This window comes from Sus scrofa, chromosome 15 (genome assembly GCF_054392235.1).
Source record: "Sus scrofa isolate SSC_HxYL_T2T_F1_AM1 chromosome 15, Sscrofa_HxYL_maternal_Yorkshire_Landrace_v2.0, whole genome shotgun sequence".
Classification (NCBI taxonomy): domain Eukaryota; kingdom Metazoa; phylum Chordata; class Mammalia; order Artiodactyla; family Suidae; genus Sus; species Sus scrofa.
Genome location: NC_139397.1, coordinates 153,681,064 through 153,910,885, shown reverse-complemented (window position 1 = coordinate 153,910,885; position 229,822 = coordinate 153,681,064). Strand labels below are relative to the sequence as shown.

At 61.8% G+C, this 229,822-nt stretch overlaps 7 protein-coding genes, 3 long non-coding RNA genes and 1 other non-coding gene across 31 annotated transcripts; 4 read left to right on the top strand and 7 right to left on the bottom strand.

The window, feature by feature from the left end:
* Window positions 1-8,193: 8,193 nt before the first annotated feature.
* Window positions 8,194-28,819, bottom strand: GPR35 (G protein-coupled receptor 35). 7 transcript variants are annotated; one of them, XM_021075948.2, is made up of 3 exons: window positions 17,292-17,351; window positions 17,004-17,108; window positions 8,194-11,548 (listed from the first exon to the last, which is right to left on the bottom strand). In XM_021075948.2, exons 2-3 carry the CDS (start codon window positions 17,006-17,008, stop codon window positions 10,624-10,626), a joined length of 930 nt encoding a protein of 309 aa, XP_020931607.1. In that variant the 5' UTR covers window positions 17,009-17,108; window positions 17,292-17,351; the 3' UTR covers window positions 8,194-10,623. The 7 variants fall into 7 exon arrangements, with proteins under 7 accessions (XP_020931607.1, XP_020931611.1, XP_020931614.1 ...); XM_021075952.2 differs by lacking the exons at window positions 17,004-17,108; window positions 17,292-17,351 and adding exons at window positions 15,844-16,011; window positions 16,389-16,574; XM_021075955.2 differs by lacking the exons at window positions 17,004-17,108; window positions 17,292-17,351 and adding an exon at window positions 28,698-28,819.
* Window positions 28,820-31,128: 2,309 nt separating this feature from the next.
* CAPN10 (calpain 10) lies at window positions 31,129-42,224 on the bottom strand. Of its 3 annotated transcripts, XM_084998344.1 has the most exons (13): window positions 41,349-41,884; window positions 41,049-41,142; window positions 39,643-39,774; window positions 38,358-38,554; window positions 37,432-37,670; window positions 35,836-35,977; window positions 35,091-35,257; window positions 34,560-34,825; window positions 33,631-33,833; window positions 33,266-33,521; window positions 31,907-32,106; window positions 31,722-31,767; window positions 31,129-31,489 (listed from the first exon to the last, which is right to left on the bottom strand). In XM_084998344.1, the coding sequence occupies exons 1-13, from the start codon at window positions 41,450-41,452 to the stop codon at window positions 31,460-31,462; spliced, it is 2,076 nt and encodes a 691-aa protein (XP_084854470.1). In that variant the 5' UTR covers window positions 41,453-41,884; the 3' UTR covers window positions 31,129-31,459.
* Window positions 42,225-42,365: 141 nt separating this feature from the next.
* LOC146396248 (uncharacterized) lies at window positions 42,366-46,959 on the top strand. Its single transcript, XR_014829141.1, has 2 exons — window positions 42,366-42,682; window positions 46,682-46,959. It is a non-coding gene; the product is annotated as an uncharacterized LOC146396248 (long non-coding RNA).
* A 1,690-nt stretch (window positions 46,960-48,649) lies between these two features.
* Window positions 48,650-57,766, bottom strand: RNPEPL1 (arginyl aminopeptidase like 1). Of its 2 annotated transcripts, none has more exons than XM_084998777.1 (11): window positions 57,132-57,766; window positions 53,863-54,003; window positions 53,254-53,405; window positions 52,740-52,856; window positions 52,325-52,560; window positions 52,001-52,114; window positions 51,586-51,698; window positions 51,196-51,307; window positions 50,086-50,316; window positions 49,867-50,009; window positions 48,650-49,638 (listed from the first exon to the last, which is right to left on the bottom strand). In XM_084998777.1, exons 1-11 carry the CDS (start codon window positions 57,675-57,677, stop codon window positions 49,333-49,335), a joined length of 2,211 nt encoding a protein of 736 aa, XP_084854903.1. In that variant the 5' UTR covers window positions 57,678-57,766; the 3' UTR covers window positions 48,650-49,332. The 2 variants fall into 2 exon arrangements, with proteins under 2 accessions (XP_084854903.1, XP_003133849.3); XM_003133801.4 differs by having other exon boundaries at window positions 51,196-51,304.
* Window positions 57,767-60,513: 2,747 nt separating this feature from the next.
* On the bottom strand, window positions 60,514-62,617 carry DUSP28 (dual specificity phosphatase 28). Its single transcript, XM_003359711.5, has 2 exons — window positions 62,113-62,617; window positions 60,514-61,905 (listed from the first exon to the last, which is right to left on the bottom strand). Exons 1-2 carry the CDS (start codon window positions 62,503-62,505, stop codon window positions 61,777-61,779), a joined length of 522 nt encoding a protein of 173 aa, XP_003359759.2. The 5' UTR covers window positions 62,506-62,617; the 3' UTR covers window positions 60,514-61,776.
* Window positions 62,618-63,964: 1,347 nt separating this feature from the next.
* On the bottom strand, window positions 63,965-68,018 carry LOC100627387 (uncharacterized). Of its 2 annotated transcripts, XR_014829142.1 has the most exons (3): window positions 67,835-67,981; window positions 65,879-66,937; window positions 63,965-64,295 (listed from the first exon to the last, which is right to left on the bottom strand). It is a non-coding gene; the product is annotated as an uncharacterized LOC100627387 (long non-coding RNA). The 2 variants fall into 2 exon arrangements; XR_297806.4 differs by lacking the exon at window positions 63,965-64,295 and having other exon boundaries at window positions 65,839-66,937; window positions 67,835-68,018.
* ANKMY1 (ankyrin repeat and MYND domain containing 1) lies at window positions 66,972-114,220 on the top strand. Of its 9 annotated transcripts, XR_014829135.1 has the most exons (20): window positions 68,079-68,303; window positions 68,767-68,917; window positions 70,443-70,632; window positions 73,132-73,275; window positions 77,828-78,300; window positions 79,494-79,710; window positions 79,974-80,138; window positions 83,400-83,821; window positions 85,135-85,306; window positions 86,383-86,523; window positions 87,662-87,802; window positions 89,368-89,449; window positions 89,595-89,702; window positions 91,148-91,279; window positions 93,042-93,155; window positions 93,424-93,589; window positions 102,288-102,366; window positions 103,106-103,266; window positions 113,709-113,805; window positions 113,932-114,220. XR_014829135.1 is itself a non-coding variant. In XM_084998770.1 (19 exons), the coding sequence occupies exons 2-19, from the start codon at window positions 68,784-68,786 to the stop codon at window positions 113,975-113,977; spliced, it is 3,102 nt and encodes a 1,033-aa protein (XP_084854896.1). In that variant the 5' UTR covers window positions 68,079-68,303; window positions 68,767-68,783; the 3' UTR covers window positions 113,978-114,220. The 9 variants fall into 9 exon arrangements, 7 of the variants coding, with proteins under 7 accessions (XP_084854902.1, XP_084854896.1, XP_084854901.1 ...); XM_084998770.1 differs by lacking the exon at window positions 89,368-89,449; XM_084998775.1 differs by lacking the exon at window positions 89,368-89,449 and having other exon boundaries at window positions 68,767-69,226.
* A 620-nt stretch (window positions 114,221-114,840) lies between these two features.
* GPC1 (glypican 1) lies at window positions 114,841-141,149 on the bottom strand. Of its 2 annotated transcripts, none has more exons than XM_021075944.2 (9): window positions 140,767-141,149; window positions 122,080-122,238; window positions 119,286-119,677; window positions 118,573-118,738; window positions 117,820-117,950; window positions 117,614-117,733; window positions 117,403-117,536; window positions 116,863-117,038; window positions 114,841-116,502 (listed from the first exon to the last, which is right to left on the bottom strand). In XM_021075944.2, the coding sequence occupies exons 1-9, from the start codon at window positions 140,930-140,932 to the stop codon at window positions 116,267-116,269; spliced, it is 1,680 nt and encodes a 559-aa protein (XP_020931603.2). In that variant the 5' UTR covers window positions 140,933-141,149; the 3' UTR covers window positions 114,841-116,266. The 2 variants fall into 2 exon arrangements, with proteins under 2 accessions (XP_020931603.2, XP_005654255.2); XM_005654198.4 differs by lacking the exon at window positions 140,767-141,149 and adding an exon at window positions 126,547-126,681.
* On the bottom strand, window positions 124,697-124,772 carry MIR149 (microRNA mir-149). Its single transcript, NR_038595.1, has one exon. It is a non-coding gene; the product is annotated as a microRNA mir-149 (primary transcript).
* LOC102160973 (uncharacterized) lies at window positions 128,262-130,556 on the top strand. Its single transcript, XM_021075945.2, has 4 exons — window positions 128,262-128,313; window positions 128,775-129,133; window positions 129,671-129,845; window positions 129,973-130,556. The coding sequence occupies exons 1-4, from the start codon at window positions 128,262-128,264 to the stop codon at window positions 130,413-130,415; spliced, it is 1,029 nt and encodes a 342-aa protein (XP_020931604.2). The 3' UTR covers window positions 130,416-130,556.
* A 22,032-nt stretch (window positions 141,150-163,181) lies between the features above and the next one.
* LOC146396247 (uncharacterized) lies at window positions 163,182-175,885 on the top strand. Of its 2 annotated transcripts, XR_014830316.1 has the most exons (4): window positions 163,182-168,166; window positions 168,654-169,986; window positions 174,231-174,313; window positions 174,395-175,885. It is a non-coding gene; the product is annotated as an uncharacterized LOC146396247 (long non-coding RNA). The 2 variants fall into 2 exon arrangements; XR_014830315.1 differs by having other exon boundaries at window positions 163,182-169,986.
* Window positions 175,886-229,822: the final 53,937 nt, after the last annotated feature.

Sequence of the window (229,822 nt, the reverse complement as noted above, 5' to 3'; positions counted from 1 at the left end):
CCCTGCAGCTCCTAACAGATGCTTCCAGGGCGGAAACTGCTGGTGCTGGGGCAGTAAATGGTATCAGTGAATTAGTTTGAGAAAAGCAAACACGTGGACATTGCAATAGAGTATGTCAGCGAGTGATTGGAATTATTCCAGCAGTTTAGAATCTCTATTTTGAAAAACTTCAGTGTTGCGAAGCAGAACCCACAGGCTTGGAAAAAACCAGAATGAAAGTTAAGGAACACTCTCTTCCACAGAAAAGAGCACAATTTTCATGTGAAACTTTGACAAACTAATTACTAATGTGGATGACAATTTAAAAATTACTTTTTGGGAGTTCCCGTCGTGGCCCAGCAGAAACGAATCCGACTAGGAACCATGAGGTTGTGGGTTCAATCCCTGGCCTCACTCAGTGGGTTAAGGATCCGGCGTTGGCGTGAGCTGTAGTGTAGGTCGCAGACACGGCTTGGATCTGGTGTTGCTGTGGCTGTGGTGGAGGCCGGCGGCTACAGCTCCAATGAGACCCCTAGCCTGGGAACCTCCCATATGCTTCGGATGTGGCCCTAAAAAGACAAAATACAAAAAAAAAAAAAAAAAAATTTATTTTTTTTTATGTGGTTGAAGATACAGTGATAAAATGCACACAGAGGTGTTTGAATTACATGCAAATCGTGAATGAGTTTCTTATAGGAGCTTCACGATTTATAGGAAATACTAAGATGTTGGTGTATATTGGGAGTTTCCTGGTCACTCAGCAGGTTAAGGATCTGGTGTTGCCACTGCTGTGACACAGATTGGATCCTTTGCCTGAGAACTTCTGCATGCCATGCGCACAGCCAGAATACAAAAAAAAAAAAAAAAAAAAAAAGACACCTGTAGATTTGCATTTAAATTCAAAACTTCGCAAAGCTGATTTGTATGAAGAGTTGACTCTTTTCAGAAAAATTGCTCTCAAAAACATCATCAGCTTTCACTGTCCTAACATTTACTTTCAAAATAATTAGAAAGTGTCCCAAAGCCATCACAGCCTGTGATTAATGCTCTGAACAGCCCCAGCCATGATTTCATCCACAGAAAGCTCCTTCTCCAAGTTAAAAATGGTCAAAAAGGATTGGCAAGTCCTTTTGCCCAGAGGGACTGATTCTGCTTTCAATGAGATGAGCTGAAAATGGAGTTGCTGAATATATACATTTTGATTACTTGACAAATTTGCAGAAAAGGGAGACAGGAAAGTCATTTGATAACAATCTTTCAGTAATAAAGTATTATTTATTATGTTGTATGAAAGGCACACCATGCTTTTCACACTAAGTTTACATTGTGTTAACCTAAACAATAAAACAGCAGCTATGCTATCAGTAAAATGGATTTATCTGGGAGCAGCAAATAATTGCAATTCAGAACCTTGCCACCCCATGCAAGTCCAGTAAAACGGAGAGGGAACCCTTTTACGGAGGAGAGGGGAGTGTGGGAGGGGCCGTTCTAAATAAAAAGTCGACTGGATGAAACTGGAGGTCCGAAGTGATTCTTAGAGAAACAGAACCATTGTAATCAAAGGGACTCCACACAGTGCTCAGAGCAAAACTTGGAAAATTTTGGCTGAGTTTTACGCATTTAAAAAAAAAAAAAAGCCTCTGAGTTTTATGCACTTCAGAAAAAAAAAAAAAAAATAGCCACCTCTCCCCGTCTTTACAGACTGGCCTTGTACTGGGCAAGGCCTGGCCAGGTATTCAAGGGGCCTCTGAAACCTGGGAGGCAGTGCAACGTTTCAGGGCTTGTGCACACAATTGCCGAATGAGAGCGCCCTGGTGGGTTGTTTTTTCTTTCATCATTTCGGGCTCCACCTGGTGTCTGTTTGTGGTACTGCGGGTCCTCTGGAGCCTCAGCAGCAAGCCTCCTGCCCCCACGCGGCCAGATAGGACAGCTCCCAGTCCCCTCGGGACAGGGCACAATGCCCACCCCGGGAGCTGGGGACACATCCAGGGTGAGGGCTGCTCTCTGCAAACACTGGCTTGGACTAGAAAATGTTGGAGTCGGGAGTTCCCGTCGTGGGTCAGTGGTTAACGAACCCGACTAGTATCCACGAGGACACGGGTTCGATCCCTGGCCTTGCCTCGTGGGTTGGGGATCCTGTGTTGCCGTGAGCTGGGGTGTAGGTCACAGATATGGCCCAGACCTGGCGTTGCTGTGGCTGTGGTGTAGGCTGGCGGCTGCAACTCCGATTCAACCCCTATCCTGGGAACTTCTGAATGCTGTGGGTGCGGCCCCCCAAAAATAAAAAGAAAATTAAAAGAAACAAAGCGTCTGAGTCACAGAAAAGGCGAAACGAACAACCCGGGGTGTGTGGATTTGGCCTTACACACGCGTGTGTACACATGGTTCGGAGCAGAGACCCCAGCAGGGCACTACGGCAGCTGGCCTGCCCGGGGGCGGGGGGTGGGGCAGGGGCGTTTCCTCGGGGTCTGTGCCCCAGGTCCCCGGCCCTGAGCAGGCACCTGCCCTAAGCGGCCTGGACACCTGCCTCCTGACAGAGGGTCCCGGGGGCAGCTAGGGAGGCCTTGGGGGGCCCAGCTTCTCCCGGGGGAGCTCCCAGGCGTGGGCCTCAGGACGGGGTCTGCTCAGGGCCTGCTGTGGCAGACGCGGGAGGGGAGGCAGGAGGTCCTGCTGCAGGTGGTGGGGGTTCACCCCCACTGGGCCGCCCTCTGCTGAGGCCTCCAGGCGCAGCCCTGGCGCGTTCTCAGCCCCAGCTCCCTGCCCCTGGGACACTCTAACCTGCCCGCTTTGAAGACTGGGTGGTGCTGGGAAGGGGCCCGGGGCACACTCCGGGGGGCGCTAGCAGGCCTGCAGTGGGGCCGGGGCTGCCCTGCTCTCACCTGCGGCTTCCCCGCCTCTACACATCAGGCTCCACGTCCAAGCTCAAGAAAGGGCCCTCGACGGGAGTTCCTGTGGTGGCTCAGTGGAAACGAATCCGTCTAGCATCCTCGAGGACACAGGTTCAATCCCTGGCCTCGCTCCATGGGTTAAGGATCCAGGTTGCCATGAGCTGTGGTGTAGGTCGCAGAGATGGCTTGGATCCTGCGTTGCTGTGACTGTGGGGTAGGCCGGCAGCTGCAGCTCCGATTCGGCCCCTAGCCTGGGAACCTCCCTATGCTGCGGGAGCGGCCCTAAAAAGATAAGGGGCGGCTGAGGACAGAGAACCTGGGACCAGCTTGCAGGTTTTCTGTTGGTCTACAAATTGGAAACTGCTCTGAAAGCAAATTGCATGGAAAAAAAGACAAACAGCAGAAGAAACAGTCGTAAACAAAAAATACCGCGGCAGAAGGACGGCCTACCCACGCCGTCAATAGCACAGGGGACGCGAACGGACCAAAGAGGCCAGTGGGCAGCCTGGCAGAACAGACACGGAGACACGTCCAAATCCGTGTCGCCTGTAAGAGGCTCAGGTCAGCGACCCTCGTACCGGGAGGCTGAGCGGGAAAGGATGGAGAAAGATACGCCAGGCAAACAGTTACTGAGGTCAAGTCGGAGCAAAGGAAACGAGCAGTGACAGAGACAACTCATGCTGGCGAAGGGTTCACACACCAGCCAGTCAGGCGAGTGCACGCGCCAGGCGTGGAGCCGTTCTAGAAGCCTCCATGTCTGTGGATGCAGCTGCCCTGACTTGTGCGTGGGCCGCGCTCCTCCTCCATCCGCCCTCCCTGGGCCCCGGGAAGACGGGGGATGCTCTCTGGCAGGAGCTGCCCGGGCCCCTGGTGTTGAGCGGGAGCACACGGCAGCCCTTCGTGCCAAACCACCCCACAGCTGAGACAAGCGTGGATCCAGTGGTGCGTCCCAATTCCCCGTCAGACTGAGGACCAAAGCGTCCCCCGTTTCTCTGAAGATGAAAGGGTTTCTTGTCTGAAGAGGTGCAGACCCTCGGGGCTGGTTCCCTCGGGGTCTCCGAGCCTTTGCGTCCACCACCTGCCCGCGACGCCCAGGCGGAGTCGGGGTGTGCTCCTGGCCGCACCTGGGCTGCCCCAGGCGCCTGCGGCCTCCGTCTCTCTGGCCAAGGGACACAGCAGCCCCTGCCGGCCTCCTGCGCCTCAGCAGGTGTAGAAGGCCTGTGTCCAGAGCCATCCCAGCCCTGCAGGGCTGCCGGGCCCCGTGGCCACTCGTTTCATGGGCCTGGGGGCTGCCTTCGGCAAGAGCCCCGGAAGAGCCGTTTTGCCAACTCCAGTCGCCTTCTGGCCCTGGCAGGGAGTCGTGTGGCTGGCGACGTGTCCTACTTTGACGCACCCCTAAAGCGCCATACGGACTTGCGTGGGGCCCTCTCCTTAACAGATCGGTTCTCCGTTGACCACCTGCCTGATCTCACGGCCGGGCCATCGGCCACCCCCCATGAGTCAGTAAGAACCCAAAGAGAGAGGCCGACAGCGTCCGTCCAGTCCATCGAGCAGACTCGCTTTCACCACCTTGGCTCAGTGGTGACCGTCCTGGGCCCGCCGTCCACAAGGCAGGCAGCCTTCTGTTGGCCCAGGGGAGCCGCTCACGGGGCACCTGCACCACGTAGCAGTGGGTCTGGCCGCTACGAAGCCAGCGCAAGGGGAAATGAAGCTCCCGCTCAGGGACACGGCGGCCTCTTGGCACCCCCCCTCCCCCGCAGCGTGCACCCGCGTGAACAGCTAAAAACCCTTCTCTCTTCTGCCGGAACTGCTCCGGTCCCTGACCGCCCCGGCCGTGTCTCTGGCATCACGTAGGCTGTCAGGAGCAGTTCAGGCTTTAGGATTGCGGTGTGCCCCTGGGTCCTAGGAGTGGTCGCCATCAAAGCGCGATAGCTGGAAACGTCCTGGTCCTGTATCCCAGTGGTCGCCGCTGGGGGGCGCACCGCCTCTTGCCGTGAGACCCAGCCGGCGCCCTGCACCCCCTGCACCGGGCAGTAGCGCCACGTGCCTTCAGGTTCAGTGCGTCCTCCCGCACTCCCGCTTCTAGCAGGACGCTCACGAAGGCGGTAACCCTTGGTCCACCAGGCGTCCTCTACTCTAATAAGCTCCGTGGGCCGGACCATCTCCCTGGTCCCATTTAGAAAGCCCGAGAGTGTCGGCTGGAGGGTGGCTTTTACAGGATTAGGTGCGTAAGTGTCGCCCAGTCGGACACCGTGTGGATGCCCGGGCCGCGTTCAGCTACAGCAGGTGCACAGCTCGCGTGAGGTCGATTCAAGCATCCCAATATCATCAACTGCTCACCTTCGTCTCGTCAACTCTTGCCTTCCTTTCTCCCCCATCTAACTTCAGCTTCTATCGGGGCCTCACCCATATTTTGGAACCGCAGTGCACGGGGCTCCCGGTCAAGGGGTCCCGCAAATGAGTCCCCTCCGAGTGGCCCCCGCCCTTCCAAGAGCTTCTGAAGATCCAGAACCAAGAGAGATGCTTTTCTCTTCTAAGATTACTTTCATTCTCTCTTAGAAGCTAAGTGTTTCCACGCCATCCCATTTGTGGGACTTGCATAGTCTCGGGTTTTTGCAAATGAATGAAATGAAATAATCCAGAGCCTCAGCAAGAAATTTGTTTTGTCTCCTGAAATAATTTTGAGGCTTTTCTCTTTTATTTTTATTGCAATTATCTAAGTGCTCAGATAACATCTCAAATGGGGCCTTGATAGAACCATAATTCTGAGGAGAGTGTTTTCTAAATTACATTCTGTGGCTGTGAATCTGATCAGTGCCCGGCTGCGGTAAAAGCAACAAACCAGACTCGCTTGCTGACGGCGCCTTCCTGGGGAGCTTTGGCTAATGTCACAAGCAGAAGGACCAAGGCCTGTGGTACCCGGACCCACAGGGACCTTCCAGCAGACCCCATGAGACTGGAGGAGCACGAACGCCAGTTCTCAGAGCCGCTCGGCGGGAGAGTGAGCGGGTGAGGCGGGCCCCTCCCTGTGCTCTGCTCAGGTGCTCAGGCGGCTGTTGGAGGAGGCCTGGGAATACTTCTAAGAAGGGGTGACTTCACTTCCAGCCAGGGAGTCACCCCCAGGCTCGGGCCTGGAGATGCCAGAGGGGCTCAGGTTCCGAGGGGCACTGGCAGGGAGGGGGCAGCCTCTCAGCCTCAAGACCCCCCCGGGATCTCCGTGGGAGCTAAAGCGAGACTCCGAGGGCATGAGTGGGAGCTTTCAAGACGGACCTGCCTGGGCCTCACCTGTACTAATGCCCGTGGCCCCACAAACTGTAGTGGAAACCCTGGATTCAAGGACCCCGGGATACAAGCGAGAGCCCTGGGGCCAGTAAGGAAGCCACCTGAACCTGCACTCAGGCAGCTGGGCCCAGGACCCCACACCGGACTGCGGGCCGTGGGCTTCCCCGTGGACAGGGCAGTGCCCGCAGGCCCTAGTACCCTGGGCAATGGCAGGCAGGGGTCCAGAGGCGGGGCTGGCAGAGGCCAGGGGTGTAAAGGTCGGAGCGGGTGGGAGAGGAGAGGTGCCGGCAGGGAGGCAGGGGCGCATCAGTGGAAAATGCACCTCACGACAAAAGCTGTCCCCGTCCGGGAGCCCTCAAAGTCCCTAACGGACAGCAGCACCTGTGACACTGTGGCCAGGCGAGCTCTAGGTGACCATCTAAGTCAACCCTCTCACTGCTTGCTATGGTCACAACGTCTGCCTGTCCCCAAATTCACATGTCAGCATCCTTGCCCCATGAGAAGGTGTCAGGAGGTGGGGCCTGGGAGGGGATTAGACCCTGAGGGCGAGGCCTCCTGAACGGGGTTGGGGGGGGGTCAGTGCCCTTATGAAAGAGGAGGGGGAGCTCCCTCGTCTCTGCCACTGCGTGAAGACCCAGGAGAAGACAGTGAGCCAGGAAGAGGCCCCACCAGAACCCTGCCACTCCGGCACCCTGATCACGCCGGGACCCTGATGTTGGGCTTCCAGCCGCGGAACCTGCCATGGATAAGCCACCCGGCCCCTGGGTTCTGTTACAGACCCTCACCGGACTGGGACAGGCAGGACGGAGGGAGGCGGGCCAGCAGGACAGGCGTGCCACAGACCCGTGACCTGCGCTGGCAGCTGGAAGGCAGCTGGTCACGCCCACGGCCTCCCTGCCCGCCCCGCCCGTCTGCACGCAGGCCTCTGCTAACCGTGCTATTTTCATCTTGTTGATTTGGGCCGCAGTGAGTATTCACATTCCCTTAGTAAATTAACTAAAACCTTCAATCCCAGCTGGTCGCAGCTGTGCAAGGAGAGGCAGGTGTGCGGGCAGTGGCGTCCCCGCTGGGGGCGAAGGCGAAGCCCCAGCCTTCCGCCTCCTCCCCGCCGGCCCCTCGCTCTTCTGGGGCCTGAATCGCGTTTGGGAAGCGAGAGGGGTGGACCAGCGGACCCCAGCCCCAAAGAAGAGAAGCTTCGAGGAGGCGGCATCTGGGGACCCTCCCCGCCCCTCCCCTCTCCCAGGAAAGGAGGAGCCAGCAGCGAGAAGGGGTGGGGCCTTGGTTGTGGGCGGGGCCTGGGGCAGAGGGGCGGGGCCTGGAGCCTAGGGGACGGGGCTGCTGTCTGGCCCCGCCCCTGAATACCGATGCTCCGCCCCTGCTGGCCAGGGCTGCCCTATCCCGCCCTTCCGTTCCCTTGGGGCGCTCACACACCCGAACCAGGCCACCCTAACTCCCGGAGGCCCCCTTTCTTACCCCTTGAACAGCGCCCTTAGAGCGTCCCACTGAATCCCTTGGCTGCCCCGCATCGAGGTGGGAGCCCTCATCCTGGTCACCGCCCGCCGTTGCGACTCAGGACTCCCCCCCTCGCCATCCTGGCCCTGGACGCTTCTCCCTTGGACCCCCCAGAGCATCCTTGCGTCCTGGCCCCGCCATCCAGCGTCCAGCCGCAGCACAAGGAGGTGCCACCTTGCCGGAACCGCCTGACTCCTCTGACGCACACCCTCCCCCCCACCTTCCGGACACCCAAGCCCTGCGTCCCCCTGTCACGGCCTGGCCCACTTCCCAGCCTCTCCTCTCCCCACCCTCCCCATGAGAGACCCTAGGAGCACCCCCAGTCCTGGAAAGTGGCAGGTCTAAAGGCTCTAGCAAGTTCTCTGCCATGGGTCAGCAGGGGGGCCAAGGCCTCACCTCCTCCTGCCGCCCAGCTTCCACTCTGGCCAGCGGCAGCCTCAGGAGGCGGGGGCAGGGGCTGTGGGCACTGCGGCTGCTCCTGAAGGTTGGGTTCTTGTCTCGTCGAAGAAAGAATTCAGACATGAGACGGAGATTTTGAGAAAGGAAACGGAGGATTTATTTTAAGTGAGAAATACACCTTTTAAGGAGAGGCGGCCAGAGAGGCGAGCAGCTGTCCTGCGTGTGTTGGGCGCACCCGTTACATGGGGCATCTGATTTTACGGGCGGGATGGTCACTGGGAAGTGGGGCTTGGGTGTCATATTCCTTATTGTCATCCCAGCTTCACCTTCCCGAAGGGAGGAGAGATTTTTGTCCATATTTAGTATATCGGGAGTGTCATGGCATCAGCGTAGGATGGCTGCTTCTTATCTGCGTAGCTAATTTTATGACCATTTTATTGTAATGAGGGCATGATGAGCAACAGGTGACATCTGGACCCTGGAGATTCACACCCTGTTCCACCTCTTCTTGTCTGCCCCCAGGGCACCTGTCCCCAGAAGCTCTGGTTTCCTCTCAGCCTGGAGGTTCCAGCTTCTCTTTGTCCCCCAGGACACTGCTGTTTGCATGATGTGTGGTTTCCTGCCCTCTGGCCCCAGGCCCCCTTCTCCTGCTCTTACAGTGCCATGTAAAAGGCCCACCAATGGCCATCAGAAGTGCCCTGGGCACCTACCACCATCTCACTGAACCAGGGTGGTGGGGGCAGGTGAGCACGGCCAGAGCCGACAGGTGAACCTGCGCCTCCTGGGAGCAGAAGACCCCAGTGCCAGGCTGCAGGTGGGGCCCCTGCTCCTGTAGGTGTTGCCCCAGTGGACGCTCTGCAGGACCCGTGTGGGGTGCCCTCCCGGCCTGGACACTTGGCCCCGGACTGCAGGATCCCGTCAGGCTCGGCGGCAGCAGACAGTTGCCACCTGGTTGACTTCGCAACGTGAGTGTCTGTCCACCTGGGCAGGTGGCAGCCGAACACCCAGAGTGCCAGGCCCTTGAGTGGCAGGCCCAGCACCAGGAGGAGGCAGATGGAGACGCTCGTTGCCCTGGGACACTCTGGTCCATGCTGCAGCCACTAGAGTCCTTCCTGGGGCAGCGGCCACAGAGTGGCTGCTGATAGTCTGCCAGGGGCGGGAAGTTGGTGGGAGCTTCAGCGGGTTCTGGGGTGAGGAGGGCCCGGCCAGGTGGAGCTTCACTGGGCCCGGGAGAGGGTGCTGCAGCCTTTCTCTCCCCCCCTCCCCCCCTCCCTCTCCCACTTCCGGTGCCAGCCCCGGGACTCACCTGATCGGGGCGAGCCCTCACCTAGCCTCAGGGCTTTCCACCAAGGCCCCCTCCAGGCTGCGGGCCCACCACCTCCCCACCCACCCCAGACAGACAGGGGCTCTGTGGTGGGGGTCCTTCCTGGGTCTCTCCATCCAAGGCTTCCGGCCAGCCCAGGACCTCTGTGGGTCTGCCCCAGGCCATGTGGCCCTGGGTAAGGTCCATCGTCCAGTGGCCCTGGGAGCGGGGGTGCCCAGCTGGTCTGGCAGGCAGAGCTGGCCCCTGGTCCTTCCTCAGGCACCCAGGGCACCCAGTAGCTCTTTGGGACCCTCTGACCCTTGCGGCTCCCAGTCTGCAGGACAGCAGGAGGGGTGGCACGCGGCGGTGGGGGGGTGGCACCGGGGCCGGGGGCCGGCCTGGAACAGCTCTCTCCGTCTCTCTCCCCTCCCCTGACCGCCTCCCAGGGTCCTCTCTCCTTGTCCTTCTCATGACCTCCCCTCTCTGGCCCGTCCTCTCCTGTGGTCCCTGTCCCCCCCTCCCGGTTCCCTCCACACCCCCCCTTCCATCCTGCTTTCTCCCCATCCGTCTCTCCTTCTCTCCCTCTCTCCGTCGTTCTCTAGTCCAGAGACCGACTCTGTCCGTAGCGGCTCCTCCCCTCCCCAGGCTGAAGTGTAAGATGGGGCTCCTTCCAGCTCTGGCCCTGGCAGAGGCCGTGTCCCCTGCCGGACACAGAGCTAACTGTCCCCTCCGCCCTCCCTACGCGTGGTCTCTGAGTTCAGGACCAGCTGCCCACACTCAGGCCTGGCCCAGTGGCAGATAGAACTCCAGATGGATGGGGACGGAAGGGCTGTGACGTAGGCGGGGGCCCCTAGGGGAGCCCTGGACAGTCCCCGGGGAAGATGCCCCTGGTGCGGGTGTGGGTGGCACACACAGTCTTCTGGGGGGCTTTATTCCGGCCCCTGTGGGTGGCGGCGGCAAGCTGGCCATCAGAGCCTCCTGGTGCCCAACAGCCACCCCCGCCCCGCCCAGGTGTCCTGGGCTCTGGGCCCAGCACGGGTGCCCAGGGCCCCTGCGGTGGCCTTGCTCAGGCCTCAGCCCTGCCATCCTCCCTGTTCCTTTTCCACTGGGCGGGGGCGGGGGGCTGTCACCTCCCCAGGCTCCATGCCTGGTTGTCCTGCCCACCTGGGCCTCCTGACAGCACCCCCCGCCCACGGCGAGCTCAGGGCTGGTCACCGGTCCCCAGCAGGCAGCACCTCGCGGAGAGCACCGCTTCGCCTCCTAGGCCAGGGTCACGCACAGAGAGTCCTGGCTCTTGTGGGCCTTGGCCCTGGAGGCCGCGGGCAGCACGGACGCCTCCCGGAACTCCTTGGCCATGTAGTAGTAGCAGACGGCGTCCAGGCAGCAGTTGGCGTCCGAGAGTCTGCCAGTGATTTCCATGGCGAGTTGGCCGACACAGGGGGGCAGGCCCACGGCCACGCGCAGCGTCAGCACCACGTGAAGAGGCAGGAAGCAGACCACGAACACCACCAGGTTTGCCAGGACCATGCGGGCGGCCTTCCGGCTGGTCGCCGCCTGGCCCGCGTCCGCGGCTGGCCTCCGGGCCAAGGTGGCCACCACCTGCAGGGAACAGAAGCCCAGCACGGCCAGAGGCAGGTAGAAGCCCACCAGCGAGAAGGCCGGGGTGTGCGAGTTCTTCCGGGAGGGGCTGGTGAAGCAGAAGCCGCCCTCCTGCCTCTCCAGGAACCAGCGCAGCGTCAGGGAGCCGAGCACCAGCGCCCAGAGCGCCAGGCACACGGCCGCGGCCTGGCGCGGGGAGCGGAGCCTGCGCGCCTGCAGCGGGTGCCGCACGGCCACGTAGCGGTCCACGGCGATGGCCGTGACCAGGCTGATGCTCATGTACCTGTTGGCCAGATAGGTGCCCTGGGAGAGCTGGCAGAGCGGCGTGTCCCCGGTGCCCCTCAGCGAGTACAGGAAGAAGGGCAGGGCGCAGAGCAGGCAGAGGTCGGCCAGGGCCAGGTTGGCCATGTAGATGCGCGTCTCCGTCCACTGCTGCAGGCGGCAGCACAGCACCCAGAGCGCCAGGCCGTTGAGCAGCAGGCCCAGCACCAGCAGCCCGCCCGTGTAGGCGAAGAGGACATGCACGGCCGGCTGGGACTGGTTGAGCTCCCTGGAGCCGCACGAACTCTGGTTCATGGTCCTGGGGCTGCAGGAGGGGGCGGGGCGTGAGGAGCGCAGCAGGACGGGGACCCCGGCCGCCACCCGCCTCTGGCCAGGGAGGCAGGACGTGAGGCCCCAGCCCCCACTCAGGGCCCCCCCAAGGTCACGCTCCCAAAGAAGAAATCTTAAGGAGCTCCGAGGCCCCCTCCAGGCCACCCCTGCCCCCCGGGTCGGAGGGAAACGGGGCCTTCAGGGGCCAGCAGCCCCAAGGCGGCACAGTGAGCCAGGCCAGGGCGGGACCCAGACCCCCCTCCCCTCTCCCGAGCCCTCCTGGGGGCATGGGTCTGCCTGCTGTGGGCAGAAGGGAAGGCGGGGCTCCCTGTCTGCCTCTGGCCCAGCCGCGCCACCCCCTGCTGTCAGGACGGGGCCCAGGGTGGGGGAAGCCTCGCCCAGCCCCACTGCCATTCCCACCAGGCAGGGCTCAGAGGCGACACCAGGACAGTCCGAGGACAAAGCCCAGGGTGGCCTACTGCCCCTTCCACCCCTCGGCGAACCTGGCACCTACCCTGGCACCCCAGCCGAGTGGTCAGGTCCTAGGCCACCGGGGCCGCTCCTGGCGGCTGAAATCCAGCAAGGGCTGGGGCTGCAGCCAGCTCTCCAGAAGACTCCAGAGCCCGGGGCTGTGTCCTCCCTCCCTCCGGTGCATCACCCCCTTCCCGAGGGGCGTGGCCTCCCTCTTCCTCCTCTCCCCTCCCTCCCCCTCTTCTCCCCTCCTCCCGGGGCCTCCCAGCTCTCTGCCCTGAGGCCCCACTTTGATTGGCTTGAGGCTCCCCTGGGTCAGGGGCGTCCCTTGAGCTCCCTGCGGTCCGGGCTCAGAGCCGGTCTCGCAGGGGTGCCCGGCCCAGCCCACCGGGGCGAGGGTGAACCTGGTCGGTGGTCTGACATCCAGGGTGTGCAGATGGCACAGGCAGGCTCTGATTCACCCTGAGCTGGGCAGCACCCTGGGGTGCTGGTGTCAGACGCGTGGGACCGCGCAGAGCACACGTGCGTGAGTGGCACACACCCCAGCCCCCTCCCATCCCCCCACCTGGGCTCTTCTGGCTGGAAGGGTGGGGGCGTGCATGGGAGTGGCCCCTTCCCCCGACGAGCATCAGGCCCCAGGAGTCCTCTGCCCTTAGGTGAGGTTTGGAAGCGGGGGTGGGTTCTGCTCCCCGGCCCCCTCCCCACACGGGAAAGGAGGAAGTCTCAGAGCCCAGCACCCCCAGTGGCAGGTTCACGGGTGCCTGGGTGGGGGGATCATTTCCTCAGCTGCAGCCCCCTGGGAGCCCCCAGACCACAGTCCATTAGGGAAGCAGGAGCCCAGACTGCAGCCGGAAACAAATCTCCACCCGATTATCCTGCTGCATCTCGTCTGAATTTTAATGGCACATTTGCCAGCAATTAAAGTTTCATGAGCCCTCGCGCTGCGGTGCCACCTGTACCCTAAGGATCTCTCTCCATGTTTTTGCGGATTCTGCATGCTCTCTCCACACCCTGGGCAGGTTCAGAGACCCTCAGGCCCCAGAACCCCCTGGGACAACCACTGGGATGTTCCCTTCCCGCCCACCTGCCCTGCTGGCTCCGGAGGCCGGCTCTGTGCGGTGCCCTGAGCCCAGGACCCTCGGAGCCTGCTGGGAAGACCCGCTGCTTCTGCAGCCCGGGCTCGGGTGGGGTCTTCTGTGCCGTAGCCCCCGCCGAGCTGGACCCAGGGCTGGCCCCTCACTACTCCGGCCGGTGCTGCCCCTTTTGGATCCTCCACAGCTCAGGGCACGGCGGGCGGCAGGTGGCAGGGTGTGCTGGGCCCTCCCCCATGCCCTCTGCCCAGGAGGTTGCCTGGGGCTGAGCTCTGGTCCACATGCCATGGGGTATAACTTTCAGTCTAGCGTCAGTGTGACCCAAAATTTTGTGAGGAAAAGTTAAAAAAGTCTAGCTGCAGCCTTGCAGGATCCGGTGTTGCCATGAGCTGTGGTGTAGGTCACAGACGGCTCAGATCTGGCGTTGCTGTGGCTCTGGTGCAGGCCGGCAGCTGCAGCTCCGATTCCACCCCTAGCCTGGGAACCTCCATATGCTGCGGGTGCGGCCCTATAAAGACAAAAAGACAAAAAATAAAATAAAATAAAATAAAAGTTTGGGAATTCAGGTCCCAAAGTCCAGCTGAAGCAGCATGGGTGCCCCGAAGCCACAGCAACCAGCTCAGGTCCCTGTCTGGGCCAGCTGTGGGCACGGGCCCTGTGTCCAGGAGAAGGACCCCCGCTGGCCTCCTGCTTGAATGGGCGAACTGCCACCTCCAAAACCCTCCACAGCTGCCGCCCAGCACGGCCGAGCAGCCAGAGCCCTGGGCTGTGGGCCCGCCACTTCCTGCCGGGGACGCCGTCCCGAGGGGGGAGAGCGCCTCGGAGGCCACGCTTCCTGCTCCCGTGGAGGATGGTGATGGCGAGACTGGGCTGCTCCCCCACAAGAGGTCGGAAGCCACACCCTTGGTTCTGCCCTGAGACACTTCTGTGGTCGTCTGGGGACACAACGTGCCCGCTGCCACCCTCCCTGTTGGCCCCCGCAGCCCTGCAGACCCCCGGCGTGGGATCTGAGGCAGAGAGTGGGGTGCAGACCCTATGGCCAGCGCCTGAGAGACCTTTGGAGCTGGGACCCTGCTTTAGAAATGGCCCAGGACCAGGGCACGTCTCACAGCAGCGCTTGACCTGGCAGGACAGCCGCACCCAAACGCCCCTTTCGCTGGGCTCCACCCTGGGGAGATTTCAGAGATTCGAATGAGGTGGGGTCCAGGCCCCGGGTGATACCACCAGCTCCTCTGCATTGCTGCCCACGCCTGCCACAACCCCCACCCGGCTCATGCTCCCGTCCCAGCCCGTCACCCCCACAGAGCTCCGCCGCCGCCACACGCTGCGGAGATTCACAACCCCCATCACCTGCCAAGGCCCCCCATCTTCCTGAGACCCCATCACTGCCCTCCCTGCCAAGACCCCCCATCAGTGCCCTCCCTCCTGAGACCCCCCCATCAGTGCCCTCCCTCCTGAGACACCCCCCCCCATCAGTGCCCTCCCTGCTGAGGCCCTGGCGGTGTGGCTGGCACTGACCTGCAGTCAGCCTTCGTTTCCCTCCCGAGCTCCCTATGCAGGTGCCGCCTGAGACAGGAGGTGAGGAAGCAGGGCAAGGGGTGAGCCGGCCCCCCTAGGCTGTGGGCAGGCTGACGTTAGCAGAGCGGGGGTGACTGACGGGGTTTCCCGGCGCCTGCATCAGCCCCACCTCAGGGCTACCTGGGGGAATTTCTGGCAGAGGAAGAGGGGTGCCAGGAGCTCCTGGGTGGATAGCTTCCGGGAACCTGCGGGCCCGATCTGGCGGCAACCTGAGCTAGCACGTCCAGACCGCTGCGCACCCATCCCGCCACCTCCGGAAAGCGCCCGGCCTTTCCCAGGGCTGAGCCCCGTGGCTGCGGTCGGAGGCCTGGCCCCCGCCCAGCATCCTGGCACGCAGCTCTGCCCCTTCGCAAGCACCTGCCCCCGTGCTGAGGGGGCCCCACAGCCCTGCGTGGACTCGCTGCAGGCCCGTTTCCTGCCGCTTCCCTCCCCTCAGGCAGTGGCCCCAGGTCACACCCACCTCCGCGCAGAGCCTTCTTTTTTAAAACATTTTTTTGGGCTTTGGTGTGGCCTATGGAAGTTCCCAGGCTAGGCGTGGAATCGGAGCAGCAGCCACCGGCCTACGTCACAGCCACGGCAGCATGGGATCCGAGCCAGATTTGCAACCTACGCTGAAGCTCTCTTAACACACCGAGCGAGGCCGGGGGTCAAACTCCATGCATCCTCATGGATGCGCGTCGGCTTCTTAATCTGCTGAGCCACAGCAAGCACTCCCGGAAGGCTTCCTTCCAGACCACCCCTTCCGCCAGGGTAGACCCGGGCTGGAACGTGTCCCTCCCCAGCTCCTACAGGCCCCACGGGCGTTCTTCCTGGCAGGCCTGTCCACTCTGAGCTCAGCCCCAGAGGCCCTGCTCAAAGGGGCTCTTGCCGCGGTCCCTACAGACCACGCCTCAGCCCCATGCGCCTGATGCAGGGCCTTGTCCCCTCAGCTTGGGCCCTGCAGCATCCAGCCACAGCATCACTGCACGACTGCAGGGGCCACAGGGAGCTCCGACCCCACCCTGCCTGTTTCCACTGCGGAGACTGAGACCCAGAGGAGGGGGGTGGCTGGCCCAGGCCTCCTGACCCTGGGTCCTGGGACCCTGGCCTGCCCTCATCATCCGTGTCCATCTCCCGCCCCTCCAGCCCCCTGGCCCCCCTCCCGCCCCACCTGGCTCTCTCCACAGAACTTCTGAATTTCTCGTATCCTTAGTTCTCGTGCAGAGAAGGACCTCAGCCAGCCAATCCTGTTGACTGGTCAGCAGGGGCCCCGACTGGAGAGTCCAACCCGGTGGCCAGCGCCAAGGAATAAGCAGATTCTTGGCCCAGGGCAAGCGCTCTGTAAACACGAGTGGTTTGGGGCTCAGAACCCATCTGCTCAAGTGCTGGGGCATCCCCCTGGGCCCACAGCACTTCCCTCTGGCTGTGTCGTGGCCGGCTCCTCCCTGGGGGTGGGGGTGGGGGGCTGCCCAGGGCAGGGCTGGGTCCTTTCCTCAAGGCCCACTGGACCCTCGGGGGTCGGAGAGGCCTGAGGCTTCAGGCGCCACGCCAGAACCATTCCGCCTGCTCAGACTCAGAGGAGGACTGGCCGGGCCTGCTGCCCCGCCGGCCCCACCGTCGAGCCCTGGACGCTCTGTGCTCAGGCGCAGGCAGGGCTCCATCTCCAAGGCCCCCCTCCCGTGCCCTGGCCCCCACCTCCGAGGTCCTGGCCCCTACCGCTGCTGCCTGCCTGCCCACGCACAGCCCTGTCGGGTGGGGGTCCGGGCGCAGGTCTGTAGGAGGATGCTCCTGCCCCCTCCCCTTGGAGAGCTGGGCCGCCGCTTGTGGCTGCCGCTTGTGGCTGCGGCCGTGAGGTCAAGTCAGATTTGAGACTGGCATCACTGCTAGAGGAACCTTCCTCGCGGACGTGCCCGGGGGGCGGAGCCACCCCAGAGAGGCTGCTGGATGTGGTCCAGGCCCCCTCCCCGGGACCCTGTGGGCTCGGAGCTCGTGCCCCCGCCAGGCTCCTCACCTGGGGTGGGAAGCAGAGCCCTGTCTCCAGGCCCCGGGAGGGAACAAAGACCTAAAGGAGGGGATTTAGGACCACGGCCTGGAAAGAGCGGCAGGACCCCCGGGACACCCAGGAAGGGCGTCCTGGGCCGGGCAGCGCCCCACTGGCCGAGGGCCTGGATCCGCCTGGCCTCTCCTCCCCAGGCTACACTGCCCACTCCGACCTCACTCCACGCCCCGGCCTGCCCTCTCCCGTGCCCACCCTCGCCGGCCCATGCGTGGGCGCCGTGCTGGACACGGGGTGGGGGCAGGTGGGGCAGGTGGGCGCGCCTGTGCACTCACTTCATGGGGCTTCATGGAGGGCAGGGCAGGACCAGGAGGCTTCTCGAAGGAGGTGGCCCTTGAGCCGGCCCTGGAAGCGGGGGGAGGCAGCCATGGGGGGGCTTCCTGGAAAATGGATGGGCGTGAGAGAGGCCTCAGAGCTGGGAAGGGGGTGGCGGAGGTGGAGCAGCGGAGCCAAGCCGACAGCTGCTTTCACAATCCCCAGCGCAGGCCTCTGCCCACAACAGCTGGGTGGGGGGAGGGGGGAGTGCGGGGGCGGGGGGGGGTGTGCGGGGCGGGGGATCTCACATGCCCGAAGGGTGATGTGGCCGTGTGTGCGGCTGCGTCTTCTGAGCCTGACGGGGGTCTGGCAGAGCTTGGGGCAAAGGAATGCGCCCCCCACGTCCCTCCCCCCCCACCCCCTCCCGCATCTAAGATGTTGACTCTTCTTCCTGGTGGGTTTTGCGTCACCTCCAGTGTGTTAAGTATTTCACTCTTTATCTTGATTACCGATAGAGTCCTCCTAGATGTGGTGCCCAGGCCGGCGCCACACCTGCCTCCCCACCCCACCCTGCGCCCTGGGGGTCTGGTGGGGGCTGGGACCCTGAGCCTCCCTGGGGCCTGAGGTCCCAGGGTTCAGCGTTGGGCCCGGGCTCCCCCCTCTCCAACCCCGAGAAGCCAGAGCCTCTGTCATACAGGCACTTTCTGTTCCCCTCTTCACAGAAACCGGGTCTGGGTAACACCCCCCTCCCCGCTGTCCCCCTGGTTGGGCAGAAAGCCCGCCTGGAGCTGCCCCTGCTGTCACAGTAATACCCAGTGAGGATGGGGCAATGCGGGGGCGGGACCTGCACGTGTCGGTCCCACACCCACTGCACCCCTCCCGGGCTGCGCGGTGCTGGCCTGGACCATTGGCTCTTGGCCTCTGGGCTCCACTCACAGTCCCTTCAGCCACCTCAGGCCCACCGGCTCCACTCCCCCGCAGGCCACGGTCCTCCCCTGGGGAAAACCAGGTCCCACCTCAAGGAAACACCCTCAAACTCGCTGGCCCCGAACACAGCTCACCCCGGGCGACTGCCTCTCTGGAGCAGGCCCTGGGCCTGGGGTCTGGCCTGGGCGGTCAGACGGGCTTCGGCTGCCCAGAGGAAGGGAGGGAGGGAGAGGCAGGGGTCGGGACCCTTCCTGGCCAGGCGACCCCCTCTCCCTCTCCCGCAGGTGACCTCCCGTTACCCTGCCCAGCAGTCGCTCTGCCTGCAGGAAGCCCTCTCTCTCTGCTGGATCCGAGGCCCCTCGCTGGCCTCGCTCCCTTTGCCCCCAGCAGATTGGTCCCTCGGCAAGGGGCAGGTGGACGGATCCAGCCCTCATGGCCTCGCCGGGGACCTGGCCACTGGTGCCACATCCCAGAGGGCCAGTGGCAGAACCAGAAGCAGCCCTGTGGGCCCAGACTGCAGAGAGCCAGCTGGGGAAGGCATCCTTCTGTGACTGGACAGTGGCCCATGGGGACTGGCCAGCGTGGGGACAAGGCCAGGAATCAGGCCTGTGTCCTGGTGTGGTTATGGCGCCACGGCTGGACTGGACAAAGCTCTTGTCTGCTGGAAAGGGGCTGCCTGGGGGGTCGGGGGTCTGGGATTGGCTGGAAGACGCTGGTGGGGTGCGGGAGGTGGCGGAACTGGCAGGCGGGGTGGATCACAGGCGGGAGACGTGGGTTTCTCTGGACTAGACTCCCTCCTTGGGTATATATTTGAAATTTTCCATAATAAAAAGTTTATAAAAATAGAGAAGCAAGTGTGTGGCCTGCGTTAGGTGGGCAGATGAGGTGGCCGGTCAGCAAGGGGACGGTGTAGGGCAGGGGCTGGTTGCCTGAACTCAGCTCTTCGGCCTGAGGTGCCCTCAACCTGAGACATGCCCGGCTGCCACCGCGGGGCCTGTGACATGACCTGTGACTCATCTCTGCGTAGTGCCCACCACATCTGGCAGAGGGGATGGCATCACGCAAGTGGTTTGGGGCCGAGGTCCTGACCCGTGTGGGTGTCGAGGGGGGCGCTGGGCGCTCAGCAGCCGGTGGCTCTGCCACCTGCCTCCTGAGAGAAGCCAGGCTGCCAGGACCCCATCTCCCACCTGCCAACCCACGGGGTGCAGCTGCAGACCCCCCACGGCCACCAGGGGCCCCTCCCGCGGGAAGTCTTCGAGGCCCTTGCAGCTGCCACCTCTGTCCTCCCACCAAAGTTGCTCTGTGGCCTCTGAGATGCCACCCTGGCCACCCACCCATTGGTCCACACAGTCAGCAAATGTGGCTGAGCCGAGAGGGGTGCTCCCAAGGCTATGTGTGGGCGGGAGGGGAGGGCTGAAGGGGCCCCCAGCAGCATGTCCTGGCCTGGCTGTGCTGGGAAAGGGGACAGGAAGTCCTGGTTCCACGGCCACCTTTGCACACCTACTGTGTCACCCACCAGGCTGTTTCCCACTCAAAACGATCAAGTCCACGCAACACAAAAGAGAGAGGAAAGCGGCCTGGCTCGGAAACACCAGAACCATGTGGAGGCCACGCCACCTGCCTGCCTTCGGCCTCTGGCCTCTGCTGTGACCCCAGCCCCCCGCCTGGCCCGTGGCGGGCAGCCTCTGGGGCGCCCAAGGAAGGCTGCCTAGTCTCCAGAAACGGGCGGGCACACAGGGCGGCCAAGCCCACAGCCTCTGGTCAGATGGCCAGCACTCCAGACGCTCTCCAGGCTCTGGACCTGTCCCTCCAGCTGTGACCGCCTGCCCCTCCAGCGGTGACCGCTGACTCATGCCGGGAGCCTGATGAACAGAGGCCACGTGTCTAGGACACGGTCTGGGCCCTGGGTGCTCCTGTTCCCCCACTGCACCTGTCTCCTCTGGGCCCTTGGAAACCCCTCGCTCCCCAGACAGACCCCACTTTCCCCTACACCCTCCGCTGCACCCTTCACCCTGGGAGCTGGGGAGCCCGGCAGAGGCCAAGCCGGGCATGTCCCGTCCTTTCCCAGCAAGGGGGCCTGTGCTCCAGGGAGAAGCTGCCACAGGACAGCAAAGGACACCAGGGATCCTGAGGGGTTTTGTGAGGGGTCCCGGGGGTCCTGAGTGGCTTGTGAAGGGCGCTGGGGGGGTCTCAAGGGGTCCTCAGGCCCTGCTGGCCCGGCTGTCCCTCGGGGTCCCTTCCTGGGTTCCCCTCAGGGGAACAGGAGGCCCTGAGGGGTGGCTGTGTGGTCCTGGTCCCACTGCACCCACATCCCATGGAGTCGGACACTGGGGCGCCGGCCTCCGGCCCCGCTCATGCCTCTCACGTCTTGCCAGCAGCAGCGCTGCTCTTGGTGGCTCTTGGGGACAGGGCCAGGGGGCGGCGGCCCTCCTCCAGTCCCTGGCCTCGGATGCCCTGGGGAGCACGTGGGCCCTGAGATGGTGGAAGCCCCGTCTGTGCCCGGCACCTGCCCTGCCTCCCCCAGGTGCTGGCCGGCTCAGGGTGGCAGAGGGTTGAGGGCAGGCGCGCCGGCACTGCCCCGCCCTCATCCTGCCTCCTTGGGGCTGCACTGAACCCCACGACCCCTCTAGTTGCTGTGATGGGTGGGCTGTGGGCGCTGGTCCAGCTGCAGGTTCCTGCCTCCTCCGGGGCCTCCTTCCCCTTCCTCTGCCTGGAAGGCTGGCCACGGGCCCCTCCCCAGTCCCCTTCCGGGGACGCCGCCTTCCTGCCTCCCTTTTCTGCGGGGATGGCCATCCAGGCCCCTGCCCACTCTCCAGCCTCCCACAGGACGCAGGTGGCCAGCCCCCTGCAGCGGCCCCTGCTGCCCACAGCAGCTCCCGGGCCCTGCTCCCAGGCTGGGGCATCTAGTGGGCAGAGAGCAACCCCACGAGGGCCAAGTGTGTGCCCAGGGCGTGCCATCCTCGCCATAAAGTCACAGCTGGATTCGAACAGGAGGGGGCGGGTCTCTCCCCGAGGGCTTTCCCCACCCGCCCCTCCCCCGGGGGCAGCCGGCCTCCACCCTTGGCTGGTTTGAGCCGAGACGAGGCGAACTCAGCTGGCACCCCAAGAGCTGCTGAGACAGGAGGTCCTGGGCTTCTGCTGAGGGTTCCCACGTCCCTCCCAGGACCCGGGCCTTCCGAGACGTTTCCTCCGGAGACTGGGCCACATGCCAAGTGACAGACACCAGCAGACAGTTCACGGAAAGGAGAAGTAAGAGCTCGTCAGACACGAGAAGATGCAGGGTGTGCTCGGAAAAGGAGAACCGTGCACTTGCAGGGCCCACGCTGCCGCTTCTCCCCATCAGACGCGCCAGACCCAAGAGTGCGACAGCGACCCGCGAGGGGAGAAACCCTGGGATGTGGGGACTCTGTGGAGGGCAGAGGGAGGGCTGCCGTTCCCACTGACCCGCAGCCCCACGTCTCAGAGGCTCTGCTGCGGACAGATGGGTCGAGCAATGAAAAAGGCAGGGGGAGGAACTGCAGAGAGACAGCAGCCCGGAAGCCCCTGGAACACCTGTCCACGGGCCCGGTTACCTGAGGTGCATCCCCTCCGCGCCCTGGAGCCCCGGGCAGCTGCAAAAGCGAGAACTCCTGGGTCCACCACCACGTGGTTCCCCCCGGCAGCTACTGCTAGGCGATCCGAGGCTGCCGGTGCTCGGTGCCTATTTACCTATTTGTTTAGGGCCAGGAACTTGTAATTTTATGAATGGAAGAACGTGGCACACAATTTATTTAAACTTAAATTTTTACCTACTTGGAATCGGTGGATATGGGGAGAAGGGAGACAGGGAGAGAAACTAGACTTCTGTGAATATACTTTGGTTTGTAGATTTGGCTTTAGAACTATGTCAATATTATAATAATAATAATTGTTATTATTTTGTCTTTTTAGGGCCACACCCATGGCATACAGAAGTTCCCAGGCTAGGGGTCTAATCAGAGCTGTAGCTGCCAGCCTACACCACAGCCACAGCCACGCCAGATCTGAGCCACATCTGTGACCTACACCCCAGCTCACGGCAAAACCCGATCCTTAACCCACTGAGAAGGTCAGGGATGGAACTCGAAACCTCATGGTTCCTTGTCAGATTTGTTTCCGTTGTGCCACAATGGGAACTCCCAGTGTTATGTAATTATCACATTAAATTATATTTTAAAAGGAACTCGTGCACTTGGGAGCCAGTTGAAACCAGTTAACCGCATCACCAGTTGGTAGCCTGATCTTCCTCGCGGCACCAAATGCTCCCTAGTGAATCTAAAACCCGGGGCTGTGACTGTACAGCCCCACAGGCGCGGTACGGACAGGGTGGCCAACGTGTCGTTGTCCCCATTTTCCAAATAATTTAAAAGCACAGTTTTGTCTGTACATCTATATAACCCAAGGATTTTTTGAAGGACATAAAAACATCTTAGGCTGGAGTTCCTGTTGTGGCTCAGCAGCTTAAGGCCAGGAAGCTGTCTCTGTGAGGATGCAGGTGGGTTAAAGAGCCGGCATTGCCACAAGCTGCAGATCGCAGATGTGGCTTGAATCCGATGTGGCTGTGGCTGTGGTGTAGGCCGGCGGCAGCAGCTCCAATTTGACCTGTGGCCCAGGAACTTCCATATGCTGCAGGCGCAGCCATTTAAAAAAAAAAAAAAATCTTAAACTGTTTCCAGTAGCCACGCTGTGGACAGTGGAGGGACGCTGTCATTTTGAGATTGCTGTGCTGCGGGGTGAAACAAAAGAGCAACCGCGCTGGGCACGGCTGGGGTTGCAGGTGTGGAATAGAGGTGCGCTTTTGGGAAGGGAAGTAGGAGCCACGGAGACCCGAACTTGAGTGGCAAGTATCAGTGTGGACTCGGACTGTGTTCTCTCTTAAAAAGAAAACTTCATTCTGTCCACTGACGAGCCTAAATCCCAGCCCCTAACAGGCGGCCGGTCGCCAGCTGTCACATCTCAGCAAGAGCAGGAGGCGCTGCCGAGAGAAGGTTGGGAAACGGGAGTGATGTGCCCAGAACAGCTTCTCCCCCCAGAACAGAGCTGATCGCGGCTTGGCCATGGTCAAAGGGCCCCAAGAGTTGACGCCAGCTCCCGCCCACCCGTTGGCCAGGATGGATGATTTAACGTCCGTTAGAAGAATAAGTGTAATGAATTGAAACGCAAAAAAGTTTCCGTCCATGAATGCGCAATTTTACTTAAAAAAACCCAGTCACTTCATGAAGGCATCTCAGCAAAACCCAAAGTTCCCCTGAACCTGACTGAGCGTGGGAGCTGCCGGGGCAGCTCGGAGACAAGAGCCGGGGGGCGACGAGTGGGAGAAGGCGCGACGCCCCGTCGGTCCGCAGCGGGCACGGGCCTCGACTGGATCCTGAGCTGCTGGTGGTCCGTGAGGACACTGGACCCATCCGGCTGTCATGGACAGGGTGCGAGAGCGCGGGCACGACGCAGGGAAGGCCAGGGCTCCTCAGAGCTCCCTTCTGCCCCGTGGGATGGCAGGCAAGCGTCTGGACCCGCAGACCGGGGCTGGGGGCCGGGGGGGGGGGGCATCGGAGCCCCGAACAGTAGGATCTTGCCTCCGTGTGGCCCCCGGCGCTCGGGGGGCGGAGGCCCAGGCTGGGGTGGGAAGTACCAAGTTGGGGGGAAAGTGTCTCAACCAAGGGCTCCCAAGGAGGCCTGGGTGGCGGTGCCCCGTCCCGCAAGGCCCGACCTTGCCGGCCGCCGCCCTCCACCCCACCGTCTGGAGAAGCTCGGCACTGGGGTGGCCCAGCTCTGCAGAGCCCGGCGCAGGCCCCGCGCGTTCCCGGAGGGTGACCTCGCTTCCTCCAAACGCTTGGCGCTGCCCCCGTGGGAGGGGTCCCTCCTTGGTGGGCACACGCACATCTTCCTGAGGCCCCTCTGGCCGCCAGGTCACGGACCCCAGCAGGCCCCCGGCAGGCTTCCTCTTACCCTCCCGCAGCAGGGGCACAGCTGAACCAGCCCCAGGTCTGTATTTTTGAAGGTGTTTTAACAAAGCATTGACTAGGCGGAGTTCCCATTGTGGCTCAGTGGAAACAAATCTGACTAGCATCCACGAGGGACAAGGGTTCGATCCCTGGCCTCACTCAAGTGGGTTAAGGATCCTGCGTTGCCGTGAGCCGTGGTGTAGGTCGTAGACACAGCTCGGATCTGGCCTTGCTGTGGCTGTGGCTGTGGTATAGGCCAGCAGCTACAATTGCAATGGGACTCCTGGCCTGGAAACCTCCCTATGTCGTAGGTGCAGCCCTAAAAAAAAAAAAAAAAGATAAAGCATTGACTAGGTCTAAATGCACAGCAGGTACCTGCGCACAGATGAGGGGGCGACTCAGCCGAGCTTCAAGGCCCCTGCACGCGGCGCAGCTTCAGAATCGCTCTGGCGCAGCCCTGGGGTAGCCCCCGCGCCACGGCCCTTCTGCCTCTGCGCTGGCGCCGCACACGCCTCGTTCACGCCCCCCCCCCCCGCCTCTCCTCTCACAGCCCTGCTCTTCTCCTGGGGGGCCCCAAACGTGGGGCTCCCTGGGGCTTGGTCCTGGCCCCCTCTTGCCCATCACACACTCTCCCCAGCAGAGCCTCCTAGCCCTGCTGATTCAAGAACCTCCCCTATGCTCACGACCCCGTTGCCAGCTCCGGTCCAGACGTGGGGCCACAGGTGGAGCTGCCCAGCATGCATCCTCTCTGGGACAACAAGCGCTTTCGGTACCGCTTGACCCAACCGACCACATCACCAACCCCTCCATCATCCTCCCACCTGCAACCTTCCTTCAAAACTCCCACTCCGAGAATGACCCTTCTCGTAGCCCAGGCTGGATGCACAATTTCTCCCCGGTCCTGCGTGCAACTGGTCATCGATGAGTTAAATCCGCATATCGTAAGCCCAGCAGCAACCGAGGGAAAGATAAAACAAAGGGGTGTGGCAAGAAACCAATAGCGGAGGTAAGTGGAATACACGACGCAGTGCTGGCTCAGCCCGAAGGTGGAGGAAAAGCGGAAAAACAGGTGCGATGAACAGAAAACAACAGCAAGACGGTAGATTTAACCCACCACCACAGCAACGACCCATTGCATGCGACGGGTCTAAACGCTTTGATGCAAAGGCAAAGATTATCATACTGGATTTAAAAAGCAAGAAGTGAAGGCGTGCCTGGTGGCGCAGCTGGTTCAGGATACGGCGTTGTCGCTGCTGCGGCTTGGGTGGACAATAAAAAAAAAGTGACAATATGCCATCTGAATGATGAACACTTTAAACTTACAGTCAGATTAAGAGTAAAACAAATGAAAACAAGGTGAAAGACTGGAAAAAGACATACCATGCAAACCCCGGTCATCAGACAGCGGGGTGGGTGTATTAATACCTGCGCTGACGTCAACACAGGGAATCTTACCAGAGATTAAATAGGGACACCGCACGACGATGAAAGGACCAACGCAGAAGAATAGACAGAGGAAGCCACAGTTACGACAGACCCTCCTCTCAGTAACGGAGAAAAACTTAGGAAGGCTCTGGAAGGCTTGAAAAACGTCAGTCCACTTGCCCACCCTCGAGGCCCCAGAGCGGCCCAGCCAGCGACAAAGGACGCGTGTTCTTTCCAAGTGCACGTACGAACCGTCTCCAGAAGAGGCTCTACAGCACGTCTCCACACAGTTACGAAGGTTTAAATCACACAGAGGGTGCCCTTCAGACACAGCGCAGCTAAATGAGGAACCAGGGCCGAGAAGATGGGGCCAAAGAACATATGCCCAACTCTTCGGGCGAGAAACGACAAAATTCCAACAACTCGAGCCAGAGAAGCCTTCGAAGGGAAACTAGGAAATATTTTGAACAAATTAATAATGAAAACGCAACTTATCCGTATTTATGAGACAGAACTAATGCACCATTTAGAAAAAAATGTGTGGCTTTAGGTGCTTCCTTCCATTAGGAAAGAGAAAAAAGGCCTAAAAGCATTAATTAAAATTTCACTTTGGGAAGCTAAAAACAACGACGACAGATTAAACCCAAGTAAGCAGAAAAGGGAACTAAGAAAAGGTAAAAATTTGATATCATGGAAAAATAACCACAGAGAAAAATCAATAAAATGGGCGTTGGTTCTTTGAAAAGATCAATGAAGTTGATTCACCTCTGGCGAAACGGACCAAAGCAAACCCCACAACGGCTCGTGTCCGCAGTGAAGGCAGGCGCCTGGCTGAGACCCTCCGGACATCAGCAGGATCTTGAAGGCACCTTGTCAATACCTTCATGCAGAGACATCTGGCGGCACAGTGGAAATTCGCATATTTCTCGAAAGTCGCAACTTGCCAAAATTTGTGCAAGAAACATAAAATGTGAATAGGCTGTGTCTGCGAAAGCTGTTGGAGTCATGATTAGAAAACCGCTGGGCACAGAAAAGTCCCGACTCAGATGGTGTCCCTGGTGAATTCTAGCAAACACTTAAAGATGCGATGATATCAATCTGAAACATAATTCCAACAACTCGAGTCAGAAAATAAAGAAGGAGGAACACGTCCCAACTCATTTTCAAAGACAAGGTTTATCCTTAGGCCAAAACTCAGCAAAGATATTATCACCAGAAAACTGCAGATCAAACTCATGTGTGAACATAAACAAAAGTCTTAGTAAAATCTCAGCTAGTTGAATGCAGCAATAGAGGGAGCGAATCATCCATACAAGCAAAAGCATCTCGGGATTGTTGGCTTGTTTTAACCTTAGAAAGTCAGTTAACATAACTCACTATATTCACTGTATTATTGTTATTATTTTTTTTTTTAGGGCCACACTAGCGGCATGTGGAGGTTCCCAGGCTAGGGATCAAATTGGAGCTACAGCTGCCAGCCTATATCACAGCCACAGCCACAGCCATGCAGGATCCGAGCCGCGTCTGCAACCTACACCACTGCTCAAGGCAACATCGGATTTTTAACCTACTGAGCAAGGCCAGGGATCGAGCCTGCAACTTCATGGTTCCTGGTCGGATTTGTTTCCGCTGAGCCACGATGGGAACTCCACTGGTTTTTATTTTTGTTTTTATTTTTTGCTTTTTTAAAAAAGTCCCTGTATTCATAAAATAAAGGAGAACGTACAATCCTCTCAACAGATGCAAAAAAGCACTCGGCAGAATTCCACACCCATTTATGATGGAAACTCTTGTCCAGCGAGGAGCGGGAAACGGGCTCAAAACCACAGAATCTGCTGAGCGTCGGAAGGTCGCGGGCCTGGAGCCCCAGCGCTCCGGGCTTGGAAGGTGCTGTCTGGCCTGCTGGTCTGTACAGTCAAACCTGTTCAGCATCACGCCCGCTCTGCCGGCTGCGCTTCCTGGGCGAACCCCTGCACGCCCTCTCCCTCCGCCCGCTCCCTGCGCCAGCGCCCCCCCCTCCCCGCCGCGCCCCCTGCATGACGTCCAAAGCCCCTGGCTGGCCCCCCAGTCCTTTCCTGAGACTTGAGGCAGAGAGGTCGAGCGGGCACGCAGGGGCCCTGCCGGGAACTGCCCTCGGTGTGAGGCCTAAGCCCCTCAAACGGCCCCCAGGTCCCCCCACCTCTGCGGCCTCAGCTCTGGCCGCGTCCCCACGCCCACTCCCCGCACGGCAGGCACAGTGTCTTCCATTCCCTGAGGGTGCCCGCTCCTCTGCCAGCCCCGGCCCTGTGCCCGGCTCACCCTAGGCTGGCGGAAGGCCGCCCCACCCCCCACCCCCGGGGTCACCTCTCACCTCGTTGTTAGGAGAGGCCGGGTGACCTGTGCGCAGAGGGGCCTCCCTGACGGAGCCTGCGTGCCTCGAGGGCAGGGCTGCGGGAATCCACACCCGCAGCCCCCCCACGGGCTCACAGGGGCTTCAGAATGAATGGACCTAGAGAGCCAGGCGGTGGACAGTGATGCGTGGATGCCAGCAGCCCTGTCCCCGGGGCGCGGAGGACGAGGACGAGCTTAGAGACACGCACTGTGTGCCCTGGTGCCCAGCGTCACATCTGCCCTGGCCCAGGAAACTGCAGGGCACCTGGCCTGGCCCCTGGCCCAGCAGCCTCACCTCCCGGGTGATCTGTGGGGGGACCAGGTGTCCCGGGCAGCTGAGGACGGGCCTGACCCCAGGCCTGTGCAGTGGTGGTGGTGGTGGTGGGGGGTGCTCAGAAAATCACACGCAAGTGCACCCCTGACAACCGCCACGGCCAGTGTCCCAGGGCCCCGTGTGAGTAGCCTCTCGGGCCGTCCTCGGCCTGTGCTGCCCGTGCAGACCCAGCCTGTCGTTGCCGGGGATCAGAGAGCCATGGTCTGAGGGTGTCCGCATAGACAGGGTCGCCCAGGCGCTGCAGCCTGACCCACAGCCCCTGTCTGAGCCTCCCGGGGGAGGGTTGAGGCCCAGGAGCTGCGGGGCTCAGAGCTCCGGGGCCTGGCCGGCCCGGCCTGCCCCGAGCCTGTCTTCAAAACCAGAAAGGAGGTCTCCCGATGGGGCAGCCCTGTCCAAGGCCACGTACGTGTTGGGGTCAAAAGCCCCAGGGACCCCAGAAGCAATGTGACTTTTACATTCAGTTCAAGGGCAGGAAAAGCCGGGTTCAAACTGTTAAAGAATCAGGGAAGGAAAAAATTCAGTAAAACCAAAGGGGGTGCTAAGCACGGCATGCTTACGAACGGAGGAGGAGGGACAGACAGACAGACAGACAGACAGAAGAGGGCCTGAAGTACCTGCAGGCCCCGTCCAGGAAGCCCTGTCCAGCCCGGCCCCTCCCTGACCATCTGCTTCCAGGGCTCCAGGACCTGGGTACTCACCCCAGGAGCTCTGCCGCCCCCAAGGCCGACCAGGCCTAGGGAGGGAGGGAGGGTGGCGAGGGAGTCCCAGGCCCCACTGAGCAGACACTGCCCGCTGCGCCTGGAGCAGGAAGTCGGATCACACGGAAGCTCAAGCAGGCGGCTTGGGGCAAAGTCTGCTGGGAAAGCCCAGGACAGGAGGCCCTATCACCTGCACACACCCAGACCTGCCCACCTGGCTCTGCCGGGGCCACGGTGCAGGGCCTTGCCGTCGGAACGGGGACCCTAGGTGGGGCCTGGACACAGCCCTGGGCTCTGCTCAGGGCACTCAGCCTGGCGTGGCTGGCCACCACTGCCACTGGGTTCTGTGAGCCCTGGTGGGCCCCCGCGCGGAGTCCCAGTCCGTGCCAGCATGTACGGTGGAGAGCTGAGGCAGCAGTGGGCCTGGCCTGGGGACCCGGGCCCTCCCAGGGCCGCAGGGCCCTGCACTCTGCAGCGACACTCAGCCTGGGGGCCCTGCACGGGGCTGGCAGCATTTTACCTTCCAGGCCCCCGGGGAGGGGGGCGCTCAGCTCCACAGGGCCCCGCCCGAGCCCTAAGGGCTGAGACGGGGCACCGGCTTCTCTCTGTTCTCGTAGAGAAACTGCCTGGTGCCAAGGCTGCAGCGCAGGGAGGAAGCCGGCTCCTGGCAGAGCTGAGCCGCGGAGGTGCAGCTCGAGCGCGCCCCCCAGAGGCCTCCCCGACGGCCAGCCCGCCGGTCATCCAGGAGGGGCTGTGGGCGAGCAGGCTGCTGCGGAAGGGCGGTGGGGCCGGCCCCGATGTGGGTCTGGAGGGCCTGCTCCCTCAGCAAGACAGTGGCGGCCGGGGGAGGCTGAGACATTCCGTGCCAGGCAGGCCTCGGCCGGCGCAGAAGTCAGCAGCCGCCCATCAGTCAGTTCCCGCCGCACACCGCAGGCCTGACCACGACACCGACGCCTCCGGATTCAGGAGGCCAGAGGCCTGGGTCGAGGTGCCGGCACAGGCCCTTGCCCTGGTTTGCAGACGGCCGCCGTCTCACCGTCCTCACCGGAAGCTCTGGCGCCGCCACTAAGGACATGTGGGGCAACCTGCCGGGAGGCGGAGCCGGCGGGGTGTAAACACCGCGTTTAGTCCCGCTGGGAGCCTGGATGCGACTCTTCCTGCTCCCTCATGAACACCTGACACAGACGTGCCGCCTCGGCCTCTGCAGGTTCCGACCCCAGTCGGAGGAAAGGTGACACCGTGTGGTTGGTAACTGGGCCCCTCACCGCCCCCGGCAACAGGGGCCTCGCCTCTGCTGTGACCACAGGTGGCGGTCTTGTCCTGTCCAGCTGCTGACCTTGACCCGGTGCTGCGCTGGAAGGGCTGAGGGAAGGGACAGTGGATTGGAGGCACAGGAACAGGAGGAGCTCCAAGGGCGAGGGGCCCGGTGTGCTGAGGCCTCTGGGCACTAGCAGAGAAGCCCAGCTGCGGGGCGGAGAGCCGGGCCTGCGGCCCACTGACCGAAGAGGGGGCCGGGCCCCAAGAGGAAGGACCCCCCGCAGAGCAAGTGTGCATGGCAGAGCCCCACCCCCCACCCCCCCAGGCCCTCGGCTCTGTGGCTGTGCCAGGGAGAAGGGACAGCCAGGCGTTTGAGAACCACGGGGCTTCCAGTTCCTGGGCTGACACTGACCCCCAGCGCATCCACAAGGACAAGACTGAAACCAACCCCAGTACCTCGGGGAGGGTGGCAACCAGGGCCCCTCCCGGCTCTAGAGATGCAGGGGTGCTGGGCCCATCCTGTCTCCGTGTGACTCAGGAGCAGGGGTCCTGGAGGACAACACCAGCTTCCAGAGGGCAGGGCCGGTGGAGACCACTCAGGACTCGGGCACAGGAGCGTGGCCGTGGTGGAGGACGCTCCAAGTCAGGAAAAGGCGCTAAGAGCTCACGCTTACGTGGCACGGAGCAGGTGCTGGCAGTTTTTTCCAGGAAACTGTCATAACACAGCACGGGGACCCAACGGGCCAAACGCCCCATCGTGACCACAACACGTTGATCAAGCTTTCAGGGCAAGAGGTGGCAGGAGGCAAACGGGGCCAGATCAGGGCCCACGGCATCGAGAGGGCCGGGGGTCTAGGGCCAGAGGCCTGCAGGACACCCCCTCCCACGTCAGAAGCAAAGGGCTGCGTCCTGCGCCTCTGAGAACACGCACGAGGCCTCCGGGCGCCAGCAGCAGCGTTTTCCACACGGAGCCCCCACCCCGGCTGGGGGACCAGATGACGGAGTCGCCAGGTGGGAGGCCCAGCACGGGGGCGCGGGGCCGCTCCGCCTGCTTCACCCTTAGGACAGCCGGGGCCCGCTCCTCGGCTCTCCTCCCCCTGCCCCTCACCGCCCAGCCGCCCTGCGGGGGCGTCCCCCTGCCCCCCGAGAGAGCCAGACAGACTCAGCCGGAAGCTGCTCGATGCTAACAGTTTATTTATAAAGTCATGACCTAAAAACGCTTCTAATAAATACTTCTAAACAAGGTCTGTGGCGACACTGTCCTGCTGTAGGCCTCTCTCCAGGGCCAAGGAGACGGACGGCACGGAGGACTTCGGGAAGCTCTGCAGTCTCAGCGGCAGGAACAAAAATGCCCCCTGAGGTTTTCTGGCCCTTCCTGAAGCACCTGCTCGACCCCAGGGCTGCTGCTTTCCACCGGGACCGGCCCGGCTGCCGCGGCAGTGACCCGTGGGCCACTGGGGGCCCCTTGGAGCCCGGTCACCAGAGCTGACAGGAAGGCCATCCGGTTAGCTTTTCATCACCGCCATAAAGGAGGCCTGTGGGAGGACAGAGGCCCAGGTCTGGGCGGCTGCCCGGCTGCCGGGGCGGGGGTGGGGGGAAGCCCGCCCCCATGTCCTCCAGGGCTGTCACTGCAGCCAGCTTCCTGGCCCCTGGGAAGCTCTGCCTGGGGTGCCCATGGGACCAGACAAGGGCGCCTCATGTCCCTGGGCAGCACCTGGCGGGCCCAGGGCAGAGCGAGCCGGGCGGGCCCTCCCAGGCCCCTCCTACCTCGGTGAGCAGCTGCCCCAGCATCTCCTGGCTGTGGATGGAGCGCCTGTGGGCGAGGAGGGCAGGGTCAGGCCTCTGGGCTCTGCCGGGACGGGGGAGAGCTGGGTGTGGGGGGCAGGCGGGAGAGCTCAGGGCCACCGCCCCGGCGCAGGCGCACACACGCGCACACAGCCCCGGAGCCCCACCTGTCTATTCTGGTCTCCACGGTCACCGTGAAGGCCCCCTCTGTGTCCGGGAGGTAGGTGGAGGGCACGATCCTGTAGGTCCCCGCGGGCAGGTGGCAGAGCCGGCTCACCTCCTGGGCGTAGCAGTGTGGCACACAGCTCAGCAGAGGCTCCTGGAGCAGCAGCGAGGAGGCACCCTGGGCCCTGCCGTCCAGCGGAACCTGGGGGAGGCCTCGGCTCAGACTGGCTACAGCCACGACGACCGCAGGGCCATGCTCCCTTCCTGGCAGGGGCCGTCCTGGGGCGGGAGCAGCCCGGGCTGTCGACTTGCCTCTTGTCACACACGCCAGGCCCCCGAATCCAACTCGCCACTCACTGCGCCCCACCACCCGGGTGCCCACAGCTGGGGACCACCAGGGTCCCCAGTGTGCAGGCCCCGCCCTGCAGGGCACTGGGTGAGCTGCCACCTGCTGGGGGGCACAGCAGCTCCACCTCGCGAGGGTACAGGGTTAGGGTTAAGGTGCAGGGTCTCCTCGGACGGACGCCTCAATGGCTCAGCTCCGGGCTGTCCTCCAGGCACCTGACACCACCCCAAGCCCGTCTTGAAAGGAGCGGATGGCGTTGTGTCATCACCACAGGACCTGGGTTTGCGACCTCTGGCATCTGACCTCCTCCCCTCCCTCCCGCTCCAGGTCTGCAGAGCGAGCTCGGTCCGCGTTTTGGGGCAGGAAGAGCGGAGGCGCTCGGGGTAGCCCTTGCCTGGCCCCACACAGCCTCCTGCCACGCTGTGCGAGAGCCCCGGCCCCACATGACCCCGGGGCAGCCTGCCCTCCCTGGGCTGGGGTGACTGGCATGCTTTCCTGAGCTCCCGGAGGCCACCCCTTCCCTTCCGTTTCTGGGATGGGGGCCTGGCCCGCGCAGGCGAGTGCACGGCGCCTCGCTCCTCGCCCGCAGCTGGGTCTCTCCTTTCTGATCTACAACCCCTGCTCAGTGGAGCGTCCGTCTGGGCCGCCCCCTCCCTCTCTGGCTCGTCCCCACGTCCCTGGCTGGCGCTTGCTGCAGGGGGCCGGGGGCTCTGCACAGCTTCGGAGCAGCTCTGCTCCCCAAACACCTGTCGGTCTCCCCGCTGGAGGCGCCATCCTGGGTGCAGCTCAGGACAGAGGTGCTTGGCAGCTGTCCCAAGCCGGGTGAGTGGTCAGGGGCTGCCTGAGCTGACCTATGACCCCATGAACCACGGAGTCGGGAAGCAGAGAAATGAATCCTGCACGTGACCGGCCGACCTGGCGGACAGGCTTGGCTGATGTGGACAGAGCCGGAGCGGGGGTAGCCCGGCCACCCCACCCCCGCTCACCCCCAGCCCAGCCCGGGGGTGGAGCCTGCCTGGAAGACGTGGAAGCCGATGGGGAGGCACTCGACGTCGCGGCAGTGCTGGCGCAGAGTGATGCGGACACAGCGAGGGCCCGAGCCCTCGGGCACCGAGAGCGGGAAGCAGGGGTTGGTGGGGTAGGAGGCAAAGTTCCGGCTGCCCCCCGCCGTCTGGCCGACTCTCCAGGAGCCCCGCAGCTGCACCGTCTCCCACTCGCCCGCGGGCAGGCCCTCCGGGTGGGCAGCGCTCTGGGCCGCCGGCTTGATGGCACTGCCCGGGAGACAAGCATGACTGGGCCTCTGTCAGGGCCGCCAACGCGCACACCTCTGTGAAAACGCCCGGCGGCCCCTCCCCCAGCCTGAGACCCTGCTCCCCTCACCTGAGGGAGACCCTCCCGCTGGAGAAGACGCGGAGCAGGAACTGCCCTGGCGCGTCTTTCAGGAAGGTGCTGGGCACAGCCAGGTAGAAGCCCGGGGCGAGCTCACAGCGCAGGTGGACCTCACGGTCGTATGCATGGCACGCGGTGCCCGCCACGGGGGGCGCAGACAGGGCCCTGGGCAGGCTGACCCGCCGCTTCTCCACCTGCGGGGAGGCCCCGTCGACGTCACAGACCTGGGATCGCCCCCGCCCTGTCCCCTCGAGGCACCCAAGCCTGTAGGCCCCTCCCAGCCTCACGGGGGCGGGCGAGTGTCCCTCAGCCCTGGGTCAGCGGCTCTGTCCCAGAGGTGAGCCTGCCGGTGCCCCTGCTCTGGGAGAAAACAGACAAATCTAGACAGGGCTGCTGCTCCCAGAAAGGCATGGCTGCTGCGACCTGAGGACAGCTGGACAAATGACTTGCTGGCAACTCCTCTTATAAGAGGAAGCAATGCCCACGCAGGAGCAGGGAACAGCGAGTCTTTTAATATGAGATTAAAAAGCCGGTGGCTGGGCAGAGCAGTCCACACTGGCCCCAGTGCCCTGAGGAGCGCAGGACGCGTTTCCACCACGAGCCCCAGACGGGTCCTCAGACAAGCCCACGTCTCCACCTTCCCGTCCTGGTTTTCTAGGGAGGGGACCGAGGGAGGCGGGGAGGTGCAGTGGCCTCTCGAGGTCAGCAGCGAGTGGCAGAGCCGGCTGCTGGCCCTGGGCCGGCCCTCACCCGTCCTCCCAACACCTCCGCTCACGGCAGAGCCCCCGCTCCGCCCCACACGCGGGCCTGGGGCGGGTGCAGCCGGAGGACTCGGGCAGGAGAATGGCCGGGGTGGGGAGGCGTGTGGGGCCCTGGGACTCGCCCTCCCCGTCCTGTCCCCGCACCCACGGGCGCATTACCTTCCAGATGTGCAAACCCACGGCCTGGCGGTCCTTGCCCAGGCAGCTCGTGGGGCTCCGGGAGGCATGGTCGTCCCCCACTGGGGCTCGGCCTGTCAGGCGCATCCGGGGTCTCTGCAGGACGGCCACGTACAGCTCGCTGGGTTCCGAGACCCGCAGCCAGAACTTGGGGTTACTGGGAAAGCCGCGGTTGTTCCGGCAGCCGCCTGCCGACTGCCCCTTGACCCAGGCCCCGGGCAGCTGCTGAGTGTGGCATAGCGCCTTTCCTGGTGGGGAACGCACGGAGTCGGCCTCGCACCCCCTAAAGCACCAGGACACCTGCACCGCAAGGGCCTGGCCGCGCCCCCTGCCCCCTGCCCCCGCGGGAGGGGGCGGAACCCTCTCTCCACCCTGAAGAGGAGCGAAAGCTGATGAGAGGTGCCAGGCCCCCGGCAGAAGGAGGCGGCACCTGCTCAGCCCTCCGACTTCGGGGGCCGCGTCCATCCCCACTGCCGCCCCCAAGGCCTCCCCGGGGCTGTGGGCCTCCCTCACCTGAGCAGAGGCTCTGCAGGTGGCCGGCCTCGGTGACCGGGAAGCCGATGGTGACCTCGTCAAACTCACGCAGGAACTCCTCCTCCTCCACCCAGAACTCCCCGTCCTGGAGCTCAGCCAGCAGCGCAGACTCGTCCCCAGGCTGCGCCCGGCTCCACCCCTCGCCCCTGGAAGGAACCTGACCTCAGGGGGGCCTCTGGCAGCAGCGCCGGAGAGGCGGGGCGGGAGGGCACCCAGAGGGTCCCTGCGGCCCCTCCCCTCCCCCGAGGCGCTCTGGGCCCTGGTGGAGGGGGCCCCTCGGAGCCCCTCCCCTCTCCGGGGCCCCTCCCCAGGCTGCGTGGGTGACGGAGGGTGGGCAGTGCCATCCTGCTCCCCGGCCCAGCTAAGGGGAGCGTCCCAGTGCAGGCCTGGGAGCTGCGCTGAGAGCCGTGGGCCAGGCGGCCCAAGGTCTGCCACCAGCAGCCAGGCGGGGCATCCAGCGTTCTGTGGGCGCCCACAGGACGCCAGAGCCCTGGTGCCCAGCACTAAGCCCGCCTCACGAGGCCGTCTGAGCGCAGAGTTGGCGGTCTGCACACAGGTGCCCAGCGGGCCTCGCCGCGGACCTGCCAAACACGGTCCTGACGGGGGCCCAGGCTGTGGGATCCAAGCGAACACACGGTCGAGTCAGCTGGTGGCGGCCACTCGGGCCCCATGGCCCTTCCCCCAACAGCCCGGTGACCCAGAGCGCAGCCCCGCCCACACTCACCCCTCTCTCCAGGGCCCCTGCCAACACCGCCGGCCCCAGGGGTTCTGAATCCGTAGCAGCAGGATGCTGTCCCCGGCCAGACCCCGGAGCTCTCGCAGGTCCGAGACAAGGAAAGCGTGGAACTCCCCCAGCTCCCTGGTACCTGCGTGAGGAACAGCTCAGTCGTGACCAGGGAGCCCCCAGGTCCACCCCTTCCCCGGCCTCCAGCCTGCAGCACCTGGGCACCCAAGCGCCGCCTTTCCTGACCACTGAGGACAAGTCAGGCCGGGAGCGGCCTCGTCCGGCGTGGAGCCACAGCAAAGGACCTGGGTTTGGACACTGGCTCGGCGGCCACCAGGCCTGGCAGGTCCTCCCTCCTCTGGGCTTGTCCTCGCCTGGGCAGACGAGGGAGGGAGGTTCTTACACGTGCTGCTGCCAGCACTGTCCCCTGCGGGTCTGTGACGCCAGGAACACAAGAGGAACCTCCCCTGGGCAAGGCCCGTGGGCGTCAGGGGACGAGGGGCTGGAGGTGGAGGGGCCCGGCAAGGAACGGCCCCGTCTGGTGGTGGCAGCGGCGGCGGCGATCCAGGCAGAAGACAAGAAACGCCTGGAACAGTGTCAGATGCCTCACCTAGAAAGGCGAGGGAGCAGCCGCTCTGCGGGCCCCACCCTGGTCCCCAGCCCCTTGGCATTCCCGGGGCTCCCGCCGGCTCCCCCCTTCGCCTGGGGGTTTCTGCAAAGCCCGAAGTGCTAAGAATCAGCCCTGCTCTGGCCTACCCTGCGGGCCAGCCCTCCAGCCAGGCAGGCTCTGAGGCCGAGTCCCGGCCTGCGACTCAGCACAGCCTCTGGGGCTCCCCTCACCCACCAGCTGTGGGTCCCCGGCCGCGTGGAGGGCAGCCCGTGAGGAACCCAGACCAGGGCTGGGCCACCCTCCCGACCAGCCAGGCAGCGCAGTGGACAACACGTGGCAGCTGGTTTTAATGTTCATTTTCTCTGGCCCAAAATTCCACTACAAAAGTAGCCTAAGCATGGACGTAACTCCACGTACGGTGCCCTCCGCAGCGGTCTTTACAGCAGCGCAAAACCGCGAGGAGCTTCGAGATCCAACACTAAGGGAGGGTTAAGAAAACCACGGCGCAGACACCAAGGAAATAAGACGCCGCCAAGGCTCATGCGGCCACACGGAAGACGGCGTCTGATGACCCGCACGGGTTTGTAAGAGGAACGGACAAAAGACGCTAAAAAGCCAGGCGGTGTCAAATCGGAGTGACCTCTCCCTCCAAGAAACTTTCTTCAACGAGCACGTTTCTCACGTGAGCACCAGGGTCTTGATTTTGCTGGGGACCAGCCAGGCCGGAGATGGTGCCCCCGCTGTGAGGGCCCCCGCCTCACCCTGAGGCCACGTTCCGGTCAGGGGAAAAGGGACTTCCCTCCGGAGGAGGCCAGTGGGTAGGGAAGGTCACCCACCCCTTCCGAAGCCCTCCGCTCCAAGGGGCAAATGCTCTGCTTTCTCCTTAGTCCCGGAAGGACCACAGCACAAAGTCCCTGCGTGCCCGGGGAGGCGGCGAGGGCGAGGGAGCACACGGGCCCACCCCGCCACCACCTGCTCCGCCGTACCTGATCGGGGGCTGAGCACCGAGCAGCTTATCAGACAGCGGTCCTTCAGGACAAGCAGCTGCCGGCAAGTCCTGGGCTCCGAGGCGCCGGGCCTGTCCTGCTGGCTGCCGGGCCTGTCCTGCTGGCCACCGGGCCTGGCCAGGTCCTTCAGGTTCCACCTTTCCGCCAGGCCACCAGTGAGGTCCACCAGGGCGTCTGCCACCTGCCCTGCCCACAGGTGCTCATAGGACCCAGAGACCCTGGGGAGACAGCCAGGAGGGTGAGGCTCCAGCCCCCGCCCCGCCCCGGCCCCCAGGTCCACCCTCTGACCCACTTCGGTCGCTTCTCTTCGCTTCTACCGCCCTCGGATCCTCGCCAGGTCCAGACACAGCCTGGCTGCCCCGGCTAAGGCACAGCGTCCCGCAGGGCCCCCCACCTCTGCCCACACGCAGACCCTCGCCTGCCTCTGGCAGATCACCAGGGGGAGCAGGTGCAGAGGCTGAGAGCAGCCACCCCTCCGTCCCCTCAAGATCAAGCCCCTCGGCCTGACAGCGCCCGGGGTCAGGTGGGGCTCGCTCACACCAGCGTGGCCAGAGGGCTGCGGGCTCGCTCTGCACAAGGCCTGCCTATCAACTCGGCCAGCGCCACCCCAGAGGCAGGTCTCAAGAGACCCAGGCGAGGTCAGGATACCTTGGTGGCCGCCCTGTCCCCAGTGGTGAAAGACAAACACATGGAGACGTTTCTTGGCTCGGGTTTGCGGGAACAAGGCCCTTCCTTTCTGCAGGCCGGGCCCTCGTGCCCGACTTTGAATCAAGGGCAGGGAAAGGAGTGGACAGTGGGGACAGCCGACCACAGGCCACGTTCAGGGTTTCCGGCCCCAGCCGGGTCAGCCCCGCCCGGGACTGGCCGCCCGGCCCCCGCCCCCCCGGCCCCGGCCTGGCGCGTACTTGGCATAGGCCTTCTCCAGCAAGGGGAGCCAGAACACATCCTCTCGCTGGCACCGGGAGAAGCAGAGTCTCCCTGCAAGACAAGGCAGACGGTCATCCACGGTCACCTCCACCCAGCGTCCAAACTGCCACACGCGGCAGGTGAAGGAGCCACGGTACGTCTGGTCGAGCCAGCTCGGCTGTCCTGGCGGAAAGACCTACCGCACGCGGGGAGAGGCAAAAGGAGGCGGTGAGAGAAGCCACCCCGTGGCGCCTTCCCCGCATCCTGACGGAGGGACGACCCTGAGACAGCGCCCTGCCGCCACCTTGCTCCACGCCTGCCGTCTGCACTCGCACCCAAGACTAATGGGCCTTTCTCGGTCGGGGGGTTAGGGCCACGCGGAGGGAGCCAGGTCGGGCCCTGCGTCCCCAGGAAGCTCCAGATCTGTGTAACCTGCACAGGCCTGCGGGACCCGATTCTCGACCAAGAGGCGGGGGTGGCAGGTCACCAGGGGCACAGCAAGCCCTCGGCTGGAGCCTGAGGCCTGAGGAACTCCACCCGCGCCCGGCCGGCCGCCGTCCACTGCTGGGTTTGTGGTTCTGGCCCAAAGCTGAGCCAGCACGGGCCCTGCAGCCGGCCGGCCTCACTTGGTCCTGGCTCTGCCCCTTACTGGCTGGGAACAAAACTGTTTCAGTAACCCTGTTTGTAAGTGCCGGCAGGGCCGATGGAATGAAGCCAGCAACTGTGGTGTGCTCAGCACGGGGCCTGGGACCCGGGGGCAGCTCGGAAGGGGGCCGTCACTGTCTACACAGCTGCATTCCTCAGGAACACGGAGCGACGAGCCAGGCCAACACGGCTCCTCGGGGAGGAGCCTCACAGGCCTCTGCCCCCGCGGTTTCTGCCTGGCACCAGGAATAGTTTGAATCACCTTCTGCCAATTTATACCCCAAACCTACTCAGAGACAGAAACCGGGAACTAGCTGGGAAATCTACCCCCAGCCAGCACAGCCAGCACAGCAGCTCTCTGGGCGGACCTTTCCTGCCCGGGGCTGGCAGCTGTGTCTTTTCATCCAAATGCTGGCGGGCCACCCGAGAAGCCAGGGCTCAGGAGAGGGCAGAGCAGGGCAGCAAGCACCCCTGGTGGGGGGTGACTGTGTCTGCGCCTCCGAGCCATGTGCCTGACCGCTGAGCGCTCACTCTCTCTGCCTAGGAGCCCCAGCGAGCGGGAGGCCGGCTGCCCGCCCTTCCTTCCTGTGCGTGCAGACAGGAAGCCGGCAGAAGGGGAGCCCGCGCTGGTGCAGACACCTGGTCCAGGAGGCGCCGGCTCTTCTGCAGGGCGGCGCAGGCACACAGGAACCAGCAGTCCCCCAGCAGGCCCTGCTTCACCTGGCCCTCCTGCGGGCTATCGGCGAAGAGCCGCGGCTCGGCACAGATCTCCTGAAACAGAGAAAACACATGGAGTCTGACGGACGGCTGGCCTTGAAACCAGGAGCACAGGGTCTACGACAGGGGCTGGGGAGGAGCTTCTCTGGTCGCGGGAGAGGGAGGGGCTGGCTTTCGCTCTCATTATCCGTGGGGCCCCCGTCCAGCTTAGATGCTGGGGTCCCTGTCTCTGTCCCGCCTCCTTAACGGGCAAAACTCCCAAGTCTGGATGCATCCTACCGCCCCGTCTTGAAACAGCTAAATGCTGGTCTAGAAAACGTTTCACTTTAAATTCAAACGGCAGGTCTCAAGTGGGCCCTCTGCGCTGTTTCTCTAAAGGCTCAGCTTCCAGCCCCAGGCTGGCTTAGCCTTCTCTTCTCAAAACGCCCAGGCCCCTGGGAGCAGGTGTCCTCGCCTGATGCTTCATCTGAAGCCACCTGACCTGACCCCCCTCCTGCCTTCAAGGCCTTAGGGCCCCCCGTGAGCCTCTTCCCCCAGCTGTGCAGACATAAACCCAGGGTACAGACTGAGAGAGGACGTCTCAGCTCCTCTAAGGTGCTGGCCCCGGGCACCACTGCCCCCACTAGGTCCTTCACTGACAACTTCTCAAAAAACTGCTGGCCCCACTTCCTCTCTCCTTGCGACACAGCCCCCCTGCTTCTGAGCCAGTCATGCCTCCCAAACCGCTTTTATCAATGTCACCTCCATGTCGTCACCTCCAACGGGCACCCTCTGTCCTCTTTCCCAAGACTCAGCAGCGTTAGAGCAGGGGCTGCCCCCCAGCAGTCCCTGCTGGGCTTCCGTGGCCCCACAGACCTCTGGCGGTCCTCTCACCTCACTGCCTGCCCTTCTCAAGGCGCCTGGGTTCCTCAAGGCTCAGTTCCAAGCCCCCTCTTTTCTGCCCGTACTTTCTCCTGAGATGCTCTTCCAGACCCTGGGCCATATGCCGTCTGTTACCGTCTCAATTCCCAGATGGAGCATCCAGCCCAGATCTGCCTGAGCTCCCAACTCTCGTATCCACTTCCCCGCAGTTGGCCCCGCATGAACATGGAGGGCAAAGCCCAACCCTAGATTTCCACCCCTAGCTCTCCCGCCTCCCGCTTTCCCCAGCTCATCCAGATGAGACCACCAGCCAGCCGGGCGCTCAGGCCAGAAACCCAGTCATTCTTGATGTGTCCTTTACCCTCACCCTCTACTTCCAATCATCACTAAGAACGACCAACCCTCCCTCCAAGATGCTTCTCGGATCCACCGACTCCAAAGCACATCCCAGTGGTGCTCACACGAACCTGAGGCCCTCCTCTTTCTCCTGGACCACTGCAGTGGCCACCTGCACCCCTGCCCCAACAATCCATTTCACACCCGGTGGAAAGAGTGAGCCTCCTGAAACACAAATCCAAAGGAATCACTCTTCTACTAAAAATACCTGAGCAGCCTCCTATTGAACCTACAATCCTTTAAAACCACCACCACCACCACCACCACACTCCACTGGCAGGGCCAATTAGGCTCTTTGGCCCTTGCCACCCTCAGGCAAAACACTGTTGCCCAAGGAAAGCCCCTCAGCGGCCATAGCCGAGCAGTTCTACCTTTGCTCCCGGGCTTGCGCCACACAGATGTTTCCACTAAGGCTGCAAGCACTCAGGGGGAGCGGGGTTGCTCCCTGGGCAGTCTTACTCGGCCAATACACCATTTCTAAAGATATCAACACAGCACCAGGCCGGAGCACCCCTCAATTCAGGTGTTTACAACTGACAGTGCCAGTGCACAAAGTCCAAAACGGTAATTTGCTCAGCAAAACATGGCCCTTCCACGGGAGCATGAATGGAAGAAGGAACCAGAAAGCTTGCGGCCAGAAGGGCCCTGCAGACTAGAAGCTCTTCGGGGCACCCGCAAGTGGGGCTAAGCTTGTGTCTGCTAAAACGCCCCTCTGGCTGCGCTTTGAATCGCCTACGGAAAAGAGCTCACGCAGGTAGGGGCCGCGAGCCCGGGTCCAGCACTGCTGGAGTGGGATGGGAGGCGGCGTGGGAGCCCACTCGTGAGAACAGCAGCAGCAGCAGCAGACCCTGCCGAGAGCTCTGTGCCCAGCCCCGCCTGATCCCTGCCGCCCCGCTCGCACCACAGCAGGAAGCGGCGCCTAGAGACCCAGCGCGAGACCCGCGCGCCCCCCGCCCCACCTGGGGCCGCCTCCACGTGATCTCCTCCCGGAACTGGACCAGCGGCGTGGAGAAGCTGGAGAAGATCGAGGAGTCCGACGCGGGGAAGGCAGAGTCTCGGAAAAGCTCCCTGGCCGGCGCCCGCATCTTGGGGCCCCCGGGCTCCCATCTGCAGCCCACGCCCCTGTGCCGAGCGCAGCCGAGGGGGCCCGCAGCCCTGCGAGAGGGCAGGCCGGCCGCGGTCCCGCCAGCACCGCGCTCCCCTGCGCGGCCCGGCCCCCCAGCCCCGCGGGCCCCGCAGTCCCATCCGGCAGGGGTGCCCGCCCCCTCCGTCGCCCCGGTAACCGCCGTCCTAGGCTGCAGCCAACCAGGTGAGTCGCTACTGGTCACATGACAGAACGGCCCAATCGCATTCGAGTGTTGGGAAGTCCGCGCGAGAGTCCCAGCCCCAGGGGGGCGTGGCTCCCGAGGTAAGAGGTGGCGGGGCTGTGCGGTCCCGGCGGCTGCGCTTCTCCGTCCCGAGGCTCGTAGCTGTGCTCGCTGAGACTCACACCTGGGAGGCCGGCAGCGTCTTGTCCTCGGGCCGATGCGGCTCGGTTCGGGGCGTCGGAATCTCCTGGACTCGCAGGTTCCTGGGGCCGAACGGGCCAGAGCGGCCTCGGCCGAGGATGGGCCGCGAACTACAGATCCCAGCCTGCCGCGCCCCTCCCAGAATGCACCTCTTCCGGCGTGGGCGGCGGGCCCGGCGCCTGCTGTCGGGAAAGCGGGTGACTCTTGGGAGGGGAACTGTGAGCGGGCCGGGGCTGTTGTGTGGTCTGCCGCTGTTGTGTGCTGGGGTCCTGGGGCGTGTCCCAGCCCGCGGAGGGCCTTCCCGGGCCGGAGAAGCTGTGTCAAGGCAGGCTCCGGTCAGACGCGCTGTATTCTGAGCAGGGCAGGGAGTCGGGCTGGAGCATCCTCCTGGTCCCCGGATGGCCGGGCATCTGGTTCTGGTGGGCTGCACGGTGACCCGCCGGACTTGCGGTTATAGCTCACGGCCGCTCAGTGCTGCGGGTTGGGGAGGACAGTGATTTCGGGATCTGTCTAAGGGTTTACCCTTGCTGCAGGATCCCGCCCTTCCCCATCCACACTCCCAGGAAGGAAGGCAGTGAGCCCGAGGCTTATTCTTTGCTACTTCTTCTTCCCTGCGGCTGGAGCCTTCACAGAGGGTCGCACGGTGGAGAAGAGGGCCTCAATCCTTCTAGGACAGCTCTCTGCTACCTATAGAGTTTCTGAGATTTTTTGCATCCCCAGGCCGATTTTGCTCCCCCCCCCCCATATGAATGGTCGTCAGATTGAAGCCGTTCTGCAATATTATCCCAAAGAGAAGTTCCCAAGTTCCTGTCTTGGCTCAGCGGAAACTAATCCGACTAGGAACCATGAGGTTGCAGGTTTGATCCCATCTTGCTCAGTGGGTTAAGGATCTGGCGTTGCCGTGAGCTGTGGTGTAGGTTGCAGATGCGGCTTGGATCTGGCGTTGCTGTGGCTGTGGCATAGGCTGGTGCCTGCAGCTCCGATTAGACCCTTAGCCTGGGAAACTCCATATGGCGCGGGTGCGGCCCTAAAAGGACCAAAAAAGACGGAAACAAAACAAAAAAACAAAAGGGAAGTCCCTATTGCAAATGAGAAACAGCCTGGTCCTTGAGCCCCTGTCCTGACCTTCGTACTCTGGAGCCCTGGGTGGCTGTGACAGCTGTGGCTCTTCCCTCTGAGAGGCCCAGCAGGGCCCGTGTGAGTAGCAGCTGGTAGTGGCAGCATGGCTTAGGCTCTTTTGACCCCCCCAGGCCCCAGCCACCTGCTGTGGGGCCCTAGGGTACTAGAAGAAGGAGTGGCGGCACCATCTGAGCCCTCTCTCTCTCTCTCTGGGTGCTTACTTGACCTTCCAGCTCCCAAGGGTGCTAACTCTCGCAGAGGTCTCTGACTCCTTGGCCGGTCTGCACTCCGGAAGGAATCCGGAGTGGCCCAGGCCCCGCTTCACGTGGGTGTCCTCAGCCAGGAAGAGATGAGCCTCTTCCCTGCCCGGGTGCTGGGCACTTGGTCTGCCCCAGGTAACCCAGGGGGTGGTTAGTGGCAGAGCTGGGGCCAGCCCAGGATCTGGACTCTTTAAGGGGGCCTCTGCTGTGCTGCTTGCCCAGGCTTGCATGCTCTGAGGAACAGGCAGCACCCCGTGGGCATGTCAGTTGCCCAGGGCTGGGCCCAGGCCTGGACGAGGGGCCAGGCGACCCTTGGTGCCGGGTAAGCAGAGCCCGGGTCTTCAGAGATGGGCTTGTGACCAACACTAAGATGGCATTAAGGCAGCTCTCCCGTGGTCGACCTGCCTGACACAGCTCCTTCTGGGCCACACTTACCCCCGCAAGCCCTGTGGTCCCGTGCCTATGGAGGGTGGTGAGGGCCCCGCCAGGGCTCCGAGGCCCGAGGTGAGAAGCCAGCGGGGCTCCAGGCCTGAGGGAGGGCGGAGCTGCTGCACCTGCAGGCTGGCAGAGCGAGCCTGGGTTTGGGGCCAGCACTGGGGAGGGTTTGTCTCCTTGAAGGTACTTGGTCGGTAGTCACAGGAGGTGGGGTGGGGCCGGGGAGCCGCGTGGGACCTCGGGAGGCCCTGTGGCTTTGGACCAAGGATGGGCCTGAGGCCCTCAGGTTAGAAGGACAGAGTTTGGGAAAAGCGTCAGGCGGACTTGGTTAGACTGTTTACATTGACAGGTCTGAGTTGCCCGGCACGTCCCCGTCCCAGGCAGCCACGGATGGGCCCGAGGACCCAGGGCCATGGGGCTCCTGTCCCTCTGAGCGAGGCTTCTCTCTGGGATCCTCCTCCCTTGGCCCTGGGCCTGCAGGATGGGCCTCGCCCGCACTTCCCAGCACTTGCTGCCCTTGAGCGGCACCCAGGGTGGGAGCCAGGCCACCCGGGCAGGCCCAGGAGGCCGGTAGAGCGGTGGCCCGGGGCCCGGCTCTGCAGCACTCTGAAGTCACCTGAGCAAGCATCACTGGAGACCTGGCCCTGCCGGCAGGTGTCCTGGCTGCTCACCAGGGCCCTGTCTCCATCCACAAACCCTGTGGTGCAGAGGGCGGTCTGTGGACTCAGTGGGGGCCGTCTGGGGGCCGATGAGGACTGCGCCTCGGTGGGATGGGCGCAGTGGGGGTGCAGCGGGAGGGGCTCCGGGAAGCGTGGGCCTGCCTCTGCCCCCGTCGGGAGGTTACAGCTGAGGAACTGTCCCAGGCAGGGCTGGGAAAAGCCGCCTCCCCTGCCTCCGCGGTCAGTTCTCCAGCAGAAGCCAGGATGGTTCGGCCCCTCAGGGCTCCAGCTCTGGACAGGGATGGCACGTGGAGTTGGTACGGTCCTCACGCATCTCAGGGTCTTGTCACTGCCCCATTGTCCAACAGAAGAGCCTGAGCTGCCAATGGGGGAGGCGGCAGCTTGGGATCCCACAGCTGTAGGGGGGCCAGAGCCACGTCCTGGAGCCAGGCCGACGCAGGCCACTGCTCGCTGACAGAGGAACAGATGCTTCTGGGGCCGTGGTTTGGGTTAAGTGTGGCGCTTTTCCTTTAACCTTATTGCAAAATAATACGGGCTCCTCACAGGAACCGCCCCCCCCCACCTGTTGCTCCAAAATGGTCACGTGTTGTCCATTTTCATTAGGGACACGATGCGGAGCGTTTCCGCCCTTGGCTTCGGCCCCCGAGGTGACCGCACCGTGGGTGTTGCATGCACTTCAGATTCTGTCATCGTTTCCTCTGCTTGCACATTCCTTTTGAACAAGGGAGGTTTATCCCTGCGGCCGGGTGGGCGTAGCACCCTGTCCTTAGCGCCCGCCCCCTGCCCTGCCAGGCCCTGCCAGGCCCTGCCTCTAGGCGCCCTTCCTCTGCTCTTGGGCTTCTTCCTCCCAGGGTCTGGCCGGTAACTATTTAGAAAGTGAAGAAAAACCCTTAACAGCTGACCTCCGCTTCCTCTTCGGGAAAGGAGCACACTTTGGTGGTGGCGGCTGCAGGTGGCTCGGCCTGGCCAGGGAGGCCTGGCGGGCGCGTGCAGAGGCTCAGAGTGGGAGGCCGGGTCGCAGCCGTGGGGGGCGAGGATGCCTGGGTGGATGGTGGATTTGAGCTTCTTTGTGCAGCTCCACGGCCCCAGGTCTCGGGTGAACTCTGCCCCCTGCTCCCCTGCATGCGCCCCATCCCCTTCCCTTTGCTGACTGGGAGCAGGCTTTGTCGGTTTTCCAGCCCCTGAGTCTTGTCTTCACGGCGACTGTGCTGTTTCCTTAATGAAATCCAAAAATTTAAAAGCGTCCCCTTAAAAAACCCAAGCTCTCTGGCCGCTAGTCAACTCCCAAGTGCCTGCGGCTGTCTCACGCTATATCTCAGCCCCGCTGGGCGGCCAGGCTGCCTGTGGCTGTGGTCCTCGGGGCCCTGGCCCCGCTCCCGGGCCTCGGCTTGGGCTGGCGTGCGTGCGGCCCTCCCGCCTGCTGGGCGCTGTCCCGGGCTTGGTCTTTAGATCTGAAGTTCCACCCGCGGCATGTGGCCCAGTAAGTCCCAGCAAGAGTGGGGGACGGGAGAGTCTGCACCACATAGGACCCGGCCCGAGGGACTCAGACGCCTGGACTCCAGAGAGGCTCCCCCAGGGCCCCGCCTCACGGGCCCGCCTTCCGTGGCCCCAGCTGGCCTGATGTTCACAGCCACCTGTCCCCGTTCTGGACACGACCCCCTTGACCACTCTGCTGCCTGACCGCGCCCTTCTCTGTCCCCAGAGTGCAGCTGCCTCCCAGCGTTGTGCCCTCAGCCCTTATGGGGGTCCCTACTGTCCTTTGCTGAAACCCCCACCTCCGTGCATGGGGCAGGTGTGAGCGCTGTGAGCGGATGTGGCGTGTGACCCCGGCACAACCGATTGCTGCTGCGAGCCCTGCCCAGCCTGCCTCCATCTGGTGCGGAACACAGCCCCCTGAGGAACCCGTGACGGGAAGCGCACCGTCCCACCTGGCCTGACGGGCACGTGCATGGCAGAGAAATAAACTTTTGCTGTTGAAGACGTTCGTCTCGTGGGGTCACTTGTTGCTGGAGCACAGGCAGCCCCAGCAGAGGTGTGGGGCCTTGCCGGGACATGGGACCCAGGACCCAGGACCGCCCGGGGCTGGGAGGGCCCATGCCCCGAGGCTGCAGCGTGGCGGGCTGTGTGCGCAGCGGTGACACATCTGGCAGATTTCAACTGTGGTGACTCACGAGACAAGCGGCATCCAAAAATAACTGGCAGGTCTGGCGGGAGAGGTTGGGAAATGCTGGCAGCCGTGTGTTGGTCACAGACTGTGTTTGGCAAGACACCACGAGGAAGAGAGAGGCTACGAAAACCTCCCGGGTTTGTGGGCTGGGGCGCAGGGGCTCCCAGGCAGGTCAGGACCAGCTTGGACAGTGACAAGGACAAGGCAGCGGGGTCGGGTGGCACCCCGCTCACAGCGCTGGGCTCTCTTCTGAGCTTTGCACTGTCGGGCGAGGCAGGCAGCGTGGAGCGAAGCACATCTGAGCTGTGTGTCCCGCAGGCACAGGGGTTCTGGAATCGGGGACCCTGGGGACCACGGGGTTCTGAGAGTTGAGCCGCCAAAGAAACCAGGGACCTGGGACCAAGGCGGCCTTGGCAGGGAGGTGGCTGAGCAACAGTTCCGCCTGCCAGGAGGGCTTGGCCAGCGCCATGTTCAGGTGTGGCCAGGAAGAGGCTAGGCCTTTCCAGGGGCAGGGCCAAGGGCCACGGGGAACCCAGGGCTGGGGAACCCACTCCTAGGACGGGGTCCCTGGCAGGCCTCTGGCTCTGCCACTGGGCACCTCCGTGATTCTCCTTTGGCAGGGATGTTGCCGCTTGGCCAATCCTGTTTTCTGCAGGGTGGGTGACTGGCCTGTCAGCTCCTAAGTCTCCGGGTGGAACGGAGCCCCAGCCGGTCCCGGTGCAGGCACAACACAGGCCCTTGCTCATTGGTGGAGACCCCCCCCGCCCCCCTCAATCCTGGGCCACGACTGGGCAGGGCCTGGCTCATCTCCTGGCCGGGGTGGGATCTCCAGGGCAGCAGAGAGAGGTAGCCGGCTATGTGGTGACCTGGGGGCTGGTCCGCCCACATCCTGGCCCCTGGTGTAGCGTGGGGCTCTGTCTGCTCAGGGGGTTAGGCGACGTGTTGCTCCGGGGCCAGAGCGCGCAGTCGTGGTGGGCGTCCTGCAGTGCCAACACACAGACCCACAGGAAAGGCTGGCTGCCCTGTCAGGCTCACCCCCAGCACCCACGGCTCAGCCCTCCTTCGCACCGGTGCCCCAAGGGGAGTCCCCGGCCTCGTCCCTCGTCTGAGCCCCACCTGTACCTGCAGCCTCTCCTGCACCTGTGCCAGCAGATGCCCGGTGCCCCCAACCTCCATCCTCCGGGATCAGCCCTTCCCTTACTCGTTTGGGACAGGACACGTCGCTGAGAAAGGCCCACGGCAAGGCTGGTGACAAGAGGCCTCCTTTGCCTTGGCATTTGAGGGGCTGGGGGAGGGCAGGGCAGCCTGCAGCTGGTGCTCAGACCCCCGGGGGCCCCGGAGGGCAGAGCTGAGGTGGTTAGGAGGGGCCCTCAGCCCTGTCCAGCATCTTCCGCGTCTGGCCAGGGGCCTGTGTGGGAGGACAGGGCTGTGCCCAGCTCCAGACCCCGACCTGGGGCAGCTGGTGGAGGCGAAGGACGAGAGGCGGGCGGGGAGGCCGGCAGGTAGTTTGCAGAGTGGAGGTTTAATGGGACGATCGCGGTGACCCCGTGGTGGCTGTCCCCCAGGTGGCCCAGCTCTAGCCACCGGGTCCCCAGGCATCTTCCAGCAGGGTGGGCCCACAAAGAGCACCAGTGCTGCCTGCCCTTCCCGCGTGCTATTGCTGCAGCGGCCTCAGGCAGCCAGGAGACAGACTGTCCCACTCCCTGGGGCCTGGGACCCGTGTTCCCTGAGGAGCTAAGGCTTTCTGGGGACCCCTCCCCAGGGACATCCACCCTCTCCCGGCTGTCCCTGGCCCCCACGCGGAGGGCTGCTCTGTGTCCTTGACCCTCTGCAGGGGCCACCTGAGGCTGCCACCCCCAGGGGTGGGTTGCGGGGCCCTGCGGGGAGGAGGCGGGCCTCCCGCAGATGTAAGGCACAGTGTGGCGGGCGCCTTCGCCCCGGGGCAGCGCTGGCGGTCAGGTCAGTGTTGAGACAGGAGGGCGTGGCGTGTGCGGGCCGCTCCGGGGCCTGCAGTGCAAGAGAGCTGGGGGACCAGGTCCGCGGGCCTCGCCGGCCACGGGAGGTCCCCGGAGAGCCCGCAGCGGGGCGTGGGCCCGGGCAGAGCTCCCGGCCAGAGCCGAGGCGCAGTCATGGCAGCCCGGGCGCCGAAGGCACAATCGTGGTGTCTGGGGGGAGGGGGGGCAGGGCTAGGCGGACACGTTGACGTCCCTGAGAGAGATGGCGCTGCCGGGGGCCTCGTCCCCGAGCAGCAGGGCTGGCGTGTCGGCGGCCGCCTCCGAGTCCGCGGCCGCCTCCGAGTCCGCTCCGGCGGCGCCTTGCTCCGCGCTGGGCTCGGCGCCGGGGCCCAGGCCCTGGGACAGGATCTGCTGGATGGTCCTGCGCAGGTTGGGGTGCAGGCGGCCCTGCGTCTGGTAGAAGACCTCCAGGGCGAAGGACTTGAGCGCGCCGGTGCACAGGTCCTCGTACAGCGGCAGGGTGTACATGCGCGACATCTGCGGGGCGGGGCTCAGTCGCACGCGGGCACCCCCCCCCGCCCCGCCCCCGCGGGCCCGCTGCAGACGCCCCGTCTTCCCGAGCCCGGCTGCGGGCACCCACAGGGGCCGGGGCGGGGCTGGGGGAGGTGCTCCGATGCGCCCTGGGAACCCGCTCGCCCGCGCCCCCTGCCAGCCCAGGTACCCCGTGGTCCCCACCGCCCTCTCTGGGACGCCCAGGCGCCGCACCTGGCTCTCGAGGAAGCGCCGCACCCTGTGGAGGTCCGGGTAGTAGTCGTTTCGGACCACGATCTGCAGCCAGCGGATGCGGATCTCCGCGTTCATGGAGTCCAGCAGCGAGGAGTAGCACTGGGACAGGCTCATCACCACCTCTGCGGGACCACGCGGGTCAGGGCCGCCCGCCACTCCCCTTCCCGCCCCACCAGAAGCCACCCTCCCAGGACCCACCCTGGGGCAGCGGGGACCCGTCCAGGAGCCGGTCCAGGAAGAGCGCCGTCTGGAAGGTCCTCCACTTGGAGATGTCGATGGCGCGGGCGGAGGCGGCCGCCTGGTCCAGGGGCTCGGCCGTCCACAGCTGGAAGAGGGCCTCCACCGGCCGGGTCAGGCTAGATCCCTGAGACAGGTCCGGCTCGGCCAGCGGGGGGCCCGTGGCGTTCAGCCAGCGCTCAAACTCCAGCCCTGGGGGGAGACGGGATCTTGGGGCCCCGGCAGGCCTGCCCAGGACACTTCTGGGCATAGTCCCTGGCAGTGACTGTTCACCGCCTGGGAGCCCCCCCCCGGGGGGTGGGGGGCACTTTGGAGGGGGAGCCCTTGTGAAGGGGCGCTCCCAGGGCTGGAGCCGTGATGGAGGCACCCTCCCCTCCACGCCTCTCCTGGGCAGAAAACCATAAGGCACTTTAAACCCCTGGGTGGGGCCTGGGGGGATGCTCTGTACCCCCAGAGGGTGGGCAGCGACGCCCTGCTCTACAGTGCCGGAGCTGGGTGGCTGGGAGAGCGGGCTTCGACTGCTGCTCACAAAGCCCTGAGCACTTATCAAACCTTCCAAACACAGGGTCCCGGCCCCGCCCCACTGCCCTCCTGCCAACCCTGGCTCCTCCCCAGACCTCAGACCTCTCTTCCCCCCTCGCCCCGCCCCGCCCCCCCAGTATCCTAGGCCCCTGAGCCCCTGGATGACCAGGGACGCCGTCGGGACCCTCACACAGGCAGGCCAGCTGGCTCCAGCCAGGTCGGAGGCAAACCTCCCTCTGCCTGCGGGTCGCGCCCCAGGCCCTTTGCACAGTTCCCATCACTCTCTTTGGGGGGCTGCCCCACCAGCTCTGCTAGCCTGAGCGCTCTCTCCTCCGGGAGGTCCTCAGGGCCCCTCCCGGCCAGGACACTCACCCTCCTCTCTGCCCTACAGCGTCCAGCCTGAGGCTCGCCTCGTCCAGCCAGGCTTGGTTGCAGGAAAGGCAGAGCAACCCGAAGGGCCTTCCTCCAGGCAGAGGTGCCGTGTGGTACAGCCGAGCCCCCAGGCCCACCCTCAGACCCACAGCCCCCCCGCAGGCCAAGGCCACTCACCTGCCCGGCAGTCGACGCTCTGCTCCTTCAGCTCCGGGAAGAAGGCCAGGAAGGAGTCCAGCAGGTCCTGGGCCACCACGCTAGTGAACTTGTACTTCTCCACGTAGGCCTGCTGGGGCGGGGGCAGGGTTCAGACGGGCCCCCACACGGAGGGGTCTGCAAAGGTGGTGAGGGGTGCAGGGCCCAGGGCGGGCACAGAGGCACCCACACCTGCCAGCCGGTCCCACCAAGCAGCCCGAACTGGGAGGGTAGAAGAGGGAGGAACCAGCGCCTGGCACGGGGTCCCAGCTCCCCTCCCAGGCCCCTGCTCCACCACCACCACCACCACCCCCCGTACCAGGGCGGTGGGCGGGGGTGGGGGGGAGGCCTGTCCCGGGAGGGGCCGCTCACCCGGAGGAAGTCATCAAAGCGCTGGGGGTCCCCGCAGAGCTGGGACAGGTAGTACACGAAGCAGTAGCCCTTCTCATAGGTGAACAGGTTCATCAGGTGGCTGGGATTCACCCCTACAGGCAGAAGAGCCCGGCTCTGGGCAGTGCCCTCCGCCTGTGTCCTGGGGCAGGAGGGGCCAAGGGCGCCGTCCCTCGTGTCTGCATGCCCCGGGAGGGCACGGATGGGGCCTTCCCACCCTGTGATGGGTGCTCAGAGCCTGTGAGGCGGTGGCAGGCTGAGGGAGCCTGGGGAGGCCGCCTGGGGCTGGGGCACCTGGCCAGCGGAGATGCCACGGGGCAGAGGAAGCAAGGCGTGGTGAAGCGGCCCTGCGGGGTGACACTGATCCGCGCAGAGCAGGCCCTGCGGGAGCGGGTACCTGGCTCCAGCTTGACCTGCAGCTTGCTGACCGGGCTGTCCTCCCCAAGGAGCTTCATCTGCCTGTGCAGGGCGTCCAGGCGGAAGGCTGTCTCCAGGCAGGTGAAGGCGGCACCTGGGCAGGGACAGGGGGCTGGCCTGAGCACCCGGGGCCGCTGCTCTGGCCCGGAGCCCTGCGGCGCTGAGCCCCGGCCACCCGGCTGGACGCATGCGCGGCCGGGGGCCCACACCCCGGGGGCCAGGCTGGGCTCAGCGTCCTGTGCAGCGCCCGCCCGGGCGGCACCGCCAGGCCCTCCTCCGCCCGGCGGGCGGCCGTGGGCAGTACCGTAGGTCTCGGTGGTGATGCGGCGCTGGGCGTAGGTGGCCAGGCCCTCGCTCAGCCACATCTCCTCCCACGTGGCGTTGGTGACGGCGTTGCCGAACCAGCTGTGGGCCACCTCGTGGATGACGTCGATGACGAGGAACTCGTCGCTCTCCAGGATGGAGGAGATGATGAAGGTGAGGCAGGGGTTCTCCATGGCCACGATGGGGAAGGAGGGCGGCAGGAAGACGATGTCATACCTGCCGGGGGCAGCACAGGCGGGGACCCTGAGAGGGCCGGCCCCACGGCGGGCACCCCTTCCTCCCCAGGTCAGACGAGGCCCCCAGACCCTGGACCCCAGTGCTTCCCGGCGGGCGGGGACCCGCCTTCTGCCCCCCGACCCCGCAGCCGCCAGGGCTCCCAGAGCCCCAGGACATACCTGCCCCACAGGTACGGCCCGTACAGCCTCTCGGCCGCGCTCAGCCACTGCTCCACGGCGCCCGACAGCTTGCTGGTGGCAGTGGGCAGGAGGCACGGCTCGGCCCACACGCGGCTCCTGTCACAGGGGAGAGGGTGGGCCGGGGCCGACCAGCCCCCAGCCCCCAGCCCGCTCATCCTCCAGGCCTGCCCTCCGCTCCTGGGCTCAGGTACCCCCTCCACCTGGTCTGGCCCGCTGCCCCCGCCCTTCCCACGGTGGGGCTGCCCCCTCCTCCTGTCTCTGAGTCCAGGAGGCCGCACAGGGGGACCAGCCTGAGCAGGGGGCTGGGGGGGGAGCCCCGCCTCCAGGTCTGGGGTACGTGGGGGTGAGAGGAGCCTGGCCGGCCTGGCCCCACTGTGGGCTCCCCAACAGGGCAGCCGCGGACTCGGGCCGCACAGCCACGCGTGCTGGCATCTCCGTGAGGCTTGGACCCCGGGCAGCGGCAGCGGCTGCAGGAAGCAAGAGGCGGCCCTACCTGGGCCCGATGTCTGCCGGCTGGAGGTCCCCGGCCACGAGGGCCACGAGGTAGGCGGGCACGGGGTGCTCCATGTGGAAGCGGTAGACGCCCTCCTCCTCCACGTAGCTGCTCTGGGTGGCGCTCATCAGCACCTGCACCCCCGTCGGGGCCTGCGTGCGAGGAGGCCCCGCCCATCAGGGCACCCCGAGTCAGGTCCCTCATGTCCCCAGTGGGGACACCACAGCCTGAGTCAGGACACCCTGCGTCCCCACGGGAAGCCTCACGTCCCAGGTCAGGTGGCTGCACCGCTGTCAGGGACCCTCCCATCCCCATCAGGGACCCCCACGCTGTTCGGGGAACTCGAGCTCCTGGTCTGCACACCTCTTGCCCCAGTGGGGAGGTGCTGCCAGGCTCGGGCCAGGACCCCCGGGCTCCGGCCACTCCAGGTGAGCTCTCCCCTCTCGGGGGCCTGCGGCTCGCCCTGGGCCCAGGGCCCCAACGCCATCGGACTGCCTCTCTCGCACAGTGAGGAGGGGGCTCCTTCTAGGCCAGTGGTCCCAGGGGCAGCGGGCGGGGGCCAGGTCAAGGCAGGGAAGCGTGAGGAGGAGGGGCTGCTGATGGACTGACCTTGACCACCGCCGAGTAGGTGCACTTGACCGCGGGCGTGTCAAAGCACGGGAAGAAGGAGCGGTTGCAGACAGAGTGGCCCTGGGTGAAGACAAAGGGCTTGGCACTGCCGTAGGTCAGCTCCGGGTCCAGCCACCAGATCTGCAGCGGGAGTGGGTGGGCATCAGCCGACAGCCCCCGGGCTCTGGCCAGTCACGCCCTCCCCGCAGGCCTTCTGGAGCCCCGTGCAAGGAAGGAAGGCGCCCAGCGGGCGGGGGACCAGGCGGCCCTGCCCCACTGAGAGCAGCATGTGGGGCACCAGGGCACCCCTGCCAGCCCCGCCTTGATCCCTGGAAGCTGGACAGAGCTCTTCCAGAGAGTGAGGCCTTGGGAAGTGACCCCATCCCACTGTCCGGCTCGGGCTTCCAGGCCCAGGGCCATGGGGGCAGCAGCAGGAGATAACGGAGCAAGGAAGGGTCAGGGGGAGGCCTGATGGGGCTCGTTCACGGCCAACAGCAGCTCCTGGGCACCAGGGCTTGCCCGCTGTGGGCAGGTGGGGCAGCTGACCCGGGTGCCCTGCGCTTCATCCCCAGGGCCAGGCCTCCGTCCGGGCAGGAGGCCCCCACCTGGGTCCAGGCTCTGCCAGGCGGGAGCAGACCCCGTCTCAGCCAGGAAAGGGTGCCACGGACGTGGAATCGTGCGGAGGCCAGCATCCTGGGGGCCTCGCCTGCTGGGAGGGAGCAGGCAGGCCGGGGCCCAAGGCCACACCTAGGGATGGGAGGGACCCCACAGGGAGATGGGCCCCAGGCCAGGGAGCTGAGGCCAGGTGCTTAGAGGACAGGCTGGAGTGGAACAGCCTCGTGGAGACCACTGGCCCTATGTCTGGAAAGTGGCGGAAGACCCCTCGACGGCCGCCAGCACCCAGCTGCCCACCTCCCTGCTGGGCCAGGCTGAGGCAGCGTTGCTGGGCCCCTCGCTCAGCTGCAGGAGGGCTGGGACCTCCCCTTATGACCTGGCTCACAGGGTGTCCCTGGGATGGGCTTGGGGACGAGGGGGACGACGCCCTTCAGGACTTCCCTGCCTGAAAGCCACCTCCCCTGCGCAGTGCTGGTGGTCCGGGGAGGTGCCGGGAACAGGCGTGCTCCTGGGAGGGTGGCGCTGCCTCCTGCCTCCACGCCTGCTGGATGCCTCTCTTGGGCCAGCTCCCCCCCAGATGCCAGGGCTGGGCCCCACCCCCGTAGGGAGCCCTCCCCTGTGCCCTCCTGCCCACCACTGCCACTAGCTCTGCCCAGAGCCATTTCAATCCACCCCTTCTCATCTCCACCCAAGCATTTTGGAATCTCCAGGAAAGTCAGCACGGAGCCTGGCGGCTGGCGGGGGCGGGGGGGGGGGTGTGTGTCCTGCCCAACCATGGCCATTTTGCAGGGTCCTGAATCTGCTCTCCCGCTGCCCTCCTGCCCCAAGGACAGCACAGTCATTGAAGCAAACTGGGCTGTTCCTTGTCCACTCAAGGGACCAAAGGCACACAGGTCCTGCCAGGGCCACTGTGGAAGGACCCCAGTCCCCCGCAAGTGACAGGTCTGTGGACACCACTACTCGCCACTGGGTGCTGTCCATGCGGAGACGAGAGAGGCAGGGACCCCAGGCCCAGGAGCAGCTGCTTTCCTGCAGACCCCAGATCTCAGCGGATCCCCAGACTTGGCAGGGCGGCCTATCCAGTTCCTGCAGCCCCAGCCAGGCCACTGTCAGCGTCCACAGGCTTCTTCAAAACTTCCTTTTGCCGCTACATCTCTGCCCTCTCACTCCCGGGGCCAGTGGCGCTACCGTCCCTTTCTGCTGAGCCCCCGGGGCTACCTCAGATGTTCAGAAGGCCCGTTTGGGGAGCCCGTTCAAGAATGCAGACTCCTGAGCCCTGCCACTGAGCTTCTGGGGCTGGGACCCAGGAATCTGCATCAAGGAGACGCCAGAGGACGCGGGTTCTGCTGCGGGCAGCCCTTGGCTCCCACTGGGCACAGGCCCCCGAGGTCCGGCTGCTGGGGGCAGGGTCAGACCAGCAGGGTGGCCTGTTACAGGCCCTGGTGCCCACACTCTGCTGGTCTTTGGTGGACCAGACAAACAGGCTCCAAGTTTACAGATCAAAGTCAGGGAAGACCCAGCTCCCTTTTCTCACTGCTGTGGTGGGAGGCCCTGGCTGTCAGAGGGCAGCAGGCTGCCGGGGCCACCCCAGCCGGTGAGTGGCCAGGCCAGCACACGCAGCAAAGCTCCCAAAGGAGGGGAGGGGGCAGGGCCTGCTGAGGGCTCCTGGGAATGACGCAGGAAGTCCGCAGGTGTGTGTCTGGTCTAGGCTCCTCCTGTCCAGATGTCACCTTGGTGGCCCCTGGCCTGATGCCTCTGCGTCACTCGCCCATCACCCTGTCCCTTTACATGCCATGGGTGTGACAGGTGGGGCCTTCTGGGGTCTCCCAGAGCTGTGTGGGTGTGTGCGCTCACGCACACCTGTGTGCGGGGTGGGGGGTCGTGTCACAAGTGTGCTGTCTGCACGGGACAGGAATGAAAAGTCCTGCTCCATCCTGAAAGCCCCACCACGGTGGAAGAATGCAGCGGCCGCTGCACCCAGCCTGGGCCACCCAGCCTTCTGCTGAGCCCCCCGGGGGCAGAGGGAGCTCCATGCCCAAAGCGCTGGTGTGTGTCTGTGCTGGGAACACGCGGCCACCCAGCTGCAGCATCTGCCAGTTGTTGCCCAGGGCCCAAAGCATTAGAGCCAAGCAAGCCCTCTCTGCCTGCTGCTCTGGCAGGTCTGGACCTCACGCCACCTCCAGGGAACAGAGGGGCGCCCACAAGTCCTTTGAAGGCTCAGGTCACACGGAGGCCCTTCCACATCTGACACTCTCAGTGCCAGGCTTCAGCAGATGTCTGGCTTGGCATGTGCTCACCAGATGCTGCCCTGGTCCCCAGGCAGAGATGGTCCCTGCCACCTGAACGCACAGGCTTCCGTGGTGGCATGCCGTCTCCTGTCCCCACGGCCTGTGGCCAGCACCCAGCACCCAGGCTCTCACTGGGTCCAAGGCACCTAAGGGCTCTCCGGGCACAGCTGGGAACCCCTGCAGGCGCCTGGACAGGACTCCAAGGCCAGGTCGGGGAGCGCCCCTCTGGAGCCAGGCTGGCCCCACCCCTCGGCAGGTGCCTCCGGCGCACAGCCCATGTTAATGCCCCCTAGCCTGGCGGCGCCTGAAGACGACCCCGCGCCCCGCCCGCCGCTCCGAGCGCCCCCGCCCCCGCCCCGGACTCACGGCGGGGGCGTCGGTCGAGGTGTAGCGCAGGATGACCTGGAAGGGCTGGTGCGCCTGCAGCTCGGGCGGCAGCGTGACGGTGAGCGAGGAGCCGTAGTCGGTGAACGGATCCACCCGGAAGGCCAGCGGGCAGCAGGCCGCCTCCGCGTCGGCCGTCTCGGGAAAGGCGGGCAGCGGGGGCGGCGGGGCCGGCCCCGGCCCCGGCCCGGGGGCGCCGAAGGCGAAGGCGCAGGGCGGCTCGGCCGCGGCAGCGGCGGCGGCGGCGGGGGCGCGGCGGAAGGCAGCCGAGTGCAGGCGCAGGGCCGGGTGCGCGTCGAGCACGAGCGCGCGGGGCGCGGGCCGCAGCGCGCACAGCTCGAGCACCAGGCAGCCGGCCAGCTCGCGCGCCTCGGGCCGCAGCTCCAGGCCCAGCTGCAGGTGGCGGAGGCGGAAGAGCTGCGCGCTGGAGGCCGAGGCCACGTCCAGGGCGGGCGGCGGCTCGGGCGGCGGGCGGGCGGGCGCAGCCTCGGGGCCGGACGCCTTGCGGCAGCAGCACTGCGCCGCCATGGCCGCCCGCGCTAGGGGCCATCCATGGGCGGCGGCCGCGCGGGGCCGCGGGCAGCGGGCGAGGGGCGCCGGGCAGCGGCGGCGGCGGCGGCGGCGGGGCGCGGGCACAACAGGAAGTCGCGCCGGGAGCCGCCCGGCCCGGCCCCGCGCCGTGCGCCGCCCCGCTCGGGCTCCGCTCGGCCGCCGCCGCCGGGGGCGCTGTGCGCGGGGAGCCGCGGGCGCCGGGGAGCTGGGGGTGGCGGGCGGTGAGCGGGGCTGGGGCCGCGAGCCCGGGGCACCGGGGGGCACCGCGTGTCGGCTGGGGAGCCTGGGAGCTCCGCTCGGGGCCGGGGGCGATGGGCGCGGCCCGGGGCGCAAGGCTGGGGCCGGCGCTGCTGTGTGGGACGGGGCTGCTCCGGGTGGCCGAACGGCCGTAAGGTCTCCCCGGCCCTGCGCGCTTCCTACCCGGCCCGCCCCCGGGAGCCGCCAGGAGTCGGGAGGGCTGCGGCCGGCCAGGTGCCTGCGGCAGGGAAGCCGGGAGGTGCGCATCGCGCGCCCTGGGCTAGTCGTCCATTCGGGGGCCCCAGCGCGGGAGGGCGCGAGGGAATGGTTCCCGTACACCCCCCCCCCCCGTGAGGCCGGTGGCCTGTGCGGCGTGCGTGGAGGGCATGCAGCTCGGGAGCCTTATGGCCGCGCTGTCGGGTAGTGTGGCTCTTTGGATTTTCGTGAGCGGTTCAGTTCCAGTTGTGCCAGCCGAGGCCTCCCTGTGTGCCGGGAGGGAGGGTCGTGTCTGGCTCGTGGCGGCCATAGTCCACAGAGCAGATGGCCCATCCTCATGGAAAGTTCTGCTGGATGTTGCTGCCTTGAGGGCTGGCAGGGCCCTGGATGGAGATGGCTTAGGAGGCGTGTGCTGGGCAGTAACCCGACCCCTGGTCCATCCAGAGACCTGGGCCCAGAGGGGAGGGGAAGGCTGCCGACCAGCGACCAGCGGGGACGCTCACAGGGCCAGCGTCAGGTGGGTCTCAGCGCTGTGGTACGAGAGGGGCCACCAAGATGTTGCCGTCATCACCCTGGAAGGATCCGGGGCTTTGGGGACCCCCACACTCCTCTCTCCCCTGCTCAGTCGCCACGTGGCGAAGAGTGGGGCCTGACTCACATTGCCCTTGACCCTTGAGTCAGCCCCGAGTGGTGGTTAATCCTTCTGGAGCCAGTGCGCCCATCTGTAACCGAGTGTGGGGCCTGCTGGCCTCCCCAGCGTGGGGGCGGGGCAGGAAGGCCGGCGAGGGCAGGACGCATGTTCACTGATTCGGAGCACAGGCACCACGGCATCTCAGTGTTCCCTCTGTGCCATCCTAGCTGGGGGGGCACAGCCTCCTTATCAGGACCCACACCCCAATCTCACCAGTCACCCAAGGAGTGGGTTCGGTTCTGTATCTGAGACTCAAGACGGGGGAGAGCTGGGGTCTGATGAGTCCTGGGTGCCCTCAGGCGGGCCAGCGCCTGCCCACATGCCAAGGGCAGAGCATTTTAGACGGCACTCCCAATTTGACCAGCCTTTTGGAGCCCCCCTCTCCCAGGCCAGTGTAGCTGGAAGACCCCTCATGAGGACCGCGTGTGGCCCCCACGCTGGCCTGCCCTCGCCACCCTCAGGTAGGTCTGCCAGCTACCTGGGCACTCAGGGCATGCTAACATCCGAGCATCTTGCCCTCCTGGTCCTCTGCACTTGGGGAAGCAGGGGTTGGGTCCCATCCCTTCTCTCCGGGAGGGCTCTGGGTGTCTCCCAGCGGCCGGTCCTGCGCACAGGAGAGGAGAGCAGCGGGGCGGTTACCCCTTCTCCCGTCCCCACCCTGGGAGCTAGCACCCAGGGGTCAGTCCTGAAGGAGCAGGCGGGTGTGTGTGCCAATGTTCAAGCCAGCCCGAGACGCTTGAGAACTGCGAAGGCCACAGCGTCTCTCCGCTCTGCACCCAGGCCCTGACGGGGTGCAGGCAGCGCCTTCAGTGCTGGGGGCCACTGCCCTGCTGACAGAGCTCCAGGGTGACGGCGGTGTGTCCCCTCACCCTGCCCCCGTCTCCCGGGGAGAGGAACCTGCAAGTCAGAACCACCAGAGGCTGGGATTCGTCCCGTAGGAGTTTTCACACACCAGCCTTTGCGGGATCCCATCCTGGCTGGCTGGGATGGGCTGGTGCAGGTGACACTCTGCCTGCACCCCAGCCGTCTGGATGCACACGGACTGGACACCCTGTTCAAGGAGACTGGCACCAGGGAGGGAAGTGGGTTCCTGCCTCCCCTGCTAGCAGGTAGATGTGGAGCTGGGGGAGCTCCCAGGAAGCCAGCTCAGGTGGGGGCTGTGTGGTCCCTGGGACAAAGGTCCCAGGATACCTGGGCCTCAGGTGGAAGGTTCTCAGAATGGAGCTGGTGAAATGAAAAGCTGTGACCCAAAGACGTCCTTCAGCTGCGCCCAGGCTGACGTCCTTGTGCCCCTGTCACCCAGGGCCAGGTCAGCAGGTGAGGGGTGGCCAGCAAAGCTACCATGAGCATGCAGGATAAAAATCTGGGCTCAGGCCCTGGCTTCTGATGCCCTAGCTGGTTTTGGTTGTTGTTTTCTTAGGGCCGCACCTGTGGCATATGGAAGTGCCCAGGCTAGGGCTGAATCAGAGCTACAGCTGCCGGCCTACACCATAGCTCACAGCAACGCCAGGTCCTCAACCCGCTGAGCGAGGCCAGGGATTGAACCTGTGTCCTCATGGATACTAGTCAGGTTCATTACTGCTGAGCCACAACAGGAACTCCCTGACTTCCTAGGTGGGCAAACCGTTCAGCTTACCTGAGGTTACAGACGGAGCCATTTGGCGCCTGCCAAGTGGAGACAATGGCATTTATTGTTGGTGACGAAGTGACGAGCCACCACGTAGCCATCTGGGGCTCCGCAAGCCACCGAGGCATCAGGGGTTGCTCTGCTGGGGGGAGCGGGGTGACTGATCCTGACTTTCACAGGGCAGCGGGGCTTTGCTGCTGCTCAGTGGGGCCAGGAGGAATATTCTGGAATTCAGGATGCCTCCCAACACTGCTGGGTTGACAGGGACGGCACGGGGCAGTCTAGCTAACGTAGGCTCTTGCAAAGACCCGGACCCGAGGCCCTGGCTGAGAGAGAGTGGAAACGATAAGTACCAACTGCAGCATTTTCGTCATTACGTTGGGATGTGCATCTCTGCACGTACTAACCAGGGCGAGGTTACCTGTGACGCATGTGTCACCCAGTGTTTCTTTTGCTCTTTGCCCATCTTACTTGAGAGGTGCTGATGGTGAATTTCCTAGTATCGTCTTTGGCCATAGGACGTCCAGGTGAGGTGCCCCTGATCCAAAGGGGGAGTCGACACGCTCAGACGTGTGGGTGGTCAGTGCACTGTCGGCATGGCCGTGGCTGCAGGATGTCAGGCCAGGCCTTGATGCTGCTGCTCAAACTGGGGGGCCAGGCAGGTAGGATGCGGGTACGGACACGGAGAGCCGCAAGGGTGCCCACCCTCACCTGTGTGTTGCAGCAGCTACAAATATGGAAACCGAGGGCCCTCCCCTGCTGGATCCCATGTTGGTTCTGTGATAGGGCCAGTGTGGGACTGGGGAAAGCCACTGTGGCTTGAGCAGGTGGCAGCCCCAGATGTCCTCCCAGAGTCCCCCGCATCCGAGTGGAAGGCAGCCCCGGTCAGGGTGCAGAGGCTGCGAGACTCCTGACCTTGGCTACCCGGCCTCCATCTCTCTGTAGTAGATATCTTTCTGGCTAAAATTCCTGAAGCTTTTTTGTTTTTTGTTTTTCTCTTTGTCGGCCGCACCTGCAGCGTATTGAAGTGGTTTTGATGTTCCCGACCGAGCCCTGTCTAATAAACCTGTGATCTGGGGAGGAGGGGTCCCCAGTTCTCTCCTAGGGGACACACTCCTGCACTACGGTCAAGAGGGGCCAGAGACCGTCAGGAAGTTGCAGAAAATGAAAATTCCGTGGGACGTGAAGCAGGAGAGGCAAAGAGCACCCTCCCGTCGGTGCACGAATTACCTCTTCCCCACCGGACGCCGCATCAAACTCCGAGCGCGGTGCTTTGGGGCTGGGCCTTCCCCAAGGCTGACCGACTAGGGCTCACTCGGGCCCGCGGGCTCTCCCGGCAGGAGGGACTGGGACTTCAGGGCCTCCTCGTACTTCTGGAGCTGGGCCCAGAAGCCCGGGTTGGGCTCGGCCACTGGGCGGGCGCTCTTCACGGCCTGCAAACGAGGGGCTCAGGCTGCACACACCGTGCGGCGCTCGCTGCAAGTCCGCAGACGCCCCCACGGCCCGGAGGCCCCGCCTCCACGAGCGGGCCCCGCCCCTGCCCAGAGCCGCGTCCCGCCCAGAAGAATCTCTTCCGGTTTCGAGGTCCGCCCTGACGGAAGTTCCCGCCGGAAGCCCCGACCCCGGAAGTCCGGGCTTACCTGGAAGGCCCGATCCAGGCTCAGGCCGCCGTGACGCATGAGGTAGGCGGTGCAGACGGCCGCCGAGCGGCTGCGGCCGTTCTTGCAGAAGACGAGGCAGGCGCCACCTGCGCGCATCGCGGCTTCCATGGCGGCGCAGGTGGGCTCCAAGTGCGCCAGCAGGTCCTCTGCCGGGTCGTCGAATACGGGCACGCGCAGCTCGGCCACGCCGGGCGCGCGCGGCCCGGGCTGCTGGCGCGAGACGTTGACGCACAGGGTGACGCCCGCGCGCTCCAGCATCGCCTGCGCGGCCGCGGCGCGCGCGCTCCCGAGGAAGAGCGAGGGTGCGACGCGCACGAACGGCGGCGGGGAGGCCTCGGCAGCTCCGCGGCGTTCGGCTTGTTTTGGGTCCATGACCGGCGCCCGGGCACCCACCCCGGGAGACTATTTTGAGCCGTCGGGCGGCCCGCCTGGCACCGCAGGGCCCTAGAGGCTAGAGGCCTCCCTGGGCCGCCCCGCCCCTCTCCCGGCCGGGTTTTGGCCGAGCACAGGCGGGGCACACCCCCAAGGCTCTGGCCGCCTCCTCATTGGTCAGGCCCAGCCGGGGCTGCGGCCGTTGCCTGGCCCCTTGACCATTGGGAGACTCCGATTGGCCGTAGCGGGGTGGGCGGGTCCGGGTTGTTGGGAACGAGCCTCAGGGCCCGCAGGCCCGGGCCGCGCGGCTTCAAGGCGGGGCTGCGGAGGTGGGCTTCTCCAGCGGTGGTTGACGCGCCCGGTAGACTGTCACAGATTGTCACCTGTGCACTGACCGCGTTGTTTTATTGGTGGCCACCTTACGGAGTTCTCTTATAACTGCAGTGCCAGCTGAAGTGCCCTTTAGTACAGCTGTTTACTCCTTTTTGTTACCTGCCTTCTAACAAATCACCCTGTAATTTCTGCACTTTAATTTTCCTTTTATGGTGAAACATGGTTTATATGAAATAAAACTATTTACCATTAGCTTTTCAACGTTTTTACATAGTCCAGTATTTTCGTTTTTATTTTTCTCAACTATTAATTTTTGGGTCATTACTGTAATTTTTAAGAACTAAACTTTAGGGAGTTCCCATCGTGGCACAGCGGAAAGGAATCTGACTAGGAACCGTGAAGTTGCGGGTTCGATCCCTGGCCTCGCTCAGTGGGTTAAGGATCCGGCGTTGCTGTGAGCTGTGGCTCTGGCGTAGGCCGGTGGCTATATCTCCGATTAGACCCCTAGCCTGGGAACCTCCACATGCTGCTGGAGCGGCCCTAGAAAAGACAATAAAATAAAAATCAAAAACTAAACTTTATACAGCTGCTTTTTTTTTTTTTTTTTCTTTTGAGGGCCACACTCGTGGCTTATGGAAGTTCCCAGGGTAGGGGTTGAATCGGAGCTACAGCTGCCAGCCTACACCACAGTCGCAGCAATGTAGGATCCAGGCCACATCTGTGACCTACACCAGAGCTCACAGCAACACCAGACTCAACCCACTGAGCAAGGCCAGGGATCAAACCCGCATCCTCGTGGATACTGGTCGGTTCATTACCACTGAGCCACGACAGGAGCGCCTCTACAGTTGCCTTCTAAGAAGGCTTCTTCAGTAGGTGTTTCTGCTCTGCTGTCAGACAGCAGACAACTGGTTTGACAGTTTCAGTCAAAACTGTCTTGTAGTTCTTTAAACTGCATTTAGTTATTGCAGTTTCAGTTCAATTCTAATAACAGTAAAACATCTCTTCTGACTCATTTCCATTAACTACTTAAGATTTGCCGTCCCTTCTACCGGAAAGTATTCTCCAGTTATCCACCCCCCGCCCCCCACCCCACCCCGCAGGACTGGGTGGTCTGGCAGAAGAACCTGTACAGCCTCTCTGGGTGATTTTGATTCTCTCCATTCCAGCTGAAGCCTTCAAGCATCGGTAACTGTCAGGTCTTTTCTGCTACCCGGGGCTCTTCATTGGCTGCAGTCCTCACGTCACCACGGGAAGGTCTTTGGAGCATCCCCCTTTGCCCTAAGGAGGGATTCCGACTTTCCTAGGATGGGAGTCCAGTTTGCCCAAGTTTCTGGAGGCCAGCCAGCTAGGTGGAGATGCCCTGTCCCCCTGCTGCAGAAGTGGGCGTCTCATTGCCTCCATCGACCAGGGACGCCTGCCCCCCATGACTGCTTCAGGAAAGGGCTTGGGCTGTCCTGTGAACCAAAGAGGAGAGAGGGGCTTGGGGGCCTCTGCCCTCACCTTGTGACCTCAAAGGGAAGGAAGCCTAGATGAGAGCCAGATGGGAGAAATGGTCCCTGACATTGTTGGGCCACTGGATCTAACCAGATGCGAAGGACCTCCAGCCTCTGGACGGTTTGGTTTCCTGACAGCCTATCACCCTTCACTGTTGGATGCTGAAAGTGGGTTTTCTGTTTTAAGACCTCTAAACGATACCCCAAGCTCCTTCACCCCACTGAGTTACTGAATCGGGGACAAGCCATCCTAACTCGCAAATCCATTCTCTCCACCTGGAATGCTGTGCTTTTGGGGCCACCTTCTTCTGGCCTTGGCACCCACCTCTGGAGAGGAGCCTGCCAGCCTTCCTCGCTGTAGCCAGAATACGCCTTCTAAAAGTGTTTCTGAATGTTGGTCCCGACTCAGCAAGTTGTGATCCATTAGTGGGTTGGGAAATCAGTTTTGTGGGTCATGACCCATATTTTTTTTAATTTTTAAAATTTTTTGCTCTTTAGGGCCGCACTGCATATGGAAGTTCCCAGGCTAGGGAATGAATGGGAGCTGTAGCTGCCAACCTACAGCACAGCCACAGCAACACTGGGTCCGAGCTGCATCTGTGACCTACCCCGCAGCTCCCAGCAACTCTGGCTCCTTTACTCACTGAGTGAGTGCAGGAATCAAACCTGCATCCTCATGGATACTAGTCGGGCTTGTTCTCATTGAGCCACAATGAGAAGTTCCCCAAATTTTACTTAATAAAATGGTATAGAAAGGAGTAGACTACATGAAAACGTTAGGTACATGCACGGAACAGAGTAAGTTTTTCCTGGAAATGTTTGGAGTTATGTTTGTACTGAATCATGATACAAAATGAGGTATTACAATGAGTCCCAGGCCAGAAGTCTTGAAACCTCTCATTCAAAGCACATATTGACTGCACTGCCCTCTGTTTATAAATGTCTTGCTGGGAGTTCCTGTTGTGGCTCAGTGGTGACAAACCCGACTAGTATCCCTGAGGACGCAGGTTTGATCCCTGGCCTTGCTCAGTGGGTTAAGGATCCAGCGGTGCTGTGAGCTGTGGTGTGGGTCGCAGACAAGGCTCGGATCCCGTGTTGCTGTGGCTGTGGTGTAGGCTGGCAGCTGTAGCTCCAATTTGACCCCTAGCCTGGGAACCTCCATATGCTGCAGGTGCGGCCCTAAAAAGTTAAAAAAAAAAAAAAAAGAAAGGTCTTGTTGCTTCTGTCTTTAACTTGGTGTTGAAAGCCCCTCCTGCCTTGGTCTGGTCTGTCACCCTCTCCGTCCCCACCTGCCCAGCACACCGCGGCCCAGCGGCTCTCACAGTGTGGTCACGTTTCAGGAGCATCTGGGAACGTGGTAGAAATGCACATTTTCAGGTCCACCCACTGGGGACCTGCTGCATCAGGACCTCTGGGGTGGGACTCAGGAAGCTGTGTGTCACCACGCCCTCCTTGTGATTCTGATACCAGATAAATCTATCGTGTAGTCAGTCTAAAACGTCACTTAAAGCAGAAAAGGCAAAACAATTTTTTTATCCACTTACCCCGAATGTGTCTTGACCCCATACGTGTCCTGTGGATCCACTCCCTGTCCTCTGGGGAGGGACCCTAACACCCGCTCCCTCCCGCAGGGCAGCCGAGGCGCTGCTCCCGGGCGCCAGGGCGCCAGGGCCCCACTGCGCCTCGCATTGTGCCTTCCTTCCCTTCCTGTAGACCAAAGCACTTGAGAAGCAATCGGCCAGCAGAATCCTTTTGAAGTTTTTACATCTTTCCCCAACAATCTTTGACAGTAACCCACCTGCATCCCCTTTGATTGCAGTTTTTATGTCTCCTGTTGGCTTTTCAAAGCCGTCACCTGAATTTTCATAGAAATGCCACTCTCCTTCCCGAGACACTTCGTCAGCCGTGGCAGGTTTGGCTGGCATTTTCGGATTTGCAAACACCAGAACTGGTAATATGAGTGGCTAACTTGCTGAAAGCCAGTCGTCCTAAAGATCAGTTTGCTGAATTACTAATTTGCTGAATTTACCAAGTTTCCCAATTCACAAAAAACTTTAAAAACTAAGATTCTTGAATACCGTAAGTGAATATTAATATGTTTTTCTTATGAAAACATTCTTTTTGGATATACTCTTTGGTGTCATTTAGGACTTGTATCAACTTATGGAACTAGGGCTTTTAATCTTTATGTGCTTGGTTTTTCAAAATGCCAGTGTGTATGCTCTTCTGAACAGAGGCAAGACCTCGGCATTTCACGTTGCTTTTTCCGGCTTTGCGAGGTTTGCAGGCCATCTTTTCTGTCGAGGCCACATTCTACTGTTGAGAGTTGTTTTGCCGTTCTCACGAAATTGTCAGATTTGCCAAAACCGCCCCAAGTCCTTTTAGTTGTTCAGAGCCTTCCACGCTGGGTCGTATGTTGGTTTCCCAGAGTCACTGCTGCAAAGCATCACAAGAAACTGGATGGCTTGAAACAGCTGGTGTTTGTTTTTCTCTCTGTGTTTGTGTCTCCAAACCTCCCTCTCCTTGTAAAGACACTAGTTGCTTGGTTTGGGGCCCACTTGGATCCAGTGTGACCTCTTCACGTGATGATATCTATAAAGACACTGTTTCCAAATAAAGTTATCTCAGGGGTTAGGACTTCGGCTTATCTCTCGAGGGGGGACGCTGCTCAACCTCCCTTAGGCTGGGGTTTGACCAGACGTCTGAGTGGACTTTCTTCCTCTACTCACACATGAGTTTTAGAGACAGCCCAGTTGTCTCTGCTCCGCCCCCCAGGCTGCAGGTGGAGCAAGGCAAAGAGGGGACCTGAGGGAGAAGCGTAAGAGGTAAGGGGGTGTCCAGGAACTGGGGTGGGGGGCTGAGAAGGGAGAAGAAAGGTGAATTGGGAGGCAAGCTGCAGGGCGGAGGAAGCAACCCTGGAACCCGGAACCGGCACGGCTGCCCCAATCCGGCCACTCCAGCTCCTGGGGGAAGGGCCTGGGCGTCACCTCTTCTTACCCCTTTCCCCTGCTCTAAGGGGAAGTCTGGGCGGCGAACCCCACTCCTGCGTCTGCACAGAGCCCCCGCCCTCTCTCTCCAGGAGTCCCAACTGCTTCAGCTGCGAACGTCCTTGTGCTGTTTCCCACCCTTGCTTTTGCGAGCACTAGTCCCGTTCCCTGAAATGTGCGCTCTCTCTTCTGATCAGAGAGCTCCTGCTCATTCTCCAAAACCCTACTTCGGGATCCTCTCCCCATAAAGGCTTCCCCAGTGACGCCTTGGTCCAGGCAGCTCACCCATGAGCCCCTGAGCTGCCTCGCTGTGCCTTCCACATACACTGACTGAAGGGCAAAACCGGCTTTGCAGGCCGGCAGAGCTTGATCAAACGTCGGCCCTGCGGCGTCCTAGCGCGTGACCGTGGCAACTCAATTTACCCCTGTGCCTCAGTTTCCTCACGGGGGAGCTAGGAACGCTGACTGCTACCCCCACCCCCACCCCGGGGAGCCCTTGACCCAGAGGCGGACCCGACATCCTCTGCTTGACCTCAAGATGGGTGTCGGAGGTGGAGACGGCCGGCCGGGGCTCAGCCGCCCAGGTGGGAGGCTCTCAGCGGGGCACCGAGTGCGGGCAGGCGGCGGCGGCGGCGGCGGGGGGCAGCCCAGGAGCCCTGTGAGGTCACAGAGCCCAGCCCCCTGCCCAGCCCAGGACGCCGGTGGGTGTGGCCGGGCAGGGGCGGGGCCTCGGGTGGGGGCGGGGCCGGGCCGGGCCGGGGGCGGGGCCGGGCCGGGCCGGGCGCGGGGATTGGCGGAGGCTCAGAGCCGCAGCGGGCGCGTGCCCGGCGGGCTGGTCTCCCGGGAAACCTGACGCCTGCTCCCAGAGCCGTGCGGAGTGGAAGCCGGCGAGCCGGCGGCGCTGCGTGGGTCACAGCCCTGCGAGGCCCCTGCGCGGTCGGTCGAGGTCTCTGAGCTTCGGCGCGGCCCCGCGGCAGGCGGAGTGAGTGAGGGGCATCCCTGAGCTCCGCGGAGGCGGCGGCGAGGGCCTGTGCGTGGGCTCTACGCCCCCCGGGCCTGGTCTTCCTCCTTGGGTGGGGCGAGGAGGAGATTGGGGACCCCATGTGAGTGAGAGGTTATGCGTGTGGGGTTGTGTGGGGACCGTGTCCCGCCCTGGCGCCCAGGCTCGTGAGGGAAGGAAGAACACATTGGCTGTGGCCCCAAAACGTGGTCCTAACTTAAGGTCGTGGGACGGTGGCCCAGACGGCGCATCCTGTGGTTGCAGGGACACCCTCAGGGCACTGGAGAAGGTTTTTTTTTGGGGGGGCGAGGTTTCCAACAGGATCGGGGCATTGGGCCTGTCAGGGGAGGGGCCTTGTTTCTCTGAGGCCCATGGTGCTGTGGCGGGGCTGTGGGCGCCCTCCAGGAACCCTGAGGGCGAATGTGGGTCCCTGCTTTGCCTCCAGGTTGGAAGAGGAGAGACATGGCGGGTCGCTGTTCCTTAGACTCGTACTATGAAATCCCACATACTATCAGCTCTGAAAACCAGGTGGAGGAGAGGCCCAAGGGGCCTCCGGCTGCCGGGACCTTGGAGAGCTCCATGCTGGATGCCAAAAGGTGCGGAGACCCCACCGGAGCATATTATTCAGAGAGGGCGAATCGGTCCCAGCCTCTCTGCTTGGCTTGTGGATGGCTGTCCTCTCTCTGACTTCTCCTCGTCTTCTCGCCGGGGGTTTTCCAGTGTCCAGACTCCCCCCTTTATAAGAATGACAGTCACACTGGGTTAGGGCCCCTGTAATGGCTTTAACCTGGTTGCCTCTGGGAGGATGCTGTCTCCGAACCAGTCACACCGGACTGGGGGACTTCGGACTCCGGCATATGAATTTCAGGGCCGGGAGGGGAACACAAGTCAACCCATAACTACAGGTACGAAAAAGAAAAAAAAAAAAAAAACAATTCTGAGCCCCCAGACTTTATCAGTGTTGCTTGTGGGTCTCTATTCTTCCTGGCTTCTGTCTATGGACAAAAAACCATATGGCAAAGAGAGATTTTTGTGTTTGCAGCAGCCAAATCCTTTTCTTGTTGGGCAAGTGTGTTGTTAAGCCTCGGTGGCTCATGTCTGGCATTTGAGGGCCGGCGAGTGGAGGGGCTCAGAGTCTGAGGCTCCGCCCAGGCCATCAGCCTGACAGTGGCACAGGTAAACCAGAGACACCCCACCAAACCTCCCCCAGAGAGCGCTTTAGAGTGGGGAGGGATGTGGGTGTGTGTGTGATGGGGCTGGGAGTGAATTCACTTTTAAGTCAGGATATGACTTTTTAGTTTATTTTATTTTGTATCGCTCTTTAGGGCTGCACATGCAGCATATGGTATATGGTTCCTGGTATGTGGTGCCCAGGCTAGGGGTTGAATTGGAGCTGCAGCTGCCGGCCTACGCCACAGCCACAGCCATGCGGGATCCGAGCCTCATCTTCAGGGATAGTAGTTGGGTTCGTAACCGCTGAGCCATGAGGGGACCTCGAAGTTGGGGTGTGGCTTAGATCGCAAGGGCAGGGAAGAAGCATGTTCTCTGGCACAAGCTCTGCCCCTTGTTGTGTGTGCCCCCATCCCGGCATCCTGCCATCTGTCTGGCCATCTTCCTGGTTGGCTCGCTGCCCTTCAGGCGGCTCCCAGATCCCTCCTGGCCTGAAGCGCCCTCTCCTTGTTGCGATGCAGTGTCTGCCACCTGCCCCGCCTCTGGGCAGGTGCTGTGGCTCTCGAGAGAAGACCCTGCAGGGTGGGGTGCACTCTGGGTGCTGGGGGAGGGGGGAGACAAGGCTCCCCAGTCCCGGCTGGAGTGGGGCCGCCGTCTGCTTCCAGGCAGGGGGCTGGCTGGGCTGGGGAGGGCTGCCTGGGCCTGCCTCCAGGGCCCCGCAGCCGTTCCCTTGTCAGATAGACACGAGGCTGGCTCACTGCGCCTTCCGCCTCCTGGGTGAGCCTGGCAGTCACTGCTCGCCCCCCTGCCAGGCCTCAGTTTCCCTGGAGAACATGGGGAGCATCTCAAATGGCCCTGGGGGTTGTCGGATGGAATAGGTGGCGTGTGGCTCTCCATGGCACTTGAGACCCTCAGCCAGCCTGGGTCTCCCCCTCCCCCTGCCCTTCCTAGACGCATCCCAGAGGCCCCAGAGGGCGAAGACGAGGAGTCTGAGGGCCCCCTTAGGGAGCAGGACCTGAAGGAGGCCTACATCCCGCTGGTCCGGGGGCTGCAGGAGTGGCAGGACGGCTGCATCTACCGCGGAGAGTTCGGGCTGGACATGAAGCTGGGATACGGGGAGTTCTCTTGGCCGACGGGCGAGGTGACGGCTTCCTTCCTCCCCAGGCTTGGCCGGCTGCGGCCTGGGCCCCTCCTGGGAGGCTGTGTGGGAAGCTGTAGGCCCCCTGGAGGGAGGGGTGGCAGGCTGATGTCTCCCTAGTGGAGAAACGCCCGGAGAGACTCGGAGGTCGCGTCCACGGTCTGCCTCGGGACGCTGTGCCTTGAGACGGTGAACCTTACTCTGGTTGTGAATTACGATAGTGAGTTGTGTGCAGGTGAACCTGCCGCGTGGCGAACGTCAGACAGAGGAAATGGCTCATCCCGAAGACAAGACGGAAGCACTCGCCTTGCAGCAGGCTGTGTCAGGACCACAGGGGCCCCAGGGGGCGCCTGTGGCCGATGCCGTTTGCACCCCCTGGTGTCCCTCCAGGGCGGAGCAGGCAGGCAAGCTGGGTAGCGTGCCTCCCCCACCCAGGTGGGGGGAAGCCAGGTCCCAAAGGCTTCCCAGCGCTGTGCCGCATCCTGGCCAGCTGCAGCTGAGCTGGGGGGTTCTGTCCCGCTGCCCTGGTTGTGTGGCTCAGCGGAGACTTAAGTGCATCTTTTGTTTGCAAGTAATCAAAACTGGGGGGGCGATGTAGGGGTGTGTGTACTTGGGGGGTTATGAAGTCCTCTGGGGGAGCACAGGGGACCCAGAGGGCAGGACATCTGGCACTGATGCTCTCTGGGAGGCAGGCACTGGCTGGCACAGCCTCCCGGGGGCCAAGTGAGGTCCTGGCCTCTGGGCTTCATTCTGCCTCTGGGGCCGCGGTTTCTCTGGTTTTGTGCCCAAGGCTGGGACGCCTGGCCCGGACCCTTGCTTTGGGCACTTAGTCTCCCCAGTTCAGAGCAGAGCCAGGCGGGGAGAGGAGCAGGGGTCCTGTTATGGGGCCCGGGGAGTGGGGGGCGGGGAGGGGGCGGCATCAGGAGCAGCTGCAGGAGAGGCGGGGCCTCCAGACCTCATGAGACCAGGACAGAGGCCGAGCCGGCCGGGACCTGAGCCCGTGCCCAGCTTCTGCCAACGAAAGCATTGTGACGTGGGTGGCCCAGACGCCGAGTTTTGTCCTGCGTCTGTCCCTCCAGTCCCGGGCTGCGTTCTCTCCTCCCCAGCACTGTGGTGCCCACGGGTCCCACAGCTCTCGTTCGCGGTTGTGGGGGGGTGGGGCCTGCTCACCTGTCCTCGGCCCAGGCTCCCCCATTGTTAGCCCGGGCCGGGGGTGGGGGCTCTGGGTGCCCTGAGCAGGTGCTCCTGCAGCTACGGCAGCTCCTGAACCAGAGGCCAGGAGGACAAGAGGGCAGGACCGGCCGCGGGGGCGGTGGCCTTGAACACGCCGGCTGTGTGAGGGCGGGCCCCCAGCGTCACCCCGTGACATGGATGCAGGCGGGACAGGGGCAGCCCGCCCTCTGTGTGCCCTCACACTGGCCGAACTCTCAGGAGTGGAAACTGGCAGAACCAGTGCTGTCTGGTGGGAGTGGAAAGACCTCTGGTGGCTCCTGTAACTGTGGCGTCCATCCCTGGGGCCTGTCGCCCTGGCTGGGTCCAGGGGCTCCTGTGACTCCATCAGGCTGTCCCACATCCCCATGGACAAGCCCACAGGGTGGTGTTGGTGACACACTCCTTCGAGAGAGACAAGGCCCCAGCGGACGCTGATGTGTCTGGGGCTGGGTCCTGTGGCCAGACCCAAACCAAGGCTGGGGCGGGGGGTCAGGAGTCCTTCCCAGGCCGGGCTTGGTCCCATGGGGCTGGGGGTCTGGGGTCAGTCCCGCCCCAAACCCAGGGCCGTCGGTTCCATTGTGGGAGGAAAGGGGGGGACCCTGAGCGGGCACCGGCCCGTCCCGCTGGTGCAGGGGGCTCTGAGCGCGCAGGCGGCCGGAACACCCCGTCTGACCACAAGAGGGTCAAGTCTACAGACGGAAAAATGCTTGGAATGGACATCGTGTTCTTTGTCCCCTGGGGCTCCAGTGGACGGGCACTTCCGACAGAGCCACCCCTGGGGCTCAGGACAGGAGCACAGACAGGCGCACATCCGTGGCCTCAAGAGGGAGGAGTTTTAAATCCAAACCACGCCTGCGTCCCCAGCCGGGGCCCATGGCCTGCCCCAGGGCTGCGCTGGTGACCCCGGGGTAGCGGTCCCCCCTCCCCAGGCCCGCCTGTGTCTGTGGACCCGAGCGGGGCCAGCAGGATGAGGCAGAGCCCATGCGGGGCTCCTGACTGGAGACAGGCCCCGCCCAAACCCGGGCCGCGACACCTCCCCAGACGTCCCCAGCTCGGCCAGGGCACGAGGGGTGGGGGCAGAGCACGGCCATCGGGGGGCCCACCGCCTGGCACCTGCTCTGCGTGACTGGGGTGACCACCAGCACTTGAAGGGGACCCAGGGCAGCCCCCACAGTCCCCGTCCATTGCGCCCAGGCCTGGAGGCTCGGCTGGGAGGCCGTTCTGGAAGGTTCTGGGGTGGTGAGGGGCAGGTCCTCAGACACCCCGGGTCACCGAGCGCTCTGTTCACAGTCCTACCACGGGCAGTTCTACCGGGATCACTGCCACGGCCTGGGCACCTACACGTGGCCGGACGGCTCCAGCTTCACGGGCACCTTTTACCTCAGCTCCCGGGAAGGTTATGGCATCGCACGGCGGCCGGCGAGGCTCTTCCAGGTGAGGGCCGGCCGCGGGGCCCCCGGGACGGCAGCCTCAGCCCCGGGGGCTGGTTTCCACGGCGAGGAGTAGCTTCCTTCTTGCTGTGGTGGTTGCGGTGGTGATAGTTGTTGTTGTGCTTGGGCTTGTGGTGGTGGTGGTGGCGGGCGGTGACGACAGTCGTGGGGGCCCCTGGAAAGGAAACGCGAGGAGCATGGACGTTGGTCCTTGGCCCGCCGAGAGCCGGGCGGGTGCTGGTGACGCGTTGCGCCTCCTTCGGGTGAAACGATCAGCCCCCTGCAAAGGCTTCCCTTTCCGCCCCGTGCGCCGGGCCGCCCTGCGCCCACCGGCTCCCTGGAGCGCGCTCTGGTCTCGCAGACGCGGATGTACCCCCAGCTCACGTCCCTCCGGCGTGATTGACGGTAAAATTCACTCACTTTGACGGAGTTCCAAGAGTTTTGACAAGCGGAGAGCCGGGTCACTGCTGCTCGGACCAGTCCCCTCCCAGGTCGTTGCCCGCGCCCTCCCCGGTCCCTCCCCACCCCGCTCCCGGCCCTGCCCTTCTTGCCTGTGGCTTTCCCTTTGCAAGAAATGCCATATTGGAGTCCCCGTCGTGGCTCAGCGAGTTAAGAACCCGACTAGGACCCATGAGGACGAGGGTTCGATCCCTGGCCTCGCTCAGCAGGTAAGGATCCGGTGTTGCCCTGAGCTGTGGTGTAGGTCACAGATGCGGCTCGGATCCCGTGTTGCTGTGGCTGTGGTGTAGGCTGCCAACTCGACCCCTAGCCTGGGAACCTCCATATGCCGCAGGTGCGGCCCTAAAAAAAAATGAAAAAAAAAAAAAGAAATGCCATATTAATAAATCAGGCCATGTGTGGACTTTTGAGTCTGCTGTCTTTCACTTGGCAAAGTGCGTCTGAGATTCATCTGTGCACTGGTGTGTAAAGAGCTCCTTCTTTTTATTGCTGGGTGGTTTTCCATTGGGTGTGGGTGTGGGTGTGAGGGGGAGTGTGTGTGTGGGGGTGTGCATGTCTGTGTGGGTATGTGGGTGTCTGTGGGTGTGGGAGTGTGGGGTGTGGGCTGAGTGTGGGTGTGAGTGTGGGTCGGGGTGTGGGTGTCTGTGGGTGTGTGTGTGAATGTGTGTGTGTGTGTGTCTGTGGGTGTGGGAGTGAGTGTGAGTGTGGGGTGTGGATGTCTATGGGTGTGTGGATCTGTGTGTGAGTGTGAGTGTGGGTGGGTGTGAGGGGGAGTGTGTGCATGTCTGTGTGTGTGTTGGGGTGTATGGTGTGGGGGGGAGTGTGGGGGGAGTGCGTGTGTATGCATGTGTGAGTGTCTCTCTGTGGGTATGTGAGTGTGTGTGTGTGAGTGTGCGTGAGTGAGTGCATGAGTGTGAGTGTAGGAGGGCGTGCGCCTGCAGATCCTCCTGAGTTGCTGGTTCTGCTCTTCGCAGTCCAGTCTCCGCCTCGCCCTCCAGCCCTTAACAACGGCTAGGCTGTCTTTTCATCACTGGAGTTTCCCCTTTCACATAATTTCCTAGAAATCGGACCACACAGCGTATAACGTGTTTGATTTCTTTGGTTCCGGGCACGGTTCTTTCCAGAGTCATATGTTTTTCGCGCGTTTCAAGAGCTTGTCTTTCACCCTGCGACAGTGTTCCATCATCTGGATATGATGCAGATTTGTGTTGATTCGCCGACAGCTGCTCCTTTGAGTTCTTTCAAGTTTTTGGTTGTGACAAACATGTGATTCTTCTGAGAACATTTGATTTTAAGTCTTTAGTGCACATATGTCTTTATTTTACAAGTGGGGGTCGCAGTCTTGTGTTTAGTGTGTGATAAACTTATGAGAAACTGCCAGATGGGTTTTTGTTTATTAGTTTGTTTGTTTTTTCCTTTCTCTCGCTGTACCTGTGGCATATGGAGGTTCCCAGGCTGGGGGTCGAATTGGAGCTGTAGCTGCCCGTCAATCCATAGCCACAGCAACTCGGGATCAGAGCTGCGTCAGATCCTTAACCCACTGAGCGAGGCCAGAGATCAAACCCATATCCTCATGAATACGGGTCAGATTCATTACCTCTGAGCGACAGCAGGAGCTCCCAGATGGTTTTCCAAAGTAACTGTACCATTTTCTGTTTCAACCGTCAAATATGAAAATGCTCATTGCTCTGCTTCCTTGTCAACACTTGGTGTTGTCAGTTACAGAAATTTTGTTCGGCTGCACCCGTGGCACCGTGGACATTCCTGGGCTGTGGTTCGAATCTGAGCCCCAGCTGTGACCCAAGCCACTGCAGTGACAGTGCCAGGTCCTTAACTCACTGTGCCACAGTGGGAACTCCAAAATACACGTTTTAAAAATGGGACAAGGCGTCATCAGTTCATGCTGATGTCTCCAGTTGCAATTTAGGGCTGCAGAGTCTGCGCACAACAGCTGTCATGTGGTCCCCGCCTAGCGTTTCTCTTGGTTGCAACGGCCTTGGTTTCCAACGTGACACGCTTTCCCGGCTGTTTTATTCCATCGCACACAAAAACAGCCTCAGAGCCGCAGCCGAGCATCACCACAGCATCACCACTGTTGCGGTGACCCCGGAGCCCAGGTCCCTGGCCGTCCTCTGCCCTGGGGCTTGTCCCACCAGGGGCGTGGCGTCCAATCGTGGCAACAGTTCCTCTCCCTACGGGCTCCCGGCCGCGCTCGCTGGCGTGGTTGTGCCTTTTCGCGGCCCGCATCCTCTTTACGACCTTGCTTCAGTTTCCTTTTGATCAAGCGCAAGTCTGGTATTTTCCCAGTCAGACCCAGCAGGCAGAGTCCACTCCGGGGCGTCTTTCCTCCTCAGAAAGCTCGCTCCACTCCTCGCATCCGCAGCCTCCCTTGGCCCGTCCCCTGGTCCCAGAGGCCCAGCCCCGGCCCTGCCAGCAGCCCCCCAGTCGGACGCCGCCTTCCTCACCGAGGGGCCCACGTTTTCGCCCGTGAGCTTTGGGCCGCGTCCCTAGACGGGGTGGTTTGGGCCCAAAGGTACATGCGCACTGAGAACAGAACTTTGAGAGCCGGGGCCCCTTCCCTCCGGTGAGCTCGCCCTCCTTTATCAGACCCTGGAGGCTCCTGGGGTCATAGTTTGCATGTTTTAGCTTTGGCGACACTGGGGTGACTTCTCTGACAGATCCCTGGAAGTGGGCTCCTGGTCGGGCACGGGAGCTCCTCTGGGCACGACCTGGGGCATCACACTTCTCACCGCCCGCCTTGCTGCCCACGCCCCCTCCGCACTCTGCCTGGGCTTGCTCCTCCTCGGCGAGGCCCCCGAGCTCCCAGACGAACCTGCATGCGCTGCCCCCACCGCGCCACTTTCGCAGACTCTGCTGGCGCTTCATGCCCTGTTGCCACCCACAGCTTCTTCCAGAAATACCCGCTGCCCGGGCCCAGGCCCTGGCATGATGAAGTCGTCCTGCAGTGTTTTACTCTCTCCATTCATCTTTTTGCTTTTTAGGGCCTCCGCAGCATATGGAGTTTCCCAGGCTGGGGGTCAATCTGAGCTGTAACCACTGGCCTACGCCACAGCCACAGCCACGCAGGATCCGAGCCGTGTCTGTGACCTACACCACAGCTCACAGCAACGCCGGGTCCTTAACCCATGGAGTGAGGCCAGGGATCGAACCCGCAACCTCACGATTCCTAGTCGGAGTCGTTTCCTCTGTGCCACGATGGGAACTCCTACTCTTTCCATTCATTTTCAGCTGCCTGGTCTAGACTGGGAGTTTCTGGAGGGCGGGCTCACGTCTACAGCCCCCAGCACCCAGTCCCAGGCTCACCAGGGTGTGTTGAAGGGACAAAGAGCTGAGGACAGGGTGGCTGTGCCCGGCTCTCAGATGAGGGCCCCGCTCCTGGGTGCCCTGTGTGTTCCCTCCGCATCAGGCCTCCCTGCCTCTGCCTGGGCAGCTTCCCTGCCCCCAAGGAGGGCCCTCCGGGCATCCTTCAGCTGCTGGGCAGGGAAGATGCGCCCCCCTGCCCCCTGCAAACTTGGGTCTCCGCTGAGGTCCTGTGGCCCGGTCCCCACGGTGTCAGGAGGCGAGGCTGCTCCCAGCTCTTCCCTGTCTCACGCTGTCTGCCCAGCAGACACCACCCCACCCAGCAGAAGCGCCGGAAAGGCCCAGAGCGGCCGCTCTCTGCTGGCTGCCCAGCTGCCCCCCACTTCCTCCTCTTCCTGGCCTCACACCTGCGGGGTCTGTCCCAGCTGGAGCTGCTGCCCCAGCGCGGTGGGGTGCCGGGGCTGTGCCCACGGTGGTGGTGGAGCAGGGGTTCCCTGAGAAGAGCCCGTTCATGGCACCTGTGACAGGCTTCTCCGTGAGGCCCTCGGTAGTGGAGCCACCCTCTCCCGGGGCCTGCGGCACCTTTTCCCCCGCGGCGCGGCCGTCCTGACACCTGTGCTCTGGTCCCCGCGCCGCGTCCATCCTCAGCCCAGGAAGCACTTGCTGACTGAGTGAACACACTTCTTAGGAAGAGGTTTTCCTCGTTGACTTTAAGAAGGGTCGTGGCGTCCGGGGCCCCGGCTGCCTCACCCCTTTGGCTCGGGGCTGTTCTGCAGGGGCTGTACAAAGCGGACGAGCGGTTCGGGCCGGGCATCGAGACCTACCCCGACGGCAGCCAGGACGTGGGGCTGTGGTTCCGAGAGCACCTCATCAAGCTGTGCGTGGAGATCCCCAGCGGCTTCTCCCTCCGCGGCTACCCCGAGTTCTCGGGCTTTCTCACGCACACACCTGTCAGAATCAGCCTCTCGGACGCGGGGAAGATGGAGTGGGCCCCGCGGGAAGGGCAGGACCCGTTCTTCTACGACTACAAGCGGTTTCTGCTGGATGACAGCCTCACTCTGCCTCCGGAAATGTCCCTCTACTCGACCGACCACAGCCACCTGCCCATGACCGCCTCCTTCCGCCAAGACCTGGACGCCCGCGTCTTCCTGAACGACGTCCCCCCGTTTGTGGAGGATGGAGAGCCCTGGTTTATCAAAAACGAGACCCCGCTGATGGTCAGAATCCAGAGGCAGGCTTACAAGTTCAGGTAACCAGGCCCATCTCCCCTCCTCACCCCGATGCCGAAGGCCGCCCTCCCCTGACAGGTGTGCTCTGGGGCCGGGCTTCCCGAAGGCCCCTGGAGCCTGGCCCTCGACTCTCGGTGCTTTGCCAGGCTCGCCTCCTCTGGTCAGAGGAGGCAGCCCAGAGACGAAGGGGAGGGGGAGCCTGAGCCCGGGGGTGGGAACTGAGTGCCAGGGGCTGAGTGTCGAGGGCTGTCGGGGAACCAGCCAGGATGGGGCTGGGCCTCTGGCTTACTCTGAAGGTGGTCGGGAAAAGATGGGGTGTCTCCCTTGGTCTCCAAAGATAACCCCTTCTTCCCGCCCCCACAGCCCTGGGAAAGTCAGCAGCCACTTGAGGAGAGTAGATTTTTTTAAGTTAAAATTTTCAAGAATGTTTTAATCCCTTTCCTAAACTTTGTCCTCAGATATCTATAAACTATTTTAGGGTATTTATGTGTTTTGTGAGCACCACTGCCAACTGGTGTGTACATCTACCCACCCACCTGCCCATCTATCCACCCATCTACCCACCCATCCACCCACCCATCCATCCAGATGCCCACCCAACTACCCATCCACCCACCCATTCATCCACCCACCCACCCATCCATCCATCTGTCCATCCATCCACCCACCCATCCACCCACCCACCCATCCATCCATCCATCCATCCATCCGTCCATCCATCATGCAAACATCAGCCGAGCCTATAATTGCTGATTGTTGGTAGAGAAGCCACTGTTAAACCTCAGGTTCTTGACTGTGAAGGAGGCTGGGTGCCCGCAGGAGAGCCCGTGTGGTGCCTGGGCTGGGGGACTTGCACATTCTCTACTCAGATAGAAACTTGAAGGAGCAGCGGTGGGATGTGGGTGCTTGGTGCCAAGATCCCCACCCATGTGGGTGCCTGGCCTTCTTCACCCAGGCGCCTGCTGTGAGAACCCCTCCCCAGAGCAGGCGGATGCCCCAGGGGTCTCTCGCAGCCCTTCCGGCTCAGGGAAGGCGCTTAGCCGGAGCATCTTCCGCTGAGGGCGGCGTGTCCCGACATGGCTGGGCGGGCGGCTGGCCGGCGGGCTCAGAGCCTGAGGAGTGGGCCCCGATGGGGGAGAGGGCGGAGTCGGGAGCGGGGCAGTGGGGGAGGGCCCAGCGCAGGTCTCCAGCGCGAGGCACCCTGTGCTGCCAGGAACAAGAGGGCGCACGCCAGCTGGAACGTGGACACCATCCTGGAGGGGAAACGGAGCGGCTTCGCGCGCCGCGGGCCCAAGGAGCGGCTTTCCAAGGAGACGATCCTGCAGGCCCAGGAGGGGAATCACGACTGGATTTACGGCGTCCTGAAGGACAACCTCGTCAGCCCCGACGTGGCCGACGCCAGGGGCTACACGGTGCTGGCCGCGGCCGCTGTGAGCGCCCCCCCACCACCAGCAGGCTGCTTGCGATGGCTGCAGGGTGGCCTGAGGCCCCTGGGCCGTGGTGCTCTGCCCCCTTCCCTCTCCCCTGTGAAGCCCCCACGTGGGACGGACGTACTGGGTCAGGTGGGAGGGGAGGGGGAGGGATCCCCCGGGCCTGACCCGTTCTTCCCCAGGCCTGGCCGAGAGCGGGCGTCCCATCTCTGCGGCGTTGCCCCCGTGGGGCCGTCCTCGCCAGGCTGGCCTCTTCCCCTCAGGTTCACTGTCACGTGGACATCGTCAACCTCCTGCTGGACAACGGGGCGGACGTGAACAAGCGCACGGACGAGGGGCTCACGGCGCTCAGCATGTGCTTCCTCCTCTACTACCCGAGCGGGGCCTTCGAGCCCGGCGTTGCCGAGAGGACGGTGCCTGAGCCCCAGGTCAGCTCGCCGGCCCCGCGGCCCAGCTGGGTGTCTGCGCCGCCCATCTGCCTGTACAGTCCCCCTGTCCACCTGCCCCTGTCCCCACCCCATCCAGCTGTCCCCCAGGCAGCCGTCCCCTGTCCACCTGCCCACGTCCCCTGTTCAGCTGCCCCCATCCCCTGTCCCCCACCCCCCGTCCCCCATCCCCCTGTCCCCTGTCCCCCATCCCCCGTCCCCCATCCCCCTGTCCCCTGTCCCCTGTCCCCCGTCCCCCTTCCCATCCACCATCCACTTACCTCTTCCCAGCTGTCCACCAGCCCCCCGGCCGCCTCCTTGTGGGACCAGGTTCAGGTGGGGGGTGAATTGATGGTAAGGTGGGCTGGCAGATGGGGAGGCAGCAAACAGTGGTGAAGCTGGCACAGTGAGGTGTCCTGAGCTCGTTGCCACAAGGCTGAGGGACGTGTCCCTTACGGGCCACAGGCACAGCAGCTTGGGCTCAGGACAGGGGGCGCCGTGGGAGAGGGGCGAGCGCCCGGGGGCCCAGGTGCAGGGCTGAACCTTGCCTGCTGTGAGCCGCGCTCCCGAATGTCGTGAGCACTGCGGGTCGCCTGCTCCGGCTGTTTTGGCCAAATGCCGGGTAATGGCACGGGGGGCACCGGCGCCCCGGGGGTGATTTATCTGAGCTGCTCTCTGCTTGGCGGCTGCACCCTTGTCCCTTCCCAGCCCCATGGCGGTGCAGTCTGGAGGCGAGTCTCACCCCAGGGCGGGCGGCTCTCAGGGTGCTGGGCGCACGTGGTGTCCACATATCCAGAGCACAGGTGGGGGCGGGCACCTGCAGGGGGGTGTTCTCTCCCCTCGGAAGCAGCCACGCGAGGCCAGCGGGCCCCAGACTGCCATCCATCGTGAAGGCCCTCGGAGGGCTGAGACTGTTCCCTGATGGTGGTCGGGCCACCTGGGGGGGGGTGTCTCTTTCTTGAGAAAAGGCTCTTCACACCCGCGGACCCCCAGCCAGGCAGAGCTCCTTGGATTACCGAGCCTCTGTTCCTGCTTCTCAAGTTCAGGTCCTTAGCTCCTGCCTTGTGTTCCTTGAAGCGTGACCACAGGCCTGGGTGGGAGCTTGGCGGCCGCAAGCCTGACCGTGTGGGGAGGAGGCCACGAGCCTCCCAGCCCCTGCTGCCCTGGGCGGGGGCCTGTCTGCAGGAGGCTGGGGCAGGCTCCCGGGGTGGGCTCCCGTCCGGAGGCTCTGCCTGTGGTCCTGCCCGCGTCCGGGGGTGCAGCTACCGGGGCGTCTTCATTCCCCACCCGAGTCTCCTCCGAGGTGCACGGCGCTTCGGGCAGTGGTTGAAAAGGTGCTGTGGAAAGTCAGAGGTGGAGGGTTTGAAAACCAACACTGCCGTGTTTGTTCTGTTTTTACAGCAGCATTAATTTATGTCCAATTTGTGTGTCTACTCTGTTTTTCTTTGAAGTTGTGCACTTACAGTAATTTCAAGTTCAAGGGTGCTCTTAGGAGCAGAGGTGGGGGTCACTTTGGTCCTTGCGCCCTGGCTGTCTCCCTTTCAGTGGAAGCTTCTGGGGGCAGGAGCTGGTTTCCTCCCACAGCTTCTCCAAGCCTGGAAGGGTGCGGGGCACAGAGCGGGCTCAGCGGAGCCCGTGAATGAAGGAGCTGGGGAGTCAGTGGGGCGCACCCCCTTCCCGGGAGGGGCAAGAATAAGGCTGAGCATCTGGGGGACCCTGTACCTAGAAGCCTCCTCGTTGGATTGAAGTGACTTGAATACTGACAAAGGAGTCAGGGCCCCCTAAAGCCTTTTAAATCTGTTTTTAAATCCTTAATAAAAATCCTTCCTTTACTTTTTAAAAACCTTTTTATTCTGAAAACTATTTCCCATGCACAACACAGTACGGTGAACGTCCACGGACCTGTCACCCAGATTAAACAGTACCAACCTGTGGCTCCTACGCGCCCCCAACTGCCTGCCCCGAGCTGTACGTCGAGCTGTTTTAGTGTGAATGCAACAGCAGGTCACCTCAGCCACAACAATTTCCATGTGTCTCTACCAGCTAAAGACACATCCTTCTCTCTCTGTTCCTTGTTTACATTTGTAATTAAAACAATTTTTTTATGGCTGCACCCCTGGCATATGGAAGTTCCCTGACCAGGGATTGAATCTGAGCTGCAGCAACGCCTTTAACTCACTGCACCAGGCTGGGATTGAACCTGAGCCTCCACAGCCATCAGAGCCTCTGCAGTCAGATTCCTCACCTGCTTTGCCACAGCAGAAACTCCTGTTCTTTTATAGCATAGTTGCAAACACTATTATCTCACCTGCAAATTAAATATAAGTTTCCCGACAAGGCGTCCTGTGATGGCCCGTTTCCTTGGGTATTGCGTCTTTTGGGGATGGACTCACGTGAATGCGGCCTCAGACCCCTGTGCAGGGTTGAGAAAGGTTGTGCAGGTCTGTCGACCTGGGATGGCCTCCCTCCCTTTCTCCCCGCGTCTGGTCCTTTATTTGTTGGAGAAGCCGAGCCGTCCCTGCCCTTGGGGTCACGCGGGGCAGCACACTCCTAAATGCCGCCCCGCTGTTCTCGCGGGTGGAGCCGTGTTGGAACACAGCACGCTCTTCGTGCGTCGCCAGGGCTGGTTCTGCACAGCGAAAGCGTTGTGGAGCCGTGACAGAGCCCCGGGGTCCAGGGAGCCTTAACTGTTTACCGCTGGGCTCCTTACAGAAAAAGTCCATCGCAGGTGGCAGGGCCCCAGCCCCAGCGTTTCTCAGTGGGTCTGGGGTGGGGCCCAAGAACCTGCTTTTCTGGTGATGCTGCTGGTGGTCCAGGGGGTACATCTTGAGAACCGCGGCTGTGAACGGAGGTGGGGAGAGTGCCAGGTCTCAGAGGCACGATGCTGGCATGTGTACAGTTTAAATGTTCCTAGGAGCTGTGTTAGAACAAAGTAGAACCGCTGGAATTCATTTTTATAGTGTATTTTGTTTAACCGGTGTAGCCAGAATCCACTGTTTTGGTGTGGAATCGGTACACCAGTCCTCGGGGGACCCTTTGCATTCATTTTCTGGTTCTCGCTTACGGGGATGCCGGCCCGCGTGGCTTGTGCCCTGTGGTGGGGTCCTGGGGAGGCGCCTGGGCAAGTGCTTGCTTAGCTGTCCGTCCAGGTGCCCGAGGGCTGCTGAAGTCATGGGCGCGGGGCCCTGCTAAAGCAGGCAGCGGGCTGGGTTGACGCTCTGATTTCGTCTTTCTCCTGATGACATTTTTTGGGACTTTCCAAAGGAAACTTCAAAACCTGTAACAATTCCCAGCTGTTCCTCCTCCATCCCCGAGGCAGCTGAGGAGCCAGCGCGTCTGGAGGAGCTGGCACGGGCCCAAGGCGGCCAGGACCCAAAGCCAGAGGGCGGCCGGGCGTCTTGGGACAGGGACCCCAGGAGCAGCCCCCCAAGGTGGGGCTCTGCTTCCCTCAGGAGCAGCGCCAGCCACTCGGGGAATTCGCGGAGTGCGGGGCCGGGGCCCTTGGACCGGTGCTCCCTGTGCAGCAGCGAGACGGACTTGGAGTCCAGCGGGTGCGTGTGCAATTCCTGCGCTGAGCTGTCGCAGGACCTGCTGGAGCGGAGCGCCCAGAAGCACAGCCTGCTGAAGGCCCCCGCCGCCCCCGCTGAGGAGGGCACCGTGAGGAGGATGGCGCGGTCCATGGTCCAGTAGGTCCAGGGGCGGGGACGGGCCCAGGGCCGTTTTCAGGGGGACCGGTCAGCAGGGAGGGCCTTTCTAGACACCACGTGGGTTGCCTTTGGCCCCTGGTCGGCAGGGACATCCTGGCTGGCCCCTGTGCCCTCGCTCTGGGTGCCCGGGACGTCTGTGTGGCCCAGAAGGTGGCCTGGAGCAGCACTGCAGGGGCCGCTCACCCTTGCCCCCCCCCCACACACACACGCGCGCGCGCGCGCGCACACACACACACGCCGACACTGGGAAGCTCTGGCTGAAGCAGCTCTTTCCCCAGGACTAAGTCCTGACGTCACAGAATCTCGGGGGGCAGGGGGGGAGGGGTGGGAGGCTCCCCTCCCAGTGCGGGGCTCTGATGCGGCCAAGTACACATATTTCATAAAACGTGTTATTTATGCGAGTATGCGGGGGGTTGTCAGTGCTACCTTTTAACTGTCCCAGGATTTAGATGCACCTCTCGGGTTTCTTTGTGACCCAGTGACGTGCATGGGTGGAGCCCTGCAAACAAAGCGCTTTGGTCCTCGGAGGGCCTCAGGGTGCGCAGGTCCTGAGGTGGGAAATCCGAGAACGTGGTTCTAGACCCGGCCACCCCGCTGCCTCTTGCTGGGGGCGGTGGGGGGGGGGCTTCTCCAGGCCGCGCCCCCCACCTTCTCCCTGTGCGCCCCCAGCCTCTCCAGGCCCCAGCCTTGGCCATGTCCTCACCAGGGGCTGTGCTGCCTCTGGGCTCCTTGTCGGAGGTGTGCCAGTGCGAGTGTGGTGTGTGGTGTGTGGTGTGTGTGTGTGTGTGTGTGTGTGTGTGTGGTTGTGTGTGCTCATGTATACGTGTGCCTGTGTGTTGCATATGTGTATGTATTGCATGTGTGTATGTGTGTATATGTGTGCCTTTCTGGTATGTTGTGTGTGTGTGTGTTACATGTGTATAGGCTGTGTGTGTGTGTGTGCACGTGTGTGTGCCTGTCTGGTGTGTGTGGCACAACCTCAGGCCCCGTGAGTACCAGCCACTCTACGTCATCCCCTCACAGCCAACCCAGGAGGAGGGCTGGTCCCCCCAACACCCCATCTACAGGTGACCTCTGGTTGGCGGGGTGACCACCCAGGCCAAAGCCAGGTGGGGCCGCAGCTGCTCAGAGTGGGCTGCCCCGGCCCCAGGTCTTGGCGAGGTGGGACCCTGGGCTCTGGTGTCACGTGATTGGCACCCCTACCCACGCCCCCAGCAGGGGTGCGGTCCAGGCCGTTGGCCAGGGGCTCCCATGCCTGTCTGCCCGCGGTGACCGTCGTGCTCTCCTTCCAGACGCAGACGCAGGTGGCTGACCATCAGCCTCCTGCTGCGGCGCGGCGCCGACCCCAACCTGTGCCGCGTGCCCATGCAGGTGCTGCTCCTCGCGGTGAAGGCCGGGGACGTGGACGGCGTGAAGCTGCTGTTGGAAAGCGGAGCCCGGACCGACATCCAGTTCCCGCCGCAGGTCGGGCCGGGCCGAGGGGCCGGGGGCGGGGCCGAGAGCTTGGCCGTGAGATTGACGGCCCTTCTCCTCTGGTGGGGGAAACGCTTGTCCAGACGATTTTCTGGGCCCCTTGTGTGTGGACGGGGTTCGCGCTGCAGAAGTGCCGGCTCACCTTCCAGGCCCCTTGGCCCGGCCCTGTATCGCCTCCTTTTCTGGAGGGTGAGGACCCAGGAGGATGGCGTGAGGGCCCTTTAGGTTTGTGGTGGGCCTCCGTCCGTCCTTGAAGCGAAGGCTGCGACCTTGACCTGGGCGCAGACACCACTCACTCACTTGTTTACTCCTTCGCTCGTCCACCTCCCCTCCACCCACTGCTGATCACGAATCTATCCATGCATTCATTGCACGGTGTTGGAGTGGGCGCCACGCCACGGGGGCGGGAGGACCCCCACCCTCCCCGTGCTCAGCGACCCCCGCCCGCGCCGGCCCCGAGACCGAGCCAGCGTTGCCGGCGTCCTTCCAGCCTTCCTCCAGGGGTGCCTTCCTCTCTCCATGGGGTCTTGCTTTGAGGGTCGGGTTGGGAGGGAGTGGACCGATGGGTCCCCCACCTTGACGGCGGGCGTGCCGGCCCCTGTCCTGGCGGGGCGGGTCCCGCTGACCGCCTCTGAGGGGCCGGGGCTGACTCGGAGACAGCCGTCCCTCCGCTGGGAGCCACAGGACAGGCCCGGGTTGGGGCTGGAGTCGGGAGCTGTGTGGCCGTTGGCTCAGGGGTGTTTAAATGGGGGCCAGGCGGGGAGCCTGGGTCTAAGGGGAGGCTGGTCTGCCAGGGCCTGGGCTCCTGTCTGCTGCCGGGACGGCAGCATCTCCGGGATGAGTGCCGGCGTGTGTGGCTGGTGGTGTTCGTGGCCCGCGGGGGGCGGCCTCCTGTCCTGCGTGTCTCGGGCCTGATGGGAATGTGGTGCCAGGGGACCCTCTGGCAGGCGTGTCTCACCCTGGACGGCCCCCGGCCTCGTGCACGCAGAACCCACCCGCAGGCTGTGGGGTGTTGCTGGCTTGGGAGCCACCGCCGCACCCTCACCCCGCCTGTGCTTCCTCTGCAGCTGGGGGCCCTGACCCCCCTCCACCTCGCGGCCGCCCTTCCCGGGGACGAGGGCATCAAGATCACAGAGCTGCTGCTCCATGCCATCACCGACGTGGACGCCCGGGCGGCCGACCAGGACGACGTGTACAAGCCGGGCAAGGTGGGGGGGCGCGGTCCCTCTGCGCACAGCTCTGCCTTCACATGGCCCCGTGAGGGTGGCTAATGCTCCGTGTGGCCTGAGCCGCCCGGCATGGGTCACTGCTGCGGTCGCTGTGCGAGCCGGGCCCCTCTTGGGGGAGGAGATGAGGCCGGGGGGTCTGGGCACCGAATGAGGAGGCCCAGCACCCAGGCCTGTTTTGGCGCCAGAGAGGCACGGATAACTGGTGATGGCAGTGAGAACCCGCTTATTCAGGTGACTTGGCAGAGCTCTGGGGTCCCCGCCGCCCCAAGAGGCTCCTCTGGCCGGAGGCATCTCCCCTGGAGTGGTCCCTCTGGTGTGGTCTCACCGCCCCACCTCCCAGCTGACCTGTCCCCGTCCCCGTCCCCTTGGCGGTCAGCTTGGGCCCTGAGGCTCTCTGTTCTGGGTTCTGGAAGTGCCGGGAGGGGTAGTCAGGGTGTGTGATCCACTCACGGCCTGTGGTGGCGAGGTGCCTGCTCTGGAGCAGCGGCAGCTTCCTTGTCCCCGCGAGCCCATCTTGAACCACCCCTGACCTCAGGGAGCACTGCGTTCCTGCCGAGACGGCTCAGGGGCCCCAGTGCTCCCTGCTGCCCTCGCCCACACGTGACATGGGGGAGGGGGCGGACCCCGCCGTGGGGGCAGGGAAGATGTGCCTGGCACAGGATGGGCGGATGTCCTGGGGCGGCGGCGGTGGGGGGGCGCTGCAGAAGGCCCTGCAGCGGGCGGGGCGCTTGCAGCCTAGTGGAGCTGGGACACGGCCTTTCCAGCACAAGGCCAGGCCCCCTCTGCCATGCAGCCTTCCCGGCCTTCCTCCTCCAGCACCAGCCCTTCAAGGGCTGCAGCTTCTTCCTCAAGCCGGCAGAGCCTCATGCAGCCCCCAGCACATGTGGGTGTGTTTTGGGGGGGGCAGAACCACTCTGACTCTGCGGGTGCCGGGGTGGCTCACGGCACGCGGAGGCCAGGTTTTGGCACTTGGGAGGGTTTCTCGGGGCTGCTGCTTCAGACCTGCAGGCTGGGGAGGAAGACGCCCCCCACACCCTGCTGCTCCTGGGAGCATGGGCATGTGAGCTGGTCCCTGCAGGGCCTCAGGGACCCCTTTGATGCCGCTGTCTGCCCACAGCCGGACCTGCTGCCCTCGAGCCTGAAGCTCAGCAGCGAAGCAGGCCCGCCCAGCACCTACTACAGTGGCTGTGCGTCTGTCCCCGACGAGGGCGGCAGGACGGCGCTGCACGTGGCCTGCGAGCGGGAGGACAACCACCGGGTGAGCCGGCCTCCCTGGGTGGGCGGGCCGTGTGTGCAGGGGTCTGAGCCCCTCAGGTGCATCCACATCCGTGCCGGACACGAGCGTGTGTGTGGTGTGTGCGCGTGCAGGTGTGCGTGCAAGGGCGCCTGTGTGGGTTTGTAGGTCAGCGTGTGTGCGTGTTGTACGTGTGTGGGGGTCGGGCAGCCCCAGTGGGGATGGGCCAGATCGCAGGTGCCGTGGCTCAGCAGGCGGACCTTGGCGAGTCGGCCCTTCCCCCCACTTCCCCAAGGGTCCTGGCAGGGTCCTGAAAAACTGCCGGCCGTCCTCCCTGGGGGCTTCAGGATCAATGGCTTGGGTCCCGTCCGCAGTGAAACGTACACAGTTTAGAGTAGAAATTGTCGTTAACTTCTGTGCATAAGTGTTATTTCAGAACACGCCTCAGGACACATGTCCACACACGCCTGTTCACACACCGATGTGGGGCCTGGGTCGTCCGGGGAAGTCACTTCCTCCCTGCGGGACCTGGCCTGTGCCGCCGGGCCCCGGCCCCACCAGGTCTCTCGGGGTCCGGGAGCCCCTCTGGCAGAGCCCTGGGCCGGCCCTCTGGCTTGGCAGCTGCTGCCTCCCACCTGCCCTGGGCTTTGGTTCCAGCGAGGCGAGTGGGGGAACCCCTCAGAGGCCCCTGATGGGCATGAGGGGCCTTGGGGAGCCACGCCTCCACTGAGTGGTGGGGTGGCCGGGCCAGCCATCCGGGAAGCGCTGAGCACACGGGAACTCACGCAGAGCCTCAGTGTGCCCACCTGTAGAATGAACGTCACAGTGACCTGGCGGGGCTGTGGCGAGAGGGCGGTGCCCCTGCCCCGGGGGGGAGGCTTCCTGTGCTGCTGACGGGAACGGGCGGACGTGCGTGAGGGTGGCGCCCGGGCAGCGCTGGGAGGGCCTCCCTGCTACAGGACAGCCCTGTCTTGTCACTGCGTCCTTCAGGGGTCACCACCCTGCCAGAGGGTGCCGGGAGCCCACGCTGGGGCTGGGGACCGCGAGGCCGGGCTGGAGACAGCACCTCTCGCTCACACACCAGAGTCCTTTGTGCTGCTCTCGAACTGGGAAAGTCGTGGAGAAGCAAAGTTTCGTTAGGTCAAGGACAGACCACCCTGTAAAGCCCAGCGCTGAGGGTGGGGCTGCCGCAGTCAGAGGGAGAGGAGGCCGAGGGCCCCAGGAGCGCCTCGGACACCTGCGGGCACCTCCAGAGGCTGGGGGGTCTCGGGGGGCGCCCCAGTCAGCCCGCAGGGTCTGCATGCCCGTGGGGGGAGCCGGTTCAGCAGGGGGTTCCTCGAGGTGGGGGGAGAGGAAGCCCCAGGGAGGGGGGAGGGGGAAGCTGAGGGGTCTGGGGGGCGGGGCTGTGCAGAAGGTGCTTCTCCCAGCCGAGCCGGCTCCCTTCACCCTTTGTGTCCCGGGCCGTCGCTGAGCCCTGGCGCCCCTGGCCACACCTGCTCGGTGCCCGCCGGCCACGCCTGCTACCTGGTCCTGACTGTCCTCTTTCCTTTGAATCAGTTTACACGTCACGCGTCTCTGTTTTCCGCCAGAAACGACGAATGTTTAGAAAACATCTCGGCTTGAGGACCCACCCGCACACCCACCCCCCGTCCATCGGTTCATCTGTCCAAGGTTGAGAGCCCTGTGGCCGGGCAAGGGCTGCTGGAGGAGAGAGTGGTCGAGTGACTCAACGACCTGGCCTTCGAGTTGACACCAGGAATTCCTGGAGTGGGAGGCGCCTCCAACCCCTCGTCCTTCTGCCTTTCTCCCCACCCAGTGTGCCAGGGACATAGTCCGGCTGCTCCTGTCGCACAGAGCGAATCCCAACACCCTGTGGAGTGGCCACTCCCCACTCTCCCTGTCCATCGCCAGCGGCAACGACCTGGTAAGTGACTTCTGCTCCCCTGCTGGTGCACCTGCCGCTGCCACCCCAAGCAGTCACGGGGATTTGCCGTGGCTGGTGGTGGCCTGAAGACAGCACCTCGTAATGGGCATGGAAGGTTCCCTCCCACGTGGACGGAGCTCCCCAGAGAGAGAAGGGTGTGGAAGGAGGTGAGCAGCGAGGGGGCGGGCTCGGGGGGCTCCCTCCCAGGGCTTGGAGGACAACCCCTGCCTGTCCCTCATCTCCTGTCCGCCAGCACTTCTCACCTCCTGCTGCCGCCAAGGAATTCATTTGTCCACCATCCACCTGTCCCTCCACCACCTAGCCAGTCACCCAGCCACCTGCCCTCATATCCATCCACCCATCCGCCCATCCGTCCATCAGTCCACCCATCCATACACACGCCCGCCCACACACACATCCATCCACCCGCCCATCCATCCACCCGTCCGTCCACTCATCCGCCCATCCGTCCGTCCTTCCGCCCATCCATACACACACCTGCCCACACACACATCCATCCACCCGCCCATCCATTCTTCGCTCATCATCCATCCTCCCTTGTCCACCCGTCTATACCTCATCCACCCAGTCGCCCTTCCACTGTTATTTTTTGAGCATCTACTACGGGCTAGGCGGGCACCGTTCCAGGCATCAGGTGTTACATAAAAGTCTCAAAGACCCTACATTCCATCTGGGGAGACACGACGATCCGGTGTGTGGCACAATTTCAGGCATGATGAGAGTTAGGAAGAAAGTGGAGGATGGGGGCTGGAGAAGGATGTGGGGGGCGCCTTAGCAGGGGGTGCCCAGGAGGGCTTCTCTCGTGAGGTGACATTTCAGCCCAGGCCCGCAGGAGCTGAGGCACTGTGGACGTGGGGTGGGGCAGCCGTGCTCCCTCTGCGTGCACCCGCTCTTCGCTCTTGCACTGAGTCATTCGCTCAAGAAGTCGTATGGCACCTGCTCTGTGCCTGGTCCTTGTGCCCAGCAGCATGCAGGGAGAGTGTCGTTCTGAGGGGCAGAAGCTCTGGAAGAGCCCTGCTTTGGTGTGTCTGGTGTCCCCTGCAGATGCCCTTGCTCCTGGCTTCCTAGGTGGCACCTGGGAACAAGTGAGCTCCATACTCTGCATGTGGCCAGGTGACTCCGAGGCAGGATTCAGCTGTGCCTCTGGGCTGGAGAGCAAGACGGGCCAGGGCCTCTTGGGAGGAGCTGGGCGGTGTTCTGAGACAGCGCTGGGTCGGGTCACCTGGGTGGAACGGCAGCCCCTTGCCAAGGCAGCGCCATGTGCCCCCCACACTGGGCAGCAGTGGTGCCTGTGGGCAGGATGCCTGGAAAGGGCCCAGTGTGGCCCCCTCTGTGCTCAGTCCGGCTGTGGCCTTGCTCCGGGTGCTTCCGCCACCCATTTGGGGAGGGACCTGGCGGGCGCTGACAAGCCTGTCTGTGTCCAGATTGTGAAGGAGCTTCTGTCCTATGGAGCTGACCCCAACTTACTCCTGACCAAAGGCCTGGGCAGTGCCCTGTGTGTGGCCTGCGACCTCGCCTATGAGAGCCGGAGGAGCATGGACAGCAAGCTGGCCCTGGTGAGCCTGTGGGGGAGCCCTGGGAGGGGGGCTGCTGGGGGAGGGGGCGTGGTGGAGGAGGGATGGTGGGGGGACGGTGCACATCCGGGTGCTGCTCACTGCAGGTGGGCTCAGGGGTGCGGAGAGGCCCGTGTAGACTCCAGGCAGCGATCTCTAGCCTCCTGCCTCCCCAGCTGCTCCGTCTCCTCTCTCCTCACTACCCCCCCCACCCCCCGCCCCGGGCTGCAGGTTCTCCCCGGGGCAGCTCAGCTCCGGGCAGGTGCCCCCGGCCCTCCCCCCGGGCAGCCCCTCCCCGCCACAGTGTGGCCCTGGGGGCCCCCTCACTGCCCTTGTCCCGCCTTGCCGTGCACCGTGGTTCCCAGCAGCCGGGGGCACTTGAGCCGCGTGGGAAGAGAGAGAGGGCAGAGGGTGACCTGCTGTCGGTTTCCAGGAGGATGGGCCACAAGCGCTGTGGAGAGACTCGCACTGAGCACCTGCGCCTCGGGGGGTGATCATGGCCACGCACTTGGGGACCGGCCTGGGGCCTCCGAGCTGGCCTGGCGCTCCGCGGGGTGTTCGCGGACAAAGCGGAGGGGCCCGGCCTGAGCGGTGCCCGCGGGGAACAGAGGCTGTGACACTGGCTCAGCAACAGATGCTGGAGGCGGTGCCTCTGACAGCGAGGCTTGATCACATGCCTATTTATCCAGATTCTAGTACGAATGCATTAAAATCACAGGCTCCCGAATCGGATTTTCATAAGCCGAGGAGGGGAGGGGCCTGGAGTGGGTCAGGGCAGCCCCTCCCCCAGGGCATTGGGCAGCTGGCTCCCACTTTGCCTGCCCACATCTGGCGCAGCGTCGCCGTCGCCGTGAGGAATCTGTGTACAAACCCACTGGTGCTCCTGCTGCCCAGTGAGCTGGGCCCGGTCAGCACACCCTGGCCGCCGAGGTCTTCCATGCCCGCAACGTGTTGCCCACGTGTCCCCCAGAATCCAGGGTTCCTGTGTTTGTCAGGGGTGATGAGAGGGGTGGGCCCCACTAGGGAGTCCTGGTGCCCCGGAACCACGTCCCGCCCGCCCCTGCTCAGCAAGCGGGCTGCACACAGTGCGGGGCGCGTCCCTCAGAGGCGGCCTGGCTCCCAGCTCTTCTGTCGGCCGGTCCTATGCTTGGGGTGGAATTTCTGGCTGAAACCATAAAACCCAAGAGCCGCTCTGCCGACCTGCTCCTCCCTGTCGGGCCTGGGTGGGAGGCGACAGAGGCTGGGAGGCCTTACTATGAAAGGAATCGGCCAGCCCTGAGCACGGAACCTTGCTACGGTGTGTGCCAGGGTCAGGCACACCCACACGTCTGTGCACGCTCGCACGCCACGTAACATACACACACACCTTGGCTCCCTGGGCTGCGCTGTGCAGCCGCGCTCGCAGGCACAGGGATCCACGGTCCCGCGGTGCGCCCTGGGTGCTGGGGGACGGCGAACAGACAGGCCTGGGTGTGCCCTCGTGTCGCTTACAGTCTAGCAGGAGCGGGACCAGCCACGTGCCCTGGGTGGGTCGGGGAGGGCAGCCGTGGAGCTGCCCGGCTGCCAGCCCGGCTTTGCCGTGAGGGCCATGCAGGGACCGTGAGGGCGGCACGTCTGTCCTGTTTGCTGGTTGACGCTCCACACACCTGGGAGGGTGGCCCTCTGGGTCGTGCAGGTGACAAGAGCCCGTCTCTGCTCTCCTGGTGGGGTGATGGGCCTCCCGGAGTCTGGGGCATCTGCGGGCATTTGACTCTGTTCTCCACAGATCGACCGGCTCATTAGTCACGGGGCCGACATCCTGAACCCCGTGACCCTCACGCAGGGGGACAAGGTGGCGGTGGGCACTGCTGTCGACTATGGCTATTTCAGATTCTACCAGGTGCGGTTTGAGTCTCCCGCTGGTGATGGGGGTGGAGTGGATGTTGAGCGTCTCTCGGGCAAGGCTGGTCCACGCCGCAGACCAACGCCAGCCCCTGGCCTTCCTGAGCCTGTGCTGCCAGTGTGGCTGCCTGTGCGCCAGCTTTTTGAGTGTCATCCCAGTTTGTCGTCACAATTCCCACCATGAGCGGAGTGTACTCCCCACGCAGAGTCGGTGGCAGGCAGGGCCGGGGCCTGCCTCTGAGGGGTGACTCGGCGCTGGGTTGCAGGACCGGAAGATCGCCCACTCCCCCTTCCACACGCTGATGCCGGCGGAGCGGGAGACGTTTCTGGGCCGGAAGAAGCTCCTGGAATACATGGGCGTCCAGCTGCGGCGAGCGGTCTTTGCCAAGGAGTGCCAGTGGGATCAAAAGGTGCTGACCCTGAGCAAGCGAGGTGGGTGCCGCAGGTGCCGGGCGGCCGGCAGGGCACGGGTGGCATGCGGCTCTTAGGCACCTCGAGCCCCGGGGGTCCTTGCTTGGCCCAGTTCCATGTAAGGAGAGCACGGGTGCCTCCTGCCAGCGGCTGGGTCTCCTGAGGCTGTGAAGGGTGGGCTGCTCACATCTTCCCTGCTGCCGCCCAGGCCCTGCTGGGCCAGCGTCCACTGCCCCGTAGGTTCTGCCCTCCGAGCACACTGGGCGGGAGGCCTCAGGCTGGAAGAGCAGCTGGAGGCCCCAAGTGGGAGCGCTTCCCGGAGCACAGTGTGTGTCCAGCGCCTGGCGCACCTGTCCCAGGCGGCATCGCCCACGGCCTGCCCTGCTGTCCCGGGCGGGGGCCGTGGCACCAAAGGACGGGCGAGGTGCCTGCCCTGGGGGAGGAGGGGCCCTGCTCTGCAGTGTGCTTGGTGAGCCGGTCCCAGGGGCTGTGGTGCGGCCTGGTCTGGGGGGTATAAAAGAAAGTTACACTTGGGTATTTATAGCAGCTCCTTTCGCAAAAGCCAAAGAAGGGAAACAACGTGGGCCGTGGTGAACGGATAAACCAGTGCCCGTCTCTCGTCATGCAGCGGAATCGTCGTCACCCATGAAAAGGACAGTGGTGCTGACACTGCCACTACGGGGTGAACCTTGAAAACATTACCCTGACAATCCAGCCCTCAGGGACCCCATGCTCTGAGGTTCTATTCCTGTGAAATGTCCAGACAGGAAAATACATAGGGACAAAGCAGCTTAGTGCCGCTCACGGCCGGGGGGTAGGGCTCCGGGCGAGACGCTGCGGGCGCTGGGCTCCGCTTCGGGGGACGGAGAGGCTCTCGCGTGGGTTGTGAGGACGGTCACGCACGTGAATGCACCCAAGGCCACGGGGCTGTACACTTTTCTTTTCTTTTGCTTCTTAGGGCCATACCCGTGGCACATGGAGGGTCCCAGGCTAGGGGTCGAATTGAGCTCAGCTCCCAGCCACACTAGAGCCACAGCCATGCGGGATCTGAGCCGAGTCTGCGACCTACACCACAGCTCAGGGCAACACTGGATCCCTTTTTGCTGTTGTTGCTGAGAAGAGCTTATTTGAGGCTTGCATATGTCCATTCACCGTAGTTTTAAAGGTAAATATTCACCTTTTTTTATTACTCAATGAAGTTATCACATTTGTGGTTGTACAGTGATATCACAATCCAATTTCATAGGATTTCCAACCCCTACGGCCAGCGCATCCCCCTACCCCCTGAACTGTCTCGTTTGGGAACCGCAAGTTTTTCAAAGTCTGAGAGTCAGTATCTGCTCTGCAAAGATTTTCTCCCATTCTGTGGGTTGTCTTTCCGTTTTGTTGAGGGTTTCCTTTGCTGTGCAGAAACTTTGAAGTTTGATTAGGTCCCATTTGTTAATTTTTGTTTTTACTGTCATTACTCTAAGAGGTGGATCTGAGAAGATGTTGCTGCCGTTTATGTCAGAGAGTGTTTGGCCTATGTTTTCCTCTAAGAGTATGACAGTGTCTGGTCTTATATCTAGGTCTTTAATCCATTTGGAGTTTATTTTTGTGTATGGTGTTGGGGAGTGTTCTAATTTCATTCTTTTCCATGTGGCTGTCTAGTTTTCCCAGCATGACTTATTGAACAGGCTGTCTTTTCTCCATTGTATATTCTTGCCTCCTTTGTCAGGGATTAGTTGGCTGTAGGTGTATGGGTTTAATTCTGGGCTTTCTACCCTGTTCCACTGATCTATATTTCTGTCTTTGTGCCAGTACCATATGGTTTTGATGACTGTAGCTTTGTGGTATAGTCTGAAGTCCAGGAGCCTGATTCCTCCAGCTCCATTTTTCTTTTTCATTTTTCTTTTTCAGGATATCTTTGGCTATTCTGGATTTTTTGTGCTTCCAAAAAAACTTTAAAATATTTTGTTTGAGTTCTGTGAAAAATGTCCTTGCTAATTTGATAGGGATTGCATTGAATCTGTAGATTGCCTTGGGTGGTATAGTCATTTTGATAATATTGACTCTTCCATCCAAGAGCATGGTATGTCTTTCCATCTATTTGTGTCATCTTTGATTTCTTTCATCAGTGTCTTACAGTTTTCAGAGTTCATGTCTTTTGTCTCTTTAGGTAGGCTTACTCCTAGGTATTGGATGCAATGGTAAATGGGATTGCTTCCCTAATGTCTCTTTCTGATCTTTCATTGCTAGTGTATAGAAATGCCATCGATTTCTGTGTATTAATTTTGTATCCTGCGACTTTGCCAAATTCATGGATGAGCTCTAACCATTTTCTGGTAGAGTCTTGAGGATTCTCTAGGTATAGTATCATGCCATCTGCAAATAGGGATAGCTTTCCGTCTACCTTTCCAATTTGGATTCCTTTGATCTCTTTTATTTCTCTGATTGCTGTGGCTAGGACTTCCAGAACTATGTTGAAGAGTAGTGGCGAGAGCGGACATCCTTGTCTTGTTCCTGATCTCAGCGGGAATTCTTTCAGCTTTTCGCCATTGAGAATGATGTTCGCTGTGGGATTGTCATATATGGCCTTTATCATGTTGAGGTAGGTTCCCTCTATGCCCACTTTCTGGAGGGTTTTTATCAGAAATGGGTGCTGGATTTTGTCAAAGGCTTTTTCCGCGTCTATTGAGAGGATCATATGGTTTTTATTCTTCTGTTTGTTAATGTGGTGTATCACACTGATGGATTTATGGATATTGAAGAACCCTTGCATCCCTGGGATAAATCCCACTTGATCATGATGTACAGTCCTTTTAGTGTACTGTTGGTTTGCTAGTATTTTGTTGAGGATTTTTGCATCTATGCTCGTCAGTGAAATTGGCCTGTAGTTTTCTTTTGTGGAATCTTTGTCTGGTTTTGGTATCAGGGAGATAGTGGCCTCATAGAATGAGTTTGGGAGTACCCCTTCCTCTGCAATTTTTTGGAATAGCTTCAGAAGGATAGGTATTAGCTCTTCTCTAAATGTTTGATAGAATTTGCCTGTGAAGCCATCTGGTCCTGGACTTTTGTTTGTTGGAAGTTTTTTTTTTTTTTTTTTTTAATCACAGTTTCAATTTCAGCTCTTGTGATTGGTCTGTTCATTTTTTTCTATTTCATCTTGGTTTAGTCTTGGAAGATTGTACCTTTCTAAGAATTTGTCCATTTCTTCCAGGTTTTCCATTTCATTTATGTAGTTGCATATAGTAGTCTCTATGATCCTTTGTATTTCTGTGATGTCCGTTGTTACTTCTCCATTTGCATTTCTTTTTTTTTTTTTTTTTTGTCTTTTGTTGTTGTTGTTGCCATTTCTTGGGCCGCTCCCACAGCATATGGAGGTTCCCAGGCTAGGGGTCGAATCGGAGCTGTAGCCACCGGCCTACGCCAGAGCCACAGCAACGCGGGATCCGAGACGCATCTGCAACCTACACCACAGCTCACGGCAACGCCGGATCGTTAACCCACTGAGCAAGGGCAGGGACCGAACCCGCAACCTCATGGTTCCTAGTCGGATTCGTTAACCACTGCGCCACGACGGGAACTCCCATTTTCATTTCTAATTCTATTGATTTGAGTCCTCTCTCTTTTTTTCTTGAGAAGTCTGGCTAAGGGTTTATCAATTTTGTTGATCTTTTCAAAGAACCAGCTTTTCGTTTCATTGATCTTTTCTATGGTTTTCTTTGTTTCTATTTCATTGATTTCTGCTCTGATCTTTATGATTTCTTTCCTTCTACTAACTTTAGGTCTTGTCTGTTCTCTCTCTAGCTGCTTTAGATATAAAGTGAGCTTGTTTATTTGAGCTTTTTCTTGTTTCCTGAGGTGGGCTTGTATTGCTGTAAACTTTCCTCTTAGAACAGCTTTTGCTGCATCCCATAGGTTTTGGAATGTCGTATCTTTGTTGGCATTTGCTTCTAGGTATTTTTTAATTTCCTCTTTGAATTTCTTCAGTGACCCATTGGTTGTTTAGTAGCATGTTGTTGTTCTCCACGTGTTTGTGTTTTCTGCAGTTTTTTTCTTGTTGTTGATTTCCAGTCATATAGCATTGTGGTCAGAAAAGATGCTTGTTACAAATTCAATTTTCTTAAAGCTACTGAGATTTGGTTTGTAGCCCAGGATGTGATCAATCTTATAGAATGTTCCATGTGCACTTGAGAAGAATGTGTATTCTGTGGCTTTTGGATGGAATGTCCTATAAATATCTATTAAGTCCATCTGGTCTAATGCTTCATTCAGGGCCTTTGTTTCCTCATTGATTTTCTGTCTGGATGATCGGCCCATTGCTGTAAGTGGGGTGTTAAAGTCCCCCACTATTATTGTGTTATTGTTGATTTGTCCTTTTAAGTTAGTTAGCAGTTGCCTTATACATTGTGGTGAACCTATGTTGGATGCAGAGATATTTAAAATTGTTATATCTTCTTCTTGGATTGATCCTTTGATCATTATGTAGTGACCTTCCTTGTCCCTTAAAATAGTCTTTTTTTTTTTTTTTTGTCTTATCTAGGGCCACTCCCGTGGCATATGGAGGTTCCCAGGCTAGGGGTCTAATCAGAGCTGTAACCAACGGCCTACACCATAGCCACAGCAATGCGGGATCCAAGCCACGTCTGCGGCCTACACCACAGCTCAGGGCAACGCTGGATCATTAACCCACTGAGCAAGGTCAGGGATTGAACCTGCAACCTCATGGTTCTTGGTGAGATTCGTTAACCACTGTGCCACGACGGGAACTCCTAGTCTTCATTTTAAAGTCTCTTTTGTCTGATATGAGTATTGCTACTCCAGCTTTCTTTTGATTCCTGTTTGCCTGGAATATTTTCTTCCATCCTCTCACTTTCAACTTGTATGTGTCCCTAGCAGTGAAGTGAGTCTCTTGAAGACAGCATATATATGGATCTTGTTTTTGTATCCATTCAGCCAGTCTATGTCTTTTGGTTTGAGCATTTAGTCCATTCACATTGAAGGTAATTATTGACATGTATGTTCTTATTGCCATTTTATTAATTGCTTTGGATTTGTTGTCACTCTTTTTTCTTCCCTTCTTCTCTTGTTCTCTCCTCTTGTGGTTTGATGACTATCTTTAGTGTTGTATTTGAGTTGATTTTTCTTATTTGTGTGTGTATCAGTTGTAAATTTTTGGTTTGCAGTTGCCCTGAAGTTTTGATATAGGAGTCTGTGTGTGTGTGTGTGTGTGTGTGTGTGTGTATACATATATGTATATGAGATTGTTTTAAGTTGTTGTTCTCTTAATTGCAAGTGCATCTCCAGTGTCCTGCATCTGTACCCTCCTCTTCTCACAATTTCTGATTTTGGTGGCATAATTGTGCATAGATGATTTCGTATCTTTACTGTATATATGTCTTTACTGGTTAGCCTTGTCATTTGTGGTATTTTTGTTTCCTGTTGCTGCCTTTTCTTTTCTGCCTAGAGAAGTTCCTTTAGTATTTGTTGTAAGGCTGGTTTAGTGTTGCTGAATTCTCTCAGCAACACTATCTGTGAAAGTTTTGATTTCTGCCTTCAAATCTGAATGAGAGCCTTGCTGGGTAGAGTAATCTTGGTTGGAGGTTTTTTCCTTTCATCATGTTAAGTATATCATGCCACTCCCTTCTGGCCTGCAGAGTTTCTGCTGAAAAATCTGCCAGTAACCTTACAGGGGTTCCCTTGTATGTTACTTGTTTCTTTTCCCTAGCTGCTTTCAAGATTTTCTCTTTGTCTTTAACTTTGGTTAGTTTGATTAATATGTGTCTTGGTATATTCCTCCTTGTGTTTATTTTATATGGTACTCGTTGTGCTTCCTGGATTTGAGTGAGTGGTTCCTTTCCCATGTGAGGGAAGTTTTCGGCTATTATCTCTTGGAATATTTTTTCTGTCCCCTTCTCTCTCTCTTCTCCTTCTGGCACCTCTATAATACAGATGTTGGTGAGTTTCACGTTGTCCCAGAGTTCCCTGAGACTCTCTTCATTTTTTTTCAATCTTTTTTCTCTTTTCTGTTCTGCACCCATGATTTCCACTAGTCTGTCCTCCACCTCACTTATTGGTTCTTGTGCCTCCTGTATTCTGCTGTTAGCTGCTTCTAGTGAATTTTTTATTTCAGTTGTTGTATTTTGCATCTCTTCTTGTTTAAGTTTTGTATCTTGTATCTCTTTGGTCAGTGTTTCCTGTAAGTTATCCGTCTTTGCCTCCAGTTTATTTCCAATGTCTTGCATCATCTTCAGCACCAGCAGTCTAAAGTCTTTTTCCTGGAGGCTGAGAATCTCCTCATGGCTTAGATGATTTCCTGGGGTTTCTTTCTCCCTCATCTGAGTTATGGTTTTCTGTCTTTTCATTTTTTTAGGTTTTTGGTGTGGTGACCTTTTTACAGATAATATAGTTGTAGCCTCTCTTACTTCTGCTGTCTCCCCCTCTTGTGGCTGAAGTGGGTATGGGGGGCTTGCTGTAGGCTTCCTGTTGGGAGGGGCTGATGCTTGCCCCCTGGTAGGTGGAGCCGATTCTAATCCCTCTGGTGGGTGGGGCTTAGTCTCTGGATGGGATCAGAGGCAGCTGTGTGCCTGAGGGGTCTTTAGGCAGCCTGTTTACTAAGGAGGGGGGCTGTGATCCCACCTGGATTGTTGTTTGCCCTGGGGCTTCTCAGCCCTGACTGACTGATGGGTGGGGCCAGATTTTCCCAAAATGGCCCCATCCAGGGAAAGGCAGCTGCTGAATATTCTCTAGAGCTTTGCTTTCAATGTCCTTCCCCCACCACAAGCCGCATTCACCCCTGTTTTCCCAGGATGTCCTCCAAGAACTGCAGTCGGGTTTTGACCCAGATTCCTATGGAGACTTTGCTTTGCCCTGGGACCCAGTGCACATGAAAGTCTGTGCACCTTTTAAGAATGGGGGAGTTCCTGTCATGGCGCAGTGGTTAATGAATCCGACTAGGAACCATGAGGTTGCGGGTTCGGTCCCTGCCCTTGCTCAGTGGGTTAACGATCTGGCGTTGCCGTGAGCTGTGGTGTAGGTTGCAGACACGGCTCGGATCCCGAGTTGCTATGGCTCTGGTGTAGGCCGGTGGCTATAGCTCCGATTCGACCCCTAGCCTGGGAACCTCCATATGCTGTGGGAGCGGCCCAAAGAAATAGCAAAAAGACAAAAAAAAAAAAAAAAAAAAAAAAAGAATGGGGTCTCCATTTCCCCCAATCCCGTGGAGCTCCTGCGCACAAGCCCCACTGGCTTTCAATGCCAGATGCTCCAGGGCCTTTTTCTCCCAGTGCCAGATCCCCACATGTGAGAGTTTGATGGGGGGCTCAGAACTCTCACTCCTGTAGGTGAGTCTCTGTGAACCAGTTAGTTTCCATTCTGTGGAGCTTCCCACCTGGGAGGTATGGGGTGGCTTATATCACGTAATCGCCCCTCCTACCTCTTGATGTGGCCTCCTCTTTGTCATCTGGAGTAGGGTATCTTTTTGAAAGTTTCCGGTCCATTTGGTTGAAGATTGTTCAGCATTTAGTTGCAAATTTTGTTGTTTTTCGGAGAGAAGTTGAGCTCCAGTCTGCAAGGTGGGATCCTTAACCTACTGAGCGATGCCAGGGATTAAACCTGCATCCTAGGATGGTATTCGGGTTTGCTACCGCTGTGCCACCACAGGAGCTCCGTGGATTGTGCACTTTTAAATGTGTGTGTTGGATGGAATGTGAATTATGTCTCAACAAGAAGTTTAGGAAGTTCCCATTGTGGCTCAGCAGTGGCAAAACCAGCTAGTGTCCATGAGAACACGGGTTCGATCCCTGGCCTGGTTAAGGATCTGGCATTGCCGTGAGCTGTGGTGTAGGTCACAGACGTGGCTGGGATCGTGTGTTGCTGTGGCTGTGGTGTTGGCCGGCAGCTGCAACTCCGATTCAGTCCCTAGCCTGGGAACCTCCACACATCACAGGTGCGGCCCTAAAAAGCAAAAGACAGACAAAAACAACAAACAAAGAAGTTCAAAGAGTGTCCAGGGCTCCAAGTCCTCCTGGCCTCCCCTGTTTCCTGAAGGGGTGATTGGTGATGCCGAGGTGTCATCAGATCCACTTCTAAGTTCTGCTTTGCTGTCACTTCTGACTGGTGCCACCTGGTCTTCGTGCCCGTGGCTTTGGAGCTGCACACTGTGTCATGGTAGCTGGATTCGTGGTCCACCTGGTTGTCCCCACAGCAGCCTGGGGCGTGGCCCAGGTGCTGGGGGGCCTAGGGATGGAGGGGCTCCCACCTTCTCTCCTCTGAGTGTTTCCTTCTGGGGTGACACGCTGTTTAAGGACAGGAGAGGGGGATGAGCTTGGTTATTATGGGGGGGCCTGCCGCCCCCTGTCTCCCAGCCCACTGTGTGTCCTGCTGCAGTGGCCAGAGAGCAGAGCCAAGCACGTCCACTCCGGAGAGGGCTGTGAGCTGGGCAAGGCCGGGGAGGACCTGTGCTGCCTGTGACTGTAAAGGCGTGGGGTGGGGACCTGGCCCCTCAGTGCCGGCGTGGAGGCCAGGTGGCCCGGAGGCGCAGAAGGAAGGGCAGGGTGCTGGAATGGAGAACCTGCTGTGGGGCCGTCAAAGGCTTGGGCCTTGCCGTCTTGCTGCAGAGCCAGGGGTGGGCTCCCCACGGGAGGGTGGTCGCCACGGGCAGAGCCCCCACCACCTGCAGCGGCACAACAGGACCAAGGGGGCCCTCGGAGGCTAACGCGAGTCTCTCCTGGTGCAGCGGAGCTGGCCCCCTGCCTCCGGATGAAGCAGAAGGGCACCAGTGTGCCCAAAGGGCTGGACTTGGAGGAGCAGGATCAGTGAGTGGCGGGCTGAGGGGGGCGGTGGGCCAGGGGTGCTGCTGCTGGGCCTGCCTGCCTGCCCTGCCTGGGTCAGCAGTGCGCTCGAGAGGCCTGGCCTAGCTGTGGGCAGTGGGCTCAAGCCAGGTCAGAGGTGGCCAGTGAAGATTGCAGGGCATGCTCGTGGAGTCAGCGCGGGGCTGCATGTCCCCTGCGGGCAGTTGTTGCAGGGGGTGTCGAAGCCGTGGCCACTGTTAAGCTGAATTGCTGCCCCCCAGCCCTTTCATGCTGACCCTCCTTGGGGGCTTGGCTCTGCCCCGTGCTGCTGTTCCAGTGCAGTCTCTGCGTGCCCGGGTGCCCTAGTATCCCCGTGCGCATCCTGGCTGCGCCTGCGCATAACCCTGGGACCGAGGGGGTTGGGGGGGAGGCGCACCCCCTGGGCTCACTGTCCTCCCGGCTCAGGCCTGCCCCCTAGGATCCTACCCCCCAAGAGCCGACGTTTCCTGTGTTGGGAGAAACCCTCCCCACCCCCACGCCATGGTGAGGGTCCCCGCCTGGAACCTCGTGTCCCCCCCAGTTAGGAGGGCCAGCACCTGGGTGGCTTCTAGGGCGAGAGACATGTTTCCTGCTCCGGTGGCTCCAGGCTGGACACGCGTGGCCGGGGACTCCAGGTCTCTGTCCGTGTCTGAGCGTCTGCGACATGCCGCCGCCCAGGGCTCTGATGGCAGCTCTGATGACTGCCCGCGTGGCTCCCCCGCAGGATTCCCTTCTTCAAGTTCTGCTGCCAGTGCGGCCGCTCCGTCGGGGTGCGCCTCTCGCCCTGCGCCCGCTGCTACGGGATCCTGACCTGCAGCAAGTACTGCAAGAACAGAGCCTGGAGCGACTTCCACAAGAGGGACTGCGGCTCCCTGATGGCCATTGGTGAGTTCAGGTGTGGCCTGGCCAGGAGCTGGGATGTGACCCCAGAGGGTCTTGGTAGACACTGGTTCCCCTGGACCACTGGACACTGGCCTTGGGCTGCTTCTGGAAGCTTCCTCCTTGCCCGGCCTCTCTGCGGCAAGAGTCTGCTTCTGGAAAACCCTCCTCTCCTGCCCTCTGCACCCCCCCATCCTGAGGCGTCGGGGGTGTGTGGGGGCTGCTGGTGTGAAGAACTGTCCCCTGGGACGTGGCCCGGCGCCCGGGGCCCTGGTGGGGGCCAGGGAGGGGGCAGGTGGGGCCCCCTCTCTCTCAGCACCATCCTCGGTTCATGGGGGCGGGGCTGGGCCGACCTCTGCCCCCCGGCGGGTTCCCCACGCTCTGACCCTCACTGTCCCTCGTTTCCCCTGCCGGGAAACGGGGCGTTTAGTGTCAGGGCTCCCTCGGCTGGGGAAGCTGGGAGGCCCCTCTTGAGGAGCAGTCGCAGCCGACCCTCAGGCCTCGCCCTGCGCCGCACGCAAGGGCAAACACGGAGCGGAACACGCCGGGCAGCCCCCGCCCCACGCCGGCCCATCACCTGGTGCTGCAGCGGGAAACCCCGGGGCAGGTGGGCTCCGGGGGCGGCTGCCCTCACCTGCCTCCCCCCGCAGCTTCTTCCCCCGGGGCCCACCAGGACGCCGGGCGCTGGAGGGTGGCAGAGTCTCCGTGAGGAGCAGCGCCCACCCGGGTCCTCACTGCTGCGCGGGGTCCGCTGGGGTCTGCGCCGCAGAGCTGGGCGGAGCAGGGGCTCGTTCCCTCCCGACCCTGAAATAAAGTGTCCCCGGAGCTGCTCTCAGCCCTCTCTGCCGCTCCCGTCCGGGAGCTCTGCGTCTGCTGGTGATCTCGCTGGCCCGGGGGCCGGGGCCCTCGGTCGGAGGAGGAGGAAGGCCGGGCGGAGGAGATGACTTCCGGAAGGTGGGCAGTGTCGGGGGGCTTCCCGGAGCCCACAGCCCTGAGCCCATCCTGCTCCAAAGGGTTGGGCTGCGGTCTCGCTTTGCTTCCCACCGGCTCCAGGCCTCCCGCCCGCGACAGGGCTCATTTCCACGTGCGGTTACCGAGGGTCTGCGTTGCCAGGGAGGGGCGGGTGGGACCGTGGCAATCACCCACGATTGAGGGGCGGGAGCCGGGAGCGAACGGTGATGCGTCTGCGTTGGGGGAGACGGAGGGAGGAAGAGGGTGGGGAGGAGGGAGGCCCCCGGACGTGCCTCCAGAAGGTGCTGGGGGCTTCGGGGTGGCGGCGGCGGAAGGGGGCTGCGCGGCTGAGAGCAGGATGGCGGGGCCGGGGCGGCGGGGGAGGAGACGGGGATTGGAGCCCAGCCTGCGGGGACACCCACCTTTGGCCGTCAAGGCAGCCCCCTGCGGCCGCAGTGGCTGCGTCTGTTAGTCTCTTGTCCGAGGAGGGGCTCCCTCGAGGGAGGGCCGTTCGCTGGGGACCCTCCTGAGCGAGGCTCCCATCGGGGGCTGTCAAGGCGCCGGCGCAGAGGGGAGATGGCCTCGATGCTGCTGCCCTGCAGCTGGGCTGGCCTTTCGGGGCCTTTGGACCAGCCGACCTGGCGGGGCCGGGGGTGGGGGTGGGGGGCTTCCTGGTGCGGGGGGGCGGGGGGGGGCGGGGGGGCGGGGAGCGCAGCCTCTGAGGAGGGTGTGGGCGCCTCCCACCGGAAGGAAGGTGCTCCTAACGAGGCCTTCTTCCAAGTTACACCCAAGAGCAGGAAATGGTACATGACTGTCCCGATACCTGGAAACGACCGCGGCCGCGCTCAGTGTGTCCTTCCAGAGTCCACATCGTGTCTAGACAGACAGACACGTGCGCGTTTAACATGGGAACGGATCCTTTACTAAACGAGGCCGTGGAGCTCTTTCCGGGCATCGTTTTCCCCAAATGAAAGGTTCGCTCCTTCATCCTGGTGGTGTGTGCAATACACGCTGTTGAAAACCCCACGACGAAATCAGGGTAGAGCATCCCGTCTGCTTAAACGCAGGGACCGTTTTTACACTGTAATCTGTGTGCACCTGCACGCACGCGTGTCCACACTCAAGCACCTCGAGCACACGCGTGTGCTTTCTCATGCACCCGGTCCATTGGATGGGTGCCGCTGTGTCCACTCCTTTCTGGGTCACACATGTACGGAGTGCCTGCCTGCTGGCCGGCATGCTCTGGGCCCCCAGAGTACCACTGGGGACAAGGGCACGGGATCCCTTCCCTGCAGGGGCCCACGTTCTGGAAGCTGCTGTGTGGAGACGGGCCACGGTTGCTGGACTCCTCCACGGCAGTCGGGTCCACGGCAGAACCGCAGCTGCTACAAGGCGGCCTTAGCACCAGCCTCGGGGGCCCAGCCGGCAGGTCCCAGGGCCCGGCTCGCACACCCCTGGGCATTGCCTGATTTTGCGCACCCTGTGAATGAGGGCGGCTGGCCGCGGCTGCCGGCTTGTCCCCGCTCTCTGCGCCGTCAGCTAGGGGCTCTGCAGACAGCGATGCCTGAGTCTGTCCCTTCTGAGCACACTGACAGGTGCTGCAGTGACAGGCAGCCTGAGACTCTATGGGGAGGCTTTTAGCCACTGATTTCTTAAAAGGAGCTGAGGCCTTCCATCCTACAGTTGTTGCTTAAAGTTTCAAGTTTCACCGTTCTGCAGCCGTCATTCTGTTCCGTTGGTCTGTGAAATGGATGCTGTGCCTCCGTGTGTGTCCACCCACGTGGCGAAGCCCCTCTAGCGTCCCCAACCTCCCCAGCTCGGGCCACAGGCCCACGCGTCCTCACCCGCCCTCTTGCTCATCGGGAAATCCAGCTGTGTCTTCCCTCAGGACATACGGGAACCTGCCACCTCTCAACTTACCCTCGGTGGTCACTGGTGTCCCCTGCTCTGTGCCCAGCCTCATATGCCATGGGTCCTCTGCTGGCTGGTTCCCTGTGGCCAGAGTGGGGGTGCAGCCAAGCCAAGGAACCCCCAACCCAGGTCCCGAGTGCCCGGGGCAGCTGATTGGGATTTCAGATGCAGAGATACTCAAGCTCTTAGCTTGTCCCCACGGTCAGCTTGCCCTGTGACTGACTCAGAGCCGGGTGAGGGCCTGGCACGGCCAATGTGTGTGGAGCCCAGGGCGCCTCCTGAGTCACGCCAGTCCTTGGGGCTTCTTTATTTATTTTTTTTATTTTTATTTTTTTTTGTCTTTTTGCTGTTTCTTGGGCCGCTCCCACAGCATATGGAGGTTCCCAGGCTAGGGGTCGAATCGGAGCTGTAGTCTCCAGCCTACGCCAGAGCCACAGCAACGTGGGATCCGAGCCGTGTCTGCAACCTACACCACAGCTCACGGCAACGCCGGATCGTTAACCCACTGAGCAAGGGCAGGGACCGAACCCGCAACCTCATGGTTCCTAGTCGGATTCGTTAACCACTGCGCCACGATGGGAACTCCTAAAGTTTTTGTCTTTTTTTTTTTTTTTTTTGCCATTTTCTTGGGCCACTCCCACGGCATATGGAGGTTCCCAGGCTAGAGGTCGAAAGGGAACTGTAGCCGTCAGCCTACGCCAGAGCCACAGCAATGTGGGATCTGAGCTGCATCTGTGGCCCACACCTCAGTTTACGGCAATGCCGGACCCTTAACAAAAATTTTTTTTGTTTTTTGTTTTTTTTGCTATTTCTTTGGGCCGCTCCCGCAGCATATGGAGGTTCCCCGGCAAGGGGTCTAATCGGAGCTGTAGCCATTGGCCTACGCCAGAGCCACAGCAACTGGGGATCCGAGCCGCATCTGCAACCCACACCACAGCTCACGGCAACGCCGGATCCTCAACCCACTGAGCAAGGGCAGAGACCGAACCCGCAAACTCATGGTTCCTAGTCGGATTCGTTAACCACTGCGCCACAATGGGAACTCCCCTTGGGGCTTCTTTAAAGCAAAGCTCCCTTTCCAGAAAGTTCTGTGACATTGCTGGGACTCTCCATCTGCTTCTGCTCTGTGAACGTGAGGATGAGCCCAGAAGCCTGCCTCCCTTCTCCCGGCCGCCGTGTGCACTGCTGGCCGCCTGGCCCCTTGGCGCTCTGAGAGCTTGGGGTTCTGGTCACATAGGCTCCACTGCAGGGAGGGTCCCAGCAGACCAGGGAGGCTGTGCCCAGGCCACACGCAGGCTCCTCCTGCCCACCCCCCCGCCTGGACCTGGAGGAGCTGCGGGCCCCTCCCCGTCATGGGGGGCACACGCCAGGTCGCCTGGGGCAGCAGTGCTCAGGGCCGCTTGCTTGGGGTCCACAGGGCTTAGGGAGGCCAGGGGGGCTGGGGTGCAAGGCCTGGCGACTCTCCAGGACTTGACGCCCCAGAGGGAGAGGCCCTCGGGCCAGGCACCTGGTTCCTCGAGTGCTCTGCTGAGCCACGGGGCCCAGAGGGTAGAGCAGAGCGCAGCCAGGTGGGGCGGCGACCACATGCTGATGAGAGGAGGTCAGGGTTTGGTGGGAGGGGTGCAGAGGTCAGAGTTCAGTGTAGAAACGCTTGGTGTCTGATGGGTGCCTCGGGCGATGGGGCCGCAGCGAAGTGCAGGCTGGCACCGGGAAGATGGGCAGAGCTGTCAGGGCAGCGCCCCAGCCGCAGGTGGTCACTGGGGCCCCGAGGCGGGACGCAGGGCTGGGGGTGACCTCGGCATTGCGTCCTGTGTGTCCGAAGAAGCTGGGGAAAGGGAGCGTCTGCTAAAGCAGGAAGGGGAGGCCAGGGCGTGGAGTCCCTCTGCCCCATAGTCTGCTGTGGACGGTGTGTGTGCGCGTCTGTGTGTGTGTGTGTGTGTGTGTGGGTGTGTGCGCGCACGTGTGTGTGTGTGTGTGCGTGTACGGGGGTAACTGCCAAGTGCGTGGAGGGCTGGGTGACCGGGAGGCTGCCTTGCCAGGTGGCCTTCTCTCCCTCCTGCTGCACCCACCCTTCCGCTGGCTGAGACGGTGCCCACGTGGTCCCCTGGCTCACCATGTCCCCGTGGCCCTGGGTCCCATCTCCCTCCTCCAGGCTCTTCTCGGCCACCCACTTGGACGCTGGGAAGCCAGCCACCTGCCCGAGGCGGGGTCAGTTGAGGTGGGTGGAGAGCGGGACAGCTGTGTGGGGTGTCCCGGAGTGACCTTGGGCGACTTCAGAGCAGGGGTGGAGGCCAAGGCCTTGGGCGTGCAGACCCGGTGGGAGAGCAGCTGGTCACGTGGGCCGTGGGGAGGGACGGGGACCAGTGTGCGGGCGGAAGGGCCACTGAGGGGCCAGTGGCCGCTCGTGTCAGAGGTGGGTGTGCCCCAGAGCAGGCTGGGTCCAGAGGTGGAGCGCGGGGAAGGGGCTGAGGGTGATGGGCCCCTCTTAGAGCAGGGCCGCCAACAGGGGCCAGGAAGGGGCTAAGAGGATGCTTTGAGGGGAGGGGACAGCGACACGGTGGGGGCTGGGGCCTGGGAGCTGCAGGGACCAGGCTCTGCACCGCTCTTCCCACCACCCCTGTCCCCTCCCCATGGCCCTGGGGAGACTGGAGAGGGCCCTGAGGGGTGAGCCTTGGGAGGAGATGGCCAGGAAGCTGGGAATGGGGGTGTCGAGGAGCCCAAGGGGGGGCACAGCCTGAGAGGGGGGCGTCAGGATGGAGAGGGCTGTGGCGCTGGGCCTGGAATGTTGGCGGCGCAGATAAAGGGCCTGGAATTTGCAGGGGACAGGGTTCCGCCCAGAAGCCAGCCTGTGCTCCGGAGGCACAGACGGGGGAAGCCAGGGTGGGTCCCCCTGAGGAAGGACACGGAAAACAGGTCCTGGAGCTTCCGCTTTCCTCCCAGGCCCCAGAGCCACCTGCCAGCTTGCCCTCGGAGCCCGGGGGGCTGGGCACCTGCCCTCCCCTTCCCACGCTGTGTCTGGAGATTGGCTCTGAGCCTGGGGGGGCCAAGGCTCCCTGCTTAGTTTTTGTGTGATTTGTGTTGTTCTGTTTCAAAAGCCCACCCTCCACCCCCCATAAGAGCCCTAAGGCCCTGCAAAGCCTGGATGTGACCTGGTGCAATACCGGAAATTTTAAATTTCTGTGTTCCATAGATTTTGGAAAATTGTGTTTCCGTTTTCACGTCTCAAGGTATTTTTTGACTTCCTCTTTGATTTCTCCATGGAGTTATTGCTTTTGGTGCGTGTGTGTGTGCGTGTGCGTGCGTGAGTGCGTGCGTGTGTGTGCGTAGCTTTATGTGTGTTAGATACTCCTGCGTTGGGGGCACGTGTTTGTGAATGTTAAATGCTCTTCTTGGGTTGATCTCTTTGTTTTTCTGTGATGCGCTCCTTCGTCTTAGGGTACAGACTGTTTTACATTCTCTCGCCTGAGTATTACTATCCCACCTTTCTTTTCGGTTTTTATTGTGTGGCATGTCTTTTCCACTTCTTTCGCTTTCAGTCCGTGTGTTTCTTTAGCTCTGAAGGCCGTCCCTTATAGGCAGTATATGGACAGGTCTCATTTTGTATCCATTCAGCAACGCAATGTCTTCTTATTGGAGCATTTATTCCAATTACATTGAGATAGATTAGGGATAGGTGTGTGCTTACTGCCATTTCGTTTCTTATTGTCTGGTTGTCTTTCTTTTCTTCTCTTAGTCTCTCTCTTCCCTTGCGGTTTGATGATTTTCTTTAACGTATGTTTGAGTTCCTTTCGGGTTTGCGTCCATCTTTTGTAGGTTTGGTTTCTGGTTACTGTGGGGCCCACATCTGCCTCTCTCTGTCTCTGTCTCTATCATCTCTCTTAAACTCAGTCACTTGAGTTAAAACACATGCTAAAAGCGCAACATTTTTTTCTGCTCCGTTGCTCCACATTTTCTGTTTTTGATGTCCTAGTTTATATCTTTATAGATATCTCTTAACTCTTTATTGTAGTTATAGTTAATTTTATGACTTTTTTTGTCTTTTGTTTTTTTAGAACCACACCCATGACATATGGAAGTTCCCAGGCTAGGGGTCGAATGAGAGCTGTAGCCACCAGCCTACACCACAGCCACAGCAACGTGGGATCCGAGCCACGTCTGTGACCTACACCACAGCTCATGGCACCTCTGGATCCTTCAACCCACTTACTGAGCAAGGCCAGGGATTGAACCCGCAACCTCATGGTTCCTAGTCAGATTTGTTAACCACTGCGCCACAACAGGAACTCCTTTTCTTATTTCTTGTTACAGATTTTTCTTTTTCTTAAAGACCTTTTACCATTTCTTGTAAGACTGGTTTATTGGTGACAAACTACGTTTTTGCATATTTGGAAAACTCTTTCTTCCCTTCAGTTTGAGCGACACTCTTGCGGGGTAGAGTACCTTTGCCTGTAGGTTTTTCCCTTTCAGCACTTTCAGTATACTGTGGCACTCCCTTCTGGTCTTCAAACTTTCTGCAGAAAAATCAACTAATAGCTTTACAGGGGTTCCCTTGTGAGTGTGCTGCCTTTAAATTTCCGTCTTTATCGCTACCTTTTGTCATTTCAGTTATGTCTTGGTATGTGTCTCTCTGGGTTCAACTTGTTTGAGACCCTCTGTGATTCCCGGACCTGGATGTCTCTTTCCTTCCTTGGGTTAGGGAAGTTTTCAGCCGTTATTTTATCACATCTATCTTCTGCCCTTTTAAAATCTCTCCTCTCCTTCTGGGACCCCTCAAGTACAAATGTTAGCAAGCTTGCTGTTGTCTCAGAGGTCCCTTAAACTGTCCCCATTTTCAAAATACTTTTTTTTTTCTTGTTGCTGTTCTGATTGATTTCCACTGTTCTCTCTTCACGCTGCTGCATCACATGATCCGCCATTGATTCCCTCCAGTATATATTTCATTTCAGTGTATTCTTCAGCTATGATTCTTTTTGGTATTTTCTAGTTTTTTGCTGAAGTTCTCACTGTGTTCCTCTGTTCTTTCCCCAAGTTGAGTGGACATTTTTCTGGACCACAGCTTTGAACCTTTTATCAGGTTAATTACTCGTCTCTGTTCCATTAAGGTTTTACCTTCTTCTTTTATTTGGAACATGCTCCTCTGTCTCCTCATTTTGACTTTCTCTGTTTGTCTCTGTGGAATAATGCAAAACAGTCCCCTATCCTGGACTTGAAGGTACATCCTTGTGTGAGAGCATTATGCAGGCTGCATGGGCCCAGTGGCTTTGGTAGGACAGATGGACCTGAAGTGCACATAGCCACACCTCAGGTGCGCTGGTGGCTGCCACACACACTTATTTTATAGATTGTTCTGGTACCCTATTACCTAACATTCTGTGGGGTACTGGCTCTGGGTGGTGGGTGTTTTTCGGCAAGTTGGAATTTTTATTTTTTTTTGCCAATTTCTAAAAAATAGTTATTTCCCCAATACAATTTTTTCCTACTGTGCAGCATGGTGACCCAGTTACACATACATGTGCACATTCTATTTGCGCACATTCTCATACTCCATCATAAGTGACTAGACATAGTTCCAAGTTCTACACAGCAGGATCTCATTGCTAATCCATTCCAAAGGCAATAGTTTGTATCTATTCACCCCAAGGTCCCCAACCACTCCCTCCCCCTCCCCCTTAGCAACCACAAGTCTATTCTGCAAGCCCATGATTTTCTTTTCTGTGGAAAAGTTCATTTGTGCCTTATATTAGATTCCAGATAGAAGTGATATCATATGATATTTGTCTTTCTCTTTCTGACTTACTTCACTCAGGACGAGAGTCTCTAGCTCCATCCATGTTGCTGCAAATGGCATTCTTTCGTTCTTTTTTATGGCTGAGTAGTATTCCATCGTGTATATATACCACAGCTTCCTTATCCAATCAACTGTCAATAGACGTTTGGGTTGTTTCCATGTCTTGACTATTGTGAATAGAGCTGCAATGAACATATGGGTGCATGTGTCTTTTTTAAGGAAAGTTTTGTCCGGATGTATGCCCAAGAGTGGGATTGCTGGGTCATATGGTAATTCTGTGAATAGATTTCTAAGGTATCTCCATACTGTTCTCCATAGTGGGTGTACCAGATGTTGGAATTTTTAAATTTGAGCTTCCATCACCAGGGATTTGCTATTCCCTCTCCCTGAGGGAATCACATTCAGTCTCGTGGTGGGTGAGCTCTACACATGGTTTTGTATCTGCTTCTGTCTGTTGTCAACTGAGGACCAGCGGAACTCCTGTGATCCTGGGAGACGCTTCTGCTCGGAGCCCTGGCAGCAAAGCTTTCTTGGCCCCCACTGGCCAGCAGGGAGAGCTTTTCATTCCTTCTGTGGTCCAGGCCACTCAGGGCTGCCAGCACCAGCCGCCTGCCCCGCACCTGTCTACTGACCTGCAGTGTCCTGAAGGGAGCGTTTCTGCATCTGATAACCACTCACTCGCTCATCGCGGCCACACAGGGCTTCTTTCTTTCTTCTTTCAGGTTCATGAGACTTAGCTCTCCCGTGACCTCAGATAGTTGTTGACTTTGTAAGTATTTCGGTTTTGCCCATTTTGGCGTGTCTGCCAGGACGTGGGTAGTTTTAGCTGAGACGGCCCTGTTTCTGTGATTTCTTCAAAGTAGAAACTTGCCAATGTTTTCTCCTCCTTCTTGCCATTCCTCCCATTGGCACAGTTGGTCTTATTCCCCAGGTCGATGCTGCTGCATATCTTGAGATCTCCAGTAAGTTTCTTGCCGGTGTGTTTCTCTACTTTCCCGGGCTGGGCATAGAGATAGGTCTGTGCTGGAAATTGCGAAGGCTCTTGTTGCTATTTTCAGGCAAGAGGCAGGACGGAGGGAAGAGTTGGGCGTCACTGAGGTCTCACTTGAGAGGGTGGGTCCTGTCTGGAGGGAGTCCTTGCTGTGCAGCGGGGTCTGCTGGGATCCCACCCACGTGCCCCATCCCCTTCCCTAAACTCTGCCCATCTTCGGCAGCTCTGACATACGGCTTGCCTCATGTCTTCAGTTTCTAGGCAGCACACAGGCCACCTGCTTCCGATCCTTCCATTCATCACTAGGGACTCAGAGTTGGGGGGCGTCAGCTTTCCATGCTGAACTTGGCTAGCGCTTTGGCCACAAACAGCATTTCTAGACAGAGGGCTTGTCTCCTGGTAAAGGAATGCTGAATGTCACCTGGAAGGGAGAAGAAAATGCAAACACCGGTGTGTCCGAGTGTGCGCATCTGTGCATGCTTGTGCCTGTGTGTGCACTGCGCCCAAGGGTGGCTCCCTGAGAGGCTGGCTGCTCTCTGCCCGTTGGTGTGGGTCAGTCCGGATGTCTGACTGTCTGCATTCCTGTGGGGAATGAACGTGGACCAGGAGCCAGGGCGGGGGCCACTCACTGACCAGCACCTGAGCTGGGAGTGGGCAGGGCTTGGAAGCCCAAGGGTGGTCTGGGGCCAGGCAGGAAGGGCCCAGTTCTCCAGAGACAAGGCAGACAGACCCCTCAAGTGGGGTCCCAGCCCGTTGGGTGGCCCCCACAGGATGCCGCTCACCTCTGCCCTCCTCTCCCCCCAACAGGGAAAACACACTTGATGCCGTCCATCAAGAAACCCTTGAGGCGTCTGGGCAATGAGCCCCAGAAGCCTGAGACCCTGCAGCTGCTTCGTCAGTCAAGGTGTGTATATTCCACCTACAGCCAGGAATGAGCGTCTGGCTGCCCACCTTTCCACATAGGGCTCTGTGAAGCCCGAGGCTGCTGCCCAGCCACCCAAAGGTCTTCACCACAGCCCTCATCTCCCAGGAGGCGCAGGGCCAGCAGGTCCGGGACCACCCAGGACTGCGGGTGAGCATGCAGTTGCTGCTCGGCAGGCATGCGGGGAGCCTGTGCTGCCCCCAGGCCCGAGGGGAGCCGCAGCCCTGCAGGACACCCCTCCGTGGAGCTGCACTGTCCCCCCCCCACCCCGCCTATGCTGGGGTCCCAGCCCCTGGGCCCTCAGCACTCCAAGCCCTGGGTGACCGAGAGGCACTGCTGAATATTTGCTGGCAGACCAGTGCTGGCTGCAACCCCAAATAAAGTGACCCTCAGTGGCTCAGGCCTCTCTGTTCCAGCGTCCGGCCCAGGAGCCAGGTGTGGGCCCTGCACTCCGTGTGATGGTGGAGACCAGTGCCCAGGTGTAGCTGCAGGGCACCTGGGGACAAGGACAGGCTGGCAGCTTCATGGTGTGACACCGGAATGGCCAGTGCCCAGGCATGGCTGCAGGGCGCTTGGGGGACGAGGATGGGCTGGCAGCTTCCCTCAAGGATCATGGAGGACTCTGCCTGGGGAGGCCGGGGGCTGGGGCAGAAATCCTGGCTCTGTGAGACCCCAGGCGTGGCAGGTCTCTCCCTGGGGCACTGGGGCCGACTGGACCAGGATGTCCCTCCAGGCCTGGCCTCAGGATGGCGCCAGTCCCCACGCTCTGGCCTCTTGGGTGTCCCTGAGGCCACGTGGCAAGAACTGGTAACTAGGACCTTCTCAGGATACGTGCCAGGATGCATGTGTCCAGAGTACGGGGAAGAGTGGGTGGCAGGGGGACCCCGCTGGGGGCCACACTGCCAGGCACCATCCAAGCCCCCCCGACTTCCCAACTGACCCTAAGTCACAGCCCGCTGTGCGTGGCCCCTGCGCACACTTGCCACTGGGCCGGTCAAGGAGGAATCAGTGGCCACACACGGTCTCCAGCCTTTTATTCATACGAGGACCCGAAGAACACACGTCACCTGCCGACACGACGCTGCATGAGCACACAGCGGGCCTGGCTGCCGCCTGGCCAGTGACTGCGGCAGGGCTGCCCCTTCCAGAGATGCACGTAGGGTGGGGCTGGAGTGCAGGCTGCTTTGGGGCCGTCCTGGCCCATGGGTGGTCACTGCCCCAGGGCCCCCGAGAGTCCAGCTGGCCCTCACCCACAGGGAAGGAGGCTCCGGGCCCAGCTCCCCTGCCCCACATAACAGGCTTATTATGGGGTGGGGGTGCCTCTGGGACTGGGCTGCCTCGTGGTGTGCAGGCGGGGCGCCCTGGACCCAACCTGTGGAAAAGGCCATAACCCGTGGCCAGGGGACTCCCAGCCCGTGAGGAAAAGCAAAGCAGGGCCGAGCAGGCTTCTTGGGGCCTGAGGCCCGGCGGGACCGCTGTCTCGGTCAGGGTCATGGCGGTGTGGAATCCCCCTGCCCTCGGGACCGCTCCCTCTCCCCAGGGCCTGCAGCTGGGAGGGCCCACCCAGAAGGAGGGCCCTGGGCCTGGGGAGGAGGCCTGGGCAGCCTGAGTGATCCTGGGGCCGGGGAGGTTGTCCGGGGGCCTTCCAAAGCTTTTTGGGAGGGGCTGAGGATGCAGCTCTCAGAAGAATAGGAAGTGCTTGTCAACACGGGGGCTGGAAAAGCCCTGAACTGTCAAACCAGCAGCTGCTGGGGTCCGGGAAGGGACCCTGGGGTCCCACTGGCCTGCAGTGCCGGGTCTTGCTGGCCCTGAGCTAATGGTTCACCAGGGTCCCCTGCAGCCCTGGCCTTTGCCCTGAGCTGGGACCTAGGTCTGGGTCTGGGTGGGGACTCCAGGCAGGAGTCCTCCTGTGGGCGGTGGCCCAGCCCCACCCAGACGGGGCTGAGAGCAGAGCCCAGAGGCAGCTCTGGGGGTGGGGGTCAAGGGCTCATGCATAGGACCTTCTCAGGACCTGAGGGGAGGGTCTGGCTTTCAGACACCTGGAGCCCCAAGGGCCCCGGGGGCGGTGAGGAAGGCGTGGGCTCAGCTCCAGCAGGACACTGCTCCGCGCGGCCTCCTCACCAGCCTGGGTGCTGCTGCAATGGTGCAGGGAAGCTGGGGGGAGATGGCCACCAGCGACCCCGGGGTCCCTGAAATGCATGGCTTTTGGGGACACTGTTCCTGGCTGACCTGAGGGCCTCATACAAAATTAAAACCCAGGGTGGCAGGCAAAGCCAGGCCTGGGGGACCGGTGCCACCTCACCCTGCCCCAAGCACAGTCACAGAGCCGCGGTCCCTGGCTGTCCCTTCCTGTGCCGCCCCGGAGCCACTAGGGCGAGGAAGTTAAATATCGTCTGTTCTGAGTTTTGGCAAAGTCAGTCCTTGGCCTCGGCCTCAGGGGCAGTTACCGCCACCGGGGCCTGGATGCTGCGAGGACCAGGGCGAGGACAGGGAGGAGCAAGAGGCACAGGCAGGGCTGGGGGCAGCGCGCGGCCGAGGTCTTCTGGCCCTCCTGTTCCGACAGGCCGGGGAGGGCGTGGGTCAGGGTCGTCCGGGAGCTGGAGCTTTTCTTGCTGACCCTCCGGCCGCAGGCGTCGTCTGCGCAGCCATCGCCGCTGCCTGAGCCGCTGCCGTCATCACCTGGGGGGGAGAGGAGGTTCCGGCAGGCTGGCCCCGCCCCCGCAGGCTGGCCCCGCCCCGCCCCGGGGTGAAGAGGTGGTTCCGGCAGGCTGGCCCCGCCCCCGCCCCGCCCCCAACCTGGGAGGAGAGGCGGTTCCCGCAGACCCTCCCCATCCCGGGGAACCCGCGTGCAGCGCCCCAGTCCTGGTGCCGCGGCTCCACCCCGTCACAAGCACCCTGCCCCCACCGGGTCCACCAAGGCTGGATGGCGGGCCCGGCCAGGTCTCAACTGTGCTTGGGGACAAGGGCAGCAGTGGCGCCCTCAGAGCCCCTCCTGCACCCTTCCTGCTCTCGGCCCGAGTCTGCCCCCGCCGCTCTCACTGGCATCCTGGAAGTCCACGTCGTTGCCATTGTAGGCGCTGCGAAGGCGGTTGGTCATGATCTTGAGCTGCATGATCTGCTGGCGGACGGTCATGTCTGGCTTGGTGACGTCCACCTCCACCTCGGGGTTGTTGATCTGGTTGGCCAGGCCATCGCCCATCACCTCGGGGAGGTACCTGGAGGCCAGGAGGGCAGGCCCTGGGTCACTGCCCTGTTCCCTGCAAATGGGCACCCGCTCCTCACCCCCACATGAGGGAGGTGGCAAGCTGGAGACCCCCGGTGGTCTTCAGGAGCGGACAGGAGCCCACGCAGGCCCCACCGCAGTGGAGCGTGGATGCAGTGAGCATGACGCGAGCTGTTAACTGCAGCCAAGGGCGAGGATTCGGCCCTCATCCCAGCTCTGTGTCCTGCTGCGTCCCTCGTCAGACGTCAGACATGGCCCTGGGCACACAGCGCCAGGCGCCACGGGCCAGATGTGGGACCCAACAGAGACCTCAGAAGAGGCATGGCCTGTGGCCAGTGGGGGAGGGGAGCACCTACCGGCCCTTGGCCACCCCGTTCCAACAGCGGTCGTCACTGGCTGAGCTCATGGCCAACTTCTCACTGCACAGCATCCCTGGGAGGCTGATCCAGAAGTCCTGGGCATCTCGGAGCTGGGCCTTGGCTTCGGGGACCTGCGGGGCAGCAGTCAGGCCACCAGGCACCCTGGCCCAGCCTGCCTGTCCCTCCCCGCCCACCCAGGGCCACTCACCAGCTTCTGCAGTGTGCCCGAGGGTGGCTTCTCCTGCAGTGCCAGCTTGCCCCGGCGCCGCTTCTCCTCAGGCCCCGGGCCCTGGGGGTTCACCTTGGGGTTCCCGCAGCCCTGGATGACCTGGGGGAGAACGCAGGGGTTCTGGAAGAGCGCCAGACCATATCTGGGGCGACCCGCCCCTCCCCACGACACCCTCCTGCCCGCACCTTGGCCGTGAGTGTGTCCTTGTTGTCCTGGAGGGCGTTGATGGCCTCTGCCAGCCACAAGTGCACGCTGCCAATGACGTTCTCCGCACCCGTCGGGCCCCAGAACTTGTCAGTGATGAGCACCATGGAGTCTGGCCCGGGCACACACACAGGGCAATTCATACGTGTGCGCGTTGGCTCACGCGCGTGCTGTCCGTGCACACGTCAGTTCGTGTGAGAGACGGAAGCATGTCGGCCAGCTTCAGGCCAGCCCATACACACGTTAGCGCGTGTGCCTGTTGGCACAGGTGTATGCTAAGCACGTGTATCTAAGCTTCCACCTGTCTTGGCACAAACATACCTGGCCCACCTGGCGCATGTCACCACACATTAAGTTTTCACGGTGGCTTGTGTCACGCCATCACCTGTGCACATCAGCGCGTGTTTCAGCATATGCGCGTGTGCTGGGCTGCGTCAGCTCATTAGTACTTACACGCGTTGGCGTATGTGCTTGGTGAGCCACCTCACATCAGCACACGCTAGCTCATGCACAGGCTGACCTGCCGTGTGTCATGTGCTGGCATGTACGCACGCTGCAGCACTCGCTCAGTGAGAACGGACAGGGGCTGTGACCCCACAGGGCTCCCTCGTGGGCAGCTGCTCAAGTCACACTCCAATCCCGTCTCTTGGCCCCAGGGACCATGGCTCCAGAGGACAAGCCCAGCTTCACCCCCACCCCCACCCCAGCAGGCAGAGGTGGCAGCGGGGGCTCACCCAGAAGGTTCCTCCACTCGGCGTCCAGGTCGGCCTGGTTGGCCAGGCAGCCCTTGAGCACGTTGCGGCAGTAGTCCGGGCAGGGCCGGGCGCCGGGGACCCCCAGGCAGTGCGCGCAGTATACCAGCTTCATGACGGCCCTTGAGCACTCAGGGCCCAAGGGCACCTGCGGAGCCAGGGTAGCCTGAGCTGAACCCGCAGCAGGTTGCCAGCCGCGCGCAAGGAGCCCAGTGTGGGGCCCTGGATGAAAGTCAGGACACCTCGGTTCTGCGCAGACCGCAGTGGAACCTTGGCCTGACGCTGGCCCTTCTTGGGGCCCCGTCTCCTCTCAGGTGACCAAGCAGGCCCGCCCGGGATGCGGGCACCCAGCCGAATAACCAACCGCTCGCGTCGCAGAGCCACGACTCCCCGGAACGTGGCGGTCACACGCCCTCCCAGAAAAGTGGGAATACCGCCCACCATGCAGGTGAGGAGACGGAGGCTGGGCTGGGGGTGACCTGCCAAGGACCCCGGTTGAAGGGGGAGGTGGCGCACAGCGGGCTGCAGGGGTCTGACGGGAGCTGCCCGGGGGCGGGGTGGGGGGGGCAACAGCCACCCCGCCCCCTCCCCGCGGCAGCCTGGGGGGCGCATCCGCCACCCCCAGCGGTGGCTCCCCACCAGCCGCAGGCCCGGCCCTTCCCGCCCCGCCCACCGTCCGGGGCCCAGGGGCGCACCTGGGACACCTTGCGGACCACGTCGCCGGCCACGCCCAGGCCCTGCACGAAGGCGCGCGCCGCCACGAAGGCGCGGGTGGCGCGCAGGCGCAGCTCGCGCGGGGCCTCCCCGAAGGGCCGCAGCGCCTCGGCCTGCTTGCCCAGGCAGTCCAGGTAGTCGTCGGGCAGCAGCAGCTGGGGGTGCAGCTGCCGGAAGAGGCGCTCGAGCAGGCGGGCCCAGAACTCGGCCAGCGTCTCCTCCAGGTGCAGGTTGGCGCCGCGGTAGTAGAGGCGCAGCTCGGCGTACAGGTCCCGGAAGGCCTTGGCGCTCTGCGTGTACAGCTCTCCGAAGGCGCCGGGGAAGGCCTCCTGCAGCGTCCGCTCCGAGTCGTTCAGCAGGCGCTGGAAGTAATCTGCGCGCGGAGAGGCGGGCATCAGGCCTGGGGGGGGCGCTCCTGCCCACCCCTATGTGCTGCGACAGCCCAGCGGGCACTCGGAGGTGGGGGGGGTCCTCCCGGAGCCACAGACGCTCTGAGGCTCATCAGAGCCTGCACGCGCCCAGGATGCCCCCACGGGCCTCCTGAGACCTCCGCCTCCTGGCCCAGTATCCCTTCCGAGCGGGGGCTCTGGGCAGGGGGCAAGCAGTGCCTCAGCGCCCCACCCGACCGCCTGGGAAGGGGCTCCGCGCGGGGGCGGGAGGGCCCTCTGAATGGGGGTGGGACCCCTGCCCCTGTCATCCAGCCAGCCCCTCTGCCCTGGGGACATCTCGGGTCATCCTGCAGACCCCCCACCCTGCCCATCTCTGAGGCTCTCCTGGGCTTCCTGCTTCCACCCCCACAAATCCTCTGGTTCTGGAAGCTGCCTGCCTGGAGAGGCCCTCCCTCGGCCCTTGGGACATGCCAGAGTCTGGGATGTGAGTGTGGGCAGCAGACCCTGCGATGTGGGGCAAATGTGCCCCTGAGCCCACGGGCTGAGGGCCAGACACTGCCCACCCCTTTCAGCAGGGAGACTGTGGGGTAACCACTTGGAGTCTGTGGCCACCCCTCCCCACGCAGGCCCAATCGCGGTGTCCCCAGGACATGGAGCCAGGTGGGCTTTGCTGAGGAACGGTGGCCATCAGGCCTGCGGCCAAGGCCCGGGGCGGTAGGGCTGGCTGGGGCTGTGCTCCTGCCGCCCCCCAGGTGGGAACTGCGGGAAGGAGTGGACAGGTCCAGGCCCTGGCCCAGCGGCCACAGTGGAGTCCTGGTTCCTGGTCCCCTCCTAGCCTCTCCCCCACAGGGCAGTCTGGGCTCAGTCACTAGCCTGGCAGCACACCCAGGTCAGCCCCCGGCCCCATCTCCTTCCTGAGCACGGTCCTGCTCCCAGCCCGGCCCCTGGCGGCCCACCCTGGAGGCTGCGAGTGCTCGTGGTGAGAGAGCCTGGGCCCAGAGTCCTGGAACAAGCCGCCGAGGCCCCACTAGACTCAGGCCCCACGGGCACTTCAGACCAAGGCTGCGAGACCCCCTGCTGCTGGTGGCCCTGGGAGGGCTGCTCCCGAGGCTCAGAGAGGGCCTGGGCAGGCACGACAGTGGGTGTGGCAGGTGGAGCTCCCAGGGGTGGGCACAGGTGGGCCTGGAACGGGATAGGGAGCTGCTTTTCAGACAAGTTAGCCTCCCAAATGGATGTGTGTTTATATGCCAGGCAGGAGGGCATGGACATGAGAAAGCTGGCGCCTTCTGGGGGGCAGTGGGGGGCCAGCTGCAGGGCACAGACCACAGGACAGGCCTGAGTGGAGGAGACACAGCCCTGTCACAGCCCAGAAGAGGCAGGATGACGGGGGAGGGAGAGGAGAGTGACAGGGACAGGCATGTGGGTGGCATGGTGGGGAGGGGGCCGAAGGGACCGGGTGTGACAGGGAGCAGGTGGGGCAGGAGCTGCAGGTCTCAGTGCCGTCGGGGAGAGGCCAGGATGCAGGGGCGAGGGGCAGGCTCCCCACACACAGGACAGACCCAGGAGAGGGCACCAGAAGGTCTGCCCACGCCCCGCCCACCCCTCCCCAGGTGGCTGGGGAAGGCTTGCTCTGAGTGTCATCACTGGAGGAACAGGGACGGTCCCGCTGACCCAACGGGCACAGGGTAGGTGCCCGTGAATGGGGGGCTCCCCGACCTCCTGTCCCCGGGGCAGGGCCCCACCGCCCTGGGAGCCCTCGAGGTGCACTGTGTGGGCAGGGGTCCAAGAGCTGACATCTGCGGGCCTCAGGTGCCCACTCTCCCCACCAGCTCTGCCTGGGCGCCTGCTCCCTCCACCGAGACCTTGGGCTTGCATGGCAGCTCAGGCACTTCCTGGGGAACCCTCCCCGAGGTGCCCCCGTAAGCGTCTCTACCTCGTCCCACCATGCTAGCCAGGGGCCTGACACGAGCCCGGCAAGGGCTGGGGATAAAGGACTCAAACAGCTGCTGCCCTGGAGGCTCAGGGGCCCCAACTCCTCTGCCCCCCGCACCAGCACTCGGCAGCCCTGGCCTCTGTCCTGAGCCCAGACCTCTGCCCTCACGCCGAACTCCCTGGCTCAGCGCCACTTGGTGGCCAACTCGAGGCCTGTTCCTGGCAGGTGCTCAGCAGAGCTCCAGGTGGGCAGATGGTCCCCTCCGAGGGGCTGCGGACAGGCTGGGCCTCCCCAGATGTGCACGCCACAGAGTGGACCAGGAGGCCCTCAGATGACTCTGGAGTCACGGATCCCCTGCTGGGGCCTGCACACTCCCGTGTCCCCAAATCCCAGGCCCTGCCACCAGGTGCCTAGCTCCCCGGCCAGCACTCTGCCATCCCTGAGCCCACTCACCGTCGAAGCCCCGCAGCTGGCTGGTGAGGGTGGCCTGCAAGGCTCGGCTGCTGTCCAGGAGGGCGGTCTCCAGCTCGGCCCGGCTGCGGTTGGCCAGGTTTTCCTCCATCTCGCTGGTGCAGCAGGTGTAGCCCTGGGGGCAGATCCGCAGGTGCTCACCTGTGGGGAGGGGCGGGCGTGAGGGAGAGGAGGGGGCGGGAGGCAGGGGGCCTGGGCACCAGGAGGAGGCACCTCCTGCCTGGTGCGGGTGTGTCTCCCGCACAGAGTGGGCGCGGGCGGCAGAGCCCTGGAGGGGCTGCCTGGGGGAGGGCGGGGCTTGGGGTGGGCGGGGCAGGCCTCGGGCCGGGCGGGCCGGGCTGGGAGCCTGGTGCTGGGGTGCGGCGGGCTGGGCCCAGGGCTGGGAAGTGGGATGTCACTCCCACTCAGTCCTCCCAGCCCCAGCTGCCACCTCCATACACGGGAGGACGGCCGGCGTCCCAGGGGCCTGAGTGGCTCCACTCACACCTGAACCTCAGTGCGGAGTGGCCTCGGGTCCTTGGATGGGGCTGGGGGTGTGTGTGTGTGTCCTTGGAAGGGGCAGGGTGTGTGTGTGTGTGTGTGTGTGTGTGTGTGGACGGGGCTGGGGGGGTGTGTGTGTGTCCTTGCACGGGGCGGGGGTGGGGTGTGTGTGTGTGTGCCAGACTCGAGGAGGTCTCCAGGCCTGCCAGTCCCTGGGCCTAGGCTGGGGACAGGGAGAGGGACACTGAGGGGCAGGACAGCCCCAGCCTCCGCCCCCACTGGCCCGGGGCGGTCACCCACTGATGACAGCAGCCCCTGCCGACAGGGCTGTGCGGGCCCGCGGGCGAGGCCCACCCCATGAGGTCAGAACCTGGACACCAGTCTGCGAGGGCCCTGCTGCGAGCCCCGCCCTACCAGCAGGACACCCCTGTGCCCCCAAAGCCCCTGGCAGCACCTCTGAAGATGTACTGGTGCCAGCTCTGAGGGGGTGCTGTGACCCCATGTTACAGACCAGGACACCGAGGGTGGCAGAGGCCAGGCTTCTTGCCCAAGTTACCCAGTGAGGGGCGAGTGGCCCATCTCAGTACCTCGCCCCCGAGGGGGCGGCTTCACAGCCCTGCCCCCGCCCACCAGGCCCAGGCCCCGCAGGCCAACACCCCGCCTCTAGGGGGCGCAGGAGGCCCCCCCATGCCTGCCTGGGCTGGGCTCGGAGTGGGGTGGAGGCAGGCTCTGCCGGGTTGGGGTCGAGGGCCACCCGGTGCGACTGGCACGGCTGTGGGGCGGGGGTCAGGGTGTCCTGAGGGTGGGATGCATGGTGGGCAGAGCCCAGGAGGGGGTGGGGGGGGCTGAGTCAGTCGGGCTGGGTTAACCCCTTGGAGCCTGTGGGTGGCTGGGCACCTTCCTCTCCGGCATCCCAGATGCACAGCCCGGGGGGGGGGGGAAAGGGGAGAGGACACAGTTGCAGTGCGGCTCGTCCAGGGCTCTGTGCCCATCAACGTAACAGCGAGGAGAGGGCGGCGGTGCCACAGGCGGCGGGGGAGGCAGGGCGGAGGGCAGAGGCGGGAAGAATACCCCTCCCCCCCTTTTCCACACAAACCTGCGGCGCCCCCAGCCCACCCCGCGTCTCCTTCCCCAGGTGTGCTCGCTCTCAGCCCCCTCCGTCCTCCCGCCGGGGCCTCCCGCCTCCACCCCCAGGGTTGCACGTCCGTGGAGTCGCCACTCCCAGCCCTGGGCCCTGGAAAAGATGCAAGCACGCTCCCCCACCTTGAGACAGGAGTGACCTTGGTGGACACAGGGGAGCTCATGTGCCCTGGAGAAGCCCCCGGCCTTCTGGGCTGGGGCGGCCAGGCCTTTCTGGCCAGATGCAGCCTCATGGGAACCAGCCGGGGGCGAGGGACAGTGCCTGGCTCCTCAGGGCGGTGTAAGGAGCAGGCACCGATGCAGAGAGAGCTAGGACACCACCACGTCCCCCAGACTGTTCTCTCAGCTGCCTCCACACTCTGGCCTGCCGCTCTGGACGGTCGCCAGCAGGGGGCAGCACAGGAGCAGGACGGGGCTCCTCTGCCAGGGGCCCAGCTGGCAGGCAGGGCAGCTATGAGTCCTGGATGCTGGAGGCCCTGCAGGGGGCTGTGTGCACCCAACCCCGAGGGACCTGAGCCCTGTCCCCGGAAGCCTCCCCTTCAGCAGGGTCCGGGAGACACTTGGTGAGGCCCTTCCTCTGCTGCTCGGGACCACCAGGCGGTAGTGGTGCTAGGGGTGGGGGTTGGGGGTGCTGCAGGTGCCAGCCTGGGGCTTCCAGGTGACACCCGGGGCTCAGCTGCGACGGGCACCCAGGCCAGGCTGGCTGGGTCACAGGGCAGCAGTAGGCAGGCTGCCCTCCCTCCGGACCCCTCCAGGCTCCCCAGTCGACCCAGCCCCCTCCCCACACCTACCATTGCTGCGGACAGGACAGAGGTGAGGACAACACACCCAGGAGACAGCGGGCGCTCCTTGGGCACTGTCAGCCCACCCACTGCTCACAGCTGGGCGCGGGCCCCACCCCAGCAGCCTCCCTACAGCAGCCCCCACCGCCGCCTGGCCACCTCGTCCAGCCAGCCCGGTGACCTGCGCTGTTCCGTTCGCCCCAGCACAGCCCCCGTCCCTCCCTCCCTCCTCGGACACACACGGGAGTGAAGACACGGAGCCAGAGCCTGGGCGCCGGCCTCAGGCCCCGGGCAGGCTGGGCCGAGGCGCCCTGAGCCCGCTGCAGGGCAGACGCAGTGGCCCGTGCTAGTCCGTGGGCACAGCACAGGGGCTTTGAGCTCCCTTTTGCCGGCACTGGCCCAGCTCCGCCTGGGCCCACAGGTCCTCTGTTGGTCCTGGACATCCTCTGGGCAGAGGTGGGTTCTGTAGGGCACCCCTGCACTTCCGGAAAAGCAAGCCTGCTGCCCTCATCTAAACCAGGAGAAGGGGTGAGCTCCCTGACCCTGAAAGTGGTCAAGGCAGATTCCTCTCTTATCATTCCAAACCTCCACCCCAAACCCCCACCTCTTCCCAGCGGAACAGCCTGAGAAAGGCGGCTGCTCAGGCCAAGTGGGAGGGAAAGCCCATCTTAGAGCTGCCAGGCCCATCCCGCCTGTAACCCTCCCCCAGACCCTTGCGCCCCCCCACTGGGAGGCTTCATCAGCCTGTCCCCTCTTCCTTCTGACCCCTCCCATCCGCGCTGAGGCTGCTCCCCCGCTGGCCAGGGACCATGCTTCCTTTCCTCCTCAGTCCACTGCTGCTTTTTTCTGTAGCTGACTACATCCTTCTAGAACCTTCCCTTCCCTCAGCCTTTGGGACACCCCCCCTCGTGGCCCCAGGTTTGTGGAAGGAAGAGGGGAGCGCTGTTCATTTCATGGCAGTTTCTCCCCCAACCGCAGTCCCTTTAGCGGGCTCCTCCCTGCTCCGCCCCTAAGTCCCATCTCCAAACCCTCGGCTCCCCCCCAGGTGAAAGCGCCTGCCCTCCTCCCTAAGCTGGCAGCAGTCCCTCCCCTCGCTGGGCGGCCTCTCCTCCACGTTCAGACCTCCCGGGGCCACCCCACACCCGTTTCCCTCCACTAAGTCCCAACACCCCTGTGCCTTAACTGTCTTTAAGGCTCACACCCCCGGCCACCTGCTGACACAGCCGCAGCTTCCAGCCCGCCCGAAGACACAAGCAGCCTCTTTCTTAATGGCGTCCCCACCCAGCAGCCACCCCGACTGGCTCTGTCACCCCAAAGCGCTGGCCCAAGACCCCCATCCCAGCAGTGATTCCCTCTCCGGTGCTGGACGCAGACTCATCCGTCCGGGCCCCACCTGGCAGCGGCTCCTGACTAGTGGCCCTGGAGCACTCCCCCCCCCAGACTGCAGAGGGAAGATGGCGCCGTGCCAAGCCCATCTCTCCAGAAGCTTCTGCTGCTCACGCAGGAGTGCGAAGACTGCCCGCTCAACTTGCCTTTAAAGCCACATCCCAGATGCTCTGCAGCAACCCAGCCAGCCGCCCCTAGAATACTCCTGCTGATTCAGTGTGGACAGTTGGCCTCACCGGCCTCCCTGGACCATGCTGGAACTTGGCTATGGGGACACTTGCAGGGACTGTGGCCTCCAAAACACAGGGGGGAGAGCTGGGTGCTTCCCCACCCTCCCCTCTACTCAATTCTGGACCCCAGCAGGCCTGTGGGCCGAGTGGGGGACGTGCAGAGGGCTTTCCCCAAGCAATGGACCCTTCTCTGGAGCCCACCCCTGTTCCTGGACCCCATCCAGCTCTAGGGGACCGCAGGACCCTCCTGACATGTCCCCCAGCCTGTTGAGGGGGGGCACTGGACAAATAAGCTCAGGTTCCGGGGGCACCGCCCACAGCCCAAGCTCCACACCTTCCTTTCTCATCCCGTCCCTCGCCGCCCTGCCCCCTACTCGAACGAAGAAGCCCTGCCCCCCGGCCAGTCCCTGGGGAGGGTCGCTCCCGAGCACCTGGAGTCCATCCGGGGGCAGCCGCAGACCCACTTTCCAGCGCCATCCTCTCCGCTTACGAACACGGCACAAGCCCCGTACCCCCACCCACCGCCCTCGGGGGCCGCTCCTCTACCCCGACCGACAGCCCTAAGCCCCTCCACCATCCCAGCCACATGACAGCGTCACCAAGGCGTCCCTCTGCAGCTGCCGCAGAGCCTCCGTCAAGCACGGGGACCCGAAACCGAGCGGGTGTCGCAGCCGACACCTCCGCGCCGGGTGGGAGGGGTCCCGCCCGGGGGGCTGCGTCGCTGATAAAGGCCGAGTGCCAGGCGGCAGTCGCTGCCGGCCGGGGCTGGAGGGCCGCATGCTGCGGGGCCGGAGCCGGAGCCGGCGCGCGAGGGTCTGGCTGCGCGGCCGCGCTCTGGGCGCAGCGAGGAGGGGGCGCTGGCGCAGTGGGCGCGGCGTTGCGGAGGGGAGGGGGGCCGCGCCGTCGGGGGCTGCGGCAGGCGAGCGGGGAGAGGAGGAGGGCGACGCGATTGGCGGGCAAGGGGCTGCCGCAGTGGGTGCGGCATCCCGGGCGGGGGCGGCAGGAGGGGGCTCGCAGGGGCTGCCGCAGGCGAGGGGGGGGGGAGGGCTCCGACGGACTCGGAAGGGGGTGCAGAGGAAGAGATGGGGGTGGGGAGGGGCGGTAGGACCCCTGCGGGGACACAGCCGCAGAGGGACATGGGAATGGGGTGAAGGTGGGAACTGATGGCGAGGAGGAGAGGTGGAGGGGCGCCGGGGTCGCTGAGGATGGGGAGGTCGATGGGGTGGCCATGCGAGTGGCGCCGGGGCTCACGAGGGGAAGCGGGGGGAGACGTGGACGGGGAAGCAGGCAGGGCTTGCGGTGAGGCGGAGGGCTGGGTAGGATGGACCGAGGTGGGGCTCTGGCGGCGGGGAGGGACGACAGGGTTGGAGAAGAGGATGGCCGGGAGGACGGAGTGGAGGTGGGGCTGGCGCGCCTGCGGATGGGGATGTGGGGGACCGAGAGAGATGGAGATGGGTATAGGTCTGCCGGCGGCCCGGGGTCACCCGGCCTGGATCCCAGCTCCGTGGATGCCACACGGGCGGTAGCCCGACACCCCTTCTCGGCGGCGGCTCCAGCGGCGGCGTCCCCAGCTGCGGTGGTGGCGGCGGCGGCGCTGAGGGTCCGGCCAGGCGGTGCGCGCGACTCTGGGTGCATGGGGGTCTAGGGGTCGGCGGGGGAAAGGCAGAGCAGGATCCGGCTGGAAGGGGCTGGGAGGCGAGAGGAAAAGCAGCGGGACCGGCTGGAGGGTTCCGCAGCCGCAGCCCGTGGCAGCACCGCAGCCGCACTGTCGCGCACGGTGGAGGGCGGCGGCTCCCGGCGCGGGGACGCGCCTCCTCCCGCAGCCCCCGCCCCGCTGCGCTCAGCACCGCCCCCGTCTCCCAGGAAACCGCGGCGACCGCCCCGCACCCCTTCCGCCGCCAGCTCCCGGCCCCTCAGGGGCACCCAGCTCCCGCGCATCCAGCGGCCCGGTGCCCACTCGCTGCCCGCAGGCTCTTCCCTCCCTGCGCTGCGGGGTGCTGCTCCCATCTCCAGGGGAGGGAGGACGGGCCTGGGGGTCGGTGCGCAGGGCAGCCAGCCCCCACCCCAGAACAGTGATGGGGTTTTCAGGTCTCTTCCCCGAGAAGGAGAGTGGCTGCTCCGTGCCTGAGCGTCTCCGCCCCCGACAATGACCAGATCCCTACTGCTGTCTGGGCACTCGAAGGCCACCGTCAGGCCCCGTATCTTCCACCTGTCTCCTCCAGCCCCCCTGGCTCTCACCTCAGTGACCTGGGCCTCCATCCTGAGGTGCTGTGATCTGCTTTCCCTTAGGAAGCCCCACCTGCCCCCACCTCCTCCTGGGTCACCCCCCATACGGAGCCCTCCCGACCTCCTAGGCCATCGTGGACCCACCAATCCCTCCACTCCCTGGAGCCCTGGTCCTTGCCTCCGCCTGCCTGCCAGACCCACTGGAGAAAACACCCACTCAGGCCACCCTCCCCGAGGCGCACTGATCCCGTGTCCCCACTCGGGTGGCCTGCGCATGGGGACACGGAGAGCCAGCCAGACAGGAAGCTCGTGAGCGCAGTGCCCTCTCCAAGGCAGCCCACAACACCTATGGCCCCCCCAAAGGGGGGTTCACCAGGTTACTCCCAAGGCTGCTCTCTGCTGCCGGGGTCCTGCTGGGGGCCCCCTTGAGCAGGCTGCACTGCTGCTGGGCACCAGGTTTGGGGGGGCCTTGGTGAGGCGGTGGGTCCCACGGGATGTGGGCCTGGAAACAGCTCTGGCCGAGAGGCCAGGGCCCCTCCAACTGACCTCTGCACTGTGCTTCAGCGTGCATGGTTCAGGCTGTGGCTTCAGAACACATCTGGGACGAGGGGACCCTGGGTTTGTGTCTGCTGCACCTGTGACCGATGCCTGGCTTGCAGCACAGGGAGCAAGGTGCTCCCCAGAAGCCTCACCTTCCAGGCCAAGTCAGCCCTGCTGTCTCAGCCTTGGCCCAAGCCAAGCTGCAGAGGGCGCTCACCAGGACTCTGCATCCTGGTCCCTGACCGTGGCCAGGTGGGCACTCCCGGCCTCTGTACAGCTCTCCCATCCAGCCTGCCTGGCCGGCCAACCTCCGGGGCAGGGGGCAGCCCAGGAGATGGACCGGTGCTGCCCCCAGGCCTGTCCCCTGGGGAGATCCTGGGAGATGCTGCACCCGGTTCCCCACAAAGACCCAGCGCAGGCCTGGCCTTCCCCCCCACCCCCACCCCAGGAATGGCAAAGAGGCCGTGGGCACAGACTCTCGGCCGGGCCAGAACACAGAGCAGAGCCCTGGGGGCCACTGAGGGGGCCTGCGGGGTCCCAGGCCCACACTCAGCAATGGCCCTGTAAACTCCAAGGGCCGAGCAGACGAATGGGAAGGAGCAGAGGGGCTCAGCTGCTCACCCCGACCCCACCACTCCTCAGGGCGCCTGGCAGCTCCCTCCAGGGTCATGGCCACCCCTGCGGGCTTCCGGCTCTGACCCGGCCGCTTCCACCAGCCCCTCAAGCTCACACACCCTTCCGCCTTGCCCAGCCCTCTCACAAGGCCCGCTCACCTCTCCCTTCCCCCAGGAAGCCTTCCAGGTACCTCTCGGCCAAGGCCCCCGCCCAGCCCGTGACCTCCCCGACAAGCCACCCTTCCCGATAGGAGTTGAGCTGCTGTGCCTGCTGGCGGGAGCCCTCTCTTCTCTGGCGCCCTGCCTGGCACCCACGCCGGACCCTGCGCTCAGGAAGAGTTGTGTCTCAGGTAACCCTACGAGGCAGCTTTGCAGAGACACGGTCCCACACCGGTCCCACACCGTCTGGGCCCTGGGGAATCTCCCGCCTCCCCCTCCCCTGGAAAACCAGCACCTCCCCCGACTTTCTTCCCGCAGGAGGCGGCAAGACAGCCGTGTGCCAGTGCTGGGCGGGTGATTTCCCAGCCCTCGACGGCTCCCCGGCCGCCTCCCCGATGAGATGGGTCGCCGCCACTTCCGGATCTGAGCATCATTTAATCTTCCTACCAACCACTCCCTCCCATCCTATGCGGGGAGCCGGAGTGACAGGCCAAGGCACTCGGCTCGGGGCGCTGCAGGGGCCGCGGCAGAACCTCCCCGCCTCTGCGGAGTCCAGTCCCAGGGGAATTCCTGAGCAGGAGGGCGGAGGCCCAGGCAGGAGCAGACACGCTCCGCCACCAAGCAAGCTGCAGACAAGCCGCAGGGCCCTGGGCGGTCGCAGGGGGGATGTTCCCGGCCCTGACCCAGCAGGCCGCCCAGGCAGCGCCTCCTCCCGCCCCCGCCCCAGCCCCGCAGGCAGGTACAGTTCAGGACACGGTTGAATGTGTGCTTCAGATCAACGGCACTGCTTTTCAGGGTAAGTCTGTGCCCCAAAGAACTGAAAGCAGGGCCACGTCCACCCTGGCCACAGCAGCCCGTGTCTGCTGACGGGTGAGCGGATAAAGCAAACGCGGCCCATCCGCCGTGGGACACTATCCAGCCGCGGGGCATAACTGGGCCCCGACGCGCCACACGGCGGAGGGACCCTGGGAGCGTGATGCTGGGGGCAGAAGCCCGTCTCCAAAGACAAATCCCGCCGTGACGCTGCTGAAACGAGGTCCCCAGAGGCGTCACATGTGTGAAGCCGGACAGGACAATGGTGATGGCCAGGGACTGACGAGGGGGAGGGGTACAAAGCTGGGGGGGGGGCGGAGAAGGAAGAGCTGGGCAGACGGACGGTGGGGAGAGTTTGCACAACCGTGTGCGTGTACCTCACGCCGCCGAACGTACACTCAGAAATCGTGGGAACAGTCCACGTTACGACACGCACTTTGCCACCAAAAGAGCACGTGACCCCCCGCCCCAGTATCTGCAACCCACAAACTAAATACGTGGACTTAGTTTAAATACTCACACGGAAACACCCATGTGTTGTTTATCTGAAATTAAAATATTCAGGACAGATGCTACACAATTATTAAGTATCTGAAATGCCAATTTAACTGGGTCACCAGTGGTTTTGCAGCTAAATCGGGCCGCCCTTTCGCGCGGGGTGTGGGGAGAAGCCTGCCTGAGCCCCCCGCCCCCGGCCAAGCACATTCATCTCGTCTCGGGGGCTCCCTGGCGGAGGACCTCAGACCCTGCCCGGCCAGCGGTAGGAGGGGAGAGGCAGGTGTCGGACGGCCCCAGCTTCCTTGCAGGTCCACAGACCTCGCTACCTGGTTTATGGGAAGATGAATTACCCCCACCTTACAGGCGGGAAGATCAAGGCTCAGAGGTGCTGGGACGTGCTAGCGTCTCAGACCTGTGGCCCAAGGCTGCTCTCCTCCCCCTGGCCTGAGCACCGCCCTGTGGTCACTGAAGGTGAGGAGATGAAGGAGAAACTTGGGCCCCACCAATAGCCCCGGTCTGGCCTCCTGGAAGTGGGGGGGGCTCATCCCAGCCAGGCCTGGCCACCCCGTTGGCCTGCACTGTTCCACATGCCCAGGAGCTGCTGAGACCTGGGGCAGTCAGGTTCCTGGAGCAGACAGCTCCATCGCCAGAAAGGGGACAGAGGGACAGTGAGAGGCCCCACGTGACATGGCCAAGGAGAAGCCCCTTCTGATACAGGCTGCCGGGCCCCCAGGCCAGTCATGGGCTGACCATGAGTCGGGTCCTGATGGCACCGTCTCCGTGCCCATCCGATCTCTCTGGCAGTGCTGCAGGGCCTTCCGCACCTCTTGTCTGGAAGCCAGTTGCCACCTTCCGCGGGCATCCCTAGCCCCCCTGATGGCGGCCCGGTCCTGTGCAGGGAAAGTGCTCCCTCCTCATGGCCTGCCCCTCCCGGAGCGGCCTGCAGCTGACCCTGCGCGCAATTCCTAGCTCCTCAGGAGCAGGGCTAGCCAAGCGGGAGCTCGGACACCCCGAAAGCAGTGGCGATGACGGGGAGCCCCTTCCCTCCAGCCTAGACCCCTCAGTCCCCAGCGTGGGCCCAGGGCCTGGCTGTAACCGGCTGGCCTCCCCCCCGCAACGGACACGCTCCCCTGCAGCTGCCCCTGGAGAGAGGATGAGGGGCTCTCCCCACCAGGCACTCCCCCGAGGCGATGACCTCAACACACAGCATGACCCCTGCTGCCTCCTGCTGAGCAGCCCATGACAGAACCCACCACTCCGAGGGGCAGGCAGTGCGCCCAGCTCCATTTTACAAAGAGGATTCTGAGGCACAGAGAGGGTCAGTAACTGGCCCAAGATCACACAGCAAGTGAACATGGAGCCGGACTTGAGCCCTGGCAGGATGGCGGGGTCCGGGAGACCAGGTTTTGGCTTCTGCTAGGGCCTTACCTCTTTCCTAAGACACTGGCCACTGATTCAAAAGATGCTGGCCTTGGGCCTGGAGACTGGCCTTGCCCATCAGCCCACGGTCGGTACCCTCCTCTGCATGAGGCCCCGTCTCCCTCCTCCTCGGGCTTCAAACTCTAGACAGCCAGGGGGTCCACCCGAGGCAGAGTCCAGCAAGGGCAGCGCAGGACCCTCAAGCCAGGAGGGGCACTGTGGCCGAGGAGGGATGGGGTGAGGCGGCCACGGTTCCCAGGGAGAGGCGCACGTGGGCCCCAGGGAGGCTGCAAACCACCAGCACGCGTCTAAACCCGCGTTGCTCCTCTGTGCTTACAAACGTGCCACGCAGTCACTGCGGCCAGCAAAGCCGCAGCTCACGGGAGGCCTCCGACTCTCCGCGTGGGCAGCACCGTGGCTGCGCTCCGGCTCCCGGGACAGCGCCCGGCACACGGGAGGCCCCGCGCTTCCCTCCGAGTGTCTTGCAGGCCTGGTGCCTGCCGGCATCTCAGTGGAAACAGTCCGTCCAGCCATTCGCTACGAGTGTAGAGGACAGGAAACTCAGCCGTTTCTGCGGGTGACCAAGTCCCCGATTCTAGAATACCACTGTCGCCTTGTACACAGTGAGAAGAAATGCTCGGTTCTGGTTCCAGGTTCGCAAGAAAGGAGACGTAATGTTTTTTCTCAGCCAAGTTCACGACCTCCCTGATTTCTGGGAACTGCCTGGCCTCACTCGTGCACCCCAGCTAAGGACCCCAGCCTCAAATGACCTGCCTGCACCCCCCCTTGTGTCCGCTGCCCTGGAAGGCTGACCCCAGCCCTAAACACTGTGACAACTGAAAATCCCCCCCCCCCGGACCTGCTCCTGGTTGGGAACCTGCCTTACCCTGGGGGGGCGGTGGTCAGGGCGTGTCTGACCTGCAGCCACCCCACAAGGTCCCTGGGCCTCAAATATACAGTGATGGGAGGTGACAGTCACTCGAAGAGGAGGACGCAAGGTGCCTGGAGTGTCCTGGAGGCAGCACTGCCAGCTGGGAGAGGGGTCAGGGCTGCATGTTTTAAGAGCTTCTCCCTTTAAAACAGCTCTGTGGGTCCGGTGTGTCCCAAGCTCCATGGCAACGGGAGGCGGGAGTGAAGCCTGAGCCAACCCTGCGGCATCGTTTGTGTCCCCAAGGCCTGCAGATGGTCACGGGTGGGTGGGGTGTGCTCCCCAGGGCCCCAGAGCCGCTGATGGGCACTTGGGGCCCCAGACACTTGAGGACGCACTCAGGCGTCACACGTGGTCCACCCAGGGCCCCAAGGACCAAGGATGCTCTGAGACACAGGGACGGGCCCAGATGGCCGCCCTCTGGTTCCGACAGTGGCCCTCCGTGTTTGAAGGTGTGCACGGGCCACAGACCGCCACAGCTCCCAGTGCCGATGGTGACTCTGGAAACGTCCCTGCCCGGGGCACAGGGCCACGGTCGCTGCCGGGAGCACCTGTCTGGGGCTGTCTTTCCTCACAACTGGTGGGAGGCGTGCGCGCTCGCGCGTGCTCTGTCCTGGGCTGGCCTCAGCCCTGCCGTCCAATCACGTGGCCAGTGCCTCCAGAAAGGGCCACGCGGATGTCCCCCCTCCCCACCCCAGGGCTCCAATGAGGCAGAATCGCTTGGCCTCGCCCCTGACCTGCTCGTTCTGGGGCAGCCCTCCCAACGGTTGTCACCAGGACCCTGGGCCGACACCTGGTGCACACCTGGGCCAGGGCGGCACAGGGGCGGGGGCAGAAGCCACTCGAGGGACAGGGCTCTGAGCCCTGGGGACACTTTCTGGGACCCAGCCAGTTTCCGCATCCGCACACTAAGTGGTTGGACCAGACGGCACTCCGCCTGCCCTGCAGATACCCCAGTTCTGCCCACTCTGGGCGTCAGGGGCCAAAGCCAGAGGCCAGGGCGTGGCTGGAGGAGGCAGGGCCTCGGCGGGCTCTTGGGCACCGCAGGTGGGTGGTGGGTGGGGAACGGTAAGGGGGGGGGAGCCCAGAGGCTCCAGCAGGGCTCTCCTTACCAGCCTGTGCCAGGTCATCTGGCTGTGGTCACCTCATCCACCTGCAGGGCCCTGGAGCTCAGCCACACCAGACACCCCCAAGCTGACGGGAGACTGCCTGCGGTGCGGCCTGTCTCCCGGGCCGGCCGCGGGTTTTCATCTCTCCCTTCCCTGCAGCCCAGGCCTCGGGCGGGTCTACAAACTGCCAGAGCCTGAGGTCAGGGCGGTGGCAAGGGACCAGTGCCAAGGAGCCCCCGGGGCTGCCCTGTCATGCAGCCCAGTTCCAGAACCTAGGGAGCGCGGAGCACAAGCGAGTGGCCAGCGCTCGCTGTGTCCCCACTTGGGAGCCTCCCCCTTGCAGATGGGGACCCTGAGCCTGCCACTGAGTCACGACCCTTCCACTAGAGGCCCGTACCAAGGGTCTGAAGGCTGGCCCTTTCCCGCCCACCTGGCAGACTGCTCGTCAGAACCAGGGCCCCGGGCCCACGAGCAGGGCGCTGGCCTGGGGGACAAGGACTACAGCCCCACAAACAGCGCGGGGCCGGGACCTGAGGCCTCCTGAGAAGCTGGGGAGCAAGAGGGGGCGAGGAGTGGGCGAGGGGGGGTCTGACACCCACCCGCACTCCATCCCCGAGGCCCCCGAGCCTGTGGCAGGGCTCTGTCCTGGGACGTGCCACCCTCTGGGTGGGGGGCACCCGAGTGAGGAACAGATGCAAGAGGCCGCCCCCGTTACGGGGTGAACCCTGTGGCCTGGCTCAGAGTCCCAACCCCAAGACCTCAGGAGGTGAGCGCCTGTGAGTGTGGGGTCTTCGCAGATGGAAGGGGTGGGCCCCTAACTTGAGGGGACAGGTGCCCTCATTTCCAAACATGAAATGTGGCGGCAGACGGCACACGAGGTGACCTCCTCACAAAGATGAACCCACAGACCACACGTCAAGGACCGCCTGCACCCCCCAGAGGCCGGGAGACCCTGGACCAGCTTCCCTCTCAGGGTCTCAGGAGGAACCAGACAGGTGACACCTTCACCACCCACGCCCAGCCTCTGAACTGTGGGACAGTAAACTCCCGCAGTGCAGCCACCCAGCCAGCAGCACCTGGGCGGGCAGCCCTGGGAGGCAGGTACACTCCTGACCCTCCTGTGCCCGGCCCAGCCTGACACATGCCCAGACCTGGGAGCACCCAGACTGTGGGTGCACCAGGGGACGCCCGGAAGCTGAGCAGCAGGGCCACGTCCCTGGGGGACGCAGGTGCCGGGCGTGTGGAGTGGACTGGGGAAGGGGAGACCGCAGGCATGCGGGGCCTACTCGGGATGCCAGGGCTCCCGCTGGGAGAGCAGCTGTGGGCCCCTCACAGAGCCCTGGGGCCCCCAGGACCAAGAAGAGCCAAGGAAGCTGGAGGCCCCGGGCCTGCCCCCACCCCCACAGCTGGGGAGGGGCTCGGGCCTGGAGTGGGAGGCAGGCTGCTGTCCCCCTTGCCCCGCCAGCAGGGCTGTCCCCGCCCAGGAGACTTCAGGCCGCTCAGAGCACCTGCCCAGGCCTGTTCCTAGACAAACGGGCCATGAAGGCTGCCAGGCGGCACGGGGTGGGTGGCCCTGGGCTGGAGGCCCCAGCCCCCGAGCCCATGTCCTTTCTCGGATGTGGGTAATGACCTGACCCCTCTGGGCTGTACTGACGGCTGGACATGCTGGTGCCAGACAAGCGGATGTGAAGCCCGGGCCGCCTTGGGCTGGTCTGAAACCCTCCTGAACCAAGCCAGGCCTCGGGAGGTGGGTCTGGCTGCCAGGGGAGGGGTCTGGCCTCGCTGCACCTGGGCGTGGCCCGATTCCAGCGTGGCCCCTCTCCTGGCCTGTCTCCCTGTCTAGGACCAGCCAGGCCCTGGTGCCAGCCCCCTGTGCTCTCCTCCTGGCTCTGAAGCCCACCTGCTGCATGGCCGGTGTGTCCCCAGCCCCTCTCCCAGGAGGCCTCCGTGGCCCCGCAGGCCTGTCCACCATGGCCTGCACCGCCGTAATCAGGGCCAGCATGGAGCCAGTTACCAACGGAACAGCCTGCCTCGACCCCTGGGCTCACCCACCCCCGGGCAGGGCATCTGTCCATGACTCCAGGGGGACCTGGCCGGGCCTGGTGCTGGGGACATGCCGGGGGGGTTCCTGGGACCAGCCAGCAGCACACAGCTGGGCCACCCAATTCATGCCCCAGGAACAGCCCTCCCCCACAGGCTGAGTGGCCTGCACTGGACAGGCATCCGGCCCAGGCCCCCTGGAAGGCTGAGTCACGGGCAGCCCATCAGGATGGGGGCAGGGAGCCCACGGGGTTCACCGGGAGGGGCGGTTCCCACTGACAGAAGTCCTAACCCAGCCTGAGAAACGGCACCCAGGACGAGGAGCGTGGACGGGCCAAGGCGGGCAGCGGGTGGCCCATCAGGGCCTGGGCCTCGGGGTCCCATTTCGGCCTCTAGGCTGGGATGGCACGAGGCTCCTAGGAACCCAGAGCCGCCCAGCCATTAATGCCACAGGCTTTGGGGTCCCCGTGCTCCCCGTGGCTGGTGCCCCGAGAAAGCCGTGAGCTCCTCTGGGCCTGCTACCCACCTGGAAGTCAGGTCTAGAGAGCCCGCCTCACCTGCGGCACCATGACAAGGGAGTCTGGGTCATGACAAGGGCTCCTGGGGGCCGGACACCACCCCCCGAAGGGGTCCGCACGGGCCTGGGGGGAGGATGGGGCCTGAGGCCGCCCTCACGGCGCCCGGTGTCCGCACACCCCTGCTCCTGCAGCCTTTGGCGTGGCCGTGAGCCCTGCCCTGTCACTGTGAAGAGGCAGGGGCCCAGGCAGGCCAGGCGACAGGAGGCCGTCCACCCCTCGGAGGAGCACAGTGGCGTGTCCGGCACGGAGGCTCCAGCAAGGGCCTGGCACTGCGTGGAGCAGGTGGCCCTGCCGGCTCCCGGCTCCCCTGGGCCCACCCCATCCCTGCGCTGTGGCTGACGAAACCTCGGCAGCCCCAACGGTGGAGGGAGGGGGTGGCAGCGCAGATGGAGGCTGGGGGCCACCCGGGGACCCATGGGGCTCCCGCCTTCCGAGCAGGACAGGGTACCAGACCAGGGGGATCTGGGGACGGGCTGTGTGCCACATGGCTTCGAGAACCTGGCTGAGGGACAGGCTCCGGGAGGGTCTCCCAGCCTCCACAGGACGCGCAGAGAAGCAATGGTTTCTGCTGAGAGGCCCGGGGCTGGTGCTCGGGGCGGAGGGGGGGGACAGCGCTCGGTGGGGCCTGGTCCTCGGTCGGGGCTCCACGGCAGCTGGCGTCCAGGAGCAGAGGGGCTGCCTGCCAGGCCTTGTTACGCCGACAGCCCCAGGAGCCCCTCTGACCTCCAACCCCCAGTGCCAGGTGCCCCAACCCCTCCTCTGCCCAGGCCTCCGTCTTCCTCCGCCCCTCCCCCTACACGGCCTGGCATGAGGCGGGACACGTATGGCTCCCCCAGTAAGAGCTGACTGAGAACCCGCTTTGTGCCAGGAAGCAGGCCACGTTCTGAGGCGACCCCAGAGGGGGGTCTCTGCCCCAGGACCTCGGTGGGGGTCAGAGGGATACGCAACAAACCAGGTCAAGGGTCAGCAGGCCCAGCAGGTGCTCAGGATACATCTGGGGACCAGAAGCAACCCCACAGGCAGAGGCAGGAAAACGGCCAGTGTGCATGTGTGTGTGGGTGAGAGAGAGAGAGGGAGAGAGAGAGAGAGAGGGAGAGAGAAAGAGGGAGAGAGAGAAGGAGAGAGAGAGATGGAGAGAGAGAGGGAGGGAGAGGGAGGGAGAGAGATGGAGAGAGGGAAAGAGGGAGGGGGGGAAGCAGCAGGGGCTGGGTCTTTCCCCAGCTCGGCCAGCCTCCGGGGTGGGCTTGGCCCTCACTTTCCGTGCGGTGCTCTGGCTGGAGGGAGGTGACCTGAGGTGTGTGGCCTCCGTGGCCTGCCCACTGCAGCCTCCCAGGCCGCCTCATCTGTAAAATGGGCCGTCTGCTGCCTTCACCACCGCCAGGCCTGGCCAGCCATCCAAAAAACTGCTCCAAGTCCTGAAGGGGAGCCCCGCGCGCGGGGACGGGTCGTCTTTCATGAGCCCACCCTGGTGCCACTCCGTGGGGCAGGCAGAGGTGGAAAGACCACCCTGAGACCAGGGCCGCCCTCCCTCCCAGCCGCCACCCCCGCAGCTGGCCCAGGCCGGACTCTCACCCCGCGTCCACCCCTAGGGGTCCCCGTGCTGGAGAGGAGCGGCCGCTGGGCCTGCAGCAGCGAGGCGGGGAGGCCGGGCTCCCTAGAGCAGTGTGCCACCGCGGGGCCACCAGAGGGCGCGCCGTCCACGGAGGCCAAGCCGAGCTGCCCAGCGCAGGAGGGCACGGGACTGGCCACTGCCTCGGGAGGTCACCCTGCTTCCTTCACCCACGTGGGGCTGGCCCGCTCCTCGGTGCCTGGACCGGGCAAGGTGCTCTCGAATTCAGCTGTTCATGGGGGGGGGGTGCAGCCAGAGGGGAGAGCAGCTCCCCAGAAGCCCCTGGAGCAGGGGTGAGGGGGCCACGGGGCCCGGGCAGGGACGGTGCGCAGTCCAGGCTGGGGTGGGGGTGTGTGTGTGTGCGTGTGTGGCCCTCGAAGCCCTGGCTGGCGTGATGCTTGGGCCACTGCTGGGCAGCCAAACTCCCAGCCGGCTGAGCAGCACCGCGCCCCCCCATATCTCACCCACAGCAAAGCGTCTCGCTGGTCCTGGGTCCCTAACCCGCAGCACCCTCCAACCCAAGGGGGCCAGGGCCCAGCGTCCCTGCCAGCCCCACGTCACTTTCTCCAGCCTGCCCTGCTCTAGCCCAGCCCTTGGCGGCCGCCCAAACTCAGCCGCTCTGTCTCAGCCTAAGTGGGACAGAGGCCTGGGGATGCCATCGAGTTTAGGGGGCCGAGTGGGAGCGGGCGTCTGAAGGAGGGCTGTGGGGTCCAGGGGACCCTGGGGGAGTGCTGTCCGAGATCAGGGTGGGTGGGGCAGCTGGGCAGCTGCTCAGCAGCCCGCAGACCCCCGGGTCCAGGAGAGATTCACCCGAAAGGCCAGGGGTCCCCCAGCTCCTCTGTGGGGCTGAGTGGGGGAGGGGCAGGAATCGAACTGTGCAGGGGGCCTCGCGCTTGCCTCGGGCACCCAGATGTGCCCACCAGACCTGTCCCCTGGGAGGGTGGCAGCCCTAAAGACAGGGCTCAGTCAGCAGAGGCGCAGGAAGGCCTGCGCGGGGGGGGGGGGGGGGGGCCTTGAGAGGAAGTTTCTCTGGAGCCTCAGGCAGTGGGCTGTCCAGGAATCTCTTAAGGCGCCTGCCGTGGGTTCTGCCCTTCTGGGGGCAGGGGTCCAGGGCCTGATTGTCCCCCTGCCCCGACCCCCATTCTCCAGCAAGGCATGGCCATGGACCTGCCCCTCACACTCCTCTCATCCAGAATCCCTGTGGCCATGGTCATTCCATGTCCCCCGTGTCACCACTTGAGGGTAGCCCTGCCACCACCCCCAGTTTGGGAGGAGTCAGTCCCTCAGGGCAGGAACCTGGTCCGCTCTCGTCCACTGAGTCCCAGGCACCCTGCACAGACGCGCAGATCTAGTGTGCTTCTGGACATGTTTGCAGTTTGAGCAAGAAGCCTGGGGGGGTTTGAGAAATTCTTAGGACACTGTGCCCCACCCCCTCCCCTCGCTTCTGTCCCTAAAGCTCCTCAGAGGCCCGCAGGGAGGGTGTGGGCAGGACTGCAGGCAGCTGCAGGGCTGAGGCCGCCTGGGACGGCGATGTTCTTACAAAGAAATGACATGGCCCCTGGGCGGGATCCAAGGCGCCGACCACCTGCAGCTGGACTCCCCGCCGGAGGCGCCCGGAGTGCCAGGCAAGCACAAGTTCCTCGGCAGGGATCCCTGCGAGCCGGCGTTCCGCTCCCGGTGGCAGAGGTCGTGCCCCTCCGCCTTCTCCCCCCGCTCCCGCCCCACCAGCGCCCAGCTCGCTCCCCACCTCGCCGGCGCCCAGGCTGCCTTAGCTGCAGACCCCGGGAACCCCCGGCGCGACCCGAGGCGCTTCCCGGAGAGGCCCTCACAGCCGGTGGGAGTCCGTCGCCCGTGGCCACCGCCAGCTGCCCCCCGACAGCCGGCCCCGCCGCTCAGTCCTGCCTGCCCGGGAGGACGCGCCGAGCTGGGGACCGCCCGGTCCACTGCCCGGCGAGGACAGCCCCGCCGGGAAGGGGCCGGGGTGCGTGTTGGGGGCGCGGGGACCATCGAGAGGTGCCGCGGAGACTTGGGCGGAGGGAGGGCGGCGGGGGGCGGATCAGCTCGGAGCGGGAGAGAGGAGGGGGCGCAGGGGAGCCCCGGGCGCGCCGGGTCACTCACCCGAGATCTCCGCCTGGGGCACGTCGCTCAGGCTGAAGCCCTTGGCCCCGTAGATCTGGCGGACTTCGCCGCAGCTCCGACTCTTGCTGGCAGGGTCCCCGCGAGCGCAGGCGGCCAGCGCGGCGGCCGCGCACAGCAGCCACCAGCCTCGGGCCCGGAGCTCCATGGCGGGGCCGGCGGCGCCCCCGGCCGGGCCCGCGCAGCCCCGGCCCGCGAAGGGCAGAGCCAAGGTCCCGGCGCACTCGGCTCGCGGTCCAGAGGCGCCGGCCGCAGGGGAGGAGGAGACAACAAAAGCCGGCGGCGGCGGGGCGCGGGGCGCGCGGGGCGCGAGGACCGGCCTCTCGCTCGGGCGGCCCAGAGCGCGGCGGGCGAGCGCGCAGTCCCGGCCCGGCCCCTCGGCGGCCCGGGAGAGGGGCGGGGAGGGGCGCGCGGGGCGGGGCGGGGCGCGCGGGGCGGGGCGGGGCGGGGCGCGGCGCGGCGCGGCGCGGGGGCGCGATCCGGGGCGCACCGGGCGCCCCTCCCGCTCCCCGGGCCCGGGGGGCCGCCTGGCTCGCGCCGATCCGTCGACTGCTGGAGGGAAGCTGGGTGGCCGGGAGCGCGCGGGCCGCGGCTGGGGTCCCGGAGGGCGCGCCCCCCACGCCCAGCGCCCGGGGCGGCGGCACCACCTGTGGGGGCGGGGGCGGGGGTGCTGAGGCAGGGCTTCCCCCGCCGGACGTGACATCACGCCTGCCGCGCGCCTATCAGGGGCTTCCCCGCCCCCAGCCGAAATCGGCATCCCTCCCCCCGTCCCCCTTCTCCGCTCGGGCCCTGCCTTCCTGCACCCTGGCAGCGCGCCGCGCCTGTCGGCTCCCGCAGCCTCGGGCCTCTCGATCCACCGCCCGCACCTAGATCGCACCCTTTACTGGCCCCGCGCCGGTCTCAGCCGCCTCCAGCTCTCACACTTGATTTTGTTGGGGGGGCGGCGGGGGGGGCTGTACGCGGGAAACTAGCCCAGGGACCAGACCTTGTGCTCTCCCAGCCCTGCGTCGAGGCGACCAATGGCTTAGTTGTTGGAGATGTCAGCCGGTTTTTTGTTCCCTCCACGTGACTCTTGGGATGCTCAAGAAGCGAGCGAGGGGGGCGGAAGCTTGTCTGTGGGCCTGAGCCTCTGGGCGGTGGCAGGTGACCTGTTGGGGAAGGGAGGGGGTCGGGCCGACAACAGGTCAGATTGCTGGGGGTTGGGGAGAGCGTGACCTAGAGCGTGTCCAGCGACCAGCTGAGTGACGCTGGCCCGGGACCAGGAGGGGGTGGACAGGGCGGGTAGCAGCAGCGTGGAGTGGGGGTGGGGTGGGGGTGTCTGTGAGAAGGGAGGTGAGAAGCAGGGCGGCGGTGTCCAGAGGGCTTCTTGGCTTCTGGCCGCTCTCCGGTCATGTGGGCAAAGGCCCCAGACACCGCCAGGCCCTGAGCCCGGATGCCTAATGGGCCGAGATGGGCCCCCTTGGAAGAGGACCCCAAAATGATCACCATGTTCCAGCAAGAGTGTCCCCACCTTGAACCTGGGGGTTCCGGTTTCACCCCCTGGGGGCCGGGGGAGGCGGCAGGAGAGAGGGCTCCATCCCTGCCCTGGGACTCCCTGAGCTGTGGGCTCAGCAGCTCCAGAGGGGGCTTGGGCTCCCATCTGCCCTGCCTCCCAGGAAAGGCTTCTCACCCAGAGCCCCTGTCACGGTGAGAGAAAGCCGCAGCGAGGACCCAGTGGAGGGAGCAGACCTCTGGCCTCCCTAAGCACCTGCCACCTCGTCACACTGGTGACTCACAGACCCCGGCAGCTCTCAGGCAGGCCTGCTCCTGCTTGCCTGGGCCGGGCATGGCTGTCCAGATACCTGCCCCCCCTGGGTCAGGACACCTGGCCCCCACCCTGCCCTCTAGAAGCTCACCTCCAGCCACGTGCTTCTGGGTCGGGCAGGGGCCAGGCTGGGGCTTAAACCTGGCTTGAGGCAGGAGAGTCTCCTGACCTTACTGTAGTTGTTGTTTTTGGGGTCTGTTGCCTCCTTTTAATCCTGCGGGACTGGGGGGTTCCTTAGGGTGGGGCCAGCATCCTGCGCGTTTCCAGGCCCCCAGAAAGCAGGGCGGCTGGCATGTCCACGTGCTGTGCTTACAAGGCAGCTTCCCAGGATGCGGTGGTCATGGGCACAGCCCTGCCTGGGCCCTTCCCGGGTGTGTGGAGACTCCATCCCCAGAGAAATCTTTCCCACTGCCCGCCAGGGCCCCGTGTATTTCCCCGCAGAGGGCAGGACCCTCGTGGGAGACACGCTTGGTCCCCAGCTGGGTCCTGAGCTCTCACGGCCAAGATGCCCAGGGGAGGTGGTCGGGGGGGGGCTCGGTGTCCCTCTGGAAGGTAACGGAGGAACACTGGGTGCGGAGCTCTGGCTGTGGCCCCCTTGGTCTCGTCCACATGGGGTGGCTTGAAGCACGCCCAGGCTCCGTGGGCTTGAGGGGCTGGAGGGGAGGCCAGGGTCCAGCCGGGGCTGGGGCGGAGGGATGGGGGTGCCTCCCTGCAGGTGCAGTTTCTCTCCAGCTTTCTGTCGGCAGGACATTTCATGAAAAGTGACAGAAAGCGAAGGCCCCCCCCTCGGTAGCCGGCTCTAGCTGGCCCTCTGGTCCTGTCCTGGCAGGAAAGGAGCAGACCTGACTCAGACCCCAGCCCCACCACCTGTCAGCCGCGTGCTTCCGGACGCGTCATGTGGCTCGGCTTGCTTCTCCTGTGAGGGTGTAGGAGCGATGTCTGGCTGGGCCTGTGTGGGTTTAGCTGCTGCTCCGTGACCGCGTGGACCCGGCTCCTGTGGAGCCCAGGGAGGGGGCTGTGACCGGGGCCCCGCCTTGGCGTTGGTGTGTGGCCCAGAGGGACAGCAGGTACCACTGTATTTCCAGCTCTGGGTGGGGCTGGCACCTGCCAAGGGACCTTGATGCCTAGGGGCAGGGGTCAGGATTTGGGGGCAGCCGACGGCTAGGTGTTCAGGGCTCCAGCGGCTCTGCCATAGGTGAGCGTTGCGGGGGTCTGGGACCTGGAAGGGGGGCGTTCCTTCCCTCTCTTCCCTCCAGTTGCCTGGGGACAGAGCCTCCTTCCTTGTCCCCACCCCGGGGGAGTGCTTGCGTTGACAGGGACACCATTTCTGAGCGGAGGAGCTGCGCCCGGGCCGGCTGTCAGGATTGCGCTGCTCCTGGACAGCTGCCTCTGCCAGGCCCCAGGTACTGCTGGGCCCTGCCGTCCAGATGTAGCTCCGTCCATCCAGACAGCCCAGGGGAGGGATGCCCTTTGGTCGAGGAGGCATGACTTGGTCTGGGCCTTCGGGAGCTGAGGCCAGGTTAGCACGTGAGACCCCCCTGGCTGCTGGGGCTCCGACCAGGACCGCCGCCTCTGCTCGGGCACAGACCCACTGGGAGGGAGGGAGGGAGGAGCGAGCGAGCGGCTTGCTCGCGGGGAAGCAGGGAAGTGGTCCCTGAACCAGCGGGCGGTGGTGGCGGCTGGAGTTGCCCTCTGCTGACACCAAGTGAGGGCCGAGAAGAAAGGGACCATTTAGAGTCTTCTTGGGAGGGCCCCGCCCTCACTCACGTTTCCGTCTAGGAGTGACCTCAAGTCCTGGGGGCAGCACCCCGCCCCCCACTTCCTGCCTGGGTCTGGGGAGGGCTTAGGGATGCTGGGCCCTGGCTGCTCCGAAGACTCCAGAGCGACTGGGTGGCGGGATCCAGCTGTTAGGGTGCAGGCGGCTGAGCTCCAGCTCTCGGTGCCCTGCGGGCCGAAGCTCCCCTTCGCGAGCTGTTGGGTCTTTGGGGAAGCCCCAAAGTGAGTCTTCAGGTGGGCTGAGCAATCAAGGGCCCTTCCATCCAAGTGTGTCTGCTCCTGACTGTCACTGCTAGCCGTGTCCCTAACTAGGGCCCGTCCTGCTGGCAGTAAGGCCTGGGTCCGAGCGCTGGGCTTAGGACTAGCCAAGCCCCGCACTGTTGTGATGCCCTGGGGCAGGGGGAGGGGGGAAGCGGAGGACCCAGTGCCCCACCTCTGCAGGGCCTGGGCAGCGGGGCAGTAGCCTGGTGCAGGAAGTGGAGGCACAGGCTGGGTGGCGGAGAAGAAGGTGACAAGGGCTGGGGGGGGGTCGAGGTGCCTGCCGGTGGGGGTTGAGGTGCCTACAAGAGCACCCCAGAGCCCTGGGGGTGGGAGGGGGAGCTTCCCACTCATCAGCTCAGGGACGGGGCTCTGGTCCTTATAAAGGCTCTTGGCCCTGGCTCACTCCCCCGATTGCTCCAGTGTGGCGTCTCTGAAGTGCGGGGCTGGCCTGGCTCTGCCCAGACACTCAGTGGGACTCTGGAAGCCCCCCAGGCAACAGGCCTTGTCCCCAGTCCCCCACAGAGGGACTCGGCTATGAGTCTGAGCTGCCTCCCCCCCACCGAACCGGGGTGGGGGCTGCCGCCTGGGAGCAGGGAGGGTGGAGCCCACGCTGAGCACGGGGTTTCCAGGTCGGGAAAGGTGGTGCTCCCTGGGTCTTCCACCTGGCGCCAGAGCCAGGCTCAGGCCTCAGGGCAGACCCCTGGGCTTCCTGCTCAGCTCTGCCAGGCCCGCTGATCAGCCCCTGGACAGGCCCCTCCTGCCAGCAAAGGGGAAGCAGAGCAGGGCTTGAGCACCTGGGCGAGCTGGGGAACAGCTGCCAGGGGCCTGGGGGGCAGCCTCCCCGGAATCTGGGTTATGTGAAGCCACTGGGGGAGATGGCCCCACACTCAGCCTGGGGCCTGCCTGGTGTAGCCGTTTCAGTGCCACCTGCCTCACCCTGGCTCCTTGACCTGTCCCTGGAGGCAGGGCTAAACCTAGCACCGTTTGGCATGTTGGGGTGAAGCCCTCCATAGGCCAGGCGCGCCCCGGCCACTTGGACCTTTTGCTGCTTTCCGCTGGGCCTGCCGGCTCCCCGCCCTGCCTGGCTCCTGCTCCTCTTCCCTCCTGGACATCGCTGGCCTCTCATCTGCCCCTCCTCCAATCTGCATGGCCAGGCCCAGGGCTCCAAAGCCAGCTTCTGTCAAAAGCCTGCAAGGGGCTCTGCCGCCGATGAAGCCGGCGAGCCCTCGGCCGCTCCTCGTCCCACGGCTGACAGTCCTGTTAAACCAAACCGAGCCGCTCTCTTCCCAGACCTCCTGGCTCCCTCGGAGTCTTAGTCTCAGGCCAGGGCTGAGGTGCTTCGGGCTGCAGGAGGCTTGTGTGTCCCTGCGGCTGTGGCGCCTGAGACCTCGAGGGAAGTGAGTCCTGTGTGTTTGAGGCCTTCCAGCGTCCCTGCCGCATCCTCGCCTGGAGGGTGCGGACAGCCCCCAGGGCTTCCTGGGCCCCCCAGCAGAGTGTTTTCTAGGGCTTGGCCAAGTTCAAGGAGTCCTCTGAGAACCCCGTGGAAGACACGCCCCGGGCGGAGCTGGCCCAGAAGGACCGGGGTCCCGCACGTGTCCAGAGGAGAACCTGGATTCCAGTTGTTGTTTTTAGGAAGAGAAGCCACCGCCTTGCTCTCCGGGTGTGGCCTTGTCACTCATCCTGAGTTGCAGGTGTGGAGCCCACACTCGCCTATGGGCCAAGGTCCCAGTGTGCCCGGGCGTGGCGGCTGTCGAGGGGGCTCCAGGGACACGCCTCCCCCACTGGCTGTCCCATCCTTTGCTGCTCCTGACCAGGGGGTCCTGGGGTGCAGGGCCATCGTTCCAAGGGTCTTTCCCAGGGGGGTTGCCTGAGAGAAGGCGCTGGGTTGGCAGGGAGGACAGGGAGGTGGCCACACTGGGGCCTTTGTTGGCCAGATTGGGAGAAGCAGACAGCTGCGGGGTGGTTTGCGGGGGCGGAGGTGCTCTCACAGGGACCCCTGCAGGGTCCAAAGAGCAGGACTTACAACTTGGCAGGTGCGGCTGAGTCCAAGGTGGGGACTAAGGGGTCTCTGGACCCCAAGGGGAGGCACTGGCCAGGTGGAGTGGACAGAAGGTTCCAGCCCCAGGGTCTGCCGCTGAGACGGCTGGGGTTGGCTGTGCAATGTAAGATCCTCCTGGTGGGGGGAGGGGACGCTGGAGCCAGGACCCCCACCCCAGGGAAACGGCTGTGGGCAGGAGGTGGAGGCCCTGTTTCCTTCAGCCCTGCTGGTGCCCAAACTGCCAGTGACCCGCTGAGGGCCTGCTGTTGATTGCTTTCTCCATTTTCTCGTGGGAAAAATGGGCACATACAAGATCGTTCCCTGAACAGCCAAATAACAAAGTACAACAGAGCTGGAGGAGCCACGTCTCACTCTCTCTCTCTTTTTTTTTTTTTTTTGCTTTCTAGGGCCACACCTACAGTATGTGGAGGTTCCCAGGCCAGGGGGCCGATCAGAACTGTAGCCACTGGCCCACACCACAGCCATAGCAACGTGGGATCTGAGCCACATCTGTGACCTACACTCAGCTCACGGCAACACTGGATCCTTAACCCACAGGGGCCAGGGATTGAACCTGCATCCTCATGGATACTAGTTGGGTTCATTGCTGCTGAGCCACAAGGGGAACTCCACATTTCCCAATTTTAAAACCCGCTGTAAAGCTGTGGTAGTCAGCGTGATAACAGCATTAAAAACAGACATGTGGCCCTAGGTGGTAGAAAAAGGCCATGTTCATCTGTGGGCAGGTGGTTTTTGACGAGGTGCCAAGACCATTCCATGAGCGAAAGAGCAGCCCCTTCAACAAATGGTGCTGGACAACCAAAGTTAGACCCCTACCTCACACCATACATACAGATTAACTCCAAATCGATCAAAGACCTACATGGAAGAGCTAAAACGATACAACTCTTTGAAGAAAACAGGCTGAATCTTCAGGACCTTGGATTTGGCGATGGGTTTTAGAGATGACACCAAAAGCACAGGCAACAAAGGAAAAAGCAACAGCTAGATACATTGGACTTCATCAAAATCAGAAACTTATGGGAGAGCCTGTCATGGCTCAGCAGGAATGAAGCCAACTAGTATCCACGAGGATGTGGGTTCAATCCCTGGCTCCACTTAGTGGGTTAAGGATCCCGAGCTGTGGTGAGCTCTGGTGTAGGTCGTAGACCCGGCTTGGATGTGGCGTTGCTGTGGCTGTGACATAGGTCAGTAGCTGTAGCTCCAATTTGACCCCTAGCCTGGGAATTTCCATATGCCGTGGGTGTGGCCCTAAAATAAATAAATAAATAAAATAAAAAACATCTGTGCATCAAGGGACCCAACCAAGAAAGTGAAAGGACCCCCCCCCCCGCCACAGGGCGGGAGTAAGTGTTTGCAGATCAGCTCTCTGATAAAGATCCAGTGTCTAGATCTAGTGTGTATAGCATTCAAGTTAATTAAATACATGTAATGTATGTACGTAAAACATGAACATTTATAACCCAACCATAAAAGTTCAAACAGCTCAGTTTAAAAAGGAGCAGAGGACTTGAGTGGCATTTTTTCAAGGAAAAGATGCAAAAGGTCAAAAGGCGCCTGGAAAAGCGCTCAGCATCACCGGTCACTAGGGACACGCAGGTCAGAGCCGCCCTGGGGTCCAGTTTCACGCCCACTAGGACGGATGCAAGAAGAAGGATGGAACATGGCAAGCGCCGGCCGGGATATGGAGACCCTGGAGCTGCTGAACGTTGCTGGTGGGGATGCACCAGGTGCAGCCTCTGGAGAGAAGAGTTTGGTGGGTCTTAAAGAGAAGACCAGGATGGCCGTTTGATGCAGCCCACACTCCCAGCTGTCTACTCAAAAGACTGGCAAACGAGCAGTCCAACGAAACCTCGTCCATGCACGTTCATAGCATTCGTTCACAGGGGATAAAAGGCGGAGACAACCCACCTGTCTGTGGACCGATGAGTGGTCTGTCCACACAACGGAGTAGTATTCAGCCATGAAAAGGAGTGAAGTTCGGATAGAGGCTACGGCACGGATGCACCTCGAAATCATGCCGCGCTGTGGAAGAAGCCAGTCTCAAAGGCCACGTGTTGTCTGATTCCACTGATACCCAATGTCTAGAATCGGGAAATCCCTAGAGACAGCACACAAGTGGGTGGTGGCCAGGGTCTGGGGGGCATGCAGGAAATGTGGGGTGATTGCTAATAGGTCTGGGGCTTCTTTTTGGTGATGAAAACGTTTAGAAGCAGATGGAGATGATGGTTACACAACATCGTGAGTGGACTAAATGCCACTGAGTCGCACGCTTTAAAATGGCTAGTTTTGTCATGTGATTTTTACCAGGTGGCTTTCGAGACCTGCATCCTCCCGTCTCTGTGTGTTTCTATCTGGACCAAGCCCCTGCTGTTTCCAACACTGTAATTTCATAGGACTCATTTTTCTTAATTTTCAAAATTTCTTTGCTAGTCTTTCTTCTTTTTTTTTTTTTTTGTCTTTTGTCTTCTTGGGGCCGCAGCCGCCGCATGTGGAAGTTCCCAGGCTAGGGGTCGAATCGGAGCTACAGCTGCTGGCCTCCACCACAGCCACAGCAACAAGGGATCCAAGCCGCGTCTGCAACCTACACCCAGCTCACGGCAATGCCAGATCCTTAACCCACTGAGCGAGGCCAGGGATTGAACCCACAACCTTATCATTGCTAGTCAGATTCGTTTCCTCTGTGCCATGACGGGAGCTCCCCTCTTGGCCTAACTTTCAAATGCGCAAGTCAGTCATTGAGCAAAGGCCTGCCGGGGAGCCTCCAGTGTCCTGTGTCTTGTGTGGCCCAAAAAGAGGGGGGTCACCCCTCACCTCCACCCCACTGCCCAACAGCAGAGACCCAGGGGGCTTGAGTCTCCACGCCCACCTTTGCATGGTTGTTCGTTTGGAATTTTGAACTTGGGGGTGCACGGCCGGAAGATAGAAGCCTCCCCTCGTGAGGCCTGGGAGCTGGTCTGTGTCCGGCCCTTGTGGGCCAGGTGCCCAGCGGCCGGTGCCCCGGGCAGTTCCGCAGGACAGGACACACGGCTGAAATGAAGACGTGCACACTTCATCTGAACGGAAACCACTGCCCAGAGCTGTGGACACATGGCTCCCGGCCGGGGGACAGGCTGGTGCCTTGTCATTACATGTGGGCATGTGACTTGGTGGCGCCTGGGGGCGTGGCGCCCGCCCATCTGCGGCTTGCGTGGGCCCTGGGGGGGGGGGTCCCTCCTGGACTCAGAGCCACAGAAACCCCAGAATTGAGGACATACAGGGCTGGGGGCCGCGCGGGGGGCCCTGGTAGCTCATGTCCAAGGGACGGGACAACTGAAAGCCTCTTGGGGACCCTGCCTACCTGTCTTGATAGCTCACCCCACTGGCGCCTCATCACCCCAGAGGCTGTCCTCTGGTCTCTGTTTCCCTGGGGGACACCCCCTACCCCCAAGGGTGAGACAAATGTCCACTATCAGCCGTGACGCCAAGGCCTTCACCCCCCCCACCCCACCACGTAGAGCAGCCCCTCCCTTCCTGGGCAGAGCCCATGGAGGCCCTGTGGGCCCGGCGGGGGTGTGGCCAGTCTGTGTCTGTCCGGGCACGAGGAGGGGCTCGGGAAGCATGTGAGGGTCCTTGGCCTCTGAGGTGGACGAGCAGGGCAGGCACAGCAGCTCCCACCCCAGCACCCTCGCACGCTGTCCCCACTGTGCCCACGGCTCCTGGGTACCGGCCCTGACGCCTGGCAGCCTGGGGCAGAGGATTCTTGGCAGGGCTCACCTGGCCACCTGCGGCCTGGCCGGCTCCTAACTCTCTGGGGAGACAACACCTCATTGACAGATTAAAAATAAAACAAAACAGAAAATTACAAAACGCAGGACAAGCCTCTGTGAGGCCGTTTGGACCCGACTGAGATGCTGCACACTGCGATTTTGATGACGCGGCAGAAGCGGCTGCACGCGGACCAGACTCCCTTGAAACGCGCCGTGGTTTTGTGTCTTGTTTTTTCTTCTCCTTTAAATTATAGGAGGAAGGAGCCTTTGGCACAGTGTCGTTTGGGACTTGCCAAGCCCAAACTATTTGAAAAAAAAAAAGACAAGATTTTTGCCCAAACTCTGAAAAGACTGTGATTCTGTTTGAAATCCAAGGTCTGTGCAGATGGCTCGCTGGTCGGAGGTGAAGCCTTGGGCCAGGCCCCCCAGGGTGACCACAGGGTGGCCCTGGGAGGTGGCCGAGGTAGGAGGACCGACCCCAAGCACCGCCCCTCCCCCTCCCCGTGCCCTCCGCCCTAGGGAGCCCGAGTCCTGGGAGGCGGGGTGCAGGGTCTCCTGGCACAAGTTGGAGGGAAGATCCACACGAGTCCGCCTCCGACACCAGCGCGGGGGCCGTGTCCCCACCCCCTCAGGGTCTGCAAGTCACTGCAAAGACTCCCAGAGCTCACCCAAGCTGCGACGGCAGGGTGACCTTCTTCCCAAGAAGGGGACAGATTAAAGGCAGCCCCAGGGAGAAGCTGAGGGCAGAGCCCAGGAGAAATGCTGCCCGTGAAGCGCCCCTTGTCCTCTCAGGGCCCCCTTCCTCCTGCAGCCCTCTGAGATCGTGCGCCCGCCTGGACCAAGCCGGCCGGGGGCTCACGCACGCCCAAGCCGGGCTCTCCCTGCGGTGCCGCTGCGGGAGCCCCGTTGGGGCCGATTGTCCACGTGGCTGATCTCAGTGCCCAGCTCCTCTTGAACTCAACGGATAGCAGATGCCACGTGACACCCAGACTGCGCCCCAAATCACATCATCCCTGCTTGGTGTGACCTGAGCTCCCCAGGTGAACAAAGGCACCGCTACCTGGCTGGACGCCCAAGGGCTCAGAGGCCAGAGCCGGAAGCTGGGGACAGCGGCCTGACCTCAGTCCGGGCCAGGCTACACGGGCCCGCCCTGGGGCACAGCTGGGGGACCCCTGGAGGGACCACACGATTTCTCCTGAGGCTCCTCTGTCTCCTGTGTGCGTTTCCGCGTTGTCACCCGGAGCTTTCTCTGGGGCCGCCCTCCAAGGGGTTCCCTGGACGGGGAGGGGGAGCAGAGAGGGGACGAGAGGCAGGCCCCCTGCGTGCCTGCTGGGGGCTCCAAAGCCTCATGGGTCTTGGCCTGGTTCGGCCCGGCCTGTCTTTAGGGCTGGCCATGGAGTACCCAGTCTGCTTCAGGAAGGGACAGGCGGGCAGCATGGCCTCAGCCCTCGGGCCCCGCAGCCAGCCCCCCTCCCCAGGGTCCCAGGTGCACAACGGGGATGAATGCGGGGCCCGGCCTCCGGAGCATGACCTGAAGCACCGTCTCTCCAGGTCAGGACAGGTCAGAGCAAGGGGAGGCCACCAGCAGCTCCCCGACACCAGCCCCTGTCCAAAGAATGGAAGGAAGCAGGGATGGTTCCAGAACCTTCTAGAAGTGCGGCTCCAGGCACCCTTGGTGATTGATGACAGACCTGGGGCTGCCTGCCAGGAGCTGGCACAGAGTGGGGCCAGGCTGCCTGGCGGGTGGCAGGGGCTCCCCGCCAGGTCCTTCTCCCACCCTGGCCACCAGCCCTGCTCCCTCCCCAGGCGGGCAGGACAGGAGAGGCTGAGGTTGGAGGGTGTGCGGACTCCGGGGTGCCTGGCTTTGCCTGGGACCGGCTCGGCCTCTTCCTCCCTCGGCCGCAGTGCCTCCTGGGCCCTGATGACGTCTCGCTCCATCCGTGGCTTGCAAACCTTACTTTCAGCAGAAAACACTCAATTGAAAGGACAACCTACCTGGAACCCCACCTCAGCCTATAAAACGGACAGACCCGACGCTGCTGGGCTGTTGCGGGAAGGGGGCCTGCCTGGCGCGCGCAGCCCCGCTGTGTCAGAGGAAAGGCACTCCATCAGCCAGAAGGCGATCTGGGGGTGTTACCAAGTCAGCTGACCCGGTCCACACCCTGCTTTCCCTGCCACACCCGGTGGGCATCTGGTTTGTCACTGGGACCGAAGCTTGGCCGAGTGGCCACACAAGCTGCCCCTGCCCCAGGACGCCCAGTCTCCAGAGCGCCAGGACCCGCCCGCAGGTGCCTCTGCTTTAGGTCCTCACTGCCTCTCTGGCCACCTGGACCTCAGGCTGGGGGAGGCTCCGCAGACCCTGTCCCCACGCTGTGCCTCTGCCCGCCGGTGGGCTGGCCCTCCCCAGCCCGCCTGCCCCCTGGCCTCAGCTCGCACACTGGGAAGCAGACCCCCCATGATCACACAGCCACGAAGCTGGGTGGAGAGAGAAGGCGATGGACGGGCTGAGGTCCTCGTAAGTCCTCGCATCCAAGGACTCGGTGGGGCGTCCAGGGCTCTCCTGCCCTGGACCCAAGTGCCTGCAGCCTGCAGAGGACCTGGAGCCTTGAAATCTGTCCATGGCAGACGTCCCAGCACAGAGACGAGATGGAGCCAGAAGCCTGTGTGTCACTCAGCTTCCAGGAAGCCAGGTTGGGGTCCGGTGCTCCGACTCAGGGTCCTTCCAGCAGCTGCCCACCCAGCCGACAGCACGTGGGAGCCAGGCCGAGGGTGATGCTCCCGTGTGCCCTTCCCTCTCTCCTCCCGGAACCCTGACATCCACTTCTGGAGAGCCAGGCTGGCCTCCGCCCTCCCAGGGCTTCCCCCCGGGGGTGGGGAGCAGGTGCAGCCTGGCCCTCCCTCGGCGGCGCCTCCCTGCCCGGCCCTCTCTTGGGGAGGGTCACTGCGGGGAGACCAGCCCCAGGTAACAGACCCTTCAGCCACCCTGGGCGGCAGGGGTCACAGGGCACCGTGAGAGGGAGGGGCTGAAGATTCCAGGTCCAAGGGCAAAGGGTGCGTGTGTGCGGCCCCAGGACCGCCAGGCCCGAGGTGGCTGCGGCCCAGAGAAGGCGGGGGGTGGGGTGGGGGGGGAGCAGCTGGGGCAGGGGAGTTCTGCTCTGTCTCCAAAAGTAAGGACATTTCTGCCTGGGGGGCCAGCGAGCTGAGCCCCGCAGCCTTGCTGGGAGGGGCTGCGGGAGTGGAGAGAAGGCAGGGGCTCGTGGGGGGCACTGGAGGGGGAAGAGGGGGCCATTCCTTTGTGTCTTTATTGGTTCACTCCTCCATTCATTCATTCGGCAGCATCTGACGCCTGAGCTCGGAGCTCAGGGCTCTCCCAGCAGGAACCCGGCCGCCCCAGAAACCACGGGTTGCTGTTTAAAACAGGAGGGTTGTGCAGTGGGCACACCTGGGCCTGGCCTTGTGGCGGATACGCAGCACCTGGAGCCGTGCACATGCATTGCCCCGACCCCCGCGAGTGTGTGCACACACCACACAGGAGCCCAGGGCCCGTGTCAGTCTTTTGCACCCTTGTCTGGCAGCAGGATCCCCACTCCGAGACAGGCGGGGTGGAACTTTGGACTGAGGTTTCAGTGTGACACCCCCTCGCCAGGCCCCGGGTGCACCTGCTTCCCAGAATCCCCACGACACGGGGTGTCTGCGGGATGCTCTCCTCCAGGCAGCCTGCAGGGATGGTCTCTGCGGGCAGCTTTGTTTGCGCTCACCTGGGGTTGGCACATTCGAGTGTTTTGGCCGGGGGGTGGCCGCCAGGCCTGGGAGCATCCTCCCGCTGCGTGGTGGGTCCTCCTTGGGGCGGGTCTGCCGCTGTCTGGGGTCCATGCTCCGTGGGTTGGGGTGCAAGTGTCTTTAGTTTTTTGGGTGGTGTTTCCAAGCAGAATTGGTTTGTGCAGCTAGTTTATTTATTCTTGGAGCGGGTTGGTGGGCGGGGTCTTCTGGCCGGGAAGCCCCCCGCCCTGCTGCACAGGATGGAGGAAGCAGAAAGGCGGTGACACGCAGGCCGCTCCTTACTGCTGCTGTTGTCTCAACTTCTTATCTTGAAATAATTGCAGACTTACCCAACGGTTCCCCAAGCCCCTTCACCCCGCTGCCCCCAGTGCCAACGAGCTGCATGTGTGCCGAAGGCCATTGTCCAAAGGGACCCTGGCTGTGGCTGGTCCCACTACCTGGACTGCAGACATGCCACGTGATCCCCAGGGAGAGGAGGCTGGGCCACGGGGGTCTCTCAGCCCCCCGCCCGGCCCCCACGCTGTGGTACCCGGTGTGTGGGTTTACATGCAGCCCCACCCACTCCCCAAAATCTACACCCCAGTCTCATTTTCGCTGTCCCCACTGCAGGAGGGGCCCTGTCTCCTGCCATAGGGAACGCCTGCCTGGCACCAGACAGATTCAGGGCAGAGGTGGTTTCTCCTGGTCTGTCTGGCCCTCCACCCTGGCTGCTGGGCGCCCCGAGCCACAGAGCGGCTCTGCCTGTCCCCCTGCACAGCCCCCAGCTCTCGGTACCCCTGCAAGCCTGGCCCCAGCACACGCTGCCCTGAGTCTGTGCTCCTAAGGCTCCCCAAATGTCATAGCTGCCCTCCGGGGGCCCTCGAACTTGTTAACATGTGTGCCGTGTCCCAGCTTCGCTGCTCTGCTGGAGGGGACAGCTGGGTGTCCGGCCCTCCTGGAGGGACCTGTCCCCGTGGGGTTTCGGTTTGCCAGGCTCTCCCCACACCTCAGCTCCCCAATGATGATTCGAGGCTTATTCATGTCAGGGCGGAGTGACCTTCTCTTGTCACTTCTTCCATCCTGAACGGACGCAAGTCCGCCTAAGCAATTGCTTTGTGGCATTTTCTCGTGTGTGGAAAGGGCTTCCTCACGCGGTGAGAAGCGTATGTGATTTTCTCCTGCGGTCCTTTGAACATTCATGCGTTCTTGGTGCTTGTGTCTTTGACGTTCTCGTGTCAAATGTGAGATCCACAGCTGGGCTTCGCCGGGCATCACTGTCCACACACGGACACGCCGACGCTGCCGGACGTGACGCGGCCACACGTGTGAGGACTGGTGCCCGAACTGGCTGGTCCAGCCTTTACCTGCTTACACGTGTGACGCTACCACCCGATTTTCATTATGATGCTTCACGACACGTTTCAATTTAAACTTTCTCTTTCCTACTTAAACTGTTCTACTGGTGTTTTCACTGCAGTCACATGCCTGCGTCAGGTTAAGCTACGAAGCGTGACACCGTTGCGATGCTGAATCTGTCTGCGCGGGAAGTGTCTGGCTTTTTACTTGTTCTAAATACGCCTGTGTCTCCAGACGCGTTTAAACTTTTCTTCTTCGTGTGGAAGTTTTAGGTGTCTTGGCAAGTGTATTCCTTAGGATTTTATCAGTGTTGTTGCTATTTCAAATGGGTTCCTATTTTCTCTTCTGCGTTATTATGGGTATTTCGAGAAGCTGCAGGTTTCTAGATGCTATTTTTGTACCGAGTCTCCATGCAACATTCTCCTTTGGCTTTTGTAACAAAACTGGTTGATGCGATTTGTTTTCCCAGGCATGCAGTCATATAATCTGAAAACAGGACTGACTTTACCTTTCTCTCTCTCTCTCTCTTTTTTTTTTCCTGCTTTTTAGGGCTGCACCCACGACATGTGGAGGTTCCCAGGCTAGCGGCCAAATTGGAGCTGAGGCTGCCGGCCTGCACCACAGCCACAGCAACGCAGAATCCAAGCTGCGTCTGTGACCTACACCACAGCTCATGACGACGCCAGATCCTTAACCCACTGAGTGAGGCCAGGGATTGAACCCATGTCCTTATGGATGCTAGTCAGGTTTGCTTCAGCTGAGTCATAGCAGGAACTTGGAAAGTTGCATTTCATCAAACTTCTTCGAATCCATGAATTGTGCCAGTAACTGTCCCCTGTCCCCTGAAATAAGCCCTTCTTCTCACGGAACGTGCCCCTCTGGCGGACGGGCTGGAACCCGTCTGCTTGCATTTACTTAGGAGGCTTGCGTGGATCCTGCAGAAGATCCACCTTTATGAATAATAGTGTTGGATTTTGACATCAGTATCACGGTAGCTTTGTACACGGTCACAGCCTTTCTGCATTTATGCTCTAAAACTCTTTGAATCGTGTTGGAATGATCCGTTTTGGGGGGTTGGGCAGAATTCCTTGGTTATACTGCCCAGTCTAATGCTTTTGGGAACTTAGCTGCTTGACAAATTTCTCTATTTTTCTTCTGGCAATTGCTCTATTCAGATTGCTCCCTAACCCTTGTTAGTTTTGGTAAATTATGTTTCCTAGAAGAATGTCCATTTTATCCAGTTTTCGCACGTATTTGCTTGAATTTGTCGTCAGTGCCCGGCATGCCTGTTAAGGGCCCTGTTTAAAAGGAGATGGATGTGTCTGATGTGGCGAAACGGGACCTGGTGCCCTGCTGCGGGAATGCGAAACACTGTCGTTTTGGAAAACGGTCTGGAGGTTTGTTTACAACGTTAAACACAGAGTTAGCACACGACCCAGCAGTGCCTCTCCACGGGAGACGTGCAAACGCATGTTGGTGGGAGCTTGACCTGGAATGATTACAGTGGCGTAGCTCACGGTGGGAACGACCGGCGCCTGGCGATGGGTGGACAGGTCAGCAGAATGCGGTCCGTCCGCACCGCGGAGTATTACTCGGCCACAAAAAGGAATGGAGTTCTGATCCGTGTTGCAGCACGGGTGAACCCGGAAAGCCTTGCGCTCGGTGGAGGAGCCAGTTTCGTGAGACCACACTTTCTATGATTCGATGTGTGTGAAATGCCCGGAACAGACAAACTTAAAGACACTGAGAGCGGATCGGCGGTTGCCCAGGGCTCGGGGTTGGCGGGGGGACGACGAACGCGGGGTGACTGCGAATGGGCTTGGGGTTTTGGGGGGGTGGGGACAAGTCCTGAAATTAGACGCCGGTGGTGGTTACACAACTCTGCCAGTGTGCTGAACTGTGGGATTGTATACTTTAAGTGGGCCAGCTTTATGGCTTGGGAATTATCTCTCGACAAAGCCATTTAAAGTGGGGGAAGTGCAGCCTCCGCAACGCTCTTATCACGCTCCCAGCAGAGGCAAGCCCGCGGCGGGAGGGTGGACGGTGAGGGGTCATTTCAGACAAACTGTGCTCTGCCCGGGCCAGGAATGTGCAGGGAGAGGGACTCAGAGAGGTGCCTTCCAGACACATCTCATATCATTAAAAAATAACTCGCTGGAAATCCAAGCCATGTGCAGGGTGTCAGTCTCCTCGTGATTCTCCGCCTCAGCCTCTTGCTGCAGCCTGGGTCGCGGCGTGGCGGGCGGACTCTCGGACATTCAGCTGTTTACGTGGCAGCGTTTGTCGGCCGCGGCGCTGTCACAGCCGCTGCTGGGGGTGGGGACGGTCCTATGCTTCCCGGGATGTGAGCAGCCTCCCTCCCCCCACCCACGAGAGGCCAGGAGGCCCTGACAGCCACACGTGTCCCATCGTGACAGCCACACGTGTCCCATCGTGACAGCCACAGCCGTCTCCGGAAGGTGGTGCGTCCAGCCCACCCCTGCTGGGGCGCTGCTGCACGTCCCAACACACGGAGTCCGGCTGGAGCTTCTGGAACCTCTTTTCTTCTCCCGCCTCCACCAGCTGAAGCGCTGCTTTTCCCAGCGGCACGCGGACTGTGGGGAGACCTTTTATTCACTCTACTGGCCAGGTCCTGGTGGCTTTTATGCTAGTTTTTTGCCATTGTAACAAATGCGCTGGCATATGTATTTTTGCACCATTATTTCCTTAGAAAAAATTCTCAGAAGTGCAGGGTCAAAAGTCTGCACGCTTTACCTGCACACATGTTTGCAGGAGCCCTCCGGGCCGCAGTGGTCACAGCTGGCAGAGCGCCCGGGACTGCAGGACCCTCTGGGCCGAGGCAGCAGGTGTCCCTAACGGTGGGCAGCCGGCTTGGATTTTGGTCCCCTCATTCCAGAAGTAAACACGGAATCGGACAGAAACGGGCAGGTTCGTCGTGAGAGATCACGGGGGGTAAACACGCTTTGTGAGTCTCCTCCGGAATTCTCCCGGCCTTTGGCATGTGGAACTGTTTCCCACGCCTCAGCCCGTGAATTACTCAGGGTTGCTTTGACGCGTGTGTTTGGGAAAGCGCTGTCATTGTCATTTTTTAGAGACGGAGCTCAGAGAGATGGTGTCAGTTCGACGCCCGGCTCCCGAGCGCCCGGCGGCGCCAGCCCGTCGGGCTCCGCGGGGCAGAAGGCAGGTCCTCACAGCAAGATCCGCGCGGCTCCTCTCCCTCCGCAGGTGCGTCTCAGACGCTCTCTGTCCACCCTCTCAGCGCCGTGTCCACACCGCCGGGCTCCCTCCGGGCTCTGCTCACAGAGAATTCTGCCCAAGGCTCCGGTCCCCTCCAGAGCCCAGGGATGGGGCCCCGGGGGGGCCGCCCACTCCCCCTTTCCCGGGAGCCGGGGCCAGAGGGGCGGCGGAGGCCTGGGTCCTGAGCTGGTGGCGGGGGGCAGGGGATGCGTGGGGACAGCTGCGTGGGGACAGCTGTGTGAGGTGGGCAGAGCACAGAGGACCCTGCCGGGAGGTGGGGGCGGGGGCGGGAGACCAGGAGGGACAGTGGGACCCAGTGGGTGTGAGGCTTTGGGTGAGGGGGTTCAGGCTTTGGCCTGGGGCATGGGGTGGGGCCTTATCTTTGGGGGTTCCCGCTCCTTGGCTTTGGCTCCCTGCTCTGCTCACGGAGGGGCCCTGTGGGTGCGAGGGGCAGAATCAGCTTTTGCTGGTGGAGACTCTGCCCGAGCCGGGGGCTTGTCTGGGGGGGTCCCCCATCCCCAGGCTGTGACTTCATGTCCGTCCAGGTCCCTGCCCCTGGCCGTGCTGTGGGCCTGCACCTCAGGGTCCCTGACTGAGGGTGGGGTCCTACGTTGTGGCCTGAGGGGATGCAGAGCTGGCGGTGGGGGCACAGAGTGGGAGCCTGTGCCCACCCGCAGGGGGCTCCTTGCGGAGCTGGGGTGTGCCTGGACCTCAGGTGCGTGGTTAGAAGTCCCCCCCGCCCCCCGAAGCCCTCTCTGGCCTTGATCTCACTTGCTCTTCCTGAGCTGAAGGGTGAGATCGACGTGTCGTGTTTTCACCTGGCCCCGGGACCAGCACCTGGACCGAGAGGCTGACACAGCTGAGCCCTTCCTGGACACGTCCCCTCCCGCCACTGCAGGCTGCATGGCCCTGGCCCCCGAGGAGAGCGCGGTCCAGCTGCACTGGCCGGGAGGCGAATGGCGCCAGCTGGGCCCTGCCGGCCCCTCCGCGTGGCAGGTGGCGGCTCTCCCGCTGCCGTCCGCTGGGCGAGAGGACCTCCCGGCTCCTCCTTCTCCGCCTGCTCTGACAAGTCGCCCTGAATCACTGGCCTGCGTCCTAGTGTGTGTGCCTATCTGCGTCTCTGTGCATCTTTCTGTGTGTGTGTGTCTGTGTGTGTGTGTGTGTCTGTGTGTGTATGTCTGTGTGGCTGTCTGCGTGTGTGGCCGTGGCTGTGTGTGTGTGTGGTCAGGGCTGGGGGTGTCCACGTGCACACACACACACGGGGATCCCCTGGGGCAGGCGCACAGCCCCGGCCACTTTCTGACACCCGCACGTGAGGCGTGTGCTCCTGGGAGGGTACACTCAGATGGGCTGGCACCCCCCCACCCCTGCTGAGGGGCTCAGAGCCCTGGGGAGAGGGTCTCCCCTCCTCTGGACTGAAGGACTTGGCCAGGGGCCAGTGCTGGGGGCTGGGGAGCGCCCTCTTGGGACAGCAGGCAGGCACCTGCAGGGAAGCAGGCCCTTCATGCCCCAGCCTGTCTCCTTGCGCCTTCGGCCGGGCCCTTTGATATCTGCGTCCTAGGTCTGGTCTCCGGGTGCTGTCTGGGCAGGCACCCAGCCCCACCTTCTGGGCTGGGCCCCGGGGCGGGGGTGTGGGGGAAGCAGCTGCAGGGACCAGGGCGGGGCCTTTGGCTCAGGCTGGCCCTCTCTGGATTCAGACACTTCTCCTTTGATCTCGGGTCCCTCCACCCACGCGCTCGGCCCTCAGGAGGAGAGACTGAGGCAGGAGGAGGCAGGAGAAGGCAGTCCCGTGTGGAGGGCGGGCGGGCCTGGCTCCTGGCCTCACTGGGGACTCAGAACCCCTGGTCTCTCTTGTCACTCCCTCTCCTTAGCTGGTCCACCTGCCAGTGGTCCTGGCAGCACAGCCCTGCTGGCACCGGGGACAGGAGCATCTCGTGGGGGCGGCATCTCTGTCCGTGTGCCAGGCTCCGGACAGAGGAGCCCTGGGCGCTGGGGCTTCGTCAAGTTTCCAAATCCGAGTGGTGCTGGAAGAAAGACTGTCCCTCAAGCTGCAGAGGTCACTGAGGCTGAGGTCACGCAGGCTCAGGCCTAGAATCCCCCGGGGCTCCTCCGCGGTCACCCGCTGATGCTCACATGCCTGCGTGTTCCCCAGGCTGAGGGTCCGCCTGGAGCCGCGGAGCCAGTGTGTCTGAGGCCGGGGTGGTCCGGTCAGGAGGGCTCCGAGGTTCCAGGACCCCGGCTCTAGCTGCATGTTATGCCCGGCAGGCACTCTGCCAAGCACTGGAGTCCGAAGACCTGGGCTGGCGCTGCCCCTGCCCTCCCCTGCTGTGGCTCATGGGCACCGTGAGGACTGAACCTCCCTCCCTCTTTGGCGGAAGCCGTGGGTGGTGTCCACTTTCTTGGGTGGTTGTGGCAACGACATGTGCAAGAGAGAAAAGTGGGTGCAGTGGCTGCCTGGGGCCAGGGCTTCTCGGTCACAGGCTCCCTCAGAAATTGCAAGCAGCCATTAGCACAGAGCTCCGCCTGCCCTGTCTCTGCACGTGGAGCTGACTTTCTCCAGCCGGGGTTGGGGGGCTGTACGGCAGCTCCAAAGTCTCATCAGGGGACGGGGTTCTCTGTGGGGCTGCCCTGCCCTCCTCTGCACAGACCTTCCAGGCTCACGGCTGCCTCATGGTCCAAGAAGGCTGCTCAGGCCCCGTCCTTCGTGCCTGCATTCCAGGTAGGAGGAAGGGGATGGTCCCAGGGCAAGGGGGACCTTCTGAGCTGAGTCAGCCCTCTCTGGGCGGCTCTCCTGGAAGCCCTTGGCCGTGATTGCCTTCATCACCTTGGGTCCTCGAGCTGCAAGGGGGCTGGGAAATGTCTTTGCTTGCTGCCCCCAACACCAGCATTCTATACTGAGGGTGGGCGAGAGTGGAGGCCAGGGGCAGCGCAGTGTCTGTACTGCTGCTATTGTCACCTGCAAAGGGCCCCGCTCAGCACAGGGATGCAGAGGGTGCAGCCGGCCAGGATGGGGGCTTCCGGGGGCTGTGGGGGCTCGGGACATGACCGCTGGGGGGGCGGGGCTTTGCACACGGTGGCTCCTTTCGTCCGCACTAGATCCCAAGAGCCAGCAGGCGCTGTCAGCCACATCCCAGAGACGAGCTTCAGAGCCATCCAGTGGCTGGCCTGAGCGAGCCTTCTGGTGAGTGAAGGGCTGTTCCAGGGGGGCCTCTTGACTCTGCACACCCCGGGTCCCTTTTGTGCATGGAGGATGCAGGCCCACCTCCACCGCTAACCTCACACCCAGCTTTCGCCACAGCCCCTGCCCGCCCCCTCTGCCCACAGTCGACGATGGCTCTGAAGAGAGGCCCCAGCAGAGCCCAGCCTGGCTGATCCCACCTCTCCGCAGGCTTGGAAGGCACCTTGGGCGGGTCGCCGCCCCGGCTGGGCGCAGCCAGGGCCGGGGCAGGAGGGCCACCTGCTGTCCTGCCCGCATGGAGGGGGCGTCGGGAGAGGTGGGCGCTCAGGACCCTGCTCACTTTGTCTCCTCTCCTGTGTCAGGGGTGCGGGTCCCCCAGGAGCTGGTCCCTGTGGGGGATCCCGACCTCGGGAGCCTGTCTTCTCGCCCCCAGCTCCTTGAGGCCCCTCAGGAGCCCTGGCCCTGTGCTCCCTGAACCTCCCATCACCTGCCTCCTCCTGGGCGCCAGGCTTCTGCCCTGGGCACCCCCTCCCCCTGGGCACCCCTTTCCCTGGGGCCACCCACAGGTCCCCCTCCAGGGCTCAGCCTTGGGCGTGTTTCTCTGCTCCTGTCTGTCAGGAAAGTGATTCAAACGTGGCTGCAAGACGCCTGGAAAAGCCAGAGGAGCGGAACTGGCACCCTGACACGAGCCGCCTGGCACTAATCTCCATTGTTCTCTCCCAGGGGTGACGGAGCAGCAGCGTCGGTGGACGGAGCCCAGGACCCGTGTGGGTCCGGCTGGTCACTCCCCACTTGCAGCTGCTCCCGGGGAGCTGGGGCTTCACGAGAGAGAGGCGGCTGGAATTCGCCAAGTGGTTCAAGATGTCAGCGTCAGGGAGGGACCACGGGCCGGCATTTCCTGTGCTCACTTTGAAGACGTGAACTCCGAGGACTGGCCGTGCGTGTGGGTGGAGGGACCGCAGAGCCCGCCTGGCCTCTGAGCCTGGATGGGCAGGGCCGGGGGGGCCGCTCGCCAGGACGGGCCTGGCGGGGACCTGCCGGGGACGCTGCCCTGTGGGGCCTGTGCGCAGGGAGCCCTGGACAGGACCGCACTCCCTCCAGGCCAGCTGGGAGCCTGGTTCTGGTGGGGGTCTGCGGGGGGGCGGGGGTGAGAGGGAGGGGGGGGGTGTAGGGGGAGGGGAGGGGCTGGGGGAGGTGGAGGGCGCCTCCCTTCTCCTTCCCCCGCCCGGGGTCCTGAAGGGCCCAGGGCAGTTCTTGCAGTGTCCACTGCAGCGGAGGCCTCCTTGTGCCGCAGTGTCAGATGTTCTGGGGGGCTGCTGGCTGGGGGTCCCCGGGGGTCCTCTTGACTCTGCACACACTGGGTCCCTTTTGTGCATGGAGGATGCAGGCCCACCAGTGAAGCGTCCAGGTCACTCTGGCATGTCCCCACAGAGGCGCTGAGGGTCCCAAGACCCTCGTTGAGGCCCCTCAAGCGTCGCCCCCAGTCCCCAAGGCTGCAGAAGCCAGTGTTGGTGGGGAGCAGGGAGACCCCCCAGCCTTAGCAGCCCCCTGGTTGCTCAGTGTGGGTTCTAGAATAAACCAGAAACCCCAGAGTCCCAGCGCCCACTGCACGTGCAGGGGTCCGCAGCCGGGGCTGGGAGGGGTTTGTTGGAGGCCCTCTCTGCTCGCAGTGCCAGCCTCGCCCTGGGGAGCCCGACCGCAGCGAGTTCCCTGAGCTAAAGGAGAAGCACTGCTTTCCCACTTTGTGGTCTCAGGCTCTGAAATTTAACTTTCTTTCTTTTTTTTTTTTTGTCTTTTTGCCTTTTCTAGGGCTGTACCCGCGGCATATGGAGGTTCCCAGGCTAGGGGTCAAATCGGAGCTGGAGCCGCCAGCCTACACCACAGCCACAGCAACGCAGGATCTGAGCCACGTCTGGGACCTACACCACAGCTCATAGCAACGAGGGATCCCCAACCCAATGAGCAAGGCCAGGGATTGAACCCGCAACCTCATGGTTCCTAGTCGGATTCGTTAACCACTGAGCCACGATGGGAGCTCCTGGAGTGGCCACAGCTGGACAGAAGCTTCTGGAATGTCCCTCCAGATGCTCAGGCTTGTCCTGGACGTGGAGAGGCTTGTCCCCCAGAGATGCTGTTCCTGTGCCTGTGGGCCCCTTCATCCAGCGTCTGGCGGGGGAAGACTGCAGGGCCTCCTGGCGACGGGGGGTGTGGGGGGGGTCTCACCCCTGGCCCCGCGCTGCTCAGCACACTTGCAGCCGAGGCCCCTCCCTGGAGAATGTGGCGCAGCTCTGCCTCAGGCCCCCCCGCCCTAAGCCCTCAGAACGACGCACCAACGTCAGACCAAGTCAGGGGTGTGGGCAGCTCTGGGTGGGTCCCCCACCCCAACTCTTATCAAATGAGGGTGTCTGCTCCCCACGCTCCTGCCTTTGTGCGGCTGCAGCGGGGGGACGGAGGGGCTCCGAGGGCACCCCCGAGAAGTGGGGGGGCTCTGCGGCCCTTGAGGACTCTAGGATGCTTGTCCTTGACCTGTCCAGCCACACCAAGGCCTCGGCAGTCCTGCTGCCTGTGGTCAGGCCTGGCCTCCGGGACACACTTGGTCCCTTGGGGGCCCCTCCCCCAGGTGGGCCCCCCCTCCCCCATGGCCTCCAGCACAGCACGGTGCCAAGGCCTCCCGGTCGCACATCTCCCTGGGGGGCCCCCAGGCCTCCCCCGCTCAGGGCACTGGCCCCGGCATCCCCTGCTCCCAGTGGAGCCCATCCGGCCTTAGGGGTGTCCCTCCCTCCAGTCCCAGTTCCTGCCTTAGGCCGCCTGGTCAGCTGTCTGCTCTCTGCTCGGCGCCCTGGGCCGGCCCTGCCCCAGGGCCTCCCCTTGCTGCGGCCAGACGGGTCCTCCCCTCACGATGAACCAGCAGTCCCTCTGCCACCTCCTTGCCCTGCGTGTCGTCGCGGAGGTCAGAACCCTCTTCTGTCGGGAGCCGTCCAGGGCAGATGGCGCCAGCCGTGCCGGGGCCAGTCTGGGGAAAGCCTGCAGGTCTGGCTGCCTTTGGTCACAGCTTCCATCCCAGGGAGAACCCGCCCGTGGGCTGAGTGAGAGGCTGTTGGGGGCGGTGTCGCAGCAGGCCCTGCTGGGAGCGGCCCATGTCCCAGAGGCCAGACAGGTGCCACTGGCCTTCCAGGCCTCATGCCCTCCCTCATCTTCCCCTGAGCCGGACGAAAGCTCCTCTCGTGTGTTCAGAAGGGGCACAGAGCCTGGGGCCCTGGCGGCTGCAGAGGAGTCTGCTGACTGTGGGTCAGGAGGTGTCCTCAGGCTTCCTGTCTGGTGCCCCCCCCGGCCCCTCCGCCCTGGCCACTGCTTCTCAGGCTGGGCTGCAGCCCACAGGAGGGTGGGGGCTGCCTGGGTCAGAGGCCTCTGGTCCGTCTTTCTCCAGTGGAGATGACGTCTGGGGCCCCTTCCAACTCGGGTTCTGGAATCAGGGACACGGTGACTCAGCGGGTACAGATGACTCAGGAACTGTCAGATGTACAGTGTAGCCATTTGAGATCCCAGGACTCGACTGCTTTAAAGTCCTATGATTCATCACTCTTGAAACGCACGCGTGGATATCAAGGCTCTTATTCACAACCTCCAGATACAAGGCATAGCCGAATGTCCTGACCGAGAGGCTGAGCTTACATTTATCTGTGATTTCAGATGACTTGACTGTTCTAAGGATAACAGAGCTGCACAGGAATCTTAGCTGAATGGTTACAAGTAATATGTTAATATTTATACTATCATGCATATGCATGCTTTTATATTTCTCTTGTAGAAAAACACAAACAGTAGCTTAGTAAATAGGAGCCGAGATTTTTAGCATAAAAGACAGGAATGCAGATCGAAAAGAGATTGATCAAAAATCCTTACTATTAGGCTTGAATCATGTCAGGACAAACTCATCCCTTTTTCTTTTCAAACAGATGTATTTCCCAGCTCGCTGCCCAGAAAAGGTGGGACCCCATGACAGCTGGTGGCGGGAGTGCCCACGGTCACGCGTGTGTCTGGATAGCGCGGATGGGACCTTCTGGGCATCTTTGGTGAAATGGACGAGTCCAGGTCTTGGGCAAAGGTGTTTCGTTTTAGGATGTTATTTATTTATTTTGACTGCCCTGGCGGCATATGGGAGTTCCCAGGCCAGGGATCCCATCCGAGCTACAGTTGCAACCTACGCTGCAGCTGTGGCAGTGCTGGATCCTTAACCCATGCGCCTTAGCGGGAACTCCAAGAAAGTGTTGAGATTCCATTCACACGCAGCCACTCACTCATCTTCATTGCGCAATCAGTGGCTTTTCAGTTTGTTCCCAGGGTTGGGCAACCTTCACCGCTGCCCGGTTCCAGAAAGTCTCCCTTGCCCCAGAAGGAAACCCGGAAGTCTGGCTGCAGCCCCTCGCGGCCCGGCCCGGCCTCCACTCCTCTGCTTTCAGTCACTGTGCACGTGACCTTTCTGGACATTTCACGTCAGTGTCGGCGGGATCCTGCAGCTTGTGGCCGTGGGATCTGCCCTCTGTCCTTGTGCGTGTGGCAGGGGCCGTAGGCTACTCTTGGGGATGCCCCTGCCCCCCTTCCCTCCAGGAGCTCCTTTGCTGCTTCTCCTTTCAGGGTTGGGGTCTCCTTCCCATCTCTGGACTCGCCTTGTCACCCGCAGCGCTTGGTTGGAGTCACCCGGTGCCACCCCGGTGCTGGGACCAGGGCCAGCAGCACCCCCGGCGGTATGCTGCTTGTGAGTGGACCCTTGTGGGTGACACTGTGGGCCTGAAGTCCCCAGTCCTCTTTGTCCCCTGCTGCCACCTGCTTCTTCAGGCCCATGATGGCCTCAGAGCTACAGGGGCAGAGGCATGGACGAGGTACCCTCTAGGCCGGCCCGGGGCTTCAGACTTTTCCAGCCCCTAAGCTCCGGCAGGGGAAACAGGCCGGGCCCAGCCGAGCCCAGTGCCCGTTCTTCTCCTGCAGCAGGACGTGCTTGCGGGTTGGAGCTGGGACACATGGGAAGCCCAGGTGGGGCGAGGGCAGAGCCAGGAGGCCTTCCTGGCTGCGCCTAGAGAAACCCCAGAACCCGCGTGTGGGAGGCCAGACTGGGGCGCCAGTGCCACTCCGTGGCGGGGGCCGGGGGCTGGTCGAGGCCAGAGGTCGGATGGGCAGCGAATCATAGGCTTCTGTGAGTACCACCCTGCCCCCCTCTGCCCCCAGCGGGGCCACTGCCCACACCCCCCCTTCTCCACGCCAGCCGCGGTGACCCCAGAGATGGGCAAACGGGGCCAAGTCCCCAACCCCTTCTGAGCATTCTGGGTTGGGTGTGTACCAGCACGCTGCTGGCCCAATAGATTCATGCAGAATCGGTGGACTCTGGGTTCCTCCCAGAACAACGTCGCCCCAGGCCACGCACACGTGGGGCCCTGCGTGGTGCCCTTGAGTGGAACTGACCCTGGCCTGCTGCACCTTGGGGCCTGGGCCCAGAGGATGGGGGGGCCTCCCCTGCCAGAGCAGCCAGGCCCCTGGACCTGGTCCTGCCCCTAGAGGGCCGGGCTGCAGGCCGGGGCCGGGGCACACGGAGCCAGGGCTTCCCTGGGCCTGGGAACCGCCCAGACGCACCGGTGACCCCACCTTGAAGGGCAGCCCGCAGGGGCACGGCCGGGTGGGGCACGGCTGCCAGGCCCAGGTGCCCACGTGTCCAGCTGGGCCCTCTGGGCTTTTCCTGGCTGCTGTCCCAGAGGTGGCCTGGAAGGACCCGCAGGGCAGCCCGGTGTGACCCAGAGGTGTGCCAGAGCTGGGTGGCCCGGCCGCCGGCCCCTCCCTGCCCTTACTCATCTGTCTGGGCGCGTCCAGGGGGCACTGTGCTCTGGCAGGCCCCGGGCCCCAGGGGTGGCTGGGCCGTCTCTGTCCTCAGGGGGTCACAGTTGGAGAGACATAAACAGGAAAGAGAGAAGGGACACAGGCCGTCAGTTGTGCTCAGGGCGACCCGCCCGGCGGAGGAGGACGCCTGCCTGCGGTTCCAGGCCGCACAGGGGCCTCCTCCTGGGACAGTGCCCTTCCTGGTACCCTTGTCTTCAACCCCTGGACTTTCAGGGTCCGAGTGTGTGCTCTTCTTGGTTGCTGCCCTGCAGGCCGGACACGCTGACCCTGCCTCCCCGTGCCCGGACCCTCGGCAGCCAACACGTGGCTTTCTGGAGGTGTGTGTGGGGGCAGTGGGCGGATGGGAGTCTGAGCTGAGAGGAGGCAGAGCCCCTGGTGCTCAGGGAGCCTCACTTCTCTTCTCTTTTTTGGTCTTTTTAGGGCCCCGCAGCCTATGGAGGTTCCCAGGCTAGGGGTCCAATCGGAGCTACAGCTGCCGGCTTACACCACAGCCACAGAAACGCGGCATCTGAGCCATGTCTGCAACCTACACCACAGCTCATAGCAATGCCAGATCCTTAACCCGCTGAGCGAGGCCAGGGATTGAACCTGCATCCTCATGGATGCTAGTCAGGTTCACTAGCCGCTGAGCCAAGGCGGGAACTCCAAGCCTCGTTTATCTGATGTCAGGTGGTCAGAGGCTGACGGACCCCAGGCCCGAGGCCCCCTGCTGCCCAAGGTGCCTGGATTGCACCCCCCCGCCCCATACCACCCCCGTCACCGCTTCCCAGCCTTCTCTCCCTGGCTGCTCTGCTTCTCCACCAGGACGCTGGCGCCCAGAGCCCCCTCGGAGACGTCGCGTGCGCTGGGGCGAGAACCGGCTGCGGGGCACAGAGATGCATCGGTCGCCAGGGTCCTCCGCGCGTGGAGCTCGAACGGCTCATCCTTGGAGGCCAAGTTTGCTTTTCTGTATCTGACTTTCTGCGGATATAAACCGTGACTGTTAAAAGCCGAAACGGCGCGTGAAAAATCTTCCAAGGCTTTCACTTCTCTCATCTCCAGGGACCTGGTGAGGACACAGCGATAAACACGGGGTCCAGGCGCAGGCAGCTCCCGGGCCAGGAGAGGCCGTCTCTGCTGGCGGCAAATGATTTCTGGGTGCAGCGGCTGCCACCATCGCTGTGGACCCCAGGGGAGCCTGCAGCAGCGGGCAGGCTCCCCCTGAACTTCAAAGAATGCGCATACATTCTCATGGGCAAGGGTTTTCAGGAACCTTTTTCCCGAAGACTGATATACATAAGAAAAGTTTACAGGTTGCAAACGTGCACCTTGATGCATTTAAAAAAGTGAACACACCCACGTAACCCCCATCCAGACGAAGGTACAGGACGCAGCAGAGCCCCACAGGCCCCCTGAACCCCATCCCCGCCCCGCCGACCCCCTGGCAGGGAACCTCTTTGCTGACTTCCGTTCCCATGAGTGAGCTGCGTCTGGACCTGAACTTGGCCTCAATGAAACCATGTAGCGCCTGCTCTTTTGCGTCTGGTCCCTCTCGCTCAAATTCTGTGTGTGAGTCGCATCCAGGTAATTACGGGCAGGAGGGCTTACTTTTTCATGGCCGAATCCAACTGCGGGACTGTGCGATACTGGCCGGGAGCGTTGCCCCGTGGCATTGTCAACGGACAGGGCGGTGCGTTCGGGCTGACGGCTGTGGTGGGTACTGGTGCCCTGCCTCCGGGCACCAGCCTTTCTGTGAACACCGGCTAGCCTGGCTGGGAATGGAATCGCGGGGCCCAGGATGCGTGTATTTCTGACTTGGGAAGATGCTGCCCGTTTTCCAAAGTTACAAACCAGTGTCCACTCTCCCCTGAAGCGTGCGGCTGCTTCTCACGCTCTGCACGCGGGAGAACCCTGGATTTTGTCAGGCCCCTTACTTCCGGCCATTCTTGTAATCACCGTGGTGGTTTTCAATTTGCGTTTCCATGATGACGAATGATGGAAATGCGCTTTTTTCCACTTGTGTACGCACTGTCGTGGGAGTGCCTGTTCAAGTCTTTCGCCTTTTTAAAAAAAGAGTGGTCCCTGCATACAGATGCTTACAGCGGCTTTATTCATCACCCTCCAGACTGGAAATCACCAAGGCGTCCCTCCATCACGGGTAAGTAAACCATGACACAGCCGGACAAGGGACTCTCCCTCGGCCCTAAGGAGAACGGAGCCTCAGGCCCTGGAAAGGCATGGAGGGAGTTCTCTCGCGGTGGCGCAGCGGGTTAGTGTAGAGTTGTCACTGCAGTGGCCTGGGTCACTGCTGTGGCTCAGGTTCAATCCCTGGCCTGGGGACGTCCACACGCTGTGGGCACAGCCAAAAAAAAAAAAAAAAGAAAGAAAGGAAGTCAAGGAGGAAACTTAAATGTATGTAATAACTAAGTGACAAGATGCCGGGCTGAAAAGGCCACAAATGGGTGGTGCCAACAAGATGATATTCGGCAGAAGCAAAGCTGTGGAGTCATTGGAAGCTCTTGGTTGCGGGGTTGGGGGAGGGAGGCATGAAGGGGGAGCCCAGGGGACTTTTAGGGCGGGGACATTACTCCGTATGAGACTCCCAGGGGACACGCGGCGTCATGGCCAAACCCGTAGGATGTCCTGCACCCGGAGTGAACCCGATGCAGGCGGTGGGCTCCGGGGGCGGTGAGGGGAGCGTGCTGGTCCGTCGGGGGTAAGGGTGCGTGTCTGGGGGAGGCCCTGCCCGCGTCGGGGCCCGAAGTCCACGGGAACGCGTGTCTTCCTCTCAGTTTGGCGATGCACTCAACACTGCTCTCACAACACAGCTTATTAAGTAAAAAATACTACTTAGAAAAGAAGCAAGACCACAAAGAACATGTATGACCGAGTCCTTTTACGTCAGTGGTGCTTTCAGAATTTATCTCCGTGTTCGTTGTGGCCGATTTGCGATCCTGGCTGGCAAAGGAGGGGCTTCCCCGGATGCAGAGCTCAGCGTGGCTCATACGTTTGAGCAGCAGGCAACATCGGGCCTCCTCTGAACGGGGGGCCTAGTTTCAGCTGGTTAATTCCGTTAGTGAAGACCTTTCTACGTCGGGAGTCAAGGAGGCTTTTCTGGACAAAACTCCAGGCAAGAACATGGTTTGGTTTTACTGAAATCAAAGGTCGTTTCCAGGTGGGAACGTGCCCCTCAGCACCCTGGGCGCCTCCCCGGCCTGTCCTGGTCGCTCGAGGTCCCGGGGCGGCTGACTGGCTCTCCGAGGCCCACGGCCGCCTGTCCCCACCTGACGCTGTCTCCTCACCTTTCCGGGCGTTGCTGTCTGGCTGGCTCCAAGCTGGGGCAGCTCACGGGGATGGCGGGGGTGGGGGGCGGCTGAGGCGCCCACTTGGCGCTTCCCAAACTGGTGCGTGCGTCTGGGCCCCTGCCGCACGCTGCGGACGGGATGCAGAGGGGAACTTGGTTCTTCTCGCTCCTCCTGGAAACCCCGAGGCTCTTCCACACGCACGCTGTTCGCCAGCCAAATCTTTCCTCCTCGTCTGCGTGATGCTCTCCCACCTCAAGACTCGCCCCCTCGGGGATGGTCCCACTGGGAACCTGTCTGCTCTGCACCTGGCTCAGCTCCATCAGGCATCACCTCTGCTTGGCGGAGTCCCCAGGGCAGGGGCCGCCCCGTCCTCTCACTTAGCGTCGGGCCCCGAATATCTGGGCGTCACTGATTAACTGATTAGAGAAGGAAAAGCCCCAAGATCCTGAAGAAGACAAGTCTCAAAATGGAGATAGATATTTGCAACACATAATGGACCAGACTGTGTCCACCATATGTAAAGAGCTCTGGCAAAGCAATTACAAAACGACAGGCAAAGGGGACAGAAAGGCCTCGGAAGTGCCGTTCCTGCCGTGGCGAAGTGGGCTAAGGATCTGCCTAGAGTGGCTTGGCTGGCTGCGGAGCTGCAGATTTGATTCCTGGCCTGGCTCAGTGGATAGAGGATTTGACGTTGCCGTCCCTGTGGTGTAGATCTGGGGTTGTTGTCACTGTGGCGTAGGTTGCGGCTGTGGCTCGGATTTGATCCCTGGCCCGGGAAATTCCATGTGCCATGGGTGTCGCCATAAAATTAAAGAGCGAGAGGGACAGGAGGCCTCGCGGTGCTCAGGGAGGTTTGTGTTGAACCACCGAGAATCCCGACACAGCCTCAGGCCGGCACAGCTGCAGCGTGTGCACACAGGGGCTTGCAGCCAAGTGTGAACTGGTGCAGTCACTTGGGGATGTTCTAACATGGAGTCAGACCCTCTGTCCTGGCAATGTCCCCCACCCCCTGCGACGTGCACCCCAGAGAAGTCAGGGTGCAAGTAAGGACACCAAGGACCTGCAGCAGGGGTATCCGAAGCTGTGTCCCTAACAGCCAGGCTGGAAAAGACCGGGTGGGCGTTCCTGTCATGGCGCAGTGGAAGCGGATCTGATTGGGAGCCATGAGGTTGTGGGTTCAATCCCTGGCCTCGCTCTGTGTGTTAAGCTCTGTGTGTTGCCGTGAGCTGTGGTGTAGGTTGCAGACACAGCTCAGATCCGGTCTTGCTGTGGCTGTGGTGTAGTCCAGTGGCTACAGCTCCGATTGGACCCCTAGCCTGGGGAAAAAAAGAAAAAAGAAGAAAATGACCAGGGAGCAGGACGGGGGACGTCTCTGAGGGTGGCGTCTAGGCGCAGAGGAGACGGCCTGGGCCCAGGACCGCCTCCCGGGTGCCCCCGGCGGCTGGGACGCCCCTGCCCTGCCCTCGGTGCCCCGGGGGCTCTGCAGCTTTCCCGAGCTTGGAAAGAGCAGGGCAAACCGAGCAGCTGAGAGCACAGGCGGCTCGGATTCCAAAGACCCCACAAAAGTGAGTTTCGGCCAAACCGCATTGTCCGCTGGTGGTACGTACATCAGCTTTGCTGGCTTCGCGGGGGCACGAGTGCCCCTTTTCCATTAAACCAGCGAAGGCTCAGTCTGACGGTGGAACGTGTTCCAGCAGAAGGACAAACCTGGTTTAAATCAACCTCGGAGCGGTGAGAACTGTTTGCCCCTTTAAAGGGACCTATGGCAGCAGCTCCAGGGCTCTCCCTCGGGGGCAGGCCTGGGGTCGCGGATGGCAAGGACCCCCTAGAAAGCTGGGGCTCTCGGGGGCTCCAGGGCTGAGGAGGGGGGCCCGGGCGTAGGCGCCTTAGGCCACAGAGCCAGGTCTGGGCCTGGATCCTCCTGACTGACGGCCACCAGCCGTAGTGCCTCCTGGGACCCTGGCCCCCTCCGGGCCTGACAGGGTCTGGGGTGGATTTGTCAGCGGAGCGGCCCCTGTGACACCGGTGATCACTCCTCAGGAATGCGACTCGGCCACACGGCCCCAGACCTGGCCGTGCAGCTGGCATCAGAGGACTCTCCGTGCCAGGCGTCCTCTTGCTCCTCCTTCCCAGCCCTGGCCTGGGGGAGGGCAGACCCCTGTTCTGGCACAGATGGCCTCAGCCTGGGGTTGCCGGGCGGTGGGGGCACCTTCCACTTCCCATCCTTGGGGCCTGGCCAGCTCTGGACGCTTGCTGGACAGTGTGTGGCCGTGGCCTTGCAGAGGAGTCCCTGACCTTGGGGAGAGCCAGGACGCTCAGGCAGGGCTGGCCAGGGTCGGAGCGCTGAGGGGGGGTGGCTGAGAGCGGCTGCACCGAACCTGCCCCAGGGGCCACTGTGCTGCAGCCGGAGGCCTGGCCTTGGTCTGTCAGAGCCCCCGTGGGCCATGGGGAGCAGGAACCAGGGAACAGGGCTGGGTGGGGACCCCAGCCAGGAGCCAGCCTCAGGGGCTTCCTGGAGCTGGCAGTGGGGTTAGAGGGCCTTGGCTTCGGGGGTGGCTGGATGGGGCATCAGCCTGCCAGGAGGGCACAAGCTGCTGTGACAGCCCAGGGCGCGCGCGTGTGTGGTGTGGGCGAGGGGGGTAAGGTGCCCACAGCCACCCCCGTCTCAGGAGGGCCTCTCAGGAGAACAATTATTTTTTCCTTCATCCAAGTGTGAAGACCCAGAAATCTATTCATAGACTCCTCTAGCTAAATTCTCCTGCTTTAAAGATGTCTTTTTTTTTTTTTTTTTTTTTTTTAATTTCTCGAGCCGTAAGACAGGTATTTACTCTTTTGCTGATAACCTTTTGCACGATACGCTGCGTGTAACACTGAGCGTGTGGCCGTAACACCCGGATGGCTTGGGCGTTTGTCCACCGTCCACACTGGGATGAGCTTGGGCTTTTCCAGTGGGAGGCGAGGTGCCAGGCTCCCCGGGTCGGTGAGGATGACAAACTGCTTTCCTGGGCTGGGAGGGGACCCCTGGGGTCCCCTGGCGGAGGCACCGGCAGGCCTGATCCCCAAGGCCTCCCCCGTGCCCCCGACTCTGTCCTCCTAGGACGCCCGGCCTGGGGTGGCTTCCAAGAGCAACCCCTTCTCCGACCCAGTTCCCAGCACCCCGGGGCCCAGCCCAGGCCCGAGGTGGGTACTGGGGGGTCAGGGGTGCGTGTATAGGAGCAGGGAGTCCATGACGGGGACAGCCAGCTCGTCTGTCCCGTGCAGGCCCTGGACAACCCCTGGGCGTCTTCCCCGTAGTGCCTGGCGTGCGGCTGCAGAACCGGCCGGGGGCTTCCATCTGAGGAGCCCGGAGAGCGAGTGAGAAGCTGGCGTGGAGGGAACAGGGTGCCGGCCCCTAGGACCCCCCTGGCCTGGAGGACCCAAACCCAAGCTCGAAATCACAGGAGGGTCCGTCCAAGCCGAAGCCTGTGTCCCTGGGGTTTGGGAGCCGGCAGCTCCCGGTTCCCCCCTTCCACACACCCCTTCTGCCCGGCGCCCCCATTCTCCTGCTTCTCTCAGCCCGGGTCCCCACCGCCCTCCCCAGGGGCAGGAAACCTCACTGGGAGGTTCTGCCCATCGTCCGTGCCAACTCAGGCCTCCAGGTGGGCGAGTCCAGGACTTCAAAGGCCCGATGAGACCGCCCCCACTGCCTGCTCCCCCTGGTCTCCCCCTCTGCCCACAGCAGTTGACAGGAACTACGCGGGGTTGCCAGCCGGCGACCCCCGGCACCACCGTCTGGACCCGTCCCTGGCTCCACCCTGGTCCTGCCAGCCGGCCGGCCCAGGACCTTCGTGCTGGCTCTGGGCCAGTGTCCATGGGGGTGACGGGCAGAGGAAGGGGACCCCCTCTTACTCCTGCCATGGTGGCTGCTCTGCCAGGTTCCAGAAGCATCTGCAGAGGCTACTCACTGAGTATCCAGAGATGTGGGAACAGGCTTGGGGGGAAGCCCAGCCAGCCCAGCAGAGGCCACCCCAGATCAGGGGTCTGGGCTAGTGGGGCCGTGGCAGCACCCTGGGCACCCAGGCAACTCTCTGGTGAGAGGGATGCCAAGTTTCACATCACCTGTTCAATCTCAGAAAGCACCGGGTCTGTGGCCCGGCCCAGCCCCCGCTCTCCGATGGCCAGGACCTCGGCACACCTGCCTGCTTTGTCTCAAAGGAGTCTCGGGTGGGCGGGCCCTCAGCAGGGGCCCCTGCAGGTTTAGCATCAGAAAAAGTCCCCTGTCTGCCCCCCGGCCTGTCTCTCGTCGCTCGCCCAGCCCTCAGCTTGGTTCTCTCAGCAGCGGCCACGCCGTCTGCCTTGCTGTTCAAGCACAGTTGCCACAGGGCCTTTGCACGGCCGCGCAGCTGTCTGGGAGGGCGTCCCTGGCCCACGTTCCCCCGTCACCTCCTTCTGGTCTCTGCCCGAATGGCACCTCCTCGGAAGAGCCCCTGCAGCGCCCCCCCACCCCCCGCCGCATTCAGCCCATTTCTTCTGCCTGCCTGGCAGGCGTCGACCCCTGAGAGCAGGGCTGTGTCTGCCGGACGTGCTCCGGGTTCCGGAAGATGCTCTTTTCTGATCCTCCTCCTCGCTCAGCCCAAACCTCGCCAGGGCCGAGTCCCCGTCGACAGAAGCCTGGCCTGGCAGCGGGAGGGGGTGGGCTGCAGGTGTTGGACACGCTCGTCCTGTGGGCTGTCGCCGGCCCTTCAGAGGCCCCCGCACCAACGTCCTGAAGGACCCAGCGGAAGCCAGGGGCCCGGGTACCGGCTCCTTCCCTTCCTTTTCTGCAAAGCTCTGTCCTCCCCGGGCCCAGGCCGGAGCGCCTGACAGGGAGCTGTGAGGGGTGGGCCTGGCCCCAGGGGTCCTCGGAGCTCCGGGCTCCCGGCTGGTACACAGGGTGGCGGGGCGGGCAGCCTTGGGAGGCTTGGAAGCCTCTGTGGAGAAACCGGGAGTCGCAGCTGGGAATGAAATAAAAATCCACGCGTAACATTGTTTTCCGTGAGGCTTGGTGAGTCTCTCCCGACAGGGCCTCTCCCCACCGTGGGCCCCTCCAAGGGGTGACAGACCCCCGCAGGGCCCCATTCGTGGCACTGGGGCCAAACTGGCTTCCAGATGAAAGGCTCAGCCTGGCCAGGGTGGGGCTGGCCCAAGGCCAGAGGAGGACAAGCAGGGTGGGGACCCGGTGCCCCTTCTGGGAGGGGGAGGGAGGCTGGGTGGCCTCTGCGGTGGGTGGCCCAGCGGCCGCTCTCGCCCGGGCTGAGGGCTGCGCTCGGGCTCCGGGGCCCAGCAGGTGCGGCCGGCCGCAGACAGCTGGGGCTTCCCGCGTGCTTGTGGCATGAAGTCAGCTGCCCATCCTCGGCCGCCAGCCACCCCTGGGCTATTCTGGGAGCTCGAGCTCAGACCCTGGCCTTGCTGCTCCCACCCCCCCGAGTGGGCGGGAGTCTGGGCAGGAGACAGTCGGCACCTCTCTTGTCCCATCCTTAGAGCCCCTCCAGGCACGGCCAGTCTGGCCAAGGTGGGGTGGGCTGTGCTGGTCCCCAGGGCGGGAGGAGCCTCAGGGCTGCCACAGCCGCGGCCCTGGCCAGCTGCTGCTCGAGCCTCTGGAGCCCTCCCCTGCTCCCCCAGGAGGCCTGGGAGCAAGGCCCTCTCCCTCTGGCAGCAGGCTTCTGGGACGTTCCCCCACAGCCCAGGTCTGTCCCTGGGGGAGCGGCCAGGGGCCAGCGAGGGCTTGCTGCTCGGATAGGCCAGCCACGTCCCCTCGCGGGGCCGGGTGCACAGGAGGGTGTGAGCCCAGAGGAGCTGGCTGACTCTCAGACCCCAGGTCCAGGCCTGACTGGCACGGCTGTGAGGAGCCGTGACTCCAGCCCTGGCCTTGCAGCCGTGAGATAGGCTGAAAGCCAGCAGCCCTGCCTGCAAGGTGGCCCGGCCCTGGCCCAGGGTGACGATGGGCCTGGCGGGGGCCAAGGAGGAGCCCAGTGGCCTGGCCCCTGGTGGGGCCCTGGGGAGGAGGACAGTGCGGGGGACAGACTCCAAAGCCTGGCCTCCCCGGGCCCACCCTGCCTCCTGCGGGTTCCAGCTGAAGCAGCGAAACCCCCAGGTCCAGCGTGGGGGCTCTGGGAGGTGGTGGCGGTCCAGCAGGCCCAGTTCCCCCGGGCCGGGCGGGTCGGGCGCCCCCAGAAGCAGTGGAAATTCTGTTTGGTGTCTTGGGTGGGATGAGCGCCCAGCACCCTAAGAAGAGGGTTCTGGAGCCCGGGGAGGGCACAGCTGGGGGGGCTCTGTCCTGGGGCTGGGGGGGCAGACCCAGGAGACAGCCCTCGGTCTGGGGCCATGGTGCCTGTTGTGCCACGTGGGGTCCACAAGGCCAGCAGTGGGTTCCTGGGGAGCCAGACTCGGCGCCTGGTGGCCAAAGCGCTCCTCCCCTTCCCCCCTTTCCCGTGGATCCCCCGCCCCCACAAGACAGGGCAGAGGCCAGAGCTCTGGGGTCTTTGGTGACTTAGCCCCCAGGTAACTTTAAGGCTTTGTTTTCTATTCTATCCAGTTCTCACCCTCCTCTTCCTCCAGCACCACGTGAGCTGGGTTCCTGCTGCTTGGAGTGCGTGTGCCTGAGTCCACGCGTGTGAGTGCGTGTACACATGTGTCTGGAACACAGGCAGCGGTGCCCTTCCATCCCCCCCAGATCCCCTGTCCAAGAGCACTCGCAGCCCCAGCAGAGACCCCTGCCTGCGGCCCCGTCTGCGCCTAGTCCTTCCCAGGCCCCCGGCCCCGGGGCCAGCCCTGTGTGTGTTCCCACTTACAGCCCCATGGGGGGCTCCCTGCCGGCTGGGGCACCAGGCCACCCAGGAAGGGACACTGACTCCAGGGGCCTCCCCTCCCAACACCCGGCTGACCCGACAGGCAGAGGCTGCTGGCAGGAGCTCCAGTGAGACTGATACTCAGGGGCCCCGGGCAGCCCTGTGGCCTTGGAAGCCGTGGGGAGGAGGCAGCTCCCCCACAGGGCGGAGGAGATGCTCTCACCCCAGACGCAGGTCCCCCAGGCCCAGGCTGCGAGGAGGTGGACGGGGTGTGTGTGTGTCTGGGTTTCATTCTTCCGAGTAAGCCTGGGAGTGGGGGCCCCGGGGGCTGCCCAGCCCTGTGGGGTCCTGGCTCTGCGGGGTGCAGGCTTTGCGGGCTCTTGTTTCCTGCCGTGGGAGGCCACGTTCCCAAAGGACTCTGGACGTCCTCCCAGAGCCTCAGCAGCCGAGAGGGGCCACACTGCTTGGCTGGGTGCCCTGGGGCGGCCCGGCGGTGCTCTGGTCACTGCCTGGAGCACTTGGTGACCTGCGGTGGAGGGCCAGAGTCTGGCCAGCCCAGAGCGGGGAGGGTTCCAGGTTTGGGTGGTAGTGAGGGCGCCCCATGAGCTCAGATGGGGGCGGGGGGGGGTCCCAAGGCCTGGGCTGCCGGCGGCGGTCAAAGCCGACAGGCGTGTCCTCAGCCTGGGGTCAGAGCTGCTGGGTCTTTTGCAGGGGGTGCTCTCAGACGAGAGGTTCTAGCTGCCTGGAGGTCCTCGTTTAGGGCTGGAATAAGCCCTTAAGAGGCCAAGGTGGGTCGAGTTCCCCGTAAGCTCGGCACGCGGCACTGGCTCCCCAAAGCCCCAGGGAAGTGGACCCAGGGGCAGGGGTGGGCGGCTGTGAGCAGCTCCGCAGGGGAGTCCCTTCTCTCTCTGGGGGAGGCCCTCGCCGGTCCCCGCGCCCTCAGGCTCAGCCCGAGGTAGGGGAGCCTGGGGCAGCCGCCCAGGAGCCATGCCTGTCGAGGCGTCCAAGCCACAGGGTGGAGAGGAGAAAACCGCCGAAGCCAGAGTACAGCCAAGAAGGCCCCTTTACGCTCCGGCCAAGCCGTCCGCAGACTCGAAATAATCAAGTGACGCTGTGGGCTGTACCCCGGATTCTGCAGGCCCGGCCCAGAGAAGCCGCTGCTCCCGGGCCTCCCGCCTGCACAACCCGCTCCCTAAAGGGACAGCACATCGGGTGCTGTGAGGCGAGGGGGCCCCCAGCGCCAGGATGCTGTGTGTCCTCACAGCCACCGGAGGGGAGGGAGGAGGCAGGGGCCAGAGGTGCCTTCAAGGCTGGGGACCCCCTCGCCCCCGGCGCAGGGTGGGGCACCGTCAACCGGTGCTCTCGCCTGGCCGTCCTCGTCCTGCCCTGATGGAGGCGGCAGAGCAGGAGCCTCGGGAAGCCACCGTCTCAGGAGACCTCTCCCAGTTGTCCCAGAGTGCGTCCAGTGTCCCAGGAGGAGGGAGGCGAGGGCTGGTGGCCTTGGGGACTTTGGGTGGTGAGGGTGCCCAGGGGACAAGCATTCTTGCTGATGAGCTAGAGGGTGCGCAGAGCGCGGTGAGCGGCCCTCCGCCCTTGGCAGCAGCGCCGATCCCGCCTCTGGCCCCCGTGCGGGGCGGGGCTTGGGCTCAGCCTCCGTGGGAGCCGTGTCCTCTCCAATTACAGCCTCATGCGCCTCGGAGCCTTGGGGGCTGCCCAAGCCGCTCTGTTCCGACCACAGGCCGACTCGTGCTTGGGGAGCCTGGCTTTGCTGCAGGCCGGCAGGAGGGGCCTGCAGGGCGGTGGGGCTGACACAGGGCAGCTCGGGGGTGGGAGGCCAACCCCGTCTTCTGATCCATCAACAGTGTCCCCAGCATGCACGCCCCGCGCCCTGGCCCCTGGGAGCATGGAGCCCAGGAGCCAGAACAGGTGCTCTGGAGGTGCGGGGCGGCTTGGGGTTCAGAGGCTGGACTGGCATGGCTGGGTGGCTGTGGCCAGACACTCAAATCTGGTCAAAGCCCAGCAAGGCCCCTGGGAGCAGGGGGGCCGGGGGAGGGGACCTGAGGGGGGACCGGGGGGCACCCGGCCTCTCTGAGCCCACTGCCCAGTTGCAAATGAGGTGAGTTGCCCCAGCAGGGTGCCTCAAGGTCTTCCCAGCGGGGGAAGGGGGGGTGTGCTCAGCCCTGCGCCGTGGTCAGCATGCCCCATGGCCCCCGCGGCCCGTCCGCCAGGCCAAGATGTGAGAAAGGAGGGCGTCCGCTCGGTGGAAGGAAGGGGCTGGTCTGGCACAGCTGGCAGGTGCGCGCGGGTGCGCTTGGGGAACAGCGAGGGCTGTGCTTGGGCGCAGGAGGAGGCAGGTCCACCCACGGGCCAGCAGCTCCAAGTGCCGGGAGCTCGCTGTCTGCCCACCACGGCGCTGGGCATTCACCCAGTTATTACACTGGACATGCAGGGTGGATGCCGTGGGGCTGCCTGGAGGATTCCCAGCTGGCGATTCTGGTCCTTTTCTGAAAGCAGTGGGAGCAGCCGCAGAGATCGTCCCTGACGGCTGTCCACCTGGACCCTGGGGACACAGCGCTCTCCTTGTGCTCCGAGGCCAGACTCAGTGAGGTCGCACTAACTCCGCCGCCCGAGTTACCGAGGACGCGCTCCAGGCCTCTAGAACCAGTTTTTAACGGGAAGGGCGTGCGTTCCCTTTTATAAAGGGAACATCTGCTTGTTTGACGTGACGTGAAGGATGCAGACAGACGTGCAGGGCACGGACCCTGCCCTGATCTCGTCACCTCGCTCTCCTCGTCCCCGTGGCGTCTGGCCTTTTCCCCGCTCACGGCATCCAGACACACACACAACAATGGACTTGGACCACACACACTCTTCTGTGGCCTGATGTTTCTCGCCAGCATGGTACGCGGCATCTTTCTGTGTCACCGAGCCCACGGGCACGGCCCTCTCAGTGGTCGAGTGGTGTCTGCTGGCCGGCGCTGGTGGCCCTGCCCGTTTCCGAAAGCTGCCGCTGGGAATGCAGGGCGCGGGACTCTCTTGAATACCCCTCTTTGCCCATTTCTTGTGTAATTTGGCTGCGATGACTCTCTAACCCTGGAATTTAGGGGCTAAAGGGCACATGGCCTCTACAGCCCTTCGGTGGTCCTGCCAAAGTCCCTCCCGTGGGCAGGACCAAGCCTCGGACCCGCAGGTGTGGGGTTCCCCCTAAACCCCGTCTGCACCAAGACCCGTGTCACCCCCGAATTCTCATTTTCCAGTGACAGGATCCAGGGCACTTCGTGTGGCATCAGTTTAATTTGTGCAAGTCCTTGAGAGGGGAAGCATCCTTCTAGAAATTTCTGACTTGCCTCCGTCCCCCCAGAAGTCGTCCCCTCCAGGCACTGGCTTGTTTCCCAGGGAGTCGGGCAGTTGGCTGCTGCCGCTCCCCCCCACGCTGTGGCCTCAGCCCGGGTCAGGGCCGTCCCTGGGGCCCTCTGCTTGCAGACCACGGTGCGCGGCCCGTCGGCCTCTCCGCGGTGCCCGGTCGTCCACCCACGTTCCGCCCCCTTTCTGCTTTAGGGCTTTTAGGGCACGGTTTTCAAAGCAGACGCTGGGGTCACCTCGAGGCCTCGTACCTCTCCCTCAGGCGCTGGCTTGACCGAACTTGGAATTCTGGGTTCAAAATCAATTTCCTTCGGCCTCTCACGGCTCTTGATTTCTTCTGGTCGCGGGATCTTGGGGCCTCTGACGATCTGCGGCCGGCGCTCTCGGAGGTTAACCACTTTTCTGTGCGCAGCTAAGATTGTATCTTTCTCTTTGAAGCGCTTGATTTATTTTTATTGCGCGCGTGTGTCACCCGCCTGCCCTTCCAGCCCCGGCCGCTTATCTTCCTTTCAGATGAACGTCTCCTTATCTGATGCTCGAAATACTCGCCCTGGTCTCCTCCTCTGCGTCTGGGACTTCCGCCCGGTCCTCCTGACCCTGTCTGTCTAGTTTCCATCTCTCACCTTCCCCTGTGCTTGCCACCTTGAAACTCTGCCCGCCGCTGACGCCCCTGGGGGCATTTCTCCCCAGTCTCGCTGAGCGCGTTCTGGGTTACGAGGCCCACCTGTCCAGTCCGCTGTGCGGCTGTGTTTCCTGGCCCAGCATCCCCGCGGGGTCTGGTTCCTGCCCCACGCCCCCAGCCCCCAGCCCTCCTTGGACGGTGCTTATGAAGCCGCCTGCGGGTCCTGGATCGCCGGCGTGGATGTGCGTTCCGGCACCATGGCCTCCTCTGCGGGTGCGCAGCCCTCGGGTGGGGGGCTTGGGCCCCCAAGGGGGAGGCTGCTGCCTGGCGGCTGGGGGTGTGGCCGGAGGTGAGGCGGGGCGACTTGATGGCTGCCGCAGGGCCCCTTGCCCGCCTGAGCTGTCCTGTCCCCAGGGCCCTGGCTTCTCCTGCTCCCGCGCCTGGCTTCTCAGCTCCTTGGGCTCCGGCTCCCTGGGCTGGGACCTCTGCTCCTGCCTCAGCCCCTCCAGCACCTGGATCTTCTGCTCAGGTCTGGGGAGGAAGCTGCTGGTGCATCAGATTCCACCTGCCCGGCTCCCTTGTTGCCCTGGTGCTGCCAGTGGTTTAAGGGGTGGGTCCTGGTCAGAGCCGTATGCCCCTCCCATCACAGGGGGGCTGGGGCCCTGGAGGTGCTGGGAGGACCCGAGGCTCTGCAGCCTGAGCTCCCAGCTGGAGGCCTGCTCTCCCCGATGGCTTCCTGGAGGCCTGGGCCTGGGCACAGGGGACAGGGTGCCAGGCCAACCGAGGAGGCTGCTCCAGGGCTTTCAGATCCGCTGGAGCACCTGCTAATGTCTCCAAAAGCAGAGCCACCATCCCAGGAGGGAAAGCTCGGAAACATTCTGCTCATGTCTTCGGATCCAAAGTCGGTCTCTGGACGAGTTTTGAGTTTTGGGGTCTCTCCTCCATGTCTGTGCCAGACCGACGGCTGACTCCCTCAGTCCTTCAGACCTTCTCCCCTTTGACCTCCGAGTCAGCACCGGAAGTTTGCACGTGACTTGGTGTCCCAGTAGGTGGGGCCTTGGGCCACGTCCCAAGCCGCCCTCGGAGCTGTCTCGGGGGGTTTACACTGAGCCCCCTTCCCGCCCCGCCCAGTGTCTCTAGAAGGCGCTCCTGCTCAGCTGCAGAGTGCAGGGATGGGAAGGTCCCCACGGAGCCGCGTGGGGATTCCAGTGAACTCTGACCTGTGCCGAGGCCCTGCAGGATCCCCGGGAGGAAGGGAGACCCCCATTTTCCCGAGATGAGGGATGGCTCACAGCACACGCAGACCACGCGGAGGCTGACCGTGGCCCCGGGCTGCCAGGGAGGTCGGAGGGGCGGTCACCCCTGGGCCCCGCGAGGGAGGCGTCCTGGGGAAGCTGGGCCTCTGGGCGTCATGGCTGCACGCCTGGCATGGGGGGCGGGTCTCGGCTTACAGGGCCTCGGGCAGAATGCTGTGTCTTTGACCTGGGATTGAAACAGCCACACCCTGGGCCTAAAACTCTGGGGCGGCTGCCAGGGACGAGGGCGGGGGAGGCGGGGGACTCACCTCTCTGTGGTCACGGGCCGCGTCATTCAGAGGATCCACCCAGGCGGCTCTGGCCTGGGAGGGCGCGGGCCCAGGCTGGTGGAGGATGGCTGCAGGAAGACCCACCCACCGTCCCCCGGGGCCCCTGGCCTGCGGTCAGTCCTGCTGGGAAGCCGTGGAGCAGGGGGAGCCCCAGCTTGCCCAGCACGGCGAGGGATGGCGTGGAGCTCGCCGCTGACAGCTCACAGCCGCCACGGAGCTTCGCGTCCTTGGAGGGAGGGTACCGACACTTGGGGAGACTGAGCCTGGGGACCACTGAGTGGCTCCCCAAGGTCTCCCCGCTAGTGATCACCATGCGCTCAGCCTGGGGTCGGAGCTGGTGCTCTGAGCTATCCGGATTCTGCCACGGGACCCGCGCTAGTCAAGATGCGGGGTGCCAGAGTTCCAGGGTCCCATTTGCCCCAGGGAGGCTCCACCAGGGCACCTGGACAGTGTCCCGTCCGTCAGCACCACGTCTGTGCTGAGGCCCCCAGAACATCCCATGAGCCAGCACACCCTGGACCAAGGACTGGAAACCAGCCTTGCATCATCTCGCACAGGACACACCAAATCCTGGGACCCCTCTGGCCCTCGGTCTCTTCTTCCTCTTGGGGACTCTGGGAGGCTCCGGGCCCCGTGGGCACCACCTGGGCACCTGGTATGCGAGCTACCTGGGATGCGTTGACTGGGGGCCCTTTGGTTCACACAGAGACCCGTGTGGTTCCAAAGGTGATGCCCGGAGACCCCTGTGCTAGTCCTGTGTTCCGTTTAAAGACGATCCTTCCTGGCTTGAGAACAGAACAAAAGGTCACACATTAAGCTACCACAGAGCAAGGACAGGGATTTGGTTCCAAGGACAGAGTTACCGTTCCTGATGTATTTTCTGAAAGCCTCACGGGAGGAGGGAATCTGAGTTGAAATCACAGGGACTCAGGCTGAAAGGCATGGCCGCGACCTGTTTAAACGGCCGCCACCTCCATCTGCACTATCAAGCAGGACGGGGCACAGACCCAAAAGGGAGAAGTGTGCCCGCGAGTCCCAGCAACCAACCGTTTGCTGCAAAATGTGCCGATGCCCTTTGGCTCTCGGCGTTGGGAAGGCGGCCTGCCAGCCGAAGCAGGACGGGGCGGCTCGCCTCATCCCGAGCACGCGGGCAGAGGCTTTGGCTGGCCGCCCCCGGCAGCGTCCTCTTCGAGATCCTTGGGGCCGTTTGCTTACATACCTCCCTTGACAGCTGGCTCACTCCTTCACCACGGATGGGCCCTATTATGGCGATGCTCCTGGTACTTAGGAGGCCCCCACAGCCGCTCCTCAGGGCTGCTGGCGGCTCGAGCGGGGTCATCTGCAAACCAGCTGCCAGCAGCCTTCGCGCGCTCTCTTTAAAGACTTACAGAGGAGCAGGGAGAGCCCGAGAAATGAAAAAGCCTCTTCCAAAGAGCTGGGAGTTCCCGATTCCGAATCCCCAAACCAGGCCTTTTACCGGCGATCGGGAGTTCGACTTCAGCCCTTGCGAGGCACGGGCTGACGAACGGCGGCAGTGACGCCACTTCAGTCGCAATTTGACCTGAATCCTCTTTGCTCGTTGCATCCAGGGCTTCAAAGCCAGCCGCCCTCCCCCCCCCCCCCGCCCCACCACCACCCTGTGAGCTCTTTTCACCACCTAAGACGCACAGGGAAGACTGGCCCGCTGGGGAGGCCTCCCCCCCCCCGCCACCGCCCCATCCCTGCCCGCCCCTTCGGAGCGGTGGGCTTGCTGCCGGGCTCAGCCACAAAGAGGCAGCCACGTGGAGGGGAGAGCCGCTCGGCACAGAAGGAGCAGATTTCGGCAGAGAGACAGCGCCCGACACGAAACAGACGTGGCTCGTCTTCATCAAGGGCTTTGCAGAGAGAAATCCAAGCGGGATCAGATTCTAACAAGATGCAAACAGTTTGCACACAACCATCAGGGGGAGGCGCCTGACAGACCGTCTTGCGAATGGTGGCAGCGATGACAGCCTGTCTGCAGACGGCTAAGGGGGCGTCCCGTGCACAGACGGTCCCCGAGAGCCAGCCTTGTGCTGCTGCAATTCATTTTTTCCAAAGCGGCGCATGGACTAAAATGAGCTCAGTCGTAAGCTACTATTAACGTGCCACAGCCCCCACATTTTTTTTTTTTCACAAAAGTAATTCGAAACAAATGTGCCAGCACGAGGCGCACAGGAGGACGTTTGCACATTCTCATGTGGAGGCATGGGGACCGTGCCAGGGCCACCTAGCTCTCATTACTGTGTGCTCACGTGAAATGCAGCCAGCAGACAGGGAGCAGATCCAGCTCCAGCCTTCAAAGGCCGTTTTCCTCCAGCGCCGCCAGCGAGGCTTTAGGTGCCCTGCACGGGTGCCCATCGCACATGCGTCCTCCGGCGGCCGTGGCGGGTTGCGGCAAATGCTTGCATGGACACCAGCGTATTACCTTCGGTTCTGAGGTCAGAAGTCCTCAAACCCAGGTGCCAGCGGGGCTGCCCTCCCTCTGCCGGTGTTGGCGAGGATCCATTTGCTGCCTTTTCCAGCTTCCGGAGACACCACCTTCTTGGGTTTCTGGTCCCTTCCTCCTTCGTCAAAGCCAGCATCTTAGCTTCTTCATCTCGCCCCCTCCCCCCCTACTCTCACGCCTCTTTCGCTGACTCCGGCCCTCCCACTCCCGTCTTCCCCTATAAGGGTCCTTGTGACGACACTGGGCCCACCTAGACAATCCAGATCTTGAGAGCTGGATCACCGCTGCCAAGTCCTCAGATGTGTAAGGCCCCCCGGGCACAGGTCCGGGGATGGGGACATCCGCATCTTTGTGGGTGCTGCTGTTCTGCCACCCTTGATATGTATGGGCAATGCGGACACCGCCTTCTTTGCAGCCTCGGGCTTGGCATATACATTTTGGTTCTGTAAAACTCCCTGATCATAAAATGCATCCATGTGTTCATGCAGCCGTTAAACCAATATTGATGCAGCGCCCTTAGTGCAGTGTCCTGGGCCCTGGGTGCACCCTAGGCCCCTGCTATTACGTGGGGAGCACACGGTCTGCTCTGTGACCCACATGCCCCTGCCCATCGTGCCACCCTTCAAGCATGGAGTTCTGCCAGCACCAAATCTGAGAAGGCAACACTCAGAAATGAGGAAAGCATTTAAATATTTCACTATGAAAACCAGCTGAACACGGGCGCACAGGAGACGAGGGACAGCAGAAGCTGTAAAGCCTTAGAAAACAGCGAGCGCAAGGACAGAAGTCTCTCTTTCTCAGTAGTTTCTTTAAATGGAAGTAGATTAAACCCTCCAGTCAAGCGCCAGAGACGGGCGGAATGAACGAAAATGCATGACTCAACTCTATATGGTCTTGCTCTTAGGGCTGCGCTTGTGGCACATGGAGGTTCCCAGGTGAGGGGCCAAGCCACAGCTGCAGCTGCCAGCCTGCACCACAGCCACAGCACCGTGGGATCTGAGCTCCAACTGTGACCCACACCACAGCTCATGGCAACACCAGATCCTTAACCCACTGAGCAAGGCCAGGGATTGAACCCACATCCTCATGGATACAATTCAGGTTCATGACTGCTGAGCCGCAATGGGAACTCCAACTGTATATTGTCTTGAGAGACTCACTTGCGATCTGAAGACAAACATATTGAAAGTAAAAGATGGAAAAAGATAAACCCTGCAAACAGCAACCAGCTGTAAGAGACAGAGAAGGACATTATATATTAATAAAAGTTCAATACAGGAGTTTCCACTGTGACACAGTGGGTTAAGAATCCTATTGCAGCAGCTCAGCTCACTGCAGAGGCACGGGTTCGATCCCCAGCCCAGTGCAGTGGGTTAAAGCACCCGGCATTGCCACAGCTGTGGCTCAGGTTCAATCCCTGGCCCAGAACTTCCATGTGCTGCAGGAGTGGCCATTAAAAAAAAAGAGTTTAATACAGAAAGAAGATGTAACACTTAAAAACATTTGTGCACTTAAGGACTGTCCATCAAAACAGAAGATGGGAAAATGGACAGGATCGAAGGAAGAAAGAGACAGTTATACAATAATATTTGGAGACTTCAATACTGCGCTCTCGATAATGAATAGAACAGCTAGACAGAAGATAAGTAAGCCAATAGAAGCTTAACACCATAAACTGACCAATTGCAAAAGATGTATACAGAACACTCCGCTCAACAGCAGCGGAATATATATTCTTCTCAAGGGCGCACGAGACGTTTTCCAGGATAGGCCACATGCTACACCACAAATTAAGAATCAATAGAATAAAAAGACTGACATCATACAAAATATCTTCTCTGACCATAATGAGATGAGGTTAGAGATCAATAAGAGAAGGTAAACTGGAACATTCACAAGATTGTGGAAATTGAATGACCCACTTTGAAACAACCAGTGGATCAAAGAAGAAATCACGAGTGAAATTAGAAAATACTTAGAGATGAATGAAAACAAAAAGGAGACGGGCCAAAACTTATGGGATGCAGCAAAAGCAGCACGAAGGGGGAAATTTATAGCTTTGAATGCTCACGCTAAATATAGGAAAGATCTCAACATCACCAATCGTCAGAGAAATGCAAATCAAAACCTCATGAGCTATCACCTCACAGCTGCTAGAGTGGTTATCATGAAAAAGACAAGAGGTAGGTGTTGGCAAGGATGTGGAGAAGAGGAAATCTTTATACATTTTATTGCAAGGAATATAAATTGGTGCAGCCACTGTGGAAAATAGTACAGAGGACCCACCCCCAAATGAAAAATAGAACTATTATATGATCCAGCAATGCCACTTTTGGATACATATATGAAGGAAACAAAGTTACTACCTTTTTTTTTTTTTTGCCTTTTCTAGGGCCATTCCCGTGGCATATGGAGGGTCCCAGGCTAGGGGTTGAATCAGAGCTCTAGCCACCAGCCTACACCAGAGTCACAGCAACATGGGATCCAAGCTGCATCTGCAGCCTACACCACAACTCATGGCAACACCGGATCCTTAACCCACTGAGCAAGGCCAGGGATCCAACCCGAAACCTCATGGTTCCTAGTCAAATTTGTTAACCACTGAGCCACGATGGGAAGTCCCAAAGTTACTATCTTGAAGAGATGTCTACCCCCATGTTCATTGCAGCATTAGTTACAACAGCTAAGATATGGAAGCAACCTAAGTGTCTATCCAGCAGATGAATGGATAAAGAATATAGGCTATATACACACACTGGAATATTATTCAGCCATAAAAGAGGGAAGTCCTGCCACTTGCAATAATATGGATGGAGCTTGAGGGCATTATGCTGAGTTGAAAACATCAGACAGAGAAAGACAAATGATGAACACGCTATGATCTCTCTTACAGCGTAATCTCAAAAATCTGAACTCGGAAATACAAAGGAGAGATTCATGGTTGCCAAAGGCAGGAAGTGGGAGCTGGGGAAGTGCTGAAGGTGGTCACAAAATACGAAATTCCAGGTGTAAGACAGGGACGCTCTGGAGAGGTAATGCCGGCAAGGCACTGGGACAGTAGATATTAAAAAGTTCTCATGACAAGAAAAAGGGATGAGGGATGTTAACTAAACCTATTAGGATAACCATTTCTCACTCCATGCAGATATCAAACCATTACGTTGTGACCTTAAACTAACACACAATGTTATTTGCCACTTAACATTCTTCTTTTTTTCAGGGCTGCGCCTGCGGCATATGGAAATTCCCAGACTAGGTGTCGAATCAGAGCTGCAGCTGCTGGCCACAGCCACAGCAACTCCAGATCTGAGCCATGTCTGTGACTCACTGCAATGCCAGATCCTTAACCCACTGAGCAAGTCCTGGGACCGAACCTGTGTCTTCATGGATACTAGTTGGATTCGTTACCACTGAGCCACGATAGCAACAAATTACATCTTAATTCGACTTAAAAAAAAAACCCAGGAAAGGTCTCCAATCACAACCAAATTTACAACTTGAGGAACTAGAAAAAAAAAAAAAAAGAACAAACTAAACCAGAGCTAATAGAAGTAAGGTGAGAACAAAGATCACAGCATAAATAAATGAAATAGAGAATAAAAATACAGAGAAAATTAATAAAATCAAAGCTTGGTTCTTTTTAAAAGATCAAAAAATTGACAAGCCGTTAGCTAGATGACTAATAAAAAAGGAGACTCACGTTGCTAAAATCAAACATGAAAATGTGGACATTAGTACTGATTGCATGGAAATAAAAAGAGTAATGCGAGCGTACAGGGGACACTGGCGGGCCAGCAAAGTGGAGAACCTGGAGAGAGTGCTTCCACTCCTAGAAGCACAAAACCAAACAAGACTGACTCGCAAAGAAATAGAGACGCTGAACCAACTTTTAACTAACAAGGCGATTGAGTCAGTCCAAGCCCACCTCAGAGATGTCACAGGTCCTGTTCCAGATCACCACAATAATACAGGTCACACAAGATTGTTGGTTTCCCAGTATACATAAAAACAGTGCTTAGGAGTTCCCACGGTGGCTCAGCAGGTTAAGAACCCGACAGAGCGTCCATGAGATTTCAGGTTCAACCCCTAGCCTTGTTCAGTGAGTTAAGGATTCAGCATTGCCGCTGGTGTGCCTTGGATCTGGCATTGCTGTGGCTGTGGTGTAGGCTGTCAGCTGCAGCTCTGATTCTTCCCCTAGCCCGGGAACTTCCATATGCTGCAGGTGTGGCCATAAGATGGGAAAAAAAACCCCTATGTTTACATGTACTTTATGAAGTGTGCAATGGCGTTATGTCTAAAAACTCACATACATACTTAGTTTAAAAAATCCTTTATTGCTAAAATATACTGACCATCATCCGAGCCTTCCGTGAACTGTACTCTTGCTGGCGGAGCGTCTTACCTCAGTGTGGGTGCTACTGATGGATCAGTGTGGTGGCTGCTGAAAGCTAGGATGACCACGGCAGTGTCCTAAATGAGACAGCAGTGAAACTTGCCGCGTTGATGGGCTCTTCCTTTTACGAAAGGTTTCTCTGTAGCCTGCAATGCTTAGAACTTTCCCCACAGTAGGACTTCTTTCAAAATTGGAGTCGGTCCTATTAAAGCTGCTGCTGCTTCTTTATCAACTAAACGTATGGGCTAGTCTAAACTCTTTGTGTCATTTAAACAATCTCACAGCATCTTCACCAGGAGTAGATTCCATCTCAAGAAACCACGCTCTTTGCTTGTCCATAAGAAGCGACTCCTCACCTGTCCAAGTCGTGTCATGAGACGCAGCAATTCAGTCCCTTCTCCAGGCTCCACCTCTAATCCTAGGTCTCTTGCTGTTTCTACCACACCTGCGGTTACAACGGTAGCATCAAAGATCGCTGGTCACAGGTCACTGTAACAAATAGAGTAATAATGAGAAAGTTTGAAATACCGCAAGAATTATCAAAAGGTGACACAGAGACACAAACTGTGCAAATGCTCTTGGAAAAACGGTGCTGATAAACTTGCTCAATGCAGGCTTGCTACAAACATTCAATTTGTAAACACGACAATATCTGTGAAGTGTCATGACGTGAAGCACAGTAAAACAGGGTATGTCTGTAGTCAAACATCTCCTCGCAAAGCAAAGTCCTGGACCTGATGGCGTCCCTGTTGAATTTACCAAGCATTTAAAGAGGAACTAATACCGATCCTTCTCAAACGTCCCAAAATATTGAAAAGGGGGAAATATTTCCTAACTCACTCTATGAGATCATCATTACCCTGATATCAAAACCAGACAAAGACGCTGCAAGAAAACTGCAGGCCAACATCCTTTATGAATCCTGATGCAAAAATCCTCAAAAAATATTAGCAAACTTAATTCAGTAGCATGTTGGCAGGATGATGCACCATGACCAAACGGGTTTATTCCTGGAATGCAAGGATAGTTCAACACACACAAATCAATCAGTGTAAGATGCCGCATTAACGGAATGAAGGGAAAAGCCCATATGATCATCCTAATTGATGCAGAAAAAGCATTTGAAAAAATTCAATACCCTTTCATGACAAAACACTCAACAATCAGAAATAGGAAGAAACTACTGCAACGTAATAAGAGCCATCCAAGAAAATCCCACAGCAAACCTCATACCCAATGGTGAGCGCTTGAAAGCTTTTCCTCTAAGATCAGGAACAAGATAAGGATGCCCATTTTTGCCACTTCCATTCAACACAGCACTAGAAGTTTTAGAGCTATTAGGCAAGGCAAAGAAATAAAGCGTATCCTAATTAAAAAGGAAGAAGTAAAATAGTAACTCTTCACAGATGATGCAATTTTATTTGTAGAAACCCCTTAATATTCCACACAAAACTTGTTAGAGTTAATAAGTGAATTCAGGAAAATAGCAGAATGCAAAGTGGACACACAAAAATGAGATGCATTTCTATAAAATACTGAGGAATAAACTTGACCAAGGAAGTGAAAGGCTTTAGAACGAAAATGACAAAACATTGCTGGAAGAAGTTTAAGGTGACTTAAATAAATGAAAACATATCCTCTGTTCGTGGATTGGAAGGCTTAGCGTTGTTGAGATGCCAACACTGCCCAAGGCAATCTACGGATTGAAAGCAGTTGCTACCAAAAGTCCAGGAGCTGCTTTACATTCACAGAAAAACCCAGCCTAAAACTGATATGCAGTCTCAAGGATCTGGGAGAGCCGAAGCAATCTTGAAAAAGAACAGAGTGGAGGGGACTTAGAATCGCTGCTGTCAAAACTTACTCTAAAGCTACAGTCATCAAAACATATACCACATCTTCCGAATCCAATCATCTGTTAATGGACATTTGGGTTGTTTCCGTGTCTTGGCTGTTGTGAACAGAGCTGCAATGAACATGAGGGTGCATGTGTCTGTTTTAAGGAAAGTTTTGTCTGGATCGATGCCCCAGAGCGGGACTGCTGGATCACATGGCAGTTCTGTGTATAGACGTCTAAGGTACCTCCATACTGTTCTCCAGAGGGGCCGTACCAGCTTACATTCCCACCAGCAGTGCAGGAGGGTTCCCTTTTCTCCACACCCCCTCCAGCATTTGTTACTTGTGGACAGAGTCATCAAAACAGTATGGTACCGGCACGAAGACATAGAGACCAGTGGAACGGAACAGAGGGCCCGGAAATAACCCCCCAGATCTATGGCCAAATACCTTCTGACAAGGACCTGGGGCCACTGCAAGGAGAATGGACCGTCTTCTTTCAGAAAGCCGCGTGGGAAATACTGGATAGTCCCCTACGAATGTGCCATCAGACTCGTACCAGGTAATGCCACATAGAAAAATGAACTTGAAATGGATCAAAGACCTAAATGTAAGATGTAAAAAGCTATGCAACCCTCTGAGAAACACATAGTGCAAAAGCCCTGTGTCATACGCGGGATTTGGTAATGGGATGTGACACAAAACACAGCAATAAGAGAAAAAACGGACAAATCGGATTTCATGAAAATTAAAAAAGTTTGTGCCTCAAAAGATAATATCAACAGAGTGAAACGGTAACCCGCAGAATGGGAGAAAACATTTGCGAATCACATACTGATAAAGGGTTACTATCTACAATAGAGGGAGAACTCCTAAAACTCAAAAACAGCAACGATGCAACAAAGGACCCGCTTTTCACAAATGTACCAAGGACGTGAAGAGTCGGTTCTCCAAGGAAGACAGACAAATGCCGACCGGCCGGTGAAAAGATGCTCAGCCTCGGTGATCACGCGGGAAACGTAAACCAAACCCACAACCAGACGCACCTCACACCCTCTAAGCTGGCTACTGTCAGGACGATGGACGGGGCGGGAGAGGCTGCACCCTGAGCACGGCTGGCGAGGACGGAAGAGGGGCGTCGGCTGTGGGGAACCGCACGGAGGTTCCTCCCAAAATTAAAAATAGGATATGATGCAGCAATTCCGCTTCTGGGAAACAGCCAAGCGAAGTGAACGCGGAGTCTCAACGAGGTATCTGTACCCCCATGGGCGTAACGGCATGATTCACAATAGCTGAGACGTGGAAGCAGCCCAAGTGTCCACGGACAGATGAATGGGTCGGCGACATGTGGTCTGTAAATGCAATGGAACATTATTCAGCCTTAAAAGGAAGGAAATTCTGACACAGGCTTCAACGTGGTTGAACCTCGACTCTGTGCGAAGTGAAATAAGCCAGTCACAAAAAGACAAACGCTGGGTGCGCCCACGCACACGAGCCGCTTCGAGCAAAACCACGAGGACAGAACGTGGAGGGTGGCTGCTGGGGGCTGCGCCAGGGTGTGGAGCCAGTTTTGCGGGACGAAAAGCTCTCTGGAGGTGGATGGTGGAGACGGCTGCACAACAGAGCGACTGTGCGCAGCGCCGCCGAACCGCACCCTTAGAAGCAGGTTCAGGTGCCAAGTTTTGTTGTAGGGCTTCTACCGCCATAAAAACGGAGAAGAAAATTTGGCGGCTCAAAGCAGTAGTGTATTTATCATCTCACCTGTTCTGCGGGTTCACGCAGTCCAGCTCTCCCTTGGGGCCGTCTGGCGCTTGTGTTCAGACGGCAGCGGAGCCGGAGCGTCCAGAATGGCATCTGGTCTGGCTAGGATGGCACCTGGTCTGGCTAGGATGGCTGGGCTCACCTGAGGACTGACCAAGCACCCCCATGGGACTTCCCAGGAGGCGGTCTCAGGGTGAGTAGGCCCCAGGAAGGAATGCCCCAAGCATCCTGGGTGGAAGTGGCAAGACTTCATAGTCAGGCTCACAAGTCCCAGGACACCCCTTCCGGAGCGTTCTCTTGGTCATGCTGGTCACTAAGGGCAGCTCGGGTGCCATGGGATGGGGAGCCTCACAGAGTAGAAGGAGCGATTATCCTGCACCCACTGCACCCCCACCCAGGTCGGAGTCCACTCCTCACCCCGTCGTAGGGCAGTGAAGCAGGCTGGGTGGGGGACCCGCCCCCAGCCCCAGATGTGTGCTCGGACGGGCATATGTCCGTCCTCAGGGCTGATGGCCCTGCCGTGGAGACAGGGTCAGGGGCGGGCGGGGGGGCCTCAGCCGGTCACATGTGCAATTCCTGCAGCCCTGATAGCTGGTTAAGGCTGGAGCGTGCAGTGCGGGACTGGCCTGGGTTTATGTCTGGGGAGGAGACACCCTCTTTCTCTCGCTTCCGACCAGAGCTGCCCAGGCGATAGAATGCAAGTCACACGTGTCATGGACAATTTTCTAGTAGTCACACGAAGAAAAAGTAATAGGTACAGTTACCTTTTTTTTTTTTTTTTTTTTTTTTTGTCTTTTAAGGCTGCACCTGAAGCATATGGAAGTTCCCAAGTTAGGGGTCGAATTGGAGCTACAGCTGCCTGCCTACACCACAGCCACAGCAACACGGGATCTGAGCCACATCTGTGACCTTCAACACAGCTCACGGTCATGTAGGATCCTTAACCCGCTGAGCGAGGTCAGGGATCGAACCCGCATCCTCAAGGATATTTGTCAGGATCTTACCCCGCTGAGCCACGACAGGAACTTCCGATTTTAATGTTTTATTGAACTGAACATGCCCCCGAGACCATCATTTCTACAACGAATCAATTTGAACACGAGAGCTGATGGAGACGGATTCTTTCCCCACTGTGTCTTCCAAACCGGGCATATGGGCTTTGCTTTCCACACACCTCAGGGGCGGTTGACCAGCCTCATCTCACATGTCCAGCGGCCACCCGGCTGGACGAGGGGAAGGTGAGGGCTGGTCTCACACCCCAGGAAGATGCAGGTGTTACCATGTGCAGCACAGAACGGAGAAGACGGCAGAGAAACGGGACTGAGCCCTGGGCCGTCCTGGCCTGAAGACCACTCCACTTCCGGAATTTTCGGCAACCTGAGTCGGTCATTTCCTACCTGCCACCGCTCAGTGGAGCTGCGTTTTCAGCGACCTGCCCGCCCAGCGCCCTGGCTGTCAGCCTCACTCTGTCTGGTGATCTGGGATGGGGGTCGCCCCTTTGAAGGGGTCCGGTTGGCTTTTGAGAGGCCTCACGCTACTCTGGGGGTCCCTGCTTCTTTCAGAAAAAGCAGAACAAAACTACAGCTACAACTTAGGTAAGGCGCTTTGAGAGGCTCTGTGCAGATGGGGCCCGGAGGCTTGAGCTGCGATAACCACGCCGCACGTTCGTCTCTGGGTCTGGGGCTCCGAGCCGACCCGGCGATGCAAAGGTCACGGTACCTGCTTTGCCTCGATTCCACCTCCTCACTGCCCACGGCCTCCTTCTTGGTACAACTGGGCTGATTCGGTCTGTACGATTTCATCCTTGTATTGAGTGTCTCCTGTTATCACAAACTGAAGAAACGTGCGCAGTGCACCCGGGGTCCGATCGCCAGGCTGTCGCTGGCATCCCCAGGAGGAGGGCGTCCCTCCTAGGGCTCCGTGGTCAGCCACCCGAGGCGTGGAGCCGGCGGCCCCGCGGTCTGGAGCAGCTGGCTCCGAGCTCCCGGGGCTGCGGTCTGCAGGCTGGTCGGGGTGCAGAGGGCGTGTTGGGCAGCTGATGAACCAGGGCGATGGGAAGGGCAGGGGCCAGGACGGGGGTTGGCGACAGTGCAGGGAGGAAGGAGACCCCAAGGCCCCCCCAGGATGAGACGCTGAGCTTCCGCTGGACCAGGACGCCTCGGGGTCCCCGTGGCACAGTCCTGGCCTGTGGCGGCCTCCTCCCACCTGGGCTTGGGGTAAAGGGTGGTTTCTGGCCTCCCCTGGCCGTCTCTCGGGGTGGGGAGTCTTGCGGGAGGACACTGCCATCTCCGATGTCCCATCCACACGGGATTCCCCCCCTGGACTGGGGTGGGCTCCTGAGCTGGTGTGAACCTTTGTGCTGGGCGGGGGTGGGGCTCACCCACTGGGGACATGGCCCCTCTGCTCCACTGACCGGGACACAGGTGTGCTGGGGTGACCACGTTCTAGCAGGGAGCACGCTCCACATGCCCCTTGCCGTCCATGGCGCTGAGCAGGAGGCCGAGGTGCCTGGCAGCCCTCCTCGGGCCCTGCAGAGCCCCGCTGGTGGCGCCCGGGGCTGGGGGCCGTCCTCCTGCTCGTTTTCTGGTTTGCTCATTTCCCACGCCCTCTCCGGGGGAGGACGACGTCCTGGGACCCGGCTGGTCAGGAAGAGCGCGACCACCTTGACGTGAGAACGTGGCCCGGGTCTCCAGTCCCTGGGGGGCCAGCGGCAAAGCCAAACCCACTTGTGCTCGGGCCTCATAAAGAGTAGGGTCCAGCAGGGGTCTGGGATCAGCACAACCGCCTGGCAGGCGGCTGAGAGTCTGCGCCCGCTCAGCCCCCGTGGGTCCTGGAAGGAGGGTCTGTGGGCACAGACCTGGCGGTCCGGCCTCCAGGTGAGCAGCTGCAGGGGTTGGGAACAGAGCTGCAGGAGAGCTGGGCAGGCAGGAGGGAGGGGCAGCCACGTCTGTCGCCCACTGTGCCCCCTCCTGCCTCTCAGGCTTCCCCGAGCCTGGCTTGTGGCCAGTTCCCGATGGGCACAGGGACAGGGATACGGACGGGGATGGGCACGGGGACGGGGACAGGGACAGGGAGGCTGGTCCCCATGTGGGGCACGAGCAGCCTGGTTCCCAGAGACACCTGAGCCCAGAGGATGTTTGGGGAAGTGAGGTTTTAAAACTGGGGCTTGGAGTTATTTTGACAGTTGGATGTTTAAGCGATGGCTAGAGGAGAGGGATGGGGGCCCTGGCACAGGATGGAGGCTCCTTGCTCTGCTCCCTGCCCTGTGTCTCTGTCACGTGGGCAGCAGGAGCTCAGCCTCAGGGACTGGCGTGGATCTCCCGACGCGGCTCAGGGCCACAGAGAGGCTTGCCCAGGGTGGGGCTGGGACCTCTCCCCTGCGCAGGATGGACAGAGGGAATGGGGCGCCCATGGTCCACCTGCCTCCCTCCAGCCAAGAGCTGGTTCTCACCCCAGGCCAGGCCTGCCCGTCTCTCTGATGGAGGACATCCTGCCTCTGCCCAGCTCGGTGGCATCTAGAGGCATCCCTCCCTGAAGGGCCTAGAGCCCTGTGCTGGTGGGAAGTCAGTGCTGGCCCAGGGAGGGGATCTGGGGTGGGAGCCGTGTGAGGACCCATCCTGCCCTGACTGCATAGCGCCCCACCCCAGGGCTGGCATGCAAATGGGTGCTCACCCGTCCTTGAAAGCGTCCCTGACAGTTGGCGCGAGGGGCAGCCGGGGGCCTCCAGCGCCCAGTCCCCTCCCCGCCATCGCTGGGAGGCCTGGGGTGGAGGGAAGCTGCAAACACTGCCCCACTGTTGCCCTGGCACTGGCCTCACCCCGGGGGAAAGGCTCCCCCGTCCTGGGGTCTGTCGGCTCTGAAAGGTTACAGTCGCCTTTGAGCAGGGAAAGCAGGAGGGAGGCTCGGCCTGTGCAGCCCAGGGCGGTCCCCGGGTCCCTCCCTGCGCACACAGAGTCCCATTCATCCCGCGCACAGCCCTGCGGGCCGGGCGCCCTCCGCGGAAGGGCCACCTCACCACACCTCCCTCCCGCCTGGCCTCCCTCCTCGCGGGAGCGACCACAAAGTCCCTTTAAGCCAACACAGCGGGCAGATGCCGCCGGACCACGTGCCGCCCTCCCCACAGTGAGCAGGACCGCCGCGACCCCGCCTTTGGGGCCAGAGAGGAGAAGCACAGTGGGGAGGGGCCACTGTCCGGTCTGAAGTCCCGGCCCCGAAGCAGCCCTGACCACCCAGAGAAAGCGGGGATGGGAGCCACGGGTCCACGGGCCACACGGGCGCTTGGCAGGGGCTGGCGCTCGCTCCGGGGACATGTGCCCTGGACAGGAGCCCTCAGCCTGGGGGGTGGGCAGGCCAGGAGCCTGAGGTGGCAGAGCCCAGGCACCGCCACGCCCACTGCCCGACTCAAGTCTGCAGAGCACAGTCACTGGGATGGAGTGAGGGCTGCTGCGCGGGGTGGGGGCAGTGGGAGGCGGGGGGGCGGTGGGCAGGACGGCCACCCGCATCTCTGCTGCCCTGAACTCTGCACCGAGGTTTGTGTCTGTCCCTGGGAGGGGAGTCCCTGGTCCTGGGAAACAGACACCCCACCCCCTCCCGGGCCTGTGCCTGTGTGGTCCGGGCAGGAGCTATGCTGGCCGGTGATGGGGAAGCCACTGGAGCCTCTCCAGCACTGTTTAAATTTTTCTCAGCCCATGATACCTTCTCAAGAGTCGGCTCTTCAGGGGTGAGAATGACCCCGACCCAGGGGGCCCACTGATGTGAGACGGGGTGGGGGATCTTGCCCACCCCTCTCTCCGGGAGCCTCCATCTGCTGCTCCCCCAGGGGCAGGCTCTGCCACATCCGTTGGTTTTCTGTTTTAGGGCCGCCCCTGTGGCACGTGGAAGTTCCCAGGCTAGGGGTTGAATCGGAGCTGCAGCCGCCAGCCTGCACCACAGCCACTGCTACTCTAGATCCGAGCCACGTCTGCGACCTACACCACAGCTCATGGCAACACTGGATCCTTCACCCGCTGATCAAGGCCAGGGATCAAATCCGCATCCTCATGGATGCGAGTTGGGTTCTTAACCCGCTGAGCCACAACGGGAACTCCTGTTTTCAACGCCACCTGCGTGAGAACCCTCACGGGCTGCAAGCAGGGGCTGCCCAGCCAGGGGACCTGGATCTCGTGCTCGGCTTGGACCCCACCTGGGACTGACCAACAGCCTTGCCGACCAGTCTGAAGCACACGTGGCCTGGGGTCTCCCCAGCTGGCTCAGGTCTTGGTTCCTGGGGCCCAGGACTGAGTTGGTTGCTGCCTGTTGGGGGCTTCGGGGAAGGAGCAGGAGCTGACCCGAGCAGGGAGCGTCCACCTGCGTCAGTGTCAGTGTCCTGGGGCCGGCGGCCCGCAGCTCCGTAGGCCTTCCCGGGACAGGAGTTGATCTCCCGCGCTGGAGGCCAGACGCCCGGCATCCAGGCCGAGCTCCCTCTGGAGGCCCCGTCCGGCCTCTTCAGCTTCCGGTGGCTCCAGCGTCCCTGGGCCCGTGACTGCGGCCCCCGAGTCTTGCCTCCGCCTCCTCAAGCCTGTGTTCGCCCAGGGCGCTGGAGTCTTGCGTTTCCTCGTCCTCCTCAGGAAGCACACCTGTCCTCGACTGAGGTGCCACCTAAGCCGGGGTGATCTCGGCTCCCATCCTTGTCTCAACAGCCTCAGCGAAGACCCCTTTTCCAGACAAGGTCACAGCCACAGCCTCAGGTGGGAGGACCGGGACCCAGAGATATCTGAGGCCACAGTTCAACCCACTGCAAGCAGGAACCACGTGAGCTGGTGGCAAGGCCCCTGCCTCACCACCTGCCCGCTGGGCTCTGTCTCCCCAGGTGTACCTGGGTGGGGGGCTTGTGACCTCCGCGGAGCCCTCTGTGGGGAGCCCCCTGTCCTGAAGGCCAAGGTGCAGTCTGAGCCCGTCCTCTTCAGGTCCCGCCCCTCCTCCCAGAACCTACCCGACTGGGCAGCTGAGTGGGCACCTCCCTCTCCTTAGGAAACCGAGGTTCCCCCACCCCCAAAAATGTCCCTCTGCATGTCCCGGTCAGCTAACGTGGCCCCCAAAGATTTTAGACGTGAAAGTCCAGAAATAATCTCACCTTGGGGTTCTGAGTTTGAGCAGGACAGGTGAGCTCCTGCCAGCCGCCCTGGCCCTCGGCAGCCTTGCACCTGCGTTAACCCGTTCAGACCCACAGCGACCCTGCAGAGGTGGTTCTGTCGGCAGCTCCGCCCGACTGATGAGGAAAACGTGGCACGGGTTTCGGGGAAGGAGTCCCGACCGCTCTCCAGCGTGCGTGGGCTTTCAGGGCGGCGTTTCCTCCCGGCTCTCTGCCCGTCTGCTCGCGGCCCAGCCACTGCAACCCGTTTGCAGGTTTCCTGATTGTGAGGCCATCATTCTGCCCCCTCTGTGTTGTCGCTGCCACATCTGGTCTCCATTCTCCTTATCCCGATGGGTTTGTCCCTCTGCCCACCACCCTTTGCTGTGGTGTGGCTGTGATTTTTGCGGGTGATCGGAGGTAAACGCGTCCTGCGTGCGCTGGAAATCTTCGAGCATCTTTTTCAAAGGTTTTCTCAACCTCGGACATACGTGCCTGTGATTTTGTCTTGGTTTCTCATGTCTGGGTCCCTGGTAACAGGCGGCTGTGTGCGGGCTGTCTGGCCACTAGGCATGGTTATGCCAATGACTTAGGAAAACCTCGAGGCTAAATTCCAGGCTGTGCCTGCGCTGCGCCTGGGTGAATACGGTAACAGTACCCTCGCGGCATAGAACACAGGGCACTGGACAGCACAGCCCAAACGCCACAGATACTGCACACAAACACCGGGTGACAGGGTGACCCCTCAAACCGAAGAGGACCAGAAGGTGAGGACGAATCACGAGATGTGGCCGGGGTTCGAGTTTGTGCCGGAAGAAGCAGCAGGAAGCACTGACCACTGAAAAAATACTTGGAAAAGGATTTGAGAGGAACTGGCAAACACAGCAGGTTGGTTGAAAAGATTCAAGGCACGGGTAACAGGTGCCCCTAAATGACAATCACAGCAGGACTCCCAGCAGCCCTGGAAGACGCTTCTGAAGCGGAAAGAAAGCACTTGTCAGGAGAGACCACGGGCCTGAGAAGGTCACCCCCCGTAGGACTCGAGACATGGTCTCACGGGACAGCTGACTGGAAAGGGGACGAAAAGAGACCTTTGGGAACCGAGCAGGAGGAGCCTGGAAATCACGGGAAAACAAAACCAGTTTATCACAGATGCTCAGACATGGAGTCTTCCTGCTGGAAACCAGGGGCCGAGGGCTTGAGACCTATTTTCTGAAGGAGAGGAGAGGCGAGCCCAAGACCTCCTGCCCAGCTCCTGGACTGTCCGTCGTGCGGCGCCCACCACCACCCAGGGGCCAGAACGCGGCCGTGTTCTGCCCGCATCCTTGCTGAGAAGCCCTCAGGGAAACGGGCTGCAGAAATTAGTCCCTCGCTGTCAGAAAGACGTTGGTGTCGGTACTGGCGGCGAGTGTTTTAATTTCTTTTTTTTCTTTTTAGGGCCGCACCCGCAGCATGTGGAGGTTCCCAGGCTAGGGGTCAAATGGGAGCTGTAGCCGCTGGCCTCCGCCAGAGCCACAGCAACGCGGGATCCGAGCTGCATCTGCAACATACACCACAGCTCACGGCAACGCCGGATCCTTAACCCACGGAGTGAGGCCAGGGATCGAACCCGCATCCCCAAGGACACTATGTCGGGTTCTTAATCCACTGAGCCTCAGTGGGAACTCTGGTGGTGAGTAGCGGATGCACGGTTGGTTGTGGAGCTGCAGCAGAGCAAGGGTTGGGAGGCAGAGGGTGGGTGCATCGCCGGAAAAACCCTGGTCTTGTGCGTGGAATTCCTGGAAGCAGGTGGAGAATGCGGGCCCGGCGCACACTTGGAGCTGCCTCCAGCCGCCTCCACTGGAGGTGGCTGTGTGAGTGTTGTGAGAGGGAAAGCCGACGGGAGTTCCCGTCGTGGCTCAGGGGTAAGGAACCCGACTAGCATCCGTGAGGACGTGGGTTTGACCCCTGGCCCTGCTCAGTGGGTTAAGGATCCAGCGTTGCTGTGGCAGTGGTGTAGGCCGGTGCTGTAGCTCTGATTCAACCCCTAGCCTGGGAACTTCTGTATGTTGCAGCTGCAGCCCTAAAAAAGACTGAAAAAAAAGGACATAAAGCAAATATGGACCCCGCTCTTATTGCTGCTGTCCCCGGAGCCAGGAGTCCCGGTGCAGAAGGGTGACAGAGGCGTGGTGTGAAGGGGCTATGACCTAGTCTAGAGTTTACACTGGACACGTCAATCATGAACTTGAGTTTTTCTCTTGCACAGGGGTCCATGTGCACACACACACAAACACACGTGCACACAAACACACGTGTACACACATGCACACCCAACCCCCTTAGCTCTGTCCAGTGAAAAACAAGATCTAGATACAGTGTAACTAACCTGGTAGCTCTGACTGTGAATTTAAGATGTTATTTCCCACAAAGCAGAACCGGTGATCTGTAGAGAAATAACTGCTCTGAATCCGAGTACAGAGAGGTAGACCTCGGGCCAGGAGCCCCTGGTCATGCGACACAGCAGAGCCATTGCCGCGGCTGCTCGGACCAAGTCAGAGGAGCCGGGTCCTCACCCGAAGAGTCTCCCACTGCCAAGGATGGAGCTACCCGAGCTTCGGTACGTATGAGGATTGCAGTAGATGGAACCCACAGAAGCTGTTTAAACTGGTGCATTCTGAGCTGATGTGAGTGTCACTGTCCAATGTGGGGACACTGGTCTTTGCTCCGGGCGGCCATGTGCGGTGCGCCAGCCCGGAGGCACAGATTACCGTGGTGAGAGGGGCAGGACACATAGCAGGCACAGCCAGCGGTCTCTGCCACCTGTGGGCTGGTCTCGAGACGTGGCAAAGGCTGAGGCAGCCACTGGGGTGTGGTGGGTCCATTTCCAAGGCCGTCCCTGTGAAGGAGGGCGCGTCCCGGGCTGTGGACCTGACGGTGCCGGGTGACGTCTTTGGCCAACGAGACCTAGGCAGGGGCATCCTGGTCACTCGCGAGGGATGTCGAAGAGGCAGCCGGGGCCCCTCCCGCTTCTCCTCCAAGACTGGCCTCTCCTGACGGAGGTGACGGCAGCTGGTGGCGGGAAGGAGGATGAGTCTAGGCTGCGGCGCGGGTGGCGTCTGGGCGTCATGTGCTTCGGAGCCACCTCCCAGCCTCCCAAGGCTGCTTCGTACTAACCTCGGGGTATGGTGTGTGTGTGTGTGTGTGTGTATGTGCGCGCGTGTGCGTGTGCGCGTGCGCGTGTGCGTGTGTGTGTCTACAGTTGAGAGCATAAGTTACAGACGTTTCGGAATTGTACTTTTCCGAATCGTCTTGCTTCAGAGCCTCTCCCACTTCCTTCAAGTTCTTGAACCAAGGTTTAGTGGCCCGAGGACAGGCCGGGGCCCGGGCTTGTCATGTCTGCTGCCCGCCCCGATGGTGGACGTGGACCCTGCAGGAGCGTTTGTGCTCCTACACACGGTGGATGGGATTATCTTTGTCTAGACAGCTTTGAGTTCCTTATTACTTATTGAAATCAATTTCTGGAAATGGAATTTCTGGGACCGAGTCTATAAGCAACTTACAGCTCTTCCTACACGTTTGCCAGCTTGCTTTCTAGAAAAACTGTACCGATTTGCTCTTTTGTTGGCAGAATATTAGTTCACGTCTCACCCTCAGTCCACCAGCACCATCGCTTCTAAAATCCATGGCAAATTTGGGAGACGAAACACGCTACTTTATTCTTTTGTTTGTATTCCATGGATTAAGACCGAATTTAAATAGATCTTAGAAATATGTCTGATAAGTGTTCCCTTTCTTGGGAGTTTTTGTTTTCTGTCCCCTTTGCCTGCTAGGGTCCCAGTGTGAACAGTGTTTGCTTCGGTCGGAACTCACGCTTTCTCGGCGTCACGCGGTCTGAAGGTTCACACGGAGCCAGGCTTTGGCTCACAGCTTCCCGAGCCTTGGGCCCAAGAGGATACGCCTTTTTTTTCTTTTCCCTTGAAACTCCTGCTGTTTGTCTGTCTGGTGACAGACCTCTGGACACCCGCCTCCCTCCCAATATGTCTGGAATTTGGAATGAAATACTCACGCTGTGGGTTTTCTTTTTGCCGTGTTCTGCTGTCTTCCCGCCGTGGTGCCGGGGAACAGAGTGCTCCAACGATCAGGCGGCCCTTCCCCGTGTCCTTGCTCAGTTCTTTCATTGGCCGCAGTCACTCTAATCACACTAATTACATTTGCCATTGTCCCACGCTGTCCCACGCAGTCCCACGCTGTCCCACGCTGTCCCACGCAGTCCCACACAGTCTCACGCAGTCCCACCCTGTCCCATGCAGTCCCACGCTATCCCACGCAGTCCCCCACTGTCCCACGCAGTCCCACGCAGCCCCACGCTGTCCCACGCAGTCCCACGCTGTCCCACGCTGTCCCCCGCTGTCCCACGCAGTCCCACGTTGTCCCACGCTGTCCCACGCAGTCCCACACAGTCTCACGCAGTCCCACCCTGTCCCATGCAGTCCCACGCTATCCCACGCAGTCCCCCGCTGTCCCCCGCTGTCCCACGCAGTCTCACGCAGTCCCACCCTGTCCCACGCAGTCCCACGCTGTCCCCCGCTGTCCCACGCAGTCCCACGTTGTCCCACGCTGTCCCACACTGTCCCACGCAGTCCCCCGCTGTCCCCCGCTGTCCCACCCTGTCCCCTGCTGTCCCACGCTGTCCCACGCTGTCCCACCCTGTCCCACGCTGTCCCACGCAGCCCCACGCTGTCCCACGCAGTCCCACGCTGTCCCCCGCTGTCCCCCGCTGTCCCACGCTGTCCCCCGCTGTCCCACGCAGCCCCACGCTGTCCCACGCTGTCCCACCCTGTCCCACGCTGTTCCACGCAGCCCCACGCTGTCCCACGCAGCCCCACGCTGTCACCCGCTGTCCCCCGCTGTCCCACCCTGTCCCACGCTGTCCCACGCTCTCCCACGCAGTCCCCCGCTGTCCCACGCTGTCCCACACTGTCCCCCGCTGTCCCACCCTGTCCCACGCTGTCCCACGCAGCCCCACGCTGTCCCACGCTGTCCCCCGCTGTCCCACCCTGTCCCACGCAGTCTCACGCAGTCCCACCCTGTCCCACGCAGTCCCACGCTATCCCACGCAGTCCCCCGCTGTCCCCTGCTGTCCCACGCAGTCCCACGCAGTCTCACGCAGTCCCACCCTGTCCCACGCAGTCCCACGCTGTCCCCCGCTGTCCCCCGCTGTCCCACGCAGTCCCACGTTGTCCCACGCTGTCCCACGCTCTCCCACACAGTCCCCCGCTGTCCCCCGCTGTCCCCCGCTGTCCCACCCTGTCCCCCGCTGTCCCACGCTGTCCCACGCTGTCCCACCCTGTCCCACGCTGTCCCACGCTGTCCCACGCAGCCCCACGCTGTCCCCCGCTGTCCCCCGCTGTCCCACCCTGTCCCACGCTGTCCCACGCAGCCCCACGCTGTCCCACGCTGTCCCCGCTGTCCCACGTCATCCCACTTCCCGCAACGTATGCTGAGGATCCTAGCTCCCACCTTCTCCTCTCTTGGCGGCTTCCCGCCCTCACATTTTCCTCTCACCCTGTCAAGGTGAGTGATGCTCGCCTTCTGTTCTGAAGCCGTAAGCAAGTCTTCTCTCCTTGGCCCCGAAGTTTAAAATCTAAAATTGAAAAGCAAGAGTATCTATCTACCTTACTGTGACGATGTGAATACTCTCCTAAAGCCAGAAAATGTATTTGTGTTATTTAATTGGAACTTGGTTTTATTATTTATTTCAGAGCCACGATATCATCTCCTTCACGGTCCAGCTGTTTGTTTCTCCCAGGATTATTAACTGCCTTTTCCCACTCACACTGCCTGTCTTTGTCGCTCAGTGAGTTGTGTCAGTTGTGGCTCCTGACCTTGGAAGTGTCCCTTTCTCATGAGGCTTCCTCCTGGAGCCTGCGTCCTTGCCCCTGCCCAGCCGCCCAGCTCGGGGGCTGCCTGTTGGAAGACCACACAGCTGTGCTCTTGGCAGTGTCAGCTTTTCTCCTCTGAGTGGAACCTGTTTTGGTCTAGGTCTTATCTCTCTCTGTTGCACTCAACTGTTTCATTTCTCAAGAACACATTCTTAACACAAAGCAAACAATGAAAAAAATGAATACATCGGGCTTCATCAAAATTTACAACTTTTGTATGCCAAAAGACATGATCCATCAACGGAAAATGCCACCTACAGAATGGGGGGAAGTATTTGCAAATTGTGTGTCTGGGAAGGGTCTAGTATCAAGAACACACAATGAACTCTTACAGCTCAAAACAGACAAAGAGCGTGATTCACCATGGCAGAGGATCTGGATGTAGGTTTCCCTCCAAGGAAGATGTATGAAGAGCCAATAAACACATGGACAGATACTCAGTGTCATGAGTCATCAGCGGAAGGCTGATAAAAACCACCACGAGGTGCCTTTTCACTCCCACTAGGATCAGTGGAATCAAAATGGTCAGACAGTAAGTGCTGACAAGGATGCAGAGAAGTCAGAACCCTCTACACTGCTGGCGGAAAAGTGAAATGATTTGATTACTCAGAATACAGTCTGGGTATCTCCTCGAAAACTTAAACATAGAATTACCATATGTCCGGCAATTCTGTTCTTGGGTACATACCTGAGAGAACTGAAAATATATGTCCATGCAAAAATTTGTATACACATGTTCAGAGAAGGATTCCTTATAAGAACCAAAAAGTAGAAGTGACCCCAATGTCCATCAACAGATGAATGGATAAACAAAATGCGGCATAGCCACAACATGGAATATTATGCAGCCATTAAAAGGAATGAAGTATTCATACAGGCTACAAGGTGGATGAAGCTTAAAAACATGATGCCAACTGAAAAGAAGACACAAACGCAGAGGACCTGTGTGCTCTGGCTTCATATATTGGAAACGTCCAGAATAGAGAACTCCATGGAAACAGAAAGTTGTCTGAGGCTGGGGAAAAAAAGAGTGGGAGTGAGAGCTTTGGGGTCTGGGGTTTCATTTTCAGGTGATAAAACAGCCTGGAGTTAAATGGTGATGGTGGTTGTACAGCCTTGTGAGAATCCTAATAGCCACTGAGCTGTCCATGTCCAAGCAGAGCCTTATAAAATGTAAGCTGTCTCACTAACAATTAAACTCATCTCATTGTGTGATTTCCTTTTCAGAAAGATCTGCAAAGAACACTCTCTGAGAACTCGTGTACCTGAAAATGTCTTTATTCTCCACACACATCTGTCGATGGAGGGATGGATGGATGGATGGATGGATGGATGGATGGATGGATGGATTGCTATGTAGGACACACCTCCCAGACGCTCTCCACGCTAATGTTTTCCTGGTAAAGGCCTTTTGGATGTTCATGGCAGTTGGTAGGACATATGTATCTCTCGATCCAAAGTTTTTCAGCTGATGTTTCTTTACATGGGAAAACATTGTGTTATTAATCTCAAAATGCAATACAATATTTTAAGCAAAACTATGCCTTGAATTACCCTCCAAGCAAGAGGGGGGAGGTCAAATGTCAGCAAAGGGGTGCAAGACATGGATGTTACTGCCACTCAGATGCATCTCAGTTTCCTTGGCAACCACAAGTCACCACCAGCCAGACTTTCACACTGAGACGTGGTGTCAATTCTGTTTCTATTCAAACAGAACCCGTCACTGTATAAAGGTTCTCCCACACTTCGTTTCATTGTAAGTAATTAGTGGGAATTTAGGTTGATATGTAACACATATAACTGTCTCTTTTAGAAAAATGGGAAGTAGGCCTCCAGGTAACATTTTCATGCAGAACAGCCGACTTTCAGGAGTGGATCGTTGACCTGCATGAGATGTCTGTAGTTGGGCTGGGTATAGAATTCCAGGTTTAGAAAGATTTCCCTTCAGCATGAGGCAGGTGTGAGCCCAGTGTCTTCTGGAATCTGGATGCCAATAAGAAGTTTGATGCCCGGCTGATCTTTGTTCTTGTTGAGTGGCTATCTCGCTGAGAGTTTCCGGAAGCTTCCTTCCCCTGCTGTGTGGATGTTCACCTCGGTCTGATGTTCACCACTGCCCTGGGCAGGATGATCCGTCTCCCCCCTGAGCGGCAGATCCGATGCCCCAACCTCCCGGGGTTATGACGACAGGGGAGGTGAGGTGCCTGGGAATTTGCCTGTGCGCCACCCGGCCCTTCACTGTCACTCTCCTGCTTTGCCAGCTCTTGGGGGACCCCACCTGCCGCCCCCTGGCCCTGGTCTGGCAGACCCGCCACCAAACCGAGTCCATCGGAGAGTGATAGTCAAGGATGGAAAGTTGGGAAGAGGGCACTGTCCTCGCCCTGCTCTGATCCGCGTGGGAGGGCCTCTGTGATTAGAGCAATGCGGGAAATTCGGAATCCACAAGCGTTCTGCCTGGACCTTGCAGCGAGCTGCAGAGGCGCAGGGAGCCGGGCTTAGCTGGGCCTGGATCCTCCCACACCCCCAGAGTCGGTGAATGACCCCCAGGTACCAGTCCTGCCCCAAACAGCCGCTCTGGGCAGACTGAGGTCTCAGGGCCCAGCGCTGGGCTGAGCCTTGGACTCCGGCCCCGTGTGTCTCTCCACCTGGCCCCCGGGCTCCAGCCTGTCTGCTTAGCGTCACTACAGAACCAGAAAACCCATTAGCACATAGGCGACATTTGGTGAGTAGAGGCTCCTATTTTCCAGGACAAGAAAGACAAGTGATGGCAGGGAAACCAGGAGACCCAGTGAAGGGATTCATGATGGGACGAGGCCTCGGAGGATGGCTTTGGGGTGGCACCAGGCAGCCTCCATGCTGCTGTGGGGACCCCTGACCGGGTGCCCCTGCTTCCGGGGTCAGGGGGGCTCTAGACGGGGCCGATTGCATTTCTGCCGTGGTCACCCGCCTGTGTGGTCACTTGCTATGACAGACTCGGGAGACTAAATGCCCGGAGGAAACGTCAACGCCATCCCGAAGGTGGTGGGAGATGGTACAAAGATAGCAAGAAAGCGTCAAAAGGAAGAAATTTTCCTTTACATTTGCTGACTTTGATATCTGCTCCGCTGGAGCGCTTTGCAGACTCGGTGACGACAGCTTGTTACCCCGGTTCCTCTTCCCGAGGCGGGGGCTCGGCCGCTCAGGGCTGACAGGGGGCGCAGTGATGTGGGACCCCCCTCGCGGATTCTCCGTCCGGGAACCACGGGGACAGGTCGGCTTGCAGAGGCAAAGCTTGCTCTTTCTCTTGATCTGTATTGATTTTCTTTGGTAAAGGACAGGTCTTTTCCCATGGATAAAGGCAATCCCTGTCACTGTGAAATGAAAAAGCAGATTTTAAAAATGCCTCCCAGCCTGGTCTCCTCCTCTTGTCCCGTCACAGTGAGAGAGTTTTCTTTCCTTTCACCCAGCTTCCTCGCTAATTCCTTTGGTAAATATCAGCCCTCTCCCTGCCCCCTCCCCCTCCACAGTCACGTTGCTGGCCTGAAAAATGTTTAATTTATACCCAAACCTTTGCTTTCAGCATATGAACCAGAAGCAGACATGGCACAGCCTTAAGAGCAACTTCAAAAGATGAAGATGTCGAGATGTGACAGGCCCCCCTGTCCCGGGATCCCCCTGAGACCCCGGCTCTCTCCGGCAAGCAGCCCCCGTGCTCCCGCGGCAGTGCTCCCCAGCCCCTGCCTCGGAGTCTGCAGGTCCCCTCGCGCCGTGAGCTCCGTGATGCAGAAGAGTGGACCCGCTGAAGGCCGGGGGGTCCCTCCCATGGGGAGCGTCACCAGAACGCTCTGGAAAGGAGCAAAGATTCCCATGGGGGTGTCAGGGCCTGTTGAGGGGGGCGCTGCCTGAGCCATGTTTAGAGAGGGCCTGGCCCCGTGGGGCTGCCCGGATGGCTGCTGCTGTGGGGGGAGAAGGACGGCGGGGTCACTGCCCGACCCCACCAGCCGAGGGGGTGGCACAGGGGACTTTAGGCCCCTCTCGAGAGCATGGTCGCAGACATGGATGCCACCCTGCGGGCATACCAGCCACGCGGAAAGCCTTTTCAACCCCAGGAGGCTTATCCCCCCCACCTTGGGCAGCCCCACCTCCTGGCACGGAGCGGGTGCCCAGTGCACCAGGGTATCCACCAGCCTGGGGTCCAGTCTGGGTGTGCACAGAGTGTGGAGGACTGGGCGGGGGGTGCGTGAGGAGCCTGCAGACTCATGGGCCTGAGCTTGGAAGCACCCTGCCCCTGCAGACTGAGCTCCAGGGTTTGGGTGGCCGGTCCTGGCTCCCACTCTGTGAACACGGCTGAGCCTGGGTCCCCCGCCGGGTCCCTGCAGCCCCGGCCTGTGGGCAGGAGGCTCCGCTGGGGGCTTCACTCTCACTGCCCTTGGCCGGGAGGACGAGCGCTTGGCTGCTGTCAAGGCCAGGTGACCAGCGCAGCGCTGCTGTCAGATGTGAGGACCAAGGAGTGGCGGGGGATGGGGGGGGGTGGCTTCCAGGAGGGAGGGGCCGCTTGTGACACGGTATGGGCTGGCTGGAGGGAGCTGCGCCCGAGGATGCGGGCTCAACTTGCCTAAGAGAGGTTTCCAGAGCGGCTTAGTCTCACGAGACGGCATCTGGAAGGTAAAACCTCGACGAAGAGGCTCCCTGAGTGGCCGTCGTAACCAGGGCCACGAGGCATGGTGCTGACCCTCCATCCTGTGCCAGGAGCGCCCTCTCTGGAGGTCATTCTGGGGCCCCTCCCCTGCAGGATGATGCCAGGCGGGCCCCACTTCCTGGCAGGTTATAGCAGCAGGGTCTCCTCCTGAGTTATCTCAGCTGTACCATCGTGGGACAGCAGGACAGCGTCCCCACGGCTCCTTGCTGACGGTCTCACTGACCAAACCCCAGGTGTGGCTCTGCCTGGGCACACAGAACACACGCTAGGCATCGGCTCTGTCCCCGGCCACCCCCCCAGTCACTCGCGTCAGTGCCCCGGAGCTTCTCATCCCCCCAGCTCTACGCTTTGGGTCCACACGGGGGCTCCCAGAGGGGTGGCGCTTCTACCCACAGGGGACATGGCTGGAGCCCCCTGCTGCCACCGAGCCACTTCAGGTTTCTCAAGACGAGAGACCGACAGCCCGGGGAAGTGTCCCCCTGAGGACAGGGACTGGCCATCTGCAGGCAGGGGGCAGGAGGAATGACGGGCTGGGTGTCTCTGGGTCTTTGGGAGAAGCGGGGTGAGCAGGGGTGCAGACCCCTGGTTACACCTGCCAGTGGGGCGTTCCCAAGGGGGAGGGGACCTGGGATGGTAGCAGAGGGGGGACAGGCGAGAGCGCCCACTGGGCAGTTTCCTGGGAAGAGACCAGCCAGGGTCCGGAGGAGCCTCCCGCGGGGGCGGACGCACGTTCGTTGTGTGGGTCTGAGCGCTGAGCGCTCGACTGATGCCTCACAGGAGCCTGCCTGCGGGCCTGGGAGCCGTCAGGGAGCCAGGGCCCTCCCGGGGCACCTCCTTCCCCCAAGGGAGCCACCTCCCTGGCTTATGCCCCGCCCCCTGCCCCCCGAGAAGCACCCACACACCCACTAGCCCACGCGGAGGTCCCGACGCCAGCCTGGCCTCCGTGTGGGAAGCCTCTGAAGTGTGGTTGCGGGTCATACCTCCCTAGGATCGGCTGAGGCACTTTTCGGCCCCCTCAGCCCCCCTACTTCCCCAGTCGCCTCCAGGTGGCCCATGAGGAGTCCCCACGAGCTGTCTGCACAGAAAGACCCCGGGGGTCTGCTCCGGGCGCCGCCTGCAGTGACCATCTTGTCTGCTTCTCCCGCCAGGACCCGTCCCCGTGGGCAGGTGACCACACGTGCCCCGTTCACATCCTTCCAGTGCAAGCGCGTCAGCAGGTCCCTCGTGCAAGCTTCGTAGGGTGAGCGCCCTGACTCGCTTTCAGTCCTCTGCACTCGGTTCTCTTTCTTCTGCCCTCGGGCGTCAGCGGGACTCAGCGGGCGGTGGCTTTTCTGCCTTCGCTGATTCTTCCCCGGCCTCTCCCTCCAGCTCCCGGTTTGCTTTGTCCTCGGGAATTTACTCTGGCCTCATAAGGCCTGAAACGTCGACCTCCTGGTCTGTAACCAAGATCCAGTCCTTCTCGCTTGTACATGAGATTATCCTAGATTGGAAAACAAACGAAACGTCAACATTTGGGGAATTTGGTTAACGTTCGTCACGGAAGAGCCAAAGAATGCACAGCTTTCTGATCTTTACTGGAGTGTCCGCCCTGCCAGGCTGCGGTGCCGCTCGGCACGGTTTGCTTTGCCCTGTTCAGCCGTCTCCCTGCAGTTGAGCATTTCGTCAGCGCCCCTGTTTCCTGGCCCACCTGCGGGGCGCCTGCCGTCCAGCTGAGCTGGCTCTTATCCGGGGGTCCCACCGTGGACCCCAAGATGCCACTTCCTTTCCAGGTCCCCCTGGTTTTGCTGCACGTTCCAATGTCGCTTTTTAGGTAGGGGCACGAGTCTGAAAGGCCTCTTCTTGCCCGTCCTTGAGGGCAGCGGGAAGGGTGGGTCTGGGGGGCGGTTGGGAGGCGCCCTGCTCCGTGGCTGGACCGTGGGTCCGTCCACAGGTCCCTGGCCTCGCTCCACCCCGTGTCTGGGTCCTGGGTCCTGGGTCCTGGGGCGAGGTCTGTGCTGGAGCCTCCCAGGCTCCTCCGGCTGTGTCCTCAGCTGGGTGCTGGGGTCCCTGTTCCCGTGAACCTGCAGAGACCGCCTGCCCCAGGAGACGCCTGTCTTGGGTGAAATTCCACTCTGCTCTCATGTCCCCTTGGTGCTGAATGGGCCCGGGCTGTGTTTGAGGGAAGCCCGGCTCTCATCGCCCGTCGGGAAAACCTCCCCATCCCGCTGCCCCCCTCCTCGCCCGCCTGGAGCCCGAGGCGTGAGGACCTAAACTCGCTCTTGTCCACGGAGGGAGCCTCGCTTGGCTCGCGGTCTCGTATTTAAAGGACCATCTCTGGTTCAGCCCCGCGGGTCTGAACCCCTGCCCGCTGTGCCCCCAGTGAAGGCCGGCTCACTTAGACGCGGAACGAGCCCCTCCCCGGGCCTGGCTAGGGCCGCCCCCTTACCCGTGAGGAGCACGGGTTGTGTGGCTTTGGGGGTGCGTGGTGCCAGCTGCTCACCCCACTCGCCGTGGGCAGGAGTCTGGGCTGGCGTCTGCCCACCTGGTGCTGCCTGGGTCCCAGAGCAGACGCTTGTCCTCGCTGGGGGTGGGTGGTGGGGACGTGGCCCCAGACACAGTGAGGTAGTGTCAGGGGGTCTCTGCTTCCCTGACACCTATTTTTAAGGGATTTCCGAGAAGCCAGGCGCAGCCGAGTCTTTGGCCTGCTCGCGTGGTGTCCGCGGGCTGATGCGCTCAGGGCGCCTCCGCCTCTTTCTGCCCCCAGAGGAAGGCACGGGGGTCCTCCTGCCGCCCGTCTCCAGGGCTGTCCCTGTAGGAGTGGCCCCCCACCCCTCCATCACCTCGCCCCCTGGCTGTCCTTCCGGGCGGCCTCCCATGGGCCGCCTGTCCGCGTGGACACGTAGACGTCCATTTGTGTCCTTGCTCTAAGTTCTACGAACGGAACCGCCTCCGAGGCCGGCCCGCAGCTTGCGGCTCTGGCGGAGCAACTCCTTGGAGGTGCCGTCTGCCGGCTCCTCACCAGAGGGCATCTGGGCCATTTCCGCTTCCCCACAATTAGCGGCGAAGCTGCGACAAACATCGTGCGACGCGTTTCGTTCAGCACGTGGGGAGGTCTGTCTGCTGCAGAGATGCTTAGACGTGGGGTGTCTGGGATAAACCCCAGACCTCGACCCCGTCCTCTCTTTCCAGGGACACGGGTTCAGACACTGAATTTGCCAAACCAAGGATGTAAATAGCTGGCTGGAGGGACAAGGGCCACGGGCAGCTGGCCCCACTAGGGGGTCTGGTGGCGGCTGGGAGTGGGGGGTGGTCACGGGGGCTGAGAGACCGTCTGTTCCACGGAAAGGACTCTCCCTTACAGGGTCTCCTACGCCAGGGGACCACACCCCATGGCGATGGGAGAGCTTCCCTACCCCACGGGGAAAGTGGACTCTGTCACTCCCGGCGGGTGAGGGCCTCTGACGGAGGACCTGGATTGTGGGCTCGGGGGCCAGCGGGCTCTGCAAAGCTGGGCTTTCGGGGCTGAGTGACAGCAGTGGGAGGGGCTGGGCTCATCCCCAAGAATCCAGACGCCCAGAGAAAATGAAAACTCCCCTGGGGAAGTAATGGGGTCTTTACAGGTTGAGCCGGAGAAAGTTACCACTTACCCAGGTGACCCGGCCGCCCCGTGGTGCCCACGTCTAATGCCCGCTCAATTCCTGCGGGACTCCTCGACCCCTCCCCCCCGCACCTGCTTGCCCCTCTCAAGACCTTTCTTGTGACTCCTGCCCCCAGAATCCCCCCACCTGGGGGCCACAGCCTCTGCCTGGGGTGGATGAAGCACCCCTGAGGCCACCACCCCCCCCCCCCCCCCCCCGGTCGGGGCACATGGCCACCTGTCCTGGAGACAGACAGAACAGGCTCGCCTGGGGCAGCCCCAGCAGGGAGCTGCCGGGTGGAGAGTTGCCACCTGAGGCCACAGGTAGACAGAGGTCTTCCGGCGGGGTTGGGGGGGGGGCGCTCTGCCCTCAGGAGCAGTTGGTCCATGGGTCGGGGACAGGCTCAGAGCTGCCTGCAGCAAGCAGACAGCAGCTCCTCTGCGTTCTGGGCCTGGTGGCGGAGGCAGCTGAACATTCCTGAAGCCTGACCACAGCCTCCGGCTGCCCCTCCCGGGCCGCTCCTCACAGCTGCCCCACCCCTACCCCAGCCCCGCCAGGAGGGCGCAGGCCAGGGCCCGGCTGTCCTGCCAGAAGCGACAGGAGGAGATTCAGATGAGACGAGAGGCTAAGGAAGGGGTCTAGCATGAGGTCCCCGCTTTCAGAGCACCTCCTTCCATTCTGTGCATCTCTGCGCAAAGTTCTGGGGTGACGCAGCTGTGTGCCTGTGCCTCCACAGTCACTCCGTGTGCGGCTCGGGGCTGCTGCTGGGAGGTGCCAAGGACCAGGCTGCGGCCCCAGCTCTCAGGCTCAGGGAAGGGCCAGGGCAGGACGAGGGTGAGGCCGGGACACCGGACTCCAGGAAGGGCCTCACTCCCAGGGCCTGTCCTGCCCCCGTGTGAACCTGGGGTCAACACCTCTGAAAACTCTGCCGTTTAATCGGCTGTTAAATGGTCTGTTTATTCCTTAATCGCAGTTGCTGAACATCCAGTTCTAGCGGTTCCACTCGATTCTTTAAAAACACATCCTAGGAGTTCCCATCGTGGCTCAGCGGTAACAAACCTGACTAGGATCCATGAGGACGTGGGTTTGATCCCTGGCCTCCCTCAGTGGGTTCAGGATCTGGCATTGCCATGAGCTGGGGTGTATGTTGCAGACACGGCTGGGATCTGGTGTGGCTGTGGCTGTGGTGTAGGCTGGCTCTGATTTGACCCCTAGCCTGGGAACGTCCAAAAAAATTAAAAAATAAAAATAAATAAACGCACAGCCCAGCTCTTTGCCGACGTTCTCCATCTGGTATCTATTTCCTTGAACGTATCAGTTATTCACAGTTTTGTGTCTGACAAATATAACACCTGGACGTCTGTGGTTCTGTTGGTTCTGTTTGTATTTTTCTGTCGCTTGCTGTTCACGTGTCCTGTCTTCCGACATCGCTGGTGGTTTTTAGTTAAATGCTGGAATTACTGAGTGGACTGAGGTTTCCGACGGCTTTAACTCTTCCCAGAGTTGCTTTTGTTTAGACGGGCGCTTGGGTTTACTTCTGGCCGGTGATCCTAATCCCGTGTGGCCCGTGGGCTAAGGGGGCTCTGTCTTCCAGAGGGCAGCCGTGTTTCCCTTGGGGCACTCGGACCTCTGGGAGGCCTACGCAGACCCAGCCCCTGGCCCTCTTTCTGCCCCCCGCCCCCGTCCGGTTCACCGGACAGGGAGTGACCGCTGGGAGCTCCGCTGAGATGCTCAGGCTCGGCTTCGGCGTCCGGCGGGAAGAGACGCTGAAGTTGCGATTGTCTCTCGGCGTCCTCGTCCCCGGCATCCCGGTCCCTCGGCTCCCTGCTGACTTGGCAGTTCCCTCCTGTGCCTCCAAACGATTGGTTTTCTGCTTATTATCTGCATTTTCTAGTTGTTTTCAGCAGAATGGGTTAGTCTAAAAAAAAAATAGCTGCCCCTTCTCGGAAGTGGAAAATCAGTCTGAGCTTTTTGAGCAGCGGGTGCAGCACGTCTTCCTTGACGGACGGGCTTCCGGTGACGCTGCGGTTTTCCCAGGGATGCCTTTGCCGCCCCCACGCCATGAAAATATCCCCCCACGCTGTTTCCCAAAACATTTATAGCTTGTCCTTTCATAGCTGTCTTTCATTCGTCTAGAACTGACTTTTACTGTGGTGCTGGGAGGGGACAGTCGTGACCCCAAAGCATCAAGACTAAGCAACAGCCGCCTTCCGTCACTTTGGCTGTGACCCTGTCAGGCCCCACGTGTCCCCCCCCCTTTTTTATTTTTTTTGTCTTTTTGCCTTTTTCTTGAGCCGCTCCCGCGGCATATGGAGGTTCCCAGGCTAGGGGTCGAATTGCAGCTGTAGCCACCGGCCTACGCCAGAGCCACAGCAACGCGGGATCCGAGCTGCATCTGTGAACTACACCACAGCTCACGGCCACGCCGGATCCTTAACCCACTGAGCAAGGCCAGGGATCAAACCCGCAGCCTCATGGTTCCTAGTCGGATTGGTTAACCACTGCGCCACGACGGGAACCCCCCACGTGTACTCTTTTGTATTAGAAACGCTAACTCACATCCACACTGCTCTCTGGATTGAAGTGTTTTCTCTTCCTGGCTGGTTTTTTTGTTTGCTTGTCTTTTGTTTTTGTCTTTTTAGGGCCGCACCTGCAGCACACGGAGGTTCCCAGCCTAGGGATTGAGGCGGAGCTGCAGCTGCCGGCCTGCACCGCAGCTCACGGCAACGCGGGATCCGAGCCTCGACTTTGACCCACACCGCAGCTCACGGCACTGCTGGATCCTCAACCCCCTGAGCGAGGCCAGGGGTCGAACCTGCGTCCTCATGGTTACTGGCCAGATTTGTTTCCGTGGAGCCACAACGGGAACTCCAATTTTTAAAGAATTTTTTCTGTGATGAGCCCACTCATAGATCCCTTGTCACCCTGCTGCCCGCTGTGTCGCTGGAAGGTGTCTCGGCCCAGGCCCGGCAGCGCTGGTCAGATCCCGGGAGGGGAGCCGTGCGGCGGGGAGGATCCCGGAGAGCAGCGAGCGCTGGTCTGACGGGGCTCCGGCAGGAGGGGCTGCAGAGCCGGTGAGCAGAGGGCAGGCGAGACATCGGCCTTTGCCTGGCCTTGGCTCTGGGAAGTAGCAGCGGGTGCATGGGTTGTGGCTGACGCCCCGGCCCGGGGCAGGGGCTGCGAGCCAGCCGTCCTGGGCCTGGACCGCGCATGCAGGCGCAGTCCTGAAGTCCAAAATCCTTGCCATGTTCAAACGGGGCCTGATGGCTTGGGAGGGGCCCCTCTGCCCCCTTTCTTCTCCCCAACACGAGGTGTGGCCTCACGGTTCCAGACAGCGGGACAGGGCTGCAGAGGGCAGCTGTGGGTGGTCAGCTCTGGGGGCGAGGTTGCTCCGAGGCCCCTGGGCATCTCCAGCTGCTTCCACCTGCAGTCCAAGAGCACCGACCGTCAGCCCAGAACTTTCCTGGTCTGCATGAGGGCTGCTGCGACCCTGAAGAACGGAGTTCCCACAGCACAGATGGCTGCCCCCAGGCAGCTGGTGTGAAGGGACGGAGACACCCAGGGGGATGCGGGGGGGTGGGGGGGAGGCACGCCCCCACCCCCTGCCCCAAGCCAGCTGGAAGGCACGGCTTAAACTTGCAGCCAGAACCCGGCCTCCAGGGCCCCACCCACCATAGTGGGGGCCACGTGCGGGCAGGACTGGGTCTGCAGAGCAGCCGGTAACCCTGTAAGGGTTCAGAGTCCAAGCTGCTTCGAGAACACACCCAGCAGAGCGTTCTCTGAGACCCCGAACTCAGAGCCCTGCTGCCTGATCCTGCCGGAGCTGCCCTGGAGACTTGGGGGCTTCAGTAGGAGCCCCCGGCTCAGCTCTTGGGGGCGGGCAGCGACTCCGTCTGGTGCTGCCAGTAGGTCCAAGGGCTGGACGGGGCGAGGACAGCTGCTCTGCGCAGGAGGCTGGACGGTGCGCCCCTAGCTCCTGTCCACCCAGAACCCCAGGCGGGGCCCTTACTTGGAAATAGGGTCTCGGCAGATGTACTTAGTTACGTTTGGCTGCGGTCCTCCTGGATGAGGGAGGGCCCCACACCCACCCAAGGACCGGCGTCTTTACAGGAAGAGAAACCGAGACAGACACAGGCGGGGGAGAAGCCGAGGGGCGGTGGAGCGGAGCGCCTGCGACGCAGCAGGCGGGGCCCGGACCCCACTCCCCTTCGCGGCCTCAGAGGCACGTCCGCTTCTGCGCGGGAGAGGCTGAAGTTCTGTGGTCTCAAGCCCCCGTCGTGGCGTTTGATGGCCGCTCTAGGAAGCCGCTGCACCCCCACCTGGGCCCTCAGCACCCCGTCTGCACTTTGAGAGGGTCAGGACTTCTGCAGGTCCCCCAGAACTCCCAGGGTCGGGGGGGCATGGAGTTGGGGTCCTCAAAGATGAGTGTGGCAGGGGGTTGCGGACCCATCGGGGGCCCTGGAGGAAGCTCTCGGCAGCTAAGGCAGCCGGCGGGGTGGGCTGACCGCCCCCTGGACGGCGGCTTCGAGATGAGAACGTGCCCTGTGCTCCCAAGATGCCCTGCAGTGAGCTTCCCTGAGACCCAGGGAGAAGGGATGGTTGCTTTGAAAGGTTGCGGCCCCGCCCCTGGAGCAGGGAAAGGGGGCGAGACGGGGCGTGGGAGGTCGAAGCCCAGGTTCCGGGACCCAAGGCCGTTCTGCTAAGCAGGGGCCTGGCGTTCACCGAGGGGCCGTGTTAAAGAAGCGACCGCCCAGCAGCAGGCAAGTTAAAACTGCCCGCGCCAAAGGCGGGAGGGAAACATCAAAACGGTTGTCCCGGGGAGCGGAAATTGTCTCCTCTGTCACTTTGCTCTGTTTTCTAAATTTTCTGTAAGGATGACTTGTCTCTTGAAAATGAAAAAAAATTCTGTTTTAAAGGGAAGGCCCAATGGGAATGGACCCTGACACTTGCTGGTCCCAAGTATCCACAATTACAGGACTAGGACAATGACCGGGCAGTGTCCTGATGAGGGGGTGACTTCCTGACGGTTGCCAGACGTGACCGAGCCTGTGGGCAGGGTGCAATTACTAGCTGGTTTGGAAACGGGTGACTCATGGTTTCAGATCAGCAGTTCTCACGAGCGCTCTCAGCTGATCTTTCGGATCGCCGCAGGGCCCCGTCCCCTGGTTTGAGCTGAGTCTACCCTTTTCACAACATTAAAAATTAGAGTAGAAACAAAATTAAAAGTTTAAAAAATTAGAGTAGAAAAAAATGTAAAATATTTAAAATTTTAATTCATAAGAAATTAGCCATAAGAGGGAGTTCCTGCTGTGGTTCAGAGGGTTAAGAACCTGACGAGTATCCGTGAGGACACGGGTTCCGTCCTTGGCCTTGCTCAGTGGGTTGAGGACCTGGCGTTGCTGTGGCTGTGGTGTAGGTTGCCGGCTGCAGCTCCCGTTTAACTCCTAGCCTGGGAATGTCCTTATGCTGTAGGTTCGGCCCAAAAAGAAAAAGGAAAAGAAAAAGCCATAACGAACCCATTGCGAGTCACCACAAATAACACTTTTGTTGGATAATAACTACATTTTCCAAAACAAGAGAGGAAAGGGCTTAACTGTGTGTGTGTGTTTGTGAGTGTAGACCTCTTTAATGTGTGGTTTCACAGAAAACGCTGGATGTTCCTACCTGCTTCTGCATTCAGTATGTGGCTATATGGCTGGGGTGACGTAGGTTAAGAAAATCCGGCCTTGCGGTTTTGTTTTTTTTTTGGTTTTTTTAAAGAATTTTTCAGAAAATCATGGGTATTGTTCTCTGATACCACTCTAACTTGATAGTCAGTCGTGTCTTGAAAGTAGGTACACGGTGGATTCTGGCAGCTCTCAGAGCTCCCCGGGCCGCCTCACCCTAACAGAGGAGGTCAAGGGCAGTGGGCTGGTCCGTGGGTGCTGCCCTCTGACGGAGCTGGGACAGTGGAAGCAGCTGGTCTTCCTCGGGCGCCCCAGGTTGTCGACTTGAAGGCCTAATGAACTGGCCGGACGGCCTAGGAGGAAGCATGGTGAACTAGGGACTGTGAATTCTCAGCTTCCGGCGGACAACGTCACGTGGACATTCTTGCCCTTTGCTTGGAGAGAATGCTGGAAGCCCTGCCTTGGAGGCCACCAGTGCTGGCAGGACTGCGGCCCTGGGTACAGTCAGGGGGCCCTCCCTCCCGACGGCCGTCCGAGCTGCCCAGGAGAGCCGAGTCTCTGCAGATGCGACAGTGACAAGGGGAGGAGGCGTAACAGGTGAGGAATCAGGACACCCACTGTGAAGGTGGTGCCCGAGGCCCAGACACCCGTCGGCAGGGACGGGGCAGTGAGGAGCCCGAGCCGCAGGCAGGCTCCTCCAGCCTCCTCCGCTCCCTGCTGGACTCCCAGCCACCTCGACACAGGGTTTCCGGGTCCTGTCCCCCAGCCCTCCTGGGGGCCCACAGCAGGGTCTGTTGAAAAGACCGAGCAGGGAAAGGAGGCCTGCGAGTATCCGGCGCATTGGCCGGGAGGGCTGGGGCCCAAGCCCGGCCGGGGCCTGGGGCTCCCTACCCGTCGGAAGAAGCCTCCCCGACGCTGCGTTCTGTCCGGGAGCCTCAGTCTGCCCTCATCAGAAAACCGAGCATGGACTTGGTGGAAAGTTAGGAGGGACGGAGCGGGGGGACCCGCACCAGGAAACGCGGGGCAAGCGCTCCTCCGGCCCCTGCGCAGCAGCCGCAGCCTCTGCGCTGCGCTGCGCCTCTGACTCCGCCTTGACGGTCGGTGTGCGCCCTGTGCGCATGCGTGGGTTCCGCTGCTGCCGCGGAGAAGCGTCTGGAGCCTCCCGTGTCCGCGTCCGTCTCGTGGGAGCTTCCTGCCCGGGCGCTGCCTCTGGGCGCGGCTCCAGAGACACGGGCTCCTCTAGGGATGGGGGGAGGCCAGGGCTCCCCCTTCTCGGTGCCAGACCCCGAGCAATCCCCTGTTGGCGTTTGCATGATAAAGACACAGAGGTCCCGCGAAGACAGGCGACATCCTGGCCTGAACGTCTCAACCTTCCGCCTCAGAGGTTTTGGTGGCTGAGTGTCCCGGTCAAGGGGACGAAGGCCCCGTGCGTGGCCCGTTGGGTCGTGGCCGCATGGGTGGAGCAGAGCCCCTGGCTGTGCTCACTGGCCATTCCCGGGGCCTCAGGGCCGGAGCATCCACTGGCCCACCTCGCCAGTGACCGAGCCCTGTCGCCCCGACTGTGTCTTTCATTCTGTGTCAGGCTGAGCACTTTTCCCTTTTCTTGCTGTCCCTGGGCTGAATTTCAATCCCCTTTTTTTTCCTTTTTAACGGACTGAGAAACCTCCCTTCAGGGCAGGACAATTGAATTAAGCTAATTAGAGGGGCCGTAGATACAGCTGTCTGGGGCCCAGTACGGAGGGGCGAGTTTGCGCGCGGTGCCCCCCCCCAGCCCCCAGCCCCACTGCCTTCATGACATTTCCTGGGCGAGGCCAGCCATCGGTTCATCAGGAACGACGGGCCTCTGCCCAGACCCCACGCCACAGCCCCTCTTCGGTCCCCAGGGAGCCCCCCTGCCAGCTGCCCCCAAGCCCGCAGAGCCCCGCCTTCCTGGCTGTCACCTGCCAAGGCCCCATGAGGCCTTCCTGCTGCTGACGACTCGGCAACGGCAGCCCGGCTCGGGGCCTGCTGACCAGGCTGGTTGGAGCCCCACTCTCACGGCAGCGGCCTTTTTCCCTTAGGGTAGAAACGACCCAACAGAACTCGGGGTCTTGGGCCCCCCGAGATGGAAGTTGTTACCAGGGGAGCGCACACTCATTGGACAGCCACCGCCAGGCCCTGGGGAAAACGGCCTGTGTGCCCTTCTCTAAAGACGGCAAAGGCGCCAGGAGGAGCAATGTCAGCTTCCTTACGCCGAGCTGGGAAGCGGAGGCTGCCCAGGGGGCTTTCCGCACAGAGGGTGCTGTCGCGGCCTGGCGGTCATCTTGCAGGGCAGGTGTGTGTCCTGGGGTGTCCCCACGCTGACCGGATCCCGGCAGGAGAGGGGGGCTTTCCCTGGGCCAAGCTCCCCCCCTTCTTAGAATCACCCAGAGGCAGCTCCTTCAGACGGGCCTTCGAGACAAGAAGCAGGAGCAGTGCAGCGGGCCCCCTCCTCGTGGCAGGCTCCTGGGCCCTGTCCTCTGCAGTGGGCTCCCACAGATGGTTCTAGAAGGCAAGAGATGCCTTTTTCACTGGCCTGTGGAGGGAGGGGCTGCCTCAGCAGGGAGACCCTGCCCTGAGCTCTTGGTGGGCGTGGCCCAGCCCTCCCCGCTCCCCCGCTCCGGCCCCCAGGCAGGGCGGCCCTGAAGGAAACTTTTCAAACAGTGGGCAATTGGAGGTGCCCCGCAGCATGGCAGCCCCAGCATGGACCTCCTCATGAATATGCACCAGCAGCCTGCCCCCCGCGGTCCCCAGCTCCTTCTCGCCACCCTTCCCCAGAGACGGCTCTTCTCTCTGCTGGTGAATAGGGTGGTATTGTGGGCAGGGCTTCAGAATTTTAATGGCTTGCAAAATATAGTTAATTATGTAGGAAGACGTCTTCTGCACTTTTTCATGTAAATGAGACAAATTAATTGGCGTTCAGTAGCTGTGAGAAGGCGCCGGCCCAGGAGGGTTGGAGGGAGTCCTTCTCGATTCTGAAGCAGGTGCTTGCCAGAGAGAAAGGTGGAAGGCAGAACCAGAGCAGGGTAATTTCTGATCCACCCAATTAACCCGGCACCGGCTGCTCGGATTGTAACCCAAACCGTGAGAAAGTGCCGCCCGAGGGTTCTCGCCGCCGCCGCCGCCGCCGCCGCCGTCACCACCGAGAGGCCAGGGAACGTGGGGCTGATCGCCCTCCCCCACCCCACTGGTCCTCGGCCAAGTTCCCGAAAGAAAGTGGCCCTAGGGGGTGGTGACAGTCTGGCCACTCTTGGGGGATGGGCGGTGTCCACACTGGCTCCAGGTCCGTCAGAATATTTGAGTCAAAAAAAATCTGCCGCTTCAAAGGACCAGAAGAGACGTTTCTCCACAGAAGGTAAACACACAGCCAACGAGCCCGTGCAGAGATGTGGGCATCACCCGTCCCAAGGGACATGCGAGTCCGCCCACACTGAGACGCCACCTCAGACCCACCAGGACCGAGGCCATAAAAAAACCAGAAAAGCAGAGTTCCCGTCACAGCTCAATGGAAATCAATCCGACTAGCATCCACGAGGACACAGGTTCAATCCCTGGCCTCGCTCAGTGGGTTAAGGATCTGGCGTTGCCGTGAGCTGTGGTGTAAGTCGCAGACACAACTCAGATCTGGCATTGCTGTGGCTCTGGCGTAGGCCGGCAGCTACAGCTCCGATTAGACCCCTAGCCTGGGAACCTCCATGTGCCGTGGGTGCGGCCCTAAAAAGACACACGCGCACACACAAAGAAACAACCCAGAAAGAGCAAATGCTGGGGAATACGTGAAGAAGCTCCCGGCTCCCCGGGGGCTGGCGGGAAGGTAGATGGTGCAGCCACTGCAGCAAACAGCTTGGCAGTTCCCCAGATGGTAACACACAGAGGGACCGTGTAATCAGGCGATCCCACTTGTGGGGACCCACCCCAGAATGGGAGCAGCCTCTGGAAGGGATGCTTACACGCAGCCTCACAGCAGCGTTACCACAACAGCCAACAGGCCCTCGTGTCCCCCAGCAGGGGAGTGGCCAAAGGACACGCGGTCGACCCCGCAGCGGGTATCACTCAGCCATAACAGCTAACGAAGCCCTGACGGGGTGACAACACAGATGCATTTTCGGGACATTACGCGAGGTGGCACAAGCCGGACACACACAGGACAGAACCTGCACCATTCCACGTGCATGAGGTGCCTGGAGTGATCAAGTTCAAAGAGACAGAAGGTCATTAGAAGGTGCCAGTGACAGGGGCGGGGGCCTTCGTGTTTAACGAACGGTTTCTGCTGGGGATGCCGGAAGAGTCTTAGGGGTGGATGCTTGTGGTATTTTCCGAGCCTTGTGAAGGAATGTATTTAATGCCACGGAACCGTTCTCCCTTGAATGCAGGAATTTTTTTTCTTTTCTCTTTTTTTAGGGTCACACCTGCGGCATAGCGAAGTTCCCCGGCTGGGGGTCGAATCAGAGCTGCAGCTGCCGGCCGACGCCACAGCCACAGCCACACCAGACCTTTAATCCACTGAGCGAGGCCAGGAATCAGACCTACATCCTGTGGATACGAGTCAGGTTCATAACCTGCTGAACCACAACAAGAATTGCCCTTAATTCTTTTTGAAACATCTGCCTTCAGAGCTCCCTGGTGGCACAGTTCCCACCGCTGGCCCACGAACGTCCACAGGCCGTGCGAGTGGCCAAGATAAAGACAGAAAAATCTGCCCCGTAGTCAGCATCTGCTGAGAGGCCCTTGTCCAGGCCCGGGCCTGGCTGTGTCGGGGGGAGGCCGGAGGAAGTGGAGACCCCTTCGGTCTTCTTGTCTGAGCTTGGACCCTGGGCCAGCGCAGTGGGGCTCAGCCTGGGCGGCCAGGAGCAGCACGGGGCCCAGTGGCGCCCTCGCCCTCCGCCCCTCCTCCTGCTCGGCTTCCAGAAGCCACCAAGGGTCACTTTCCCGCATTCCCAGCCCCAGTCAAACCAGATCTGCCCCTCTGGTCTTATCTTTCTGAAGCCCCCGGCCTCACCCTGCCTGGACGGGGGCGTCGTGGTCCCCAGAGGCCCCGGCTTTCCCTGGGAAACGCCATGGGGGAGCTGCCGGCCAACAATGGGCTTCTATCTCCCGGGAGAAACCGGACCCAGCCCAGCTCAGCTGCCCTAGCACCACGTTGCTGCTACCAGGCTAGGCTGCCCGGCTAGTTCCTCTTTGGAGGAAATCCGACCTGCCCACGGCTGTCGGAGTCCCCATGGCTTTGAAAATGAGAATATGGGACTGGTAACAGCCCCTCAAAGCCTGGCAGGCAGTGTGGCTCCCCGGAGTCTTCCAGAAAGCTTCCTGCAGCCCCTGGGGAGGGTGATGGCGGTGGGGGCGGGGTGGGGCCCTGGGGATCTGCCCTGGTCCGTGGGGACGCTGCTGCCTGGCCCTGGCACGCGGCACTGGCCACAGTCTCCAGGTTCCAGCCAGCGCCTTGGAGACAGCGTGTCTTCCCAGGCAGAGGCCTTGCTGCCACCAGACTGGCGGAGCTGAGCCCTGGACGAAAGCCACAGCGGGTGCCAGGCAGCCAGCATGGAGGGGTGCAAAAACGACCTTGTTTCCCAAAGCGGCTTCCTGGGCACCTGCCCACGTGCAGAGTGCCCACCTGGCCAAGGCCCTGGTGACTGGACCCAGGGCTTCCCAGAGGGCACGGCAGCTGCCTCTCCACAGCTCACCTCTGTGCCTGGGGCCCAGAATAGATCCCCGGATGCTCTGGCCAGACCTGCTCAGGGTAGCCTGGCTCCAGGTCCAAGGCTCAGGCTGCTGGGGGCAGAGCGACCAGGGCCTCTGTGGGCACAGCCCACCACTCAGGCACCGTAACTCAGTCTGGTCTGAGCTGGCCCTTCTGGCAGGAGCCAGTGCCCCTGGGCAGCTTGAAGATGCCAATTAGAGGGGTCACCCCCACTGGCCACTGCTGGCTCTGGGCACAGCTGTCCCTGGCACAGCCACCCAGGAGGGCCAGAAGGAAGACTGGGAAAGGGGCTCCCCTTTCTCGCAAAGGCCGCAGGCACATCCCGCGCCCTGCAGGGCAGGTCACCCAGAGTCCCGCCCGTCAGAGGGCTGGCTGCAGTGGCCAGAATCGCCCGGCCAGACCCGAGGCCCCGGCATCACAGCTGCTTTGCCACGTTGAAAGGTTGCAGGTCCAGACAGGGATGACCGTAGCTGCTCTCATTTCCTTCTACGTGATGCTGCAGGCGTGAGGTCGTGCAGACGTCACAAGCAGACCCAGACAAGGGACAGTGACTTATAACAGGCGATGCGGGAAGGAAGTGTGTTTCTGGAGCTCACGGGGTCACGGGGACTCAGGGGGACGCGAGCCTGGTTAGGAGGGGCCTCTGCCCAGCTTCCACCCGAGGGCCTGTCGGGCTTCTCACCCTTTCTCCTCCATTGATCGTGGCCACAAACCCAAGAGGGTTAAAAAGGGTTCTCGCCGTAACAGATGACCTTCTGGAGTGATAGCAGCTCCAGCCCCCACCAGGACACCCTTGCGCCCCCCTTACCCTTAGGTCCCCTGGGTCCTCCTTGCAGCCCCCGTTCCTGGAGACTGAGACGAAGCCTTGCCCCTTGCTAAGCAGAGCCCGGCCTGTGGCCACACGGGCTGGGGCCTCTTTGGAGGCTTGGCCTGGATCCATTCATCTTGGGGCACCCAGCAGTCCAGCCCCTGAGGAGATGAGCAAGGGGGAGAGGGAGGGAGCAAAATGGGGGGGGATGGGGGAGGGGAGGGGGAGAGAGATGGGGAGAGAGACGGGGAGGGCCCCCCCAGCTGGCTGAGGACTGCGCCTGGCAGGTGTCGGGGGTCCTGGCCTCTCCGTCTCAGGCTGGGGTGGCCTCTGGGCGGTCCTCTGCTGTCCAGACAGGGCAGGGAAACACACTGGTTCTGGCAGAAAAGGTAACCCTCCCACCCCCTGCATTTTAAAATTTATTTTTCTTTTTTCAAATTAAAAGTTAAAAAAAATTTTTTTGACTGCACCCATGGTTTGTGCAAGCTCCCAGGCCAGGGATCCAACCTGCGCCAGAGCAGTAACCAGAGCCACAGCAGGGACAAGGCTGGATCTTGACCCGAGACGCTTGTGAATGACCCGTCACTTTGACGGAGAGTTCTGCTCTTGACATAAACTGACTTCAGTGAAACAGGACAAAGACGTTTACTCCCTGGAACAGTAAGGCCTCAGTTCAGAGCTGCTTCCTGCCACCGGCGCCCTGGGCGGGGGCCCGGGGTGGGGGTGGGGGCGTATCTGACAGCAGGTGAGACACTTTCCAGGTCTCAGCAGGGGGCTCCCGTGGGAATGAGTGAAAACTGACAGATGGTACGTTGCCAAAGGCAAGGATGCCGGGCTGGCTCTCCGGGATTTAAAGGAAGACCGTTCTCATTTCGCATCCTGGAACGATGATGCATGGCCTGGGGGGAAAGTGGGCACAGGGGCCTCTGGCCTGAAGGGGGTCTGAGCGCCTCCTCCGGGGCCAGCAGGTGGGCCCCCTGGGGTGGCCCTGACCCGGGGATGCCCCTGGAGAAAAGGTGAACCGGGGAGGTGGGGGAGGGGACCAGCCTCAGAGGCTTCGAGGTGTGCGGTCCGAGCCCGGGCGAGGCCTGGGGGTGGCCTCCGTCTGCAACCTCTGTTCAGGTTCAGAACCAGCTCTCAGCGCCAGGCCCGGGGCTCAGGGACACCGGGGCAGAGGGCCGTGGGCTCACTGCAAACAGCGGGCATGGGACCCGCTCACCGTGGCCTCCCCGCCCTGCTGTCTTGCGGGCATCTGTCCGGGGTGCGTCTGCCTGTCTCGGGAGGCAGGCACACCAACTGGGCTCAGCGCACGTCCACAGCCCTACCGCACGGGCGTGGGCTCTTCCCGTGGACGTCGGCCTGCGCCAGGGGAGCCCTCCCCCACTGCCATCCGTGGCCTTGTCCTTCCTGGGTGTGGGGTGACAAGTGCACATCTCCGTGGGCTCTGAGGCCCTGGTGGCCCTGGGTTGGCTGAGGTCTGTGAGCCTCTCTGACACGAACTGTGTCCAGGTCACTAACCCAGGGGCTCTGGCTGCTTGATCCGTGCCGTCCAGGACCTGGGAGGTCCAGCATTTTTCCAGCGGTTCCTGGGCGCCAGTCTCCTCCCCTTCAAGCTCCCCTTTTGAGGACGTGTCTCTGTGGGGCCTGTGGCTGCTGGTTGCTGATCTTCGTGTGTTTAATCCGGCACAGGTATTTCCTCACCCGTCCTCCTCCACCTTTTCGTTTGAAAGATTCCCTGCAGGTGCTTCTCAGCCCTGAAGGTGTTAACATTCACGAGGCTGAGTCGGTGGAGTTTCCCTCAGAGTCTCTGGGCCTCGGGGCTTGAGGCGGTGTCCCCTGCACCACAGTCACAGGCGGTTAGGTGAAGGTCGTGTGCGCTGCCGTGTGCCCTCGTGGAAGGTCCTGGGCTTGGCCCCGGCGCATCCTGAGCGTCCCTCTCTGGTCCGGCGGGACCTGCACCCTCCGGTCCCCTCCACCCCTCCATCTGCGCTCAGCGCGCGCAGGCTCAGCAGAGGGGAGGGCGGCCTGGAGCCCATTCGCCCTCGGTGCCTCGGGCTCCGCTCACGCAGCCGCCCCGCAGCTCCGCTCACCCCACTTGGTGAAGCTCTATTTCCAGCCATAAGTCTCACCCAGGTCCTTTTCCCTTGAAGTGAGGTGTTTCTAACCCCAGCCTGGGCCTGACCCGCCATCAGGACCCAGACCCCACCCCCAGGGCGGGCTCGGAGCAGCTGAGGCTGGCACACTGGGGTGGGGGCCGGTGATGGACCCTGGACAGCTCGGGGTGTGGCGCTGAGAGGAAGCCTCCCCCCGCCCCCCCGCAGCCTGAGGCCTGTCACACCGGGTGGGGGGTGGGGGTACAGGGCCTGGAAAAGTGAGGGGACCCTGCTTGGCAGGAGCACAGGGCTGGGCCGGCCCCTCTGGGGCCCCTGGTGAGGAAGGGGCGTCAGGCTGCCCAGGAGGGATGCTATGGCTGGTGCAGGTCCTGTGTGCGGCCATTCTTCAGAGCTCGCTGGACCCAGGACACGGGGCCTGGGCGTTACCAGCCGGGTCACCCTGAAACACCCACCTGGATGAGATGCTGCAGAGGCCGTGGCTCATGAGGCCCGGGCGGGGCATGTGGGGTCTGGAGGGTCTGTCCTGGGCCAGCAGGAGGGGCTGGGGCACACTTGGGTCTTGCTGGATATGTCACATCGTGGACCTGAGGTCCCTGTGCCTGCGAGGCAGCCCCTGCCCAACGCTGCCCTCCGCTTGGCCCGCACATCGGAGGGGGCAGGCCCAGGTCTCTCCACGCCTGAGCCCTGGGGTCCCTCCCAACTCCTCACACACTGACCCTTCTCTGGTCACCAGGGCAGGGCTGCCCGTCTCCTCCGGGGACCCCAGGACAGGGACCCTCAGCGCATCGACCCCCCAGCCAGCCCCCCCAGCCTCAGAGCGGCTCCCTCCCTTGCAGGACGCTTGCCACGGAGACACTCACGGAATTAAGACGAAATTTCACAGAAGAATAAAAGACTGGAGCCAAGGCCAAGGTGATTCATCGCCTAATCAGGACAATGCGCTTTGCCGGCAGCACGCACGTTAGCGAAACTCCGCGGGTTTAGCCAGAGCACATCATTTTGTGTGTCCGCGGACGCAATGCGGGCATACGGCGAGGGAGGGGTCGGGGGTCGGCCGTTTCCCGTCTTCAGAAGGAGCTGCTGGGGGCTTGAAATAAAAATCAGTGCCTCAGTTTAAACGTCTGACCAACTAGAGAAGCTTCCTGGATCCATGGATTCCAGAACAGGTTGGTCCTTGAAGTAAAAGAAGGTGCCTGTGGGGTCGGGGGCCCAGGCCGGGGTGGGGGGCCGCGC

What these genes read in the sequence shown, in the direction of transcription:
- CAPN10 (XM_084998344.1), bottom strand. Translation starts at nt 41,452, where the DNA reads ATGGTGTATTGGCCGAGTAAGACTGCCCAGGGAGCAACCCCGCTCCCC. An exon ending in CTGGAGAAGGCCTATGCCAA is followed by an intron (nt 37,671 to 38,357) that starts GTACGCGCCAGG and finishes CTGTCTCCCCAG; the next exon opens with GGTCTCTGGGTCCTATGAGC. An exon ending in GGTGCTCAGCCCCCGATCAG is followed by an intron (nt 35,978 to 37,431) that starts GTACGGCGGAGC and finishes TTCCTCACGCAG; the next exon opens with GTACCAGGGAGCTGGGGGAG.
- RNPEPL1 (XM_084998777.1), bottom strand. Translation starts at nt 57,677, where the DNA reads ATGGCGGCGCAGTGCTGCTGCCGCAAGGCGTCCGGCCCCGAGGCTGCG. An exon ending in CCTACTCGGCGGTGGTCAAG is followed by an intron (nt 53,406 to 53,862) that starts GTCAGTCCATCA and finishes CCTCGCACGCAG; the next exon opens with GCCCCGACGGGGGTGCAGGT. An exon ending in GGGCCGTACCTGTGGGGCAG is followed by an intron (nt 52,561 to 52,739) that starts GTATGTCCTGGG and finishes TGCCCCCGGCAG; the next exon opens with GTATGACATCGTCTTCCTGC.
- DUSP28 (XM_003359711.5), bottom strand. Translation starts at nt 62,505, where the DNA reads ATGGACCCAAAACAAGCCGAACGCCGCGGAGCTGCCGAGGCCTCCCCG. An exon ending in GCCTGGATCGGGCCTTCCAG is followed by an intron (nt 61,906 to 62,112) that starts GTAAGCCCGGAC and finishes CCTCGTTTGCAG; the next exon opens with GCCGTGAAGAGCGCCCGCCC.
- ANKMY1 (XM_084998770.1), top strand. Translation starts at nt 68,784, where the DNA reads ATGGCGGGTCGCTGTTCCTTAGACTCGTACTATGAAATCCCACATACT. An exon ending in ATGGCGCGGTCCATGGTCCA is followed by an intron (nt 83,822 to 85,134) that starts GTAGGTCCAGGG and finishes CTCTCCTTCCAG; the next exon opens with ACGCAGACGCAGGTGGCTGA. An exon ending in TGGACAGCAAGCTGGCCCTG is followed by an intron (nt 91,280 to 93,041) that starts GTGAGCCTGTGG and finishes TGTTCTCCACAG; the next exon opens with ATCGACCGGCTCATTAGTCA.
- LOC102160973 (XM_021075945.2), top strand. Translation starts at nt 128,262, where the DNA reads ATGACCAGATCCCTACTGCTGTCTGGGCACTCGAAGGCCACCGTCAGG. An exon ending in GAAGGCCACCGTCAGGCCCC is followed by an intron (nt 128,314 to 128,774) that starts GTATCTTCCACC and finishes CCCCTTGAGCAG; the next exon opens with GCTGCACTGCTGCTGGGCAC. An exon ending in CAGGAAGAGTTGTGTCTCAG is followed by an intron (nt 129,846 to 129,972) that starts GTAACCCTACGA and finishes TTCTTCCCGCAG; the next exon opens with GAGGCGGCAAGACAGCCGTG.
- GPC1 (XM_021075944.2), bottom strand. Translation starts at nt 140,932, where the DNA reads ATGGAGCTCCGGGCCCGAGGCTGGTGGCTGCTGTGCGCGGCCGCCGCG. An exon ending in GCCCCAGGCGGAGATCTCGG is followed by an intron (nt 122,239 to 140,766) that starts GTGAGTGACCCG and finishes CCCTCCCCACAG; the next exon opens with GTGAGCACCTGCGGATCTGC. An exon ending in AACGGGGTGGCCAAGGGCCG is followed by an intron (nt 117,039 to 117,402) that starts GTAGGTGCTCCC and finishes CCTGGCCTCCAG; the next exon opens with GTACCTCCCCGAGGTGATGG.